Source organism: Hyla sarda, chromosome 3 (assembly GCF_029499605.1).
Source record: "Hyla sarda isolate aHylSar1 chromosome 3, aHylSar1.hap1, whole genome shotgun sequence".
NCBI lineage: Eukaryota > Metazoa > Chordata > Amphibia > Anura > Hylidae > Hyla > Hyla sarda.
Window position 1 is genome coordinate 18,534,763 of NC_079191.1, and position 288,358 is coordinate 18,823,120.

General features: G+C 45.4%; 1 protein-coding gene, 1 long non-coding RNA gene and 1 other non-coding gene across 8 annotated transcripts; 1 reads left to right on the forward strand and 2 right to left on the reverse strand.

Annotated features, from left to right (window-relative positions):
- Nucleotides 1-107,092: 107,092 nt before the first annotated feature.
- Nucleotides 107,093-219,276, reverse strand: RP1L1 (RP1 like 1). 6 transcript variants are annotated; one of them, XM_056563828.1, is made up of 6 exons: nucleotides 219,202-219,237; nucleotides 205,512-205,572; nucleotides 195,611-195,904; nucleotides 134,202-134,844; nucleotides 116,577-116,748; nucleotides 107,093-112,669 (listed from the first exon to the last, which is right to left on the reverse strand). In XM_056563828.1, exons 4-6 carry the CDS (start codon nucleotides 134,823-134,825, stop codon nucleotides 107,484-107,486), a joined length of 5,982 nt encoding a protein of 1,993 aa, XP_056419803.1. In that variant the 5' UTR covers nucleotides 134,826-134,844; nucleotides 195,611-195,904; nucleotides 205,512-205,572; nucleotides 219,202-219,237; the 3' UTR covers nucleotides 107,093-107,483. The 6 variants fall into 6 exon arrangements, with proteins under 6 accessions (XP_056419803.1, XP_056419804.1, XP_056419806.1 ...); XM_056563829.1 differs by lacking the exons at nucleotides 205,512-205,572; nucleotides 219,202-219,237 and adding an exon at nucleotides 199,896-199,912; XM_056563831.1 differs by lacking the exons at nucleotides 205,512-205,572; nucleotides 219,202-219,237 and adding an exon at nucleotides 199,654-199,900 and having other exon boundaries at nucleotides 195,611-195,855.
- On the forward strand, nucleotides 200,035-201,623 carry LOC130361172 (uncharacterized). The gene is made up of 3 exons (XR_008890894.1): nucleotides 200,035-200,144; nucleotides 200,449-200,729; nucleotides 201,158-201,623. It is a non-coding gene; the product is annotated as an uncharacterized LOC130361172 (long non-coding RNA).
- A 1,197-nt stretch (nucleotides 219,277-220,473) lies between the features above and the next one.
- Nucleotides 220,474-220,556, reverse strand: TRNAL-CAG (transfer RNA leucine (anticodon CAG)). Its single transcript has one exon. It is a non-coding gene; the product is annotated as a tRNA-Leu (tRNA).
- Between the last annotated feature and the right edge of the window lie 67,802 nt (nucleotides 220,557-288,358).

The window sequence follows — 288,358 nt, forward strand, 5'->3', positions numbered from 1 at the left end:
TATCTTGATTAGACGTATAGAGAAGGGGGGTGTTGGCCTCCCGGACTTTCGTCTTTACTACTTGGCCACGGTCTGCATCAGGATTGTTGATCTCTGTCAGCACTTCAGCTCCAAACAATGGGTTACCCTTGAGACACTTTTCTCCCCTCTTCACCCTGCCGCACTCCCTTGGCTCCCTCCTGACTTTCGCCCCTCGGGCGCGGATCTTCCTTTCCTCTCTAGAGTCCTGCTCCCTGTTTGGGATCTAGCACTGGGAAAGTGGCAGCTATCTAGCAGGCCTTGCCCCCTAATTCCCCTCTTCAGCAATCCCCAAATTGCAGACCCTCAAGGCATTCGGGCTCTTCTGGGACTCCCAGCGACCTCCTCCCCTCGCATATTTCATGCCATAGGCTTCATGCCATGTTCCCGACAGTGTCGGACTCCTGTTGGCATTGTAATTCTGCTGTGGGGGTCTTATCTCCACATTTGGTTGGACTGTCCCCGTCTTCAGCCGTTCTGGACATCTGTATTTGCCTTGTTTAACCAGGTCTGCTTCCCGCCCTCCTCTCGCTCTATTCCTCCTCCATTCCACGTGCTAAAGGGGGGTTTTTGCGACACTTTCTAAGTGCCGCTCGCACCGTTATTCCCCGACATTGGAGGTCCCCTACCCCCCCGTCAAAACTGGAGTTTGTGGAAACCTTGAATAAGTTCCGTAGAATGGAGGAGCTTATAGCTGGGACTCATTTCAGGAATCCCCTGCCTTTACGGCCTGGCTGGCACAGACTCCCTAGCCACCTGCCTGGATGAACCTTTCACCCTGTCCTCACTGGTTTCCCTTCCCCTCCTCATCCTCCCCCCCCCCCCTCTCCCTTTTCTCCTCCCCACCACTGTCGCGTCTTGTCTCCCTGCTCTTCTGTTTGTTTTCGGTTCGGTCCTGCTTAGGTTCTCTTTTGTCCCCTTTTTCTCTTCTTTCCTCTTTTCTTGTGTCCCTCTTTTCCATTCCGAATGGAAGCCCTACCTTCTTGAACTACAGTGGGCTGTGTATTATATCGAATGGATGACTCCCTGTTTTACTATGGTCATAGCCTTGTCTGAAGGACATGTTTTATGGTCTTCCTGACTACTGTTTTTGTGACTTGTTTTACGTTTGTTATGCTTTTTCCCTTCAGGGATTAGAAAAATTTAATAAATACAGATTTGCCATAAAAATGTGAGCAGTGAATCCCATGTGACCATGAGAGCCAATGACACCCCAAAAGTCCCCTCTGTATTGTGAGGTACAGGGGAGGAGTTAGTCAGTCTAGCACTGGACATTAGCCTGTCTGATCCCAGCAGGACTCCTGAGCAACAGCTAAGCTCAGGTGTGCTGAGTCGTGTGTCCTAAGCAGAGGCCTAATTCAGTTAAAGGGGTACTCCGCTGCTCAGCATAGCATAGCACAGCTGCTCAGCTGCTCATAGCCCCGCCCCCTCAATGAAAGTCATAGACTTGAATTGAGGGGGTGGGGTTTGATGTCATGAGGGGCCAGGGCTATGACATCACAAGCTCCCGATGCCGGCTTCAGCATTCGGAACAGTTTGTTCCAAACGCTGAGCAGCGGAGTACCCCTTTAACTACTGGTCATCCTACAAGTGTCACTCACCGGGAGGATTCATGCTCCTGCAGAATAGTCTACAGTACGTTGGAAGGACCCTAGCAACCAAAACCACAAATTCTACAATTCTGTCCGGTAAAAAGAACCACAAGTCTCAGAACGGCTACAAGGCTCACAAGGGATACTCTCCACTCTCACACTAAGGCAGCTGTTTGTGTTATACCAAGTTCACAAGCTCAGTAAAGGCAGTTAAAGGGGTACTCCCCTGGAAAACATTTTTTTTTTTTAATCAACTGATGCCAGTAAGTTATACAGATTTGTAAATAACATCTATTAAATTATGTATGCTCCACAGGAAGTTCTTTTCTTTTAGAATTTCCTTTCTGTCTGACCACAGTGCTCTCTGCTGACACCTCTGTCCATTTTAAAAACTGTCCGAAGTAGGAGAAAATCCCCATAGCAAACATATGCTGCTCTGGACAGTTCCAATAATGGACAGAGATGTCAGCAGAGAGCACTGTGCTCGTGATGTCAGCAGAGAGCTCTCTGTTCCAAAAAGAAAATAATTTGTACTATACTGTACCTTACTGTTTTGTTATTGTATAAATAGTTGTTTTCCTTGATGCAATACAAAGTTAGTTTCGAGATAGATAGGGAAGAGATGTTCCCAATGGAACCCCACATCTATACTCTGAATTCTCTGATGGGTGGAGTCACTGCCGCAGATATATACCCTAGCTCCCAGATAGCGGTGGCTCAGGATCGGCCTGCCGAGTGCAAAGAGGTAACAAGGGTCAGGAACCACAGGGATATAGGTGGACACCTCCAAAATCCTGTTGCATTTATCGTACAATGTTGTCCGAAAAAATCCCTCACCCTGAATTCCAAAGGAAGTAACACAAGGAATTTATAGAGGGACAAATTATATTTGGGATTATAAGTTTCTATATGTTTTATACATCAGAAAACTCTGAATTGGTTTTGCAGCTGCTGCTTGACATGTGCCGAGGAAAAGTTGACCAGTTGCCCATAGCAACCAATCAGATTGCTTGTTTCATTTTTCAGAGGCATATTTAAGAATTAAAGAAGCGATCTGATTGGTTGCTATGGGCAACTGGTCAACTTTTTCTCTGCTCAGGATTTGATAAATCTCCCCATTGAGTGTTGTCATTGACTAGTTTTCCGTTCCGTAAGGTATAAATAACCTTTTTTCCCCACTTTTGTGCATGAAAAAATTGTAATATTGGCGCAGGTGGAACTGCCCTTTAAGTGTTAAAAGGTTAATAAAAAGTCTTGAGGTCAGCAGTAACTTTCACATATAAATTCCCCTCTCAGTGCAGGACAATGGGTCATGTCCATATCGCCAGATACTGTACACAGTCATTGTATCTTTCTTTCATCATGGCTGTTTTGCTTCTGCTCCTTCCGGCTATAGTGAAGTCTGTATACAGGTGATGTATATATTGTTTCCACCATCATAATACTCTCATTCTCCGGGTCAGGGGGGAATTGTATGAAAAAGTAAACAATACTTCCTGTCTGAAGTAAGAACCAGCTGCGGGGAGCCCGGCGCGTTTCTTGCTGTCCCTTGCATCTATTGTGCTCCACGCGCTTTGTGATACTGGATGAGGGGTGAACGGTTCCGACATACAATGTACCAGCCTCACATAGGAAATTGTGGATATGGAGACAAAGTCATATTAGATGATTCATAAGTCATATCGGATGTGAGGCCAGATAGAAAAACAGTTCTATATCTACATAAGTAACCAGGGAATTCCACGTCCGAGGTCAATGGGCTCTCCCTCCTTGGTGGTTACCTTATTCGAAAACAGGGGACAATGCATGGAGCAATGGAAGAAGGTTCTCGTGGAGTCATGATTTACTTCATGATGACGACCTTGTGCGTGTGAAACCCCCCTGGTGAAGAGATGGCACCAGGGTTTACTATAGGAAGAAGACAAGATGGCGGGGGGCAGTGTGGTGGGCAATGTTGGAAACCTTGTGTCCTGGCATTAAGTGGATGTTACTGTAACACGTACCACCTACCTAACCATTGTACAGACCAATTCCTCCCATTCATGTCAGTAGGACCCCCTAATGGTAGTGGCCTCCTTCAGTAGGATAATGCCTCTGGCCGCACTGCAGGCATTGTTCAGGAATGAGGAACATGACAAAGAGATCCAAGTGGTGACAGATTTCCGGCCTCCAGATTCCAAAGATCACAATCCGATTGATCATCTGTGGGACACAGTTCACAACTTACAGGAATCAACTTTTCCCACCCATAGTGTCCCAAATGGTAATAATGCCGCCCTTAGTGCCCGGTACAGTATCAGTACTTCCCTTTTTGTGCCACACACAGTTTTAGTGCACTCTTTAGATCTCACACTGTAATAGGGCACCCATTTATTAATAGTGATCCTCTTTGTGCCCCCCACAGTATTTACGACCCCTTGTTAGGAGTCCTATCATGCCCCACACTGTAGAGTCCACCATGTGCCCACAAGCAGTTACTAGGTCTGTCTTTGTGTCCTCACACAGTAGTAAGACCCCCTTAATTCATCAACACACTATTTTGGCCCTCTTTGTGTGGGAGCATGAAAAGAGCTATGTCTCTTTTTATGCTCCCATACAGTAGTTAAAGGGGTACTCCGGCGCTAAGACATCTTATCCCCTATCCAAAGGAGCATTGTGACGTCCCGGCTCTGACCCTGTGTGACGTCACGCTCCGCCTCCTCAATGCAAGCCTATGGGAGGGGGCATGACAGCTGTCACGCCCCTACCATAGGCTTGCATTGAGGGGCGGAGCATGACATAACATGGGGCGGAGCCGTGATGTCACAATGCTCCGGCCACCTTGATCGCCAGTCATCAGACCCGGAGCGAACATGCTCCAGGGACTGATGGTACCCCGGGGACTGATGGTAACGGGGTGCTGTGTGCAAGATCACGAGAAATATGGAGCAAAAAACAAATCTTCCTGGTGCAATATTATGGGGATCAATCGACTATCTCAACCAACCACCAGAAGTGTACTAACCTTTCAGACTTGCGCAAGGAATAGGCGCAACTCTGTCACAACTCTGCCGGTATTATACATTGTCCCTTTGCAGGAGACAGGGGATCCAAGGACTGCAGTATGTACCAACCAGTAGCCAGTTGAGGTTCCTTGGACCCATTGGACTCGTGGGATCATTAGGCTGTTAAATTATTGTCATTATAAACAATCTGACAGGTCAAAATGTGTTGATCACAATGGGTCTAACACCTGAGACCTGCTGCGATCATGAGTTCTTAGCCAGGCATTGCCGTCCGCTTCCCTGGCTAATAACTCACAATTGCAGCGGGTCCCAATAGTAAGACTCGGTACGATCAACAACTTTTGACCTGTTTATAATGACAGTAACAGTATTCATTAAAACTGTTAGAACAAGGGATAAAACACACAACTCGTTTCAGTCCTTACCGAATGGCCCTTCCTCAGGCATGCCATGTCCCCATTTTGGTTCTTACCTTCCGTTTCTAGTTTTTTCTGTTTATGTATCTATCATGGGAACTACAACTATCTAAACAGATTTACCATTCCGGAGCCTGGGACATTTTGGTGAGAACCCCATTGGAGGTAGAACAGAATATTGAAGTGTCCCAGATACAGATACAGTGATCGCTTAACGTACAATGGACTCAACATGCAATAGTTTCAACATATAAGGGTCTTTTCTGTACAATTGTAACTTGAAACCAGACTCAACATACAATGTACAGACAGTCCAGATCTGTGAAACATGTCAATGGCCGGAAGAACCGACCAATCAGAATGGGCAATTTACTGGTAAAACACCTGTATTACTGAAGCGTATGCACTGACTGGCTGTCTGGTAGCGCCCCCTACAGTACAGGGAGGTATTAGATGTTCTGTACTCTTTACCTGTATTACTGAAGTGCATGCACTGACTGGTGTCTGGTAGCGCCCCCTACAGTACAGGGAGGTATTACATGTTCTGTACTCTTTACCTGTATTACTGAAGTGTATGCACTGACTGGTGTCTGGTAGCGCCCCCTACAGTACAGGGAGGTATTACATGTTCTGTACTCTTTACCTGTGCCAGGGTTAGCTGCTCCTTTGGACACCAGGTGAGGGCGGCTCCATATTACTTTTTGGGACACTTTGTACTGTACAGGACCCTGAAGAAGCTCCTGTCCTCTACATAGACAGTGATTACAGCTCCCAGCAGATCTTTATTACTTTTATATGTAAGGATTTGCTTTATCTATATTAGTTATCTATTCATATTTCTTTAATCCTCACTTTTTCCTATTTTTGGATGACATTTTGGAGGCTTCAGAACCAATTACAGGTTTCCACAGAGCTCTAGTCTTAACATACAATGGTCCCAACATACGGTACAATGGTCGTCCTGGAACCGATTAATATTGTAACTTGAGGGATCACTTTATAACAAATAAATATTTTAACAACTTGACTTTTTGTAAAAGATAATTTTAAGCAAATACATAACCTCATAAGTACGAGGAGAGTGACCTTAGCTGGAAGCAAGCCCGCGGTAAACCATTGTACGGTGATACTAGACTTTTACCTTCTGTTTCCTATGTAAGGAACTGGGGGGGGGGGGGGGGGGGAGGATGAATGAGCACATTCTCATAGACAAACACTGGCCGATGTGAAGTCTGCGCAGAAAGTGTCTGCCGTCCAGCCTGCCCTCTAAAAATAGACAGATCAGCTTTCCCCTTATCCCACCATGGCCCTCGGTCACAAAGAGAGACCCTGGCACTTCCTCAGGCTGCGATGTATCTTTTGTGCTCGCTCGCTTCCTCCCTGTGTGGGAACCGGCTCTGTCCGGCCAACATCTGTATGCCGACCGCCGTTTTCTCATATTTGTCAAAAGTGATGGAATTGTCATTATATTCCTTGTGGCCAAACAATAAACACCATGGGGGGGAGGGTTGGGGGTCAACTCGGTGCTCGGCTGGAACTCCCCGTGGACACGCGCTTGCCTGTCTTCCTCCATTCACATGGACCTGGTGGAGTTTATTCCACACGTGTGGCCGTGCGAGCATTGTTTTACCACGGTCCCTTGTTTTCTCTCACGCAGTGTAAGGTGTTTCGAGAAAAAGTTCTGATTCCGTAGGAAACCCTCCACTCTTATTGTCTCCCTCGGATAATGGCTGCCCCCAGGGGGTCTAGTCTTTATTTTTATAGGATGTTTATTCATTTTTTATTAACATTGCAGATGCCAAAGTTTTCTGTCTTGTAACCTTGGAGAGGCTTTACCTTTGTGAGAGACAGAAAAACAAAAAGACAAATCCAGAAAAATACATTTCAAATAAGTTATGAGATGATTTTCATTTTACTCAGTGAAATAAGTATGTGACCCCCCCTCCTATCAATCTGCAAGATTTCTGGCCCCCAGGTGTCTCTTATACAGGTAATGAGCTGAGATTAGGGGCACTCTCTTAAAGGGAACACTCCTAATCGCACCTGGTTACCTTTATAAAAGACACCTGTCCACAGAAGCAATCAATCAGATTACAAGCTCTTTACCATGGCCGAAACCAAGGAGCTGTCCAAGGATGTCAGGGACATTGATCAGTGTAATCTGCGCTTTGCTTCTCCAGCCTGCCAAATCTGCCTGGAGACCAGATCAACAAGTGGACTGTATGGAGGCAGGGGAGAGCCCTACAGCCATCATGTCAGCTGATCAGGACCCTGTGATCGTGCTGCGGGGTCCCGATCAACCCACTTAGCAATCTGGCAATACATTTTTTACATTTTAGATACCGCAATCAAGTTTGATCTCAGCATCTAAAGGGTTAATGCCGGGCATCAGTGATAACACCGATATCTGGCATTAGCTGGTACTTTCCAGGTATGAAGTATGCTCAGTTTGTAAAAGTTCTTAATAAATCCGGACCGTGACCAGGTCATACATGTATGGCCTTCGTAGTTAACTTGTTATAAAAACAGCACCACACCACAGTTTTAGCTCTCTATTCTGCCTTAAAGGTCCCTCTGTGACATCCACAATAGGGGTTGACTTCACAAGGCAACCCAATGGTGCACCTAGTCTGTCTGCCAAAAGTGAACAGTGAAATGGCGGCCGTCACGCCCCCTCCCATAGACATGAATGGAGGGGGCGTGGCGTGACCTCATGTCCCCAGTCCCGGAAACCCGGAGGTTTCCAAAACTGGAGATTCAGCACCCGCATAGAATGCGGGTGCTGCAAGGAGATCGCGGGGGGTCTCAGCAGCGGGCCCCCCGCGATCAGACATCTTATCCCCTATCCTTTGGATAGGGGATAAAATGTTTTTACCCGGAATTAGCATTTACAAATTTTTAGGTACCACACTGTATTTGACACAGAGAAAATGCAAGTTGGTGGAAGTTTGGGCATCAAATGCCAGATCAGACCCCTAATAAATTCAGGCCCCAGATCAGACCCTATAAATTTATTCCCACCCTAGATCAGATCCTCTAAGTGAATTAAAACCTCAAATCAGTTTCCTAAAATTAATCAGACACCAGATCAGACCCTTATAATTAAAATTACCCCAGACCAGTCCCTAAAGATGATTCAGACTCCAGAGCAGATCACTAAAATTAGGGCAGGCCCCAGACCAGACCCTAAAAATTTATTCATAACTCTAAAACTAATCATTCTCTAAGCCATTACCTAAAATGAATCAGACCAGAACTTATAATAAATCAGACCCCAGGCTAAACAAAAATATAAAATAAAAAAATATACCCACACTGCTCCTGGGTCACTGCACATGACTTCCTGAAACTGGTTATCATCTGTATCTTGTGTTATCATCTGTATCTTGTGTAACCAGTGTCATCTGTATCTTCCTGACACTGGTTATCATCTGTATCTGTTATCATCTGTATCTTGTGGATGCAACGCGTTTCGCTGCGCATGCGCAGCTTCATCAGGCAATGAAGCTGCGCATGCGCAGCGAAACGCGTTGCATCCAATAAACCTGCCTTGATTTTATGCCGATACTTCTCCTGGCTCCTTCGTCCAGCGCCGATATCTCCTACTCCTACGGTCTACCTGCCTATCTATCATTTCCAAGGAGGCTGCGGATGAGCACACATACATTTTCAGGCGCTTCCCATTGTTGTGTGTGTGCACACAACCAACTCTGGCAAGCGGCGTGGGATAGATCTTTTCCCCCTCCCTATGGGCCTGACCTGCTGATCCCGCACATGGAGCGCCTTCTGTTTTCCTTTTAGATTACTATACTACAGAGATTGTCTGGGCTGGCAGGTCCTGCAACTTACACAGACAAATGCACATTGCAGGACCTGCTGGCTCAGTGAACCACTGGCAGCTGTGGCGTCCTGTCTCGGCCAGTAACCGGCTGAGCAGGCGGGTCCTGCAACAAGTAGGAAGAAGAGAAAATATTGGGGGACTGGACAGACCCAAACGGGAGCTTGGGGAGGAGGGGTGGTCGCTTTTTTAGCAGAGTTTTTTTTTACCATTTTTTTTTATACCTGCACAGCACGTCAGGCACAGCTGGTTAATACTTATCAGGGTGCCTGCGCCTTTTCATAAAGGCCGGCTAATGTTTACAGAGCTAATGTGGAGACCACTTGTCAGTTAGCCTGGCTTGACGCATATCTGTACATAAACTCCAAATGTAGGAAACTAAGCCCACAAACACCATCCACTGGACTCAGCGGTAAAGAAAGCCATGTACCCCAGCGAACGTTTTATTATAAATGCGGCATGCGCTGTGTACTGCAACTTCACAAATATGTAGGCCTATTTGGGCTCTCATAAATAATCCAATCTTATCTTTACAATGATTTCAATTAGGGTAGAATTAGGCAGAAATCCCATACAAAATGTGTTAGAATAACAGTAAAGACACCTGGTATTGTAACGGTGCGCCCTATAAAGCTGTGCTGAAGATGAAAGTTGGACGAATAGCTGGGAATATGCTTTAAGGCAGGATTCTCATTACTCATATATGTTGCCCTTTTATGAGTCCATTAAAAATAGATGATAAATGTTGTATAACAATAGTGTACGTGTATGTAACCAGGTGCCTGTAGAGGAAGAGAGGTCTCAGATCCAAGACGACCTTCACCAGAGACTATAATAAAACATGGGACGTTAATACACTTGGTGACCCGTGTGATATAGGAAGCAATACAAGGACAGATAGGACATTGCTCAGTTATTGGAGCCCTGGCTCATGACTTGCATCTTCCTGTCTTTTAATTCATCATATCGAGACTTCTTGTTTAGCCTCTCGGCGAACTTCCTGATAAATGGCTTATAAATAGACACATGATTGATCAGGACTGCTGCACAGACCCAGCATTATTGATGTTGTGGGTAAAAAAAACAACACAAAGGGTCAAGTACACGCTAAAAGACTGTCAGAGGCCATAATAACCAAGGAGTCAACACTATCCGACCAACCCAGAGGAAATGTCTATTGAGCATTTACAAGTAAAGTAGCAGGTCAGACGTGACCTAAAAAATAATATCACAATGTGTCTTTCTTGGGGTTTGAGAGCTATGGTGTACCAGATAAGCCTAGTTTTCCCTTTTAAACTTTAGTAAAGAGAAATGGACATTCCCAATTTGGGTACAAAATCACAATGATAGTCTTGTCCAATACAGTGGAAGGAATGGGAAACACAGTCTGCAAGGAACTTGGGCCTACTACGCATGCATCCATGGACCTTCGTTCTAGTCACACCTGTCAACTTCACTTCTAGCACAACCCTCTTGTGATCTACAGGCACCACCAAGGGCTTTGTCCTTGATGTGGCTTCACACACTTCACATTAGCCTAGAATTCCTGGTCTATCTTAGACGCAATAGTATAATGTCTGTTTTCTGCTTTGGGTCCTGTTCAGACATTAGGTTTGTGTCTAAACAGTTTCTGTGTTAATTCTCCTTGGGATGGAAAGAGTTAACCTTCCTGACTTCAGCAATGGGAGTGGATATAAGCCCACTTCAGCTGATGCCATTGCTGGTGATTAGACCTGTATTCTGGCCATGTTGGTTTGATGTTCACTATGTCTGCCTGTGCACATAAACCATGGTTATCTGTCCTGTTTGATATATAGATTTTAGCCTGCTTTGTTTTAGTACATTTGTCGGGTTTTAGTATTTGTGTATGTTCGTTCTGCATTTGCTTTGTGTTGCATTAGTCTGTATTCACACTGTGCATTTTGTCAGTCCTGTTTCGACCTTGTTTAATCCTGGATCTCCTAGGATAGAATCCTGTTCTGAGCCTTGGACTAATCAGTCTATCTAGAAGTGAGAGAGTCTTGTGCCTGTTCCTGTGTTTGCTTGTATTTAGGATTTTTGTTTCCTCCTAGGCTAGTATCATGACAAATAGTTTATATCAATTTACATATTACAAAGTGAATAAACTGAAGAGAAATCTAAGTCAAATCAGTATTTGATGTGACCGCCCTTGGCCCTCAAAACATCATCAATTCTTTTAGATATACCTATACAAATTAAGAGATTTTGTAGGATTATAATCAGGTGTATAATTAACCAGTTAAACCCAAATGGGTGATAATAATCATTGATTTTATATATAGGTTGAAACGCGATCATTTACTGAAACAGAAACAGCTATTTAGGTGGCTTAAAATTGGGTAAGAAACAGCCAAACTCTGCTGCAAATGTGAGGATGTAGAAGGCAGTGTCATGTCATAGGTCATACATCATGGCAAGATTGAGCACAGAAAAAGGACACAAGGTAGTTATACTGCATCAGCAAGGTCTCTCCCAGGCAAGCAGTTCAAAGTACCCTGGAGTACTGATGGGCTCTTCTAATTCTTTTGAAGAAGCATAACATAAATAACAAAACTAGCAACACTGAGGACTATAAATGCAATAATCTGCCAAGGAAACTTGAGAAGTGCAGCTGCATTTCAGCTAATTTGGTCAGGATTAACGGTGTCAACGGTGTCCTCAATGTTGAGAAATACAGGTAGATGCTAATCCCGCATGAAATACCATCAGGGAGCCATCTGGCTCCAAATTTACTCTCAAGCAGGACAACCACCCCCAATATACAGCCAATGTCATTAAGAACTATCTTCAGCATAGAGAGCCTGGGAAGTGATTGTGTGGCCCCATAGAGCCCTGATCATCAAGTCAGTCTGGAATTACATGACGAGATCTGAGCAACATCCACAGACAATCTTGGCTTAGTTCTGCAATGTTTCTTGTAGTTGATGCAATCCAACGGGAGATGATGCGCCCCCTCTGGTATGCCAATGGGGCAAAACTTGAGACAGAGTCTAAGAGATTGTGGGGGGGAATCACCCTAAGCTTTCATAAGGGATTCCTGAAGGGAATCCCCATGTTGCTACTCCCAAAACAGGCTCTGTTAGATGGACTAAAGACATCAATGCATGGTACCCAAGAAGTGAAAAAACAGTCAGATAGATGGGGGTCAGAAAAGAGATATTGCACAATGGTAAACAGGCAAAAGGTCAGGGCAGGCTCCAGAACATAGCACAAAATTGGAAAACAAGCCAGGTCTATGCCAAATGTAATGGAAACAATTCACGCTTCTTCACAGTACTGGGACCAAATAAACCTTATTGCTCAGATACTGTGGAAGTGTACTGTCAGATACTGTCTAGCTGTTACAGACTTCAGAAGTGAAGTCTGTAACAGCTAGACATTTTTGAAGAACAGGTGCACTGGTAGACAGCATCAGAGGGCCCAGGAGAACTACAGCCAAGTGAACCTGGCAGACCGGAACAGGAAAACCGGAGGAACACCTGGAGTCTTATGGAGAGAGTGGCAGGGACAAGCGGACTGATGACCACAAGGTCAGTGGGTCCATTGGTTATATAGATTAAACTAATTTACCTACCCAATCTGAAGAACAGGTGCATTGGTGTGAGCAGGCGGCCTAGGAGAACTCCAGCCAAATAAAGGACCTCAGCCCAGAACAGGAGAGTAGGAGGGACACCTGAAAAACCAAAGTCTAATGGAGAGAGTCAAAGACCTCCAGAATTGGGTGGAAATCTTTGGGTGCTGAGAGACCACAAATGGCAAGTGAAGCTGATGAAGCTCTAAGGCGCAAAACGCGCTGCATGTTGGGAATAAATGTTTTGCAGGAGCTAGGATGAGTGGCCTGGTGCCACAAGGTGAGTCCTGACACCTGTTCTCTGCTGAAAATGTAATCCTACAAACTTTGGCACCATTGGTTGTATAGATGGAACTAACCTACCTACCAAATCTGAAGAACAGGTGAACAACTGGTAGCAAAGATTTGTTGAGGAAGAAAAAAAGGAAGATGGATGAGTCTACAGCCAAAGCAGAGTGTATTAGGAGCTAAGATACACACAAGATCGAAGGATTTTACTTCCATAGACTAAATTAAACCCCCATCTGTTGTCCACATGACTTGAAGATCTGGTTTAAGGTGCCGCACCAAGATGGACTAGGACAGATGGAGAGACAACGTTACCTCACTCACGAAGCCTGAACTTGGGACCTTGGCAGCCTCTGACTCGAGAAAGCATGAATGAATAGACGTATTATAGGAAGCACCTGCTGGACAAGGAAATCCAGGACAACGTTTATTATCCCCTTTCAGTGGTCTATTCAGGACTCCATTAGGGGTTTCCTCTTCCCTCTTCTGGTACTTCACACTCGCTAATAACAAAGGCGGTATTGTCCTCATAAATGATACGCCAAGAAATATTACTCAAAAGCATCAACCCCGAGGAACTCTCGCCAATCTTTCTAATCATATTTTTATGGAACAAAAATAATATAACCACGATACTAAGTGCAATATGATGCTTATCTAAGACCCTTTCATTCATGATATGAGCCCACCATTGTCTTGAGGAAACTCCAACATTAAAGTCCATTGAAGGAAATGACACTGTTGCAATTACAAATTAAGAATAATCCGGTTCCTGGGCCGATGGGAAAGTCTGGGCTCCATATTTTTATCTTCGCTCTCACGAACTACAGTACACCAGCAAAGTAAGACACATATGGCATTGTATCCCAGAAGATGACACTATACACAACTACAATGGGCATGACAAGTAACCATCATTTCTTTCTATAGTTCCTAAACAGAGTTTCCTACAGAACTGAGTTAGCTACATTCGTAAGTTAGGAAACCAGCCAGCAGAGGTATCAGCTTTTTTTGACCGAAACAGTAAATACACAGCCTACGAATCCATTCTCCACACCTGCTACATCATGCATGGACCATTTGGTTCTGAACTTATCTGTGAGCATGCCGAGGAGAGGTGCTGCTACAGTGTGCAACTTTGATTGTCTAGCTTCCTAGTGCTTTGGTCTTGCAATGTCTTGTCTCTGCTCATAACAAAGAAAAGTAGCGCTTACAGAATTCCGCACTCACGTAAGGAAGTGTCTCTCAGCTCCTCATCCGATCCTCCAGCGGACTGGAAGGTATGGATAGCGTGGGGCGCTCAGAGATGACTCATTGGATCCTCCAACGGACTGGAAGGTATGGGTAGTGTGCGGCGCTCAGAGGCGACTCATCGGATCCTCCAACGGACTGGAAGGTATGGATAGCGTGGGGCGCTCAGAGATGACTCATTGGATCCTCCAACAGACTGGAAGGTATGGGTAGTGTGCGGTGCTCAGAGGCGACTCATCGGATCCTCCAACGGACTGGAAGGTGTGGATAGCGTGGGGCGCTCAGAGGCGACTCATTGGATCCTCCAACGGACTGGAAGGTATGGGTAGTGTGCGGCGCTCAGAGGCGACTCATCGGATCCTCCAATGGACTGGAAGGTGTGAATAGCGTGGGGCGCTCAGAGGCGACTCATCGGATCCTCCAATGGACTGGAAGGTATGGGTAGCGTGGGACACTCAGAAGCCACCCGTACCTTCCAGTCCGTTGGAGGATTCGATGATGAGCCAAGAGACACTTCCTTAGCGGTGAAGGCAAAATTCTGTCAGTGCTACTTTTCTCACCTCACCCTCTCTCTGTCGGAGTTCCCCAAGGCTCTGTGCTGGGGCCCCTAATCTTCTCTATCTATACCCTCGTCCTGGGCCAGATTATAGAAGCCCATGGCTTCAAGTACCACCTATATGCTGATGATAATCTAATCTACCTCTCCGGGCCTGATGTCACTTCTCTACTAGTGACAGCCTGCTCTTTCTTCCTTTTTCTCATCCTGCTTTCTCAAACTTAACATGGAGAAAACAAAATCAATCATTCACAGATGACTTGCCGTCCCCTCATCTACTGTTTACTTCCTCTCACCTTCTAGATTGTAAGTCCTTGTGGGCAGGGCCCTCTCTCCCTCTATGTCAGTCGGCATGTTACTTCGCGTAATGCTCAATGGCCCCATGTTAGTCTTATGTACTGTTACCTTTATCATATGTAAATGCCCTGGAACCAAGGGGGCTATATAAATAATTATAATAATATTATGTCTCTTGAGAATGCAGACTGACTGTAGAAGGGCACAAGCTTTGGCATGTGTGATTTGGTGAGGCTCTAGCTTCAGTCTAATCTAATTGTAAACATATAGGACCCTCACACCACTTACTTTATATGGCCCAGCTGTGACGCATCATCCTAGGTGACTCTTTTGACTGGACCAGGACCAGGAGGAAAGCATTGTCCAGTCTTCTGTGTAATTAAATCCTTGAATTATGTTCCCTTCAAAACAGCACATTGTGAGTACATACCTTATAAGACACCAATGAGAACCAACCGGTGTGATGATGCCTCCTCAGGGAAGACACAAAAGGGACTAGGGCACCATATGTAGCAGCCAGACACATCCACACTAACCAGCCGAAAGACTGCATTAACAGACTGTGCCTCCACTTAGTTGTATTATTAATTTATTTAATAAAGACCCATTGCACCTCATCCTTACCTACCAGTGTAGTTTAGCCAAGCACTGCCCCACCAGGGTGTGCTCTGGGGAGCCATCAACCACCACCTGTGCGGCCCCATGCCACTGTGCCAGCACACAGAAGCATTGGAGCCCAATGAAAACTGGGACAAGGCTCCACCGCAGGGCCAAACTATTCTACAGGTCTCCTCTCCTCACTAAGTGTTGCGGCTGCTTACACTCCTCTATACCCAGGAACCGTACACTACACAACTATTTATAAATAAAAAAAATCATATATAGTCCTGCAAGGAACAATTCTCTGAGTGTCTTGTTCTCTACCATCTCCACCTGCTGATCAGTTTTGTGTAATGACCCAAACTGGCTATCCTCATGACCCAACCTGGCTATCCTCATGACCCAACCTGGCTATCCTCATGACCCAACCTAACTATCCTCATGACCCAACCTGGCTATCCTCATGACCCAACCTGGCTATCCTCATGACCCAACCTAACTATCCTCATGACCAAACCTGGCTATCCTCATGACCCAACCTGGCTATCCTCATGACCCAACCTAACTATCCTCAAGACCCAACCTGGCTATCCTCATGACCCAACCTGGCTATCCTCATGGCCCAGCCTGGCTATCCTCATGACCCAACCTGGCTATCCTCTGCTAAAACACTGAAGCAGAAACAAGAACTTTAAACTTGGTTTTCTTTTAACCCCACCTCTTTGCACTTCCACTCTTGCCCCCTTTGGAATATGAAAGATTGGACACTACCAAAATAAAGGGCCCCATGAACTTAAAGGGGTACTCCGCCCCTAGACATGGGATAGGGGATAACATGTCTGATCGTGGAGGGACCAGCAGCTGGGACCCCTTTGCGATCTCTGGGCCGGTGCTGTGGTGTTTATGAAAAAGGAAGTCTGGGGCTTCTGTGTTCATCATGTCACCCAACACCCTTTCCATTCATGCCTATGGGAGAGGACATGGCAGCTAGTACACAGCTATCATGCCCCAATCCATAGACATGAATAGAGTGGGCGTGGCGTGACATAGATAGCAAGCGGTCCCAGTGGCCAGACCCCCCCCCGCCCCAGATCAGACATGTTATTCCTTATCCTTTAGGGTTGAACACCCCTTTGAGTCAAATGTAGGCTGAACCTGTTGACTTCAGTGTTTTCACCCCCTGTGTTATGTGTATGGGGCCTCCCAACAGATGATGTCATGGAGAGAAGGGTTGGGCATATTGGATTTCAACTGCCTGATTATTTTGTTTCTCGAGAGGTAAGCGCCTATCCTTTTACCTCTCCTTTTTCCATTCCCAAGCCATGCTGAACGTTCATGTGTATGGAAGATAGAACTGTTGGCTGAAGGAACGTTGGGCCGATCGATATTGAAGTTGTATGGCTTCTCTAAACTGGTTCTCCCCTGGACAAGTCACATATGAAGCCCAGGCAAAGTTTGGTCCCCTCAGGATCGGGAACTATACTTCTTCTCCGAGGTGAAGGCTACAGGAGAACCCAAACACTTTTATATGCTTCAATGCACAGCCATGGACAAACACTTCTTCAACACAACCCCTCAGATGATGACGCCATGACCCCGATGAGAATTGAAAAAACTTATTGTGTCCCTCATATTACGGCTTGGCTTAGAGTTCGTAAGCTTCACTATCCACATGTCCTTTAGGGCTCCTACTCTTATTTATGAGCCTTGTACCCAAGATTCCGTTGCCCCATTCCAGGACACAGTTTGAGACCACTGCTTTAACCCCTTAAGGACTCAGGGGGTACCTGTACGCCCGTGGGAATTCCGGTCCCCGATGCTCGCGGGGCGGGGACCGGGATGCCTGCTGAAATCGTTCGAGGGCCCCCCCCCCTATTCGGCAATCGCAGCAGATCGAACTGTGGCGATTTCGGGTCATTCGGGTCATATGTGATCCGATGACCCGGAAAAGGAGGATGATCAGTGGTGTAGTATACACTACCAATCCTCCATACTCTCCTGGGAGGTGGCAGTGTCGACTCTCCCCCCCCTCCCCAGGACAGGTGTGATTGGGCGGTAGTAGTGACTGCACCAATCACAGTATATGAGGAGGGGGGAGGAGAGCAGGAGCTCGTTGCTCCGCTCTGCTCAGCACCATTTTGTGTCTGATGCTGAGCAGGGGTAGCCACGTGCTGCATTTTCCACCTCACAGTGAAAAAAGTGCCCCCTAGAGCTAAAGGACAGTTTAGATTAGGCAGGGACAGTACTTTAGGAGTTAAAAAAAATATTTTATTTTTATTTTTCAGCGTACTATCTGTAGGTGTCCGCGGGTCCGGAGCACCTTTAGTTGTGTGACCCAGGCCCTACAGGGTCACTGCGGTCTGCCCCCAGCCTCTAACGTATAAAAAAAAAGCGGGAGGCCACCGTTAGCCAATAGCCCACCCACCGCTGATCAGTCCCGTAGTACTGATTATCGTTTTTTTGTGGTGCAGGCGCTTTTTTAGGGTTATAGTGGCTTTTTTATTTTCTTTTTTGTGCCTATAGGCGGTCCGTGCCACCAGTAGCTGGCCTGTGCTGTGTGAACGGACCGTACCTGTGTGTGCGGCCTGCCCCATCGCTATCAGTGATTTATCACTGATCAGCGTTTTGTTTGTTTTTTGGGTTCAGGCAGGTGCCTTTTTGGGAGTTTTAGCATTTTTATTTTTATTTTTTTGTTTTTTTGTGTGGGGGTCTGTGTTAGTGCCAGCAGCCACTGTTCTGGGCTCAGTGGCCAGACCCCCCCCCCACTGACTTCTGCGCCCCCTGCCGCCACCAAGCGCTAATCAGTGCGCACACCACTGATAAAGTAAATGCTTTTTTTTTGGCGCAGGGCTTTTTGCGCTAGAAGTCTTTTTAATTTTTTTAAACTTTCTTTTCCTTTTTTTTTTTTAGTTTTTAGTTTAGTTTTTAGTTTAGTTTTTTTTAATATTTTTTTTCTTAGGGCAGGTTAGGTAGTAGGTTAGGGCAGGTTAGGGAGGGTTAGGCTAGGAATTATCGCACTACACCACACGCAGCACATACCAATAAAGTTTTCCCCCCCACACATACATACACTTCATCCCCCATTAGAGTAGGGAAATGGCCAGCAGGGCATTTTCAGCAGAGGAGGCATATGCCGTACTTGCCTCCGACACTGAAAGTGCCAGTGAGGACGAGGAAGACCCCACTTTCCTTATTTCTTCCTCATCCTCCTCATCATCTTATGAAGATGAACCACCAAGGCAGCAGAGTCGCCACCATGTGGGGCCGCAATCCTCCTCTGCTCCTGACCCTGTGCCCCATGCTAGTATGAGTCCCCCTGGCGCTCAGTCAAATCCCCCAGCCAAGTTTACTGGCTCTATGACTTCTGAGCCTTGTTGTGCGCCCGTCCAGCACGTTACCCCATATGTGGATGTATTTCCATAATCAGGAGAAAAAGTCCTCCAAAATTTGTAACCCAATTTCTCCCATTTCCCCTTGTGAAAATGTTAAAAATTGGGTAACCCCAGCATTTTAATGTAAAAAATTTTAATTTTTCAATTCACGGCCCACTGTTCAAAAAACCTGTGAGGTGTAAGTACTCACTGTACCCCTTGTTACCTTCCTTGAGGGGTGTAGTTTCAAAATTGTGGTCACTTGCCGTTTTGTTTTTTAAAGATTTTATGTCAGAACCTCAACCATTGCAGTGCAAAGCACCACTTTAGGCCCCAAATTTCATTGGTGCTGTCTCATTACTAAGCCCTGTTTTGCACCCACATAGTGCTTTAACGCCATATATGGGGTATTTCCTTATTCTGGAGAAATTGGGCTACAAATTTTGTGGAGTTTTTTTTCTCTTACTACTTGTGAAACTATTAACATTTTGGTTAATACCATCAATTCAGTGTTAAAAATCCAATTTTTTACTTTTTTGGCCCACTGTTCAAAAAACATGTGAAGAGTAAGTACTCACTATAACCCTTGTTGCGTTCCTTGAGAGGTTTCATTTCCAAAATGGTGTCACATGTGTGAGTTTTCTGCTGTTCTTGCACAATGGGGACTTTGTGAACGCACATGGCCCCCGACTTCAATTCCAACAAACTTTTCCCTCCGAAAGCCCAATTGTCACGATTCGGCTTACAGGTTGTGGATCCTCTGTGTCAGCGAGGGATTGGCGTGGACCGTGCTGGTGGACCGGTTCTAAGAGGCTACTGGTGTTCACCAGAGCCCGCCGCAAAGCGGGATGGTCTTGCTGCGGCAGTAGCAACCAGGTCGTATCCACTAGCAACGGCTCAACCTCGCTGACTGCTGAGAAGGCGTGGGACAGAAGGACTAGGCAGAGGCAAGGTCAGACGTAGCAGAAGGTCGGGGCAGGCGGCAAGGTTCGTAGTCAAGATGGATAGCAGGAGTTCAGGTAACACAGGCTTTGGACAACACTAAACGCTTTCACTGGCACAAGGCAACAAGATCCGGCCAGGGAGTGCAGGGGCAGTGAGCAGATATAGCCAGGAAGCAGGTGGAAGCCAATTAAGCTAATTGGGCCAGGCACCAATCATTGGTACACTGGCCCTTTAAGTCTCAGAGAGCTGGCGCGTGCGCGTCCTAGAGAGCGGAGCCGCGCGCGCCAGCACATGACAGCAGGGGACCGGGACGGGTAAGTGACTTGGGATGCGATTCGCGAGCGGGCGCGTCCCGCTGTGCGAATCGCATCCCCGACGGCCATATCAGTGCAGCGCTCCCGGTCAGCGGGACCGACCGGGGCGCTGCAGGGAGAGAGGCGCCGTGAGCGCTCCGGGGAGGAGCAGGGACCCGGAGCGCTCGGCGTAACAGTACCCCCCCCCCCCCCCTTAGGTCTCCCCCTTTTTTTGTCCGACAACTGCTTTACCTGGGACGAGGACACCGGGAAAGAATAGAGGGTTTCCTCAACGGCAGGCAGTACAGCAGGAGTGGGAATGGGGAGGGAGGGCAGAGGGTGAAGCTTGGCACGGGGCAGGGTGACACCAGGACGGGGGCCATGAGGAGGCACTGAGGCTTGCCTGACGGGACTGGGAGGGGGGGAGAGGCATTTCTTGTGGAAAGCAGAGTTCCAGTTCTTGATCTCCCCGGTGGTCCAGTCAAGGGTGGGAGAATGAAGCTTGGAGCCATGGCAGACCGAGGAGGACCTCAGAGGTGCAGTTGGGGAGGATGAAAAATTCAATCCTTTCGTGGTGGGGTCCAATGCACATTAAGAGGGGTTTTGTGCGGTAACGCACGGTGCAATCCAATCTAACTCCGTTGACCGCGGAAATGTAGAGCGGCTTGACGAGACGGGTCACCGGGATGCAGAACTTATTCACCAAAGACTCCAAAATGAAATTCCCAGAGGCACAAGAGTCCAAGCAGGCCACGGCTGAGAGGGAGGAGTTGGCTGAAGGAGAAATCCGCACGGGCACCGTGAGACGTGGAGAAGCAGACTTTGAACCAAGAGACGCCACACCCACGTGAGCTGGGTGCGTGCGTGCGTTTCCCAGACGTGGAGGACGAATAGGGCAATCCACCAAGAAATGCTCGGTACTGGCACAGTACAGACAAAGATTATCTTCCCTACAGCGATTCCTCTCTTCCTGGGTCAGGCGAGACCGATCCACTTGCATGGCCTCCTCGGCGGGAGGCCCAGGCGTAGATTGCAAAGGATGCTGTGGGAGAGGTGCCCAGAGATCTAAGTCTTTTTCCTGGCGGAGCTCCTGATGTCTCTCAGAAAAACGCATGTCAATGCGGGTGGCCAAATGGATAAGTTCTTGCAGGTTGGCAGGAATCTCTCGTGCGGGCAGCACATCCTTGATGCTACTGGATAGGCCTTTTTTAAAGGTCGCGCAGAGAGCCTCGTTATTCCATGATAATTCGGAAGCAAGAGTACGAAATTGGATGGCGTACTCGCCCACTGAAGAATTACCCTGGACCAGGTTCAGCAGGGCAGTCTCGGCAGAAGAAGCTCGGGCTGGTTCCTCGAAGACACTACGGACTTCAGCAAAGAAGGACTGGACTGTGGCTGTGGCAGGATCATTGCGGTCCCAGAGCGGTATGGCCCAAGACAAGGCCTTTCCTGAAAGAAGGCTCACTACGAACGCCACCTTAGACCGTTCTGTAGGAAACAAGTCCGACAACATCTCCATATGCAGGGAACATTGAGACAGAAATCCACGGCAGAGCCTAGAGTCCCCATCAAATTTGTCCGGCAGGGACAAGCGGAGGCTAGGAGCGGCCACTCGCTGCGGAGGAGGTGCAGGAGCTGGCGGAGGAGATGGTTGCTGCTGTAGCAGAGGCAGAAGTTGCTGTAACGTGGCGGTCAACTGCGACAGCTGCTGTCCTTGTTGGGCAATTTGCTGCGATTGCTGAGCGACCACCGTGGTAAGGTCAGCGAGACTTGGCAGCGGCACCTCAGCGGGATCCATGGCCGGATCTACTGTCACGATTCGGCTTACAGGTTGTGGATCCTCTGTGTCAGCGAGGGATTGGCGTGGACCGTGCTGGTGGACCGGTTCTAAGAGGCTACTGGTGTTCACCAGAGCCCGCCGCAAAGCGGGATGGTCTTGCTGCGGCAGTAGCAACCAGGTTGTATCCACTAGCAACGGCTCAACCTCGCTGACTGCTGAGAAGGCGTGGGACAGAAGGACTAGGCAGAGGCAAGGTCAGACGTAGCAGAAGGTCGGGGCAGGCGGCAAGGTTCGTAGTCAAGATGGATAGCAGGAGTTCAGGTAACACAGGCTTTGGACAACACTAAACGCTTTCACTGGCACAAGGCAACAAGATCCGGCCAGGGAGTGCAGGGGCAGTGAGCAGATATAGCCAGGGAGCAGGTGGAAGCCAATTAAGCTAATTGGGCCAGGCACCAATCATTGGTGCACTGGCCCTTTAAGTCTAAGAGAGCTGGCGCGTGCGCGTCCTAGAGAGCGGAGCCGCGCGCGCCAGCACATGACAGCAGGGGACCGGGACGGGTAAGTGACTTGGGATGCGATTCGCGAGCGGGCGCGTCCCGCTGTGCGAATCGCATCCCCGACGGCCATATCAGTGCAGCGCTCCCGGTCAGCGGGACCGACCGGGGCGCTGCAGGGAGAGAGACGCCGTGAGCGCTCCGGGGAGGAGCAGGGACCCGGAGCGCTCGGCGTAACACCAATGGCGCTCCTTCTATTCTGAGCATTGCAGAGCAGAGCACTTTACATCCACATATGGGGTATTTTCTTTCTCAGGTGAAATTGCACTACAAATTTTGGGGGCCTTTTCCCCTATTACCCCATGTGAAAATGAAACATTTGGGGGTAACACTATCAATATAGTGTGAAAAATCTAATTTGTCACTTTTATGGCCCACTGTTCAAAAAACCTGTGAGGCGTAAGTACTCACTGTAACCCTTGTTACGTTCCTTGAGGGGTGCTGTTACGCCGAGCGCTCCGGGTCCCCGCTCCTCCCCGGAGCGCTCGCAACATTCTCACTACGGCAGCGCCCCGGTCAGTTCCACTGACCGAGTGCGCTGCGATACCGCCTCCAGCCGGGATGCGATTCGCGATGCGGGTGGCGCCCGCTCGCGATGCGCACCCCGGCTCCCGTACCTGACTCGCTCTCCGTCGGTCCTGTCCCGGCGCGCGCGGCCCCGCTCCCTAGGGCGCGCGCGCGCCGGGTCTCTGCGATTTAAAGGGCCACTGCGCCACTGATTGGCGCAGTGGTTCTAATTAGTGTGTTCACCTGTGCACTCCCTATGTATACCTCACTTCCCCTGCACTCCCTCGCCGGATCTTGTTGCCATCGTGCCAGTGAAAGCGTTTCCCTGTGTGTTCCTAGCCTGTGTTCCAGACCTCCTGCCGTTGCCCCTGACTACGATCCTTGCTGCCTGCCCCGACCTTCTGCTACGTCCGACCTTGCTTTTGTCTACTCCCTTGTACCGCGCCTATCTTCAGCAGTCAGAGAGGTTGAGCCGTTGCTAGTGGATACGACCTGGTTACTACCGCCGCAGCAAGACCATCCCGCTTTGCGGCGGGCTCTGGTGAATACCAGTAGTAACTTAGAACCGGTCCATTAGCACGGTCCACGCCAATCCCTCTCTGGCACAGAGGATCCACCTCCTGCCAGCCGGCATCGTGACAGTAGATCCGGCCATGGATCCCGCTGAAGTTCCTCTGCCAGTTGTCGCCGACCTCACCACGGTGGTCGCCCAGCAGTCGCAACAGATAGCGCAACAAGGCCACCAGCTGTCTCAACTGACCGTGATGCTACAGCAGCTACTACCACAGCTTCAGCAATCATCTCCTCCGCCAGCTCCTGCACCTCCTCCGCAGCGAGTGGCCGCTTCCAGCCTACGACTATCCTTGCCGGATAAATTTGATGGGGACTCTAAGTTTTGCCGTGGCTTTCTTTCGCAATGTTCCCTGCACTTGGAGATGATGTCGGACCAGTTTCCTACTGAAAGGTCTAAGGTGGCTTTCGTAGTCAGCCTGCTCTCTGGGAAAGCTCTGTCATGGGCCACACCACTCTGGGACCGCAATGACCCCGTCACTGCCTCTGTACACTCCTTCTTCTCGGAAATTCGAAGTGTCTTTGAGGAACCTGCCCGAGCCTCTTCTGCTGAGACTGCCCTGCTGAACCTGGTCCAGGGTAATTCTTCTGTTGGCGAGTATGCCATCCAATTCCATACTCTTGCCTCCGAATTATCCTGGAATAACGAGGCCCTCTGTGCGACCTTTAAAAAAGGCCTATCCAGTAACATTAAAGATGTTCTGGCCGCACGAGAAATTCCTGCTAACCTGCATGATCTCATTCATCTAGCCACTCGCATTGACATGCGTTTTTCCGAAAGGCGTCAGGAGCTCCGCCAGGATATGGACTTTGTTCGCACTAGGCGTTTTTTCTCCCCGGCTCCTCTCCCCTCTGGTCCTCTGCAATCCGTTCCTGTGCCTCCCGCCGTGGAGGCTATGCAAGTTGACCGGTCTCGCTTGACACCTCAAGAGAGGACACGACACCGCATGGAGAATCTTTGCCTGTACTGTGCCGGTACCGAACACTTCCTGAAGGATTGTCCTATCCGTCCTCCCCGCCTGGAAAGACGTACGCAGACTCCGCACAAAGGTGAGACAGTCCTTGATGTCAACTCTGCTTCTCCACGTCTTACTGTGCCTGTGCGGATATCTGCCTCTACCTTCTCCTTCTCTACTATGGCCTTCTTGGATTCCGGATCTGCAGGAAATTTTATTTTGGCCTCTCTCACCAACAGGTTCAACATCCCGGTGACCAGTCTCGCCAGACCCCTCTACATCAATTGCGTTAACAATGAAAGATTGGACTGTACCATACGTTACCGCACGGAGCCCCTCCTAATGTGCATCGGACCTCATCATGAAAAAATTGAGTTTTTGGTCCTCCCCAATTGCACCTCCGAAATTCTCCTTGGACTACCGTGGCTTCAACGCCATTCCCCAACCCTTGATTGGTCCACAGGGGAGATCAAGAGCTGGGGTACCTCTTGTTTCAAAGACTGCCTTAAACCGGTTTCCAGTACTCCCTGCCGTGACCCTGTGGTTCCCCCTGTAACCGGTCTCCCTAAGGCCTATATGGACTATGCTGACGTATTTTGCAAAAAACAAGCTGAGACTTTACCTCCTCACAGGCCTTATGACTGTCCTATTGACCTCCTCCCGGGCACTACTCCACCCCGGGGCAGAATTTATCCTCTGTCCGCCCCAGAGACTCTTGCTATGTCTGAATACATCCAGGAAAATTTAAAAAAGGGGTTTATCCGCAAATCCTCCTCTCCTGCCGGAGCCGGATTTTTCTTTGTGTCCAAGAAAGATGGCTCCCTACGTCCTTGTATTGACTACCGCGGACTTAATAAAATCACGGTAAAGAACCGCTACCCCCTACCTCTTATCTCTGAACTCTTTGATCGCCTCCAAGGTGCCCACATCTTTACCAAACTGGACATAAGAGGTGCTTATAATCTCATCCGCATCAGGGAGGGGGACGAATGGAAAACTGCATTTAACACTAGAGATGGACACTTTGAGTATTTGGTCATGCCCTTTGGCCTGTGCAACGCCCCTGCCGTCTTCCAAGACTTTGTTAATGAAATTTTTCGTGATCTCTTATATTCCTGTGTTGTTGTGTATCTGGACGATATTCTGATTTTTTCTGCCAACTTAGAAGAACACCGCCAGCATGTCCGCATGGTTCTTCAGAGACTTCGAGACAATCAACTTTATGCCAAAATGGAGAAATGTCTGTTTGAATGCCAATCTCTTCCTTTCCTAGGATACTTGGTCTCTGGCCAGGGACTACAAATGGACCCAGATAAACTCTCTGCCGTCTTAGATTGGCCACGCCCCTCCGGACTCCGTGCTATCCAACGTTTTTTGGGGTTCGCCAACTATTACAGACAATTTATTCCCCATTTTTCCACCATTGTGGCTCCTATCGTGGCTTTAACCAAGAAAAATGCCAATCCTAAGTCCTGGTCTCCCCAAGCGGAAGAAGCATTTAAACGGCTCAAATCTGCCTTTTCTTCTGCTCCCGTCCTCTCCAGACCTGACCCATCTAAACCCTTCCTATTGGAGGTTGATGCCTCCTCAGTGGGAGCTGGAGCGGTCCTTCTACAAAAAAACTCTTCCGGGCATGCTGTTACTTGTGGTTTTTTTTCTAGGACCTTCTCTCCGGCGGAGAGGAACTACTCCATCGGGGATCGAGAGCTACTGGCCATTAAATTAGCACTTGAGGAATGGAGGCATCTGCTGGAGGGATCAAAATTTCCAGTTATCATTTACACCGATCACAAGAATCTCTCCTATCTCCAGTCTGCCCAACGGCTGAATCCTCGCCAGGCCAGGTGGTCTCTGTTCTTTGCCCGTTTTAATTTTGAAATTCACTTTCGCCCTGCCGACAAGAACATTAGGGCCGATGCTCTCTCTCGTTCCTCGGATGCCTCGGAAGTAGAGCTCTCTCCGCAACACATCATTCCTCCTGACTGCCTGATCTCCACTTCTCCAGCCTCCATCAGGCAAACTCCTCCAGGGAAGACCTTCGTTTCTCCACGCCAACGCCTCGGAATCCTCAAATGGGGTCACTCCTCCCACCTCGCAGGCCATGCGGGCATCAAAAAATCCTTGCAACTCATCTCTCGTTTCTATTGGTGGCCGACTCTGGAGACGGATGTTGTTGATTTTGTGCGGGCCTGTACTGTCTGTGCCCGGGATAAGACTCCTCGCCAGAAGCCTGCTGGTCTACTTCATCCTCTGCCTGTCCCCGAACAGCCTTGGTCTCTGATTGGTATGGACTTTATTACAGACTTACCCCCATCCCGTGGCAACACTGTTGTTTGGGTGGTCGTTGATCGATTTTCCAAGATGGCACATTTTATTCCTCTTCCTGGTCTTCCTTCAGCGCCTCAGTTGGCAAAACAATTTTTTGTACACATTTTTCGTCTTCACGGTTTGCCCACGCAGATCGTCTCGGATAGAGGCGTCCAATTCGTGTCAAAATTCTGGAGGGCTCTCTGTAAACAACTCAAGATTAAATTAAACTTCTCTTCTGCTTATCATCCTCAATCCAATGGGCAAGTAGAAAGAATTAACCAGGTCCTGGGTGACTATTTACGGCATTTTGTTTCCTCCCGCCAGGATGACTGGGCAGATCTACTACCATGGGCCGAATTTTCGTACAACTTCAGAGTCTCTGAATCTTCCTCCAAATCCCCATTTTTCGTGGTGTACGGCCGTCACCCTCTTCCCCCCCTCCCTACTCCCTTGCCCTCTGGTTTGCCCGCTGTGGATGAAATAACTCGTGATCTTTCCACCATATGGAAAGAGACCCAAAATTCTCTCTTACAGGCTTCATCTCGCATGAAGAAGTTTGCCGATAAGAAAAGAAGAGCTTCCCCCACTTTTTCTCCCGGAGACAAGGTATGGCTCTCCGCTAAATATGTCCGCTTCCGTGTCCCCAGCTACAAATTGGGACCACGCTATCTTGGCCCTTTCAAAATTCTGTGTCAAATTAATCCTGTCTCTTACAAACTTCTTCTTCCTCCTTCTCTTCGTATTCCTAATGCCTTTCATGTCCCTCTTCTTAAACCACTCATCATCAACCGTTTCTCTCCCAAACTTGTTTCTCCCACTCCTGTCTCCGGTTCTTCAGATATCTTTTCCGTTAAGGAGATACTGGCCTCCAAAAAGGTCAGAGGCAAAACTTTTTTTTTGGTTGACTGGGAGGGCTGTGGTCCTGAAGAGAGATCCTGGGAACCTGAGGACAATATCCTAGACAAAAGTCTGGTCCTCAGGTTCTCAGGCTCCAAGAAGAGGGGGAGACCCAAGGGGGGGGGGGTACTGTTACGCCGAGCGCTCCGGGTCCCCGCTCCTCCCCGGAGCGCTCGCAACATTCTCACTACGGCAGCGCCCCGGTCAGTTCCACTGACCGAGTGCGCTGCGATACCGCCTCCAGCCGGGATGCGATTCGCGATGCGGGTGGCGCCCGCTCGCGATGCGCACCCCGGCTCCCGTATCTGACTCGCTCTCCGTCGGTCCTGTCCCGGCGCGCGCGGCCCCGCTCCCTAGGGCGCGCGCGCGCCGGGTCTCTGCGATTTAAAGGGCCACTGCGCCACTGATTGGCGCAGTGGTTCTAATTAGTGTGTTCACCTGTGCACTCCCTATGTATACCTCACTTCCCCTGCACTCCCTCGCCGGATCTTGTTGCCATCGTGCCAGTGAAAGCGTTTCCTTGTGTGTTCCTAGCCTGTGTTCCAGACCTCCTGCCGTTGCCCCTGACTACGATCCTTGCTGCCTGCCCCGACCTTCTGCTACGTCCGACCTTGCTTTTGTCTACTCCCTTGTACCGTGCCTATCTTCAGCAGTCAGAGAGGTTGAGCCGTTGCTAGTGGATACGAGCTGGTTACTACCGCCGCAGCAAGACCATCCCGCTTTGCGGCGGGCTCTGGTGAATACCAGTAGTAACTTAGAACCGGTCCATTAGCACGGTCCACGCCAATCCCTCTCTGGCACAGAGGATCCACCTCCTGCCAGCCGGCATCGTGACAGGTGCAGTTTCCAAAATGGTGTCACATGTGGGGGGTTTCTGCTGTTCTGACACCATAAGAGGTTTGTTAATGCACATGGCCCCGACTTCAATTCCAGCTAAATTCTCTCTCTCAAAGTCCAAATGGCGCTCCTTCTTCTCTGAGACCTGTAGTGCGCCAGCAGAGCACTAACTATCCACATATGGGGCATTTTCTTAATCGGGAGAAATTGGGCTTCAAATTTTGGGGTTCATTTTCTCCTATTACATCATGTGAAAATGAAAAATTTGGGGTAACACTATCAATATAGAGCGAAAAATCTAATTTTTCACTTTTATGGCCCACTGTTCAAAAAACCTGTGGGGTGTTAACGCTCACTATACCCCTTGTTAAGTTCCTTGAGGGGTGTAGTTTCCCAAATAGTGTGCACCTGCCCTACATGTGGCTGTATCCCTTCGGTATATCTATCCTAAAAGATGGCAGACGCATATCTGTACGACATCCAGATGAGCTGGAGAAGATTTGGGACTTCCTGGGCATAGATCCTATCTCCATACCCCTCTTGGCTACTGGTGGATCTTTGCTACACTTTACCTCAGCTACCGAAGATGCCGAAGGGCCCCAGGGGCGACAAGTCGAAGTCGCCTAAAGCAAAGAAGCACGCAGCTAAGTCACTGAATTCTGCAGATGATGTCAGGTGATCCCTGGAAGTTGCCGCGCCCCGCTGTTGGCTTAAGTATACTTTCCTCTTACCTGGTTGTTTCTGTTTGGAAATGCTCCTCTGGCTATTTGTTGCCCCTCTCACGTTAGAGAAGGAATTTTCCTTGGCTCATTGACATGGTTGGTGGCTAAGAGACTGTGCTAACTATAGGTCGAGGCACACCGTGCTGTCCTTCTTCATTGCTCTCTACCTTCGGTTATGTGCAATGACTGGTTGCTGATTCCCACCATGTTGTCCCCCCCATTTCTAATCTGCCTGGAAAGGACCAGACCTGCTGCCTGAACCTGGTCTCTCCCCCCCCCCCCCCCCCGTCCCAAGCCCATTCCCAGATTGCCCCCCCTACATAACCCCCCCCCCCCCCCCCGCTCTCTGCCAGATTTCGCCCGTGACATCACTGTCCCCACCCCACCCCCCTCCTCCCCTCATCTCATAAACCCTCAAAACTTCCCAGGGACTTGCGCTACAGATTTGCGGCCCTGATTTGGGACTTATGGACAGGACCTGACACTGCACCGAGCACTAAATGGACTGTTTGAAGACCTCCTTGCGGTTATGGGTGTTATTTGCGCTGTGGTCATAATTTTGTTGTTATATAACATGCATTTTCCTGTTCACCCCCCCTCCTTTTCCCCCCTCATCCCCCCCCCACCCTCCTTCCTTAGGGGGGCTGTCGGTTCAGGATTACCTCCGTTTCCTCTATCTATCCACATCTCCTCTTTTTCCCCACTTCAGCGTTTTTCTCTACCTTTCTGCTCTCAGCCCCACTTTGGATCATACCATAATTCTCGACATGGCTGACGGGCCCAGTATCTATGGCTACTCTTATAATGTCTCTGCGCAGATAACGCTTGTTTGTTTTACTATGGCCCTGTTGCCCACACAATGTTATTACTTGGGTGCCGTTGACACCCGCTTCATGTTATTGTTCCTGTATTCTTAAAACGAAAATAAAGAATTGAAAAAAAAAAAAAAAAGGGTCTTGGTCCTTCCGGTGCTTGTCGGCTGCTGTGTGCTCCACAGGAGGTTCTTTTCTTTTTGCATTTCCGTTCGGTCTGGCCGCAGGTCTCTCTGCTGGCGCCTCTGTCCGTGTCGGGAACTGTCCAGAGCGGGAGTGGTTTGCTATGGGGATTTGCTCCTGCTCTGGATGTTTCTTGGTGCCGACGGAGGTGTTGGCGGGGAGCACTGTGTAAAAATAAAAAAATAAAAAATAAAAATTCCATTTTTACTTCCAACTTCAACGCAAAGTGGTCAAACACTTGTGAGGTGTTAAAGAGTACCTATCATGAACTCATCTGTCCCTGACTCTTCCTGACTCTAATCCTACCTTTTTTCTATCAAAAACCCATTTTCTTACCTTTATTACTGGGTTCTTGCTCGCTCACTTCCCTGCCATGTGTGAGAAGAGGAAGGGGGAGTGGCCTGGCAGGCATGACGTCAGCTGCTGGCAGATGTCCAGGGCATTCCGCTCAGATCTACCCGGGATGAGAGCGGCATCAGTCGCTGCGGCCACATTGCAAGCACGGGGGGTGGGGGATGAAGGGGTTTGGTACAGATGGCTTACAAACACTGGTGGCGGGAGTGAGGGTTCCAGAGCGCTACAGCCAGCTTTTAGAATCACTCGTGGTGATGGTGGTGTGGGGGGGGATGCAGGGCAGCGCTGCACCGACATTTGGCCATGTCAGGAGCACGCCCTACTGTGGTATGAACACAGCACTCGCTCCCGCCTGTCTGATTGACAGGAGGGGGGGAGCTGCGCTGAGCTCATACGTGTCCTGCCTGTAGTGTGATTTCAGACTCATGCCAGGTGAAAATGAGCTGAGTCCCTGAGGGGTTAAAGGAATCTTAGAGGGGAAATCCGGTGAAAAACTTTTTTTTTTTTTTTTTTTTTTATCAACTGGTGCCAGAAAGTTAAATAGATTTGTTAATGACTTTACTATATAAAAAATCGTAATCCTTCCAGTACTTATCAGCTGCTGTATTCTCCAGAGGAAGTTGTGTAGTTGTTTCTAGTCTGACCCCAGAGCTCTCGGCCCTGTCAGGAACTGTCCAGAGCAGGAGAGGTTTGCTATGGGGATTTGCTGGACCATTTTCGGAGAAATCTAATGTCTCCAGACACCTAACATACAATCAATACTGTCCTTTTGCTCTATTGGCAGCTTTGGTCACTGGATGTAGGTATACTGTAATCCTGTTTATGGTGTATGTGGTGAGGTACAGGGTAGCTGGGAGTTGTAGTACTTTTACACATGGCAGGCGTGGTATGGAGTACGGGTGTTCCCTTTCGACCAACCACAAACTTTTGTCAAGAAAGCTGTGACCATATGAAAAGTACAGGATTGAGACTTCGGGATGAGAGGAAGGCAACAGTATGTCAAGTGACTGTGTGATGTCATCATGTCTGTATAGAGGAACTGTGTGATGTCATCATGTCCATATGGAGGAACTGTGTGATGTCATCATGTCTGTATAGAGGAACTGTGTGATGTCATCATGTCTCTATAGAGGAACTGTGTGATGTCATCATGTCTATATGGAGGAACTGTGTGATGTCATCATGTCTCTATAGAGGAACTGTGTGATGTCATCATGTCCATATGGAGAACTGTGTGATGTCATCATGTCTCTATAGAGGAACTGTGTGATGTCATCATGTCTCTATAGAGGAACTGTGTGATGTCATCATGTCTCTATAGAGGAACTGTGTGATGTCATCATGTCCATATGAAAGAACTGTGTGGTGTCATCATGACTATATGGAGGAACTGTGTGATGTCATCATGTCCATATGGAGGAACTGTGTGATGTCATTATGTCCATATGGAGGAACTGTGTGATGTCATCATGTCCATATGGAGGAACTGTGTGATGTCATCATGTCCATATGGAGGAACTGTGTGATGTCATCATGTCCATATGGAGAAACTGCGTGATGTCATCATGTCCATATGGAGGAACTGTGTGATGTCATCATGTCTATATGGAGGAACTGTGTGATGTCATCATGTCCATATGGAGTAACTGTGTGATGTCATCATGTCCATATGGAGGAACTGTGTGATGTCATCATGTCCATATGGAGGAACTGTGTGATGTCATCATGTCCATATGGAGGAACTGTGTGATGTCCTCATGTCCATAAAGAGGAACTGTGTGATGTCATCATGTCCATATGGAGGAACTGTGTGATGTCATCATGTCCATATGGAGGAACTGTGTGATGTCATCATGTCCATATGGAGGAACTGTGTGATGTCATCATGTCCATATGGAGGGACTGTGTGATGTCATCATGTATATATGGAGAACTGTGTGATGTAATCATGTCCATATGGAGAACTGTGTGATGTCATCCTGTCTATATGGAGGAACTGTGTGATGTCATCATGTCCATATGGAGGAACTGTGTGATGTCATCATGTCCATATGGAGGAACTGTGTGATGTCATCATGTCCATATGGAGGAACTGTGTGATGTCATCATGTCCATATAGAGGAACTGTGTGATGTCATCATGTCAATATGGATTAACTGCATGATGTCATCGTGTCCTTATGGAGGAACTGTGTGATGTCATCATGTCAATATGGATTAACTGCATGATGTCATCGTGTCCTTATTGAGGGACTGTGTGATGTCATCATGTCTATATGGAGGAACTGTGTGATGTCATCATGTCCATATGGAGAGAACTGTGTGAAGTCATCATGTCCATATGGAGAAACTGTGTGATGTCATCATGTCTGTATAGAGGAACTGTGTGATGTCATCATGTCTATATGGAGGAACTGTGTGATGTCATCATGTCTATAAGGAGGAACTGTGTGATGTCATCATGTCTATATGGAGGAACTGTGTGATGTCATCATGTCTATATGGAGGAACTGTGTGAAGTCATCATGTCTATATGGAGGAACTGTGTGATGTAATCATGTCTATATGGAGGAACTGTGTGATGTTATCATGTCCATATGGAGAAACTGTGTGATGTCATCATGTCCATATAGAGGAACTGTGTGATGTCATCATGTCCATATGAAGGAACTGTGTGATCATGTCCACATGGAGGAACTGTGTGATGTCAGTATGTCTATATGGAGGAACTGTGTGATGTCATCATGTCCATATGGAGGAACTGTGTGATGTCATCCTGTCCATATGGAGGAACTGTGTGATGTCATCATGTCCATATGGAGGAACTGTGTGATCATGTCCATATGGAGGAACTGTGTGATGTCATCATGTCCATATGGAGGAACTGTGTGATCATGTCCATATGGAGGAACTGTGTGATGTCATCATGTTTATATGGAGGAACTGTGTGATGTCATCGTGTCCTTATTGAGGTACTGTGTGATGTCATCATGTCTATATGGAGGAACTGTGTGATGTCATCATGTCCATATGGAGAGAACTGTGTGATGTCATCATGTCCGTATGGAGAAACTGTGTGATGTCATCATGTCTGTATAGAGGAATTGTGTGATGTCATCATGTCTATATGGAGGAACTGTGTGATGTCATCATGTCTATATGGAGGAACTATGTTATGTCATCATGTCTATATGGAGGAACTGTGTGATGTCATCATGTCTATATGGAGGAACTGTGTGATGTCATCATGTCTATATGGAGGAACTGTGTGATGTCATCATGACTATATGGAGGAACTGTGTGATGTCATCATGTCCATATGGAGGAAATGTGTGATGTCATCATGTCCATATTGAGGAACTGTGTGATGTCATCATGTCCGTATGGAGGAACTGTGTGATTTCATCATGTCCATATGGAGGAACTGTGTGATGTCATCATGTCCATATGGAGGAACTGTGTGATGTCATCATGTCCATATCGAGGAACTGAGTGATGTCATCATGTCCGTATGGAGGAACTGTGTGCTGTCATCATGTCTATATGGAGGAACTGTGTGATGTCATCATGTCCATATGGAGGAACTGTGTGATGTCATCATGTCCATATGGAGGAACTGTGTGATGTCATCATGTCCATATGGAGGAATTGTGTGATGTCATCATGTCCATATGGAGGAACTGTGTGATGTCATCATGTCTATATGGAGGAACTGTGTGATGTCATCATGTCTATATGGAGGAACTGTGTGATGTCATCATGTCTATATGGAGGAACTGTGTCACGATTCGGCTGGCTGGAGGTGGATCCTCTGTGCCAGAGAGGGATTGGCGTGGACCGTGTCGGTGGACCGGTTCTAAGTTGCTACTGGTATTCACCAGAGCCCGCCGCAAAGCGGGATGGTCTTGCAGCGGCGGTAGCAACCAGGTCATATCCACCGGCAACGGCTCAACCTCTCTGACTGCTGAGATAAACGCGGTACAAGGGAGTAGACAAGAGCAAGGTCGGACGTAGCAGAAGGTCAGGGCAGGCAGCAAGGATCGTAGTCAGGGGCAACGGCAGGAGGTCTGGAACACAGGCTAGGAACACACAAGGAAACGCTTTCTCTGGCACAATGGCAACAAGATCCGGCAAGGGAGTGAAGGGGAAGTGAGGTATAAGTAGGGAAGTGCACAGGTGAAGGTACTGATTAAAACCTCATCAGTGGCGCACCAGCCCTTTAAATCGCAAAGAGTCGTCGCGCGCGCGCCCTAGGGAGCGGGGCCGTGCGCGCCGGGACAGCACAGATGGGGAACGGGTCTGGTAAGCGAGCGGACGCGTCCCGCATCGCGAATCGCATCCCGGCTGGGAACATTATCGCAGCGCACCCGGTCGGCAGGTCTGACCGGGGCGCTGCGAATAGGAGAATGCTGTGAGCGCTCCGGGGAGGATCGGGTACCCGGTGCGCTCGGCATAACAGTACCCCCCCCCCCCTTGGGTCTCCCCCTCTTTTTGGAAACTGAGAACTTGAGGATAAGGTTCTTGTCCAGGATGTTGTCCTCAGGTTCCCATGACCTCTCCTCTGGGTCGCAATTCTCCCAATCAACCAAGAAATTATTTTTTACCTCTGACCGTCTTGGATGCCAGAATTTCTTTCACCGAAAAGACGTCAGAGGACCTGGAAACTGGAGTGAGAGCAACAACCTTGGGAGAGAAGCGGTTAAGGATAAGTGGTTTAAGGAGAGAGACATGGAAAGCATTGGGAATACGGAGAGAAGGAGGAAGAAGGAGTTTGTAAGAGACAGGGTTGATTTGGCACTTGATTTTGAAAGGACCAAGATAACGTGGTCCCAGTTTATAACTGGGGACACGAAAGCAGACATACTTGGCGGAGAGCCATACTTTGTCTCCGGGAGAAAAAATGGGGGGAATTCTTCTTTTCCTATCAACATGTTTTTTCATCCGGGATGAGGCCTGTAAGAGAGAATTTTGAGTCTCTTTCCATATAGTGGAGAAGTCCCGAGTCACCTCATCAACAGCGGGCAAACCAGAAGGCATGGGAGTGGGAAGGGGGGGAAGAGGGTGACGGCCGTACACCACAAAAAATGGGGATTTAGCGGAAGACTCAGAGACATGGTAGAAGATCTGCCCAGTCATCCTGGCGGGAGGAAACAAAATGTCGCAAATAGTCACCCAGGACCTGATTAATTCTTTCCACTTGCCCATTGGATTGGGGATGATAAGAAGACGAGAAGTTTAATTAGATTTTGAGCTGTTTACAGAGGGCCCTCCAGAATTTTGACACAAATTGAACGCCTCTATCCAAGACGATATGCGTAGGAAGCCCGTGAAGGCGAAAAATGTGTATAAAAAATTGTTTTGCCAACTGAGGCGCAGAAGGAAGACCTGGAAGAGGGATAAAATGTGCCATCTTGGAGAATCGATCAACGACCACCCAAATAACTGTGTTGCCATGGGATAAAGGTAAGTCAGTAAGAAAGTCCATACCAATCTGAGACCATGGTTGTTCAGGAACAGGCAGAGGATGGAGGAGACCAGCAGACAAGAGGGGTCTTGTCCCGGGCACAGACTGTACAAGCCCGCACGAAATCAACAACATCAGCTTCCAGGGTAGGCCACCAATAAAATCGAGAGATGAGCTGGATGGATTTTTTGATGCCAACATGGCCTGCGAGGTGTGAGGAGTGTCCCCACTTGAGAATCCTGAGGCGCTGGCGAGGAGAGACAAAGGTCTTCCCTAGAGGAGTTTGTCTGATAGAGGTTGGAGAAGTGGAGATCAGACAGTCCGGAGGAATAATGTGTTGCGGGGAAGCTTCCACTTCAGAGGCATCCGATGAACGAGAGAGGGCATCGGCCCTAATGTTCTTGTCAGCAGGGCGAAAATGAATTTCAAAGTTAAAACGGGCAAAGAACAACGACCACCTAGCCTGGCGAGGGTTTAGCCATTGGGCAGACTGGAGATAAGAGAGATTCTTGTGATCAGTGTATATAGTAACTGGATATTTGGATCCCTCCAGCAGGTGCCTCCATTCCTCAAGCGACAATTTTATGGCCAGTAGTTCTCGATCACCAATGGAGTAGTTTTTCTCCGCCGGAGAGAAGGTCCTAGAAAAGAAACCACAAGTAACAGCATGTCCGGAAGAATTTTTTTGTAGGAGTACTGCTCCAGCTCCCACCGAGGAGGCGTCTACCTCCAGCGAGAAGGTCTTAGATGGATCAGGTCTGGAGAGTACGGGAGCAGAAGAAAAGGCAGTTTTGAGATGATTGAATGCATCTTTCGCTTGAGCAGACCAGGACTTGGGGTTGGCGTTTTTCTTGGTTAGGGCCACGATAGGGGCCACAATAGTGGGAAAAGTGCGGAATAAATTGTCTGTAATAATTGGCAAACCCCAAAAAACTTTGGATAGCACGGAGTCCGGAGGGGCGTGGCCATCCAATACGGCTGATAGTTTATCTGGGTCCATTTGGAGTCCCTGGCCAGAGACTAAGTATCCTAGGAAGGGAAGAGATTGACATTCAAAGAGACATTTTTCCATTTTGGCATATAATTGATTGTCCCGCAGTCTCTGAAGAACCATGCGGACATGCTGGCAGTGTTCTTCTAAATTAGCAGAAAAAATCAAAATATCGTCTAGGTAGATCACAACACAGGTATATAGAAGATCACGAAAAATTTCATTTACAAAGTCTTGGAAGACGGTAGGGGCGTTGCAAAGCCCAAAGGGCATAACCAGATATTCAAAGTGTCCATCTCTGGTGTTAAACGCGGTCTTCCACTTGTCCCCCTCCCTGATGCGGATGAGATTATATGCACCTCTTAAGTCCAGCTTGGTAAAGATGTGGGCGCCTCGTAGGCGATCAAAGAGTTCCGAGATAAGAGGTAGGGGATAGCGTTTTTTTACAGTGATTTTATTAAGTCCGCGGTAATCAATGCAAGGGCGTAAGGATCCGTCTTTTTTGGAAACAAAGAAAAATCCAGCTCCGGCAGGGGAGGAAGACATGCGGATAAACCCCTTTTTTAAATTCTCCTGGATGTACTCCGACATGGCTTGTGTTTCCGGAACAGACAGAGGATAGATTCTTCCCCGGGGTGGAGTAGTACCAGGGAGGAGGTCAATAGGACAGTCATAAGGCCTGTGAGGAGGCAAAGTCTCTGCTTGTTTTTTGCAAAAAACATCAGCATAATCCAGATAGGCCTTGGGGAGACCAGATATCGGAGGGGCCACAGGGTCTTGACTGACAGTACAGGGAGCAGGCTTAAGACAGTTCTTGTGGCAAGTAGTACCCCAGTTCTTGATCTCCCCGGTGGTCCAATCGAGGGTAGGGGAATGGCGTTGAAGCCACGGTAGTCCAAGAAGAATTTCCGAAGTGCAGTTAGAGAGGACCAGAAATTCAATCTTTTCGTGATGGGGTCCGATGCACATTAAGAGGGGTTCCGTGCGGTAACGCACAGTACAGTCCAATCTTTCATTATTAACAGAGGCGATGTAGAGGGGTCTGGCGAGACTGGTCACCGGGATGTTGAACCTGTTGATGAAAGAGGCCAAAATAAAATTTCCTGCAGATCCGGAATCCAAGAAGGCCACAGCTGAGAAGGAGAAGGTAGAAGAAGAAATCCGCACAGGCACAGTAAGACGTGGAGAAGCAGAGTTCACATCAAGAGCTGTCTCACCTTTGTGCGGAGTCAGAGTGCGTCTTTCCTGACGTGGAGGTCGGATAGGACAATCCTTCAAGAAATGTTCGGTACTGGCACAGTACAGGCAAAGGTTCTCCATGCGGCGTCGTGTCCTCTCTTGAGGTGTCAAGCGAGACCGGTCAACTTGCATAGCCTCCACGGCGGAAGGCACAGGAACAGATTGCAGTGGACCAGAGGAGAGAGGAGCCGGGGAGAGAAACCGCCTCGTGCGAACAAAGTCCATATCCTGGCGGAGCTCCTGACGCCTTTCGGAAAAACGCATGTCATGCGGGTGGCAAGATGAATAAGTTCATGCAGGTTAGCAGGGATTTCTCGTGCGGCCAGCACATCTTTAATGTTGCTGGATAGGCCTTTTTTAATGGTCGCGCAGAGGGCCTCTTTATTCCAGGACAATTCGGAGGCGAGAGTACGGAATTGGATGGCGTACTCGCCAACAGAAGAATTACCCTGGACCAGGTTCAGCAGGGCAGTCTCGGCAGAAGAGGCTCGGGCAGTTTCCTCGAAGACACTTCGAATCTCCGTGAAGAAAGAATGTACAGAGGCAGTGACAGGATCATTGCGGTCCCAGAGCGGCGTGGCCCATGACAGGGCTTTCCCAGACAGAAGGCTGACTACGAAAGCCACCTTTGACCTTTCAGTTGGAAACTGGTCCGACATCATCTCCAAATGCAGGGAACATTGTGAAAGAAAACCACGGCAAAATTTAGAGTCCCCATCAAATTTGTCCGGCAAAGATAAACGGAGGCTGGATGCGGCCACTCGCTGCGGAGGAGGTGCAGGAGCTGGCAGAGGAGATGATTGCTGAAGCTGTGGTAGTAGCTGCTGTAGCATCACGGTCAGTTGAGACAGCTGGTGGCCTTGTTGCTCTATCTGTTGCGACTGCTGGGCGACCACCGTGGTGAGGTCAGCGACAACTGGCAGCGGGACCTCAGCGGGATCCATGGCTGGATCTACTGTCACGATTCGGCTGGCTGGAGGTGGATCCTCTGTGCCAGAGAGGGATTGGCGTGGACCGTGTCGGTGGACCGGTTCTAAGTTGCTACTGGTATTCACCAGAGCCCGCCGCAAAGCGGGATGGTCTTGCAGCGGCGGTAGCAACCAGGTCGTATCCACCGGCAACGGCTCAACCTCTCTGACTGCTGAGATAAACGCGGTACAAGGGAGTAGACAAGAGCAAGGTCGGACGTAGCAGAAGGTCAGGGCAGGCAGCAAGGATCGTAGTCAGGGGCAACGGCAGGAGGTCTGGAACACAGGCTAGGAACACACAAGGAAACGCTTTCACTGGCACAATGGCAACAAGATCCGGCGAGGGAGTGCAGGGGAAGTGAGGTATAAGTAGGGAAGTGCACAGGTGATGGTACTGATTAAAACATCATGCGCCAATCAGTGGCGCACCGGCCCTTTAAATCGCAAAGACCCGGCGCGCGCGCGCGCCCTAGGGAGTGGGGCCGCGCGCCGGGACAGCACAGACGGGGAACGGGTCTGGTAAGCGAGTCGGGATGCGCATCGCGAGCGGGCGCGTCCCGCATCGCGAATCGCATCCCGGCTGGGGACATTATCGCAGCGCACCCGGTCGGCAGGTCTGACCAGGGCGCTGCGAATAGGAGAACGCTGTGAGCGCTCCGGGGAGGAGCGGGGACCCGGAGCGCTCCGCGTAACTGTGTGATGTCATCATGTCCATATGGAGGAACTGTGTGGTGTCATCATGTCCATATGGAGGAAATGTGTGACGTCATCATGTCTATATGGAGGAACTGTGTGATGTCATCATGTCCATATGGAGGAACTGTGTGATGTCATCATGTCCATATGGAGGAGCTGTGTGATGTCATCATGTCCATATGGAGGAACTGTGTGATGTCATCATGTCCATATGGAGGAACTGTGTGATGTCATCATGTCCATATGGAGGAACAGTGTGATGTCATCATGTCCATATGGAGGAACTGTGTGATGTCATCATGTCTATATGGAGGAACTGTGTGATGTCATCATGTCTATATGGAGAACTGTGTGATGTCATCATGTCAATATGGAGCGAAACCTCTGAGGAACGTCTTCAACACCTTGTAGAAAGTGTCGCCTAATGTCGCCTCTTATCAAATTAGAGGGGGGGGGGACCATAGACTGCCCCCTATGTACTAGAATGAATAGATGACAGAATGGACGCCAATAAGTATGAGATTTCTTTTAAAGTTTTATTTCTTCGCTTTTCTCTCTTTGCCTCTTTGACACATAATTACGGTATTATCGAGCGCTGACGGCCCCGGCTCTAATCCGTCACTGTCATTTGTCTCAGGTGATTTCCAGGATGAGACGTTTCCCCCGGATTTCATTGTTCGGCGGTAATAACCAAGGACAATCTACAGATTATACTTGTTTTTTTTTTGGCCCCCACCCTTCCTAAACCCTCTCGGGAAAAAAAAAGCGTAATTTATTTTCTGTTGTAATTATGATCAATTTAGGGTCTAATGTCGCCTCTTATCATATTGAGTCATTTTTTTTTTGTTTGGACATAAATGGCTGCTATTATATAGATGATGTTCTACATATAGATCGGCGCTACAGGATTAAGCTTTGCATTTGACTCAGGGGTGGGGGGGGGGGGGAGCCAAGCGCCGCCGCGGTTTAGAAATAATTTATTTTTCCGGTAGGTTGAGTGTTTTAATTTTATTTAGATGATTTAAGAGGGGTTGTACGGGGTGAGAAAAAAAAAACAAAAAAAACATGGCGGCCTACTTTCATTGCAGAGTGCCCCCATTCATTTCAGTGGAGCTGAGCTGCAATACCGGACACTACCACATGGACAGGTGTGGCGCTGTTTCTGTTCAAAATAACCCATTCGGCCTTGTATCTTCATAGTGCTGCTCCCAATAACAGTGTTTCCCAAACAGAGTGCCTCCAGCTGCTGCAAAACTACAACTCCCAGCATGCCCGGACAGCCGTTGGCTGTCCGGGCATGCTGGGAGTTGTAGTTTTGCAACAGCTGGAGGCACTCTGGTTGGAAAACACTGAGATATATTGATGATTTTAAGGAAATTAAATTGCAGGTCCCACACGATCTTCAGGCCCCTCTTAACACAATGGGGGGGGGGGGATGCAGGGCACATTTGGCGGTAAAGTTGCCGAGGAAGCCGTACCACGCTTAGTAAAGTTCCGTGCGCAATTTCCGTTTAGCAAAAAAAGGCTTGTGCATGTAACTTTGCTGAACGTAGTACGGTTGCCACAGCAACAACTTGTAGATAGTATAAAGGGGGGTAGAACGGTTGCCACGGCAACTGTACCGTCCGGCGTGGCTTGAGTTCCCCCATGCTGGGGCTGAAGATTGCGCTAATTTAAACTTGCAACACTGTGCAAAATGGGAGAGATTTATCAAAACCTGTGCAGAGGAAGAGAGGTGCAGTTGCCCATAGCAACCAATCAGATCGCTTCTTTCGTTTTTAACAAGGCCTCTGCAAAATGAAAGAAGCGATCTGATTGGTTGCTATGGGCAACTGCACTGCTTTTTCTCTACACAGGTTTTGATAAATCTCCCCCATTGTTTTGATCATCTCTAATCAGTCACGTAAATGACCAGAAGATGGCGCAGGTGCGTGATTTCGGAAAAGCAAAAAGGGGGGAGATTCATCAAAACCTGTGCAGGGGAACAATGGTGCAGTTGCCCATAGCAACCAATCAGATCGCTTCTTTTATTTTTCACAGGCCTCTTTAAAAATGAAAGAGGCGATCTGATTGGTTGCTATGGGCAACTGCACCACTCTTCCTCTGCACAGGTTTTGATAAATCTCCCCCAAGGAGTTTAGGACGTTTCCATGAACACCGATAGCGCAGTACGGCGCAAAACTGATAATCCGGGATCAATGGGGATCAGTGAGACGCCCCATCATCAGCCCTGGATTTATTAACTCCTTCACGACCTGCCGAATTTTGATTTCTGGCCTACGTTTTAGTTTAGTTTTTTTTCCTCCTCGCCTTCTAAGACCCAGAACTTTTTTATTTTCCCACTGAAAAAGTTGTGTTAGGGTGCGTTCACACGAGCGGATCCACAGCGCACTTTACCCTCCGGATCCGCCGCTGAAGGACCCTCTGTATTCTGCCTTCACATGTGCCTGCTCGGAGCGGCAATACGCCGGTACGTGGAGACACACTGAAATGATGTGCGAGTGGCCGCGCATGCGCAGTGTACTCGCACACATCGCGGCCGCTCCCCCTGCTCAATGAGCTAGGTCGAGAGCTGCCGCGATGTGCGAGTATACTGCGCATGCACGCGGCGACTCACACATCGCACTGTGTCTGCTCGTAGCGGTGTATTGCCGCTCCGAACATGCACATGTAAAGGCAGAATACAGAGGGTCGTGTGAACGTACCCATAGGCCTTATTTTTTGAGAGACAAGTTGTAATTTTCATTGGCACATTTAATTTTTATCATGTCATGTATTATGAAGCCAAAAATTTAAAATGTTGTGGGCAAATCATTTTTGGGGAGTTTACAATACAGTAAGGGCTGGGTTCACATCACGTTTTCTCCCATACGGGAGCGCATACGGCAGGGGGAGGTAATTCTATGCGCTCCCGTATGTAATTCATTTCAATGAGCCGGCCGGAGTGAAACGTTCGGTCCGGTCGGCTCATTTTTGCGCTGTATGCGCTTTTCCCCCGGACCTAAAACTGTGGTCTACCACGGTTTTAGGTCCGGTTGTAAAAGTGCATACGGCGCAAAAATGAGCAAACCGGACCGAACGTTTCACTCCGGCCGGCTCATTGAAATGAATTACATACGGGAGCGCATAGAAAGGCATACGGGAGCGCGAGGTTTTACCTCCCCCTGCCGTATGCGCTCCCGTATGGGGGAAAACGTCATGTAAACCCAGCCTAAAACTGACATGCTAAAATGTATTCTATGGGTCAATACCATTCCAAAGATACCAAACTTGGATATTTAATATTTTGTTTATAGGTAAAAAAAAAAAATACTAAACTTCAAAAAAAATACCCGTTCATTGTCATGTTCCGACCCCTTACATATTTTTTTATTTTTCCTCCAATGGAGCTGTGTTAGGGTTTATTTTTTGCACCATAAGCTGTAGTCATAGGTGTGCGCAGCCTATTGCATTAGGGTGTGCACCCTAAAGCACAAACTCACGCCGCGCGAGTGCGTGTATATATATACACACACACACACACATATATACACATAGTTAGTAAAGTTCCCCACATTAGGTGCGGTATAGTTCCCCCACATTAGGTGCAATATAGTTCCCCCACATTAGGTGCAATATAGTTCCCCCACATTAGGTGCAATATAGTTCCCGCACATTAGGTGTAGTATAAGTCCCCGCACATTAGGTTGGCAGTACAGGTTCCCCCACATTAGGTTGGCAGTACAGGTTCCCCCACATCAGGTTGGCAGTACAGTTCCCCCACATTAGGTTGGCAGTACAGTTCCCCCACATTAGGTGTAAAGTACAGTTCCCCCACATTAGGTTGGCAGTACAGTTCCCCCCATTTGGTGTGCAGTACAGTTCCCCCACATTAGGTTGACAGTATAGTTACCCCACATTAGGTTGGCAGTATAGTTCACCCACATTAGGTTGGCAGTTTAGTTCCCCCACATTAGGTACAGTATGGTTTACCCACATTAGGAGTAAAGTACAGTTCCCCCATATTAGGTGTGCAGTACCCCCCCCCCCCCCGATCTCCCTAACGGGGCGCCGCCATGAGCACTCATGGTGATGTAGCGTCGTGACGCCCCATCTCCTCCCCGTCCCCATACAATTCTATGGGGGATGCGGGGAGGCACGAACGCTGCCTCCCCGCCTCTCCCATAGAGATGTATGGAGGAGGCGTGTCGGCCGCGGCCCCGTACAGGAGATCACCGGGGGCCCCAGCGTTCGGACCCCCGCGATCAAACACTTATCCCCTATCTTGAGGATAGGGGATAAGTGTTTGTAACGCTGCAGATGTCCTTTAATAGTTGGAAGGATTACGCACGAGGTGATACCAAATATGTTAGGGTTTTTTTTTTACAGTGTATTATTTAAAAAATAGGAAAATGGGGAATTTAAATTTTTATTAGGTGGATTTTTATATTTTTACAACTGAGAATTTACAAACATTATTTCTAATGCTTATTGTAGCATTTTATACCCTTTTTGTGCTCTAAGGGGGAGATTTATCAAAACCTGTCCAGTGGAAAAGTTACCCAGTTGCCCATAGCAACCAATCAGATCGCTTCTTTCATTTTTAACAAGGCCTCTGCAAAATGAAAGCAGCGATCTGATTGGTTGCTATGGGCAACTGGGCAACTTTTCCTCTGGACAGATTTTGATAAATCTCCCCCTAAGAAACTTATTTGGTAGCTTATTACTGGTGTTTTAGAAATCAAGCCTTTAACCCCTTAACCGCTTAACACCTGGGGGGGGTTTCCGTTTTTGCACTTTCGTTTTTTCCTCTTTACCTTTAAAAAATCATAACTCTTTCAATTTTGCACCTAAAAATCCATATGATGGCTTATTTTTTGCGCCACCAATTCTACTTTGTAATGACATTCGTAATTTTACCCCAAAATCTACAGCAAAATGGAAAAAAAAATCATTGTTCGACAAAATTTAAGTAAAAACACAATTTTTTTTATTTTGGGGGCTTCCGTTTCTACGCAGTACATTTTTCTGTAAAAATGACACCTTATCATTATTCTGTAGGTCCATACGGTTACAATGATCCCCTACTTATATAGGTTTGATTTTGTCGTACTTCGGAAAAAAATCATAACTACATGCAGGAAAATGTATATGTTTAAAATCGTCATCTTCTGACCCCTATAACTTTTTAATTTTTCCGTGTACAGGGCGGTATGAGGGCTAATTTTTTACACCATGAGTCTTTTGCGGTACCATTTTTGTATTGATTGGACTTTTTATTAATTTTTTCATGATATAAAAAGTGACCAAACATACGCTAGTTTGGACTTTGGAATTTTTTTGCGCATACGCCATTGACCGTGTGGTTTAATTAATTATATATTTTTAATTTGGACATTTCCGCACGGAAAAGGGGGGTGATTCTTACTTTTATTAGGGAAGGGGTTAAATAATCTTTATTAACTTTTTTTTTGTCACTTTGGTTTTGCAACGTTATAGCTCCCATTTCGCTGCAGCCGTCCCGAACCGCCCACTGAGCTAACCGGCACTGATTAGCTTTCACTTTAGACGCGGCTATCAACTTTGATCGCCGCGTCTAAAGGGTTAATAACGCGCAGCACCACGTTCACTGCATTCGGACATTGCTAGGTGCCGGGCCCGACCCGATTGCCGTGGTCCCGCGTTATAGAAAGGGAGAGGGTCGTCAAGGGCTTAAAGGGGTACTCCGGTGAAATTTTATTTTATTTTTTTTAAATCAACTGGTGTCAGAAAGTTAAACAGATTTGTAAATGACTTCTATTTAAAAATCTTAACCCTTCCAGTACTTATCAGCTGCTGTATGCTCCACAGGAAGTTCTTTTCTTTTTAAATGTATTTTCTGTCTGACCATAATGCTCTCTGCTGACACCTCTGTCCATGTTAGGAACTGTCCAGAGCAGGAGTAAATCCCCTTAGTAAACCTCTCCTGCTCTTGACAGTTCCTGAGACAGACAGAGGTGTCAGCAGAGAGCACTGTAGTCAGACAGAAATTTTAATAGAAAAGAACTTCCTGTGGAGCCTACAGCAGCTGATAAGTACTGGAAGGATTAATATTTTTAAATAGAAGTAATTTACAAATCTGTTTAACAATTTGAAACCAGTTGATTTAAAAAAAAGATTTTTTGTGTAAGGAAATTTAAACGAAAATCACAATTTTGCAATTTTCGTTTAGTTTACACGCTGTGCACTTTACGCTGTTTTCTTTATTCTGTGGGTCAATACGATTAAAATGATTCCCATGGTTACATTCTACTGCTTTTAAAGGGCTACTTTTTTGCACCATGATCTGTAGTTTTTTTTTTGTCGTACCACTTTTGCATATATGTGGCTTTTGAAGTTTTTTTTTTGCAATGTGATGTGACCGAAAAGCCGAAATTTTGGACTTTATTGGCAAAGGGGCTTTTTCAAAATTTCCCCTCCCCCCCTTCTTTTTAACTTTGTTTTACATCAGATTGCATTGATCATTATTATCGGCGATCTTCTGCTCTGGTCTGCTGGAAGGCAGATCAGTGCAGAAGACCCCGGGAGACAGACGGAGGCAGATGATGGGACCTCCGTCCGCCATCTTGGCTGATCTGATCCCCGCTGCAGTAGTGGGCAATCAGATCAGCTATTTAAATTGCCGCACTTCCGCAGATGCCGTGATCTGTATTGATTACGGTATCTGAGGGGTTAATGGCGGACATAAGCGCGATCGCTGATGTCCTTCATTACCGGGGGGTCTTCGGCTGCTGATAGCCACCGGGACCCACCGTGCATGAAGCAAACGTAGCTCCTGCGCTTTTGTTATAGCCGCGCCCTAAATGTACAGCGCTGTGCGCAAAGTTACTCGCTGCAGCACCATACATTTCTGCCGCATGTCCTTAAGGGGTTAAGGTTCAAGTATTTTTATGCCCAAAAAGGGGCCTAAAATTTTACAAACAGACACAACTATCATTTGGCATTTAATTGATGGGAAAAAAAACACAAACTGCCCACATTGTACATAGCTCGTCCTGCTCTCAGCTGAGAAGTGATACAATTGTATCCAGTCTAGACAATGCTCTGTGAGCTAAACATCCTGGACCCCAGACTGATACATTGTACATAGCTCGTCCTGCTCTCAGCTGAGAAGTGATACAATTGTATCCAGTCTAGACAATGCTCTGTGAGCTAAACATCCTGGACCCCAGACTGATGCATTGTACATAGCTAGTCCTGCTCTCAGCTGAGAAGTGATACAATTGTATCCAGTCTAGACAATGCTCTGTGAGCTAAATATCCTGGACTCCAGACTGATACATTGTACATAGCTAGTCCTGCTCTCAGCTGAGAAGTGATACAATTGTATCCAGTCTAGACAATGCTCTGTGAGCTAAACACCCTGGACTCCAGACTGATACATTGTACATAGCTAGTCCTGCTCTCAGCTGAGAAGTGATACAATTGTATCCAGTCTAGACAATGCTCTGTGAGCTAAACATCCTGGACTCCTGACTGATACATTGTACATAGCTAGTCCTGCTCTCAGCTGAGAAGTGATACAATTGTATCCAGTCTAGACAATGCTCTGTGAGCTAAACATCCTGGATTCCAGACTGATACATTGTACATAACTAGTCCTGCTCTCAGCTGAGAAGTGATACAATTGTATCCAGTCTAGACAATGCTCTGTGAGCTAAACATCCTGGACTCCAGACTGATACATTGTACATAGCTAGTGCTGCCCTCAGCTGAGAAGTGATACAATTGTATCCAGTCTAGACAATGCTCTGTGAGCTAAACATCCTGGACTCCTGACTGATACATTGTATATAGCTCGTCCTGCTCTCAGCTGAGAAGTGATACAATTGTATCCAGCTTAGACAATGCTCTGTGAGCTAAACATCCTGGACTCCAGACTGATACATTGTACATAGCTAGTCCTGCTCTCAGCTGAGAAGTATATACAATTGTATCCAGTCTAGACAATGCTCTGTGAGCTAAACATCCTGGACTCCTGACTGATACATTGTACATAGCTAGTGCTGCCCTCAGCTGAGAAGTGATACAATTGTATCCAGTCTAGACAATGCTCTGTGAGCTAAACATCCTGGACTCCTGACTGATACATTGTACATAGCTAGTGCTGCCCTCAGCTGAGAAGTGATACAATTGTATCCAGTCTAGACAATGCTCTGTGAGCTAAACATGCTGGACCCCAGACTGATACATTGTACATAGCTAGTCCTGCTCTCAGCTGAGAAGTGATACAATTGTATCCAGTCCAGACAATGCTCTGTGAGCTACACATCCTGGACTCCAGACTGATACATTGTACATAGCTTGTCCTGCTCTCAGCTGAGAAGTGATACAATTGTATCCAGTCTAGACAATGCTCTGTGAGCTAAACATCCTGGACTCCTGACTGATACATTGTACATAGCTAGTCCTGCTCTCAGCTGAGAAGTGATACAATTGTATCCAGTCTAGACAATGCTCTGTGAGCTAAACATCCTGGATTCCAGACTGATACATTGTACATAACTAGTCCTGCTCTCAGCTGAGAAGTGATACAATTGTATCCAGTCTAGACAATGCTCTGTGAGCTAAACATCCTGGACTCCTGACTGATACATTGTACATAGCTAGTGCTGCCCTCAGCTGAGAAGTGATACAATTGTATCCAGTCTAGACAATGCTCTGTGAGCTAAACATCCTGGACTCCTGACTGATACATTGTACATAGCTAGTGCTGCCCTCAGCTGAGAAGTGATACAATTGTATCCAGTCTAGACAATGCTCTGTGAGCTAAACATGCTGGACCCCAGACTGATACATTGTACATAGCTCGTCCTGCTCTCAGCCGAGAAGTGATACAATTGTATCCAGTCTAGACAATGCTCTGTGAGCTAAACATCCTGGACTCCAGACTGATACATTGTACATAGCTAGTCCTGCCCTCAGCTGAGAAGTGATACAATTGTATCCAGTCTAGACAATGCTCTGTGAGCTAAACATCCTAGACTCCAGACTGATACATTGTACATAGCTAGCCCTGCTCTCAGCTGAGAAGTGATACAATTGTATCCAGTCTAGACAATGCTCTGTGAGCTAAACATCCTGGACTCCAGACTGATACATTGTACATAGCTAGTCCTGCTCTCAGCTGAGAAGATACAATTGTATGCAGCCTAGACAATGCTCTGTGAGCTAAACATCCTGGACTCCAGACTGATACATTGTACATAACTAGTCCTGCTCTCAGCTGAGAAGTGATACAATTGTATCCAGTCTAGACAATGCTCTGTGAGCTAAACATCCTGGACTCCAGACTTATACATTGTACATAGCTCGTCCTGCTCTCAGCTGAGAAGTGATACAATTGTATCCAGTCTAGACAATGCTCTGTGAGCTAAACATCCCAGACTACAGACTGATACATTGTACATAACTAGTCCTGCTCTCAGCTGAGAAGTGATACAATTGTATCCAGTCTAGACAATGCTCTGTGAGCTAAACATCCTGGACTCCAGACTGATACATTGTACATAACTAGTCCTGCTCTCAGCCGAGAAGTGATACACACAGTAAAGTTGAAATTAATCAGCAGTTTGTGTAAGGCTATGTTCACACGCATTTCCGAACGGAATCCGCAAAAACATTGAAAGGATAGGGGATAAGATGTCTGATCGCAGGGGTCCCACAAATGAGTGGATAGGGGATAAGATGTCTAGGGCCGGAGTACCCCTTTAAGGTAGTTTTCCCCTGTAGGTAGCTTTCTCCTGTATGTAGTTTGCCCCTGTAGGTAGCTTTCTCCTGTATGTAGTTTGCCCCTGTAGGTAGCTTTCTCCTGTATGTAGTTTGCCCCCCTGTAGGTAGCTTTCTCCTGTATGTAGTTTGCCCCCCTGTAGGTAGCTTTCTCCTGTATGTAGTTTGCCCCTGTAGGCAGCTTTCTCCTGTATGTAGTTTGCCCCTGTAGGTAGCTTTCTCCTGTATGTAGTTTGCCCCTGTAGGTAGCTTTCTCCTGTATGTAGTTTGGCCCCTGTAGGTAATTTTCTCCTGTATGTAGTTTGCCCCTGTAGGCAGCTTTCTCCTGTATGTAGTTTTCCCCCTTGTAGGTAATTTTCTCCTGTATGTAGTTTGCCCCCTGTAGGTAATTTTCTCCTGTATGTAGTTTGCCCCCTGTAGGTAATTTTCTCCTGTATGTAGTTTGCCCCTGTAGGCAGCTTTCTCCTGTATGTAGTTTGCCCCTGTAGGCAGCTTTCTCCTGTATGTAGTTTGCCCTCTTGTAGGTAATTTTCTCCTGTATGTAGTTTGCCCCCTGTAGGTAATTTTCTCCTGTATGTAGTTTTCCCCTGTAGGCAGCTTTCTCCTGTATGTAGTTTGCCCCCTTATAGGTAATTTTCTCCTGTATGTAGTTTGCCCCCTGTAGATAGGACCCTTCTGAAGGTACCGTGCCCCTTGTATGCAGGACCCCATTTGGGTGGGACTCCCCTGAAAGTAATTTGCCCCTGTATGCAGAACTCTATAGGTTGGACCCCCTTGAAGGTAGCTTGTCCCCTAAAATTAGGTAATTTCCCCCTGTGTGTAGTGGACCACCACTGAAGTTAGGCTACTCTGTAGGTAGGATCGCCCAGAAGATTTAAAAAAATAAATAAAAAAAGTCATACTCCCTCTCCTGGCTCCCCAGCAGTAACCACCATCTTCTCTTGTGACAGGCAGCATCTTCCTACAGCCACTAGAGGCCGGGATGCACACAATAACATCACTCACTCTGTGTGTTCCAGAGAAGAGATGCTGCAGGCAGCATGACTTAGAGGTATGGTACACAACAGGTGTCCTTGCGAGTCCTGTCATCATCTTCCCCATGTGAATTCTTTGGCACCACAGTTCGGAACCACAGGTCTATGGCCTTGCTGAGCCAGGCTGAATAATGTTGCGAACTGGGCATTTTGGTCTACAAAGTGACACCTTTTCTCAATGTACCAGAACTAAAGATGCGATTGTGGCTCTAGCTGCTATATAGACTGAGATAGTGTCTAGATAAGTGTTTGCCAACCAGGCTGCCACCAGCTGTTGCAAAACTACAACTCCCAGCATGCTCGGACAGCCAACGGCTGTCCGGGCATGCCGGGAGTTGTAGATTTGCTACAGCTAGAGTCACACTCTATAGGAAACTAGAGGCTCTATCTCAGACTATATAGCAGTTAGAGCCACGATCTCATATCTAGTTCTTATACAGTTACAAACAGTGAGATACAACTCCCAACATGTCCAGGCATGCCGGTGTGGTGTCCCAGCACCAATAGCTGTCCTGTGGCTTCGCACTGCCTCAGTCAGCATGGCAGCACAAGGTGTTGGGCCCACCAGAGACTCACTGTTATACTAATTGTGTTCGCCGTTAATTGCAAAGTAATATATTTTTCTGGTTATTTATATCATTATTTGCATATATGTTATTCCTGTGTAACTGTACCCTTAAGAGAGAGCAGTGAACTCCATGTGACCCTGCCGGCCAATGGGAACCCCTAAAGTTTCCCCTATGTAGTGTATTGGGGGAGGAGTTGCTCCAGAGTTCAGTAGAGTGTAAGCTGAGCCCCACCCCCGGCGGAGAAGGCTTCAATACCTTCTATCAGGATTCATCTACCCCTCTTACAAGTCAGTGTAAATCCTTCTGGTGAAAGCACCACAAGTCCCAGCAAATCGACAGGGCTCCCAAGGGGTTACGCTGCATCCTCTCACCGCCAACCAACTGTATGTGTAATACAAATACCATCTGCGCCAGATCAGTAAAGATAGTTATCGGTAACGTGACTCCGGTGTGTACATTTACTCCCCGTCTCTGGCCCAGGAGAAGCTGTCTCCAACCACAGACCGTGTATAGGATAACAGTGCCCTGGCGTCACAAAGTAATAAGGTATTTCTCCTAACAGCTCCATGGCTACCACACTGGGAGTTGTAGTTTTGAAGCAGCTGGAGGCTCCCTGGTTGGGAAACACTGCCTTTAAAGGGGTACCTCAAAGGATGGAGTATAAGCCCCCGGGATCTCTGGGCCGGCAACAGGACATTCTGAACACGGAAGCTTGGAGCTTCCGTGTTTGTGACGCCAGATCCCCTCCATTCATGTCTATGAGAGGGGGCTTGACAGCTGTGGTCGCCCGTCATCCAGCATGGGGCGGAGTTTGCTCTGTGCACAGAATAACTGGGGTGCCACACCAGAGATCGCGGGGGGTCCCAACAGTCGGTCCCCCGCGATCAGACATCTTATCCTCCATCCTTTGGATAGGGAATAAGATATTTAAAGGGGTACTACCGTGCTGACAACTTATCCCTTATCTAAAGGATAGGGGATAAGTTGCCTGATCACGCGGGGTCCCGCCGCTGGGGACCCCCGACATCTCGCACGCAGCACCCCGCTCTCATCAGGTCCCCGAGCGAACATCCGCTCTGGGTCTGATGACGGGGCCGGTGATCGTGACATCACAGCTCCGCCCCCTGTGATGTCATGCTCCGCCCCCTCAATGCAAGTCTATGCCATAGACTTACATTGAGGGGGCGGAGCGTGATGTCACATGGGGCGGAGCCATTACATCACGATACTCCGGCCCCGTAATCGGCAGTCATCAGACCTGGAGCGATGTTCTCTCCGGGGCCTGATGAGAGCGGGGTGCTGCGTGCGAGATGGCGGGGGTCCCCAGCGGTGGGACCCCGCGCAATTGGGCAACTTATCCTCTATCCTTTAGATAGGGGATAAGTTGTCAGCACGGTAGTACTCCTTTAAGGGCAGAGTACCCCTTTAAGGAAACATGTAAGCACATATGGGTGCAAAATCCTCAGTGGGTGCAACACCCTCCCTAAAATGACAGTATTCAGGGGCTACAAGCTGCTTTATTCCACAATGTTCCCTTTGCCAATGGTGACACCGGCTCCCATCTACCCCCAGGCTGCTTCTCTTTACCATTACCCGGTGTGCATATAAAATCAGGCAGAAGAATAGCGCTGCCCTTGTGACCCTCATTTATACAATAAAATAACATTCACAAAATGAACCAATCCATCATATTTCTGGCTCACGATCTTACAAATCCTGCGGACATCGTGTTTGTCTATAAACTAATAAAAAGACACAATGAGAATCTGTTCACCGCACTGCTGGCACATTGGAGTGAAGCGGCCCGCCTGTTCGCCGTAGGTCACCACTAGAGGGCGACAAACAGCCACCGAAATATCTCCCTGGGAAGAAGTGGAATGAGGTGCTGAGAAAAAGGAGAATGGTTATGGGGAGTCATAAAAGAGGCCAAAATCACTGTGGAGGTGGTAGGATTCAGAGCAAAATAGTGGTGTAAAGTATCTACAGTATTTTTCGCCGTATAAGACGCACTTTTTCTTCCCCAAAACTGGGGGGGGGGGGGGGGAAAGTTGGTGCGTCTTATACGGCGAATACACCCCTATCGGATGGGTTCCGGCAGCCATCAACGGCCGGGACCCGCGGGTAATGCAGGACATCACTGATCGCGGTGATGCCATGTATTAACCCTTCAGACGTGGCGATCAAAGGTGACCGCCGCGTCTGAAGCGAAAGTGACACTAACCCGGCTGCTCAGTCGGGCTGTTCGGGAGCGGCGCGGTGAAATTGCGGCGTCCCGAACAACTTACAGGACACCGGGAGGGATCTTACCTGCATCCTCGGTGTCTGCTCCGGGCCGGGATCCCCTACATGGCCGGCGTTCTCCTTCGTCGTCATCACGTCGTCGTGCACGCCGTCCCGTCATCCAATAGGAGCGGCGTGCGTAGCGATGTGATGACGGCGACCGACGGAGAGCGAGGATCCCGGGGAAGAAGACGTCCAGAGCGTCGGGGACACCACGGGGACGCGGAGACAGCGATGGAGCGACATCCAGGGCAGCGGTGACGGGTCTGGAGCGGCGGGGACAGGTGAGTATAACCTCCTATCCAGTGGTCTTCAACCTGCGGACCTCCAGATGTTGCTAAACTACAACTCCCAGCATGCCCGGACAGCCAACGGCTGTCCGGGCATGCTGGGAGTTGTAGTTTTGCAACATCTGGAGGTCCGCAGGTTGAAGATCACTGTTGGGTTCAGAATAGATTTTGCACCTTTAAAATTGGGTGCGTCTTACATGCCGGTGCGTCCTATAGGGCGAAAAATACGGTAACATGTCTAGCAGGTAGCAGCTCCCAATATATCATGCCATTGTGGCCCATGATAAAATGAGGGAACACTTGGGACGACAGCCATATCATAGGAAAAAGGGGGGAAAAAAACGACACGATTTTGGAGAAAATTGGACACATGAGTAGAAAACGTAGGATGGCGCATAGGAGACATCAAATCCCAAAACAGATCCCAAGGTTTTTTATACACCAGACCAGACCCCAAAAATCAGATGGCCTAATTAATTCAGATCCCAAGCCAGACTCCTAAATTTATACAGATCCACGACCAGACCCCTAAATTCATTCAGATTCCAGCCTAGATCCTTAAAGGGGTACTCAGGTGAAAACCTTTTTTTTTAAATCAACTGGCGCCAGAAAGTTAAACAGATTTGTAAATTACTTCTATAAAAAAAATCGTAACCCTTCCAGTACTTATCAGCTGCAGTATGCTCCATAGGAAGTTGTGTAGTTCTTTCCAGTCTGACCACAGTGCTCTCTGCTGCCACCTCTGTCTGTGTCAGGAACTGTCCAGAGCAGGAGCAAATCCCCACAGAAAACCTCTCCTGCTCTGGACAGTTCCTGACATGGACAGAGGTGTCAGCAGAGAGCACTGTGGTCAGACTGGAAAGAATTCAAGAAATAAATATAACTTCCTACTGGAACATACAGCAGCTGATACGTACTGGAAGGATTAAGATTTTTACATAGAAGTAATCTACAAATCTGTTTAACTTTCTGGCACCAGTTGATTTAAAAAAAAAAATGTTTTTCACCAGAGTACCCCTTTAAATTCATTCCGATTCAAGACTCGACCCCCTAAATTCATTCAGATCCCAGAAAAGACCCCTAAATTCATTTAGATTTTAGACCAGACCAAACAACTAATTTAAAGGGATACGCCGGTGAAAACCTTTTTTCTATTAAATCAACTGGTGGCACAAAGTTAAACATATTTGTAAATTACTTCTATTAAAAAAATCTTAATCCTTCCAGTACTTATTAGCTGCTGAATGCTACAGAGGAAATTCCTTTCTTTTTGGAACACTGATGACATCACGAGCACAGTGCTCTCTGCTGACATCTCTGTCCATTTTAGCAACTGTGCATAGCAGATATATACTAAGGGCAGCGTGGTGGCTCAGTGGTTAGCACTGCTGCCTTGCAGTGCTGGGGACCTGGGTTCAAATCCCACTAATGACAACAATAAATAACACTTTATTATTATTGTAATAACATCAGCAGAGAGAACTGTGCTCGTGATGTCATCAGAGAGCATTCCAAAAAGAAAAGAATTTCCTCTGTAGTATTCAGCAGCTAATAAGTACAGGAAGGATTAAGATTTTTTTAATAGAAGTCATTTACAAATATGTTTAACTTTCTGCCACCAGTTGATTTAAAATAAAAAAGGTTTTCACCGGAGTACCCCTTTAAATCCCAGACCAGACCCATAAATTAGACTCTAGATCAGACCCCTACATCAGAAACCAAACAAAAAGCCCAATATTAATTCACACTCCAGGCCAGGTCCCTAAATTAGTTAAAATCCCCAGGCCTCTAAATTAATGATATTTTAGACCAGATCCCTAAATTAATTCAGATCCCAGACCAGACCCTTAAATTACTTTTGATCCCAGAAAGGACCCCTTAAACAGATCCCAAATAAATCCAGATCCCAGACCAGACCCTAACATGAATCCAGATCCCAGACCAGACCCTAACATGAATCCAGACCCCAGGCAGCACTTCAAAATGAGACCCCAGACCAGACACCTTTATCAATTCAGACCACAGAGCAGACCCCTAGATTATTCAGCCACGAGACCCTAAAATCCGACCTCAATGTTGATGCAATACCAGGTCAAGAGTTCTCTTTAGGGTTTGTTCACACTTGAACCACAGTTCCCGTCTATATTTTCAACAGTCCTTGTTTACATACACGTATATCATTTAAAGTGACAGTACATTCATTTGTCATGTCAGGATTAGTTTACTCAGGTAACCTCTGTTAAGACAATAAAGAAAAACATTGAACAATTTGACCTCTTTCTATATAACAATGCGCGGCGGTGTTGACTTATAACGGCGTGTGCCTATAAAGCGGGAGACAATGAGGACCTGCAGTCAGGTCACAAGGTTCTGTTTGTCTTCTTCCTATTGTCTCCAGCTACTGTGTCCGGGCCGGATTATTGTTCTACCGCATATGACGACTAGAGGGAGATAAGACACCAGCAGAGACAACACAATATAATACTACAGCTCCTGTCATGTCCCGATAGCTCTGTAATCTGGGATTTAGGGAATATTGGGTGTTATAGTTTAGCAGAACACTATATTGGAGCACAGCTTTGTCTTCAATAATTGTGACCGCACATCAGTAATTCAGAAAGTCAGATCTATATTTTTATTTTATTCAGATTTTAATTTTAATTTAGGAATATGTAATGATCACAGAAAACAGAGAATAAAAAGCAGGAAAATAGGCTATTATTATAGTAGTTATATTCTTGTATATAGGAGGCAGTATTATAGTAGTTATATTCTTGTATATAGGAGCAGTATTATAGTAGTTATATTCTTGTATATAGGAGCAGTATTATAGTAGTTATATTCTTGTGTATAGGAGCAGTATTATAGTAGTTATATTCTTGTATATAGGAGCAGTATTATAGTAGTTATATTCTTGTATATAGAAGCAGTATTATAGTAGTTATATTCTTGTGTATAGGAGCAGTATTATAGTAGTTATATTCTTGTATATAGGAGCAGTATTATAGTAGTTATATTCTTATATATAGAAGGCAGTATTATAGTAGTTATATTCTTGTGTATAGGAGCAGTATTATAGTAGTTATATTCTTGTATATAGGAGCAGTATTATAGTAGTTATATTCCTGTATATTGGAGCAGTATTATAGTAGTTATATTCTTGTATATAGGAGCAGTATTATAGTAGTTATATTCTTGTATATAGGAGCAGTATTATAGTAGTTATATTCTTGTATATAGGAGCAGTATTATAGTAGTTATATTCTTGTATATAGGAGCAGTATTATAGTAGTTGTATTCTTGTATATAGGAACAGTATTATGCTAGTTGTATTCTTGTATATAGGAGCAGTATTATAGTAGTTATATTCTTGTATATAGGAGCAGTATTATAGTAGTTATATTCTTGTATATAGGAGCAGTATTATAGTAGTTACATTCTTGTATATAGGAGCAGTATTATAGTAGTTATATTCTTGTATATAGGAGCAGTATTATACTAGTTATATTCTTGTATATAGGAGCAGTATTATAGTAGTTATATTCTTGTATATAGGGGGCAGTATTATAGTAGTTATATTCTTGTATATAGGAGGCAGTATTATAGTAGTTATATTCTTGTATATAGGAGCAGTATTATAGTAGTTATATTCTTGTACATGTGGGTAGTATTATAGTAGTTATATTCTTGTATATAGGAGGAGTATTATAGTAGTTATATTCTTGTATTTGGAGCAGTATTATAGTAGTTATATTCTTGTATATAGGAGCAGTATTATAGTAGTTATATTCTTGTATATAGGAGCAATATTATAGTAGTTATATTCTTGTATATAGGAGCAGTATTAAAGTAGTTATAATCTTGTATATAGGAGGCAGTATTATAGTAGTTGTATTCTTGTATATAGGAGCAGTTTTATAGTAGTTATATTCTTGTATATAGGAGCAGTATTACAGTAGTTATATTCTTGTATATAGGAGCAGTATTATAGTAGTTATATTCTTGTATATAGGAGCAGTATTACAGTAGTTATATTCTTGTATATAGGAGCAGTATTATAGTAGTTATATTCTTGTATATAGGAGCAGTATTATAGTAGTTATATTCTTGTATATAGGAACAGTATTATAGTAGTTATATTCTTGTATATAGGAGCAGTATTATAGTAGTTATATTCTTGTATATAGGAGCAGTATTATAGTAGTTATATTCTTGTATATAGGAGCAGTATTATAGTAGTTGTATTCTTGTATATAGGAACAGTATTATACTAGTTGTATTCTTGTATATAGGAGCAGTATTATAGTAGTTATATTCTTGTATATAGGAGCAGTATTATAGTAGTTATATTCTTGTATATAGGAGCAGTATTATAGTAGTTATATTCTTGTATATAGGAGCAGTATTATAGTAGTTATATTCTTGTATATAGGAGCAGTATTATAGTAGTTATATTCTTGTATATAGGGGCAGTATTATAGTAGTTATATTCTTGTATATAGGAGACAGTATTATAGTAGTTGTATTCTTGTATATAGGAGCAGTTTTATAGTAGTTATATTCTTGTATATATGAGCAGTATTACAGTAGTTATATTCTTGTATATAGGAGCAGTATTATAGTAGTTATATTCTTGTACATAGGAGCAGTATTATAGTAGTTATATTCTTGTATATAGGGGCAGTATTATAGTAGTTATATTCTTGTACATAGGAGGCAATTTTTATTGTGAAAACAAACAAAATTACAAGTAACATAAATTCTTACAATGCAAAACAAAAATAACAAGCATTGTACACACAATGACTACTCAACTAGAGTATGTACAGAGTAATATTAAACTTAGAAAGTCCACAAAAAAAATTTATAAATCATCCGTGTTAAACCAAAGAGACATTCCTCCATAATTTCCCATTATTTTGGTTCCTCCGTATCTCTAATGACTTTACCCACTGGAGCTCAGACATTATCTGTCTTACTGCTGTGATGTGGTGGAATGGCTCGTTGTGTATGGACACTCTAGTTCTCATGTGCCAATGGTAATATTTAATGATTGTTATAATTATGTACATTGTCCCCCTGTCTACAGTCCTGTTACTGGATGGTACAGCATATATGATGTCAGGATACGTCAGGTTCTGCAGTAATGGGATGTTCAGCTTACTGGACACTTCTTCCCATATCCTACTCCCGCCCCTGCAGTCAGATATGAAATGCTCCATCGTCTCCTCCTGCTGACAACCCAGAGGACAGTTCCTATCAGAAACGCTTAGATACTTTAGATTACCCCTGACAAAGAGCCTCCCATGGAGCGACAGCCAAGCTATGTCAAAGAATTTTGCGGGGAGTCGTTTCCCATTGAGGAACTTTAGACTTTCCTGTAAAGTGCTGGTCACACAGTCCCTCAAGGCAAGTGGAGAACAAAAGAAAGCCCTACAAACCCTTACGTATAGATCCTTCCTTGGCTTACTCTCTATATAGGACTTCTCAATGCGCCATCTCTTCAGACATCTGAGCCCGTATTCCAGGTACGGGGGGAGGTAGTCACGCGTCCATCTCCCCCTCTTGAGACTGCCGCCTCGCACCCAAGACTCTGCAAAAGGCAATATCCAGTCCCTGATACTATTCGCCCACAGGGAGCTGTTGTTTGAGTCCAGGCAACCAAAATTAACTTTTAGAAACATGGAGTCAAAGAACACCCTTGGATTCAGCATATCCAACCCACCCTCTCTCCTCTGTAGGTAGGTGACCCCTCTTTTTATCAGGTTCAACCTGTTCCCCCAGAACATTTGGAAGAACAGGCTAAAGAGCCGAGCAGAGAAAGATTCTGGCAAAGGAAAAACAACAGAGACATACAAAAAGACGGGGACCAGGTAAGTCTTCAACATTTTAACCCTTTCTCTATAGGTCAGCCTCCAGTTCTTCCATCGCTGAACCTTTGCATTTCCGGCTTCCAACTTCTCTTCCCAATTTAGTTTGGCATTATCGTCCCTCCCGAATTTGACCCCTAGGATTTTAATATAGGAGGAGGCTCTCACAAATTGGGTCAGATCAAAATCTGGATCAGTATCTGATACCCAGAGAGCTTGACTCTTCTCAAGGTTGACCAGAGACCCTGAGGCCTCCGAGTAACTTTTGATGGCCGCAGACAACATCTCCACCTCACGAGGCTCAGATATCACTACAGTCACATCATCCGCGTAGGCAACAACACTCAGGGGTAGGCAGTGGGGGACCGGCGCCCCCTGAAAACCACACTCCTGCAGTGACCTCAGAAACGGGTCTAAGGCAAATACATACAGCAGCGGGCTCAGTGGGCAACCTTGTCTCACCCCCGCCTCAACCCTGAACATGTCACCCTGCCAACCATTGATCAGAGGAAAGCTCTCGGCCTCACAATACAAAGTCTTCAGCCAATCAATGAATTGTCCTGGAATACCGTACTTTGACAAAGTGGCCCATAGATACTCATGATCTACTCTGTCAAAGGCTTTAGCCTGGTCAAGACTGACAACATATCTCCCACACCTCAGGGCTTTACATCTCTCAAACATCTCCCTTATGGAGATCACTGCCCCAGAGATGTTCCGCCCTTTTACTGTGCCATACTGACAGCCTGCCAACAGTGCCGGGGACAGACAAACTAACCTAGAAAACAGGATTTTTGCCAGAATCTTCCTGTCGACATTCAAGAGGGCAATTGGCCTCCAGTTCTTGATGTCACTCGGCTCTTTACCTTTAGACAGCAGAATCAGCGAGGACACTCTCATGGATGGAGGCATCAGGTGACTTTCTAGACAATTTGTATAAACATCCACGAGGATTGGGGCCAAGAGGTCTCTGAATGTCTTATAGAATTCTGCTGTTATCCCATCTGGACCTGGTGCCTTCTTCAGATGTAACTTATCAATGGCCTCTTTGACCTCTGCCACCGTCAATTCTGCTGTCAAAGGAGAAAAGTCCAAATCATTAGTATCAGGGAGCGGAGTTGTCTCCAAGAATTGGGTCATCTTGTCTCTATCCAAAACCTTCCTCTGAAACAAGTCAGCATAGTACGATCTCACCACCCCCAGGATACCCTCCCGAGATTCCTGCAAAACACCCTGGGAGTCAGTGAGACCGGTGACAGATTTATTTGCCACCCGCTCCCGGCAATTCTCAAAGGGATCAGGAGACCCTAAGGACCCATAATCCCTTTCAAGAACCAGGGAGGTATACCTGCTGTACTGATACTGCCTTATCTCAGATTTCAGCCGGTCTATCCTTTGTTGGTCCCCACCCGCCGAAAATAGTGACTCCAATTCTTTCCGCAGCTTGAGATACTGGCCATACTTACTCTTCCCCTTTATAACTGACAGTCTCTTTAAGAGGGTTCTGATCTCATCCTTGACATCCTCCCACCAGGCGGCCATATCATCATAGAAGTCCACTCTCTCTAGCTGACTCTGTATAAGAGAGTGAACCTGTCTCTGCACAGAAGGATCCTCTAATAGACTGGAATTCAGTCTCCACAACCCTCTACCTGTCTCAGGACCCTGTGTGACACCCAGACAAAAATATAAGGCCAGATGGTCAGAATAAGGGACGATCTTCTCATCCTTCTCACCAATGGTCTCTGTGGGACTAACCAGAGCTAAATCTATACGACTACTTCTTCCACCACAGAAATAGGTAAATTTTGGTTTCCGACCACCCTGCACAAACACATCTGACAACCCGGCCTGTAGAATGATGTTGTTTAAGACCTTGGAGTCTCGTGTCAGAGGTCTATTAGAGGATCTGTCACTAGTTGTTCTGGAGGCATTAAAATCTCCGGCCAAGATGACAGGGACAGACGTGAAGAGATATGGCTTCACTTCATTATAAAGGTTAACCCTTTCAGTCACTGTCTGTGAACCATAGATATTAATGAGTCGGAGCCTTCTACCCCGAATAGTAACTTCTTGCATTAGGCACCTTCCCATCAATACCTCTGTCAGCCTATGTACAGTTACATCATTGGTGGTAAACAGGATAGAGACCCCGGCACTTGGTTCCACACCCAGTGACCAAAAGGATGGACCAGACCGCCATTCACGCTCTGCCTCACGTAACAGTCCTTGAGTATTTAAACGTGTCTCCTGTAAGAAGAAGATGTCAGCATCAATAGACTTTAGATGGTCATATACGACGTGTCTGGTCCTCCTCACTCTGACACTGTTCACATTACTGGAGAACACTTTAAGGGTAAAGTCGGCCATCATAACAAAGGAAAGAAGAAAGTGCAGAGATGTCACCCCCATCATCACTAGTGTTGCTCGCGAATATTCGCAATTCGAATATTATTCGCGAATATCGTATATTCGCGAATTTCGCGAATATAGCGCTATATATTCGTAATTACGAATATTCGTAGTTTTTTTTGTTTTTTTTTGTTTTTTTTTCTTCACAGTACACATCACAGTGTTCACCCCTCTCTGCCTCCAGCTTGTGTGGTGTAAAGAAGGCTGTAATACTACTGTGTGAGACTGGCGTGCGAACATTCGCATATGCGAAAATTAGCATATGCTAATTTTCGCATATGCGAATTTCCACATATGCTAATTTTCGCATGCGCGTATTTTCGCATACGCGAAAATAAAACGAGGATATAACGAATATGCGAATATTCGCGAATATATGACGAATATTCGTCCATATATTCGCGAATATTCGCGAATTCGAATATGGCCTATGCCGCTCAACACTAATCATCACAGATCTGAGTCCAAGCCCTCCTGCTGACCACCTGTTTCCATGTCCGATTCGGACAGACGTTTTGCTCGTGGGGGTCTCTTTTTTGTGGGGGGATCACCCTCTTGGTCTTCATTAAATTCATCTATCACTCTCTTTAGCTCCCTCTCCATCTCTTCCTCAACGTCTGACTCTGATAGGACACTGTACCTATTTGTGATGGTCATGACACCTGACCCGGGGTCTACTTTCTTTTTGGAAGGTTTTTGGACAGTGGTCCATCCCTCCTCAGGCTTACGGCTGGTTTTGTCTTTCTTCCGTCTCTTCTGCGGATTTATTGATGCTGGGGCAGAAGAAGACATGGCCACAACCTGCTCAGTATAAAAGAGCAAAAGGTGAGAGACTATCCGATGGCGCCTTCCTGAATAATTCGAAATTGCCGTGGGTTTAAACAAGGCAATTTTATTGGAAATAGTGCAACATAAAAGTTTCGAATCCGGACCGGATTCTTCGTGAGGCAGAATGATTCACAGAGAAAATGCGCCAAGATTTAAATGTCCAAGTCCCACAACTACCGCCGGGTCATAGGGCAAAAAAATGGGAGGAGAAACATTACCTCACATTACACAATCATCCAAACGTTAATAACAATAATAAGATAAAAAAAAAATAAAAAACAAAGACTGCGCAACAAAGACTTGTGCAACAAAAAACAATTAAAATGAACAAATTACGCTCCTATATCTTCACTCTGAAATCGCGGCACGTGCCGCGATTTCAGAGTGAAGATATAGGAGCGTAATTTGTTCATTTTAATTGTTTTTTGTTGCACAAGTCTTTGTTGCGCAGTCTTTGTTTTTTATCTTATTATTGTTATTAACGTTTGGATGATTGTGTAATGTGAGGTAATGTTTCTCCTCCCATTTTTTTGCCCTATGACCCGGCGGTAGTTGTGGGACTTGGACATTTAAATCTTGGCGCATTTTCTCTGTGAATCATTCTGCCTGACGAAGAATCCGGTCCGGATTCGAAACTTTTATGTTGCACTATTTCCAATAAAATTGCCTTGTTTAAACCCACGGCAATTTCGAATTATTCAGGAAGGCGCCATCGGATAGTCTCTCACCTTTTGCTCTTTTATACTTTCTATACCGGACTGAGAAGTTACGGGAATCGGATACCGAGGCTGCCACCTGTCACCGAGTCTATATGCCATCTCAGGTGTTGTACTCTCAGTACAACACCACACGGTAAGGTGCAATTTATCCATACACCTTTCTTGTTCATCCCGCAGTATTACACCAGGAGCGCACCTCTTTTCTTTTTATAATTGTTCTACAACCTGCTCAGTGACCTCCCTGTTCCCCTCAGTGGCTCCTGGCTGGGACTGGTCGGGCACTGTGTCACCAATATTGTCACCCATATTGTCACCGCTAGTGTCACCAATATTGTCACCCATATCGTCACCTCTAGTGTCACCCATGTTATGCTGAGGCTCAGGTTGTGTCACTGCTGACCCTGACACCAACGTCTCCTCCTCCAGGTCCTCTGCCCCCTCCAGCAGGTCCTCATCAGGGAAGTCCTTACAGATGTTATGCCAGGCGTCAGGACAGTCCCTGTGGGAGTGACCGGTCTTACCACAGAGGTTGCAGCGGATATTCTGGCAGGTGGCGCTGACATGGCCGATCTCCCCACATAAATTACACTTCACTAGGGTGCACACACTCGCGATATGACCGGTCTTCCCACACTTGAAGCATTTTCTGGGCTGACCTGCATAGAAGCAAACCCCTTTCTCCCGGCCAATGAAGAAAGAATTGGGCAGATGTTGGGTTATGTTGTTTATCTGCCGTAACTTCACCAGGACCTTCCACCCTCCCGTCCATATGCCGTCCTCATCCCTGGTCTTAGTCAGGTCTGACATTAGGTCACAGTGTCTCTTTAACCACACAACAATATCCTGGGGGGGACAGACTCGTTCCAGAATATAATGGTGACATTCGCTGTGTCTGGTCTGGAGATGGGGACAAAGCTGAACTTATTCCAGCCATCAGCATCTCTCACCCGGGTGACATGGGCCCAGAAGCGGTCCAGGTCAGACATGAGTTTGAAGCTGACGTCATAGCCCTGCCTGTCAGGAAGGTTTATCACTGCCAGGATGTTAGATGGCAGGAAGCCCATTTGGTGGCACAGAAGTTCACGGACCACAAACCTCCTGTCAGGCAGCTCCTCCTTGGCCCCTCTATGTCTGAACCTGACCACGTTCCTCCTCTTGAAAGCCTGACCTGTATAATTCACATTGGACATGAATGGTGACCCGCGGCTCCAGGCATTACCAGAGGAGGCGCCACTACTTCTACCCTCCTGCTGTACTTGGGGGCGCTGTGGTGGCTGCTGACCAGCTGTACTATGGGGGTCTGATACTTGTGTGACTAAAGGGGGGAAGTGTTGTGCATCAGACTGTACAGCCCCCTCCCCACCATCAACCTCTATACTCTGGGGGTCACAAGCCTCTGGAGGCTGAACTAATGGTGGACCTGACCCCAGAGATGACCCCAGATCCCACACAGACTGTGAAGCGCTCCCCTCTGCAGACACATTATCAGATAAATCACATACAGTCATATCAGTGCAGTCACTGGCAGAATGATCCTGCACTACAGAGCCCAGCAAGCCCTGCAGAGCCATGTCCTGTGAACTCTCTGCTGCACTGCTGCCTTCAGGTAAGAGTCCACAGTCCTGCTGCTCTCTACTGCCCCCAGGGGCTTGTGGCGACTGCACAACGGTTACAGAGTTACCTTCTGGTAGGAGTCCATAGTCCTGCTTCACCGTGCTGACTGCTGGGACTTGTGGTACCTCTGGAGGAGTCTCTGCAGGTCTCTGATGTTGCTGGACGCTTGCTTCTGCTTGTCTGTACAAATTTCCTTTCTCAAAAGGGAAGCTGGCTGGTCTGAGGAGTGGTCTTGCACAGGACTGCTGGATGTCCTCTTGTCTTGTACAGGACTGCTGGGTGTCCCCTGGTGAGGCTGTAGACTTGGGTGCAGCAGTAGATGTAGATGACTTTGTTGCTGGTCTTTCCTTATATCCCTCAAATCGCTGCTGGTTTCTGAAGGTCTCAGCGACTGGTCCCATCTGGTCCAATACGTCCTCCATGTCCTGCACAGTGTCAGCGAGCTGCACAGCGAGGGAGCTCAGCTTCTTGTCATGTACAGCATGGTTATTGGGGTTTGCTGCCTTTAGCTTGTATATACATTCTATCTGTTTCTGCAGCTGTAACTTAGTCTTTTTTAAAGTCTCAAGTCTCTTTACCAGAGCTGGGATCTGCTCGGCCAAACACAGTTCAGGCGCCCGCTGAGTATTGGGGGGCCGCGCTGGTGGGGTACTCACAGGACTCTGCTTCTGAGGTGGGATCTGTCTCGGTGTTGCTGTGGTCACTGCTGCAGGGTCACAATCTCCAGACTGGGGACTTGGCCCCTGGTTCTTCTCAGTGACCGCACTTGTGGCCCCCTGAAGCCTTCCTGCTGTACTCCCTCTTGTCCCCTCTGGCGTGCTTGTAACTTTTGCGCTGCTCCCGCTCCCGTATCGTGTGCGGTCAGAACGTATCAGGACAGGCTGCTGCAGATTCTCCTGCATTGTCTGCTTCTCCAGGGATGTTCTCCTCTGTCTGACTGCAGGAGGGGTGGATTGTACCTGCAGCCATTACCTTACTTGATGAAGTTTCTTTCCTCACTTCCACAGCTTTCTTCTCATCTGTGCTTCTTGCTGCACCAGAACTGACAACATTCTGAACATTTCTCACATCCAGAGAAACTTTAGGATTTTCATCCATGGATTGTGGTGTCTGGGGATTAATTCCCAGAATAGGCCGAGAAGCCTGGGCCTTGCTTGGGGAGCTTCCCCACCCAGGGTGGCCCCTCCCTGGGCTTTCTCCAGACATCAGGAGAGCTAAACAGACACAGTATTATAGTAGTTATATTCTTGTATATAGGAGGCAGTATTATAGTAGTTATATTCTTGTATATAGGAGCAGTATTATAGTAGTTATATAATTGTATATAGGAGAAGTATTATAGTAGTTATATTCTTGTATATACGGGCAGTATTATAGTAGTTATATTCTTGTATATAGGAGCAGTATTATAGTAGTTATATTCTTGTATATAGAGGCAGTATTATAGTAGTTATATTCTTGTATATAGGGGCAGTATTATAGTAGTTATATTCTTGTATATGGGAGGCAGTATTATAGTAGTTATATTCTTGTATATAGGAGCAGTATTATAGTAGTTATATTCTTGTATATAGGAGCAGTATTATAGTAGTTATATTCTTGTATATAGGAGCAGTATTATAGTAGTTATATTCTTGTATATAGGAGCAGTATTATAGTAGTTATAATCTTGTATATAGGAGGCAGTATTATAGTAGTTGTATTCTTGTATATAGGAGCAGTTTTATAGTAGTTATATTCTTGTATATATGAGCAGTATTACAGTAGTTATATTCTTGTATATAGGAGCAGTATTATAGTAGTTATATTCTTGTACATAGGAGCAGTATTATAGTAGTTATATTCTTGTATATAGGGGCAGTATTATAGTAGTTATATTCTTGTACATAGGAGGCAGTATTATAGTAGTTATATTCTTGTACATAGGAGCAGTATTATAGTAGTTATATTCTTGTATATAGGGGCAGTATTATAGTAGTTATATTCTTGTATATAGGAGCAGTATTATAGTAGTTATATTCTTGTATATAGAGGCAGTATTATAGTAGTTATATTCTTGTATATAGGGGCAGTATTATAGTAGTTATATTCTTGTATATGGGAGGCAGTATTATAGTAGTTATATTCTTGTATATAGAAGCAGTATTATAGTAGTTATATTCTTGTACATAGGAGGCAGTATTATAGTAGTTATATTCTTGTACATAGGAGCAGTATTATAGTAGTTATATTCTTGTATATAGGAGCAGTATTATAGTAGTTATATTCTTGTACATAGGAGGCAGTATTATAGTAGTTATATTCTTGTACATAGGAGCAGTATTATAGTAGTTATATTCTTGTATATAGGAGCAGTATTTTAGTAGTTATATTCTTGTACATAGGAGGCAGTATTATTGTAGTTTATTACTATAACACCACCAGATCCCCAAGCTGCCAGAACCCTAGCCCACTAGGTCATTCACATAACCAGATCACCATGCTGTAAGTTATCACCAAGCTCCTCTTACGCAAGGCTTCTTAAATTAAGTCATCCTAACCAGCTCCCCCATGCTGCCGGATGCCCACAACACCAGACATTTAAAGGGGTATTCCATATTAAAAAATATATATAAATATTCATATCAACTGGCTCCAGAAAGTTAAACAGATTTGTGAATTACTTCTATTAAAAAATCTTAATCTTTCCAGTACTTATCAGATGCTGAATTTGAGTTGTTCTTTTCTGTCTGACCACAGTGCTCTCTGCTGGCACCAATTGACTATATTTGGTGACTGTGCAGCAGGTAATATCCCCCGTGGTGTTGCCTCTGCTCCAGACTCTAGTGCAGGTTCATAAAGCTCACAGTAAACATGGTTGTGGTTTGGCAGACAGGGAAATTACTGGTCGGACTAATGCGCGCCTCCTTGTCTTCTAATCTGTTTTTTGTTCTTTTACAGCAAATCCCACGAAGCTTTAGCTGCGCTCACATGGCGTGTAATCCCTCTGTGTGATCCGCGGCTGCAGGTTTACCTTGTATTTGGGTTTGTATAAACGTCGTCCTCCTTCCAGCTTTTCATCTGACTTGTAAAATATTTATATTGATCTTTGGCTGCTTTTATGTTTGGATCTAAGGCAGGGGCCGGGGTACGAGCTGCCAGTTTCGGGAATTAACTGAGGATCTTCATGGAGTGGTCTACAGAAGGACCAAACTTAAATGTCATTTTCATAGGGGGGGGGGGGGGGGGGGCAAAATGAAGATTGGGCATCCTGTCCTGAAGCACAATATTATTACAGTGGTCCCACAAGTTACAATATTAATAGGTTCCAGGACGACCATTGTATGTTGGGACCATTGTATGTTGAGCCCATAACTCTATGGAAACCTGGTAATTGGTTCTGAAGCCCCCAAAATGTCATCCAAAAATAGGAAAAAGTGAGGATTAAAGAAAAATAAGTAGATAACTAATATAGATAAAGCAAATCCTTACATATAAAAGTAATAAAGATCTGCTGGGAGCTGTAATCACTGTCTGTCAGTGTTTCCCAACCAGAGCCTCCAGCTGTTGCAAAACTACAACTCCCAGCATTCCCGGACAGCCTTCGGCTGTCCGGGCATGCTGGGAGTTGTAGTTTTGCAACAGCTGGAGGCGCCCTGGTTGGGAAACACTGGTCTATGTAGAGGACAGGAGTTTCTTCAGGGTCCTGTACAGTACACGCAGTTTCCTAAAAAATTAAAATGGAGCCGCCCTTACTTGGTGTCCAAAGAAGCAGCTGACTGTGACATAGGTTAAGAATAGTACTGAACATGTAATACCTCCCTGTACTGTAGGGGGCGCTACCAGACACCAGTCAGTGCATACACTTCAGTAGTACAGGTAAAGAGTACAAAACATGTAATGCCTCCCTGTACTGTAGGGGGTGCTACCAGACACCAGTCAGTGCATACACTTCAGTAATACAGGTAAAGAGTACAGAACATGTAATACCTCCCTGTACTTTAGTGGGCGCTACCAGACACCAGTCAGTGCATACACTTCAGTAATACAGGTAAAGAGTACAGAACATGTAATACCTCCCTGTACTGTAGGGGGCACTACCAGACACCAGTCAGTGCATACACTTCAGTAATACAGGTAAAGAGTACAAAACATGTAATACCTCCCTGTACTGTAGGGGGTGCTACCAGACACCAGTCAGTGCATACACTTCAGTAATACAGCTAAAGAGTACAGAACATGTAATACCTCCCTGTACTTTAGTGGGCGCTACCAGACCCCAGTCAGTGCATGCACTTCAGTAATATAGGTAAAGAGTACAGAACATGTAATACCTCCCTGTACTGTAGGGGGGCGCTACCAGACATCAGTCAGTGCATACACTTCAGTAATACAGGTAAAGAGTACAGAACATGTAATACCACCCTGTACTGTAGGGGGCGCTACCAGTCAGGAATTCAGTGCATACACTTCAGTAATACAGGGGTTTTACCAGTGAATGCCCATTCTGATTGGTTGGTTCTTCCGGCCATTGACACGTTTCACAGATCTGGACTGTCTGTAGCATTGTATGTTGAGTCTGGTTTCAAGTTACAATGGTCTAGAAAAGACCATTATATGCTGAAACTATTGTTTGTTGAGGCCATTGTAAGTTGAGGGATCACTGTATTCCTCTGTAAATAAAATACATGCTTCCAAAGAAAGACATAATGTGACCTGCCTGGGCTCTAATGCAAACGAGGGGGCTCTACAGTAATACAGAACCAACCGGCATAAAGGATGCTTGCAAATGCCAAATGGAACCACTAGGTTAGAGGGTAATCTGGGGTCCATACGACAATTGCTGTACAGGGAAAGAGAGAGCTTGTGGTGGGTCATGGAGGCCCCAAGGGCACTCACCTCCTAGGCAAGGTCCCTGTCTGACCATAGTGACAATAGTTTGGCCTCTACCTGCAAGACATCTATGACTGGTGCAGGGAGGACAATGGACCGGCCCTAAGACATCTTATCCCCCATAGACATGAATGGAGGGGGCGTGGCGTGACATCACGTCCCTAGTCCCGGAGGTTTCCGAAACTGGATATTCAGCACCCGCATAGAATGTGGGTGCTGCAGGGAAATCACGGGGGTCTCAGCAGCGGGCCCCCCGCGATCAGACATCTTATCCCCTATCCTTTGGATAGGAGATAAAATGGTTTTGCCTGGAATACCCCTAATATATATAATACACTTTCACTACTATATACCATTAGGGAAGTAACCAGAGCTCAAGGCCTGCAGAAACACGTGGGAACGGAGTTCCTGCAATTTTTCCTTAGCAGGAACACCGTTCCCATTAGCAGGTGTCCTGCAGGACCAGCCCTTGTGTGGAAATCGTCTCACACTATTTTTCCCAAGACCTGACCCCTGGAATTAACTACAAACTTCTTCACTACTATAGACCATCCGAGATGTTACCATGAACCTTTTCTGTACCCTAGACCACTAGGGATGTGACCACAAACATCTTCCCTATCCCGGACCACTAGGAATGTTACCACAAACCTCTTCCCTATCCTAGACCACCAGGAATGTTACCACAAACCTCTTCCCTATCCTAGACCACCAGGAATGTTACCACAAACCTCTTCCCTATCCTAGACCACCAGGAATGTTACCACAAACCTCTTCCCTATCCTAGACCACCAGGAATGTTACCACAAACCTCTTCCCTATCCTAGACCACTAGGAATGTTACCACAAACCTCTTCCCTATCCTAGACCACCAGGAATGTTACCACAAACCTCTTCCCTATCCTAAACCACCAGGAATGTTACCACAAACCTCTTCGCTACCCTAGACCACCAGGAATGTTACCACAAACCTCTTCCCTATCCTAGACCACTAGGGATGTGACCACAAACATCTTCCCTATCCCGGACCACTAGGAATGTTACCACAAACCTCTTCCCTATCCTAAACCACCAGGAATGTTACCACAAACCTCTTCACTACCCTAGACCACCAGGAATGTTACCACAAACCTCTTCCCTATCCTAGACCACCAGGAATGTTACCACAAACCTCTTCCCTATCCTAGACCACTAGGAATGTTACCACAAACCTCTTCCCTATCCTAGACCACCAGGAATGTTACCACAAACCTCTTCCCTATCCTAGACCACTAGGGATGTGACCACAAACATCTTCCCTATCCCGGACCACTAGGAATGTTACCACAAACCTCTTCCCTATCCTAAACCACCAGGAATGTTACCACAAACCTCTTCACTACCCTAGACCACCAGGAATGTTACCACAAACCTCTTCCCTATCCTAGACCACTAGGAATGTTACCACAAACCTCTTCCCTATCCTAAACCACCAGGAATGTTACCACAAACTTCTTCACTACCCTAGACCACCAGGAATGTTACCACAAACCTCTTCCCTATCCTAGACCACCAGAGATGTTACCGCAATCTTCTTCACTACCCTAGACCACTAGGAATGTTACCACAAACCTCTTCCCTATCCTAGACCACCAGAGATGTTACCACAATCTTCTTCACTACCCTAGACCATCAGGGATATTACCATGAACATTTTCAGTAACATAAACCTCCAGGGAAGTTATAATGAACCGTTTCAGTACATAAGACCTCTAGGGATGTTGTAATGCCCCACAAGTGTAGGCAAAATGAGCAAACTAACACAAAAGATAGCATCAGGTGCAGATGTTGTGATACAGTCCAAGTTCATACACAGGAGAGACAGGTAAGGTTCCAGGGTTTACAGATGTTATCATGAATTCTATCATTATTGAAGACCATAAGGGAAGATACCAGGAATTTCTTCACTGCCATAGACCACCAGTGTTGTTACCATGAACCAATTTTAGTACCCTGTATCACCAGGGATGCTACCATGAACCTCTTTACTATGCTAGACCACAAAGGATGTTACCACAAACCTCTTAACTACCCTAGACCACCAGGGATGCTACCACAAACCTCTTCCCTACCCTAGACCACAAAGGATGTTACCACAAACCCTTTCAATAGCTGAAACCTCCAAGGATGTATTATGAGTACTTTTAGAAATTAGCGAATTTTTGAAATGTTCGCTTCAGCCGATTTGCCAAATTTCCCCCCAAAAATTGTTTAGGTCCAAACTTATTCGTGGCGAATTGCTATTAAAAAATGCTATTTCTGGGCTACAAAGAGCCTCAGTAGGGGAGTAGAACACTTTGCTTTGTCCTAACACGCATATGGAGTGTGCTGGGTTAGTGAAATAATACTGTTATTCAGTATGACATGCAGATTACAGGCATCACTTTTAAAATCACTGCCGCAGAGCATCTGGATGTTGCAGCAGGGAGACCATATGGCGTCAAAATTGAAGAGATTAAAGACATTTTTTTATGTAATTTAAATTTAATTTATTTTGAATTTATTAAAATTTTTTGAGTACCCATTCTGGTGAGCATCAAGCTGGCGGTCCGCCGCGAGACGAGCTACCACCTGTTCCAGCCCCTGCCTATCAGCGCCCCCTGCTCTCTGTCCCTCTCTCTCTGTAATAGAACGCTGATGTGAGTGGCTGCAAGATGGCTGCCGATTATATAGGGCTGTGACATCACTGGGGTGACTGGCTGCTGATAGGCTGCATACTGCATGTGATTCATGGTCATCCCGCCGACCCTTGTTCCCTCCTTCCCAGGATTCCTTGCCCCATGTACTCACATGTGGATCCACCATTTTAGATGCCCTGGAGCCTTGACCACACTAAATGGAGTTTAATGAAGCAATTCGCGCAATCGAATGGCGGCGATATTCGCATTAGTTGCAAATCAAATTATTCCTGAAATTTGTAACGAATTCGGATTCGTCAGATTCGATTCGCTCATCCCTAAACACTTTCCTTATCCCCACACCATTAGGGACGTTACCAGGGACTACCTTAGATTATTAGGGGTGTTACATTAAACCCTAATATTTCCCTATACCATCAGGGATGTTACCATGAACCTCTTCACTAGACTTAGACAAAATGTAATAAAATATCTTAACCTATATGGCACCATTAAAGAAGATGTCCACAGGATTGGGGTTAAAGGGGTACTCCGGCCCTAAGACATCTTATCCCCTATCCAAAGGATAGGGGATAAGATGTCTGATCGCGGGGGTCCCACCTGTAAGCACTGCAGTAAGCGCTGGAGGCTCTCAGCGTTATGCCTCCCGACCACGGGGACAGAGTATTGTGACATCACGACTCCGCCCCCGTGTGACATCATACCCCGCCCCCTCAATGCAAGTCTATGGGAGGGGGCGGCTGCACTCCCCCTCCCGTAGACTTGCATTGAGGGGGCGGAGCGTGACATCACATGCCCCCTCCCGTCACGCCCCCTCCCATAGACTTGCATTGAGGGGGCGGGGCATAACGTCACACAGGGGCAGAGTCGTGACGTCACAATACTCCGTCCCCGTGGTCGGGAGGTATAACACTGAGAGCCTCCAGCACTTCCTGCAGTGCTTACAGGTGGGTGCTGCATGCTAGATTGCAGGGGACCCCCACGATCAGACATCTTATCCCCTATCCTTTGGATAGGGGATAAGATGTCTTGGGGCCGGAGTACCCCTTTAAGTGTCTGATCTGTCCATATTATGGCAGAAAAACTCAAAACTCCCACAGATCTACTGAACTGAACCTAGATCCGAAATCTACGGTAATCTAAGTTTGGGTCTGTGTGCTAAAGCAGTAAGGCAGAGCTTAAAGGGTTGATATATTGCACCCATTTGAAATCCACTTAAATCTTTCCTCTCATTATACAAACCCTAATACATGTCGCAGGAACCTGTCAAAAGTTTAGATCAGTCAGGATCTCGGAGCTGGCGCCACCTCTGGTCACTAGACGTAGTGGGGTGAAGCATGCTGCAATAGAACGCCTGGTACTAAGTCCATCTGACTAGAGGTGACAGGCTCCATGGCACTTCACCCCACTATATCTATTGATCCGAGGGGGGGGTTATCCACCGAGACCGCGACAGATCAAAACTTTTGGCATGTCCTTTCAACATGTCCTAAAACTTGCCCAGGTTGCACCTTAAAGGGGTACTCCGGCACTAAGACATCTTATCCCCTATCCAAAGGATAGGGGATAAGATGCCTGATCGCGGGGGTCCCACCGCTGGGGACTCCCGTGATCTTCCATGCCGCACCCCGTTAGAATCAGTCCCCGGAGCGTGTTTGCTCCGTGTCTGATTACTGGCGATTATGGGGACGGAGCATAGTGATGTCATGTCTACGCCCCTTGTGATGTCACGCCCCGCCCCCTCAATGCCAGCCTATGGGAGGGGGCATGACAGCTGTCACGCCCCTCCAATAGACTCGCGGGGGCGGAGCCGTGACGTCACTATGCTTCATCCTCGTGGTCGAGATGGACACAGCCTGAGGACCTCCAGCGGTTCCGGAAGCTGCTAAAGGTGGGTGCTGCATGGTAGATCCTGGGGGTCCCCAGTGGTGGGACCCTGGCGATCTGACATCTTATCCCCTATCCTTTGGATAGGGGATAAGATGTCTAGGGGCAGAGTACCCCTTTAAATTTTAGTTTGTTCGGGGTCCCAGAAATCCTGTTGATGACCTCCACCAAGCTAGTGTTATCAGAATTCCTACAGGTCCCTCCCTTTGGGGTGTTTTATATTCGGTTTGTGTATTATAGATGCATGTAGTGTATAGATGTAGCAGTGTATACGGAGGTGCCTTCATATAACAACATGTTATAGGGGCAGTCAATTAGCCAGACCCAGAGTGGGTTGCATTATGCACAGTTTGCACATCTGTGTTGTCCGCTATATGGGATAATGGCAGCTTCCGGCGGTGATATATGGTGGCAGCGGTATTATTAATGACTTGTGCATTTTTACCTTTAAAATTTAGGGTTAGTTATTTATTATGTCACAGGACTCTATGCATGATGTATGAAGAGCATAATAATCTATGTGCACCGGTTTAGGGAATCTATAGTGCTTTGCATGCATCGGATACTTCGCTCTTCGATCTCACCGGTAGTACGTAGGGCCAAGTCATTTATCACAATTAATAAACCAGATAAACTTTGTATAAAGATGGAAAAAAAAAAGTTATAACTACATTTTGATTAGTACCAATCACCAATCACTAGAATGATAGAATGATGGTCCCATTTAAATGGAGCCAGGGTCAGACTTGCAAATTGCTCCTCCATTCAGCTCTATGGACCTAATGAAGCTGCTTCATTCAGTGTGTGTTATGGTGCCCCCTATCAGTGACTGTTATTAGAGGGATGTGCACTATGGGGGGAATTGTGCTAGTTATATATATATACACAGTCATGACCGTAAATGTTGGCACCCCTGACATTATTCTAGAAAATGAAGTATTTCTCACAGGAAAGGATTGCAGTAACACGTGTTTTGCTATACACATGTTTATTCCCTTTGTGTGTATTGGAACTAAACCAAAAAAAGGAGGGAAAAAAGCAAATTGGACATAATGTCACCAAACTCCAAAAATGGGCTGGACAAAATTATTGGCACCCTTAACTTAATATTTGGTTGCTCACCCTTTGGAAAAAATAACTGAAATCAGTGGCTTCCTATAACCATCAATAAGTTTCTTACACCTCTCAGCCGGAATGTTGGACCACTCTTCCTATAACCATCAATAAGCTTCTTACACCTCTCAGCTGGAATGTTGGACCACTCTTCCTTTACAAACTGCTCCAGGTCTCTTATTGGAAGGCGCCTTTTCCCAACAGTAATTATAAGATCTCTCCACAGGTGATCAATGGGATTTAGATCTGGACTCATTGCTGCCACTTCAGAACTCTCCAGCACTTTGTTGCCATCCATTTCTGGGGCTTTTTGACGTATGTTTGGGGTCATTGGAGGAGATTTATCAAAGCCTGTGCAGAGGAAAAGTTGCGGAGTTGCCCATAGCAACCAATCAGATCGCTTCTTTCATTTTGCAGAGGCCTTGTTAAAAATGAAAGCAGCGATCGAATTGGTTGCTATGGGCAACTCAGCAACTTTTCCTCTGGACAGATTGTGATAAATCTACCCCATTGTCCTTCTGGAAGACCCAAGATCTCGGACGCAAACCCAGCTTTCTGACACTGGGCTGTACAGTGCGATCCAAAATCCATTGGTAATCCTCAGATTTCATGATGTCTTGTACACAATCAAGGCCCCAGTGCCAGAGGCAGCAAAACAACCCAAAACATCATTGACCCTCCACCATATTTCTCTGTAGGTACTATGTTCTTTTCTTTGTGGGCCTCATTCCATTTTTGGTAAACAGTAGAATGATGTGCTTTAGTAAAAAGCTCTATCTTGGTCTCATCTGTCCACAAGACGTTTTCCCAGAAGGATTTTGGTTACTCAAGTTAATTTTGGTAAAATGTAGTCTTGCTTTCTTGTGTCTCTTTGTCAGCAGTGGCGTCCTCCTGGTTCTCCTCCATAGTGGGGTCCTCCTGGGTCTCCTCCATAGTGGGGTCCTCCTGGGTCTCCTCAATAGTGGGGTCCTCCTTGGTCTCCTCCATAGTGTTTCATTTCATTTAAATGTCGATGGATAGTTCGCACTGACACTGATGCTCCCTGAGCCTGCCGGACAGCTTGAATATCTTTGGAACTTGTTTGGGGCTGCTTATCCACCATCCGGACTATCCTGCGTTGACACCTTTCTTCAATGTTTCTCTTCCGTCCACGCCCAGGTAGATTAGCTACAGTGCCATGGGTTGCAAACTTCTTGATAATGTTGCGCACTGTGGACAAAGGCAAATCTAGATCCCTGGAGATGGACTTGTAACCTTGAGATTGTTGATATTTTCCCACAATTTTGGTTCTCAAGTCCTCAGACAGTTCTCTTCTCCTCTTTCTGTTGTCCATGCTTAGTGTGGCACACACAGACACACAATGCAAAGACTAAGTGAACTTCTCTCCTTTTTATCTGCTTTCAGGTGTGATTTTTATATTGCCCACACCTGTTACTTGCCCCAGGTGAGTTTAAAGGAGCATCACATGCTTGAAACAATCTTATTTTTACACAATTTCAAAAGGGTGCCAATCATTTTGTCCAGACCATTTTTGGAGTTTGGTGACATTATGTCCCATTTGCATTTTTTCCTCCTTTTTTGGTTTAGTTCCAATACACACAAATGGAATAAACATGTGTATAGCAAAACATGTGTTACTGCAATCCTTTTCTGTGAGAAATACCTAATTTTCTTGAAAAATTTCAGGGGTGCCAACATTTACGGCCATGACTGTATAAATACAGTGGTCGCTCAAGTTACAATATTAATCGGTTCCAGGACGACCATTGTATGTTGAGACCATAACTCTATGGAAATCTGGTAATTGGTTCTGAAGCCCCAAAATGTCATCCAGAAATAGGAAAAAGTGAGGATTAAAGAAAAATAAGTAGATAACTAATACAGATAAAGCAAGTTCTTACATATAAAAGTAATAAAGATCTGCTGGGAGCTGTAATCACTGTCAATGTAGAGGACAGGAGCTTCTTCAGGGTCCTGTACAGTACACAATGTCCTCAAAAAGTAACATGGAGCCGCCCTCACCTGGTGTCCAAAGGAGCAGCTAACCCTGGTACAGGTAAAGAGTACAGAACATGTAATACCTCCTTGTACTGTAGGGGGCGCTACCAGACACCAGTCAGTGCATACACTTCAGTAATACAGGTAAAGAGTACAGAACATGTAATACCTCCCTGTACTGTAGGGTGCGCTACCAGACACCAATCAGTGCATACACTTCAGTAATACAGGTAAAGAGTATACAGAACATGTAATACCTCCCTGTACTGTAGGGGGCGCTACCAGACACCAGTCAGTGCATGCACTTCAGTAATACAGCTAAAGAGTACAGAATATGTAATACCTCCCTGTACTGTAGGGGGCACTACCAGAAAGGAATTCTGTGCCTGCACTTCAGTAATACAGGGGTTTTACCAGTGAATGCCGATTCTGATTGGTCGGTTCTTCCAGTCATTGACACATTTCACAGATCTGGACTGTCTGTACATTGTATGGTGAGTGTATTTAGTGTATGGTGAGTGACCCGACCCATAGTGTGCCTCCAGCTGTTGACACCCACCCCCAGCCTGCCTCACCCTGCCCCCTGGTCGCGAGCGACTCGCAGGCCCCTGTGTGGCTGCTCGGAGCGACGGATTGCCGCTGCAAGCAGGACAGGGCGCGGGGCAAGGCGGGGCAACAGCTGGGGGGACACTATGGGTCGGGTCACCGGCGGATCCACAACCCTACCCTTAATGTTTGTTATTATTTAACCATTTACATTCTTTATTTTTCTGAGCATGCCCAGTAGCAATAAAGGATGTAAAAATAACAGAGGCTAATGGAGATGGTAAATAGACTTCAATGGTAAATTACCAATGTACGTTAGAATCTCCATTATTTCAGACAGAAAAAAAAATAATACATTCTCAGTTTTTTCCCCCAGTAAAATAACGTAAATTAAGCGGAACTGATGAAATGATAACTGAGATGAAAAATCGCCCGAAGAAATTAATGGGATCTGGTAAATACATTTTAATTTTCGTTTCTCAAATTCTTCAACTTATTAACTTATGAATGAATAAAATAATATTGAACCATAAAAATTTTGTTTTCCGAATTGGTGAAACAAAATTGACCAAATAATAAAAAAAAAAAAAAAAAAACGTAACAAAAGCAAAAAAATTAAAAAATAAAGTTATCAAAAAATATTTTGTCTATCACAATAATATTGTGTATTTTGCAGATCTTGTTACACTAGCCGAATATTTTACCTACAACGGTGATACATTTCAACACGCTACACTACCTTCTGTTTCTAATTTCTGTTTCTAATTTCTAACTTAATAATATTAAACCATAAAAATATTGTTTTCTGAATTATAAATAAATAAAATATTATTGACCCGTAAAAATATTGTTTTTCCAAATTATAAATGAATAAAATATTATTAACCATAAAAATATTGTTTTCTGAATTATAAAAAAATAAAATATTATTGAACCATAAAAATATTGTTTTCCGAATTATAAATGAATAAAATATTATTGACCCGTAAAAATATTGTTTTTCCAAATTATAAATGAATAAAATATTATTGAACCATAAAAATATTGTTTTTCCAAATTATAAATGAATAAAATATTATTGAACCATAAAAATATTGTTTTCTGAATTATAAATAAATAAAATATTATTGAACCATAAAAATATTGTTTTCCGAATTATAAATGAATAAAATATTATTGACCCGTAAAAATATTGTTTTTCCAAATTATAAATTAATAAAATATTATTGAACCATAAAAATATTGTTTTTCCAAATTATAAATGAATAAAATATTATTGAACCATAAAAATATTGTTTTCTGAATTATAAATGAATAAAATATTATTGAACCATAAAAATATTGTTTTCTGAATTATAAATAAATAAAATATTATTGACCCGTAAAAATATTGTTTTTCCAAATTATAAATGAATAAAATATTATTGAACCATAAAAATATTGTTTTCTGAATTATAAATAAATAAAATATTATTGAACCATAAAAATATTGTTTTCTGAATTATAAATAAATAAAATATTATTGAACCATAAAAATATTGTTTTCTGAATTATAAATAAATAAAATATTATTGACCCGTAAAAATATTGTTTTTCCAAATTATAAATGAATAAAATATTATTGAACCATAAAAATATTGTTTTTCCAAATTATAAATGAATAAAATATTATTGAACATAAAAATATTGTTTTCTGAATTATAAATGAATAAAATATTATTGAACCATAAAAATATTGTTTTCTGAATTATAAATAAATAAAATATTATTGACCCGTAAAAATATTGTTTTTCCAAATTATAAATGAATAAAATATTATTGAACCATAAAAATATTGTTTTCTGAATTATAAATAAATAAAATATTATTGAACCATAAAAATATTGTTTTCTGAATTATAAATAAATAAAATATTATTGACCCGTAAAAATATTGTTTTTCCAAATTATAAATGAATAAAATATTATTGAACCATAAAAATATTGTTTTTCGAATTGGTGAAACAAAATTGACCAAATAATAAAAAACAATAAAAAAAAGTTAACAAAAGCTAAAAAATAAAGTTATCAAAAAATGTTTTTGTCTATAATATTATAGAAAAAAATCTCGCCCTTACATGAGACATGGGACATTACTTTGTGTATTTGCTCCCCGTCTGGTCCCTCTTTGTCTTATTCGCACTATAATCACATTAGTGTCTTGTTTACATGACTATTGCGCTTTGTCGTTGGAGTCCTCGCAACGCAGCAAATGAACTTAAAGCGACAGGCAGCTCTATGGTTTTAAGGCCTAAATTATCCTCATTTAAGGAGTGGATTAATGGGCTGTGTCACTGGCATTACAGATGCTGCCATCCGCCCACGAACTGCCGGTGACATACATATGTGTCCTGCGCTCCCGCTGGGTGGAGCGTGGGCGGAAAAATCCATTAAGCCACCAGACCTTTGTTTAAAATCTACTAACAAACCAGCTGCACTTATGGCGCCTGTCACTTACGGATAGGAACTTAGCGCAGTTGTCAGGGAAAAATAATTGTAAGGTGACCACCAAGGCCCCCGACATTCTATCAGCGAGGGGGGGACGGTGTCAGGAGTCCGCAGAGACGCCCGCTTGATATACGCCTGCCTTCTAAATTTGATCAGGGTATTGCACTAGTTAGCAATTTTCCGCCACTTTCATAAATCTTGCAAGAATCCGCCAGGGCGCATGGGGATAAGTTCAAAAGGCGATGTGTTTGCTTTGGTATGGGTCAGTTGGGGGGGGGGGGGGGATTGACGTAGGGTTTGGAGGGGAGTGTGCGTGGGTTGTTCAACCTTTTCGATGAAACAATATTGCGTTCTGTTATCACAGGGTTTTTGTTTGTTATTTTCGAGGTGGTCACCGGTCATGGTTTATTTGGAATTACCTACCACAATGATTGTGATCGATGGGGGGAGGTATAGAACATGTTTATTTTTTGAGTTTCAAAGTAGGTGAATGGCGCCACATAGCAACATTTATGGGACCATTAGGTACATTGGGTACAAAGCCTGACGGTAACGGTGTATTATTTGGTACTACAGGTTGAATGTGGTACAACCTTCTAGAACAAAAGTTATCAGTTGCATAATGGGTACAGAACATGTAATACCTCCCTGTACTGTAGGGGGCGCTATCAGACACCAGTCAGTGCATACACTTCAGTAATACAGGGGTTTTACCAGTGAATGTCCATTCTGATTGGTTGGTTCTTCCGCCTATTGACATGTTTCGCAGATCTGGACTGTCTGTAGTATTGTATGTTGAGTCCGATTTCAACTTACAACGGTCCAGAAAAGACCATTGTATGTTGAAACTATTGTATGTTGAGGCCATTGTAAGTTGAGGGATCACTGTACTTAAAGGGGTACTCCGGTGCTTACACATCTTATCCCCTATCCAAAGGATAGGGGATAAGATGTCTGATCACGGGAGTCCTGCAGCTGGGGACGCCTGTGATCATGCACGCGGCACCCCGTTTGTAATCAGTCCCCGGAGCGTGTTCGCTCTGGGTCTGATTACGCTCGAACGCAGGGCCCACGGCATGTGTGACGTCACTCCTCCGCCCCCGTGTGAGGTCACGCCTCCGCCCCCGTGTGACGTCACGCTCCGCCCCTCAATGCAAGCCTACGGAAGGGGGCGTGACAGCTACGCACCTCTGTGGCTAAGACTCTTCGGCCCTAACCAAAAAGCAGCTGATACAACTTTCTTGACCCTCTAATGTCTCTTTCATAGGAGCTTGCTAACCATTGAAATCCACCATTGGTCAACCTCTTCAGCCTCACTTATGTCTTGTATTGCAGACCGACTCCAATCTACTAATGAGCACAGACAAATAAAGCCTTAGACGTACAAAGGGGTAATCCACACAATTCCCGATGGAGCCAAGAACACAGCCCGATTTCATCTCTTACAGCTCCTACGTGAACTGTTGTAATGCACTGGGCATCTTCCAGGCTCATGCTGTCCCAACAACTTCTTCAAACCAGCCAACCGGAGCCAGTACTGTCTATAGGCAAAATAGGCAGCCGCCTAGAGCATACTCTAGATGGGGGCACCACTCTGCCCACAGTAATAAAGTTAGCCACCATCTGAAGCACCTGCCCATCCAGAAAAACCCCACCACGCTGCCTCCCCCCCCCCCCCCCCCCAGAAGTAAGGGGATTACATGAGGAGGGGGTTTGTTACAGTGTGTCACCCCAGTAGTAAGGAGATTACATGAGGAGGAGGTTTGTTACAGTGTGTCACCCCAGTAGTAAGGGGATCACATGAGGAGGGGGTTTGTTACAGTGTGTCACCCCAGTAGCAAGGAGATTACATGGGAAGGGGGTTTGTTACAGTGTGTCACCCCAGTAGTAAGGAGATTACATGAGGAGGAGGTTTGTTATAGTGTGTCACCCCAGTAGTAAGGAGATTACTTGAGGAGGAGGTTTGTTACAGTGTGTCACCCCAGTAGTAAGGAGATTACTTAGGAGGGGGTTTGTTACAGTGTGTCACCCCAGTAGTAAAGAGATTACACGATTAGGGGGTTGTTACAATGTGTCACCCCAGTAGTAAGGAAATTACATGAGGAGGAGGTTTGTTACAGTGTGTCACCCCAGTAGTAAGGAGATTACATGAGGAGGAGGTTTGTTACAGTGTGCCACCCCAGTAGTAAGGAGGCTACATGAGGAGGAGGTTTGTTACAGTGTGTCACCCCAGTAGTAAGGGGATTACATGAGGAGGGGGCTTGTTACAGTGTGTCACCCCAGTAGTAAGGAGATAACATGAGGAGGGGGTTTGTTACAGTGTGTCACCCCAGTAGTAAGGAGATAACATGAGGAGGGGGTTTGTTACAGTGTGTCACCCCAGTAGTAAGGAGATAACATGAGGAGGGGGTTTGTTACAATGTGTCACCCCAGTAGTAAGGAGATTAGATGAGGAGGAGGTTTGTTACAGTGTGTCACCCCAGTAGTAAGGAGATAACATGAGGAGGGGGTTTGTAACAGTGTGTCACCCCAGTAGTAAGGAGATTACATGAGGAGGAGGTTTGTTACAGTGTGTCACCCCAGTAGTAAGGAGATAACATGAGGAGGGGGTTTGTTACAGTGTGTCACCCCAGTAGTAAGAGGATTACATGGGGAGGAGGTTTGTTACAGTGTGTCACCCCAGTAGTAAGAAGATTACATGGGAAGGGGGTTTGTTATAGTGTGTCACCCCAGTAGTAAGAAGATTACATGGGAAGGAGATTTTGTTACAGTGTGTCACCCCAGTAGTAAGGAGATTACATGAGGAGGAGGTTTGTTACAGTGTGTCACCCCTGTAGCAAGGAGATTACATGAGGAGGAGGTTTGTTACAGTGTGTCACCCCAGTAGTAAGAAGATAACATGAGCAGGGGGTTTGTTACAGTGTGTCACCCCAGTAGTAAGAGGATTACATGGGGAGGAGGTTTGTTACAGTGTGTCACCCCAGTAGTAAGAAGATTACATGGGAAGGGGGTTTGTTACAGTGTGTCACCCCAGTAGTAAGGAGATTACATGAGGAGGAGGTTTGTTACAGTATGTCCCCCCAGTAGTAAGGACATAACATGAGGAGGAGGTTTGTTACAGTGTGTCACCCCAGTAGTAAGGAGATTACATGAGGAGGAGGTTTATTACAGTATGTCACCCCAGTAGTAAGGACATAACATGAGGAGGGGGTTTGTTACAGTGTGTCACCCCAGTAGTAAGAGGATTACATGGGGAGGAGGTTTGTTACAGTGTGTCACCCCAGTAGTAAGGAGATAACATGAGGAGGGGGTTTGTTACAGTGTGTCACCCCAGTAGTAAGAAGATTACATGGGAAGGGGGTTTGTTACAGTGTGTCACCCCAGTAGTAAGGAGATTACATGAGGAGGAGGTTTGTTACAGTATGTCACCCCAGTAGTAAGGAGATTACATGAGGAGGAGGTTTGTTACAGTGTGTCACCCCAGTAGTAAGGAGACTACATGAGGAGGAGGTTTGTTACAGTGTGTCACCCCAGTAGTAAGGAGATTACATGAGGAGGAGGTTTGTTACAGTGTGTCACCCCAGTAGTAAGGAGATTACATGAGGAGGGGGGTTGTTACAGTGTGTCACCCCAGTAGTAAGAGGATTACATGGGGAGGAGGTTTGTTACAGTGTGTCACCCCAGTAGTAAGAAGATTACATGGGAAGGAGATTTTGTTACAGTGTGTCACCCCAGTAGTAAGGAGATTACATGAGGAGGAGGTTTGTTACAGTGTGTCACCCCAGTAGTAAGGAGATTACATGAGGAGGAGGTTTGTTACAGTGTGTCACCCCAGTAGTAAGAAGATAACATGAGGAGGGGGTTTGTTACAGTGTGTCACCCCAGTAGTAAGAGGATTACATGGGGAGGGGGTTTGTTACAGTGTGTCACCCCAGTAGTAAGGCGATTACATGAGGAGGAGGTTTGTTACAGTGTGTCACCCCAGTAGTAAGGAGACTACATGAGGAGGAGGTTTGTTACAGTGTGTCACCCCAGTAGTAAGGAGATTACATGAGGAGGAGGTTTGTTACAGTGTGTCACCCCAGTAGTAAGGAGATTACATGAGGAGGGGGGTTGTTACAGTGTGTCACCCCAGTATTAAGAGGATTACATGGGGAGGAGGTTTGTTACAGTGTGTCACCCCAGTAGTAAGAAGATTACATGGGAAGGGGGTTTGTTACAGTGTGTCACCCCAGTAGTAAGAAGATTACATGGGAAGGAGATTTTGTTACAGTGTGTCACCCCAGTAGTAAGGAGATTACATGAGGAGGAGGTTTGTTACAGTGTGTCACCCCAGTAGTAAGGAGATTACATGAGGAGGAGGTTTGTTACAGTGTGTCACCCCAGTAGTAAGAAGATAACATGAGGAGGGGGTTTGTTACAGTGTGTCACCCCAGTAGTAAGAGGATTACATGGGGAGGAGGTTTGTTACAGTGTGTCACCCCAGTAGTAAGAAGATTACATGGGAAGGGGGTTTGTTACAGTGTGTCACCCCAGTAGTAAGGAGATTACATTGTTACGCCTAGCGCTCCGGGTCCCCGCTCCTCCCCGGAGCGCTTACGGCGTCCCTCTCTCCGCAGCGCCCCGGTCGGTCCCGCTGACCGGGAGCGCTGCACTGTCATGGCCGTCGGGGATGCGATTCGCACAGCGGGACGCGCCCGCTCGCGAATCGCATCCCAGGTCACTTACCCGTCCCGGTCCCCTGCTGTCATGTGCTGGCGCGCGCGGCTCCGCTCTCTAGGGCGCGCGCGCGCCAGCTCCCTGAGACTTAAAGGGCCAGTGCACCAATGATTGGTGCCTGGCCCAATTAGCTTAATTGGCTTCCACCTGCTCCCAGACTATATCTGATCACTGCCCCTGCACTCCCCTGCCGGATCTTGTTGCCTTAGAGCCTAGTGAAAGCGTTACTGTGTTTGTCCATACTGTGTACTTGACCTCCTGCTATTGCCTTATTGACTACGATTCTTGCTGCCTGCCCCGACCTTCTGCTACGTCCGACCTTGCTTCTGTCTACTCCCTTGTACCGCGCCTATCTTCAGCAGTCAGAGAGGTTGAGCCGTTGCTAGTGGATACGACCTGGTCACTACCGCCGCAGCAAGATCATCCCGCTTTGCGGCGGGCTCTGGTGAACACCAGTAGTGACTTAGAACCGGTCCACTAGCACGGTCCACGCCAGTCCCTCTCTGGCACAGAGGATCCACCTCCTGCCAGCCGGCATCGTGACAGTAGATCCGGCCATGGATCCCGCTGAAGTTCCTCTGCCAGTTGTCGCCGACCTCACTACACTGGTCGCCCAGCAAGCCCGACAGATCGCCCAACAAGATCACCAGCTGTCGTACTTGACCACCATGACACAGCAACTCCAGTCGCAGCTACAGCAGCTTCAGTCACAGCTACAGCAATTTCAGTCTCAGCTACAGCAGCAACAACCATCTCCTCCGCCAGCTCCTGCACCTCTTCCGCAGCGGGTGGCCACTCCTAGCCTCCGCTTGTCCCTGCCGGACAAATTTGATGGGGACTCTAAGTTTTGCCGTGGCTTTCTTTCACAATGTTCCCTGCACTTGGAGATGATGTCGGACCAGTTTCCTACTGAAAGGTCTAAGGTGGCTTTCGTAGTCAGCCTTCTGTCTGGGAAAGCTCTGTCTTGGGCCACACCGCTCTGGGACCGCAATGACCCCGTCACTGCCTCTGTACACTCCTTCTTCTCGGAAATTCGAAGTGTCTTTGAGGAACCTGCCCGAGCCTCTTCTGCTGAGACTGCCCTGCTGAACCTGGTCCAGGGTAATTCTTCCGTTGGCGAGTACGCCATACAATTCCGTACTCTTGCTTCTGAACTATCCTGGAATAATGAGGCCCTCTGCGCGACCTTTAAAAAAGGCCTATCCAGCAACATTAAAGATGTTCTGGCCGCACGAGAAACTCCTGCTAACCTGCATGAACTCATTCATCTAGCCACTCGCATTGACATGCGTTTTTCTGAGAGGCATCAAGAGCTCCGCCAGGAAAAAGACTTAGATCTCTGGACACCTCTCCCACAGTCTCCATTGCAATCTACGCCTAGGCCTCCCGCCGAGGAGGCCATGCAAGTGGATCGGTCTCGCCTGACCCAGGAAGAGAGGAATCGCCGTAGGGAAGAGAATCTTTGTCTGTACTGTGCCAGTACCGAACATTTCTTGGTGGATTGCCCTATCCGTCCTCCACGTCTGGGAAACGCACGCTCGCACCCAGCTCTCGTGGGTGTGGCGTCTCTTGATGCTAAGTCGGCTTCTCCACGTCTCACGGTGCCCGTACGGATTTCTCCTTCAGCCAACTCTTCCCTCTCAGCCGTGGCCTGCTTGGACTCCGGTGCCTCTGGGAATTTTATTCTGGATTCCTTGGTGAATAAATTCCGCATCCCGGTGACCCGTCTCGTCAAGCCACTCTACATTTCCGCGGTCAACGGAGTCAGGTTGGATTGCACCGTGCGTTACCGCACGGAGCCCCTCCTAATGTGCATCGGACCTCATCACGAAAAAATTGAGTTTTTGGTCCTCTCCAATTGCACTTCCGAAATTCTCCTTGGACTACCCTGGCTTCAACACCATTCCCCAACCCTGGATTGGTCCACAGGGGAGATCAAGAGCTGGGGTACCTCTTGTTTCAAGGACTGCCTTAAACCGGTTCCCAGTACTCCCTGCCGTGACCCTGTGGTTCCCCCTGTAACCGGTCTCCCTAAGGTCTTTATGGACTCTGCCTGCCATAAGAAGTGCCTCTCCCCCCCTCCCAGTCCAGTCAGGCAAGCCTCAGTGCCTCCTCATGGCCCCCGTCCTGGTGTCACACTGCCCCGTGCCAGGCCTCGCCCTCTGCCCTCCCTCCCCATTCCCACTCCTGCTGTACTGCCTGCCGTTGAGGAAACCCTCCATTCTTTCCCGGTGTCCTCATCCCAGGGGAGGCAGTTACCGGACAAAGAGAAGGGGAGACCTAAGGGGGGGGGTACTGTTACGCCTAGCGCTCCGGGTCCCCGCTCCTCCCCGGAGCGCTTACGGCGTCCCTCTCTCCGCAGCGCCCCGGTCAGTCCCGCTGACCGGGAGCGCTGCACTGTCATGGCCGTCGGGGATGCGATTCGCACAGCGGGACGCGCCCGCTCGCGAATCGCATCCCAGGTCACTTACCCGTCCCGGTCCCCTGCTGTCATGTGCTGGCGCGCGCGGCTCCGCTCTCTAGGGCGCGCGCGCGCCAGCTCCCTGAGACTTAAAGGGCCAGTGCACCAATGATTGGTGCCTGGCCCAATTAGCTTAATTGGCTTCCACCTGCTCCCAGACTATATCTGATCACTGCCCCTGCACTCCCCTGCCGGATCTTGTTGCCTTAGAGCCTAGTGAAAGCGTTACTGTGTTTGTCCATACTGTGTACTTGACCTCCTGCTATTGCCTTATTGACTACGATTCTTGCTGCCTGCCCCGACCTTCTGCTACGTCCGACCTTGCTTCTGTCTACTCCCTTGTACCGCGCCTATCTTCAGCAGTCAGAGAGGTTGAGCCGTTGCTAGTGGATACGACCTGGTCACTACCGCCGCAGCAAGACCATCCCGCTTTGCTGCGGGCTCTGGTGAACACCAGTAGTGACTTAGAACCGGTCCACTAGCACGGTCCACGCCAATCCCTCTCTGGCACAGAGGATCCACCTCCTGCCAGCCGGCATCGTGACATACATGAGGAGGAGGTTTGTTACAGTATGTCACCCCAGTAGTAAGGACATAACATGAGGAGGAGGTTTGTTACAGTGTGTCACCCCAGTAGTAAGGAGGCTACATGAGGAGGAGGTTTGTTACAGTGTGTCACCCCAGTAGTAAGGAGATTACATGAGGAGGAGGTTTGTTACAGTGTGTCACACCAGTAGTAAGGAGATTACATGAGGAGGAGGTTTGTTACAGTGTGTCACCCCAGTAGTAAGGAGATTACATGAGGAGGAGGTTTATTACAGTGTGTCACCCCAGTAGTAAGGAGATTATATGAGGAGGAGGTTTGTTACAGTGTGTCACCCCAGTAGTAAGGATATAACATGAGGAGGGGGTTTGTTACAGTGTGTCACCCCAGTAGTAAGAGGATTACATGGGGAGGAGGTTTGTTACAGTGTGTCACCCCAGTAGTAAGAAGATTACATGAAGAGGAGGTTTGTTACAGTATGTCACCCCAGTAGTAAGGAGATTACATGAGGAGGAGGTTTGTTACAGTGTGTCACCCCAGTAGTAAGGAGACTACATGAGGAGGTTTGTTACAGTGTGTCACCCCAGTAGTAAGGAGATTACATGAGGAGGAGGTTTGTTACAGTGTGTCACCCCAGTAGTAAGGAGATTACATGAGGAGGGGGGTTGTTACAGTGTGTCACCCCAGTAGTAAGTTGGGACGTGTCAAAGGGCGGAGCCAATGGGTGAGGTCAAGGGGCGGCAAAATAAGCTTTCATCTAGGGTGGCAATAATCCTTGCACCAGGCCTGCAGCTAACATGGTGGAACCCGAGGACTGCCAAACACCAGGACCCTAGGGGGGGGGGTCCAAAGGTACTTCAATCACATTAGAAGATCCCATCATTACATTAGTATATATCTCTATTTTCTCCAATTATCTATATAATAGATTTTCTCATCTCTTTCTATTAATCTATGATTTGGCACTCTTACATTTTGGTGCATCATTTCCTGGTGATCTCATAACTTCCTGTTATGCAGCAAACACTCTGATATGTATTACAGCTGCCGCTCGCCTCACACTGTGTCACTGTTTTTAAGGGACTTGCGGAAATTCCATTTACATGACGCATAGAAAGATGCACATGAAATTCATACTTCCAGGTATCTATTGTCTCCGGGTGTTTTTATGAGATGATGGAGTTGGCGCGCATCCAGCTCGGCTCCAGATCCTTTCTCCGTTCGACACTTCCTATTTACCTTTGGGTTTTTTCCTTCCTCAGGGTTTCTCCAGAAAATATGAGGAACTGCCTTAAAGTGATTGTATCACCTAGATTTTTTTTTTTTTTTTACTGATCAGAGACAGAATCGGTTCCTGATTTAATTTTTTTTTCCAATTTTTTTGTTAATGATTATAGTGCCGCCATCTTGATTGATTGAGCTGTTTTAACAGATATGATTTACTGCAAGCGTCTTGGACATAGGCAACAATAGACAGTAGTTTTTTTTTCATTCTCATGAATGGGAAAGGCTTCTGGGCTTACTCTGTGACCTTTACATAGGTCATCCCACGGGGAAGGGGAAGGCTGAGCTGTGAGCTTCATCTATTGTCTTGTCTATACACTAGTGTCACCTTTCACTGTAATGCTATACTGATCACTTCCCAGCACACTCATCTGTATCATCACAGACAGAACTGGAAATGTCAGGTTAGTTTTAGGTCTAGTGGCCAAACTGAGAATTGTAATAAAATGACTTTAAACTATAGATAGTAAAATGAAAAATTAGAAAAAAACATCACCGAAAATTCTTAAAAAATACGTTTACCATTAAATATTGATGTAAAATAATAGGTCATATTAAAAGTGCCCCTGTATCATCTGAAGGCAATGTCAATGGTGTACCAAGTGATGAGACCCCCACAACAAACAGGCTGAGGTGATCCTCAGAGTACAATGCCTTATTGACTTTACTGGAGAGGGTCTTTTGGGAGTCTGCCACCCGTTTTTGAAAAAAATAAACCTCTGGTATTGCTGAACACGGACATTAGTGTGTAATGAAGCTAACTTAAAGGGGTATCCCGGGCATAGACATCTTATCCCCTATCCTTTGGATAGGAGATAAGATGTCTGATGGTGGAGGGGGGGGGGGGGGCGGGGGCGCTGGGACCCCCCGCGATCTTTGTGCAGCACCCGCTTTCTATGCCGGGCTGCTGCTCCAGTCTCGGAAACCTCTGTGTTTTGCCGAGACTGGAGACGTGACGTCATGCCACACCCCCTCCATACATGTTTATGGGAGGGGGCATGACAGCCGTCATGCCCCCTCCCATAAACATGAATGGAGGGGGCGTGGCCTGATGTCACGAGGGGGCGTGGCGTGATGTCACATCTCCGCCTCTGTGTTTCCCAGACTGGAGCAGCAGCCCGGCATAGAATGTGGGTGCTGCACAAAGATCGCGGGGGGGTCCCAGCGGCGGGCCCCCTGCGATCAGACATCTTATCTCCTATAAGGCCATAAGGTATATGACCAGAATAACCCTTTAAATGGGCACTATGATTTTGTTATTGCACTTGTGGTGGCCCAGTACGGTAGTTGTTACCCCGTACCCCTGTCAGGCAGCCTCCCTGCAGTGTCCCCTGGGCCCCCCCTGCATCTGTTCTACTGTAATTGTATATTATCCCCTATGTTATGTACATAAGAATGTTGTATCTTTAAGAAAGGTTAACATGTGATCACCAGTTGTCATGTGATTGTTACCCAGGAGGTATCAGTGACCAGGTGACTTAAGGGTGACCAATGGGACCCCACCAGAGTTTCCCCCATAAAAGCCCTGGGAGGAGTCTCTTCTCGCTCTTAGTTCCTGAGTCTTTGCTGAGGTGCAGTCGATCCTAAGAGTCTGGAGTCATAGGAGCCTCAAGTCAAGTCTGCAGCCACAAGATACAAGTCTACAAGTAACTACAGTCACAGCTTAGTCTGTCTCCAGTCAAGTCAAGTCAGTCACTGTCATCTATTGTCAAGTCATCGTGACCTGCACTAAATTGTCCAAAACCACTGCTAATCCCAGCAAGCCCTTAAGGTCTCTTGAGTCACTGGTCACCTCCATGGGCCTGGATACACTGTATAGACTGTACCATCTGTCACTCAGTAAAGCTACTGTTGTCTGTAACTTGGCATCGGAGTCATTATTGCCCCCGTGCCTAGCCCAGGATTAAGCGGTATACCTCCGGGTGGTATTGAGGATAAACCAAGCCCTGGCGTCATGAATACAAGGGGATAATGCCATCTGCCCCTAGGGTAATTCCATCTGTCCTGCATCACACCCCATACCACACACTCCTTATGGTAAATAAAAAATCTTTATTATGTACTTTGATTTAAAAAATGTTTATATGTTTTATTTGTGTTTAAAAAAAAAGCTGCCACTAGGTGTCTCCCTACTTGTCCAGATCACATTTTCACCCCATCTCTTGCACAGACTTTGGACTCCTCCTGGCCTGGCAGAAGTCCAAAATCAGGAAATGCAGTCTGGAGTGCTGAGGAGGGTGTGTGCAGCCTTAGCCAATCATAACTCATCTCACACTGAACTGATCTGGGCTGTGTGTAGCAGAGTGAGGGAGGAAGTTCTCCCCTGTATGGCTTCAGATGATGTCACGCCTGCTGGGGAACGCCCCCTTCCCAGTCTGTGAATCTGACGGAGACTGAGCAGAAAATACAGAGCGATATCAAGGTAGAAAACTAACAAATAATAAAAATAAAGGCAGGGGGTGATTTATCATGATAGGGGCAGTGACCTGGGGGAATTATAAAATTAAACGAGATCATGAGAGGTACTCCTTAAGTATTTTGATGTGATATGTCTTCTGGGAAAATGTTTTTTTAATTTAATGGGCAATATAGGTTTTTGGTGCGCTGGTGACATGACTGTGACTGAGAATTTACATGAACACTGAACAGCATTTTCATATGAGCAACATGAAAAAGATTATTTGTATTAATTTCACAGCTTATTCTGGAGTCTTTTTATTTTATTTAGGTGCATATTCTGTGCATATATTATCCATCACCCCACTTTGGGTACGGTTACATGGCCTCAGTTTTATAGGTATATTGATTCTATATCATATTATAGAAAACAGAAGACAAAAGAAAACAGGGGCGCTCTCTCGTATGCTGTCATTAGGTGGAAAAGGGGGACTCACCTAATGTTCTGTACTGACCTGCTGAGAGGATGCAACAGTGTAAGCCCAACACTGTTAGGAGGTGTGGGTGGGGATCAGTGGGTGCAGTGTGCAGCTCTATCTCCCCTATCCGTGTCCCTTAGGGTACGGAATAATGGAGGAAGAATAGGTCGATAAAGGTGGGGAATTTTGTAGAGCGCTCCTGCTGTCAAAGGACGGACTCAAAACGCCACGGTTGCACAGGACAATTTATTGAAATATTTTTGGACAACGCGTTTCGACACTCACATGCGCCTTCATCAGGTCCACAAGAGGATAAGATCACTGCGTCCTGAGGTGCCGGCTGTGCTTGAGTGGCTGTTCTGTTCCTGAGACCTTCCCATGTCAATTCAGACATGCGATTTTCTGCTATTCCGGGCTGATCCGGTCTCTGGTGACCCGATCACCCGGAAAATAGGGATGATCGGAGCTGTCAGTGACACTCTCGATCATCCTGAGGGATAGGAGCGAGGGGGGGGAGGAAGGGGCAGTAAGCAGTACTGCTGCCCTTCCTAGTGGGTGCCAAACTGCAACTCCCAGCATGCCCAGACAGCCAAAGGCTGTCTGGGCATGCTGGGAGTTGTAGTTTTGCAACATCTGGAGGGTCAAAGTTTGGAGACCACTGTTACAGTGGTGCCCAAATAGTAGCCCTCCAGATGTTGCCAAACTACAACTCTCAGCATGCCTAGACTGCCCAGGCATGCTGGGAGTTGTAGTTCTGTAACATCTGTCCCTTCAGATTTTGAAAATTGCTGCTCTATTTTGAAGCCCTCTAATTTTTTTAAAAAGCAAAAATATGTCCATTTTATGATGCCAACATAGAGTGGACATATTGTATTTGTGAATAAAAATAAAATTTATTTGGAATATCCATTTTCCTTACAAGCAGAGAGCTTCAAAGTTAGAGAAATGCTACATTTTTTTTAAATTTTCATGAAATTTGGGGATTTTTCACCAAAATAAGGATGCAAGTAACGACTAAAATTTACAACGAAAATAAAGTAGAATATGTCACGGAAAAACTATCTCAGAATCAGAATATTCGGTAAAAGCGTTTTAGAGGTATTAATGGGTAAAGCAAGGGTGGTCAGAATTGCGAAAAAGGGCTCAGTCCTTAAGGTGAAAAAGGGCTGCGTCCTTAAAGGGGTACTCCGCCCCTTGACATCTTATCCCCGATTCATAGGATAGGGGATAAGATGTCAGATCGCCGGGGTCCCGCTGCTGGGGACCCCGGGGATCGCTGCTGCAGCACTCCGCTATCATTACTGCACAGAGCGAGATCGCTCTGCACGTAATGATGGGCGATACAGGGGCCAGAGCAGCGTGACGTCATGGCCCCGCCCCTCATGACATCACGGCCCGTCCCCTTAATGCAAGTCTATGGCAGGGGGCGTGACGACCGCCACGCCCCCTTCCCATAGACTTGTATTAACGGGGGCGGACCGTGACGTCACGAGGGGCGGAGCCGTGACGTAACGATGCTCCGGCCCCTGTATTACCCGTCATTACGTGCAGAACGATCTCGCTCTGCGCAGTAATGATGGCGGGGTGCTGCAGCAGCGAGCCCCGGGGTCCCTGGCGATCTGACATCTTATCCCCTATCCTTTGGATAGGGGATAAGATGCCAGGGGCGGAGTACCCCTTTAAAGGGGTTAACATATGTAAGGGTTTTTTTACAAACATTTTTTTTATTTTTACTTGAGCATATTAGGAATATTGGCAGCTGCCATAAGTAATGGGGTAATGGGGTAAATAAAAAAATATGCCTAACCATTATAAATAAGAAGACGGCATGTGTCAGTCCTAACCTTACAGTAACATGGACTTCCTTGTCATCTATTATGTTGTCACCATAGCTTCATGTCAACAATGTATTATTGTCAACCGATTTGCCAAACCTGAGGCGTCCTCAGAGCCCGGTGACTCACAACAACAGGAAACCATCACAATATGTTATTAAGTGTTTTTTGGGGGGTGATCAAGGTCGTAGTTATAGGAAATACTTAACACTTCCAATTATGGTTATTGTTCTGTTCTCTTTCTTCTCTATTGTGGCTGTTTCTGAATTAGGGTCTTACGCTTTGGACATTTCCAGCCTGGAAATTGTATCTATAAGAAAAACTAAAATTGCAAATGGATACTAAAATTTACCAAAATTGAGCAGCAGTACAATGTACGGGCATGCTCATGTGTGCAGTGCTCCGCCTTAAAGGGGTACAAACTGTTTCGAACGCTGGAGCCGGCGGCGGGAGGTCGTGATGTCATAGCCCCGCCCCCTCATGATGTCACGCCCCGCCTGCGCGGGGCGTGACATCATGAGGGGGCGGGGCTATGACATCACGACTTCCCGCCGCTGGCTAGGCGTTCGGAACAGTTTTTTTTCCAAACGCTGAGCAGTGGAGTACCCCTCCTAAAAGGGCCAGAGCCCCTCCTAAAAATAGGCCATCAAGTTTTAAGTTCCATGGGTGATTTGTTATATAATTGCTATAATCTGCCTTATGGTTTCTTTTTTATTGTTGTTATATCGAATTTTACAACTTTCTCATTTAAGACTTAGTTCATGTTCTCAGGTCAGATGGTCACACTGCTAATAATCTGTAGGCAGGGACCGCACACCGGGGTTCTAAATGGGAACAGCCTAATAGTATCTATCACGTCTATTTATCCATCAATCTATCTCATATCTATCTTATGTGTGTTCATCTACATATCTATTTGTTTTTCTATCTATTTATCTATCTACAGATGCCTGAGAAAGATTGCAATTGGGCAACCGAAACATCGCAAGACACTGGGCCAATAAACCACATTGACTTTTTCACCGTCCATGGTGTGCTGCTGGAATTCTTTTGTTTATCTATCTATCTCATATCTATCTAGTTATCTCATATCTTTCTATCTCATATCTATCTATCTAATATGTATCTATCTATCTCATATCTATCCATCTATCTCATATCTATCTATCTCATATCTATCCATCTATCTCATATCTATCAATCTATCTATCTATCTATCTATCTCATATCTATCTATTTATCTATCTATCTATCTATCATATCTATCTATCTCATATCTCTATCTCATATCTATCTATTTATCTATCTATCTCATATCTCTCAATCTCATATGTATCTATCTCATATCTTTCTATCTCATATCTATCTATCTCATATCTATCTATCTCATATCTATCTATCTCATATCTATCTATCTATCTATCTATCTCATATGTATTTATTTATTTATCTATCTATCTATCTCATATTTATCTATCTATCTCATATCTATCTATATATTTCATATCTATCTATCTCATATCTATCTATCTCCTATCTATCTATCTATCTATCTATCTATCTATCTATCTATCTCATATCTATCTATCTCATATCTATCTATCTATCTCATACAGTATCTATCTATTTATCTATATTCCAAAAAGAACTGCAGCACTCCAACTTGGAGTGCTGCAGTTCTTTTTGGAATATACCTACGTGCATCCCGTGACCTGGGTTTGACTGATAGCACCCACCACTATTTGGTGTGCTGCACCATATTGGATTTCTATCTATCTATTTATCTATCTATCTCATATCTATCTCATATCTATCTATCTCATATCTATCTATCTATCTATCTCATACAGTATTTATTTATCTATGTATCTATCTATCTCATATCTATCTATCTCATATATATGTGGATTTGGGTAAGCTAGTAAAATAGCAAAAACTGGGAACACTGATATTTAATCTGTGTAAGGATCCGGACTGGTAGCAGGAATCGGTACTGGTAGTGGATCCTCTGTGTCAGTGAGGGATTGGCGTGGACCGTACCGGAGGATCAGTTCTAAGTAGTTACTGGTATTCACCAGAGCCCGCCGCAAAGCGGGATGGACTTGCTGCGGCGGTAACTACCAGGTCGTGTCCTCCGGTAGTGGCTCAACCTCACTGACTGCTGAGCCAGGCGAAGCACAGAAGGGACAGGCAGAGGCGTAGTCAGACGTAGCAAAAGGTCAGGGCAGGCAGCACAGATTCGGAGGTGGAAGTCATTAGCAACGGGTTCAGCAACAGGCAAGGAATACACAATAAACACTTTCTCTTGGGTACTGAGGCAACAAAGATCCGGCAAGGGCAGGAAGGGGCAGGGTACATTTATAGGAGCAGTAATATTGGATTGGGCCAGGCACCAATCAATGGTGCACTGGCCCTTTATATTTTACACAGCCGGCGTGCGCGCGCCCTATAGTGCAGGGACGCGCGCGTCAGGAACCACGTGACAGTGGAGCAGAGTAGAGAGCAGGAGCGGCTGCCGGTAAGTGAGGATGGGCCGCGGGCCGCGCGTGGGAACATCCCGCAGTGCGGACTGCGTCCCTGCCGGTAACAGAAACAGAGTGTCCCCGGTCAGTGAGTCTGACTGGGGCACTCTGCGGGAACAAACGCAGTTAGCGCTTCCGTCCAGGAGCAGAGGACGGAGCGCTCAGCGTTACAGTACCCCCCCCCCCTTTGGTCTCCCCTTCCTCTTGGTACCCAGAAACCTGAGGATGAGATTGCGATCCAAGATGTTCTCTTCTGGCTCCCATGATCTCTCCTCAGGACCGCAACCCTCCCAGTCAACCAGAAAAAATCTTCTCCCTCTGACCAACTTAGAGGCCAATATCTCCCGAACGGAGAAGACATCCGAGGTATCGGATACAGGTGTGGGAGGAAGATTCTTGGGGGAGAAGCGATTGAACACTGCTGGCTTGAGGAGGGAGACGTGAAAACCGTTTGGAATTCTAAGGGAGGAAGGGAGATGGAGCTGGTAGCACACTGGGTTGATCCTCTTCTTAACTCTGTAGGGTACCAAGTAGCGAGGACCTAGCTTATAACTAAGGACCCTGAAGCGGATGTACCTTGAAGAAAGCCAAACGCTGTCCCCGGGAAACAGGACAGGAGGGGACCGTCACTTCTTGTCCGCTTGGACCTTCATGCGGGAAGAGGCCTGTTGTAAGGAGAGACACATCTCGCGCCAGATGATAGCAAAGTCCCCGCACAAGATCATCCACAGCAGGTACACCGGAGGTGCAGGACAAAGGCAGAGGCGGCAGAGGATGACGGCCATAAACCACGAAGAAGGGAGACTTGTTGGAGGCAGAAGAGTCCTTGTGATTATAGGAGAATTCCGTTCACGGGAGGAGGTCGCCCAAAATCTGATTTACTCGCTCCACTTGGCCGTTGGTTTGAGGGTGGTAAGACGAGGAGAAATCCAATTTGACTTTGAGCTGTCCACAGAGGGCCCTCCAGAATTTGGACACAAATTGTACCCCTCTGTCGGGTAGCCCATGCAAACAGAACATGTGCCGTAGGAAATGCTTAGCCAACTGTGGCGCAGATGGTAAGGCTGGTAAAGGGAAAAAGTGCGCCATCTTACAAAAGCGGTCCACGACGACCCAAACTACCGTTTTGCCGTGAGATGGTGGCAGGTTCGTAACAAAGTCCATAGCGATATGGGACCATGGGGACTCCGGTACTAGAAGGGGCCGGAGAAAACCAGCGGGTCTCTGACGAGGGGTCTTGTCTCTAGCGCATACTGAACAGGCCTGCACAAATTCTGAGATGTCCTTTTCAAAGGATGGCCAACAGTATCTTCTGGAGATAAGTTGTACCGTTTTCCAAACTCCAGGATGTCCTGCGAGCAAAGAAGAATGCTCCCACTTAAGGACTTTCGGGCATAGACGGGGAGAAACATAGGTCTTCCCTGGAGGGAGATTACGCAGGTCTACAGGAGTCACGGTGACCAAACGTTCCGGCGGTACTATGTGCTGTGGCTTGACTTAATCTCCTGAGTGATCGGAAGAGCGGGAAAGAGCGTCGGCTCTGATGTTCTTACTCGCAGGACGAAAGTGGATCAGGAAATTAAATCTGGCAAAAAATAGAGACCAGCGAGCTTGGCGGGGGTTAAATCTCTGAGCAGACTGGAGGTAGGATAGGTTTTTATGGTCAGTAAAGATGTTCACGGGGTGTACTGATCCTTCAAGTAAGTGTCTCCACTCCTCCAGAGCCAACTTGATGGTGAGCAGTTCTCTATCTCCTATGGAATAATTTCTCTCTGCAGGAGAGAAAGTTTTAGAGAAAAATCCACAGGTTTTCTCCAAACCAGAGTCTTTTGCGTGAGTACGGCACCAGCACCCACGGAGGAGGCATCAACCTCCAGGTTTGAAGGATCAGGCCTGGACAGGACTGGAGCGGTGGCAAAGGCAGACTTGAGAGTGCAGAAGGCCTCCTCGGCCTGAGGAGGCCAAGACTTCGGATTTGACCCCTTCTTGGTCAAGGCCACGATGGGTGCCACAAGGGTAGAGTAATGCAGGATGAACTGTCTATAGTAATTAGCGAATCCGAGAAACCGCTGTATGGCTTTAAGGCCAGAGGGACGAGGCCAGCCCAGGACTGCAGAAAGCTTGGCAGGATCCATTTGTAGTCCCTTGGCGGAAATGACATAGCCCAGGAAGGGTAGACTGGTGCGGTCAAACAGGCACTTCTCGAATTTGGCATAGAGACGGTTCTCCGTAGACGGGAGAGTACAAGGCAGACATGTGCACGATGTTAGTCCAAATTTGAAGAGAAAATGAGGATATCATCCAGATAAACTACTACACAGGTATAGAGCAGGTCTCTGAAGATGTCGTTAACGAACTCCTGGAAGACAGCTGGAGCGTTACAGAGTTCGAAAGGCATGACTAAGTACTCAAAATGACCGTCTCGGGTATTAAAAGCCGTGTTCCACTCATCACCCTCTTGGATACGAATGAGGTTATAGGCCCCCCTGAGGTCCAACTTGGTGAAGTACTTGGCACCTTGTAGACGGTCAAAGAGTTCGGCAATCAGGGGAAGAGGGGAACGGTTCTTAATAGTAATGCTGTTGAAGTTCTCCTGGATATACTACGACATGGCTAGAGTCTCTGCAGGAGAGAGGATAGATTCTTCCTCTAGGTGGCGTGGTTCCAGGTTGCAAGTCAATGGGGCAGTCATATGGCCTATGTGGAGGCAACACCTCCGCTTGCTTCTTGCACAAAACGTCCGAAAAATCCACATATGGTTCAGGCAGATCGGGAGGAGGAAGAATGACAGGTGCAGACTTGGCTTGTACCGGCTTGAGGCATCTGCCAAGACAAGCCGGACCCCAGCTTCGGACCTCTCCAGAGGTCCAATCCAGGACGGGACAATGACGCTGGAGCCAGGGCAGACCCAAGAGGAGTTCAGAAGTGCAATGGGGTAACACAAAAAACTCCAAACGCTCGGAATGCAGGTCTCTGATGTCCATCTGGAGGGGTTCCGTACGGAACTGCACCATGCCGTGGAGTCTCTCTCCGTTGACTGTGGAGATGAAGATGGACTTCTGCAAGCGAACCACAGAGATGTTGAACTTGTTCACCAGCGAGGCGTCGATGAAGTCACCGGCAGAACCGGAATCCAGAAAGGCAGAGGCAACAAAGGAGGTATTGGCGGGTACTGAAATCCACACGGATACAGTAATGCGTGGAGAGGAGGTATTCACACCTAGCAACGCCTCTCCAATGTTGACTAGGTACGGGCGTTTCCCTGACGCGGTGGACGAAGAGAACAGTCCTTTAGAAAGTGCTCAGCACTAGCGCAGTACAAACAGAGGTTATTGTCTCTACGGCGGTTCCTTTCTTGAGTGGTCAGGCGAGACTGATCCACCTGCATGGCTTCCTCACCGGGAGGCCCAGAAGAGGGTTGCGGTGGATGCTGGAAGATAGGAGCCAGACGAGGAAAGCGTCTGGGACGAGCACTTCCCTTTTCCTGTAACAGTTCCTCTCGTCTCTCAGCAAAACGCAGGTCAATCCTGGTGGCCAAATGAATGAGGTCACTCAGGTTGGTGGGCACTTCTCGTGCAGCCAGGACATCCTTTATGGCGCTGGACAAGCCTTTCTTAAAAGTAGCACAGAGCGCCTCGTTATTCCAGGAGATGTCCGAAGCAAGGGTACGGAAACGAATAGCATAGTCTCCCACAGAAGGACTCCCCTGGGACAAGTTCAATAACGCAGTCTCTGCTGAGGAAACCCGAGCTGGCTCCTCAAAGACACTCCGGAATTCCTGGAAGAAACTCTGGATACTTGCAGTGGCTGGATCGTTGCGGTCCCAAAGTGGTGTAGCCCAGGCCAGGGCCTTCCCAGAAAGCAGGCTAACGACAAATGCCACCCTGGCTTGCTCCGAGGGGAACTGGTCAGTCAACATCTCAAGATGAAGAGAGCATTGGGACAGGAATCCGCGGCACAACTTGGGATCACGGTCATACTTGTCCGGCATGGACAAACAGACTCTAGAGGTGGCGGCGGCCACAGGCGGAGGTGGTGAAGCTGGTGCAGGCGGAGGTAGCGGCTGCTGCTGCGCTGGAAGAAGTTGCTGCAGCATGGCGGTCAACTGTGCCAGCTGTTGACCTTGCTGGGTGATCTGCTGCGACTGCTGGGCCACAACTGTAGAAAGGTCCGCAACACTAGGCAGGGGCACCTCAGCGGGATCCATGGCCGGATCTTACTGTAAGGATCCGGACTGGTAGGAGGAATCGGTACTGGTAGTGGATCCTCTGTGTCAGTGAGGGATTGGCGTGGACCGTACCGGAGGATCAGTTCTAAGTAGTTACTGGTATTCACCAGAGCCCGCCGCAAAGCGGGATGGACTTGCTGCGGCGGTAACTACCAGGTCGTGTCCTCCGGTAGCGGCTCAACCTCACTGACTGCTGAGCCAGGCGAAGCACAGAAGGAACAGGCAGAGGCGTAGTCAGACGTAGCAAAAGGTCAGGGCAGGCAGCACAGATTCTGAGGCGGAAGTCATTAGCAACGGGTTCAGCAACAGGCAAGGAATACACAATAAACACTTTCTCTTGGGTACTGAGGCAACAAAGATCCGGCACTGGCCCTTTAAATTTTACACAGCCGGCGTGCGCGCGCCCTATAGTGCAGGGACGCGCGTGTCAGGAATCACGTGACAGTGGAGCAGAGGAGAGAGCAGGAGCGGCTGCCGGTAAGTGAGGATGGGCCGCGGGCCGCGCGTGGGAACATCCCGCAGTGCGGACTGCGTCCCTGCCGGTAACAGAAACAGAGTGTCCCCGGTCAGTGAGTCTGAACGGGGCACTCTGTGGGGTAAAACGCAGTCAGCGCTCCGGTCCAGGAGCAGAGGACGGAGCGCTCAGCGTTACAATCTTGATATGTGCAAGATAATGCAAACCCTCGGGTGTCACGATTCGGCTTCCAGGTAGTGGATCCTCTGTGTCAGCGAGGGATTGGCGTGGACCGTGCTAGTGGACCGGTTCTAAGAGGCTACTGGTTTTCACCAGAGCCCGCCGCAAAGCGGGATGGTCTTGCTGCGGCAGTAGCAACCAGGTCGTATCCACTAGCAACGGCTCTACCTCGCTGACTGCTGAGAAGGCGTGGGACAGAAGGACTAGGCAGAGGCAAGGTCAGACGTAGCAGAAGGTCGGGGGCAGGCGGCAAGGTTCGTAGTCAGGATGGATAGCAGAAGTTCAGGTACACAGGCTTTGGACACACTAAACGCTTTCACTGGCACAAGGCAACAAGATCCGGCAAGGGAGTGCATGGGAGGAGGTCAGATATAGTCAGGGACCAGGTGGAAGCCAATTAAGCTAATTGGGCCAGGCACCAATCATTGGTGCACTGGCCCTTTAAGTCTCAGAGAGCTGGCGCGCGCGCGCCCTAGAGAGCGGAGCCGCGCGCGCCAGCACATGACAGCAGGGGACCGGGACGGGTAAGTGACCTGGGATGCGATTCGCGAGCGGGCGCGTCCCGCTGTGCGAACCGCATCCCCAACGGCCATGACAGTGCAGCGCTCCCGGTCAGCGGGACCGACCGGGGCGCTGCAGGGAGAAAGACGCCGTGAGCGCTCCGGGGAGGAGCGGGGACCCGGAGCGCTAGGCGTAACATCGGGCAGAATATAGAATATTTGATACAGTCCTGACATCAGTATCTGAGGAAAGGGATTCATTTCAGAACACTTCAAGGTAGTCAGACAATTTCAGAAAGCAAGAGGATATGCTAGCAGAATAGGGAGACATATTAGAAGTAGTGAGGGAAGTGGTAATGGGTGTATAGGAAGAGGAATTGGCAGTATAGAGGGAAGTGCTCATGGGTGTATAGGGAGAGGTATTAGCAGTAGAGAGGGAAGTGCTCATGGCTGTATAGGGAGAAGTATTAGCAGTAGAGAGGGAAGTGCTCATGGGTGTATAGGGAGAAATATTAGCAGTAGAGGGAAGTGTTCATGGGTGTATAGGAAGATGTATTAGTAGTAGAGAAAGAATTGCACATGGGTGTATAGGGAGTGGTATTAGCAGTAGAGAGGGAAGTGCTCATGGGTGTTTAGGAAGAGGTTTTAGCGGTATAGAGGGAAGTACTTATAGGTGTATAGGGAGAGGTATTAGCAGTATAGAGGGAAGTGCTCATGGATGTATAGGAAGAAGAATATGCAGTAGAGGGAAGTGTTCATGGATGTATAGGTAGAGGTATTAGCAGTAGAGGGAAGTGCTCAACTGTGTATAGGAAGAAGTGTAAGCAGTAGAGGGAAGTGCGCATGGGTGTATAGGGAGAGGTATTAGCAGTAGAGAGGGAAGTGCTCCTGGTTAAATAGGGAGAGGTATTAGCAGTACAGAAGAAAGTGCTCATGGGTGTATAGGGAGAGATATCAGTAAAGAGGGAAGTGCTCATGGGTGTATAGGGAGAGATATCAGTAGAGAGGGAAGTGCTCATGGATGTATAGGGAGAGGTATTAGCAGTAGAGAGGGATATGCTCATGGTGTACAGGATGAATTATTATCAGTAGAGGGAAGTACTCATGGGTGCATAGGGAGAGGTATTTGCAGAATAGAGTGAAGTACTCATGGGTGTATAGGGATGTTATTAACAGTAGAGAGTATTGTGCGCAGTACTGGAAACCGTATCTGAAGAAGGATATAGATACTTTGGAGAGAGTTCAGAGAAGGAATACTAAACTAGTACATGGAATGCAGGATAAAACTTACCAGGAAAGGTTAAAAGACCTTAACATGTATAGAAGAAAGAAGAGACAGAGGGGATATGATAGAGACTTTTATACATAAAGGGAATCAACACGGTAAAGAAGGAGTGGAGTATTAAAAGTGGAAAGACCACCAAAAGAGGACATAGTTTTATATAGAGGGGGAGAGGCTTCTGCAGTAATATCAGAAAGTATTACTTTACTGCTGGAGTTGTAGATGCATGGGATAGCCTTCCTGCAGAATTGGTAGCTGCAAATACAGTGAAGGAGTTTAAGCATGCATGAGATAAGCATAAGGCTATCCTTCATATAAGATAGAGATAGACATAAGGTTATCCTTCATATAAGATAGAGATAGACATAACTTTTTCCTTTTATATAAGATAGGGATAGGCATAAGACTTTCCTTCATATAAGATAGGGATAGGCATATGTGTATTCTTCATATAAGATAGGGAAGGGCATAAGGCTATCCTTCATATAAGATAGGGAAGGGCATAAGGCTATGCCTTATAAACCTATCTCATATATATCTATCTTATATATCTAACTCATATCTATCTATCTATCTATCTATCTATCTGTCTATCTATCTCATATATATCTAACTCAAATCTATCTATCTATCTATCTCATATATATCTATCTCATATCTATCTAATATCTGTGTCAATAATACAATTGTAAATAGTTTTAATGTTTTTTTTTATTATTTTCAGATAAAATCATAGCCAGTGTTGCTTTTTACATGTTATACAGCAAGTACTTGTCACATTTTGTGCGATATAGTAAACTGCTCCCAGTGACCCCACTGTAACTGTACATGAACTTTAACCCTCAGAGAGAAGAATGCATACATACGTCACACCCCCCTCCCATAGGCTTGCATTGAGGGGGTGGAGCCATGACGTCACAATACTCCGGCCCTGTGATCGTGATTCATCAGACCCGGAGCGATGTTCACTATGGAGGTTGATGATAGCGGGGTGCTGCATGAAAGATTGCAGGGGTCCCCAGGGGCGGGACATCTTATTCCCTATCCTTTGGATAGGGGATAAGTTGTTTTAGGGCCAGAGTACCCCTTTAAATAACACAAATGACGTCACAAATCTGCTTTCTCACTGCACATTTCTCCCCGTGATAACCATGAAACCAGCTTGTTGTAGCACCAGTGACTGTGGATCAATAAGTCCATTGTCCCATGTAAAGTCCATTTTTGATTTGATAAAATTTAGCTCAGGTCAGGGACAATATATGGTGCAAAAATAAGAAAAACAAGCAAGCTAACATAAAGCAAAGTTATTAGCAAAAACACAAATCAGTATAGCCGATAACCCTTATAAAATGAGTCTCATCCCACTTTTTCCATTTTATGTACATTCTAATAGTTATTTACATATTAAATACAATGTGCAAAAGTTTAATAAATGTAACGATAACTAAATTATTTATAGCACGGGTTCTCCTTCACAAACATAGATTAATAAATAAAAGAGAGCAGTAAGTAGGTAGATAGATAGATACCGTATATACTCAAGTATAAGCTGAGTTTTTCAGCACGATTTTTCGTGCTGAAAACGCCCCCTCGGCTTATACTCGAGTGAACAAAAACCGCTTCTGGCTTATCTGTGAGGGGATGGGCCAGGCGATCCATCTTCGGCCATCTATGCTGCAGGGACCATCCGGTGGGGAGGGTTAGTCATTCCGGGCTGTCCATCTTCCCCGGGAGGCCCTCTTCTCCGCTCCGGGCCGGCCCCGAACTAGTGAAACTGCATTGACGCCACCGCGCAGTGACGTTCATGCAAATGGACTTCATGGACGTCTGTTGCGCACGGACGTCCCTCCGCGTCGTTGTCAACGCAACGTCACTAGTCCGTGGCCAGCCTGGAGTGGAGAAGAGGGCCTCCCGGTGAAGATGGAGAGCCCAGAACGACTAACCCTCCCCACTGGACGGTCCATGCAGCATAGATGGCCGAAGATGGACGGCCCGGACCAGCTCACCCTTCCACAACTGGGGAGGTGAGTAGAAAACAAAAGGGGGGTCTGGATGATGACGAAGGGATTGACAGGCGGTGATGATGAAGGGGGGGGATGATGACAAGGGGGATGAGGACGAGGGTGATGATGATGATGACGAGGGTGATAATGACAGGGTGATGATGAGGGTGATAATGACGAGTCAATAACTTTTCCTAGGTTTTTGGGGTGAAATTAGGGGCCTCGGTTTATATTTGGAACGGCTAATACTCGAGTATATACGGTAGATAGATAAATAGATAGATAGATAGATGATAGATAACAGATATTCTACATATATCATTTGAGTGTCTTTTCCGATTAATTATTTTTCTTATCTCCTTACATTCTGTAAGGAGAAAAGAAGGTAAGGAGATAAGTTGTTAAAGGGGTACTACGGTGGAAAGTGTTGTTGTTTTTTTTTTTTTAAATCAACTGGTGCCAGAAAGTTAAAGGGGTATTCCAGGCAAAACTTTTATATATATATATATATATATATATATATATATATATATATATATATATATATATTTATATATCAACTGGCTTCGGAAAGTTAAACAGATTTGTAAATTACTTCTATAAAAAAAATCTTAATCCTTCCAATAGTTATTAGCTTCTGAAGTTTTCTGTCTAACTGCTCAATGATGATGTCACGTACCGGGAGCTGTGCATGATGGGAGAATATCCCCATAGGAACTGCACAGCTCCCGAGACGTGAGTCATCAGAGAGCAGTTAGACAGAAAACAACAACTCCACTTCAGAAGCTAATAACTATTGGAAGGATTAAGATTTTTTAATAGAAGTAATTTACAAATCTGTTTAACTTTCCGGAGCCAGTTGATCTATAAAAAAAAGTTTTGGCCTGGAATATCCCTTTAAACAGATTTGTAAATCACTTCTATTACAAAATTTTAATCCTTCCAGTACTTATTAGTGGTTGTATACTACAGAGGAAATTATTTTCTTTTTGGATTTCTTTTCTGTCACAACCACAGTGCTCTCTGCTGACACCCCTGTCCATTTTAGGAACTGTCCAGAGCAGCATAAGTTTGCTATAGGGATTTTCTCCTGCTCTGGACAGTTCCTGACATGGACAGAGGTGTCAGCAGAGAGCACTGTGGTCATGACAAAAAATAAATCTAAAAAGTAAAGAGTTTACTCTGGAGCATACAGCAGCTGATAAGTACTGGAAGAGTAAAGATTTTTTAATAGAAGTAATTTACAAATCTGTTTAACTTTCTGGCACCAGTTGATAAAAAAAAAAAAAGTTTTCCACCGGAGTACCCCTTTAACCAACACACCTCTTAACAGCTCAGGCTAAGGTGGATAAAATGCAGCTGTGAACAAGCTCGACTGTGGGCTGTAGATCAGTATTTAACATTTTATGCACATTACTATACATTTATGTGTATCGTAAACTATTTTTAGAGATGAATCCACAGTATGCTATGGTCTTGTCATAATGAAGCATATACATCCTAAAGAGTTTAAAATACTCGTATTGCACATCCTGGCATCCTTTCCTGGTTCCCCAAGATCAAAGGGTTCTCCACTTTGGAGACTCAGCTAACATATATCAGTAGTTTGAAGATTAAAAATTAGGGATAATCTACATAAAATCATAAAGACTCATTTAAGAAGATCATTTTGATCTTTAATGTTCTTTCTAGAAGTCCAAATCCTCTTGATCAATGATATCTTCATCTGTACCCTTTTTTGACTTATTGTCCCCTTCTTCAAAGCTTTCTATGTTGTTCGCATACACCTGGCCCTTAGTTTCATTTTTAGGTAGACCAACAGGACTATCTCGTGGAGAGTCACCATCTTCATCTTCAGAGGGGCTATCAGGATACATCTGTGACTTTTTGCTTCCCGAACTATTTGACTGTCCATTTGGTGATGTTTCGCCTACATTATTTTCTTTGCAGTCTGTTTCTGCATCTTCGGCAGAACCATTTTGTGTTATGAGAGAGCACTGACCCAGACAAGATTTGGGTAAATTTGAGCCATTGTTCTCAATAGTCTCAGTGCCTTCTTCTTGGACATCTTCTCCAGCACTCATGACATAGATAGTTGTTTCATTTTTGACGAGGTGGTCATCTTCAGAAAATTCATCTGTTGCAATAAGACCTTCATCTGTCTCATTTGTCTTTTCTTCATTTTCTTCAGTCTCGTTTACTTCCTCTTGATTACTTGTTGATTGGTCATCCAAAGGTTCACATTCATCGTTGTTCACTGTCTCTTCACATACTGATGTATTTCCATCAGGACATTCCATGCCCATCTCATTTTCAATAGTAGAGTTTGTCTCCAACACATCTGGATGAGAATTTTCCAGATCTTCCTCTAAATCATATGTGTTTTTAGTATCTTCCTCAGGCCCTATGCTTTGCAGGTTTTCAGTTTCTTTTTCCTGAAGTGTTGTATTAGACTGAAAATTACTTGAGTCACAGCATTCTCCTTCATCCATTGCTGACTTGACTTCTCGACTACTAATGTCACTGTCTTCACTGAGAATATCTGATTTCCCTTTTTCAATTTCTTCTTCAGCTTTAGATAGAACATCTACGTCATTGATGTCTTCTTCATTCTCAGCTGGACAGTCAGGTGAGAATGAAGGTGCTATGCTTTGTTCAGCTTCTTTGCTTTGTTCCTTTAGCAATGGAAGGAATGTACCATCACTTACATCATTTTTGGGGTCATCATTCTGCCTCTTCAGTTTTAATATCTGTTGAAGATCAAATGCTTTAATAAGTGGGGCATTTTCAGCAACTACTTGTGGTTTAGCTAATTTTAATGCCCTCTTCTGCTTTATACATTTCTCACATGGGCAAAAGTCATCATTGGGTTGTCCAATGCTGTCATCTCCAAATGAAGCACTGAACGTTAAGTCTTCTTCATCGGTTTCACATGAGAAGTCATTGGTACCAACGTCCCTGTTTCCCCCAGTTGCATACCGGTGGATAGAAACTCTGTGCAGTGTTTGTAACCGTCTTCTACGTTCCTCTGCTTGCAAAGAAGACTTGCGTCTGGAGCCTTGAGGTGGAGGTCTTGGTGTCCTAGTTCCTACCTGAGTTTTTATTCTTTTGAGTTCATTTGAAATGCTTCTCTGGATTCTTTGACTTACTTCATTTTTCAGTTCTGCAATCATATCATCAAGATTTTCATTGTCTTCTAAATTCCACCTGACTTTGAATTCATTCATGGCATCTACATAATGAGTCATGAATTCTTTCTCAATTTTTTTTAGCAATTTCAGAACCCAGACTGGATTAGCATCAAGTTCTTGTTTATTCCCGTTATTTCCATTCCCATTCGAATCAGATGTAGAAATGATGACTGTTGACTGGCAGTTGCTCGGAGAATTAATGTTGTTTGTCTCCGGTGAGTTGGACTCATTGGATTTTGGTTCTTCACTGTGGCTAAGGATATTGATGTTATCATTGTTGGATATCCTATGTTCTTCTACCGTTTCTAAGCACTCAACATCATTTACATTATTCACTGAATTATAATGTCCTTCTTCTTTGGTTTCTTCTTTTATTTCTTCTTCAAATGTATTGTCACTACTATCTAACTTCTTCTCGTTCATGTTTTCATCCATGATGCAAGATTTAACCTCATTTTTATTTTCCTGTCCATTCGCTACATTATGTTCTCCTGAAACTACTACTTCCTTAGCTACTGTAAATGGTTTTCCATCTTCTGGCTTTCCAGTTGCCACCATGTGGTCACCTCCACCAGTTATGCTTCCATCACCAGATCCTCCAAAACCGCTATTCAGGTCAACTCCTGAAGATGAAACGGGAGTTAATTCATCATCTCTAGAGTAGCGTTTTCCAGATTTAATATTTGTGATACTCTTGTTCGTTGGACTCTGTGTCCACAATGCCTGTAATATGTTTAATAACTTGTTGTACTTGGGTTTTTTTAAGTCATTTCCATTGTTTGTGATCTCTGTTTGACTTTCATCTAGCAGCTGTAGACTCGCTAGGCATGATATCAGGACTGTGGCAGAATTACTGAGCTTTCTTCCCATAGTCTGCGATACTTCTGGCAAACTGTTTGAACGATCAAATTTTGATTCTTGCAAGGGGGTTAGCAATGCCTTCATTATTTGCACAGACGTTTGTATATTGTTTGGAAGTGACTTTTTGTCACAAGAATACTCATTTTTAACATTATTTGCTGCTACCTTACTCAATAAAACAGATTCCTCAGAATATTTTTCATCAATAGTATTTGTATCGTGAATGTTATTAGTAGTATTACCACAATGCACATCTTGAGATATCTCTTCCATAGCCTCATTGCCATTGTGATCTGCTGCTGGTGGTTCCTTATGCAAATCTCCTTCCTCCTGTTTTTTACAGATGTCTGTATTCGCTTCTGTTCCTATCTCGGTCTGTGCCTTTTTCTGGCTTTCCTCCAGTTCATACTCAACAACCATTGTTTGGGAGGGAATCTTCCTTAGCCACTCATTTACTACTTCCTCTGGGGTCACATTTGGTAAAGCAGATGGAACAAGCTGACTGTTTGCATTGTTATCTCCATCTAAAGATTCTCCCTTATGTTTTCTCTTGGAAGAGCTAGAGCTATTTTTACGTTTTTTGGTACTCTGGATGTCCTCGGTACTATTATGATTTGTCATCTTCTTGCAGGTCTCTGTGCTGGCTTTACATGCTAGTATTTTTTTCGATGCTGGTGTTGAAGCTCTTGAGTTGCCTGTTTTTTCTCCATTCAGAGTTTTCATTTGGTCACTGGATGTACTAGTACTAGATAATTTAAACTGTGCTAACCTTAGTTGTTTATGAGTTGGTTTTCCTTCAGGAGGTGATGGGCTATGTATACAATTCATGTCAGGAGCTGCTGTTTGACAATTTGAGTCGGCAACCACCTTGTTGTCGTCTATTGTCTCTTCCTCTTGTGACATTTCTCTGGCTCCATCATGGTCAGACTTATCAGAGGAACTTTTAGCTATGCTCTTCTTTTCAGACATTGATGACACTCTAGAGCTAGCATTGAAAACTTGTTCATTTTCTTGACAGCTGATGCAATTGAATTTAGAACTAAGGGATTTACTTGATGCTCGCGAAATGGCTATACTAAGTTCACCATCTTCATTTCCAGTACATGCAATGTGATCGGATTTTTCTGTAGAGGTTAACGATTCATTGCAACTTTCCTGATGGTTTAGAGTTTGTTGTTCATCTTGTACACAGTTAGTTTGTACTAACTCAGTCACCGATGACATTGACTGACGTGACCGTGTGGATTGCAAGCTCTGGGCCTGATGTTCTGTAAAGGATTTTCTCTTAGATTGAGACAGGGTGGCTTTGCTTTCACTTACATTGTTCTCACAAGTATCCATACTTTCTTGTTTTATCATTACACTTTCACTATTTTGTTTTGTTAAGCCAGGAGATTTACATAAAGTACCATCTTCACTGTGTCCATTAATTTTCCCACTTTCTCTAGAGGAAGATCTGGATTTAGTTGAAGCTCTGGAAGACCCACGTGTGAAATGCTTATCACAATCAAGACTACATTTTATAGGATCAGTACATGATGCATTTTCAGTATTTTGATCATGCGTTTCATTATCATTCGAGTTATTTGTATCCTCTGCAGGTTCACTTCCACAAGGATCTTCTGAGTTCCCTGTTTCTGTTGACATGCCTTGCGTATTCTTCAGTGACTCCTTACAACTAGATTGGTGCATTTCTTCTTCTTCTACTTCATGATAGCTAATGTTTGATGAAAAGCTTTTTGTGTTGGTGCTATTTCTTTTCAGCATTCCACTCTGACTCTTTTTCGAATGTACTGATGACTGCGAAACAACACTTACTCTTTGGCTACAATTTTCACCATCAGAACAGGGAGTGGGCGAAGCTTCGGGACACTCATCAAAGCTACCTCCAAGACTTCGGTGACTATGCTGTTCAGACAGCTGAGACTGTTGTTTCTTCACAGAATTATGACTCTTTAAGCTTGAACATGACTTGTTTCGGCTCTTGCTTTTTTTGCTTTGTTCAGTATCTGAAATTGCATCTACATTTGAAACTACTGTTGACCGACCACTACGACTTTCTGACCGACTAACTGTTGAATATGTAACTATTGCATCTCCATTTTCTTTGGTTTCAGAATAGTGTGAAGACCTGTGCACAATATGCTCTGTGTACTCTTCAGAGGACACAGAATGTAGACTATCAATAGATGTCTTTTGATCACACATCACTCTGTGGTGTGAGGATGCACTTGAGGCAGACGACCGGGTTTGCCATGTAGCTCTTTTCGCATAGTCCTCTTGTTGGTTGACATGCATTGGATTTTTCCAGATATCATAGTCTTGACATTGCATTCCACAATGACTACAATACATGTCTTCTATGCCGGCTTCATTTAGCTTTGAGCTACACGAATCAGCATCACATGGGTAGAATGATTCATCTGTCTCTGTAAAGTTTTCAGTATTCATCTCTTCCATTTTATCATTTTCATCAAATAAACAAAGTTGTTCACACTTTGTACTGGACTTTTTTATCTGTGTGGACCATTGTAGGGTTTCTTCATTAAGCAGACGAAACCGAACCTTCATCTCTACTGAAAGGCTGCCATCTTTGTTTACATGAACCTTTTTTTCGATGTCATCATTGAGTAGGGAGTGTCCAGGGTCTTCTGATTTTCCATGAGGAGACATATTGGGATAAGAGCCAAAGCCACTGTTCACTGGTGACATACTTAAGCCATTTGGATATGATTTTTCAGAAGACAGAGAGGGCCTTGTCCTATTGCTTGATGCTGACCGAGGGTGGATCACACTCTTTTTGGCTTTTAGCCCAAAGCTTGCTGTATAAACAAACATAAACAGAAAATAATATATTAGTTACATATAAAACAACATTTCGTAGAATTTAAAGGGGTACTCCAGTGGAAAACATAAAGTAAAATTGATTTGTACAGACATGGACAGAAGTGTCAGCAGAGAGCACTGTGGTCAGAAAGAAAATAAATTCAAAAAGAGAAGAACTTCCCCTGGGGCATACGGTAGCTGATAAATACTGGAAGGATTAAAATTTGTAAATAGAAGTAATTTACAAATCTGTTCAACTTTTTGCCTGCCACCAGAGTACCCCTTTCAGATGTCTCAATATTATAGTTTATTGACATATTTGTTTACAAATTATTATTCTTTACCCAACAACCCAAAGAGTCTGTGTGCAGATTTATGGTAGCGTGGCCAGAAAGAAACCTCACCTTAGTAAAAGACATGTAGAAGCTGTTTGGATAGGGGATAAGATGTCTGATTGCGGGGGTCCCGCCGCTGGGGACCCCCCGCGATCTCGGCTGCGGCACCCCAGACATCCAGTGCACGCCCCCTCCCACAGACTCGCATTAAGGGGGCATGGCCGTGACATCACGAGCGGGGCGTGACCGTGACATCACGAGCCTCCGGTGCTGCACCTGGCACTGTAAACGAACATCGGTAGCAGGCGATCCTTTGGATAGGAGATAAGATGTCTAGGGGCTGAGTACCCCTTTAAGGACTCTAAGACTGTAAGAAACAAGATTCTCTGGTATGATGAAACCAAAACATTTTGATCTCAATTCTAAGCATCATGTTTGGAAGAAACCCATCACCAATACCATTACTACAGTAAATCATGGTGTGAGAAGAATCGTGTCTGGAGGGGACCAGGCACTGCCCATCACCTGCCCAATACCATCCTTACAGTAAAGCATTGTGGGGGCAGCATCATGTCTGGAGGAAAGATTTTAAGAGATTGAGAATCATCATGTCCTTCTTCTCCTAGTAGAATTCTCACGATAGTCTTCTTCTCTTTTTTGGCCATAATAACTTTGAAGTGCATTTATACAAGCTAACTCCTGCCCGGGATCAAACACTTTTTCAATGACTTTGGATTAGATGAAGATGCTCAAGAAATAGACAGTAAACTATGGTGTTCTTGTGTAAACCTTCCTGGAAGTAAATCCTGACTTGAGCTCACAGACTCAACATCTCAAGGTGCTACTTTTATTTTTGTTGCACAGGACATACTATCACATATGGCCAAAATGGAAGAGGAGGTCTAGAAAAGAAAATAGCTTTTTTGTTTTCTATGAAATATAAATGTATGTTTTATTTTGCTTTCTTTGACATTTTTCTGTGTATTTTATGAATCTTGATTCTGTAAATAATAAAGTCTGGTGATGTGCTAGCTAATAACAGGATTAGGACGCTCATGACATCAAAGATAAACTACCAGACTTGTAAAACCTTTAGTTTCACTATAAAACTTTAAATGCCTTCCTAATGGTTATGAAATGGAAAGGCGAAAACTTTATTGACTGTTATATAGAGAGACAGGATAGAGATCTGTATCAGGCGCAGGTGTCTCTAAGATTCATAAAACATAGATCTTGCATTGCAGCAACCACTTATCCAAACCTTAGACTAATGTGTTAGGATAGAAAGTGACTTTGTAGAAACTGGAAAGCACGGAGTAGTGAAGGTAAGTTTTTCCAGCTTGGATTTTATTAACAACAATGCTACGCGTTTCGCTGCGCATGCACAGCTCCATCAGGCATTAGATGCCTGATGGAGCAGGGCATGCGCAGCGAAACGCGTTGCATTGTTGTTCTTAAAATCTATTTTATTAGAGCCATAAAACAGCATTAATAAATTACCTGACCTAAAGTTATTTTAGGGTCTGTGCCTCAGCAGTATTATACACTGTTCAAAAAAATAAAGGGAACAATAAGATAACACATCCTAGATCTGAATGAATGAACTAATCGTCTGAAATACTTTTCGTCTTTACATAGTTGAATGTGCTGACAATAAAATCACACAAAAATTATCAATGGAAATCAAATTTATCAACCCCTGGAGGTCTGGATATGGAGTCACACTCAAAATCACAGTGGAAAACCACAGTACAGGCTGATCCAACTTTATGTAATGTCCTTAAAACAAGTCACAATGAGGCTCAGTAGTGTGTGTGACCTCCACGTGCCCATATGACCTCCCTACAACGCCTGGGCATGCTCCTGTGGTGTAGGATGGTCTACTAAGGGATGTCCTCCCAGACCTGGACTAAAGCATCCGCCAACTCCTGGACAGTCTGTGGTGCAACGTGGCATTGGTGGAAGGAGCGAGACATGATGTCCCAGATGTGCTCAATCGGATTCAGGTCTAGGGAACGGGCGGCCAGTCCATAGCATCAATGCCTTCCTCTTGGAGGAACTGCTGACACACTCCAGCCACATGAGGTCTAGCATTGTCTTGCATTAGGAGGAACCCAGGGCCAACCGCACCAGCATATGGTCTCACAAGGGGTCTGAGGATCTCATCTCTGTACCTAATGGCAGTCAGGCTACCTCTTGCAAGCACATGGAGGACTGTGCGGCCAACAAAGAAATGCCACCTCACACCATTACTGACCCACCGCCAAACCGGTCATGCTGGAGGATGTTGCCGGCAGCAGAACGTTCTCCAGGGCGTCTCCAGACTCTGTCATGGCTGTCACATGTGCTCAGTGTGAACCAGCTTTCATCTGGCAAGAGCACAGTGGGCCAGTGGGGAATTTGCCAATCTTGCTGTTCTCTGGCAAATGTCAAACGTCCTGCACGGTGTTGGGCTGTAAGCACATCCCCCACCTGTGGATGTCGGGCCCTCATACCACCCTCATGGAGTCTGTTTCTGACTGTTTGAGTGGACACATGCACATTTGTGGCCTGCTGGAGGTCATTTTGAAGGGCTCTGGCAGTGCTCCTCCTTGCACAAAGGTGGAGGTAGCGGTCCTGCTGCTTAGTTGTTGCCCTCCTACGGCCTCCTCCATGTCTTCTGATGTACTGGCCTGTCTCCTTGTAGTGCCTCCATGCTCTGGACACTACGCTGACAGACACAGAAAACCTTCTTGTCACAGCTCGCATCGATGTGCCATCCTGGATGAGCTGCACTACCTGAGCCACTTGTGTGGGTTGTAGTCTCCGTCTCATGCTACCACTAGGTTGAAAGCACCGCCTGCTTTCAAAAGTGACCAAAACATCAGCCAGGAAGCATAGGAACTGAGAAGTGGTCTGTGGTAACCACCTACAGAACCACTCCTTTATTGGGGGTGTCTTGCTAATTGCCTATAATTTCCACCTGTTGTCTGTTCCATGTGAAATTGATTGTCAATCAGTGTTCTTCCTGAGTGGACAGTGGGATTTCACACAAGTGTCAGTGACTTGGAGTTACATTGTGTTGTGTAAGTGTTCCCTTTATTTTTTGAGCAGTGTATTCCCCTGCAGATATGGCTGCCAGTCATATTGATTTGTATTACAATCTAAATCAGAGGATAAGCTAGATGCTCCCTACATCCTTTTTCTCACAAATGACCTACATTTTCCAGCACGTCTTCCTAAAGATCCAGTATAGGCTTAGCACGAGGGCAGAAAAGCTTTATTTAGTCACAAAAAGAGGGATGGAAGGATCTCCCACTGACATCCAAAGAGACCTAAGAGAGGTGAGCAGGGACACGATAACAGGAGACATAGATATATACGAGCCAATATGGCCATCAGACAGCTACTTCCTGTCCCTGAAACTGATGATAGGAGGTGTCTGGAGCACAATCACTGTATGTTAGGTAGCAGGAGCACAGTCAAGGATACTGGTGTTCAAGGTTAAGCTGCAATTACAATGTAAAAAATGTCAACCATCACATTATCTCAGACTACAAAGAACCACGATTACTATAAGGTCACTTACCATTTTTCTTATTGTCCATGACCTCCGCATTGTCACTTGGATGAGATCGGAGGCCCGGTAGCTTGTCAGGTATACTTTTACGCATATTTTCTGTTTGGATAGGCTTAAAGGGCTCTTTTCCTGCACAGATGAGGATGTTGGCGGACTGCAGAACCGCTTTTATATTTTCAATCTGTTGGGTAAAAAACATGGGTCATGTCAAGTGTCATGTGAATAACTCCGGTAAATCGACATGTATAGCCAGTGCATTGTTCTACAACTTATTATTTCTAAGGGTAAGTTCACACTGAGCAATTGGAGAGGAATTTACTCGAGTATTTCCGCTCACTTATTCCTCTCCAATTCTGTCAGCAGTGAAAAAACCCCATAGAGTTTAACTGTATTTTCGCTCCTCAGTTCACACTCCGACGTTGAATTCCGTTCCGCATGAAGAATGAACATGTTATTTCTTCATGCGGAATCCGCATCTTTGTCCCATAGAAATCAATGAAAGGGGAAAAAAAAGGGAAATTCTAATTGGTGGTTGTCCTCCAGCAAAAAAAATTAAACAGTTTCCTCCTATATTTCTGCGCGGAATTCCGCCTCAATTCCACCCAAATTCCGCACGAATTCCACGTGGTAAAAAAAATGGAAGTTCCGCAGCAGAATTTTTAAGCAAGAATTCCTCACCAATTCCTCAGTGTGAACATAGCGTAATACTCTTATTGTGTAATATGAGAAAATACAACGATGTGGCAAAACACCCAATGCATATTTTATTTTTTAACAAATAAGGATATAATCAGTGTTTTAGCTTCATTTAGTGTCAAACAAATAAAGTTTATTCAGATGCAAGCAAACATGCAAAAATAAATAATAATAAATGCATATTGCCAGGATGTAACCCAGAGCTAGATAATTCATTAAATGGGCACTTTGGTGGAAAACATTATTATTATTATTATAATTTTTTTTTTTTTAATCAACTGGTGGCAGAAAGTTAAACAGATTTTTAAATTACTTCTATTTAATAATCTTCATCCTTTCAGTACTTTTCAGCTGCTGTATGTGTGGTAGCCCAGTACAGGAGTTGCACCCCTGCAACCTTGCTGTCGAATTGTGACAACCATGTGTAAAATTAGATCCGAAGCTATGCTGAGAAACAAAGTGCTGGCTGTACCTGAAAGGGTTAAAGATGTGCCGAAGAAGCGGAAACCATGGTCAGCAGAAACCATGTTGCTGAATCGAATCCCCAAGTGGAACCTGAAAGTTTCCCCCTTGTTGCTGGGGGAGCGGAAGTCAGCGCTGCACCACTGACACACTTCCAGCCAGCGGCCATTTTCACAAAGTCCTGTATAAAAGGAACAGCGCTGCTGGACCTCTTCAGTTTGCCAGAAGTCGGTGAGGTGATACACATGGCGGAGCAAGCAAGCACGAGATCGGAGAGTCCCAAGATGGCGCCGGAGGCCCAGAAAGTCACCGCGCCCGCAGCGCACGTTTCAAGAGCTGGCGGATCATTTGCAGAGAATCTCCATCGGGGCCAAAGAGGTCAATCTCAAAGTCCTGCTGCCCGAGGACGATGGAGAGTGGCCAGCAACTCGGCGGGAGGAATGCCAGCATCTTCCAGAGGAGCGTCGCCGGTGAGGCTGTCCCCTCATCACCGGACCTAGGGATCCTGGGCAGAGATCCATACAGAGGAGTCGGAAGTGAGTACCCTGGCTGAGGCTGCTTTCTCTACCCCTCCATCTACCCCCAGTCCAGAATAAGCCCCCCCCCCCCAGGTCCAGAAGTCTGCAGCACGCCCCCAGTCACCACCGCTGCCCCGGTGGCTATTTGACGATGGGCCTAGTCTGATCCAATACATGAGAGAGCACCTTCTACCCCTGCCAGGGAAGCCCCATCCCACAGTTTCGACGGCCCAGTCCGAAAGAGCTAAGCGAGAAGCCCAAGTGGCTGAAATAGTGGAGGGGATGAGGGCACAAAGAAGGAAGGAGTATGGGCCAAAGATGCTACCGTATGAAGTACACCAAGCGCAACAGCAGGACACGAAAACCCTTGAGGCCCTGTATATTAGGATGTTAGACCACCCCCAAGAGGGAGAGCTACCCTTGGAAAGGCACAGAGTTACAATTGTAAAGTTTGACAAAGTACAGGGGTTTGGCACCCTCATGGACTGTCGTCATTGTGGAACCATCCTTCTGAATAGAGGTGCAGTTAAAAGGGACTATCTCCCAACCCATATGCATTCTCTAGAGAGTGGGGAGATTGTGGAATACACTCCAAATCAAAGTGTGAGAGGAGAGTGGGCGGCAGCGGTGACCCATCCGAAGAACCCCACACAGATTCGTTTTGCATATTTTCCATTGGATGACTGGGATGCGGATCCCTTCGGTTTACTGGCTCCTAAAACCAAAGAGCCTTGTCAAGAAGAAGAGGAGGTTTGGCCTAACTGCTGGACACCATGAGGTTTGGTCGGCCCAACAGGCACCAACATCTATTCCCCCAGTGGTGCAAGCTGCTGCTGTGCAAATGGTGGTTACCATTAGTCCCACCATCACTGCTATTTTTATAGGATAGGGATAGCTCACCCCTGAGGCTGTGATCACACATTGCATTTTTTTTCTGCATTTTTTCTGCTTTTACTATGATTGTCCCAACAATGTGGCAAAAAGGGTGATATTTTACAGGAATTGTACATATCAATGACATTTTTGGAAAATTACTGCAAAAACATTCAATTGTTGTAAAATGGTTGAAACTGTAGTAAGAATCAGTTGTTACTGTAGGTCAAATCACTAAAAAAAAAGAATTAAAACTACACGTTATGAGAACTGACCCGAAACCTCTTTAGAGTCTATTCCTGGGAATAAAGAATGGTATCTAAACATCCCCCAAGAGCAACTTCTCCCAACCATCTAGGAGCAATTAGGTGATGAACAAGGCTTTTTTCAGCATGGTGGCGATCATGACCCTAGGTAAAAGTGATAACTAAATGGATTGGTGATCAAAACATTGACATTTTTGGTCCATGGTTAGGAATCTTGAAGCGCTACTCCGGCCCTGAGACATCTTATCCCCTATCCAAAGGATAGAGGATAAGATGTCTCACCACAGGGGTCGCGCCGCTGGGGACCCCCGCAATCTTGTATTCGCCACCCTCCTGTTTGAGCAGCCGGGTGGCAACCACGGGGCCGGAGTGTCGTGACGTCACGACTCCACGCCCGTGTGACGTCGTCACCCCCCGCACCGCTATGCAAGTCTATGGGAGGGCACGGCGTGCAGCTCAAACAGGTGGGTGGCAAATACAAGATTGCGGGGGTCCCCAGCGGCGGGACCCCCACGGTGAGACATCTTATCCCCTATCCTTTGGATGGGGATAAGATGTCTCAGGGCCGGAGTACCCCTTTAACAGATCTTATTACCATAGAGAAACTGAGGTCAATCATAAAGAAACAGGGGGAGAAATAAAAACACTGAAATTGTTGTGGTGTCCGAGCACCAAAGGCTGTCCTGTGGGCTAAAGATTGCCCCGGGCATCCCTGCTGTCTATCTGTTGGGCCCACTGCTTCATTGTCTGACCAAGTCCTGCAGGAACGCATGGGAACTGAGTTCCTGCACTTTTTCCACACCGTTCCCAATAGCAGGAGTCCTGCAGGACCAGCCCTTATGTGGAATAGTTCCCATACTTTTTTCCCAGGACTTGACCCCTGGATATATAGTTAAATGTACGTCATGGTGACATGGTACTTAGCGCACCATGACGTACATTTAAGCACCGACATGATCGCGGTGCTCGCGTCATGCCCGGCAGGTCCCGGCTGATATCAACAGCCAGGGACCCGCCGGTAATGGCGGACATCCGCGATTGCGCGGATGTCCGCCATTAACCCCTCCGATGCCATGATCAATACAGATCACGGCATCTGCGGCATTGCGGTAGTTTGAATGGACGATTGGATTGTCCGCAGCGCTGCCGCGGGGATCCGATCAACCAGCATGGCGGCCGGAGGTCCCCTCACCTTGCACCGGCCGTCTCTCGGGGTCTTCTGCTCTGGTCTGAGATCGAGCAGACCAGAGCAGAAGATCACCGATAATACTGAGCAGTGCTGTGTCCTATCCATAGCACTGATCAGTATTAGCAATCAACTGATTGCAATGAATAGTCCCCTATGGGGACATAAAAAGTGTAAAAAAAAAAAAAGTAAAAAAATTTTAAATAAAAAAGTAAACAAATATGAAAAATCCCCTCCCCAATAAAAAGTTAAACGGTCCGTTTTTCCCCATTTTACCCCCCAAAAAGCGTAAAAAAAATAATTAATATGCATATTTGGTATCGCCACGTGCGTAAAAGTCTGAACTATTAATATATATTGTTAATTATCCCGTACGGTGAACGGCGTAAACGTAAAAAAATTTAAAAAAGGCCAAAATTGCTGCTTTTTTGTCACATTTTATTCAAAATTTTTTAATAAAAATGAATAAAAAGCAAAAACCTAAGCAACAGTGGTACTTATAAAAACTAAAGATCATGGCGCAAAAAAATTGCCCTCATATCGCCCCATATACGGAAAAATGAGAAAGTTATAGGTGGTCAAAATAGGGCAATTTCAAACATACTAATTTTGTTAAAATGGTTTGAGATTTTTTTTAAGCGGTACAATTATATAAAAGAATATAACATGGGTATCATTTTAATCGTATTGACCCACAGAATAAAGAAAACATGTAATTTTTACTGGAAAGTGTACAGCGTGAAAGCAAAACCTTCCAAAATTTGCTAAATTGCGGTTTTCTTTTCAATTTTCCCACATAAATAATATTTGTTTGGTTGCGCCATACATTTTATTGTAAAATAAGTGATGTCATTACAAAGTACAATTGGTGACGCAAAAAACAAGCCCTCATATGGGTCTGTGGATGGAAATATAAGAGAGTTAGGATTTTTAGAAGTCGAGGAGGAAAAAACGAAAATGCAAAAATAAAATTGGTCTGGTCCTTAAGGGGTTAATAGACTGTGGTAGTGTGACCAGGTGACCCTGATGACCCCATGGGAGACCCCTAAACCTAGCCCTTATGTAGTTTAGGGGGGAGAAGCTGGTCAGTTCAAGGCAGTCTAGTCTAGTCAGAGTTGCGGTAAGGAGTAGAGTGCAGGTATGGTGAGAAGTCTAGGCAGAAGAAATCTACAAAATTCCACAGCCACGCCAATCTCCGAAAAAAAAAAACTGGCACACAGGTGAATGTCAAAGCCTAGCTGTAAGAAAAGTTCTTGGGGAAAATTCAGCATGTGCTGCTAATAATCATAAAGCTGCATCCAACAGCAACTACAACTCTTAGCAAGGCGACAGGCTCCCCGGGTCCCACTCTGCCCATCCCTTGTCACAAAAGACTGAACTGTTTTAGATCTGCTACTCCCAGCAACAGCAAAGGTTATCCGTAACTTTACATCGGTATATTCATTACCCTGTGCCTGGCCCAGGAGAAGCTATCTCATCCTCAGACCTTGAAGGTTAACGGTGCCCTGGCCTCATGAACTACTCCTTACCCACCGCATTCCATCACCCCAATCATTACCCAGTAGTCGCCACTAGTAGTTGTCATGAACTCCAAGCAGTTATTAGGTATGTTTGGGTTGTCTTCAATCAGGATTTGGCCCAAAAGCTGATATCCAGCATGTCAGGGTGGATTGGAGAATCTTGAAAATGAAGAAGGATCAACACTGGAAATATTAAGCCTTTGCATGAACTTGATGTACTGGTCAATAAAAGTTGAAAAACTTCAGTAACCATAGAAACATCAAACCTAAAAACACTGAAGCAGCACACTTTGTGAAAACCAAAATTTTTGTTACTCTCTAAACTTTTGGCCACGACTTTACACTATATCAAGCATCCTGTAAACCTTTGGTAAAATGGGCAAATAGTGTATTGTATAGGGCAAAAGTTGCTCTGTGTAGGAGCAAAGCAACAAAGTGCAAAACTAAGTGAGAATTGTCAGACGCAGAATGAAAATAAATAATTCAGCTACTTTAATGTGTGACCAGGCCAAACCCCGATAGAGCAAAGCCTGCTTAACAGATAATGATGTCTAATCTGATAATGCAGTCGTTTTCCTTGTGCAGCGGGATGAATGGTCACGTGACTCCGTTACTTCTGGGGAATAGACCAATGCAACTATATGTACACCACAATAATCCATCAGTATCGATCATCTACAATGTAGTCAGGAAGTCTTCAGATCCTTTAACTTTTTTCACATTTTGTTATGTTGATACTTGTGCTGAAATTTTAAAAAAATCGAATTTTACCATCATTCTGCCCTCAATACCCCATAAGGACAAAGTGAATGTTAGTAATCTTTGATAATTTATTGAAAATGAAGATCTAAAATCTTGCAATCTTGCAGTGACATAATCAGATCCATAGTCAAACTTAGTTAAAGCCCCTTTGGCAATGATTCCAGCCTCCAGTCATTTTGGGGATGAGGCTACAAGGTTTACACACCTGGGTTTGGGGATTTTCCTCCATTCTTTTCAGTAGATCCTCTCAGCTCTGTCAGGTTGGATGGGACCATCGGTGGAAGACCTTTTCAGGTCTCCAGAGATGTTTCATTGGGTTTGGGCTCTGGCTTGGCCACTCAAGGAAATTAAGAGTTGTCCCTAAGCGGCTCCTGTGTTGTCCCTGCCGTGTGCTTAGGGGCAATGTCTTGTTGGAAGGTGAATCTTCACCCCAGTCTGAGGTCCAGAGCTCTGGATCAGGTTTTCATTAATAATATCTCTGTACTTTGAACCATTCAGCTTTCCTTCAACCCTGACCATTCTACCTGAGCCCACAGCATGATGCTTCCCCAACCATGCTTCCTTGTAAGGATGGTATTGGGTAGGTGATGAGCAGTGCCTGGTTTCCTCCAGACATGATGCTGCCCCCACTATGATCACTGTAGGGATGGTATTGGGCAGGTGATGGGCAGTGCCTGGTTTCCCCCAGATATGATACTGTCCCCACCATGATCACTGTAGGGATGGTATTGGGCAGGTGATGGACAGTGCCTGGTTTCCCCCAGACATGATGCTGCCCCCACTATACTTCACTGTAGTGATGGTATTGGGCAGGTAATGGCCAGTGTCTGGTTTCCTCCAGACATGATGCTGCCCCCACCATGATCACTGTAGGGATGGTATTGGGCAGGTGATGAGCAGTGCCTGGTTTCCTCCAGACATGATGCTGCCCCCACTATGATCACTGTAGGGATGGTATTGGGCAGGTGATGGGCAGTGCCTGGTTTCCTCCAGACATGATGCTGCCCCCACCATGATCACTGTAGGGATGGTATTGGGCAGGTGATGGGCAGTGCCTGGTTTCCCCCAGATATGATACTGCCCCCACTATACTTCACTGTAGTGATGGTATTGGGCAGGTAATGGCCAGTGTCTGGTTTCCTCCAGACATGATGCTGCCCCCACCATGATCACTGTAGGGATGGTATTGGGCAGGTGTTGGGCAGTGCCTGGTTTCCCCCAGACATGATACTGTCCCCACCATGATCACTGTAGGGATGGTATTGGGCAGGTGTTGGGCAGTGCCTGGTTTCCCCCAGACATGATACTGTCCCCACCATGATCACTGTAGGGATGGTATTGGGCAGGTGATGGGCAGTGACTGGTTTCCCCAGAGATGATGCTGCCCCCACCATGATCACTGTAGGGATGGTATTGGGCAGGTGATGGGCAGTAGATGGTTTCCTCCAGACATGATGCTGCCCCCACCATGATCACTGTAGTGATGGTATTGGGCAGGTGATGGGCAGTACCTGGTTTCCTCCAGACATGATGCTGCCCCCACCATGATCACTGTAGGGATGGTATTGGGCAGGTGATGGACAGTGCCTGGTTTCCCCCAGACATGATGCTGCCCCCACCATGATCACTGTAGGGATGATATTGGGCAGGTGATGGGCAGTGCCTGGTTTTCCCCAGACATGATGCTGCCCCCACCATGATCACTGTAGGGATGGTATTGGGCAGGTGATGGGCAGTGCCTGGTTTCCCCCAGATATGATGCTGCCCCCACTATACTTCACTGTAGTGATGGTATTGGGCAGGTAATGTGCAGTGTCTGGTTTTCTCCAGCCATGATGCTTAAAATTAAAGGGGTATTCTGCTGGGAATTATTATTGTTATTATTATTATTATTATATTTTTTTTTCAGATCAACTGGTGCCAGAAAGTTAAATAGATCTGTAAATTACTTCTATTAAAAAATCTTAATCCTTCCTGGACTTATCAGCTGCTGTATGCTCCACATGAAGTTGTGTAGTTATTTCTAGTCTGACCACAGTGCTCTCTGCTGACACCTGCTGTCCAGAGCAAGAGAGGTTTGCTATGGGGATTTGCGCGTACTCTGGACAGTTCCTGACATGGACAGAGGTGTCAGCAGAATGCACTGTGGTCAGACTGAAAAGAACAACCCAACTTCCCGTGTAGCATACAGCAGTTGATAAGTACTGGAAGGATTAAGATTTTTTAACAGAAGTAATTTACAAATCTATATATATAGAGACATTGGCGCTCCCTGGAAGTTATATGTCTATCCTGACGCCTGGTATATTGTGGGTCCCTGATACCCAGCAGAATGTGAATAAAAAGGAAATAAAATAAATACTGGAGCAGATAAAATACTCTTTTTATTAGTTTAAAAGGGTGGAAGAAAAGGTATAGTGCATATGCGGATATCGGCCAATAAAAATGTCTTGAGTTCTCCTGGCAATCTGTCCTAAAGAAACTGTAATGAAAAGCAGTGCACAATAATATAATGTAATGTGCTATTCAGTATTTTAAATGTCACTTTTCATCATATTTGTTCTCTTTCTATGTTTCCTTATGTATTTTCTGAGTTTATTTTTTTTGTAAATATTTATTACTTGTCCTTAAAACCAAATATTTTGAATTCCGTATTCAAACCATATGGTGCCCCTGTGTTTAATTCAAAGATCTATTTTGCTTCCATTCTTGACATCTGCGCGATGTAATTTCCTCCCCGCCAATGGGATGTAATTTGTTCCAGACCACACAAAATTGATCCTTTCATAGTTGAATTAGGCTTCTCCTTGTAGTGTATAGACAACGGGTGTCCCTCGAAACCTCTTTTTATATTGTACAGGTGTTCAGATATTCTTTGGGAGAGAGTGCGTCCTATGTACCATTTGTTACACAGACATTTGATGCCATAGATGACTCCCTTTGTTTTACAGTGGATATGGCTGCTTATCCTCCTAGTTACACCTCCATTTTCAAAAAAAAATATATATATATTATTTTCCATATTATTCCTGTAGCAGTTTTATGGGCCAATATCCGCATATGCACTTTACTGTTTCTTCCACCCTTTTAAAATAAAATAATAAAAAGAGTGAGCCCTATTTTATCTGCACCAGTATTTATTTTATTTCATTTACAAATCTGTTTAACTTTCTGGAACCAGTTGATTTGAAAAAAAAATTGTTGTTCACCAAAGTACCCCTTTAACCTCTTCCGACCTACGAGATACCGGTATGTCATGGGTCGGGTGAGGGGGAAAATGACGCGGGCCCACAGGTTGGATCTGCGTCATAATCGGCAGTAATGAAAGACATCAGAACTGGCTCCGATGTCCGTCACTGAAATGGTTAAATGTCGTAATCGATAGCGATCATGGCGTTTAAAAATGTAATGCCGGTAATCCCTGGGGTCTAGGGGAACCATTGGCAGCTCCGCAATGTAACCGCAGGCTGCAGATGGGTTGCTGGGAAAGAACAGGGACTTGCCTGTCCTTCCCGCTGCTCGATGGATCGTCAATTGCTTAAGGCTGCCTTTTGCTACCCTAAGCAATCGAGCTCCAAAAACATAGATCAATATGACAGGCCCCTAGGGAGGCCAAAAAAATGTGTAAAAAAATGTGTAAAAAAAAAAAAAAAAAGTTAAAAAAAGTTTTTAGAAATATTAAAAAATCCTCCCTCTAATACAAGTTCAAATCACCCCTTTTTCCCAATTGTTCAAATAAAACACTGTACAAAAAAAAATAATAAACATATCTGAAATCGGAAAATATCACAGAGCGTAATTGGGCGAACTAATAAATTATGATGTCCCTGATGCTGCACGGTAAAAGGCGTAAACACTAAAAAATTCAAAAAGCTAAAATTGCTAATTTTTGGTCACATCACGTCCCAAAATAAACGTAATAAAAAGTGATTAAAAAAAGTCATATATACGCAAAAGTAGTACATGGCACCAAAAATAAACCCTTATATTGCTTCATAGGTGGAAAATAAAAAAGTTATAGGGGTCAAAACATGCCAATAAACAAACTGTTTTTTCTTTGCTTTTTTATTTTTTTTTTACCTTAAAACTAAACAAAAATTACCCAACTTTGGTATTATTGATATCGTAATAATCCATTTAATAAAGATAGCATGCCCCACAAAATTGTGCAATTCCGTATTTTTTTCAATTTTGCCTTATATATTTTTTCTAGCTCCGTAATACATTATATGATAAAATAAAGTATGCCAATGAATAGTGCAACTTGTCACGCAAATAAGAAGCTTTAATACAACTTTGTCAGTGGTAAAATAAAAAAGTTATGTGAGGAGCCAAAAAAATATGTGAGCCAAAAAAAAAAAAATCGCTGGTTCATGAAGGGTTAAGGCCAAAAAATCTTGTTCCTCCCATTCTGAGCCTTTTAGATGCTCTTCTGTAATCTCCAGGCATCTTCCGTGTTTTATTACTGTGGAGGCTTCTTTCTTCCATAAAGCCCAGATTGTGGAGGCTGCAGTGATGGTTCTGGACCTTCTGGAAGGTTCTCCCATCTACACACAGATTCTTTGGAGCTCAGCCATTGGGTGACCATTGGGTTTTGGGCCCTCTCTTACCAAGGTCCTTCTCCCCTGATTACTTAGTTTGGTAGGGTGGCAGCTTTAGGAAGAGTTTTGGTTGTTCGTTCTTCTCCCATGTAAGAATTATGGAGGTCACTGTGTTCTTGGAAACTTTCAGAGCAGCAGAAATGTTTTTTCCCCTTGTCCAGATCTGGGCCTCCACACAATCCTGTCTATGTGTTCTACAGGCGGTTCTTTTCTCCTCATGGCTTGGTTTTTGCTCTGATATACATTGTCAGCCGTGAGACTTTATACAGACAGGGCTGTGTCTTTCCATATCAAAGTGGAGAAACAGATCAGGGAACGCAAAATTTTACTTTCTCTTTTTTTTTTTTTTTTTATAAATTAGCAATTCTAATATTCTGTTTTCACATTCTCATTAGGGTATATTAAAACAGAATGATGGGGAAAACTCTATTTCTTTCTTTATTTAAAGGAGTACTCTAGTGCAGAGTATTCCTGCTCCGTCCTGCCCGGGCTGCAAAATAAATGAAAATAAACTATCACTCACCTCCCTGGGTTCCCGCGGAGCATCACTACAGCTGATCGGTCCTCGGGTCCATCCTCTTGATACTTCCGGGTGTAACGAAGCGTTACATGGCGCTCAGCCTATCGCCGGCCGAGGCAGAACATCACGACGGCCGGCGATAGGCTGAGCGCCATGTGACGCTTCGTTACACCTGGAAGTATGAAGAGGATGGACCGGAGGACCGATCAGCTGTAGTGGCATTCCGTGGGAACCCAGGGAGGTGAGTGATGGTTTATTTTCATTTATTTTGCAGCCCGGGCAGGACGGAGCAGGAATACTCTGCACTAGAGTACTCCTTTAAGCCAAAGGCTGCAACATAACAAAAAAATATATAAAATACTAAAACTGGAATGGTCCAAACCGTGCCTAACCTGCTCCTTTTACAACTTGCTCCTTTAGGTTGGTACAACCAACTGCTCTATTCTTTCCAGAGGCAATACAAGTACACACTATGGCATACTTTTTTTTTCTTAGCGTAGTAGTTTATGGGTGACAGATGTGTAGTGGCATACAGTGGGGCAAAAAAGTATTTAGTCAGCCACCAATTGTGCAAGTTCTCCCACTTAAAAAGATGAGAGGCTGTAATTTCCATCATAGGTTATAACCTCAACTATGAGAGACAGAATGAGAAAAAAATCCATAAAATCACATTGTCTGATTTTGAAAGAATTTATTTTCAAATTAAGGTGGAAAATAAGTATTTGGTCACCTACAAACAAGCAAGATTTCTGGCTCTCACAGACCTGTAACTTCTTCAGCCCTATTACATCTTAAATGATGTCTAATCGCAGGGGTCCCACCGCTGGGGACCCCCGCAATCTGTCATTGCGCACCCACCTTTTTCAGCTCTCTGCAGCGCTGGAGACTCCGAGTGTGTAGCGTAATGACCACAGGGCCGGAGTATCGTGATGTCACAACTCCGCCCACGTGTGATGTCACGCCTCGCCCCGTTAATGCAATGGGAGGGGACGTGATGCTGTCGGTCCTCCACTCGTTACCTGCAATAGGCAAGCAGCTTGGTGTGAAGAAATCAACTGTGGGAGCAATTATTAGAAAATGGAAGAAATACAAGACCACTGATAATCTCCCTCAATCTGGGGCTCCACGCAAAATCTCCCCCCGTGGTGTCAAAATGATCACAAGAACGGTGAGCAAAAATCCCAGAACCACACGGGGGGACCTAGTGAATGACCTGCAGAGAGCTGGGACCAAATTAACAAAGGCTACCATCAGTAACACACTACGCCGCCAGGGACTCAAATCATGCAGTGCCAGATGTGTCCCCCTGCTTAAGCCAGTACATGTCCGGGACCTTCTGAAGTTTGCTAGAGAGCATTTGGATGATCCAGAAGAGTATTGGGAAAATGTCATATGGTCAGATGAAACCAAAGTAGAACTTTTTGGGAAAAACTCAACTCGTTGTGTTTGGGGGAGAAAGAATTCTGAGTTGCATCCAAAGAACACCATACCTACTGTGAAGCATGGGGGTGGAAACATCATGCTTTGGGGATGTTTTCCTGACAAGGGACCAGGACGATTGATCCATGTAAAGGAAAGAATGAATGGGGCCATGTATCATGAGATTTTGAGTGAAAACCTCCTTCCATCAGCAAGGGCATTGAAGATGCAACGTGGCTGGGTCTTTCAGCGTGACAATCATCCCAAACACATCGCCCAGGAAACAAACGTGTGGCTTCATAAGAAGCATTTCATGGTCCTGGAGTGGCCTAGCCAGTCTCCAGATCTCAACCCCATAGAAAACCTTTGTAGGGAGATGAAAGGCCGTGTTGCCCAGCGACAGCCCCAAAACATCACTGCTCTAGAGGAGATCTGCATGGAGGAATGGGCCAAAATACCAGCAACAGTGTGTGAAAACCTTGTGAAGACAGAAACGTTTGACCTCTGTCATTGACAACAAAGGGTAAATAACAAAGTATTGAGATGAACTTTTGTTATTGACCAAATACATATTTTCCACCATAATTAGCAAATAAATTATTTAAAAAATCAGACGTCATTTCATGTTTTTAGTTTTTTTATTTCTATTCAGAATACAAGAGCACTTGACTGAGCCAAGCATTGATGTGTGTATGGGGAGGATTCGGCAAAGAGCCATCTTTTGCGTATTGCTAGCCTGAGTGTATGACAGCAGAAATACTGACCAATGACAATAAGAAATTAATGAATGATCTTATGGAAAAGGCTATCATTGTTTAGATGATAGGACAGATGTCCCGTCACATGTGGAGGGTGAACTGCTTGAAAAAACACTTTTGCAATAACCCATCATGAAGCCTGTAAGGTCCCCCCTACTATGGAACCACAACTTAGCCGGGATTCACTATGTTTTCACAACTAGGCATCCATATTGACGGATGGTTCGACCATTCCTCCAGTCCTGATAAATGTTCAAAGAGTGTAAACATGAACAGATGTTATACAATTGATATTCTAAGCTGTATGCATTCCCTGTGATCAGGTAATATTTTGTATCTATACTAATCCCCAGTATAGAGACTGGCTGGCATGGTGTTCACCCTTTAAGCTATGGGGGCATCAATAAGCCACAGGCCATACATGAGTATTTATATAGGGTTAGGATAGTGGTCTGAACTTCTGAACCAGCTGAAGGAAAGCCTAGCTATGTCCGCTGTCTACCCTATCACATAGATTGTATGCAATGACTGATATGTAGGATCACTATCCATAATCCAGAGGGGTTCATAATAAAGTCAGGAATGCCCCATCTGCCCACTATATTAACATAAAACTAAACTGTAGTAATGCAAATGGCAAATAATAATATGTTTCCATGAGGATCAATCATGGGATTGATATAAGCTACATATAGCAGATCTCCTACACCAAGCATGTCAAACTCAAAGGCTAACAAGGGCCAAAAAAACAAGGTTTAAGTTTATGTGGGCCGCATAAAAAAAAAACAAAAAACATGCCCTCCCTGCACAACACCCCATTTCCCCTTTGCAAAACAACCCATGCCCCCCTGCACATCTCATGCCCCCTGCACAAGACCCCATTCCCCCCTGCACAACATCTCATGCCCCCCTGCACAAGACACCATGCCCCCCTGCATAACATCTCATGCCCCCCCTGCACGAGACCCCATGCCCCCCTGCACAAGACCACATGCCCCCCTGCACAACATCTCATGCCCCCCTGCACAAGACACCATGCCCCCCTGCATAACATCTCATGCCCCCCCTGCACGAGACCCCATGCCCCCCTGCACAAGACCACATGCCCCCTGCACAACATCTCATGCCCCCCTGCACAAGACACCATGCCCCTCTGCACAAGACCCCATGCCCCCCTGCACAACATTTCATGCCCCGCTGCACAAGACACCATGCCCCTCTGCACAAGACCCCATGCCCCCCTGCACAACATCTCATGCCCCCCTGCACAAGACACCATGCCCCTCTGCACAAGACCCCATGCCCCCCTGCACAACATCTCATGCCCCCCCTGCACGAGACCCCATGCCCCCTTTGCACAAGACCCCATGCCCACCCTACACAAGACCCCCATGCCCCCCTGCACAACGCCTCATGACCCCCTTCACAAGACCCCATGCCCCTTTTGTACAACACTCCATGCCCCCTTTGCACAAGACCCCATGCCCCCCTGCACAAAACCCTGCCCCCCATCACAAGACTGTGCAGTACAGTTCCCCCCACATTAGGTGCAGTATAGTTCCCCACATTAGGTGCAGTATAGTTCCCCCACATTATGTGCAGTATAGTTCCCTTCATTAGGTGAAGTATAGTTCCCCACATTAGGTGCAGTACAGTTCCCCCACATTAGGTGCAGTATAGTTCCCCCACATTAGGTGCAGTATAGTTCCCCCACATTAGGTGCAGTACAGTCCCCCCACATTAGGTGCCGTATGTTCCCCCACATTAGGTGCAGTATAGTTCCCCCACATCAGGTGCAGTATAGTTCCCCACATTAGGTGCAGTATAGTTCCCCCACATTAGGTGCAGTATAGTTCCCCCACATTAGGTGCAGTATAGTTTCCCCCACATTAGGTGCAGTATAGTTACCCATATTAGGTGCAGTATAGTTCCCCCACATTAGGTGCAGTACAGTTTCCCCACATTAGGTGCAGTATAGCTCCCCCACATTAGGTGCAGTAAAGTTCCCAACATTAGGTGCAGTATAGTTCCCTCACATTAGGTGCAGTAAAGTTCCCCACATTAGGTGCAGTATAGCTCCCAACATTAGGCGCAGTACAGTTCCCCCACATTAGGTTGGCAGCATAGTTCCCCCACATTAGGTGCAGTACAGTTCCCCTACATTAGGTTAGCAGTATAGTTCCCCCACATTAGGTGCAGTACAGTTCCCCCACATTAGGTTGGCAGTATAGTTCCCCACATTAGGGGCAGTACAGTTCCCCAACATTAGGTGCAGTATAGTTCCCCACATTAGGTGCAGTATAGTCCCCCACATTAGGTGCAGTACAGTTCCCCCACAATAGGTGCAGTAAAGTTCCCAACATTAGGTGCAGTATAGTTCCCCCACATTAGGTGCAATACAGTTCCCCCACATTAGGTTGGCAGTATAGTTCCCCACATTAGGGGCAGTACAGTTCCCCCACATTAGGTGCAGTATAGTTCCCCACATTAGGTGCAGTATAGTTCCCCACATTAGGTGCAGTATTGTTCCCCCACATTAGGTGCAGTATAGTTCCCCCACATTACGTGCAGTATAGTTCCCCCACATTACGTGCAGTATAGTTCTCCACATTAGGTGCAGTATAGTTCCCCCACATTAGGTGCAGTATAGTTCCCCCACATTACGTGCAGTATAGTTCCCCCACATTACGTGCAGTATAGTTCCCCACATTACGTGCAGTATAGTTCCCCACTTTAGGTGCAGTATAGTTCCCCCACATTAGGTGCAGTTTAGTTCCCCCACATTACGTGCAGTATAGTTCCCCCACATTACGTGTAGTATAGTTCTCCACATTACGTGCAGTATAGTTCTCCACATTAGGTGCAGTATAGTTCCCCACATTAGGTGCAGTATTGTTCCCCCACATTAGGTGCAGTATAGTTCCCCCACATTACGTGCAGTATAGTTCCCCACATTAGGTGCAGTATAGTTCCCCACATTAGGTGCAGTATTGTTCCCCCACATTAGGTGCAGTATAGTTCCCCCACATTACGTGCAGTATAGTTCCCCCACATTACGTGCAGTATAGTTCTCCACATTAGGTGCAGTATAGTTCCCCCACATTACGTGCAGTATAGTTCCCCCACATTACGTGTAGTATAGTTCTCCACATTACGTGCAGTATAGTTCTCCACATTAGGTGCAGTATAGTTCCCCACATTAGGTGCAGTACAGTTCCCCCACAGACATACAGCCTTCAGTCATATACAGTGTATGGCTGGAGGCTGTATGCCTGTTTACTGCTCACTTCAGTGTTCCGACCACCACTTCTCCGGTCCGGGGTCACAATCTACTGCTATGGCCTATGAACCATAGCAGTAGGTCCCGGGACCGAAGATGACGTTCTGGTGAGTGGTGATTTACCATACCCGCGCATCCTCCTCACTGCTCCGCTCTTTTCCTATGGGCACACGCACAGGATGTCAGTGATGTCCCTGTATGCGCTACCTCCCGGCGGCCCCTGCGTTTTTAAAGTTAACACAGGGCCATAGATAGGTAACCGGGGCATCCTTGTGTCCTGAAAAGATTTTTGGGGACACAGGTATGCCCCGAATGTGACTTGGGCCCCCTGCGGGCACGGGGCCCGGAGCAGTTGCTCCAGGAGCGCCAATGATGATCCGGCCCTGACCAGAGCAATGAATATCTTTGCCGGGCCGCATGGCCGCATGTTTGACACCCTTGTTCTACACAAAGGACTACAGAATCATTTTTTTTAGTCTTAGGCTACATTTACCTCTTAAAAAATGTGTTCAGCGTATATGTCTGCATGCTAGTATAGTGGCCGTCTGTGCTTTAAAGTCCCTTAAAAAAAATTTAAAAACAGTATATGCTGGGAAAATAACTAAAGATAGTCCCTAGTAGATTATCTTCAGTCCTTCCAACTTAATGGACCCGGCTGCTGGAATGGCAATGTATACCCCAAATGTAGGCTAATATTCAGAAGTGAACATAACCTCAGGACGAAACTTAGAGCTAAGAACTATTAGCATTTGTAAAGCCAATTGGCTACTTACTCTTCTTCCATCCACAGTATATAACCTTCGCACAGTATATTGCAAGAGATCTGAGGCATCTTCAAGAAAAGTCCTAAAGTTTCGAGCATTCCTCCGATTCAGAATGATAGAACGTCTTATTGTTGGATCCCCATTTTTCACTAGAACGATTTTCTTCCTTACTTTCGGGGCCTGTTGAAAATGAGCTGCAGAGTATTCCACCTCTGGATCCTCATGTTGTCCTTGCTTTCGGGCACTGACTGGACGACTGGGTCTTGGATTCCCCACTTTGCGTCCAGAAATGGGTTGTACATACTTTTTGTCCGAGCAGATATACCTTCCTCCATCTTGAAGTTGCTCCAGTCTGCTTATATTATGTGTACCCCGAGGAGTAGTAATCGTCCGAACCCCAAATGGCAATGGAACCCTGTTTGAAAGGTCGTCCATAAGGGCGCTAAAACTTTTGAAACTACGACGATTAATGGCCATCTTTACTCCACTGAACTGAGGATCTCCACTTTTAAAGAAGGTTATTTTCTTGGCTGGAGTCACTTCCGAGACTGCATGAGATCGAACCACTGGTGGGAAACGCCGATCTGGACTGGTTGGAGGGGCCGAGTAACCTTGTGCCACAGATGGATCCATTCTCGTTTACAATGTGGACCTGAAATTTAGAATAATTGCGATTACTATTTTATCAATTTGAAAAACAAAATCATCAGATAATAAAACAGATTTCCATGTGTCAGAAGGAAATGTAGAGATAAATTATTGAGATACTCCTCTCTCCAGCCTCTGGGAAGAATGATCATCACTCACATACATTTATACATTTCTCAAAAATATCCCAGAGATGGATTTATCATCACAAATATAAATCAAGAAGACCTCTCTGTTTTTTTTTTTTTGTCATGTAGGGGATTTTTTCAAAGAATAATTTGATTACCGTATTTTTCGTCATATAAGACGCTCCGGCATATAAGACGCACCTAATTTTATAGGATACAAATCTAGAAAGTAAAGATTCTGAACCAAATACAATGTAAAGTATAGGACAGTGATCTTCAACCTGCGGACCTTCAGATGTTGCAAAACTGCAACTCCCAGCATGCCCGGACAGCCGTTGGCTGTCCGGGCATGCTGGGAGTTGCAGTTTTGCAACATCTGGAGGTCCGCAGGTTGAAGACCACTGGTATAGGAGGTAATACTCACGTGTCTCCGCCGCTCCGGACCCGTCACCGCTGCCCTGGATGTCGCCCTCCATCGCTTTCTCCGCGTCCCCGGGGTGTCCCCGTCGCTCCGGAACGTCTCTGCTGCCCGGTATCCTCGCTCTCCATCGCCGCCATGACGTCGCTACGCATGCCGCTCCTATTGGATGACGGGACGGCGTGCGCGATGACGTAATGAAGGAGAGCGCCTGACATGCAGGGGATCCCGGCAAGGAGCAGACACTGAGGAGGCAGGTAAGGTCCCGGTGTCCTGTAAGGTGTTCGGGACGCCGCGCTTTCACCGCGGCGGTCCCGAACAGCGCGACTGAACAGCCGGGTTAGTGTTATTTTCACTTCAGACGCGGCGGTCAGCTTTGATCGCCGCGTCTGAAGGGCTAATACAGGGCATCACCGCGATCGGTGATGTCCTGTATTAGCCGCGGGTCCCGGCCGTTGATGGTGCATGCTACATAATAGCATGCAATGTCAGGCTGCTGCTTCCAAAGCCGGCAGGATATTGTCATGTATCAAAAGAGGCATGGACTCAAGGGACAGGGACATAATACTCCCCCTTTATAAAGCATTGGTACGGCCTCACCTGGAATATGCTGTTCAGTTTTGGTCGCCTGTACATAAAAGGGACACTGTGGAGTTGGAAAGGGTGCAGAGACGCGCGACTAAACTAATATGAGGCATGGAACATCTTAGCTATGAGGAGCGATTAAAGGAGTTACAATTGTTTAGTCTTGAGAAGAGACGTTTAAGGGGGGATATGATAAACGTATATAAGTATATAAATGGCCCATACAAAACATATGGAGAAAAACTGTTCCAGGTTAAACCCCCCCCCCCAAAAGGACGAGGGGGCACTCCCTCCGTCTGGAGAAGAAAAGGTTTAGTCTCAAGGGGCGACACACCTTCTTTACCATAAGAACTGTGAACTTATGGAACAGTCTACCTCAGGAACTGGTCACAGCAGGAACAATTAACAGCTTTAAAACAGGATTAGATACATTCCTGGAACAAAATAACATTAATGCTTATGAAGAAATATAAAATCCCATCCTTTCCCCAATATCGTGCCACACCCCTACCCCTTAATTCCCTGGTTGAACTTGATGGACATATGTCTTTATTCAACCGTACTAACTATGTTACTATGTTAAACGGCGAAAATTATGGAATTACTTTCTTTAAAATTCTTTTTTTTTTTTTTTACTTTGTTGTTTATTTAACCGTTATTAAATCCATTAGTTTAATCTAAGTAAAACCTTAATGTTCTAAAATTTCCTTCATTAGTAACACTTTTGCTTGCAAAATATAGAATATTTGGGAGTATATTGTACTAAGCAGTTCTGTTTGCAAAATTCTATCCTGTTTAAATCTGAATGTACCCTGTTACTAACTTTACGTCGATTTAAAAAAGTGTACTACCATGAAGATAGAGGAGCAAAAAATAAATAAATAGAAAGCTATGCTAAGGCTTGCAGGTATTGGCATCAGGTTAGGCAGAGCTTTGTACACGGAGACTAAATAGTGGTACATGGAGCCACAAGCGCTGCTGCCATATTGTTCACTATAGTATTGCTTCTATGGTAGAATAGCTAAATAATGTCAAACAGAAAAATGAAAATCGGAGGCAAACTAGGGTACAGCAGGGCCACATTAAAGGGGTATTCCCATCTCAAGATGGGGATAACAGGCTGATCGGTTGGAGTCCACCGATCTCGAGAATGAATTGAATTATGTGCCAGCTCTCCATTCATTGTCTTCATAGTTTAGTTCTTGAAAATGTTCGGTTCAAAACAGAGGAATGGAGCAACTTTGTTTCCGTTCTCATGGTCAGTGGGGGGTCCCAGCAGTGGGAATCCCACCAATCAGCTTGTTATTCCACAGTAGGCACAGTATTAGAAAGGGTTAGTAGTAGGATGAGGCTATTAAAGCACCAGGATGAGGGATTTGTGTTTAAAGGGAACCAATCATCAGATTTGACCCTATATAACGCTTGGCAAAGTGTTATATAGGGTAAAATCTTTATTTTCGCCATTCCCGGGGGACGCTCCTACCCCCAGGGATGGTGAAGATATGAAGTTATAAACTAGTCACCGCCACCGCCGTAAGTAGTCACCTGGGCGGGGAGCTCTTCTCATCTACTCCCGTTCTTCGGCCGGCAGCGACGCCCCCTCCGCTTGATTGATGGGCAGCGTCATAGCTCTGCTCCGTCTGTTCAGTGAGCGGAACAATGACGCGGCCCATCAATCAAGCGGAGGGGGCGTCGCTGCCGGCCGAAGAACGGGAGTAGATGAGAAGAGCTCCCCGCCCAGGTGACTACTTACGGCGGCGACGGTGACTAGTTTATAACTTCATATCTTCACCATCTCTGGGGGCAGGAGCGTCCCCCGGGGATGGTGAGGACAACAATTTTACCCTATATAACGCTTTGCCAAGCATTATATAGGGTAAAATCTGATGATTGGTTCCCTTTAAAGGGGTACTGCCGTGGAAAACTTTTTTTTTTTTTTTAAATCAACTGGTGCCAGAAAGTTAAACAGATTTGTAAATCACTTCTATTAAAAAATCTTATTTCTTCCAGTACTTTTTAGGGGCTGTATACTAAAGAGAAATCCAAAAAAAGAAATGCATTTCCTGTGATGTCCTGACCACAGTGCTCTCTGCTGATCTCTGCTGTCCATTTTAGGAACTGGAGAAAATCCCCATAGCAAACATATGCTTCTCTGGACAGTTCCTAAAATGGACAGCAGAGGTCAGCAGAGAGCACTGTGGTCAGGACATCACAGGAAATGCATTTCTTTTTTGGATTTCTCTTTAGTATACAGCCCCTAAAAAGTACTGGAAGGATTAAGATTTTTTTAATAGAAGTGATTTACAAATCTGTTTAACTTTCTGGCACCAGTTGATTTAAAAAAAAAAAAAGTTTTCCACAGTAGTACCCCTTTAAAACATGGGGAAAATGATGGAAAATTTGGGAAATTAAGATGTCTGTACCGCAAACTCTCAAGAGATAAGTCATGGCTGGCGGAAACATCATGGCAGCTGGGACAAAAAGAGTAAGGTAGGAGAATAGAATGTCTACAATTAGAGAAGACGTCCCCTGTGAGCCACTGGATGTGGTTGGCTAAATATATATTATCCTGCCTGTCATTTCAACTGAACTACGCTATATTCTCATGTATGTACTGTATTGTGGAATTTGATATGATGAATAATATCCATCCTAGACAGTGTCTTTGAAGATCCTAGCAGCTCCCCGATATCGTAAAAGGGTATTCTGTTGTCAGGTTAAAAAAAAACATGAAAATGCTGCAGAAGTATATGGCATTACCTGTCTGGCCCAATTCTGAAACCACCAACAATCTATTTGATTTTGGGGTCTTAATCCTGTACTTCCTGGTTCTACTTCCTAGTTAACTAGTTGCTCAGTATGACTATTCCCAGAATGCTAGTACAGTGGTCCCTCAACATACGATGGTAATCCGTTCCAAATGGACCATCGTTTGTTGAAACCATCGTATGTTGAGGGATCCGTGCAATGTAAAGTATAGGACAGTGGTCTACAACCTGCGGACCTCCAGATGTTGCAAAACTACAACACTCAGCATGCCCGGACAGCCAACGGCTGTCCGGGCATGCTGGGAGTTGTAGTTTTGCAACATCTGGAGGTCGGCAGGTTGAAGACCACTGGTATTGGAGGTTGTACTCACCTGTCCCCGCCGCTCCGGACCGTCACCGCTCGTCCCCGCTGCACTGGATGTCGCCTTCCATCGCTGTCGCCGCGTCCCCATGGTGTCCCCGACGCTCCGGCAAGGCCTCTGCTTCCCCGGCATCCTCGCTCTCCGTCGCCGCCATCACGTCATTAAACACGCCGCTCCTATTGGATGACGGGACGGCGTGCGCAGCGACGTGATGATGACGATGGAGAGCACCGATGATGCAGAGGATCCCGAAGAGGATGCTCAGGAGCCCCGAGGACAGGTAAGTGATCGTCAGCGGAGCACACGGGGCACCGTAAACGGCTATCCGGTGGCAGCTGAAGCAGTCTGCGCTGCCGGATAGCCGTTTATGCGATGGCCCCGAAATACAAAAGCATCGTATGTTGATGCTGCCTCTGAGAGACCATCGTATGTTGAAATTATCGTATGTCGGGGCCATCGTAGGTCAGAGGGTCACTGTATAATTAAATTTCAAGACTACAGCCCTTGACTGCCTCAAACTCCAGACGAAAACTTTTTCTGCTCCACCATGTGCGGTAATTTCGATGGTAGGCTTCCTGTTTGGAGCGGTAAGTCACAATCAGACCTATTACCCCTTTTTATGGGGTATATATTTTTGTGTTCTGCAGAGTCATATTATACTGATGTTATCATTCCTCTCCTATCCTTATAGGAGGCTTAAAGGAGTACTCCGGTGAAAACCTTTTTTCTTTTAAATCAACTGGTGGCAGAAAGTTAAACATATTTGTAAATTACTTCTTTTAAAAAAAATCTTAATCCTTCCAGTACTTATTAGCTGCTGAATACTACAGAGGAAATTCCTTTCTTTTTGGAACACTGATGACATCACGAACACAGTGCTCTCTACTGATATCTCTGTCCATTTTAGCAACCATGCATAGCAGCTGTATGCTAAGGGCAGCATGGTGGCTCAGTGGTTAGCACTGCTGCCTGCCTTGCAGTGCTGGGGACTTGGGTTCAAATCCCACTAAGGACAGCAATAAATAAAGTGTTATTTTTATTATAATAACGTCAGCAGAGAAAACTGTGCTCGTGATGTCATCAGAGAGAATTCCAAAAAGAAAAGAATTTCCTCTGTAGTATTCAGCAGCTAATAAGTACAGGAAGGATTAAGTTTTTTTAATAGAAGTAATTTACAAATATGTTTAACTTTCTGCCACCAGTTGATTTAAAAGAAAAAAAGGTTTTCACCGGAGTACCCCTTTAAAGAGGATTATCATGACTCGCTGTGGTATTAGTAGGCAGAGGAAGGTGACAGCCATACAGTAAACCTGTCCCTATAGTGGGTACACAGAATCAGATGTAACGGGATATAATCACCAGGATAAAGAACACAGGGCTTCGCGATTTACTGTGTAGATATTTTACAAATTGTGGATGTGCGGCTATGTTTCTGTTTCTCTATTTTTGTTCAACGCGTATATTTTACAGGTATATAGACTTGTACAATCTATGTAGAGAAGGACGGCACCAGGACGTGGCGCACCGTGCTCGTGGATCATATAAATCCAATGAAACAAGAAGAAATCCCGGCACCAGTGGCTTTGATGCAAATAGAAGGATTTATTTATAATACAGCAGTATTATACACGTTACAAGACGCGTTTCGGCTAATGCAGCCTTTTTCAATCGAGGCGTCTTGTAACGTGTATAATGCTGCTGTATTATAAATAAATCCTTTTACAGTGATCCCTCAACTTACAATGGCCTCAACATACAATAGTTTCAACATACATTGGTCTTTTCTGGACCATCGTAAGTTGAAACCAGACTCAACGTACAATGTACAGACAGTCGAGATCTGTGAAACGTGTCAATGGCTGGAAGAACCAACCAATCAGAATGGGCAATTTACTGGTAAAACCCCTGTATTACTGAAGTGTATGCACTGACTGGTGTCTGGTAGCGCCCCCTACAGTACAGGGAGGTATTACATGTTCTGTACTCTTTACCTGTATTACTGAAGTGCATGCACTGACTGGTGTCTGGTAGCGCCCCCTACAGTACAGGGAGGTACTACATGTTCTGTACTCTTTACCTGTACCAGGGTTAGCTGCTCCTTTGGACACCAGGTGAGGGCGACTCCATTACTTTTTTAGGACACTGTGTACTGTACAGGACCCTGAAGAAGCTCCTGTCCTCTACATAGACCAGTGTTTCCCAAGCAGGGTGGCCCCAGCTGATGCAAAACTACAACTCCCAGCATGCCCGGACAGCCAACGGCTGTCCGGGCATGCTGGGAGTGGTAGTTTTGCAACAGCTGGAGGCACCCTGGTTGGGAAACACTGACATAGACAGTGATTTACAGCTCCCAGCAGATCTTTATTACTTTAATATGTAATGATTTGCTTTATCTATATTAGTTATCTACTTATTTTTCTTTAATCCTCACTTTTTCCTATTTTTGGATGACATTTTGGGACTTCAGAACCAATTACCAGGTTTCCATAGAGTTATGGTCTCAACATACAATGGTTTCAACATACAATGGTCGTCCTGGAACCAATTAATATTGTAACTTGAGGGACCACTGTATTTGCATCAAAGCCACTGGTGCCGGGATTTCTTCTTGTTTCATTTCATAGAATTGTACACACCCTCAACCATTTCTATTTCATTGGCTCTAAAAGTGGTCCTAAAATGTTTTGGATAGAACATGGTAGTGGTAGTTAAAGGGGTACTCCGCCCCTAGACATATTATCCCCTATCCAAAGGATAGGGGATAAGATGTCTGATCGCAAGGGTCTCGCCGTTGGGGACCCCAGCGATCTCAGCTGCGGCACCCAAGACATCCGGTGCACGGAGCGAACTTCGCTCCATGCTAGATGACTGTTGATGTGGGGCGGAGGCTCATGACGTCACGGCCGTGCCTTGCTCATGACGTCACGACCACGCCCCCCCTCAATGCAAGTCTATGGGAGCGGGCGTGATGGCCGTCACGTCCCCTCCCATAGACTTACATTGAGGGGGCGTGGGTGTGACATCACGATCTGGCGCGGCTTTGACATCACGAGCCTCCGGCACTGCACCCGACACTCTATACGAACGCCAGGTTGTCTAGGGGATAGGTTGTCTGGTGGCGGAGTACCCCTTTAATAGAGGAAACATTTTTGTAAGTATGTATATTCATGTGCCGAGGCTAGGCAGTTTGAACAATGAGACTTATATATCATCTCATAGTGACAATGTGCAAACAAGAGAAACAATAAAAAAAAGAAAACAACGCCATACAAATACCTGAGGCTATACCTATCATGCCAGCTTCCATCAGTTAAAGCTTTATGCAACTTTTGTCTGCTTTTTGGGAAAGTTCATCAGCAGGAAAGTGGACAGTGCCCCCATTAGAGCCAGTATGCCACAATAACAGCCAAAGTGCCCCATCACAGTTACGGTGTCCCCATCACAGATGAAGATCCCCCAGTACAGCCAGTAGGCCACAGTAACAGCTACCCACCTCCCCCATCTTTTTTGACAGTTGCAATTTGGCTATAAAAACGAAAACTAAAAAATAACCATAACACACAAAAGTTGCAAGTAGATCGTAATCACACAATGCATTGGAATCCGTATTGGCCAAGTTGCATGTGAACTGCAACCAAAAATCCATCAAATTTGGATTTTGGACCACTATTGTCTTGCAGTCTGATTGCATTGAAACATGACCACATTGACAATCATTCGATAAGATATTACACTTCTCTAGAGGACAGAAAAATCAGCGGCACCAGCAACTTGTATCTAAATCCACTAATTATGGACCAAGGGCAGCTCTGGGAGTCTTAGTTGAAAACCCGCGGCGGTGCTAGGACAAAGAGTCGACTTCAGTAAACATAGTACAATCAAAGAGAAAACATAGCCTGCACTCACCGCTGTTACGCCGAGCGCTCCGGGTCCCTGCTCCTCCCCGGAGCGCTCGCGGCGTTTTCCTCTCTGCAGCGCCCCGGTCAGACCCGCTGACCGGGAGCGCTGCACTGACACTGCCGGCGGGGATGCGATTCGCATAGCGGGACGCGCCCGCTCGCGAATCGCATCCCAAGCTACTCACCTGTCCCGGTCCCCGGCTGTCATGTGCTGGCGCGCGCGGCTCCGCTCTCTAGGGCGCGCGCGCGCCAGCTCTCTAAGGTTTAAAGGACCAGTGCACCACTGATTGGTGCCTGGCCCAATCACTGTAATTAGCTTCCACCTGCTCCTTGCCCATATAACCTCACTTCCCCTTCCCAGCATTGCCGGATCTTGTTGCCCTTGTGCCTAGAGAAAGCGTTTCCTGTGATTGCCTTACCAGTGTTTCCAGACCTTCTGCTATCACCATTGACTACAAACCTTGCCGCCTGCCCTGACCTTCTGCTACGTCTGACCTTGCCTCTGTCTAGTCCTTCTGTCCCACGCCTTCTCAGCAGTCAGCGAGGTTGAGCCGTTGCCGGTGGATACGACCTGGTTGCTACCGCCGCAGCAAGACCATCCCGCTTTGCGGCGGGCTCTGGTGAATACCAGTAGCAACCTAGAACCGGTCCACCGGTACGGTCCACTCCAATCCCTCGCTGACACAGAGGATCCACATCCGGCGGTTTCGCGTTACAATCAACGCTTATTCCGGCCGGAAGAAGCGTTGATTGTAACACGAAACCGCCGGCTGTTGCCCATTTTCTGATCGGTGTCAGCAGCGGCTGCTACTCCCACGTCACCGAGGAGGTCCGGAATCCGAGGCCGTGATACCCGTACTGTGCGGTGAGTGCAGGCTATGTTTTCTCTTTGATTGTACTCAGATAAGATATTACAATGCAACATTGCCATCTGCATGTCTCCAGAGCAAAGTCCCCATGTAGCCATAGCATAATAATGACAATTAGTCATAAAACATGGTCCCAACAAAAGAGCAGTCAATTGTATAAAGGGTTATAAAACTCCTTCAAAATGGAAATCCAACATGGAATATGGCAGAATATGATGGTTGTTTACAGTCAGCTGTGGGTAAGATACAGAGCCCATGTAAAGACAATAAAAAGGAGGATATACAAGTTGAGCAAGGTGTATGTCAGAACATCTGGAGAGAAGACTCACAGTCTGGAAAATAGAAAATGTCCAACAAAAGAAATGGACAGAAACAGAAGTCAAAGTCTGTGGGAGAACTGTAAGAAATCATCAGAACAAAATGGTATTTACACATGGAAAAGCCAAACAAAATCAGCACTAGCACCTTAAACTAAGAAAACAAGGAGGATACGGGGGCTTAAAGGGGTACTCCAGTGGAAAAAAAAATCAACTGGTGCCAGAAAGTTAAACAGATTTAAAAATGTTAATCCTTCCAGTACTTACCAGCTGCTGTACGCTCCACAGGAAGTTCTTTTCCTTTTGAATTTCTTTTCAGTCTGACCACAGTGCTCTCTGCTGACACCTCTGTCCATGTCAGGAACTGTCCAGAGCAGGAGAAAATCCCCATAGCAAACCTCTCCTGCTCTGGACATTTCCGGACATGGACAGAGGTGTCAGCAGAGAGCACTGTGGTCAGACAGAAAAGAACTACACAACTTCCTGTGGAGCATACAGCAGCAGATAAGTACTGGAAGGGTTAAGATTAATAACTAGAAGTAATTAACAAATATGTTTAACTTTCTGGCACCAGGTAATTTTAAAGAAATTGTTTTCCACCTAAGCATCATGTCTGGGGGAAACCAGGCACTGCCCATCACCTGCCCAATACCATCCCTACAATGATCATGGTGGGGGCAGCATCATGTCTGGGGGAAACCAGGTACTGCCCATCACCTGCCCAATACCATCCCTACAGTGATCATGGTGGGGGCAGCATCATGTCTGGGGGAAACCAGGTACTGCCCATCATCTGCCCAATACCATCTCTACAGTGATCATGGTGGGGGCAGCATCATGTCTGGAGGAAACCAGGTACTGCCCATCACCTGCCCAATACCATCCCTACAATGATCATGGTGGGGGCAGCATCATGTCTGGAGGAAACCAGGTACTGCCCATCACCTGCCCAATACCATCCCTACAGTGATCATGGTGGGGGCAGCATCATGTCTGGGGGAAACCAGGTACTGCCCATCACCTGCCCAATACCATCCCTACAGTGATCATGGTGGGGGCAGCATCATATCTGGGGGAAACCAGGCACTGCCCATCATCTGCCCAATACCATCTCTACAGTGATCATGGTGGGGGCAGCATCATGTCTGGAGGAAACCAGGTACTGCCCATCACCTGCCCAATACCATCTCTACAGTGATCATGGTGGGGGCAGCATCATGTCTGGGGGAAACCAGGTACTGCCCATCACCTGCCCAATACCCTCCCTACAGTGATCATGGTGGGGGCAGCATCATGTCTGGAGGAAACCAGGCACTGCCCATCACCTGCCCAATACCATCCCTACAGTGATCATGGTGGGGGCAGCATCATGTCTGGAGGAGACCAGGCGCTGCCCATCACCTGCCCAATACCATCCCTACAGTGATCATGGTGGGGGCAGCATCATGTCTGGGGGAAACCAGGCGCTGCCCATCACCTGCCCAATACCATCCCTACAGTGATCATGGTGGAGGCAGCATCATGTCTGGAGGAAACCAGTCACTGCCCATCACCTGCCCAATACCATCCCTACAGTGATCATGGCGGGGGCAGCATCATGTCTGGGGGAAACCAGGCACTGCCCATCATCTGCCCAATACCATCTCTACAGTGATCATGGTGGGGGCAGCATCATGTCTGGAGGAAACCAGGTACTGCCCATCACCTGCCCAATACCATCTCTACAGTGATCATGGTGGGGGCAGCATCATGTCTGGGGGAAACCAGGTACTGCCCATCACCTGCCCAATACCCTCCCTACAGTGATCATGGTGGGGGCAGCATCATGTCTGGAGGAAACCAGGCACTGCCCATCACCTGCCCAATACCATCCCTACAGTGATCATGGTGGGGGCAGCATCATGTCTGGAGGAGACCAGGCGCTGCCCATCACCTGCCCAATACCATCCCTACAGTGATCATGGTGGGGGCAGCATCATGTCTGGGGGAAACCAGGCGCTGCCCATCACCTGCCCAATACCATCCCTACAGTGATCATGGTGGAGGCAGCATCATGTCTGGAGGAAACCAGTCACTGCCCATCACCTGCCCAATACCATCCCTACAGTGATCATGGCGGGGGCAGCATCATGTCTGGGGGAAACCAGGAACTGCCCATCATCTGCCCAATACCATCTCTACAGTGATCATGGTGGGGGCAGCATCATGTCTGGAGGAAACCAGGTACTGCCCATCACCTGCCCAATACCATCCCTACAATGATCATGGTGGGGGCAGCATCATGTCTGGAGGAAACCAGGTACTGCCCATCACCTGCCCAATACCATCCCTACAGTGATCATGGTGGGGGCAGCATCATATCTGGAGGAAACCCGGCACTGCCCATCACCTGCCCAATACCATCCCTACAATGATCATGGTGGGGGCAACATCATGTCTGGAGGAAACCAGACACTGCCCATCACCTGCCCAATACCATCTCTACAGTGATCATGGTGGGGGCAGCATCATGTCTGGGGGAAACCAGGTACTGCCCATCACCTGCCCAATACCCTCCCTACAGTGATCATGGTGGGGGCAGCATCATGTCTGGAGGAAACCAGGCACTGCCCATCACCTGCCCAATACCATCCCTACAGTGATCATGGTGGGGGCAGCATCATGTCTGGAGGAAACCAGGCACTGCCCATCACCTGCCCAATACCATCCCTACAGTGATCATGGTGGGGGCAGCATCATGTCTGGAGGAAACCAGGCACTGCCCATCACCTGCCCAATACCATCCCTACAGTGATCATGGTGGGGGCAGCATCATGTCTGGAGGAGACCAGGCTCTGCCCATCACCTGCCCAATACCATCCCTACAGTGATCATGGTGGGGGCAGCATCATGTCTGGGGGAAACCAGGCGCTGCCCATCACCTGCCCAATACCATCCCTACAGTGATCATGGTGGAGGCAGCATCATGTCTGGAGGAAACCAGTCACTGCCCATGACCTGCCCAATACCATCCCTACAGTGATCATGGTGGGGGCAGCATCATGTCTGGAGGAAACCAGGCACTGCCCATCACCTGCCCAATACCATCCCTACAGTGATCATGGTGGGGGCAGCATCATGTCTGGAGGAAACCAGGCACTGCCCATCACCTGCCCAATACCATCCCTACAGTGATCATGCTGGGGGCAGCATCATGTCTGGAGGAAACCAGGTACTGCCCATCACCTGCCCAATACCATCCCTACAGTGATCATGGTGGGGGCAGCATCATGTCTGGGGAAAACCAGGCACTGCCCATCACCTGCCCAATACCATCCCTACAGTGATCATGGTGGGGGCAGCATCATGTCTGGAGGAAACCAGGCACTGCCCATCACCTGCCCAATACCATCCCTACAGTGATTATGATGGGGGGCAGTATCATGTCTGGGGGAAACCAGGCACTGCCCATCACCTGCCCAATACCATCCCTACAGTGATTATGGTGGGGGCAGCATCATGTCTGGAGGAAACCAGGCACTACCCATCACCTGTCCAATACCATCCCTACAGTGATCATGGTGGGGGCAGCATCATGTCTGGAGGAAACCAGGCACTGCCCATCACCTGCCCAATACCATCCCTACAGTGATCATGGTGGGGGCAGCATCATGTCTGGAGGAAACCAGGCACTGCCCATCACCTGACCAATACCATCCCTACAGTGATCATGGTGGGGACAGTATCATGTCTGGGGGAAACCAGGCACTGCCCATCACCTGCCCAATACCATCCCTACAGTGATCATGGTGGGGGCAGCATCATGTCTGGAGGAAACCAGGCACTGCCCATCACCTGCCCAATACCATCCCTACAGTGATCATGGTGGGGGGCAGCATCATGTCTGGAGGAAACCAGGCACTGACCATCACCTGCCCAATACCCATCTTCTAGAATGCATAAAAAGTATGGGCAACACTAGCAATACTAAAAACATGCGTGTAGCACCATTGCAAATGCAATATAGTGATTAAAAAAGAGAAAACGACAGCAAGGCAAAATAATGAATGAATGCCCTTAAATGACAAGAGAAAGATAATTAGAAAAAAACAATATACTGGTAAAAGTGTATTTTACTCTTGTCATTTGAGATGATTCAGACTACTAAGGGAATTTTGCACATGGGCATTAGCATTTGATATTTATCCATAGTGATTTTCTTATCATTATATATATGTTACCTATTGCTATTTTCTGGATTAGGGGTCCCATTGTTGGGATTCTAATTTTCCAGAGGGCGCACTATTTTGCCTCCACTATGTTTCATATAAGTTTTAAGTGATTTTAAATATCTTTGTCTCTTGCACATCATTATCAATAACATTTATGTGTTTTTATAATGTTACATGGTGTGGGGCTGACAGTTTTTCTTGTTTTTTTGTACTCAATGACAACATAGCATCTTGATCCAATTAAAGATTTGTGGTGGAATTTAAAAAAAATGGTCTATGACAAGACTTCATCCTGCAAAGCTGATCTGTCTATCCACAGGAAAGGTTACAGATAGCTTATCTGTAGGGGTGGGACCACTGGGATCCCCATCGTTTATGAGAATGGAGGTCAGTTGTTGCCAGAGTGAATGGAGTCACAGTGCGCTAGCTTGGCTACCACTCCATTTACTCTCTATAGGACTACCGAACATAGATGAATACAGCGCTCAGCTTTGTTCATTAGCCAATTAGACAATAAAAAGGAGCGGTGGCAGAGCATGCGCACTGTTGCTCCTTTTACTCTGGGTATAATGGACATCCAGTCTCATGATCAGTGGAGGGCCCAGTGTTTGGGGACCAATCAATTAGCAACCTATCAACTATCCTATGGTTTTTAGATAACTTTAAATGTTGGGATAACCCTTTAAAGGGGTACTCCGGCACTTAGACATCTTATCCCCTATCCAAAGGATAGGGGATAAGATGCCTGATCACGGGGGTCCCGCCGCTGGGAACCCCCATGATCTTGCACGCCGCACCCCGTTAAAATCAGTCCCCGGAGCGTGTTCGTTCTGGGTCTGATTACTGTTGATCATGGGGTCGGAGCATTGTGACCCTCAATGCAAGCCTATACGAGGGGGCGTGACATTGGTGGGGGGCTTGCATTGAGGGGGGCGGAGCGTGACATCACACAGGTCGGAGCCTTGACGTCACAATGCTCCGGCACCGTGATCGACAGTAATCAGACCCAAAGCGAACATGCTCCGGAGACTGATTTTAACAGGGTGCAGCGTGCAAGATCACGGTGGTTCCCAGCGGCGGGACCCCCGTGATCAGGCATCTTATCCTTTGGATAGGGGATAAGATGTCTAAGTGCTGGAGTACCCCTTTAAATATAGCTTTGTGCCATGTCTGTGATTTGTGTATTTTACCATACCTATTTACAGCAACTAGGTTTGACAATTGGTGAAATATGAAGGCAACCTACAGGAGGTATTAAATAGGAAATCTATCTAGGAAATATAGGGACAAGACAAGTGACGCCTTTTTGGGGAGAAAATACATATTTTCATTTTATGGGTTGCGCTGTCTCTGAGAACACCTGGGGAAGTCAATCTTCTAGTATAACTATGCAGAGGGCGTCCAATTAATTCCCAAATTGGAATATTCTGTCATCTGTCGCATGTTTTCCTCAATGACGAAGGTCACTGTCTTGTAACATAAAACCTCTATATTCACCGCAGCTGACGTGTGATAAGGGGTTATTAGCGTGATGAGCAGAGTCACTTATTATGATGAATCTGTAACACCTTTAACCCTGGGGGTCTGTTCTACTCCTTCATCAGTTCAGGTTTTGGTTTTAGTGGAGGCAAACCTGTAATCTGTCAAGAGTCAATAGAGAACATTTCCAGCAAGGGGTGTACGAACACCAACGACTGAATATATCTAGATATATTACCGGATATTTTCTTTTCGACTTAAAAATACTAAAGAAACGTAAAATATACAATGTTAGGGGGAGAGAGAGGGAGAGAAAGAGAGATAGATAGATATGAACTTTCTGAACACTAGAACAGTATTAACCCCTTCCCGCTATAGGACGTATGCATACGTCCAATCATCCGACACGTTCGCGCAATTGGATGTATTCACACTTCATAGCGATCTCCGGCACTACCGCGGGCAGCGCAGAAGATCGGCGACGGGACCCGGCTATCAATCACAGCCGGAGTCCCGTCGCAGCTGCTGGAGCCGCGATCGCGACGGTCCCGGCAGCATTAACCCCATAGATGCCGTGATCAATCCTGATCACGGCATCTATGGTGTTGACAGGGGGAGCGCTCTCCCCCTGTTCTCCAACGGCGATACAATCGCGGGTCGCTGTTGGTTGCTATGGAAGCAGGAGGTCAGATCATGACCCCCTGTCTGCCTGCTACGGAAGCCTGTGAGATCCAGCCAGAGGCTGTAGTGTGTGCAGCTCATCGGGTCATACTGTGCTGCAGTACAAATGTATTCCTGTAAAAAGTGTCAAAAGTAAAATAAAAAGTTATTTAATAAAAGTATAAAGTGTAAAAAAAAAAAGATCATATGCATAATAGGTATTACCACGTCCGTAATGACGTGTAATATAAAACTATAATGGAAATGATCCCACACGGTGAACGCCGTAAAAAAACATTTAAAAAAAAGCGCAAAATCTGCCAATTTTGGTACAAATAGCGAAATAATCAAAAGGTAGCACGTAGCACGTAGCACAAAAATGATACCAATAAAAAGTACAGCTCATCATGCAAAAAATAAGCCCTTACTCAATGGCGTCGGACAAAAAATAAAAAAGTTGCGGCTGTTGGAAAATGAATGGCAGAAAAAGAATTTTGCTCAGAAAAGGAAAAAGAACATAGAAAGCTATATAAAATGGGTATCGCCATAATTGTGCCAACCCACAGAATAAATCTAACATCACTTTTACCACACAGTGTACACCATTAAAAAAAAAAAAATTTTAAACGCCAGAAATTTTCCAGTTTTTCACAATATTTTGAAGTTTTTCACAAAAAATGCTTCATGTGTCAACAAAAATGCACCAGTTATATAAAGTACAATATGTCATGAAAAAACTATCTCAGAATCGATCTGCTCAGAAAAAGCGTTCTGAAGTTATTGCCATTTAAAGAGATACATGTCAAATAAAAATAAAAAGAGCCTGGTCAAAGAGGTAAAAAATGGGCCAGTCCTTAAGGGGTTAAAGGGGTTCTCCACTGCCCCAGCTTTTTGGAACATTTAGTTCCAAAAGCTGGGTGCGGGCTGCGGGGTCGTGACATCAAGGCCACGCCCCCTTGTTACATCACCCGACGCCCCCTCAATGCAAGTCTATGGGAGGGGGCGTACGCCCCCTCCCATAGACTTGCATTGAGGGGGCGTTTCCGTGACATCACAACCCCGCAGCCAACTTTCGGAACAAAATGTTCAGAAATCTGGGGCAGTGGAGTACCTGAAGGCCACTGTTACCCAACACACAGGGACCCCATGACCAATATGCTAATCCTGAAAATCCCAGAGTAGGTGTCTATTTCACACCATCCCCAAATTATTTAGAAAACTATCAAACTAAGTGCAACTTACACTAATATTGCATGTAATAGAGAAAAAACTAGTCACCACCCAACTCTGGCCCTCTGTCCAATAGATCTCTCCCAAACATTACCCAGGCTAAACTCAGGCCTAAGACCTTACGTAACTAACTAGCTAGAATTCTATTGTCTTGGCCATAGTACTAGGCTTCCGCCAAGTTTGAGTCTAGAATTAGGCTCTTAAAGAGTAGCTATCATTAACTAAACTTTCCCTAATCCCCCTCCCCATCTGTCCCTGACACTAACTACCTCTATCCCTGTATTTATTTTTATGTAAAACCCCATTTAATTACCTTTCTAATGGCATCTGTTTGCGAGGGCAAGAAGTGGGCATGGCCCAGCAGGCACAACATCATCTGAAGCCTGGCCGGCCGGCTTCCGCCCTTCTTCCTGCACTGAGAAGAGATATATGCAAGGAGTGGGGATATTTAAATTACACGTGCCGCGCGCGCAAGAGCACCGGCAGAGAGCAAGCTAAGGACGTGCATTTCGGACCACGATGGACCACGCTGCCCGGCCAGCAGTGGTCCGAACGTGCCCGACGTGAGGGGGGAAATGATTCCTTGACCATGTAGGGTGACACCTAATGGCCAGGATTACAAATGTAAAATAAAGTGTGAAAAGGAGATTTTTTAACATTTACCGTAAAATCTTTTTCTCGAAGGATCCATTGGGGGACACAGACCGTGGGTGTATGCTGCTGTCTCTAGGAGGTATGACACTATGGTAACAAAGAAGTCGGCTCCTCCCAGCAGGATATACCCGCCTCCAGGCCCTGAGGTAATCAGTTTTACTACCAGAGCAATAGGAGAGGACCGACAGGTCAAGGAAAAAACACGAACTGTCCAAGAACCAGAAGAAAAGATATAACTGAACACACCCTCAGACAGAGAACCAAAGAGAAACCCAAAAGGGTGGGAGCTGTGTCCCCCAATGGATCCTTCGAGAAAGAGATTTTACGTTAAGTGTTAAAAAATCTCCTTTTCTCTATCGGCTCCATTGGGGGACACAGACTGTGGGACGTACCAAAGCCGTCCCTTGGGTGGGCAGATAATCAGTCAGGCAGACGGCTGTTCCACTGCCGCCTGTAGCAGTTTACGGCCCAGACTAGCATCAGCCGATGCGAAGGTATGAACCCGGTAGAACCTCGAGAAAGTGTGCAAAGACGACCAAATAGCCGCCTTGCAATCTGCGAGGCCGAGGCTTTGTTCTGGAGAGCCCAGGATGCCCCAACAGAAAAATGTAGAATGAGCCACAACCCTGAAGGGAGGAATCTTCCCCCTACAGCGATAGGCTTCCGAAATGGCAGACCGGATCCACCGAGAAGTAGTAGCCTTGGAAGCAGGTTGTCCCTTACGACAACCTTCCGTAAGGACAAAAAAGGAATCGCACTGACGAAACGAAGAAGAGATAGATAATACCTAACAGCCCAAACCACATCCAGTTTGTGGAGTAAATGCTCCCTAAAATGAGAAGGAGCGGGACAAAAGGACGGAAGAACAATGTCCTCATTGAGATGAAAGTCCGAAACAACCTTAGGCAAAAAGGAAGGATCTGACCGGAAGACAACCTTGTCCTGGTGAAGCACCAGAAACAGAGAACGGCAGGAGAGAGCTGCCAATTCAGACACTCTCCGAATAGAGGTGATAACAAAAAGAAAACACCACTTTCCAAGAAAGGAGGCGCAGGGATACCTCCCCAAGGGGTTCAAAAGGTTCACCTTGGAGTACCCCTAGAACCAGATTCAAGTCCCAAGGGGGAGAAGGTGACCAATAAGGAGGGGCAGCATGCGCCACTCCTTGAAGGAAGGTCCGGACATGAGAATTAGAAGCCAGAGGATGCTAAAAAGGATAGAAAGGGCCGAAACCTGACCCTTAAGGGAACTGAGAGACAACCCCAGTTCCAATCCTGACTGCAAGAAAGAGAGAAGACGGGAAACCGAAAAGGTAACAGGACACAAGACCTGAGCTTCACACCAACTAAAATAAGACTGCCAGGTACGGTGATAAATTTTTGCCGAGGAGGACTTATGAGCCCTGAGCATGGTGCAAATGACTTGGGAAGAGAAACCGCGGCTCTCAAAACCACGTTCTCGACCGCCACGCCATAAAAGCAGAGACGGTAATAGGGGTGGCACAGGAAACCTGAGATAGGAGGTCTGGACGATAGGGAAGGCGCAACGTTAAGTTGTTCAGGAGCCTGACCATGAGGACGTATCATGCCCGCCGGGCCCAGGCTGGCCCACTAGAATGGTGGAAACGTCCCACTGAGAGTTTCCTCAGGACCCCGAAAAGAGAAGAAAGGGAGGAAACAGATAAGGTAGGGCAAAGCCCAGCCACCGAATAGACAAGGTAGGGCAAGGCTCAACCAAGAGAGAGGAACGCTTCGGTTGTGGCGGGACAAGCTGAGGTCCCCGCCTGGAGCACCCCAGGGGTTGCAGATGACAGCAAAAACCCCTGGATGTAGGGACCAGTGGCCTTGGACGACTGAGGACCGGCAGAGAGGATCACATCCCAGGGACAGCCAGACTGAAGATAGCTGAGATGGTCGGAAACCTGAGTTCCGCCCAGGAGAGAAATTCCCAAGAAGCAAGCAAAGAAAGAATTGCCCTAGGCCCCAAAATTTTGAAGGGGAAAAGGCTTCTCGGGTGGTCCCTGAAAACAACTCTCCAGCCTGACAGACTGGCAGAGATGGACAGGAAGGAACACCCAAGGAAAAAATGGGGGGGGGGGGAAACGAAGCCACCATAGAAGGGACCGACAAGAGTGACGAGAGAGAACGATCCTGTGGCCGAGACACAATGGAGACCTGTCACACCGGAAGAAAATCACCAGTGGAAGAGGTCGGTAATGAAACTGGGCAAATGGCACGGCCTCCACGGCCGCCGCCAATCGACCCAGGACATCCATGCAAAAGCGAATGGAAACTGGAGCAGGGAGCCAAAGTCATCAGACTCTTGAAAAGAGTCGGCGGAGTCGAAAGTGGGCAGAGGCCGCATCGAACTGGAGCCCCAGGAGAGCGGTTGGGCTTGTCCCAAATGACTATCCAACCGAAGTGAGACAAGGTCTGGAGGTTGAGACTACGACTCTCCAGGATCTGGGTCCTGGCTGGAGCTCAGATCAGGAGGTAGTCCAAATAAGGAATCACAGAAACAACTGTTGTCCGTAAAAAGGCTATCACAGGCGCCAGGACTTTGGTAAAGGTCCGCGGAGAAGTGGCCAGACCGAAATGGATAGCCACAATAGAAAATGACCGTCCGGAACTGCAGAGCAGAGGTACCGCTGATGACCGGGAAACAATGAGAAGTGGAGGCAGGCATCCTTGATGTCCACCAAGGAACGAAAACTCCCCTTGAACCATGGACGCCAGCACCGAACGGAGAGACTCCATTCGGGATGGGAACGCAAGATGCTGGCTGAGATACTCGAGAACCAAGACTGGGCGAACAGAAACGCCTTTCTTGGAGACCACAGAGAGGTTGGAATAAACCTTGAAAACGTTCACCTGAAGCTGCATGTCCAGGCACCCCGGAGGGTAAGAGGTGACCAACCACCCAAGAGAGGTCGACGGGTGGGGGCAGAGGAAGGCCTACGGGTGCCTGATGGGGCCGCCAAACGGCTGGAATGGATAGCCGACCTCCGCGAGGAATGGGATTGGAAAGAGGAGCCCTCTTTCCATGAAGGCACCTGGCTGGTGTTACGCCGAGCGCTTCGGGTCCCTGCTCCTCCCCGGAGCGCTCACGGCGTCTCTCTCTCTGCAGCGCCCCGGTCAGACCCGCTGACTGGGAGCGCTGCACTGACATTGCCGGCGGGGATGCGATTCGCATAGCGGGACGCGCCCGCTCGCGAATCGCATCCCAAGTCACTTACCCGTCCCGGTACCCGGCTGTCATGTGCTGGCGCGCGCGGCTCCGCTCTCTAGGGCGCGCGCGCGCCAGCTCTCTGAGACTTAAAGGGCCAGTGCACCAATGATTGGTGCCTGGCCCAATTAGCCTAATTAGCTTCCACCTGCTCCCTGGCTATATTACCTTACTTCCCCTGCACTACCTTGCCGGATCTTGTTGCCTTGTGCCAGTGAAAGCGTTTCCTTGTGTGTTCCTAGCCTGTGTTCCAGACCTCCTGCCGTTGCCCCTGACTACGATCCTTGCTGCCTGCCCTGACCTTCTGCTACGTCCGACCTTGCTCTTGTCTACTCCCTTGTACCGCGCTTATCTCAGCAGTCAGAGAGGTTGAGCCGTTGCCGGTGGATACGACCTGGTTGCTACCGCCGCTGCAAGACCATCCCGCTTTGCGGCGGGCTCTGGTGAATACCAGTAGCAGCTTAGAACCGGTCCACCGACACGGTCCACGCCAATCCCTCTCTGGCACAGAGGATCCACCTCCAGCCAGCCGAATCGTGACAGCTGGATCCTTTGTTGGTACCCTTTGTTGGTACCAAAGGTCCGCAGAACCGGAAGGAAAGTGGTTCTGTGAGTCTTACCAGAGGTAATAAAGAACTCTTTTTCCGCCCGTTGCCTCACTTCCTGAAGGTGGCGTCCTCATTCCAGGCTTAAAGCCACATGAAGGGATGGTGGCTACCAGGTAGCTTGTGGTAAAGGTGGCTGCGCATGGAAGCAGAACACAGAAAAAATCTCCGGCTGCGGAGCATCGGAGAGCTAGATTAAATAAATCCTCCGGAGGGATCTTGAAGACTACCCTGGCGGAGTTGGAAGACCATACTAAAAGGGCCTTTGACACCCAGGCAGAAGCAAAAGCAGGAAGAACCTGATGCCTCAAGGGCAGAGATTGCCAAAATATCCACCTTCAAGTCCGCTGGATTCTTGAAAGCAGCCGCATCAGCCAACGGCTGTGTAGGCGCCTTAGAGAGGCGGGAGACCGGCAGATCCACAGTTGGTGAGGAGGTCCACCGAGCAATGAGGTCCTTGGCGAAGGAGTACCGCGCTTGAACCTTCTTCGTTTCCTGAAACTTCTTGTTAGGGTGACTTCAGACGGACACCCGCAGGGGGCGTAAAATTCAGTGTGAGAGCTGAAAGTCTTGAATGCCGGTCGGGCACGAAGAAAGGAGACTTCTGGAGCCACGTCCAAAGTTCCTGGGTCCTTTAGATGGAAGGTGTCTCTTATGGCCTCAACCACGGAGTACACCACATCAGGCACATCCGTGCGGTCCTCTGAGTCGGAGGCCGAATCAGAAATCTCGTCCACAAGTTCTCCAGGTGAATTGGAACGAGGTGAGGCAGCCCTGGAAGAGGTCGGACACGATGAAAGGAAACTTCTGGACCACGTCCGAAGTTCCTGGGTCCTTTAGCTGGAAGGTGTCTCTTATGGCCGCAACCAATGAGTACACCACATTAGGCACATCCATGCTGTCCTCTGAGTCGGAGGCCAAATCAGAAACTTCTTCCACAAGTTCTCCAGGTGAATGGGAACGGGTGAGGCGGCCCTGGAAGAGAGAGAGAGACGGACCTGGTACGCGGGTCTCGAGAGCCAGAGCGGGAGCATTCTCTAAAGGAGCGACGCTTGCTACAGGTCGGAGTAACGGGGCGATGCCTGCGAGGGGAGCGCCCGTGCCTGCCAGAAGACTCGGGGGATGAGTCAGATGACACACCCCTATGATGCTGCGAGAGCCCCATCCAAACTGCCACTGCTCCCCTCAGTAATAAAGGGCCCCATGTCCAGGCCAGCCCCATTAGACCCATGAGAAAGGTGGGCCAAAAACTGAGGGTCTCCAGATGTTGCAAATCTGCACCTAAGGAGAAAGGGAAATATACTCACCTCAGTCAGAAGAACTTACCTCATGAAGTCTTCCTATGAAGTCTTCAGCCAGCTTTTATCACTTGCATCATACCAGGCTACCATGTGCGAGCGAGGCGAGCAGGGAGATAGGGTGACCCGGACCCATGAGGTACAACCCCAGGCGCTGACCGTTGGCGAGAGGGGATGAACAGCGCATATACGCAATGTCTGTGCCCCCTTACTCGCAATGGGAAAACAGGGAACCGGAGTCCCTGAGCCCCCACCTGAAAACAAGAAAGAAAATGGAATAAAAAACACATTCCCTAACTAGGAAAATAAAAAAACATAAGACCTGGTCTGGAGAGAACTCCAGACCATGTCCACCTCCTGCAGACACTAAGCTTAAAACTGATTAGCTCAGGGCCTGGAGGCGGGTATATCCTGCTGGGAGGAGCCAACTTTTTTGTTGCCATAGTGTCACCTCCTAGAGACAGCAGCACACACCCACGGTCTGTGTCCCCCAATGGAGCCGGTAGAGAAAGAAAGATTTTTTTTATTTTTTTTTTATGACATATATTAGAAAGATTTTTATTTAGGAATAATCTATTGAATTAAAAAAAAATTATGTTTAACCCCTTAAGGACCAAGGACGTACCGGTACGTCCTTGGTCCTGCTCTTCTGATATAACGCGGGGTTACACAGTAACCCCGCGTCATATCATGGCGGGCCCGGCGTCATAGTGAAGCCGGGACCCGCCTCTAATAGCGTGCAGCGCCGATCGCGGCGCCGCGCGCTATTAACCCTTTAGCCGCGCGCTCAGAGCTGAGCCGCGCGGCTAAAAGTGAAAGTGAAAGTTCCCGACTAGCTCAGTCGAGCTGTTCGGGATAGCCGCGGCTAATCGCGGCATCCCGAACAGCTGACAGGACAGCGGGAGGGCCCCTTCCTGCCTCCTCGCTGTCCGATCGCCGAATGACTGCTCAGTGCCTGAGATCCAGGCATGAGCAGTCATGCGGCAGAATCGTTGATCACTGGTTTCTTATGAGAAACCAGTGATCAACATAGAAGATCAGTGTGTGCAGTGTTATAGGTCCCTATGGGATAACAATGATCAGTGTGTGCAGTGTTATAGGTCTCTATGGGATAACAATGATCAGTGTGTGCAGTGTTATTGGTCCCTATGGGACCTATAACACTGCAAAAAAAAGTGGAAAAAAAAGTGAATAAAGATCATTTAACTCCTCCCCTATTAAATGTTTGAATCACCCCCCTTTTCCAATTTAAAAAAAAACACAGTGTAAATAAAAATAAAAATAAACATATGTGGTATCACCGCGTGCGGAAATTTCCGAATTATAAAAATATATCATTAATTAAACCGCTCGGTCAATGGCGTGCGCGCAAAAAAATTCCAAAGTCCAAAATAGTGCATTTTTGGTCACTTTTTATATAATTTAAAAATGAATAAAAAGTAATCAATAAGTCCTATCAATGCAAAAATGGTACCATTAAAAACTTCAGATCACGGCGCAAAAAATGAGCCCTCATACCGCCCCATACACGGAAAAATAAAAAAGTTATAGGGGTCAGAAGATGACAATTTTAAACGTATTAATTTTCCTGCATGTAGTTATGATTTTTTTCAGAAGTCCGACAAAATCAAACCTAAATAAGTAGGGTATCATTTTAATCGTATGGACCTACAGAATACATATCAGGTGTCATTTTTACCGAAAAATTTACTACGTAGAAACGGAAGCCCCCAAAAGTTACAAAACAGCGTTTTTTTTTCAATTTTGTCGCACAATGATTTTTTTTCCCGCTTCACCATAGATTTTTGGGCAAAATGACTGACGTTATTACAAAGTAGAATTGGTGGCGCAAAAAATAAGCCATCATATGGATTTTTAGGTGTAAATTTGAAAGAGTTATGATTTTTTAAAGGCAAGGAGCAAAAAACGAAAATGCAAAAACGGAAAAACCTCCGGTCCTTAAGGGGTTAATGAGAGTACCCATTAAAGCCCAACACTTTTCTATCCCTAGCAGACATTTGCAGAACCTACTTCTCCCAAGGTTATTAAATGTTTAGCCCATATCACCTCAGTGGCAGCATGCATGAATCTATGTGAGCTGTTCACCTCCATGGTTAAGAAGACTATCCCAACCCCCTCCCCAGTGTATAGGTGAACTCACTGTCTGACACTCCACTGGCCTCATTACATAACCTTCATGGTACATCTCAAGTCAATGGGTACTTGCTGGACCTGAAAATGGGAAACAAGGAAGCATGGAAAGAGGTAAATAATGGAAAGGGGGAAGGAACTCAGGATGGAAAGAAAGAAGGGAAAGAAGAAAGAAAAAAAAAGAGGAAAAAAATTGTCATGTTTAAATTGTTCTGAGGGTTTTTTTCTGACCTTCCAGGATATTATATCTCCTTTTTGCTTTACATGTATGTAGTTAAAAGATGTGCTGGCATTCAGTAGAACATACAGAGCTCACACCGTTGAGACAATCATTATATCATTCCATAACACATCATAGGCCTAGATATATACCCTTCAAGGTATATCTTAAGACACTAGGCTCTTCCAGAACTTAATAAATAAGAATGAAAGAAATGAAGGAAGGCAGTAAATAAGGTAAGAAAGGTAAAGGAAGGCAAGAAAAGGTTAGAACAGAACATAAGAATGGAAGAAAAGGAAAGGACGAAACAAAGAAAGGGAAGAAGAGGAGAGGACAAAACAAAGGAAGGGAAGACAAGGAAACAAAAGAAAGGGAAGAAGAGGAGAGGACGAAACAAAGGAAGGGAAGACAAGGAAACCAAAGAAAGGGAAGAAAAGGAAAGGACAAAACAAAGGAGAGAAGAAAAGGAACGGATGAAATAAAGGAAGGGAAGAAAATGAAAGGATGAAACAAAGAAAGGGAAGAAGAGAAGAGGATGAAACAAAGGAAGGGAAGACAAGGAAACAAAAGAAAGGGAAGAAAAGGAAAGGATAAACAAAGGAAGAGAAGAAAAGGAAAGGAAGAAACGAAGGAAGAGAAGAAAAGAATAAACAAAGGAAGAGAAGAAAAGGAAAGGACGAAACGAATGAAGAAAAGGAAAGGAAAGGATAAACAAAGGAAGAGAAGAAAAGGAAAGGACGAAACGAAGGAAGAGAAGAAAAGTAAAGGACAAAAGGAAGAAAGGGAAGAAAATAAAAGGACAAAAGGAAGGAAGGGAAGAAAAGTGAAGGACAAAACAAAGGAAGAGAATAAAAGGAAAGGATGAAACAAAGGAAGGGAAGAAAAGGAAAGGAGGAAAAGAAGACAGAAGAAAAGAAAAGAAGGAATGGAAGGAAGGAAAGGAGGAAAGGAAGGAAGGGCGGAGGAAGAAAAAAGAACACAAGGAAGGAAGGGAAGAAAAGGAAAGGAGGAAACAAAGCAAGGGATAAAAAGGAAAGGAGGAAATGAAAGAAGGGAAGAGAAGCAAAAATTAAGGATGAGAAGGGGGGGAAAACATTGTCATTTTGAAACTGTCCATTAAATGTAGAATGCATCTGGCACTACTACCTCCTGTTGATAGGGGTACATACATGGCTCCACATTAGCTTAAATGGACGGCACAGTCACTATATGGCATGCCTATACTGGTGGTGCTCAGCATAAAACAGTTCCCAGCCAACCAATCTATTCTTCTCAAGGTAAAGACATGATGCGGCAACTCACCATTTGCTGCTTTCAGGCTTTTTATTTATTCATCAAATATGTGGGTAAAAACCTGTACTTAGAGGTAAGTATTCTGACCTTCTAGCATAGGAGATCTCCTCACTCCTTTACTTGCATAAAACAACTTAGCAGACATTAGCACATACAGAGCTCACACCATCGAAACAGTCATTATATCATCCTCTTGGTTCATAGGGTGTCTGGACAAGGTCTCGTTAATGAGATCACTGCGGCTATACGTTATTGGAGCAAGCGCTCTATAAAAAGAACATGAGCTGATCCTTTAGGTTATAACAAGGCATCATGGAAAAGCCATCGGGAGCACATGTATGTTTTCTTCTCTATCCGCTAATAGCGCTGCTTGAACCCTGAGCACAGAGGGGGGGGGGGATTCAATAAAGGGGTACTCCGGCGCTAAGACATCTTATCCCCTTTTAATAATGCTGTCAACAGTCAGTTTTGTAAGCCAATACAAGAAAAGGGAAAAGGCAACAAGAGGTGTGCCCCTAGTGAGGACCGTTTAAAACAATGGAATGAAGATGAAAAGAATGATGGGTCCATACCACTAGGTGCTGCGCTCAGAGCACAACACCTGCAGTAGCGTCTTGGGATAATGAAAAGACTGGACCGCTGCCACGAGGAGCTTCCCGGGGTGACGTCAGTTTCTCCGGTGGAAGTGCAATAGGAGAAGTATTCAAAAAGGTTGTCCCCCTCAATCAAGGCGCTGGTCCAAGGATGGGTGCAATTATTTTATATCATTACATAAAAGCAACGCGTTTCGACTCCGGACAGGAGTCTTCATCAGGCAGTTTTGTAAGCCAAGTCAAGGCTGGTGTAGATTTGCACCTAATTAAGCACAGTTGCGACCAAAGATGCCACAAACTGAAAAGTCGCATATGATAAATTCCTTACCACTGCAGGATATCACCTGAAATCATGACTTGGTATGTTCTTTTAGGAAAACCTTTCTAAAGCAAAAGTCAGAATGAAAAGCCTCAAAACAGCAACTGAGACAAACTGTGAGACAAATGTCACCACAAAACCAGGGTAAACCCAATGATAAATTCCCCCCAGAATCTTTTGGGGAAATTTATCAAAACCCGTCCAGAGGGAAAGTTGCAGAGTTGCCCATAACAACCAATCAGATCGCTACTTTCATTTTTTTTTTAACCCCTTAACGACGAAGGACATAAATGTATGTCCTAGTGAGGTGGTACTTAACGCACCAGGATGTATATTTACGTTCTATGCATAACCGCGAGCATTGGAGCGGTGCTCGCGTCATGCACAGCAGGTACCGGCTGCTAATAGCAGCCAGGGACCCGCCTGTAATGGCGGACATCCATGATCGCGCGGATGTCTGCCATTAACCCCTCAGATGCCGTGATCAATACAGATCACGGCATCTGCAGCATCGCGGTACTTTGAATGGATTATCGGATCGCCCGCAGCGCTGCCGTGGCAATCCAATCATCCAGCATGGCGGCCGGAGGTCCCCTCACCTTGTTCCGGCCGTCTCCCGGGGTCTTCTGCTCTGGTGTGAGATCGAGCAGACCAGAGCAGAAGATGACCAATAATACTGATCAGTGCTATGCCCTATACATAGCACTGAATAGTATTAGCAATCGAATGATTGCTATAAATAGTCCCCATGGGGACTATTAAAGTGTAAAAATAAAAGTAAAAAAATGTGAAAAGCCATATGGTCAATTAAGGCATTTAGCTATTATAGAAGGGGGTCTCCTACTCAGGACCTCCCATGAACTTCAGAGGTCTCTCAGCTTACAATGGCCTATGATTACAATACTTTCAACATATAATGGTCTTTTCTGGACCATTGTAACTTGAAACCAGAGCCAACATACAATGCTATGAAAAGTCCACATCTGCGAAACGTTTCAATGGCCGGATGAACCAACCAATCAGAATAGGCGTTTCATTGGTAAAACCCCTGTATTACTTAAAGGGGTACTCCGGTGGAAAACATTTTATTATTTTTTTTTAAATCAGCTGGTGCCTGAAAGTTAAACAAATTAATAAATAGATCACTAATACGGATAGTTAAAGATTAATAAGTAGATAATTAATACAGATAAAGCAAGCATATAAACATCTGCTGGGAGTTGTAATCACTGTCTATGTAGAGGACAGGAGCTTCTTCAGGGTCCTGTACAGAACACACAATGTCCTAAAAAAGTAACATGGAGCCGTCCTCACCTGGTGTCCAAAGGAGCAGCTAACCCTGGTACAGGTAAAGTGTACAGAACATGTAATACCTCCCTGTACTGTAGGGGGCGCTACCAGACACAAGACAGTGCATACACTTCCAGTCATGCCCCCTCTCATAGACTTGCATTGAGGGGGTGGAGCGTGATGTCACAAGAGGGCAGAGTCATGAACTCACGATACTCCTGCCCCGTAGTCGTGACCCTTCAGACATGGAGCGATCATCGCTCGGTGCCGCAAACACAGGTGGGGGCTGCCTGGGAGACAGCGGCGGGACCCCCATGATTAGACATCTTATCACCTATCCTTTGGATAAGGGATAAGATGACTAGGGGCAGAGTACCCCTTTAAAGGGGTTCTCTGGTGGAAAACAATTTCTTTTCAACTGGTTTCAGAACATTAAACAGATTTGTGAATTGCTTCTATTTAAACATTTTAATTCTTCCAGTACTTATCAGCTGCTGTATGCTCCAGAGGAAGTTGTGTAGTTCCAGAGCAAGTTGTGTAGTTCCATGTTGTGTAGTTCCAGAGCACTGTGGTCAGACAGAAAAGAACAACACAACTTCTTCTGTAGTATACAGAAGCTGTTAAATAGAAGCAATTTACAAATCTATTTAATGTTCTGGAACCAGTTGATTTGAAAAAAATAGTTTTCCACCGGATAACCCCTTTAAAGGGGTACTCCGGCCCTAAGACAATGCCACTAAGGCGATGCCACCCTAGCACTACACAGGCTACAGGACGCTATACTTTAATTGTTTTGTGGACCTGAGGAAGGCACTTGCTAGTGCCGAAACGCGTTGTCCTTTGACTTGAACTTCAACAAACTGTCCTGTTCTACCGTGGCGTCGTCCGGATTTCTTTCCTTAACAGCAGTAGCGCTCGTTCCAACCCCATTTTTGTGTTCACTTTTCTTCCTGCCTCTTTTACATATAAAAAGTTTCTGTAAATGACAGGTACCATTTAAGAACAGGATCCATTAAAGAACAGGATTCAGTTGTTTTTTTTGTCACCTAGAAGAGTAACAGAAGACAACAGGATAAGCATCCTGTGTATAAGGTGCCTTATTTTCTAACCTTGAAAGAAAAAGGACACATAAACAGGATGCAAAATCGTGCTGTAAAACCAGTCTTCCCAGCAAATGGTTTTCGATTAAGGGGTATGGCAGAAGAATTTAAAAACCAGCTGCTGCCGTATCCCCACCGGACCCACACCGCACCCCATTCATTTCAATGAGCCAAACTGAGTCAGATAGCACATTTTGGAACTGTATCAGTTTTTATTGCCTTACTGAAAACTATGGTCTGCTGTGGTTTCAGTCTGGCAATAAAAACTGATACGAATGGGGTACGGCGCGGGTATGGCAGGGATATGGCAGCAGCCATATGCCCAATTTGTGGTGTGAAAGCCCCCTTAGATACCTTAGACTTCTATGGGTTTCAAAATCTCAGTTCCTCTTTACCAGCTCGTCCACTTTGATTAGTAGTTTGTGGAGTTGAGTTCGAGAATGTTTTGCTGCTCCTAGAAATGCTCATGTACCCTTGAAAAACAGATAACACCCTTACCCTGTGCCCACAAATATTGCTATACAGTAAGTATAGTGCCATCCGTTCCCATATTCTAAAAGAAATGTGCAAAACAGAAACCATTTGGCTTCTATGTAAGTCGATTACTTAAAGTATAAAAATTGTCCCCCATACTGCCGGCAGTAAAAAAAAATAAAGATGTACATACCTTCCCCCGCTCCCCCGGGGCCTCCGGTAACCGTCTCCAGTCTCCGCCATGATCCTCTTCCTGTTTGCCAGTGGTCGAAGAGTCTTACTGCGTTCAGCCAATCACCGGCCACAGTGAAGTCCCGGCTCGGCCAGCGATAGGCTGAGCGGCAGTGGGATGTTTTCGGCCCCGGTAGCAGGTGCCGGTGTAGTGAAGAATTTTGTGTCCTGAAGCGTTCTCACACTGCCGCTCAGCCAATCGCCGACGGAGCCGGGACTTCACTGCGGCCGGTGATTGGCTGAGCGCAGTATGATTCATCCGACCACCGGCAACCAGGAAGAGGATCGCGGCGGAGACTGGAGCCGGTTACCGGAGGCCCCGAGGGTGCGGAGAAGGTATGTACATCTTTATTTTTTTTACTGCCGGCAGTATGGGGGACAATTTTTATACTCTGGAGTTCTCCTTTAATCCTAGAACAGTACTGCATTTCTGTATTTTAACCTACATTATTTGGTACGAAAGGAGAAGGGGGATAGACTTCTTTATTAGAAATTAAAGGGGTATTCCAGGCAAAACCTTTTTTATATATATATATATATATATATATATCAACTGGCCCCGGAAAGTTAAACATATTTGTAAATTACTTCTATTAAAAAATCTTAATCCTTCCAATAGTTATTAGCTTGTGAAGTTTTTTGTCTAACTGCTCAATGATGATGTCACGTCCCGGGAGCTGTGCATGATGGGAGAATATCCCCATAGGAGCTGGACAGCTCCCGAGACGTGAGTCATCAGAGAGCAGTTAGACAGAAAACAACAACTCAACTTCAGAAGCTAATAACTATTGGAAGGATTAAGATTTTTTAATAGAAGTAATTTACAAATCTGTTTAACTTTCCGGAGCCAGTTGATATATATATATATATATATATATATATATATATATATATATATATATAAAAGTTTTGGCCTGGAATACCCCTTTAAGAGAATCTGTGGTAACAGAATCAGTGACACGATTTTAGATTGTCTAGAGGCAGTGGGCAAACAACAGGGTCATTAAGTGGCCACATAAAACCATCAACTACATAACATAAATGTAGTGCATATGAAAAACGTTCGTACATTTCATACTCCATTACCATAAACATACTATACAAGGATAAATATACAGTCACCTATAGATCCATACATATTAACAGACAGACACACACACCTCATGAATTGCTGAGAGAAAAAGCAGTAAAAAACAAACAAAAATTTACGGTGCTTGTTGGTAAAATGCGCCATAAAAACACAGAAACCGAATTGGTTAGAGCAACACTTGTCAAAAGAGAATCATCACTGAGGACAAGTCAACTTTTGTAATAGGAAAAAGAGAATGTCCAGCGCTCGACTCGGGAACACTGTTTTATTTAGGGTCCACGGGAGAACATACAGGAACACGGAGATGTGTGACGCGTTTCGGCCTGTGTCACCAAGCCTTAGTCATACATGTATTCCCGTAAGAGATAAAATAGATTATTACTACAAATAAAACCAGGCAGGATTTTATAACCTAACGCTCTAGCACCGCTCGGTCTGAAGGACTGCGGGAATCTGCAGAATAAACACTATTATCATTTATTGGTAACTACAGTGTTTAGGATTTATAGTCACATTGGTTTAATAGATGGTTCTCGAATGTTTTTTGCATGTTTAGTTAGGTTGTGTATATTCATCTCTCTCTATCTATCTCATATCTATCTAAATAGAAAAGCGGAGCAGCACAACCAAACTGAGAAAGAAAGCAAATGGCGGGTGCCGGCTGATAGTTGTCCCAGGTCACGGGGCAATCCAGAATATCCACACCACAAAGAGGTTCTGCAGCACTCCAAAATAGGTGAAACTTAAGTGACGTTTATTGGCCTGACAGCCCAGTGATCCTGGCAAAGTATTTAAACAGTGATATACAATAATTAATAAATATATATATCACTTGTATAAGTACTTTGTCAGTATCACTGGATGTTAAGCTTGAAAAAGGCTGCAAGTGGGCAAGAGGGCAGCCGAAACGTCGCTATGCTGTCAGGCCAATAAACTTCACTTAAGTTTCACCTATTTTGGAGTGCTGCAGAACCTCTTTGTGGTATAGATATCTATCTATCTATCTCTATCTATCTATCTATGTATCTCATATCTGTATATCTCATATCTATCTATCTAATATCTATATATCTCTATCTCATATCTATCTCATATCTATCTATCTCATATCTATCTATCTATCTATCTATCTCATATCTATCTCATATCTATCTCATATCTATCTCATATCTATCTATCTATCTCATATCGATCTATCTCATATCTATCTATCTATCTATCTATCTCATATCTATCCATCTCATATCTATCTAGCTATCTATCTATCTCATATCTATCTATCTCATATCTATCTATCTATCTATGCAAAGAAGCAGCGGCACACCAATTTCCAAGTGAAAAGAATGGATGGCTTTTATTTCAACCAAACATCTATAGGAGCGACGTTTCGCCTGTCTCACACAGGCATTGTCAAGCGGCTTGACAATGCCTGTGTGAGACAGGCGAAACGTCGCTCCTATAGATGTTTGGTTGAAATAAAAGCCATCCATTCTTTTCACTTGGAAATTGGTGTGCCGCTGCTTCTTTGCATAACTACTTTGGACCTGGGACCGGGTTATCCAGCGTGCACCCCCCTCTTCTACGTGTGCTGCCAAAAATTTCTTCTCAATATCTATCTATCTATCTATCTCATATCTATCTATCTATCTTATATCTATCTATCTATCTATCTCTCATATCTATCTATCTCATATCTATCTAGAAAAGCAAGTGGAGCAGCACTCTCGAATAGGAATAGGTGCAGTGGGTGCAGGCTGTGGATGGGCCCTGGTCCTCGAGCCCCAATTAGATACAGCAACCAAGTAGACGCAGCAGCACTCCAGCGTAGTGAAAATAGTGACTTTTATTTATCACCAAGATGCAATAGCGACGTTTCAACCACCTCACGTGGCCGTCCTCAAGCAATCTATCCTCATATCTATCTATCCATCTCATATCTATCTATCTCATATCTATCTATCTCCTATCTATCTATCTCCTATCTATCTATGTCATATCTATCTATCTCATATCTATCTATCTATCTATCAACCTCATATCTATCCATCTCATATCTATCTATCTCATATCTATCTATCTATCAACCTCATATCTATCCATCTCATATCTATCTATCTCGTATCTATCTATCTCATATCTATCTATCTATCTCATATCTATCTATCTATCAACCTCATATCTATCCATCTCCTATCTATCTATCTCATATCTATCTATCTCATATCTATCTATCTCATATCTATCTATCTATCTATCTCATATCTATATATCTCATATCTATCTATCCATCTCATATCTATCTATCCATCTCATATCTATCTCATATCTATCTATCTATCTATCTATCTATCTATCTCTATCTATCTATCTCATATCTATCTCATATCTATCTATCCATCTCATATCTATATATCTCATATCTATCTATCTCATATCTATCTATCCATCTCATATCTATCTATCTCATATCTATCTATCTATCTCATATCTATCTATCTCATATCTATCTATCTCATATCTATCTATCCATCTCATATCTATCTATCTATCTCATATCTATCTATCTCATATCTATCTATCTATCTCATATCTATCTATCCATCTCATATCTATCTATCTCATATCTATCTATCTATCTCATATCTATCTATCTCATATCTATCTATCTCATATTTATCTATCTCATATCTATCTATCCATCTCATATCTATCTATCTATCTATCTCATATCTATCTATCTCATATCTATCTATCTATCTCATATCTATCTATCCATCTCATATCTATCTATCTCATATCTATCTATCTATCTCATATCTATCTATCTCATATCTATCTATCTCATATCTATCTATCTCATATCTATCTATCTCATACAACTTTAACAACTGTTCTAGACTGTCTGGTTTTCCTGAGCTCAAATTCACCACATTTTACTGGTTGTTTGGGGGGGGGATTAAATGGAGTGATGGTCGGGTTGGAAGGGTTTTTTGTTGCAGACTATGGCGCAAGCAACATGCGCAAATTTCAGCCGCAAAACCAGAGAATAAAATGTCAGGAAACCAATAGTAAATAACTCCATGTGTGCCGCTCCATTCCAGGTAACAGCACCAGTCACAAGGTCGAGTTCCCGTAAATACAGGCTAAAAGTCTTTATTGCATCAGTGCATACAAATGTGACGTTTCGGCTATTAAGCCTTTCTCAAGAATAGTAACACAGGCTCAGATAGTGCAACATTATTCGTTAGGCCAACCCTACAGATTCAATAGGCCCGGGTTGTGATCATGTGACATAAGAGCTGTCATATATAAAAATATACAAAATATGTCATAAATATAAAGTGCTAAGTCCAGACCAATTGGAGTGACAGACAAGAGGGGACTCCATGTCATCAGTACAAATATCCGATGTCTCGTAATTTACAGTAAACTCTGGGATCGCAATAGATCCACGCTCCGTCCTTCCGCTTGTCAACATTACACATGCGGCTGCGTAAGATCCCATTGCGGATTCTGACAGATCTATTGCAGGATCTAGCTGTCGTAATCTGTCAGCCGGATCTTCGCATCCATCCTGGAACAGATGCGAAGATCCGGCTGACACATTACGTCAGCTAGATCCTGCAATAGATCTGTCAGAATCCGCAACGGGATCCTAAAAAGAAGGATGACGGTCCGTTTCCTGTTGAGGACGGTCAGTAATTGACTGTGAACTTGATGTATTAACTTATGGAATCCCCTATGTGTAGTCTTCTCCAATTGGTCAGGATATGTGAATATCATGAAGAGTGCCTAAAAAATAAAAATAAATAAAAGAAAAAGTTAATACATCAAGTTCACAGTCAATTACTGACCGTCCTCAACATGAAACGGACCGTCATCCTTCTTTTTAGGATCCCGTTCCAGACCCTGACAGATCTATTGCGGGATCTAGCTGACGTAATGTGTCAGCCGGATCTTCGCATCTGTTCCAGGACGGCCGCGCTGACCACTGTGTATTAGCGCACGCGCAGGGGAATCCTCTATACACAGTTAGATGACGGGTTTTCCAGCCAGCTGCGATCACGTGTGTGATTGCTGCGCAGCCGCATGTGTAATGACAAGCGGAAGGACGGAGCGTGGATCTATTGCGATCCCAGAGTTTACTGTAAATTACGAGACATCGGATATTTGTACTGATGGCATGGAGTCCCCTCTTGTCTGTCACTCCAATTGGTCTGGACTTAGCACTTTATATTTATGACATATTTTGTATATTTTTATATATGACAGCTCTTATGTCACATGATCACAACCCGGGCCTATTGAATCTGTAGGGTTGGCCTAACGAATAATGTTGCACCTGTGTTTCCACCTATCACGTACATTTGCTATCTATTTAAAGGAGAACTCCGGAATATAAAAATTGTCCTCCATACTGCCGGCAGTAAAAAATATAAAGATGTACATACCTTCCCCCGCTCCCCCGGGGCCTCCGGTAACCCGCTCCGGTCTCCGCCGCGATCCTCTTCCTGGTTGCCGGTGGTCGGATGAATCATACTGCGCTCAGCCAATCACCAGCCGCAGCGAAGTCCGACTCGGCCGGCGATAGACTGAGCGGCAGTGTGAGAACGCTTCAGGACACAAAATTCTTCACTACACCGGCACCTGCTGCCGGGGCCGAAAACGTGACACTGCCGCTCAGCCTAGCGCCGGCAGAGCCGGGACTTCACTGCGGACGGTGATTGGCTGAGCGCAGTAAGACTCCCCGACCACCGGCAACCAGGAAGAGGATCGTGGCGGGGACCGGACCTGGTTACCGGAGGCCCCGGGGGAGCGGAGGAAGGTATGTACATCTTTATTTTTTTACTGCCAGCAGTATGGGGAACAATTTTTATATTCTCGAGTTCTCCTTTAAGATTGTTGTGTTTATGTATGTACTATGCTTGAGAAAGGCTTAATAGCTGAAACGTTGCATTTGTATGCGCTGATGCAATTAAAGGGGTATTCCAGGCAAAACCTTTTTTTATATATATCAACTGGCTCCGGAAAGTTAAACATATTTGTAAATTACTTCTATTAAAAAATCTTAATCCTTCCGATAGTTATTAGCTTCTGAAGTTTTCTGTCTAACTGCTCAATGACGATGTCACGTCCCGGGAGCTGTGCATGATGGGAGAATATCCCCATAGGAACTGCACAGCTCCCGGGACGTGAGTCATCAGAGAGCAGTTAGACAGAAAACAGCAACTCAACTTCAGAAGCTAATAACTATTGGAAGGATTAAGATTTTTTTAATAGAAGTAATTTACAAATCTGTTTAACTTTCCGGAGCCAGTTGATATATAAAAAAAAGTTTTTGCCTGGAATACCCCTTTAAGACTTTTAGCCTGCATTTAACTGGACCTTGTGACTGGTGCTGTTTCCTGGAATGGAGTTGCATTTGAATCCAGCATTGGTAAGTTGGTGGATACCGTGCACCGCACTAGAGGCCATCCTGTGCTGATTCCTCTATACTTAACTCTATATGTGTATATATGCATGTTCCAGCATCACTTTCAAATGGCTGTGGATATTTCAATGAAACTTGTCACGTATTACTTATATGTCAAAGAAAAGTATAGGATAATTAAATTAAGCCTAACCAACCCCCATTTGCAGGGGTCAGGGTTATTGTCTAAAGCCCCATGTAAGTCTATAGGACTTCGGGTACCTTAGGGTATGTTCACACTGCGAAATTCAGAGAGCGGAATTCCACGAGTGGACGTCCGCGCAGTGATCATTACCATCAGTGTGAACGGGTCAATGCGAGACCCGCTCACACTGCAGAATTTCAGCGGGGGACAATTCCGCCGCTGAAATTGTTCCACGCAAAGAAAGAACATGTTCATCCTTTGCGCGGAAGTCCGCGAGCACTGCATAGCCTTCAATGGTGACGACGCAATGCCTACCGCTGAAGTATTTTCGGCGGCGGTCACCAGACGGAATCTTTGCTCGCTGAATTCAGCAAGCGGAGATTGCGCAGTGTGAACACACCCTTACTCCACAAGCTCCACTCCGCATCTCTTGGTTAGAGTGTCATTCCAGCTTACAAGTTACACCCTTCCCACAAGCCATGACCCGTCCCTCCTTTTTTTGTTTTTGCTTAAAGGGGTACTCCGGTGGAAAACAAGTGAAAAACTATATTTTTTTTTTCAAATCAACTGGTGCCAGAAAGTTATACAGATTTGTAAATTACTTCTATCTATGGATTTTGTAACGGCCGTATGGGATTTTGTAACGGACCTTTAACGGACGATTTTATGGGTTTTCGTAACGGAACATTATAACGGGTCTTTAAAACAGATGAATTTATAGTGTGAAAGGGGCCTTACACATATATGACAGGTCCTTCAACCACAATAGAGCACAGGTGCTTGACTGCTCTAGGTAGCACATCTCTAGATATCGCACTTATGCTTATGTGGTGTTTCTAATATGTCCTATGTGTTAATGTTTTTAAGGGGGGATAATTCTGTGGTCAGATATTCAGTTCTCTTTAATTTCTTTAATAAAATTCGTTTTTCAATAGTATTTGTGATTATGCATTTATTTCATGACAAGTTTTTGTAGGTTATTTTATATTCATTATTTGCCATATAATTTTGGCTAATATATAGGAGTATTTCGTTCTACTTATACTGTATAGGTTTACTTCAACCACAATCCTACCATCACAGCGCAGAGCCACCTAAGTCCACAAGCTCCGCATCTCCAGAAAAATGAGGGCGGGATGTGAGGACAGGATACAAGGTCGGGATATGAGGACAGAATATGAGGACAGGATACGAGGTCGGGATATGAGGACAGAATATGAGGACAGGATACAAGGTCGGGATATGTGGACGGGATATGAGACCGGGATATCAGGACAGGATATGAGGACAGAATATGAGGACGGGATATGTGGACAGGATATGAGGACAGAATATGAGGGCAGGATACAAGGTCGGGATATGAGGACAGGATATGAGGACAGGATATGAGAATGGGATATGAGGCCGGGATATGTGGACGGGATATCAGGAAAGGACATGAGGTCGGAATATCAGGACAGGATATGAGAATGGGAGATGAGGTTGGGATATGAAGACAAGAGCATCATTGTTGCTTATCCTCTCCCACAAGGTTTAGGTAGAAAGACCAGACAACACCGGGTACTCTGCTATATGAGATACAAGTCAGAAATGACATAAGAGGAATGTAGGAATGCTTTACAATAAAGAAGTGTTAATTGTCTATTTTTATCAATTAACAAAATGCAAATACGTTTAAATCAAATCCATATTTAGTGTCAGGGCCGGGTTTAGGCTTAGCGTGGCCCTAGGCAAAATCAAAAGTGGTAATAGTGCACTAACCAGATTTGCTAATTTTTGGTCACTTCAAATACCATAAAAAATAAAAGGCAATTGAAAAGTCCCATTAAAACAAAAATGGTACCAATAAAAACTACAAATCACAGCCCAAAAAATGACCCTCATACATCCCCATATACAGAAAAATAAAAGAGTTATAGGGATCAGAATAGTACAATTTTATATTTATATTTTTGTTTACATTAGGTTGGCAGTATAGTTCCCCCACATTAGGTTGGCAGTATAGTTCCCCCACATTAGGTGCAGTATAGTTCCCCCACATTAGGTTGGCAGTACAGTTCCCCCCACATTAGGTGCAGTACAGTTCCCCCCACATTAGGTGCAGTACAGTTCCCCCCACATTAGGTGCAGTACAGTTCCCCCCACATTAGGTGCAGTACAGTTCCCCCCACATTAGGTGCAGTACAGTTCCCCCCACATTAGGTGTGCAGTATAATTCCCCCCACATTAGGTGTGCAGTACAGATCCCCCACATTAGGTGCAGTACAGTTCCCCCCACATTAGGTGCAGTACAGTGCCCCCCACATTAGATGCAGTACAGTTCCCCCCACATTAGGTGTGCAGTACAGTTCCCCCCACATTAGGTGCAGTACAGTTCCCCCCACATTAGGTGCAGTACAGTTCCACCCACATTAGGTGCAGTACAGTTCCCCCCACATTAGGTGCAGTACAGTTCCCCCACATTAGGTGCAGTACAGTTCCCCCCACATTAGATGCAGTACAGTTCCCCCATATTATGTGCAGTACAGTTCCCCCCACATTAGGTGCAGTATAGTTCCCCCACATTAGGTGCAGTACAGTTTCCCCCACATTAGGTGCAGTACAGTTCCCCCACATTAGGTGCAGTACAGTTGCCCCACATTAGGTGCAGTATAGTTCCTCACATTAGGTGCAGTATAGTTCCCCCACATTAGGTGCAGTATAGCTCCCTACATTAGGTGCAGTACAGTTGCCCCACATTAGGTGCAGTACAGTTGCCCCACATTAGGTGCAGTATTGTTCCCCCACATTAGGTGCAGTATAGTTCCTCACATTAGGTGCAGTATAGTTCGCCCACATTATGTGCAGTATAGTTCCCTCACATTAGGTGCAGTATAGTTCCCCTTATTAGGTGCAGTATAGTTCTCCCACATTAGGTGCAGTATAGCTCCCCACATTAGGTGCAGTATAGATCCCCCACATTAGGTGCAGTATAGTTCCCCACATTAGGTGCAGTATAGTTCCCCCACATTAGGTGCAGTATAGTTCCCCACATTAGGTGCAGTATAGATCCCCCACATTAGGTGCAGTATAGTTCCCCACATTAGGTGCAGTATAGTTCCCTCACATTAGGTGCAGTATAGTTCCCCTTATTAGGTGCAGTATAGTTCTCCCACATTAGGTGCAGTATAGCTCCCCACATTAGGTGCAGTATAGATCCCCCACATTAGGTGCAGTATAGTTCCCCACATTAGGTGCAGTATAGTTCCCCCACATTAGGTGCAGTATAGTTCCCCACATTAGGTGCAGTATAGATCCCCCACATTAGGTGCAGTATAGTTCCCCACATTAGGTGCAGTATAGTTCCCTCACATTAGGTGCAGTATAGTTACCCACATTAGGTGCAGTTTAGTTACCCACTGTTACGCCTAGCGCTCCGGGTCCCCGCTCCTCCCCGGAGCGCTCACGACGTCTCTCTCCCCGCAGCGCCCCGGTCGGTCCCGCTGACCGGGAGCGCTGCACTGTCATGGCCGTCGGGGATGCGATTCGCACAGCGGGACGCGCCCGCTCGCGAATCGCATCCCAGGTCACTTACCCGTCCCGGTCCCCTGCTGTCATGTGCTGGCGCGCGCGGCTCCGCTCTCTAGGGCGCGCGCGCGCCAGCTCTCTGAGACTTAAAGGGCCAGTGCACCAATGATTGGTGCCTGGCCCAATTAGCTTAATTGGCTCCCACCTGCTCCCAGACTATATCAGATCACTGCCCCTGCACTCCCCTGCCGGATCTTGTTGCCTTGTGCCAGTGAAAGCGTTTAGTGTGTCCAAAGCCTGTGTTACCTGAACTTCTGCTATCCATCTTGACTACGAACCTTGCCGCCTGCCCCCGACCTTCTGCTACGTCTGACCTTGCCTCTGCCTAGTCCTTCTGTCCCACGCCTTCTCAGCAGTCAGCGAGGTTGAGCCGTTGCTAGTGGATACGACCTGGTTGCTACTGCCGCAGCAAGACCATCCCGCTTTGCGGCGGGCTCTGGTGAAAACCAGTAGCCTCTTAGAACCGGTCCACTAGCACGGTCCACGCCAATCCCTCGCTGACACAGCAGATCCACAACCCGTAAGCCGAATCGTGACAGTAGATCCGGCCATGGATCCCGCTGAGGTGCCGCTGCCAAGTCTCGCTGACCTTCCCACGGTGGTCGCTCAGCAATCGCAGCAGATTGCCCAACAAGGACAGCAGCTGTCGCAGTTGACCGCCATGTTACAGCAACTTCTGCCTCTGCTACAGCAGCAACCATCTCCTCCGCCAGCTCCTGCACCTCCTCCGCAGCGAGTGGCCGCTCCTAGCCTCCGCTTGTCCCTGCCGGACAAATTTGATGGGGACTCTAAACTCTGCCGTGGATTTTTGTCTCAGTGTTCCTTGCATATGGAGATGTTGTCGGACTTGTTTCCTACAGAACGGTCTAAGGTGGCGTTCGTAGTAAGCCTTCTTTCAGGAAAGGCCTTGTCTTGGGCCACACCGCTCTGGGACCGCAATGATCCTGCCACAGCCACAGTCCAGGCCTTCTTCGCTGAAGTCCGGAGTGTCTTCGAGGAGCCAGCCCGAGCTTCTTCTGCCGAGACTGCCCTGTTGAACCTGGTCCAGGGTAATTCTTCAGTGGGCGAGTACGCCATCCAATTTCGTACTCTTGCTTCCGAGTTATCATGGAATAACGAGGCTCTCTGCGCGACCTTTAAAAAAGGCCTATCCAGTCGCATCAAGGATGTGCTGGCCGCACGAGAGATTCCTGCCAACCTGCAAGAACTCATCCATTTGGCTACCCGCATTGACATGCGTTTTTCTGAGCGACACCAAGAGCTCCGCCAGGAAAAAGACTTAGATCTCTGGGCACCTCTCCCACAGCATCCTTTGCAGTCTACGCCTGGGCCTCCCGCCGAGGAGGCCATGCAAGTGGATCGGTCTCGCCTGACCCAGGAAGAGAGGAATCGCCGTAGGGAAGAAAATCTCTGTCTGTACTGTGCCAGTACCGAGCATTTCTTGGTGGATTGCCCTATTCGTCCTCCACGTCTGGGAAACGCACGCACGCACCCAGCTCACGTGGGTGTGGCGTCTCTTGCTTCTAAGTCTGCTTCTCCACGTCTCACGGTGCCCGTGCGGATTTCTCCTTCAGCCAACTCCTCCCTCTCAGCCGTGGCCTGCTTGGACTCTGGTGCCTCTGGGAATTTTATTTTGGAGTCGTTTGTGAATAAATTCCGCATCCCGGTGACCCGTCTCGTCAAGCCGCTCTACATTTCCGCGGTCAACGGAGTCAGATTGGATTGCACCGTGCGTTACCGCACAGAACCCCTCCTGATGTCTATTGGACCCCACCACGAAAGGATTGAGTTATTCGTCCTTCCCAACTGTACCTCTGAGGTCCTCCTCGGTCTGCCATGGCTCCGGCTTCATTCTCCCACCCTTGATTGGACCACCGGGGAGATCAAGAACTGGGACTCTGCCTGCCATAGGAAGTGCCTCTCCCCCCCTCCCAGTCCCGTCAGGCAAGCCTCAGTGCCTCCTCATGGCCCCCGTCCTGGCGTCACACTGCCCCGTGCCAGGCTTCGCCCTCTGCCCTCCCTCCCCATTCCCACTCCTGCTGTGCTGCCTGCCGTTGAGGAAACCCTCCATTCTTTCCCGGTGCCCTCATCCCAGGGGAGGCAGTTACCGGACAAAGAAAAGGGGAGACCTAAGGGGGGGGGTACTGTTACGCCTAGCGCTCCGGGTCCCCGCTCCTCCCCGGAGCGCTCACGGCGTCTCTCTCCCCGCAGCGCCCCGGTCGGTCCCGCTGACCGGGAGCGCTGCACTGTCATGGCCGTCGGGGATGCGATTCGCACAGCGGGACGCGCCCGCTTGCGAATCGCATCCCAGGTCACTTACCCGTCCCGGTCCCCTGCTGTCATGTGCTGGCGCGCGCGGCTCCGCTCTCTAGGGCGCGCGCGCGCCAGCTCTCTGAGACTTAAAGGGCCAGTGCACCAATGATTGGTGCCTGGCCCAATTAGCTTAATTGGCTCCCACCTGCTCCCAGACTATATCAGATCACTGCCCCTGCACTCCCCTGCCGGATCTTGTTGCCTTGTGCCAGTGAAAGCGTTTAGTGTGTCCAAAGCCTGTGTTACCTGAACTTCTGCTATCCATCTTGACTACGAACCTTGCCGCCTGCCCCCGACCTTCTGCTACGTCTGACCTTGCCTCTGCCTAGTCCTTCTGTCCCACGCCTTCTCAGCAGTCAGCGAGGTTGAGCCGTTGCTAGTGGATACGACCTGGTTGCTACTGCCGCAGCAAGACCATCCCGCTTTGCGGCGGGCTCTGGTGAAAACCAGTAGCCTCTTAGAACCGGTCCACTAGCACGGTCCACGCCAATCCCTCGCTGACACAGCGGATCCACAACCCGTAAGCCGAATCGTGACACCCACATTAGGTGCAGTATAGTTACCCCACATTAGGTGCAGTATAGCTCCCCACATTAGGTTCAGTACAGTTCCCCCACATTAGGTGAGGTATAGTTCCCCATATTAGATGCAGTATAGCTCCCCAGATTAGGTGCAGTATAGTTCCTCCACATTAGGTGCAATATAGCTCCCCACATTAGGTGCAGTACAGTTCCCCCACATTAGGTGCAGTATAGCTCCCCACATTAGGTGCAGTATAGCTACCTACATTAGGTACAGCATAGTTCCCCCACATTAGGTGCAGTACAGTTCCCCCATATTAGGTGCAGTATAGTTCCCCCACATTAGGTGCAGTATAGTTCCCCACATTAGGTTCAGTATAGCTCCCCCACATTAGGTGCAGCATAGTTCCCCCACATTAGGTGCGGTATAGTTCCCCACATTAGGTGCAGTATAGTTCCCCCACATTAGGTGCAGTATAGTTCCCCACATTAGGTGCAGTACAGTTCCCCCACATTAGGTGCAGTATAGTTCCCCCACATTAGGTGCAGTATAGTTCCCCCACATTAGGTGCAGTATAGTTCCCCACATTAGGTGCAGTATAGTTCCCCCACATTAGGTGCAGTATAGTTCCCCACATTAGGTGCAGTACAGTTCCCCCACATTAGGTGCAGTATAGTTCCCCCCACATTAGGTGTGCAGTATAGTTCCCCCACATTAGCTGCAGTATAGTCCCCCATATTAGGTGCAGTATAGCTCCCCCACATTAGGTGCAGTATACTTTCCCCACATTAGGTGCAGTACAGTTCCCCCACAGACATACAGCCTTCAGCCATAAACAGTGTATGGCTGGATGCTGTATATCTGTGTACTGCCCCACTTCAGTGTTCCGACCACCGGTCCTCCGGTCCGGAATCACGATCTACTGCTATGGCCTATAGACCATAGCAGTAGGTCCCTGGACCGGTGGTCGGAGCACCGAAGAGGACGTGCTGCCAGCTGGTGACTTACCATTCAGGCCGGCGCGCGTCCTCCTCACAGCTCCGCTCCTCCGTTGCTATGGGCGCACGCACGGGACGTCAGTGACGTCCCTGCGTGCGCTAACTCCCGGCGGCCCCTGCGATTTTAAAGTTAACGCCGGGGCCACCGCAGAAACGTAACAGGGACATCCTTGTGCCCCGAAAAGATTTTTCGGGACACAGGGATGTCCAGAATGTGATGGGGGCCCCCTGTGGGCTGGTCAGTGGCGACCGCGGATCCCCCCAGGGCTTGATTAGGCCTATGCTGAGCAGCTGGCAGGGGGCCCCCTGGGGGATGGGGGCCCTAGGCAATTGCCTGGCTTGCCTCGCCCTAACACCAGCCCTGTTTAGTGTGATCCTCCTTTGCCCTCTAAACAGCATCATTTTTCTAGGTTTTTCTTCAGGGATTTTGTAGGATTATAGAGGGAGATTTTTTAATATGTATCTTTTTTTTAATATGTAGCTTTTTTTTTTTTTTTTGCTGTGTTTTTGGCTTACTTGCGCCAAACTTATTAAACGGCGCACAGTCTTTGATAAATTTTTCACAAATGAAAAATCACCTCAGAACTTGCTGTAGGATGTCATTTTTCTTAGGCAAGGCAGAGGCGGCATGAATTTGCGTTTTCTTTTACGTTTGCACATTATTTTTGAGCCTTTTTAAAAAGACGCAGTTAATAAATCTCGTCCATTGCATAGTCAAGAATGTAGCACTGCATTTCACAGTCACTTTTGGCAAAGTTGTCTATTCTGAAATTGCACAATATTTGGCTTTAACCGAACGCAGTTTGATCTAGTAATGACCATACCCTGTATGGGGCATGACTAGCAGAGGCTGTGTGGTTAGGGACTGATGTCTGCTTACAGCTGGGTAGAAGATACAGGAATGTTAGGGACTGCATACACAGGCATATAGAAGTGGGGGTGTCATGAGGGAGTTGCAGAATAGGGAAATGTTGCAAAACTACAACTCCCAGCATGCCCGGACAGCCAACGGCTGTCGGGGCATGCTGAGAGTTGTAGTTTTGCAACATCTGGAGGTCCGCAGGTTGAAGACCACTATTAAGTTCAATCTTTATTTTTTTAGATTTTGCACCTATAAATTGGGTGCGTCTTATACGCCGGTGAGTCCTATAGGGCAAAAAATACGGTAGCTCACGCCATTCGCCATTCTTCATACGCTATTTAACGTATGAGAGCTATCCTGCTATAGCACTAAGAATAATAGGGGGATTCACAGTTTTTCAGATTTATCCAGAATACCCTTTAAAGGGATATTCCAGGAATTTTTTTTTTTATATATATATATATCAACTGGCTCCAGAAGTTTAAACAGATTTGTAAATTTCTTCTATTAAAAAATCTTAATCCTTTCAATAATTATCAGCTGCTGAAGTTGAGTTGTTGTTTTCTGTCTGGCAACAGTGCTCTCTGCTGACATCTCTGCTTGTCTCGGGAACTGCACAGAGCACAAGAGGTTTGCTATGGGGATTTGCTTCTAAACTGGGCAGTTCCCGAGACACGTGTCATTAGAGAGCACTTAGACAGAAAAGAACAACTCAAATTCAGAAGCTCATAAGTACTGAAAGGAATAAGATTTTTTAATAGAAGTAATTTACAAATCTGTTTAACTTTCTGGAGCCAGTTGATATATAAAAAAAAGTTTTTTTCCTGGATAACCCCTTTAAAGGACAACTGCAGCGCAATATACACTTATCCCCTATCTACAAGATAGGGGATAAGTGTTTGATCGCGGGGGGTCCGACCGCTGGGACCCCCCTCGATCTCCCTAACGGGGCGCCGCCATTAGCGCTCATGATGACGTAGCGTCGACCTAGAGGTCGACGGTGATGCCTCGTCTCCTCCCCGTCCCCATACAGTTCTATGGGGGAGACGGGGAGGCACGAACGCTGGAGAATGTATGGAGGAGGCGTGCCGGCTGCAACGTCATGCTGCGGCTGGCACGCCCCCTGCACGGGACATCCGCGGCCCCGTACAGGAGATCACAGGGGGATAGGGGATAAGTGTTGATCACGCTGCAGATGTCCTTTAAGCTTGATAATTTTGTAAACTTTTATTAAGACTCACGGACGCCTCAGAACATGTAACTTTAACCATGATAACATTTTTCTGATGGTCGGGAGGTGGGTGGGTAGTATGTTGGTGGATTGTTTTCCACAGGAAGAAGAGGTGGTTTTTGTCTTGAATGACATCAAGTCTCAGCGCCACTCAGGATCTGTCCCCATCTGAACCTCAGATTGTGTTTATAGCTTGGCAGGCTGCGAGGATGTTGTATGAATTTGATATCGCTTTATAATTTCCCATACATGGAGTGTGGCTAATACTGCCTTTGCCAGGAAAGAATCTTAGTGTTTTACCCGCTGTGGAATAAATTAGGAAATTTGTACAGTCGGAGGTGGACAATGTGACGCAGTAGACTAGCACACCTCTCCGACTTCAAGGTATGGTTCCCTGCTGGGGAAGCTGCTTCCAATGCTAATCCTTTTTTTCCAGAAGACATCAGTGTTAATCAGGTCATCTGCTCCGGTGGATTAAGGTCACATCATTAGCCCTGAAGCTGAGGTTTTTATAACATTTATACAACTGTTATGTCATGCAACACAGCCTGCATCGTGGTCATTGAAAGAGCCATTTCCAACAACCATGATGCAAGTCGCAACTTTTTGTGAACCCCTATTGCTTCGGCTTTAAATACAACAAATGACTCATATAAAGTTTCCTGCATTCCTCTGTAAAGCTAAAGAATAAATAACCCAATATCAATGACAACCAAAGTGACCTCATTAAAATCAAAGTTCCCCAAATAACAATGTAACCCAAAGAAGGATAGCATTGGTTTTTCCATTAGGGCACAATGCACCAGCAACATAGAGCCACAGTATAAGAAAAAGAGAGAACGGAGCACTGACCAAGATGTCTACATAAAATGCCGGTAGGTCTTCATGCATCAAATGCCTTTATTTCATGAACGGGTACATCTTGAGGGGAGCGGACTCATGCAGCAGGAGATACATCGGGCCTGGACGAGTCTGCTCCCCCCGCAAGATGTACCCGTTCATGAAATAAAGGCATTTGATGCATGAAGACCTACCGGTAAGTGCTCCGTTCTTTCTTTTTCTATGCGTGGTCTATTTGTGGAATCGCTCACTATGAACCTGTGTCTATAATCAGGACTGTGATCTGTGAGTGACGAGTAGCTGCATAATTACTAACAGCGTTTGCCACGAGTGGTTAAGCAATGCTGAAATCAAGTTACTTTCCTTGGCTTTACAAGGGGGTATTCCTATCTTGTTGTTATCCCCTTCCCAAAGGATAAGAGATAATAAGCTGACCTGTGGGGGTTCAAACACTCGTATCCCCACCGATACTGATAACAGGGACAAAATTGTCCCCAGAATGAATGGGGTGCACTGGTAGCATTCCATTTATTCTATATAGGCCCACCGAATATTGGTGAGTTCAGCACTCAACAATGTTCAGCAGCGGCATAAAGAATGAATGGAGCACTGGCAGTCACCCTCACTAATCAGCTTGTTATCCCTATCTTAGGGGATAACATTTAGAGATATGATTACCATTTTAACTGGGGCTGTAAACCTCACCTCCACCTCCCACAAGGTTGGGTTTCGACTCAAAGTCTGCCCTACAGTACCAGTATAGGTCTATAAGAGTCAAGTAGTCCCTGCCCATAGCCTGTCTTACCATTCATGTGGTTGCACCAGTCACCCTGCATAAGAACTGCCCTACACCCTAGCGGGTGCTTATGGGCACTGAATCCCAATCATTAATGGAAATCCAACTACCCTCGTCTGCAACAGGCACCACAGATATAGACGTAACCCTACGTACAGCACAGCCCCCTCCCACGCTACAGAATGGCTAGTTCAAGTCCAAACTCATTTTTGAAAGGGTGTGTCATCTTTTTAAAAGGTTGCTCTTGAAATAGCAGTATCATTTCAACACAGGATGCATATTGTTGTGCAGGACACAGTGCAACACTGGAATTCTTAAATGATACACAAGAGGAGGAATAACTCATTTGACTTGTCTTACTTGCCTAACTTAAAGGGTAGCTCCCACCAAGTACTATATAATCTAATATGTCCCTACCTAGTAGTAATCTAGCCCTAACCCCCTACCTGGCTTCAAAAAATGTTTTAACCGCTTTAATAGAGCAGATTTAGTGCTTCTAAATCTGCTCTATAAAGCAGGGCAGGAGGCAGCGCTTCCCAGCAGGCGTGACGTCACTGATGCCTTGCTGGGCGCTTGCTTCCGCCCTCACATCGTCTATGCATGAGTGTTTTATTTATCTAATAGGGTGCCTCCAGCTGTTTCCCAACTACAACTCCCAGCGTGCCATGATTGCTATTAGCTGTCAGGCCATGCCGAGAATTGTAGTTGTGAAACAGCTGGAGGCACCCTATTGTCTAATGTCATAGTGTCACAAGAATGCCTCCCAAGAGCGCTACCATCACCGCTAGTGGGGTTCCTGTGCCCATTAGCGGTGTCAAATGTGCCCCCCGCAAGCGATCGCTACCATCACCACTAGCGGGGTCCCTGTGCCCCCTAGCGGTGTCACAAGAATGCCGAGCGCGGCTCTGTTCCCCGTCCCTGTCAGCTGTCAGGGTACGGGAACAGATTTAAAAGCCTCGCGCGCAGCTAACGTAGTACTGCGCATGCGCAGTACTACGCAAATAGCGTAGGGCTGACGCCAGGCTCCTAGCGCTGCCTACATTAGCCCTACGCTATTTGCGTAGCACTGCGCCTGCGCAGTACTACGTTAGCCGCGCGCGGCATTCATGTGACACCGCTAGTGGGCACAGGGACCCCGCTAGCAGGGACAGGGTAAAGGGGGTGGGCGGGGCCGTGCGAGAGGCCAGTGGAGCTATCAGCACGCTCGCTCTCGCCTGTTTGATTGACAGGCGGGAGCGAGCACCGCAGTGCCTGAATTTCGACTCATTTCAGTAGAAATTCAGTAGTGACGTCACTGCCGAATGCGTTCAGCCACTAGGAGGGCGACCCCTAGTGGCCGAATTTAAAAGTGATTTTAAACTTGTTTAAAATCACTTTTTTTTATTAAAGTATATTAGAGATATGTTGTAGTACTTAAGTACTGCAACATATCAATTTTTGTACTTCATGACCGTGCCCATTTAAAGAAATAAGCCCTTCGATGGACCTCTGGACAACCAGTCTCTTTCTGGACACTCAAGCTCTGGGCTGGAACACTCACAGCCTCTGTTACGCCGAGCGCTCCGGGTTCCCGCTCCTCCCCGGAGCGCTCGCTACACTCTCGCTCCCGCAGCGCCCCGGTCAGATCCACTGACCGGGTGCGCTGCGATATCGCCTCCAGCCGGGATGCGATTCACGATGCGGGTGGCGCCCGCTCGCGATGCGCACCCCGGCTCCCGTACCTGACTCGCTCTCCGTCGGTCCTGTCCCGGCGCGCGCGGCCCCGCTCCCTAGGGCGCGCGCGCGCCGGGTCTCTGCGATTTAAAGGGCCACTGCGTCGCTGATTGGCGCAGTGGTTCTAATCAGTGTGTTCACCTGTGCACTCCCTATGTATACCTCACTTCCCCTGCACTCCCTCGCCGGATCTTGTTGCCATTGTGCCAGTGAAAGCGTTCCCTTGTTTGTTCCTAGCCTGTGTTCCAGACCTCCTGCCGTTGCCCCTGACTACGATCCTTGCTGCCTGCCCCGACCTTCTGCTACGTCCGACCTTGCTTCTGTCTACTCCCTTGTACCGCGCCTATCTTCAGCAGTCAGAGAGGTTGAGCCGTTGCTAGTGGATACGACCTGGTCACTACCGCCGCAGCAAGACCATCCCGCTTTGCGGCGGGCTCTGGTGAACACCAGTAGTGACTTAGAACCGGTCCACTAGCACGGTCCACGCCAATCCCTCTCTGGCACAGAGGATCCACCTCCTGCCAGCCGGCATCGTGACAGTAGATCCGGCCATGGATCCCGCTGAAGTTCCTCTGCCAGTTGTCGCCGACCTCACCACGGTGGTCGCCCAGCAGTCACAACAGATAGCGCAACAAGGCCACCAGCTGTCTCAACTGACCGTGATGCTACAGCAGCTACTACCACAGCTTCAGCAATCATCTCCTCTGCCAGCTCCTGCACCTCCTCCGCAGCGAGTGGCCGCCTCAGGCCTACGACTATCCTTGCCGGATAAATTTGATGGGGACTCTAAGTTTTGCCGTGGCTTCCTTTCACAATGTTCCCTGCACTTGGAGATGATGTCGGACCAGTTTCCTACTGAAAGGTCTAAGGTGGCTTTCGTAGTCAGCCTTCTGTCTGGAAAAGCTCTGTCATGGGCCACACCGCTCTGGGACCGCAATGACCCCGTCACTGCCTCTGTACACTCCTTCTTCTCGGAAATTCGAAGTGTCTTTGAGGAACCTGCCCGAGCCTCTTCTGCTGAGACTGCCTTAAACCGGTTACCAGTACTCCTTGCCGTGACCCTGTGGTTCCCCCTGTAACCGGTCTCCCTAAGGCCTATATGGACTTTGCGGATGTTTTTTGCAAAAAACAAGCTGAGACTCTACCTCCTCACAGGCCTTATGACTGTCCTATTGACCTCCTCCCGGGCACTACTCCACCCCGGGGCAGAATTTATCCTCTCTCTGCCCCAGAGACTCTTGCTATGTCTGAGTACATCCAGGAAAATTTAAAAAAGGGCTTTATCCGCAAATCCTCCTCTCCTGCCGGAGCCGGATTTTTCTTTGTGTCCAAAAAAGATGGCTCCCTACGTCCTTGCATTGACTACCGCGGTCTTAATAAAATCACGGTAAAGAACCGCTACCCTCTACCTCTCATCTCTGAACTCTTTGATCGCCTCCAAGGTGCCCACATCTTTACCAAACTGGACTTAAGAGGTGCTTATAATCTCATCCGCATCAGAGAGGGGGATGAATGGAAAACGGCATTTAACACTAGAGATGGACACTTTGAGTATCTGGTCATGCCCTTTGGCCTGTGCAACGCCCCTGCCGTCTTCCAAGACTTTGTTAATGAAATTTTTCGTGATCTCTTATATTCCTGTGTTGTTGTGTATCTGGACGATATCCTGATTTTTTCTGCCAACCTAGAAGAACACCGCCAGCATGTCCGCTTGGTTCTTCAGAGACTTCGTGACAATCAACTTTATGCCAAAATGGAGAAATGTCTGTTTGAAAGTCAATCTCTTCCTTTCCTAGGATACTTGGTCTCTGGCCAGGGACTACAAATGGATCCAGACAAACTCTCTGCCGTCTTAGATTGGCCACACCCCTCCGGACTCCGTGCTATCCAACGTTTTTTGGGGTTCGCCAATTATTACAGACAATTTATTCCACATTTTTCCACCATTGTGGCTCCTATCGTGGCTTTAACCAAAAAGAATGCCAATCCTAAGTCATGGCCTCCTCAAGCGGAAGACGCCTTTAAACAGCTCAAGTCTGCCTTTTCTTCAGCTCCTGTGCTCTCCAGACCTGACCCATCTAAACCCTTCCTATTGGAGGTTGATGCCTCCTCAGTAGGAGCTGGAGCTGTCCTTCTACAAAAAAATTCTTCCGGGCATGCTGTTACTTGTGGTTTTTTTTCTAAGACCTTCTCTCCGGCGGAGAGGAACTACTCCATCGGGGATCGAGAGCTACTAGCCATTAAATTAGCACTTGAGGAATGGAGGCATCTGCTGGAGGGATCAAGATTTCCAGTTATTATTTACACCGATCACAAGAACCTCTCCTATCTCCAGTCTGCCCAACGGCTGAATCCTCGCCAGGCCAGGTGGTCTCTGTTCTTTGCCCGATTTAATTTTGAAATTCACTTTCGGCCTGCCGATAAGAACATTAGGGCCGATGCTCTCTCTCGTTCCTCGGATGCCTCGGAAGTAGAGCTCTCTCCGCAACACATCATTCCTCCTGACTGCCTGATCTCCACTTCTCCAGCCTCCATCAGGCAAACTCCTCCAGGGAAGACCTTCGTCTCCCCACGCCAACGCCTCGGAATCCTCAAATGGGGTCACTCCTCCCATCTCGCAGGTCATGCGGGCATCAAGAAATCCGTGCAACTCATCTCTCGTTTCTATTGGTGGCCGACTCTGGAGACGGATGTTGTGGATTTTGTGCGAGCCTGCACTGTCTGTGCCCGGGATAAGACTCCTCGCCAGAATCCCGCTGGTCTTCTTCATCCTCTGCCTGTTCCCGAACAGCCTTGGTCTCTGATTGGTATGGACTTTATTACAGACTTACCCTCATCCCGTGGCAACACTGTTGTTTGGGTGGTCGTTGATCGATTCTCCAAGATGGCACATTTCATCCCTCTTCCTGGTCTTCCTTCAGCGCCTCAGTTGGCTAAACAATTTTTTGTACACATTTTTCGTCTTCACGGGTTGCCCACGCAGATCGTCTCGGATAGAGGCGTCCAATTCGTGTCTAAATTCTGGAGGGCTCTCTGTAAACAACTCAAGATTAAATTAAACTTTTCTTCTGCTTATCATCCTCAATCCAATGGGCAAGTAGAAAGAATTAACCAGGTCCTGGGTGATTATTTACGGCATTTTGTTTCCTCCCGCCAGGATGACTGGGCAGATCTTCTACCATGGGCCGAATTCTCGTATAACTTCAGAGTTTCTGAATCTTCTTCCAAATCCCCATTTTTCGTGGTGTACGGCCGTCACCCTCTTCCCCCCCTCCCTACTCCCTTGCCCTCTGGTGTACCCGCTGTGGATGAAATATCTCGTGATCTTTCCACCATATGGAAAGAGACCCAAAATTCTCTCTTACAGGCTTCATCACGCATGAAGAAGTTTGCTGATAAGAAAAGAAGAGCTCCCCCCATTTTTTCTCCCGGAGACAAGGTATGGCTCTCCGCTAAATATGTCCGCTTCCGTGTTCCCAGCTACAAATTGGGACCACGCTATCTTGGTCCTTTCAAAATTTTGTGCCAGATTAATCCTGTCTCTTATAAACTTCTTCTCCCTCCTTCTCTTCGTATTCCTAATGCCTTTCACGTTTCTCTTCTTAAACCACTCATCATCAACCGTTTCTCTCCTAAACTTATCTCTCCCACTCCTGTCTCCGGTTCTTCAGACATCTTTCCTGTAAAGGAGATACTGGCCTCCAAAAAGGTCAGAGGTAAAACCTTCTTTTTGGTTGACTGGGAGGGCTGTGGTCCTGAAGAGAGATCCTGGGAACCTGAGGACAATATCCTAGATAAAAATCTGGTCCTCAGGTTCTCAGGCTCCAAGAAGAGGGGGAGACCCAAGGGGGGGGGTACTGTTACGCCGAGCGCTCCGGGTTCCCGCTCCTCCCCGGAGCGCTCGCTACACTCTCGCTCCCGCAGCGCCCCGGTCAGATCCACTGACCGGGTGCGCTGCGATACCGCCTCCAGCCGGGATGCGATTCGCGATGCGGGTGGCGCCCGCTCGCGATGCGCACCCCGGCTCCCGTACCTGACTCGCTCTCCGTCGGTCCTGTCCCGGCGCGCGCGGCCCCGCTCCCTAGGGCGCGCGCACGCCGGGTCTCTGCGATTTAAAGGGCCACTGCGCCGCTGATTGGCGCAGTGGTTCTAATCAGTGTGTTCACCTGTGCACTCCCTATGTATACCTCACTTCCCCTGCACTCCCTCGCCGGATCTTGTTGCCATTGTGCCAGTGAAAGCGTTCCCTTGTTTGTTCCTAGCCTGTGTTCCAGACCTCCTGCCGTTGCCCCTGACTACGATCCTTGCTGCCTGCCCCGACCTTCTGCTACGTCCGACCTTGCTTCTGTCTACTCCCTTGTACCGCGCCTATCTTCAGCAGTCAGAGAGGTTGAGCTGTTGCTAGTGGATACGACCTGGTCACTACCGCCGCAGCAAGACCATCCCGCTTTGCGGCGGGCTCTGGTGAACACCAGTAGTGACTTAGAACTGGTCCACTAGCACGGTCCACGCCAATCCCTCTCTGGCACAGAGGATCCACCTCCTGCCAGCCGGCATCGTGACAGCCTCTAAGGGTCTGCTCGCTGAACCACAATGTGTCTGGTGACAGGTACACACAGGCCTGCTGCCCAACACTCACTCCAAGACCCTTCAGGATGTATGTGTGGTTACTCCCACACTGCTATGTCTTTGGTCCTTCAATAATAAAGTTTCTCATAAGACAGTTGTTCGGACCTGGAGGCCCTTTACGTGGCAGATCCATCTGAGGCTAACAAGTTTGTTTGGCTCTCTGAGGGCCGAGAGTGTATGTTACATCTTCATGAAAAAGCGAATAGGAAATGATTCTTCACTAAGCTATTTTACTTTGAATATGGGAATCAGTCTAGCAAGTTACTAGCCCATATTGTGCGACAGAATTCTTCTGCCTTGCCGATTATTGAGCTGAGAGCCTCAGAAGGTTCCTTGCTTCTAGGTAATGAGGAAATGGCTCTCCGTTTCTCTTCTTTTTACACTAACCTTTACTCTTCCCAGGTACAATATGATGCAGCCCAACTGGGCTCCTACCTGGATGCCATTACTTTCCCCACTCTTTCAGTGGAGGACAGTGAATTTCTGGATGCCCCCCTTACATTGTTGGAGGTACAGGAGGCTATCGCTGATATGACTAAGGGTAAATCTCCGGGCCCTGATGGCCTTCCGTGCGAGATTTATCTGCAGTACTCAGACGTGCTCCTCCCTACTCTCCTGACTATATACCAGACTGCGTTCGTAGAGGGTGTGCTCCCGGAGTTACTCTACGATGCAACCATTGTTGAACCTTGGATCCCGCTAAGGCATTTGATTCTGTAGAATGGGGCTACCTAGGTTCTCACTAGATTTGGATTTGGTCCTAATTTTTGGAAATGGGTCTCCATCCTCTATAGGCATCCCAGGGTTGTTGTGAATTTGTATTTGTTCTCTTCCGTTTGGTCGTGGGATGCAGCAGGGGTGCCCCTTGTCTCCGCTTCTGTTCGCGGTGGCAGTGGAGCCCCTTGCTCTGCGCATACGACAGGACCCTGACTACCTTGGCATGTCTGTAGGAGGTCGGGAGGAGCGTATTGGGCTATATGCTGATGACATGGTTCTATTTCTCTCTAATCCTACTCATATGCTACCCTATGTAATTAGTTTAATTGACAGATTTGGCTACTTCTCCGGTTTATTCATTAACTGGACCAAGTCGGCTATCATGCGGCTTTTGGATCATACCTGGCCTTCTGTTATGTGTGGACCTTCGGTGGTGACAGAGTTCAAGTATCTCGGAATATACATAAATAGGAACTCATTGTTGGATTTAAATTCAAATTATGTTAAAAATAAGTTCAAGATCTGGGAGATGTTACCACTTATGGTCTCTGGCCATATTAACCTTATTAAGCTTATTATTTTACCCAAATGTCCATATGCACTAGAACATGCATCCTTTCCAGTCCCCAAATCCTATTTTGATGCACTACACTCTCTTTTCTCCCCCTTTATCTGGGGTCCTAATAGGCCTAAAATTCTCCTAACCACTCTGCAGCACCCAAAGTTAGAGGCAGGTATGTCTTTACCAGACTTTTCTTGTATTATTTGGCGAGCCAGCTCCACTATATCCGCCCCTAGGTACTAGATGAACAGATGCCAGATGCTAAACAGTCTCTGTCCAGATTTGTCCCTAATTTATCGCCTCGGTTCATTCTAGAGAGTCCCACTATGGGAGGCCAAACATTCTTACCTCTTCATAGTTACACTGATATACCCTAGGATACTCCATTGTGGCATAATCCGAATTTCACGCACATTGATGGCACTCTTGACCCGATATTTTGGCAAAATGCTGGGGTGCATACTTTGGAACACTTGTATGCTGATAATGTGCTGAGCTTGTTTGAACAACTGCAGTCTACATACGACATCCGTAGACATTGTTTTTTTAAGTACCTACAATTGCACCATGCCCTTAACGTCCAGTTCCCTGTGGGTGGACTGCCTATCTCTGCATTCCCGTTGATTGGGATATTGAAATCTCAGGGGCCTAGAGGGTCTTGTGTCTATTTTTTATACTCATCTTATCCATGCCAAGAACTCACGTACACCGTTGCCTACCGTACAGTAATGTCAGTCGTATATTCCTACTCTTACTGATGATTGGGAGGAGATTCTCTCTTCTCATATGCTGGTATCTCCGGCTGCCAACAACAAGCTTATTCAATTGAATAGTATTCATTAGTTATGTCACTCCCATTAGACTGTACAGACTTCTGGCACCTCCTTTGGGCGGCCTTTTGGACTGAGGTCCTTCGACTTTTTACTGCCCTTGTACAACCCCCTCCTCCACTTGACCCTCTGGTCTGTATTTTTGGTGTTTTGAATGATGAAGTGTGGACTCACCACACTCGCACCTTTTTATGGGAAACCCTGTTCTTGGCTAGGAAGGCTGTAGCTCTCAAATGGATGGACCCGAGACCCCCTATTGTGTCTCAATGGCGGGCACTAGTAAATGCGGTGATCCCCTTTTCTCACCTAGTGTATAAGAATAGAAAATGCCCAGCTAAATTTCTTTCGGTGTGGGGTGCATGGTGCTCTTCTCCCTTGACCCAATGTTCCTACTCCATGACTGCGCATAGTAACCCTTAAGATAACAAATACGGGGGGGTTTTCCTCCTTATTCTTTTACTTTATTTATGGTATCTATTTTTGTGTCAGTGCCTGTCCATCAAAATGTGGTCTTTTCCTTTTTTTATCTGACCTCATATTCAAATTGGTGCAGAGAGCCATTGGAGACTTCACTGATGTATGGTGTAGGTGGCTAATTGCTGGCTGAAACTTGAATTTCTTCACATGTTCCTCTGTTATTGTTTTGCTAGTTTATTTTGTCTCTGTAGTCCGGTTTCCTTGAAATTGTTAACCTGCTTATACAAGATTACTCATGTGTGTAGGTGTAGAACTGCACCTCTTACGATGTATGTGTATTTATATTCTGTCTATGGCTACAAGGCCGATGGTTGTAACCTTTTCAATAAAACAAATTTTAAAAAAAGTTTCTCATAAGACATTTCCTATGCAACAACCATGTTGCAATCACATCTGAAAGATTGAGGTGACATCAGAGTCATCCCTCTATAAGCTGGCCATTTGGAGACCATTTATGGTATGGTGGTGATGTTTTCTACAGTGTACTGCCATTCCTTAAAAATTTATGTTGAACATCGGTGAACCATTTGGTACACAGTTTGAAGACCACTGATAGGAACATGTACGTAGAGGGCTGTCTGTATAATAACACTCTCAGAGTAGAACTTGGAAGTTTCCCATGGTGACAAACCAGGATCAAACACTAACGTGAATATAATTACAGCCCATTCTCCTAATCTTGGTTGGAAAGTGAATGCTTACTGTGGTCAAAACATCAATTGTCTCAAGCTTCTTCTTCATTATGGCTGCCATACTGGATGTCGCCCAGCAGTATTATAGGGGAGTTGCTTAAAGGAGTACTGCAGTGTAGGACAACTTATCCCTTTTCCAAAGAATAGGGTATAAGTGTGTGATCACAGGGGGTCCAACTGCTGGGTCCCCCCATGATCTCCTGCCTGGTGATCAGGCTCTCCTCATGAACGGAGCTGTGTTGATCACAGCATGGAGCGGTGGCCGATACGCCCCTCAATGCATCTCTATGGGAGAGCCGGGGATACAGCACTCAGGTATTTCTGGCTCTCCCATTTAGATACATGAAGGGGGATTGTTGACCGAAGCTTCATGCAGGGGTTGACAGTCTCCTTGTAAGGAGGAAGTTGTCCTACACTGCAGTACCCCTTTAAGGGCCTATGCACACTAAGGATTTTCTACTCTGAATTCATTCTGAGCGGAATCCGCCTGCAGCAGATTCTCATTGATCTCGATAGAATTCCGCTGCTCAGCGCACACTACGGAAGGTAGAGGAACTTCCAACATGGATCCAAATTCTACCGAAGGAATTAACATGTAAATTTTTGGGGGCAGAATCCACTCGGAAAAGCCTATTAGTCAATGGGCCTTTCCTTTCAGATGTTTATTTCCATGGTAAAACTCTGGGTGGGGAAATTAGCAAGCAAGGAAATTCCAAATGTTAGTGAGGACACTAAAGATTGTTAGATCTAGAAATGACACACCTATTTATTTCTATTTTGCATTTATTCCTATTTTTATAAATATATATATATATATATATATATATATATATATATAATAATTTTTACCATGAAGCATAATCAGCCGTATGTTTTTGAATTGTTAGCACTTGCTGCAGTCGGTAAATGTAGTCGCTGACAATATCCTCATGTCTAAGGCTTGGGAACATAATAAATAACTATTTGGGCTTTATAGCAAAACTTGAAGTTCCATATCAGCTGAAATGCCTGCTAATGCTTTTGGTATTGAGTCACATGCATATGCAATGGTGTTTCCTAACCAAGGCACCTCCAACTGTCATATGGACATAAAAGGATTTGGAGAGTTTGTACCTTTTAATATTTTTTTGCATCAGGTTACTAGAGCAGCAAAAATCTTCATGTACTGAGCTCCCCCTAGTGGTGGCTAGCCAGAGTCTTATAATTAACTTTATGAAGGGAGCACTTTTAGTGAAAACAAGAGTACAACCTCTATAAAATGTATGCTGCAAAATGACGGTGGACATTACATTTAATAAAATGCTAGTAAACTTGTTGGTGCATTCTCAGACCCCATTGGTGCTATGGGGCCTTATAATACCTGCTGGAACTATTGACAGGGAAAGCGGTAGAGGGCTGGCTATTTGTAGTGTTACATGGTGCCCATTCCAATGAGTGGCTATGTAAAACGTGGTCATACTGAGTCCTCCAGTGGGGGGTTATACACTCCATAGGTGGTATTGACCATTAAACCATTAATATGTATAGCCATAAGGAAAAAACTGAAAGGGGACAGTACTAAAACCTTCAAACCTTCAAAGGCTTTTTTGCTGCTGCCCAATGGAGATGAGACCAAGCCAACAAGCAAGAATGAAATGGTTGGATCAGCTCACCGGTTAGACGTCCCATCCACAGCGCGGCAGGTGTATGGCAGCACCAAAATCCAGAGATAAGGCGAGATTGCCAGTGTTGAAATGTTCAAAGTCCCATTTATTGGAATAAAATCAGCAACACAGGTGAGTGAACAAGATAATGACGTGTTTCAGGCATTTGACACCTTTAGTCATATGACTAAGGGTGCCACACGCCTGAAACACTTCATTATCTATAACCTACAAAAAATTTTGCCCAATGGGGGAGATTTATCAATACCTGTGCAAAGGAAAAGCTGGCCAGTTACCCATAGCAGCCAATCAGATCACTTCTTATTTAAAAAAGCCTTTTTAAAAATTAAAGAAGCAATCTGATTGGTTGCAACTGGTCAACTTTTCCACTGCACTGGTTTTGATAAATCTTCGGCAGTCCGGGCATGCTGGGTGTTGTAGTTTTGCACCAGCTGGAGGCACCCTGGTTGGGAAACACTGACATAAACTAAATTTAAAAAAAACGCGACAGGACAGGAAGTGACACGTTTCAGATGAGGTACACCTATAATTGTCCGACTAAGGGTGTTCTTCAACCGAAACGCGTCACTTCCAGTCTTGCCCAAATGTAATATTGTTTAATAGTATTATTTAACATTTATTATTTAATATAATTATTTAAGAACTATCCCTAATATAAAACAAGAAGGGAAAAGATCAAAAGCAACATAAATATATAACTTCGTTTCGGTTTTCTTTTGTTTGTTTTTGTTGTTTTACTTTGACACTTTTATTTATTTGCAACAAAAAAAAACTAAAATAATAAAAAAAATGAATGCATAAAAATGAAACAAAAAATAGTAAGACATAAAAAACATACATATAAGGGCAGACAAATGTCTTAGTATTTTTCTGCTCTCTAGATGCTAACTAGCATGAAACCTAAGGGGTAAACTAAACACACGGAAGATTTCTTGCGTGTGTTTAGTTTACCCCTTAGGTTTCATGCTAGTTAGCATCTAGAGAGCAGAAAAATACTAAGACATTTGTCTGCCCTTATATGTATGTTTCTGCAATAATTCTCCTGTGTGAACATAGACTTATGGATCTTATGTCAGTGTTTCTCAACCAGCCTTCGGCTGTCCAGGCATGCTGGGAGTTGTAGTTTTGTGACAGCTCGAGGCATGCTGGTTGAGAAATACTGTCTTATGTAAGCACCACATGTTATTTATGTCATAGGTTTTATTTATCTGGATGACCCTTTATGTCACAGCACAAAATGTTATATATATCCCTGATTTAAAAAAAATGATACCTGGTTTATAGCCGCATTGGTAACCTAGTTCCCCATTGCTCAGAGATACACTTCATAGTCGTTCATCTCCAAACATGCAATCCTTGGCCCATTCTTAAGGGAGACAAATAAGGTTGATCCTCAGGATCCAAATCAGAACCATTCAGCGAGCCATTGTTAGGATCCAGTAACGCTCCCCGGTTCTGTCACTTGACATCTTTGCTGATCCATACGAAAAAAGGAATCTGATTCTTTCTGAGTGGTCACTTTGAAATGGATTATGATGAATGCAAAGAGGATTACATGGAGAGCCATCTGTAGGACAGATAATTAACTAATAGGGTTAGTGAGACCATTTCCTCCCTGTTCTCTGAGATTGACTGCCACTGACTTACATGGCTATCTCCTGTTTTCGTCTGAACGTGTCGAGGTCTACTATTACCCTGTGATAACTTGAAAATGCCTTAAAAGATTTGTTTCAAATGTAACATAATAACATATAAGGGGGATACACAACCCTATTAAATCTGGCTGGAATCGGTCAAGCAGAAGGAGATCATTTCATATGTTTATGTACTAATGAGTTGGATCAGTCCATAAATGTAGGTAGTGACTGTGCATTGGTTTGGTCCACAGTTAGCTAAGTATCCTTTCACACTATATGTTGCTCCATTTTAAAGACCCGTTACAATGTCCCGTTAAGAAAACCCTTAAAAACGTCCATTACAAAAATCCCATTCAAGTCTATGTGATTTTTTGATTATCCGTTATCACCCGTTATGAAAAACATTCGTTATTCATAAAGGGCTATAACGGGTGATAACGGATAATCAAGAAATCTTATAGACTTGAATTGGATTTTGTAATGGCCGTTTAACTTCTGTTTTTAAGGGTTTTCTTAACAGGACATTGAAACAGGTCTTTAACCCCTTAAGGACCAAGCCCATTTTCACCTTAAGGACCAGGCCAATTTTATTTTAGCGTTTTCGTTTTTTCCTCCTTGCCTTCTAAAATCCATAACTCCTTTATATTTCCATCTACAGATTCATATAAGGGCTTGTTTTTTGCGTGACCAATTGTACTCTGTAATGAAACCTCTCATTTTACCATAAAATATACGGCGAACCCAAAAAAAAAATTTTAGGGAGGAGATTTAAATGAAAACCACAATTTTGTGCATTTTGGATGGTTTTGTTTTCACACTATACACTTTACGGTAAAAATTATATGTGTTCTTTATTCTGTGGGTCAATACGATTAAAATGATACCCATGGCTAGATACTTTCATATTTTTGTACTGCTAAAAAAAAATCTAAAACTTTTTGTACAAAATCAGTCATCTAAAATCGCCCTATTTTGACCACCTATAACTTTTTCATTTTTCCGTATATAGGGAGGTATGAGGGCTCATTTTTTGCGCCGTCATCTGTACTTTTTATCAATACCACATTTGCATATATAAAACTTTTAGATAATTTTTTATTATTTTTTTTTAATAAAATGTGACAAAAAAAGCAGCATTTTTTTTACTTTTTAAATTTTTTACGTTAAATTTAAAATTATATTTTGATAGTTCGGACATTTACGCATGCGGAAATACCAAATATGTTTATAATATGTTTATAAAAACAAAAATTACGCTTTTTGGGGGTAAAATGGGAAAAACTGACAATTTTCAGTTTTATTGGGGGAGCGGATTTTTCACTTTTTTTTTTACTTTTTATTTTTACATTATTCAACTTTTTTTAAACACTTTTTATGTCCCCATAAGCGACTATCTGTAGCAATCCTTTGATTGCTAATACTGTTCAGTGCTATATATAGGACATAGCACTGATCAGCATTATCAGCCATCTTCTGCTCTGGTATGCTCGATCTCAGACCAGAGCAGAAGACCCCAGGAGACGGCCTGAGCCAGGTGAGGGGACCTCCGGCCGCCATGCTGGATGATCGGATCGCCGCGGCAGCAATGTAAGGCGATCCGATCATCCATTCAAAGTACCGCACTGCCGCAGATGCAGTGGTCTGTATTGATCACGGCATCTGAGGGGTTAATGGCGGACATCTGCGCGATCGCGGATGTCGGCCATTACGGGCGGGTCCCCGGCTGCTACTAGCAGCCAGAACCTGCCATGTATGACACGAGCACCGTTCCGATGCTCGTGGTCATACACAGGACGTAAATATACGTCCTGGTGCGGGAAGTCCTGCCAAACCAGGACGTACATTTACGTCCATGGTCGTTAAGGGGTTAAAACAGACCAATATATAGTGTGAAAGGAGCCTTAGACAGTTAATTGGATCAGTCCAATATTGTAGGTAGTGACTGTTAGGTTATGTTCACATGTCGGAATGTCCGCGCCGAGAATCTCCATGCGGACATTCCGCAAACTGCAAGCGTCGGCATTAACACGGCTCTAACACGGCTCTAGGACCACATAGACGGCTATGCATTCCGTGCAGAATCCGCAGAAAGAATGAGCGTGTTCATTTACTGCATTTTTTTTGCATTTATTGTGTGGGATCAGGAGTGTGATCATTTAATTGTTTGGACAAATATGTTTATTCTTTTTTTTTTTTGGCGGGGGAATGAGAAAAGGTAATGATTTCAATTTTTATTGGGGAAGAGATTATATTTATTTTTTTAAATGTCATACTTTTTAAGAGAGAGGGTGACAGGAAGTGCAGCAAGAAGGAGTGTGACAGGAGGTGCAGCCAAAAGGTGCGTGACAGGAGGTGCAGCAGAAAGGAGCGTGACAGGAGGTGCAGCAGAAAGGAGCGTGACAGGAGGTGCAGCAGAAAGGTGCGTGACAGGAGGTGCAGCAGAAAGGTGTGTGACAGGAGGTGCAGCAGAAAGGAGCGTGACAGGAGGTGCAGCAGAAAGGAGCGTGACAGGAGGTGCAGCAGAAAGGTGCGTGACAGGAGGTGCAGCAGAAAGGTGCGTGACAGGAGGTGCAGCAGAAAGGAGCGTGACAGGAGGTGCAGCAGAAAGGTGCGTGACAGGAGGTGCAGCAGAAAGGAGCGTGACAGGAGGTGCAGCAGAAAGGAGCGTGACAGGAGGTGCAGCAGAAAGGTGCGTGACAGGAGGTGCAGCAGGAGGGAGGCTGACAGCAGTGACAGGAGGTACAGCAGGAGAGAGGGTGACAGCAGTGACAGGAGGTACAGCAGGAAATAGGGTAACAGCAGTGACAAGAGGTGTAGCAGGAGGGACATTTACAGCAGGAAGGTGCATGGCAGGAGGTGCAGCAATAGGGAGGGTGACAGGAGGTGCAACAGTAGGGAGGGTGACAGGAGTTGCAGCAGGAGGAAGAGCGACAAGAGTTTCAGCAAGAAGGATAGTGACAGGAGTGCAGCAGGAGGAAGGGTGACAGGAGGTGCAGTAGGAGGAAGGGTGACAGGAGTGCAGTAGGAGGGAGGGTGACAGGAGTGCAGTAGGAGGGAGGGTGACAGGAGTGCAGCAGGAGGAAGGGTGACAGGAGGTGCAGTAGGAGGAAGGGTGACAGGAGGTGCAGTAGGAGGAAGGGTGACAGGAGTGCAGTAGGAGGGAGGGTGACAGGAGTGCAGTAGGAGGGAGGGTGACAGGAGTGCAGTAGGAGGGAGGGTGACAGGAGTGCAGTAGAAGGGAGGGGGACAGGAGGTGCAGTAGGAGGAAGGGTGACAGGAGTGCAGTAGGAGGGAGGGTGACAGGAGGTGCAGTAGGAGGAAGGATGACAGGAGTGGAGTAGGAGGGAGGGTGACAGGAGTGCAGTAGGAGGGAGGGTGACAGGAGTGCAGTAGGAGGGAGGGTGACAGGAGGTGCAGTAGGAGGAAAGGTGACAGGAGGTGCAGCAAGGGGCCTGGGGCTGGCTGGATGTGCCACCTGGGCAAGAGCAGGGCCTGGGTGTACACTCGTCCTCCCCACTCCTACATATGCCAGCGCCCCAGCAGTGGTGCAGGGCTCTCTCCTTAAGGCTGTCTCCTAAGGCTCTCTCCTTAAGGCTCTCTCCTGACTGTCTCCCTCGCTCCTGATGACAGCTTCTCCTGCACGTTGGGAGGGACAATAGTGACTGAGGCTAGGACATACCCTCAGCCTTAGATTACAAGGGGATACATCAGCCACTTGGTGTATCCAAGTGCTATATTGTTCTCAATGAAGGTGTCTGGCAGCAGCTTTTTTCCGCTCTCCACACTGAGAAAATGTGTCCATTTGAGCATGCATTACTATGCAGAAGAAGCAGAGGACACGTGCATGGATGCGCTGGGTCCACCAGAACAGCTTATTGCTGGCTATAATGTCTGACTATGTAGGGGGAGATTTATCAAAACCTGTGCAGAGGAAACGCTGTCCAGTTGCCCATAGCAACCAATCAGATCACTGCTTTCATTTTTCACAGGCCTTCATGAAAATGAAAGAAGCGATCTGATTGGTTGCTATGGGCAACTGGGCAAGTTTTCCTCTGTACAGGTTTTGATAAATCTCCCCCATAGTCTATACTGACAGGGGGGTTCATATCGAGAGACAACCCTTGTAAGATAAATGCAACTATGGAAGCGAATAGAATTTCCGAGACTCCGGTCAGAAGAATTTTTCGGATTTTCCCCAAGATTTACACACTAAGGGGGAGATTTATCAAAACCGGTGCAGAGGAAGAGTGGTGCAGTTGCCCATAGCAACCAATCAGATTGCTTCTTTCATTTTCCACAGGCCTCTAAAGAGGCCTGTGGAAAATGAAAGAAGCAATCTGATTGGTTGCTATGGGCAACTGGGCAACTTTTGATAAATCTCCCCCTAAGTGTGTCACTGACTTTCTCCTAATGTATGTTCTACGCGTCTGTGAGAGATAACAAGGATAAAGTGCTGTCACTTCTCTCCTTTCAGGCGAAGCATGTGATTGTGCGTAATCCCATAAATATGTTTTCTCCAACCATTGTGCCCCTGTATGGAGCTGAATGACTGATATTTAAGTGATCGACTTGTGACAGCTTGTAGTGCTGACTCAGCAGAGAGGATTTTGTCAGACGAAGCTGAGGCATCGCACTAGCTGCAGACGAAGAAGACACCACAATGGGCTCAGAGGACCATCAAAGAGACAAAAACAACATATGCCTTTACTTCTGAAGGTTTTTTTTTTTTTTTTGATGCATCCCCTACAGGAAAAAGTAGGGGGACATGACATGCCATGATTATTTATGAAGATGTATACTTGGCCACCACTAGGGGCAGTTTAGGTGCCTAAAGGAGTGCTTTCCAAAAAGTATGTCTCCTACTGTTGCAAAACTATAACTATAACAGCCGAAGGCTGTCCGGGCATGCTAGGAGTTTTAGTTTTGCAACAGCCGGAGACACACAGTTTTGAAAAAAAAAACTGGCCTACAGCATACTGTGTAATTATTGGTATTATTATTGAATTCACAGTATGCAATAGGTTCTTGAGCTCCCCCTATTGGTATCTGCAAGTGGCCAGAATTATATCACTTTAAAGTGTACCTGTCGTCAACATAAACTTTTTATATAATGTAAATAATACCATTTTACATATATATATATATATATATATATAATTTTTTTTTTTTTGTCAAATATGCAGCACTATCCAGAAAAAATGAAGATGCAGTGGGTGCCAGCATCCAAGGTTCCTCCTAAGTCTATTCAACCAAGAGACGCAGCACTCCAAGAATCAGCAAAGGTGTATTTATTCCATCATATCCAGTCAACAAGCAACGTTTCTTCTCTCTATGGAGCCATTTTCAAGCTTATTCGACGCCGCGCCGTTTAGGAGGCGGCGTCTCGGACTGACAAAGGGGGGTTAAATAAAGTTATAAGAAAATTGAATGAGGAGCTGGAGAAATAGGGTTGGAACTTATAAGTGTAGGAGTACAGGAATAGGCTAGGTTAACAGGAAGGGGAGGAGTAGTAATAGGGGATAAAATGTGTTGCCGGGGCTTCCGGCTTCCTCTTTGTGGAGTCCCCGGCAAGTGTGAAGATTCCCGCCCACCCACCCCTTTTTACGTTATGTTTTGGTTTTATATAAAAAAAATTAAAAAATATCTATATATTTGTAACAGTTGATGTTAAAAAAAAATAAAAAATTTATGATAATTTGTGTCGGTGTTTTATTCCTTGGCTATAGGTGTGTCCCGTGGGACTTTTAGGGCTATTCGACTGAATAGTGCCTGTTGGGTCTTTGTGACCTTGGGATCTGGTGATATGGAGCGGGTTGTGGTTTTGGTTCCCCGTTTTAATGTTGTTCTCTTTTAGGCTAAGTCACAGCGTGGCGGAGGAGAAATTTGGAGGAGATTTTCCTGGAGAGTAGAGTGTGATGCCCGTCAAAGAGGGCGGCCGGCTGACTGCTTACCTCTGAGAGTGTTCAATCAGAAGTTTGGATATAAATGGTTTATTTTAATGGTTATTAAATAAACGCTGTGGCCGACCTCCAGTTGTCCAGCAAAAGCTAGAAGTGGTCAGAGTTTTCATTATATCCAGCGAACAGTTAGAAACATAAATAAACTGAAGGTTACCTATTGTCAGTCTTATGAAGATGTATACTTGGCCACCACTAGGGGCAGTTTAGGTACCTAAAGGAGTTTTTTTCCAAACTGTGTTTCTCCTGCTGTTGCAAAACTAAAACTCCAAGCATGCCTGGACAGCCTTCGGCTGTCCGGGCATGCTAGGAGTTTTAGTTTTGCAACAGCCGGAGACACACAGTTTGGAAAAAACTGGCCTACAGCATACCGTGTTATTATTGGTATAATTATTGAATTGACAGTATGCAATAGGTTCTTGAGTTCCCCCTATTGGTATCTGCAAGTGGCCAGAATTGTATCATTTTAAAGTGTACCTGTCGACAACAAAAACTTTTTATATAATGTAAAGAATACCATTATATATATATATATATATATATATATATATATATATATATATATTGTTACGCCGAGCGCTCCGGGTCCCCGCTCCTCCCCGGAGCGCTCGCAACATCCTCGCTACGGCAGCGCCCCGGTCAGATCCACTGACCGGGTGCGCTGCGATACCGCCTCCAGCCGGGATGTGATTCGCGATGCGGGTGGCGCCCGCTCGCGATGCGCATCCCGGCTTCCGTACCTGACTCGCTCTCCCTCGGTCCTGTCCCGGCGCGCGCGGCCCCGCTCCCTAGGGCGCGCGCGCGCCGGGTCTCTGTGATTTAAAGGGCCACTGCGCCACTGATTGGCGCAGTGGTTCCAATTAGTGTCTTCACCTGTGCACTCCCTATGTATACCTCACTTCCCCTGCACTCCCTCGCCGGATCTTGTTGCCCTTGTGCCTAGTGAAAGCGTTCCCTTGTGTGTTCCTAGCCTGTGTTCCAGACCTCCTGCCGTTGCCCCTGACTACGATCCTTGCTGCCTGCCCCGACCTTCTGCTACGTCCGACCTTGCTTTTGTCTACTCCCTTGTACCGCGCCTATCTTCAGCAGTCAGAGAGGTTGAGCCGTTGCTAGTGGATACGACCTGGTTACTACCGCCGCTGCAAGACCATCCCGCTTTGCGGCGGGCTCTGGTGAACACCAGTAGTAACTTAGAACCGGTCCACTAGCACGGTCCACGCCAATCCCTCTCTGGCACAGAGGATCCACCTCCTGCCAGCCGGCATCGTGACATATATATATGACGGGATGTATTGTTTATATGTGGCACTTATGTTTTTAGACGATGTAACATGATGATAGGCACTAAATTATTACATGCATTATGGATTGAATATCTGTATAATTTGTATATGGAGACACTAATGTATACAGTTGTCTGTATTTTGATGTAATCTTATTTAATTGATGTTAATGAACCTGTGATGTCACTATGGACCACCATATATAAGGAAGAGATGTAACACTGATGTATTGTTTGAGAAAGGCCTAATGGTGAGGCTGAAACGTCGCATTTACTTGATGGGTGAATAAAGCCACCAATTTTCTTGTACTTTGGAGTGCCGCTTCCTTCTTTGGACTATGTCGATGGAGGGTTTTGGAGTTTGAACCCGTTGAAGCTGAGCACCCACCCAGGACTTAAAGTCCTCTTTACAGGGCCAGCTCTCTCCCCCCTTTTTTGTGTGTGTATATATATATATATATATATATATATATATGTGTAAAAAAGCCAAATGTGCAGCACTATCCAGAAAAAATGAAAGTGCAGTGGGTGCCAGCGTCCAAAAGAAAAGATCAAGGTTCCTCCCAAGTCTATCCAACCAAGAGACGCAGCACTCCAAGAATCAGCAAAGGTGTATTTATTCCATCATATCCAGTCAACAAGCAACGTTTCTTCTCTCTATGGAGCCATTTTCAAACGTTATGAAGATGTATACTTGGCCACCCCTAGGGGCAGTTTAGGTACCTAAAGGAGTTTTTTTCCAAACTGTGTTTCTCCTGCTGTTGCAAAACTTTAACTCCAAGCTAGGAGTTTAAGTTTTGCAACAGCCAGAGACACACAGTTTGGAAAAAACTGGCCTACAGCATACTGTGTTATTATTGGTATTATTATTGAATTCACAGTATGCAATAGGTTCTTGAGCTCCCCCTATTGGTATCTGCAAGTGGCCAGAATACCTACCCTGTCCTACCCTCACTTCCTGTTTTTGGACTCCTCATAGAGACACACAGACAATAGCTGCAGGGACAGCATTTTTTCACCCAAAAATATACACATTTTTTTTACCAATGTATATTACAAATATACATATAATGGTATTATCTACATTTTATAAAACATTTTTGTTGACAACAGGTACACTTTAAATGTCATTGAAAAAAAATTGATATGTTGTAGAGACATATCAAAAGTTTCGATCACGAACTGGGAGAAGTGCATGTTTAGCGCGTCCTCTACTGGCTCTGTGTCACGTGACTTGGACATCTAAAAGGAAAAATTGAAAAAAGAGGTGCGCTCCTAATGAAATACTGTGATAACTGGAATGATGTGTGCCAAGTAATGCACCTTACCATAGGGTGTTGTACTCAGAGTACAACACCTTAGTAGACATGTAGACTCACTTGGAGGTGTCTCCAGAGGGGTAGCAGCCTTGGTGTCCTTGACCGTGACCTCCAGGTCCGGTATGATAAGTAGGAATAAAGTAGAAAATTTAGGACTTCTCAGATGGCGCCTTCCCAGATCGAAAAATCTGCCACAGTAGGTTAAAATCGCAATCTTTTATTAGTAATTCAGGTGCAACTTAAAAGTTTCGAACCCTGACCAGGTTCTTCATCAGGCAATGTGTGACGAAGAACCCGGTCCGGGATCAAAACTTTTAAGTTGCACCTGAATTACCAATAAAAGATTGCCATTTAAACCTATTGTGACAGATTTTTCTACCTGGGAAGGCGCCATCTGAGAAGTCCTAAATTTTCTACTTTATTCCTACGTGACTTGGAGAGGCTTACAATGCAAGTCTATGTGGCCAGGACTACAGAGCTAGGAGAGAACCGTGCAGCCTGTTCATTCTCGTCATCATTTCTCAGACCCCAACCAATAAAAATTTCAGCATGTCAAAAAAAAAACATTCTAATTGACTCGTATGTTCTAACCATATGACATGAATTGCAAAACTAGAAATCTGCAACATATTTACTACACCCACCCCTGTACAAAGCATTTGTAGTAAATCCAAGTGTTCAAGCAGTCATGGTGATACCCCCTGCATCCATACTTACCCCTGGATTTACACAGTATATTCTATCTGGACTCCCCAATGAATATTTACAAATAGAAACTCCAGTTTATTTTAACATAATAACTAAGTGTCGCTAGTTGGTCACAGGACAGCAGAACTGGTCATCCTTCCCGGAGCCTAACATATAACCACAGGATGTACAGAAGGGACCGATGTAATGACAAGCTGACAGTCACGAGAAAAGAACATACAAAGCATTTATTAAAGATGTCAGGTAAAAACTAACAAGAAGAGAAACTCACCAATAGACGACAAGAATTGGATGATGATGGAATGGATGATGGCACAAACGAATGATGATGGCTGTCACGAAAGATGCAGAATATGACTAATTGTCCCTGCAAATATTGCTATGTTAAGCCTGGTTTACAAGCTTTTCCTAGCAGAACAAGTGGGCATTAAGACCTAAAGACAAACACAAGACTGCAGAAAACGAAATCACGGGAAATTAAAAGGGGTTTTTCGACAATTCGCAAAAATGTATATCCTGTTGGAGTAAAAAAAACAAACTATTCTTCCCTATTCCTTGACTACGGGAGCTTCTTTTCGGCTCCGTTCGGTACCCCGGTTTTATCTCTTCTTCCTGTATCCAAGAAGAGAAAGAACAGGCTGCCCACTCTGTGTCTATGAGGCCATAAATTGTAAGCCTGTCCAGATCACATGACACAGAGCCAGTATCAGCGGCCGTTGTTTCTGTGATGCTTTGTCTGTGGAGTGGCCCGGAGCCAGGGGCTTGGTCGGGCAGTAGTGGGGCTGCCTGGCCACTGGGTCACTCCCCCCTTTGGGCATGGGGTCTCTGAGGCAGTGGTCGCTGCCGGGGGCTACGCTAGTGTCAGGTTAGGGACCCACTCTAAGGAGGTGGCCTTGACGTGACGGGTGGGCTTGTACTTTTTGATCAAAATGTATAATAACAACCTGTTAGTTTTTTAAATTATGCTGAGAAGCAAATAGATCAAATTACAAATGGTGGATGTGCGGCTGTGTTTCTCTCTTTGTGTTGCACATTTGTAGTCTCTCCCTTCTTCCACAGCCAGCACTCCACTCCACCTATTTGGCCCAGGCGTTTTTAATTAGCAGGGTTTCCTCCAACCATTCTCCCAACCCTCTGGCAGTGAGCACATGGTAGGTCATACTGGTGTGGTTCTCTGTGGCGGCCATTGTTTCTGTGATGCTTAGTCTGTGGGGGGGAGTGGCCCGGAGCCAGGGGCTTGGTCGGGCAGTAGTGGGGCTGCCTGGCCACTGGGTCACTCCCCCCTTTGGGCATGGGGTCTCGGAGGCATTGGTCGCCGCCGGGGGCTACGCCAGTGTCAGGTTAGGAACACACTCTAACGAGGTGGCCTTGACGTGGCGAGTGGGCTTGTACTTTTTGATCAAAATGTATACTAACAACCTGTTAGTTTTTGAAATTATGCTGAGAAGCAAGTAGATCAAATTACAAATGGTGGATGTGCGGCTGTGTTTCTCTTTTTGTGTTGCCACAGAGAATGCACTAAGCATGCACTTCTGCCGCCTCATGATCGGTTAGAGTCTGAACACACAGATGCTGCTCCAATCACTCGTCTAAGAAGCAGAAAAAAGAGAGAATATCAGGGGACCGGATGGAGCCGAAAAGGAGCTGCAAAGCACCAGTGCTAGGTACTATAGTTATGTTTTTTCCAGCCCCAGCAAGATATGAATTTTTGGTAAACGCTTTGCACCAAGTTCGAAATACAGTTACAAGGACTTCACAGGGAAGAACTATGAGCCAACTAGATCAGATGTGGAAGAGTTACATAGCAGCTACCCCTAAAAAAACGAATAGACTAGAAAAAAAATATATTAGGATGATCTTTGCTAGCCATAACACTAAAAGAGCATCCGTTGGGCCAATGGCAGCACAAGTTTTCTGGTATATTGTGCAGCTGTTCAAAGAAGAAGATGTCCGGTGCTGGGAAGTGCAGTTTAAAACTTGCTTTATTTTCCTTGGCAAGGAGTCACAATACAGATGGGAACGTCTGACGCGTTTTGCAACGGCAGGGGGTGACTGGTGGGACAGTCCGGAAGAATCAAAGAGGCCTTCTGCCCCATCCCCTTCACGCTCCTATCCCCCGGGGTGAGTCCTGTGCCTTTTCCCATGAAAACCTGTTGCTGGTCAGGTAAAAGGATAAGAGGGATGTCTCTAAAATTCTCTTTCATAAAGCCAAGTTTTGCTCCTTCTCTTCTGAGCATTGTAGTGCGCCAGCAGAGCACTTAACGTCCACATATGGGGTATTTCCATACTCAGAAGAAATGGGGTTTAACCTCTTAAGGACTTAGGGCGTACCTGTACTCCCTAAGCCCGATCTCGGTGTGAAAAACGGGGTCGTGCCGTGACCCCGCATCAAACCGGGTCGGTCCCGGCTGCTAACGCGCTGTTAACCCTTCAGACACGGCAATCAAAGTCGACCGCCGCGTCTGAAAACGAAAGTAAATGGTTCCCGGCAGCTCAGTCGGGCTGATAGGGACATCGCAATAAAATTGCGATGTTCCGATCAGCTGGGACGCAGGCGGAGGTCTCCTTATTTCTCTCCGCGGCATCCGATCGTCGATTGATTGCTCCAAGCCTGAGCTACAGGCTTGAGCAATCGAGCCCCTATCTGACTGATCTGTGCAAAGCTATGGCTTTGCAGGGATCAGCATAGGAGATCAGTGTGTTAACAAAGGTCATTTAACCCCTTCCCTATTAAAAGTTTTAATCACCCCCCTTTTCCCATAAAAAAAACTGTGTAAATAAAAATAAACATATGTGGTATCACCACTTGCGAAAATGTCTGAACTATAAAAATATATCATTAATTAAATTGCATGGCCAATGGCGTACGCGCAAAAAAATTCCAAAGTCCAAAATAGTGTATTTTTGGTCACTTTTTATATAATGAAAAAATGAATAAAAAGCGATCAAAAAGTCCGATCAATACAAAAATGGTACCGATAAAAAAATGAGCCCTCATACCGGCCCGTACACGGAAAAATAAAAAAGTTATAGGGGTTAGAAGATGAGAATTTTGAACATATAAATTTTACTGCATGTAGTTATGATTTTTTTCCGACGTACGACAATATCCAACCTATATACCGTATTTATCGGGGTATACCACGCACCGGCCTATAACACGCACCCTCATTTTACCAAGGATATTTGGGTGAAAAAAGTTTTTTACCCAAATATCCATGGTAAAATGAGGGTGCGTGTGTGCGCGTGTATACCCCGATATACCCCCAGGAAAGGCAGGGGGGGAGAGGCCGTCGCTGACCGCTTCTCTCCCCCTGCCTTTCCTGGGGTCTAGAGCCGTTGCTATGTGCTGCGCGGCGCATGACGTCAGTGAGCCGCGCCGTGCATAGCAACGACGCAGGGGACGCACGCCGGAGGCCTGCAGCAGCGCGGACCCGACCCAGGTAATTATGCCACCGGGGATGGGGGAGGCAACGGGGCAGCGGCACCGGCAATGGGTGCCGCTGCCCCTTCTCTCCCCCTGGCTGTCGGCGCCGCTTCTCTCCCCCTGGCTATCGGCGCCGGCAGTGGGGCGCCGGCACCGATAGTCAGGGGGACAGATCGGGCAGCGGCGCCGATAGCCAGGGGGAGAGAAGCAGGCAGCGACGGCCTCTCTCCCCTGCCTTTCCTGGGGGTGTATCGGCGTATAACACGCACATAGACTTTAGGCTAAACATTTTTGCCTAAAAAGTGCGTGTTATACGCCGATAAATACGGTAAGTAGGGTATCATGCACTGTGTAGAAACGGAAGCCCCCAAAAGTTACAAAATGAAAATTTTTCTTCAATTTTGTCGCACAATGATTTTTTTTTCTGTTTCGCCGTGTATTTTGGGTGAAATGACTAATGTCACTGCAAAGTAGAATTGGTGGCGCAAAAAGTAAGCCATCATATGGAATTTTAGGTGCAAAATTGAAAGCGTGATGGCAGCTTTCTATGATTTTTAGAAGGTGATGAGGAAAAAATGAAAATGCAAAAACGGAAAAACGCCGAGTCCTTAAGGGGTTAACATTTTGGGGGGCACTTTCTTCTTATACCCCTTGTGAAAAAGGGGTAACACCATCATTTTAGTGTTAAAAATCTAATTTTCCATTTTAAACTCCAACTTTAATTGTCAAACACCTGTGAGGTGTTAAAGGGGTACTCCGGTGCTTACACATCTTATCACGCTCCGCCCCTCAATGCAAGCCTATGGGAGGGGGCGTGATAGCTATCACGCCCCCTCCCATAGGCTTGCATTGAGGGGCGGAGCGTGTCGTCACACGGGGGCAGAGGCGTGACGTTACACGCCGCCGACCCTGCGGTCGACCATAATCAGACCCGGAGCGAACACGCTCCGGGGACTGATTACAAACGGGGTGCCGCGTGCATGCTCCCGGGGGTCCCCAGCTGCGGGACCCCCGCGATCAGGAATCTTATCCCCTATCCTTTTGGATAGGGGATAAGATGTGTAAGCACCGGAGAATCCCTTTAAGGCTCACTATACCCCTTGTTATGTTCCTTGAGAGGTGTAGTTTCCCAAATAGTGTGCCATGATTTTTTTTTTTTTGCTGTTCTGGCACCATGGGGGCTAAATGGAACATGGCCCCCAAAAACCATGACAGCAAAATTCGCTCTCCAAAGTTGCTCTTTCCCTCTTGAGCCATGTTGTGCGCCCGCAGAGCACTTTATGTCAACATATGAGGTATTTCCATACTCAAGAGAAATTGGGCTACAAATTTTGGGGGGCTTTTTCTCCTTATACCACTTTAAAAAATTAAAAAAACTAAGCTACGAGAACATGCGAGTGTAAAAATTGCAGATTTGTATTTTTCTGCTCCACTTTGCTGCTATTCTTGTGAAACTAAAGGCTAAAAAACTTTCTGAATGTCATTTTGAATACTTTAAGGGGTGCAGTTTCTAGAATGGTTCATTTATGGGGTATTCCTCACAGAAAGGCCCCTCAAATCCACTTCAAACTTCACTGGTCCCTGAAAAATTGTAATTTTAAAATTTTCGTGAAAAATTTGGGGATTTTTCACCAAGAAAGGATCCAAGTAACAACGGAAATTTACCACTATGTCAAAGTAGAATATGTCACGGAAAAACAGTCTCGGAATCAGAATGAAAAGTAAAAGCATCCCAGAGTTATTAATGCTAAAAGTGACAGCGGTAAGATGTGCAAAAAAAGCTGAGTCCTTAACCCCTTAAGGACGCAGCACTTTTTCACCTTAAGGACTGAGCCCTTTTTCGCAATTCTGACCACCGTCGCTTTACACATTAATAATTCTAAAACGCTTTTACCAAATATTCTGATTCTGAGATTGTTTTTTCGTGACATATTCTACTTTATTTTGGTGGTAAATTTTCGGCGTTACTTGCATTCTTATTTGGTGAAAAATCCCAAAATTTCATGAAAATTTCGAAAATTTTGCATTTTTCTAACTTTGAAGCTCTCTGCTTGTAAGGAAAATGGATATTCCAAATAAATGTTATATTAAATTTAAATTACATTTTTATTCACAAATACAATATGTCCACTTCATGTTGGCATCATAAAATGGACATATTTTTACTTTTTGAAAAAATTAGAGGGCTTCAAAGTAGAGCAGCAATTTTCAAAAATTTCAAGAAAATAGCAAAATCTGAAGGGACGGATGTTACAGAACTACAACTCCCAGCATGCCTGGGCAGTCTAGGCATGCTGAGAGTTGTAGTTTCGCAACATCTGGAGGGCTACCGTTTGGGCACCACTGTAACAGTGGTCTCCAAATTGTGACCCTCCAGATGTTGCAAAACTACAACTCCCAGCATGCCCAGACAGCCTTTGCTGTCTGGGCATGCTGGGAGTTGCAGTTTGGCACCCACTAGGAAGGGCAGCAGTGAATATTGCTTACTGCCCCCATCCTTCCCCCCCCCCCCCCCACCGTAGTTTCCCTACCTGCACCTGTCTCCAGCGACGATCTGCGGTCCCCACGCCATCTTCTTCTCATGTATCGGCCTCCATCTTCTCCCCCCGTTCTGCTCGACATCCAGGGGTGGGCAGAACGGGGGGTTGCCATGGCAACCCACTGTCCTGAGCTGCCATTGGTCAGAATCAGTTCTGACCAATGGCAGGGGATAGGAGGAGATTGCAGCACTGCGACCGCGCTCCTAGCCCTCAGGATGATCGGGGCTGTCACTGAGAGCTCCGATCATCCCTATTTTCTGGGTGATCAGGTCACCAGAGATCCGATCAGCCTGGAATAGCAGAAAATCGCATGTCTGCGATCGCCGTCAGGACCCCCCTCGACGATGTGCCGGGATGCCTGCTGAATGATTTCAGCAGGCATCCCGGTCCGGTCCCCAACCGGCTAGCGGCGGGGACCGGAATTCAAACGGGTGTATGCATACACCCCATGTCCTTAAGGACTCGGGATGCAGGGCTTATGCATACGCCCAGCGTCCTGAAGAGGTTAAAGGGGTACTCTGCTGCTCAGCGTTTGGAACAAACTGTTCCGAACACTGGAGCCGGCGCTGGGAGCTCGTGACGTCATAGCCCTGCCCCCTCATGATGTCACGGCCCGCCCCCTCAATGCAAGTCTATGGGAAGGGACTTGACGGATGAGTCCTTAAAGGGGTACTCCACTGGAAAACATTGTTCTTTTTAAGTCAGCTGGAAGTTGACTCTTATGCTATTGTATGCTGAGTTGCAGTAAGGTCAAGTCCTAGGTGTATGTCCGGAATCATAAAGAGTGCTAAAGTCTACCACGCAGCCACGGCTCCTAAAGTCCAGTACCCCAAAGGTGAAGTCAAAGCCTGGTAAGCTACAGAAGGGGTGAAGTCAGTCATAGTCTGCCATAGTCAAGTCAGTCCAAGTCAATCTGTCTTCAGTTAGCGTGGCTCTGCAGCAAATTGTCCCAGCCCAGCAAGCCCTGAGGTCTCTGAAGTCACTGGTCACCTCCTTGGGCCCAGCCAAGCTGTATAGACTGTTACACCTGTCTGACTCAGTAAAGCTGCCGTTGTTCCGTAACATGGCGTCAGAGTCATTATTTTCTCCCGTGCCTAGCCCAGGATCCAGCGGTATACCTTTGGGTGGTGTAGAGGTAAAACCACGACCTGGCATCACGAACACAAGGGGTTAATGACATCTGCGCCTAGGGTAATTTCATCTGCCCTCATCACATCCTCACCACATATATATATATATATATATATATATATATTATTATTATTATTTTTTTTTTTATGTATAGACATGTATGTAACAATGTAAGATATTTATCTGCTGAAGACTTATTCATAGTCTTTGTTTTAATATTTTCCTTGATTTGGATCTTCATTTCCTTACTAAGGAAGTTCCAGGTTTATATGTTTTAGCGGTGATACAATGAGGAGCATTTAACAAAACTAGCTGCAAGACAAAACAATAAAACATCAACATGCAAGCTCCCAACCACATAGCGACACTCAGGTCCAGGTCAAGACAAGGAGGATGGAATGATTTCATTGGTAACACAGGACGCTGTTTTGTCCCGGCAGTGCAGGTTACAGCTATTGTTGGGGGTTCCCATTATCCACAGAATAGGTGATAAATGTTAAAGTGCTGAAGATGGAAAACAAAATGGAAAAAAAACTATACTTACCTAGCACCGGTCACCTACAACTCCTGTTTGGCTCTGTCCAGTCACGCGATTTTCCTGCTTCTGAGACAATTAATTAGAGCAGGACCTGTTGGCTCAGCCAATCACTGGCCGGGACGGGACACAGCTGTGGCCAGTAATTGGCTGGGCCGGCAGGTGCTGCTCTGAGACCTCATCTCGGAAGCAGGAAGAAGACAGAAAATTGGGGGATTGGATGGAGCAGAACAGTAGCTGTGGGGGGACTAGTGGAGGGCTAGGTAAGTAAAGTTTTTTTTCAATTTTTCCTCAACCCAGGAGGATATGAATTTATTCATAAGCCCAGATAACCCCTGGGGTCTGACTGCTAGATGTGACTGCATACTTGGCCATCACTCCATAAACTCTTACCTACAGGCTGCATGAAAAGAAGATATTTATACTGCACAGACAAAAATGGGGAGATTTATCAAAACTGCATAGGTCTATTTAAAAATAGATGAAGTAATCTGATTGGTTGCCATGGGCAACTGCACCACTCTTCCTCTGCACAGTTTTTGATGAATCTCCCCAAAAATGTTTGACAGCCGACTGCTTACAAACTGCTTCATGTTTCTATTTTCAGAAAAAACTCTATTGTGAGTTAATAAAGAAAGGCAGGGGTTCTCTATTCAGGATCTTCGTCCCTTGTCCAGAGTGGAGACCAGTTATAAAGGGTGTATTTCTCTTTCTGGGCAACCTATCCTGCCCTGTCTTAGGCTGCATTCACACCATGTTTTTTACATACGGGTGCCGGATCCGGCGGGGGGAGGAGAAAACCGGGCACTCCCGTACCCCAGGCGGATCAGCCCGTGACTCCATTTACTTTAATGAGCCGACCGGAGTCAAACTGTGACTCCGGTCGGCTCAGTTTTGACCCGTATCCGGTTTTGGACCGGACCTAAAACCGTAGTATACTATGGTTTTAGGTCCGGTCCAAAACCGGATACGGGTCAAAACTGAGCCGGCCAGAGTCACCTTTTGACTCCGGTCGGCTCATTAAAGTAAATGGAGTCACGGGCTGATCCGGCTGGGGTACGGGAGCGCCCGGTTTGCTCCTTCCCCCCGCCAGATCCGCCACCCATATGTAAAAAACGTGGTGTGAATGCAGCCTTAGGCTGGGTTCCCATTACGTTTTCCCCCATATGGAAGCGCATACGGCAGGGGAGAGCTAAAAACTTGCGCTCCCGTATGCTTCTCTATGCGCTCCCGTATACCTTTCTATGCGCTCCCGTATACCTTTCTATGCGCTCCCGTATGTCATTAATTTCAATGAGCCGACTGCAGTGAAACTTTCGGTCCGGTCGGCTCATTTTTGCCCCATATGCGCTTTTTCCCCGCACCTAAAACTGTGGTTGACCACAGTTTTAGGTCCAGTTGTAAAAGCGCATATGGGGCAAAAATGAGCCGACCGGACCGAATGTTTCACTGAAGTCTGCAGGGAAACTTTAAACTTGCTTGCAGGTTACTCCACAGATTATACCTGATCGTTGAAAGCCCTAACAAAACACTTTAGAAAGTGAGTTTTTAAGTAATTTTTTTTGCTTACGTGTAACATATTTATCATACTATCGCAGGGGGGTTGATAAATTTGGCGCACAATAGCAAAAAAAATATATCACTTCAGAACACCTTTTTGTTGCTTTCCCCCTTTTCTCTGTGACTTTTCTGCACAAAAAGTTGCAGTTGTGACTTTTTGTGTGATATTTTAAAAGTGCTCTCCAAAGGCAGTTTTGTAAGCCAGGTCTGGGCTGGCGTAAATTTGCGGTGTCCTGGAGTGGCCTGCGACTTTTCGTGCAACTTTCGCACTTGATTCATTTGTTGCCACTGCAGAGTGAAATCTGAAATTGACTTTTGTAAGTTTATTTGTAGCTTTTTGCTTGCAGCCAAAAGTCGCAAAAAAAAGTGCTTAGGCGCACGTGTGACATTTCATGCGCCAAATATAAGTAAGAAAAAAACTCTAAAGACAATGATAAATATGGATCACCTTATAGGGATCACCTTATTGTGAAGGGGCCTTCTAGCATGTACACTTGTTCAAAGAACAAAAAAGTGTACATACCATTTTTTTTCGCTCCATAAGACGCACTTTTTCTCCCCCCAAAAGTGGGAAGGAAATGTCTGTGCGTCTTATGGAGCGAATGTGTGTGCCGATACCCGGCATTTGCATGGTATTGGGGACTCGTTTAATGTCCCCGATACCAAGGCCGATACCTGCTGCAGTGCGGCCGTCAAATGCCCCGCTCCGCTGCCCCGTTCTGCTGTCTGCATTCCCATTCTGCCGTCCGCATCCCCGTTCTGCCATCCGCATCATGGCGTCCTAAGGAGGAACATGAGACACACACGTCACTCCACCTCCTCCCCTGCACCCAGCGTAACGCTACGGAGGAAGGAGGACTGATGTGTATGTCACATGCTCCTCCATAGGACGCTATGATGCGGACGGAAGAACGGGGATGCAGATGGCAGAACGGGGCAGCGGAGTGGCAACCGCAGGTGAGCAACTACCGTGGGGGCACTGTCTACAAGTGGGGGCACTGTCTACAAGTGGGGGCATTGTCTACAAGGGGGGGGGCTGCTGTTTACAAGGAGGCACTGTCTACAAGCGGGCACTGTCTACAAGGGGGGGCCTACTGTTTACAAGGGGCACTGTCTATAAGTGGGGGACTGCTGTTTACAAGGGGGCACTGTCTACAAGGGGGGCCTTCTGTTTACAAGGGGGCACTGTCTATAAGGGGGGGCCTGCTGTTTACAGGGGGGCAAAGTCTATAAGGGGGGCGGCTGCTGTTTACAAGGGGGCACTGTCTACAAGGGGGGCACTGTCTATAAGGGGGGCGGCTGCTGTTTACAAGGGGGCACTGTCTACAAGGGGGGGCGGCTGCTGTTTACAAGGGGGCACTGTCTACATGGGGGGCACTGTCTATAAGGGGGGCGGCTGCTGTTTACAAGGGGGCACTGTCTACAAGGGGGGCACTGTCTATAAGGGGGGGCCTGCTGTTTACAAGGGGGCATTGTCTACAAGGGGGGCACTGTCTATAAGGTGGGGCCTGCTGTTTACAAGGGGGCACTGTCTACAAGGGGGGCACTGTGTATAAGGGGGGCGGCTGCTGTTTACAAGGGGGCACTGTCTACAAGGGGGGGCGGCTGCTGTTTACAAGGGGGCACTGTCTACATGGGGGGCACTGTCTATAAGGGGGGCGGCTGCTGTTTACAAGGGGGCACTGTCTACAAGGGGGGCACTGTCTATAAGGGGGGGCCTGCTGTTTACAAGGGGGCATTGTCTACAAGGGGGGCACTGTCTATAAGGTGGGGCCTGCTGTTTACAAGGGGGCACTGTCTACAAGGGGGGAACTGTCTATAAGGGGGGGCCTGCTGTTTACAAGGGGGCACTGTCTACAAGGGGGCACTGTCTACAGGGGGGGCCTGCTGTTTTTTTTCTTGTTCTCCTCCTCTAAAAACCTAGGTGCGTCTTATGGTCAGGTGGTCAGGTGCGTCTTATGGTGCCCCCTCCCATAGACATGAATGGAGGGGGCGTGGCGTGACGTCACGTCCCCAGTCCCCAAAACCCGGAGGTTTCTGAAACTGGAGATTAAGCACCCGCATAGAATACGGGTGCTGCAGGGAGATCAGACATCTTAAATGTTTTTTCCCAGAATACCCATTTAAAGGAGTTTTCCAAAGAATAAAATGTATCACCTAGTCACAGAATAGGCAATAGCTAGGTGATTGCATGGTCTCCCCATCAATCATGAGAACAGAGGTACATTGTACCCCGAGTGAATGTGCATGCTCAACTATATGGGATCTTCGAACACTGCAGAGCACTGACTATGTTTGTAAGTCCCATAAACAGTGAAAGGATTGTGCAGAGCATGTATGCTACCGTTCCATTCATTTGGTGGACAAATTACCTCCAATCTGGTAATTGGTGGGCTCCCAGTGGTTGGATCCTCCACCAATCAGTATTCCTTATCCTATAACCCCTTTGAAGGGGTACACCGGTGGAAAACAATTTTTTTCATATCAACTGGTGCCAGAAAGTTAAACAGTTAAATTATTTCTATTTAAAAATCTTAATCCTTCCAGTACTTATCAGCTGCTGTATGCTCCACAGTAAGTTGAGTAGTTCTTTTCAGTCTGACCACAGTGCTCTCTGCTGACACCTATGTCTGTATCAGGAACTGTCCAGAGCAGGAGAGGTTTGCTATAAGATTCGCTTGTACTCTGGACAGTTCCTGACATGGACAGAGGTGTCAGCAGAGAGCACTGTGGTCAGACTGAAAAGAACTCCAGAAAGAAATACAATTTACTGTGGAGCATACAGCAGCTGATAAGTACTGGAAGGATTAAGATTTTTTTTTAAATAGAAGTAATTTACAAATCTGTATAACTTTCTGGCACCAGTTGATTTGAAAAAAAAAATTTCCACGGAGAACCCCTTTAAAACAGCAGATAAAGCGGTTCTTTGTGAACTGTTTTAACAATTCACCCTAGTGGTCAGAAGGAGGTCATACATTATTCTCAAACCACTGTACCTCACTGCATATTTTCTTGCACAGCAGAGAATGGAAATGGACCCCCCCCCCCCTTTCTCGGAAGGGAGGCCCACAAGACCAGTACCCCAATGTAATGTACGGCAATGTATTTCAGAGCGGAATCCGCAGAAAGAATAGACATGACTATTTATTCTGTAGACGCCATAATTGTGATTTGCGCGGTGTGCACAGTGCAGCAGAATTCCACTGAAATGGGACTCTGCTGCAGCGGAATGTCCATGCTGATTTTTTGGGCGGAATTCTGTGTGGACATTCTGCCGTGTGAACATGACCTAATAAAGAAAAGAAAAAAAACAATGTGTATGCAGACAGCAGAGATCATGAGAATTATTGATAAATTAAGCACAAAGCACATGAGAAAGTTGCAAAAAGCTGATATAAAATATATATATATATATATATATATATATATATATATATATAAATATATATATATATATATATATATAAAACACTGACAGACCGGCTCTAGCCATCCTGTGGGTTTGCAGTTTTATAGTGCATTTGCTTCATATGAATGAAAAAGTCTGATGATGTCAATCAGGAATCCGTAAATGCCAGGTCGGCAGCGTTCTTGGCGGACTGAAATGATGCTGTCTTGTCTTGGAAAGCTATGTCTATAAATACATATCCACCAGTATACAGCATCCACCCAGAATATAAGCAGCTTACTCTAAACCCAGCGGCACTCTGTACTGGGCTGAAGGCCTGAGGACACACACCTCATCCACAGCATATTGTGGGTGGAATACAACATATTTCTCATGGGTGTTTCATGACATTTTATAATGTACAGAGTCACATGTCATAACTTAGACAACAACTTAATTCTGCCTCTCTTAAAGGGGTACTCCGCTGCTCAGCGTTTGGAAGAAACTGTTCCAAACGCTAGAGCCGGCGCCGTGAGCTCTTGACTTTACAGCCCTGCCCCCTCATGACATCACGCCCCCCCCCCCCCAAGCAAGTCTATGGGAGGGGACGTGACGGCAGTACCCCTTTAAAGGCAATGTATCAGATTTGAATGATTACAGACAGATATTAAAATATGTTCTTTTTTCTAATCCATTAACAATACATATTGTAATTATATGTATATAAATATATATATATATATATATATATATATATATATATATATTTGCACATTATTAAAGGGCAAGTCATCTTGCCTCATGCCTGATCTTTTTTTAACAGCATTAAGAGATATGCTTTACAGCAAGCCTCATGGACATAGGCAACAATAGACAGGAGCTGTCCCATTGAAACAAATGGAAAACATTACTGAGCATACTCTGTGACCTTTACAAAAAGTCATTTCACAAGGAGAGGGAGGCTGAGCTGTAAGCTTTATCTAGTGCAGTGGTCTCCAAGCAGTGTAACTACAACTACCAGCATGCTCAGATAGACTTTGGCTGGGACTTGTAGTTTTGGAACAGCTGGAGGCACACTGCTTGGGAAACACTGACCTATTGTCTTCTCAATCTACTGGTGTCACCTTCTGCTGTAAAGCTGTACTGATCGCTTTCCAGCAGTCTTCTCCTTCATCATCCCGTACAGGAAGTCTAAGCTCAATATTTAGCCTAGTGGCCAGAATAGAAACTGCAATATTTCAGGATTATTTTAAAATAAAGTCAAATGGAAAATTGGAAACAACTATTCAAATTCAAATAAAATATATGTTTAAAGGGGTACTGCGGGCAACTAAACAAATCACTTATGCAAACTTGGCGAATGACAGGATTTTTTGTTACATGTTCTGGATCTGTTCCACCGCTCACGTAATTGCCAACTTGCCAGTATATCTATTGAAAGATATCCAACTGCTGGAACCTCCTGCGAACACAAGAATGAAGAGGGACACAGTATTAATTCTTTTTTTTTAAATAATTTTTTAATTTTTTTTAAAATTTTACAAATAAACAGTTATATATATATATATATATATATATATATATATATATATATATATATAAAAAATTGCTGTATCCCACTGAGTAGTTCATATTGCATCACAGCTAAGGTCAGTGAATGGGGTTGTAGTGCAACCTACAAGTGTCCATGACCGAGACCCATCAGTCACATGAAATCCATCTACGTGACCCCCTTTCGCTGATCTTAGAGACTATGCAGCCCATTTCGTGGCAGAAAGTGCATTAAGCCCGAGCATTCAAGGGGTATTGCCCAATAGTATATATAGACGAAAGCCGGTCCCAAAGCTAATGTAAAAAAAACAGGCAATAATACACTGTGTGAACACACCCTTAGGCTAGGTTCAGACTACGGAATTTCCGCTTGCTAAAATGTACTGTATAGTGAATGGGTTTCCGTTCACAAATTCACACTTCGGAATTGAATAAACCGTTTGGGTTTTTTTTAAGGCCATTTTTTTCTTTCTTTTTTTTTTATTTTTTTATTTTTTTTCCAAATACAAAAACCTTATCAAGACCTTTGCAGAGGAAAAGTTGACCAGTTGCCCATAACAACCAATCAGATCGTTTATTTTTTATTTTATTATTATTTTTTTTTTTTTTCATTTAAAAAAAGGCTTTTTGGAAAAATTTACGAAGCGATCTGATTGGTTGCTATGAGCAACTGGTCAATTTTTCCTCTACACAGATTTTGATAACTACTATAATTCAGTGGTCTCCAAACCATGGACCTCAAGCTGTTGGCTGTCCGGGCATGCTGGGAGTTGTAGTTTTGCAACAGGTGGAGGGCCACGGTTTGCAGATCACTACGATAGTGTAGACCGGTGTTTCCCAACCAGGGTGTCTCCTGCTGTTGCAAAAACTACAATTCCCAGCATGCCCGGACAGCCAAAGGCTGTCCGGGCATGCTGGGAGTTGCAGTTTTGCAACAGCTGGAGGCACCCTGGGTAGGAAACACTGGTGTAGACAATAAGGGTACGTTCACGCTGCGGAATCTCCACTCACAAAATAAAAATTTTTACCTCTATGCATGCTATTTTTTATTTTATACATAATAGAACAACAATAGATAAAAAAAAAAATTAAAATAAATCTTGTCAGAAGTGGGATTCGAACCCACGCCTCCAGAGGAGACTGCGACCTGAACGCAGCGCCTTAGACCGCTCGGCCATCCTGACTACTGGCAGAAATCTTTCAGGGTTGAATAGGAGGCTTGTGATCCGCAGTCACATGCTTTTTAAATAATTCTATATACAAGTAAATGTATACGGATGTGACCCGGACAACCAGTGATATTGCTCTGTACATACACGCAGCGTGGGGCTTCTATAGAAGAACATCAGATGGCCGTCCCGCTGGCGCCTCTGCAAGCAGAGATGAGCGTAACAGCGTTGATCATGTGACACAGTAGAACGTCGGCCGTGTTCTGTTGCTAGGTAACGCTGATAACGCTTCTCTCTGCAGGAAGAAGGAACGGCAGCACGTGTTATCCAGTGTGCGGCTAGTGTACTGGAGTAGATCACTGAGGACTGTCACTAGTAACAGTACCAGCAGTACACTACATTACTGGGTAAAAGTACCCCCAGTACAAGTGCCATTACTACTTCTAGTAATAGTACTGTATCAGAATGACTAGCCCCATAACTGTGCCAAAGCTAGAGTACTACCCAGATGCAGAGCACCCCAAAGCTAGAGAGTACTCCCAAAGCCAATGAGTACTACTAAAGATAAAGAGTACCCCCGAAGCTAAAGAGTACTACCCAGAGCCGGAGTACCCCCAAAGCTAGAGTACTCCCAAAGCCAAAGAGTACTACTAAAGATAAAGAGTACCCCCGAAGCTAAAGGGTACTACCCAGAGCCAGAGTACTACCCAGAGTCGGAGTACCCCCAAAGCTAGAATACTCCCAAAGCCAAAGAGTACTACTAAAGATAAAGAGTACCCTCAAAGCTAAAGAGTACTCCCAAAGCAAATGAGTACTACTAAAGATAAAGAGTACCCCCGAAGCTAGAGAGTACTCCCAAAGCCAATGAGTACTACTAAAGATAAAGAGTACCCCCAAAGCTAAAGAGTACTCCCAAAGCAAATGAGTACTACTAAAGATAAAGAGTACCCCCGAAGCTAGAGAGTACTCCCAAAGCCAATGAGTACTACTAAAGATAAAGAGTACCCCCGAAGCTAAAGAGTACTACCCAGAGCCGGAGTACCCCCAAAGCTAGAGTACTCCCAAAGCCAAAGAGTACTACTAAAGATAAAGAGTACCCCCAAAGCTAAAGAGTACTCCCAAAGCCAATGAGTACTACTAAAGATAAAGAGTACCCCCGAAGCTAAAGAGTACTACCCAGAGCCAGAGTACTACTCAGAGTCGGAGTACCCCCAAAGCTAGAGTACTCCCAAAGCCAAAGAGTACTACTAAAGATAAAGAGTATCCCCGAAGCTAGAGAGTACTCCCAAAGCCAATGAGTACTACTAAAGATAAAGAGTACCCCCGAAGCTAAAGAGTACTCCCAAAGCCAATGTATACTACTAAAGATAAAGAGTACCCCCGAAGCTAAAGAGTACTACCCAGAGCCAGAGTACTACTCAGAGTCGGAGTACCCCCAAAGCTAGAGTACTCCCAAAGCCAAAGAGTACTACTAAAGATAAAGAGTACCCCCGAAGCTAGAGAGTACTCCCAAAGCCAATGAGTACTACTAAAGATAAAGAGTACCCCTGAAGCTAAAGAGTACTCCCAAAGCCAATGTATACTACTAAAGATAAAGAGTACCCCCGAAGCTAGAGAGTACTCCCAAAGCCAATGAGTACTACTAAAGATAAAGAGTACCCCCGAAGCTAAAGAGTACTACCCAGAGCCAGAGTACTACCCAGAACCGGAGTACCCCGAAAGCTAGAGTACTCCCAAAGCCAAAGAGTATTACTAAAGATAAAGAGTACCCCCGAAGCTAAAGAGTACTACCCAGAGCCAGAGTACCCCCAAAGCTAAAGAGTACTCCCAAAGCCAAAGAGTACTACTAAAGATAAAGAGTACCCCCGAAGCTAAAGAGTACTACCCAGAGTACCCCTAAAGCTAAAGAGTACTCCCAAAGCCAAAGAGTACTCCCAAAGCTAAAGTGTACTACCCAGAGGCAAAGAGTACTATCAAAGCTAAAGAGTACCCCAAAGCTAAAGAGTACCAACAAATACAAAAATTACCCCAAAGCCAAAGAGTACCCCAAAGCCAAAAAGCAACCCTATACACAGTGACAGATAAAGAGTTTAGCACAAAACAAAATGCTTCTATTAACAGTGCCAGTCTGGGACTGCTCCGCATCCAGTGCCCCCATCCCACGCAATCAGTGCCAGTCAGAGTGCCCCCATAAAGTGTCTGCCTCGGTCCAGCCAATTAACACTGAAAACAAGAGAGGGCACCTATGAACAATACCATCCAGATAGTGCCCCAATAATAGCGCCAGCCAAAGAACACTTCTGTAAACGATGTAATGCTCTGTAACCAAAACAGAGGCCCACTAAGGCTACGGACAAACACTTTTGTTTGGCTTTTATTTTCTTCAATTGTGCATATTAGTATAGAGGTCTTTTATTTGGCATTTATCCCCTGCTTTTTTTTTCCATTACAAGACATTTTGCCATATGACTAAAGGATTTCTATTGAAGAATTAGGGGGGAAGGGGTGCAAGAAAAAACGCCAATATGCCACCCTGCACGACTCATGGCGTACCGGTACGTCATGGGTCCTGTAGGGGTTAATAGCACTTTAAATTTTCCACCTACAGAGCCATATGAGGGCTTGTTTTTTGCGTCACTAATTGTACTTTGTAATGACATCACTCATTTTACCATTTTGCTAATTGTGAGGGGCTTTTTTTTTTTTTTTTTGCACAGTACATTTTCTGGTAAAAATGACACATTGGCCCATATTTATCAGTCAGCCTGAAACCCTAATTGTCTGTTTTTTCCCATAGCAACCAATCACAGCTCAACTTTCACTTTACTAGAGCTCGTTAATACATGAAAGTTGAGCTGTGATTGGTTTCTGCCCCCATGTCCCAAAGTGTCCAAAGAATATGTAACCTAGAGGGGGGTTCCCCAATGTATAGCTACGGATGCCACAAATAGGGGGTGTTGCTACGATCTATAAGAAAAAAAAATATTGAGAACAACGTAGATAAACATCAATTTCTAAAACATGACAAGCATATGTACTCCCCAAACCGTATAGTGTGCCTGGATATCATCTTATCATGAAACATACCTATAGATACCTCAGAGCTTCACCTGAATGCAATAAATTACAAACTGCAATGCATATCAGAGCGGATTTCGCCGAAAGACTGATCATGTTTTTTCTTTCGGCAGAGTCTAGGGTACCAAATTTTCGTAGCGGATAGTCCGTAGTGTGAATGGTGTAGCAGAATCCCATTGAGAACAATGGAAGGCGACTGCATCGGATTTTCCAAGCTGAATTCCACAGCAAAATTATGCTCTAAATATCCATAGAGTGAATGTGCCCTTTAACCTCTTGGGAACAAAGGGCATACCTGTACACCCTTGTCCCTCTCCCTTCTATAATGCAAGCTCAGGAGCTGAGCGTGATTCATAGCGGGGTGGTCCCGGTCTGCCGCCGCTTCCCGTGCCTAATGCCAGACATCACAAATGTGGTGATGCCCGGGATTAACCCCTTGGACGCCGCAAACAAAGTTGATTGCTGAATCTAAAATGCTAAAAAAAGGCTACCCGGCAGCTCAGCGGAGCTGATCGGGACCACCGCGGTAAAACCACAGTGTCCCAATCAGCTGAGAGGATGGCGGGAGGGCCCTTACCTGCCTCCTCACCGTCCATCGATGCTCCAGTCAGCAATGGCAGGCTATAAGATAGTGTAAAAAAAAAAGTTCCCTAATAAAAGTTTGAATCACCCCCTTTTCCTATAAAAAAATATATATAATTTGAACATAAATAAACATATATGTGGTATCGCCGCGTTCGTAAATATCTGAACTATAAAAACGTATATGTAAAAAAAATACCAAAGTCCAGAATTGCGTATTTTTGGTCACTTTGTATATCCTAAAAAAATGTTTAAAAAATCCCATTAAAACAAAAATGGTACCGATAAAAACTAGAGATCACAGCGCATAAAATGATCCCTCACACATCCCTGTATGCGGAAAAATTAAGTTATAGAGGTCAGAAGAGGACATTTTTAAACATGCTAATTTTCGTACAAAAGGTTATAATAAAAAAAGTAAACCCTATATAAATTGGGTATCATTTTAAATGTATATATCTATAGAATAAACATAAGGTGTCATTTACACCGAAAAGTGCACTGCGTAGAATCGGAAGCTCACAAAATTAACAAAATGGCAGATTTTTTTTTCAATTCTGCCCCACAAATAATATTTTTTTTCTTTCGCCATAGATTTTGTGGTGTAATGACTGATGTCATTACAAAGTACAATTGGTAGCGCAAGAAACGAGCCTTCATATGGGCTTGTATGTGGATAATTTAAAGCGTTATGATTTTTAGAAGGGGAGGAGGAAAAAACGAAAGTGCAAAAATGAAAAATGGCCCGGTCCTCAAGGGGTTAAGAGCCAAGTAATCCCTCCACTCCATGACCACATTCACTGCTGTTTTTACATAAATTTGCGACTTGTTATGGCTATTAAAGGGCGTCCAGTTCGATGTCCAGTTGTTGTTTTTTTTTTTTTTTTTTTATTGTGCAGAACGAACCCTGAACGGGTCATAGCACAAGGGACACTGCCGGGTACCAATGGATCCCAGTGACTTTTAATGGGGTCTGTCGAGTTTTAGCAGAGAAAAAAATTATGCCTTCTGTGATTTAGATGAACAAAAGTCTCATCTATCCCAAAATGGTTCAATAAAAACTACAAATCATGGATCATGTAAAGAATTAGCCTTCACACCCCCCAGTAGACAGAAAAAATAATTCTAGAGATCAAAATAGCGCCATTTTACACATATTTATTCAATTATGTGCCCATATTGGCCTTTTTAATCCTCGCCTTCTAAGAGCCATAACTTTTTTTTTTGTGGAACAAGTTGTACTTTGTAATGACACCTTTCATTTTACCATAAAATGTACGACGAAACAAAAAAAAATATTATTTATGATGGAAAATTTAAAAAAATCTGCAATTTTGCACGTTTTGTGGGGTTTGACATGTTATTGTTATTTGACATGTTATCTATTCTGTCAGTCAATGTGAGAAAAATGATACCCATGTTTACATGTTTTACTATTATTTTACAAATAAAAATAAAAAACTCATATTACAATTTATATATAAAGAGAAGTCCTGACTCACTGACACATCTGTTACGCCGAGCGCTCCGGGTCCCCGCTCCTCCCCGGAGCGCTCGCAACATCCTCGCTACTGCAGCGCCCCGGTCAGATCTACTGACCGGGTGCGCTGCGATACCGCCCCCAGCCGGGATGCGATTCGCGATGCGGGTGGCGCCCGCTCGCGATGCGCACCCCGGCTCCCGTACCTGACTCGCTCTCCGTCGGTCCTGTCCCGGCGCGCGCGGCCCCGCTCCCTAGGGCGTGCGCGCGCCGGGTCTCTGCGATTTAAAGGGCCACTGCACCACTGATTGGCGCAGTTGGTCTAATTAGTGTGTTCACCTGTGCACTCCCTATGTATACCTCACTTCCCCTGCACTCCCTCGCCGGATCTTGTTGCCATTGTGCCAGTGAAAGCGTTTCCTTGTATGTTCCTAGCCTGTGTTCCAGACCTCCTGCCGTTGCCCCTGACTACGATCCTTGCTGCCTGCCCCGACCTTCTGCTACGTCCGACCTTGCTCTTGTCTACTCCCTTGTACCGCGCCTATCTTCAGCAGTCAGAGAGGTTGAGCCGTTGCTAGTGGATACGACCTGGTTACTACCGCCGCTGCAAGACCATCCCGCTTTGCGCCGGGCTCTGGTGAATACCAGTAGTAACTTAGAACCGGTCCACTAGCACGGTCCACGCCAATCCCTCTCTGGCACAGAGGATCCACCTCCTGCCAGCCGAATCGTGACAGTAGATCCGGCCATGGATCCCGCTGAAGTTCCACTGCCAGTTGTCGCCGACCTCACCACGGTGGTCGCCCAGCAGTCGCAACAGATAGCGCAACAAGGCCACCAGCTGTCTCAACTGACCGTGATGCTACAGCAGCTTCTACCACAGCTTCAGCAATCATCTCCTCCGCCAGCTCCTGCACCTCCTCCGCAGCGAGTGGCCGCTTCCGGCCTACGACTATCCTTGCCGGATAAATTTGATGGGGACTCTAAGTTTTGCCGTGGCTTTCTTTCGCAATGTTCCCTGCACTTGGAGATGATGTCGGACCAGTTTCCTACTGAAAGGTCTAAGGTGGCTTTCGTAGTCAGCCTTCTGTCTGGGAAAGCTCTGTCATGGGCCACACCGCTCTGGGACCGCAATGACCCCGTCACTGCCTCTGTACACTCCTTCTTCTCGGAAATTCGAAGTGTCTTTGAGGAACCTGCCCGAGCCTCTTCTGCTGAGACTGCCCTGCTGAACCTGGTCCAGGGTAATTCTTCCGTTGGCGAGTACGCCATCCAATTCCGTACTCTTGCTTCCGAATTATCCTGGAATAATGAGGCCCTCTGCGCGACCTTTAAAAAAGGCCTATCCAGCAACATTAAAGATGTTCTGGCAGCACGAGAAATTCCTGCTAACCTGCATGAACTCATTCATCTAGCCACTCGCATTGACATGCGTTTTTCCGAAAGGCGTCAGGAGCTCCGCCAGGATATGGACTTTGTTCGCACGAGGCGTTTTTTCTCCCCGGCTCCTCTCTCCTCTGGTCCTCTGCAATCCGTTCCTGTGCCTCCCGCCGTGGAGGCTATGCAAGTTGACCGGTCTCGCTTGACACCTCAAGAGAGGACACGACGCCGCATGGAGAATCTTTGCCTGTACTGTGCCGGTACCGAACACTTCCTGAAGGATTGTCCTATCCGTCCTCCCTGCCTGGAAAGACGTACGCTGACTCCGCACAAAGGTGAGACAGTTCTTGATGTCAACTCTGCTTCTCCACGCCTTACTGTGCCTGTGCGGATATCTGCCTCTACCTTCTCCTTCTCTACTATGGCCTTCTTGGATTCCGGATCTGCAGGAAATTTTATTTTGGCCTCTCTCATCAACAGGTTCAACATCCCGGTGACCAGTCTCGCCAGACCCCTCTACATCAATTGTGTTAACAATGAAAGATTGGACTGTACCGTGCGTTACCGCACGGAGCCCCTCCTAATGTGCATCGGACCTCATCACGAAAAAATTGAGTTTTTGGTCCTCTCCAATTGCACTTCCGAAATTCTCCTTGGACTACCGTGGCTTCAACGCCATTCCCCAACCCTTGATTGGTCCACAGGAGAGATCAAGAGCTGGGGTACTTCTTGTTTCAAGGACTGTCTTAAACCGGTTCCCAGTACTCCCTGCCGTGACCCTGTGGGTCCCCCTGTAACCGGTCTCCCTAAGGCTTATATGGACTATGCTGACGTATTTTGCAAAAAACAAGCTGAGACTTTACCTCCTCACAGGCCTTATGACTGTCCTATTGACCTCCTCCCGGGCACTACTTCACCCCGGGGCAGAATTTATCCTCTGTCCGCCCCAGAGACTCTTGCTATGTCTGAATACATCCAGGAAAATTTAAAAAAGGGGTTTATCCGCAAATCCTCCTCTCCTGCCGGAGCTGGATTTTTCTTTGTGTCCAAAAAAGATGGCTCCCTACGTCCTTGCATTGACTACCGCGGACTTAATAAAATCACGGTAAAGAACCGCTACCCCCTACCTCTTATCTCAGAACTCTTTGATCGTCTTCAAGGTGCCCACATCTTTACCAAACTGGACTTAAGAGGTGCTTATAATCTCATCCGCATCAGGGAGGGGGACGAATGGAAAACTGCATTTAACACCAGAGATGGACACTTTGAGTATCTAGTCATGCCCTTTGGCCTGTGCAATGCCCCTGCCGTCTTCCAAGACTTTGTTAATGAAATTTTTCGTGATCTCTTATATTCCTGTGTTGTTGTGTATCTGGACGATATTCTGATTTTTTCTGCCAACTTAGAAGAACATTGCCAGCATGTCCGCATGGTTCTTCAGAGACTTCGAGACAATCAACTTTATGCCAAAATGGAGAAATGTCTGTTTGAATGTCAATCTCTTCCTTTCCTAGGATACTTGGTCTCTGGCCAGGGACTACAAATGGACCCAGATAAACTCTCTGCCGTCTTAGATTGGCCACGCCCCTCCGGACTCCGTGCTATCCAACGTTTTTTGGGGATCGCCAATTATTACAGACAATTTATTCCACATTTTTCCACTATTGTGGCTCCTATCGTGGCTTTAACCAAGAAGAATGCCAATCCTAAGTCCTGGTCTCCCCAAGCGGAAGACGCATTTAAACGGCTCAAGTCTGCCTTTTCTTCTGCTCCCGTGCTCTCCAGACCTGACCCATCTAAACCCTTCCTATTGGAGGTTGATGCCTCCTCAGTGGGAGCTGGAGCGGTCCTTCTACAAAAAAATTCTTCCGGGCATGCTGTTACTTGTGGGTTTTTTTCTAGGACCTTCTCTCCGGCGGAGAGGAACTACTCCATCGGGGATCGAGAACTACTGGCCATTAAATTGGCACTTGAGGAATGGAGGCATCTGCTGGAGGGATCAAAATTTCCAGTTATCATTTACACCGATCACAAGAATCTCTCCTATCTTTAGTCTGCCCAACGGCTGAATCCTCGCCAGGCCAGGTGGTCGTTGTTCTTTGCCCGTTTTAACTTTGAAATTCATTTTCGCCCTGCCGACAAGAACATTAGGGCCGATGCTCTCTCTCGTTCCTCGGATGCCTCGGAAGTAGAGGTCTCTCCGCAACACATCATTCCTCCTGACTGTCTGATCTCCACTTCTCCAGTCTCCATCAGGCAAACTCCTCCAGGGAAGACCTTTGTTTCTCCACGCCAACGTCTCGGGATTCTCAAATGGGGTCACTCCTCCCACCTCGCAGGCCATGCGGGCATCAAAAAGTCCTTGCAACTCATCTCTCGTTTCTATTGGTGGCCGACTCTGGAGACGGATGTTGTTGATTTTGTGCGGGCCTGTACTGTCTGTGCCCGGGATAAGACTCCTCGCCAGAAGCCTGCTGGTCTCCTTCATCCTCTGCCTGTCCCCGAACAGCCTTGGTCTCTGATTGGTATGGACTTTATTACAGACTTACCCCCATCCCGTGGCAACACTGTTGTTTGGGTGGTCGTTGATCGATTTTCCAAGATGGCACATTTTATTCCTCTTCCTGGTCTTCCTTCAGCGCCTCAGTTGGCAAAACAATTTTTTGTACACATTTTTCGTCTTCACGGTTTGCCCACGCAGATCGTCTCGGATAGAGGCGTCCAATTCGTGTCAAAATTCTGGAGGGCTCTCTGTAAACAACTCAAGATTATATTAAACTTCTCTTCTGCTTATCATCCTCAATCCAATGGGCAAGTAGAAAGAATTAACCAGGTCCTGGGTGACTATTTACGGCATTTTGTTTCCTCCCGCCAGGATGACTGGGCAGATCTTCTACCATGGGCCGAATTCTCGTACAACTTCAGAGTCTCTGAATCTTCTGCTAAATCCCCATTTTTCGTGGTGTACGGCCGTCACCCTCTTCCCCCCCTCACTACTCCCTGGCCCTCTGGTTTGCCCGCTGTGGATGAAGTGACTCGTGATCTTTCCACCATATGGAAAGAGACCCAAAATTCTCTTTTACAGGCTTCATCTCGCATGAAAAAGTTTGCCGATAAGAAAAGAAGAGCTTCCCCCATTTTTGCTCCCAGAGACAAGGTATGGCTCTCCGCTAAATATGTCCGCTTCCATGTCCCCAGTTACAAACTGGGACCACGCTATCTGGGTCCTTTCAAAATCTTGTGCCAAATTAATCCTGTCTCTTACAAACTTCTTCTTCCTCCTTCTCTTCGTATTCCCAATGCCTTTCATGTCTCTCTCCTTAAACCACTCATCATCAACCGTTTCTCTCCCAAACTTGTTTCTCCCACTCCTGTTTCCGGTTCTTCTGACATCTTCTCCGTGAAGGAGATACTGGCCTCCAAGACGGTCAGAGGGAAAAAAAAATTTTGGGTTGATTGGGAGGGCTGTGGTCCTGAAGAGAGATCCTGGGAACCTGAGGACAACATCCTAGACAAAAGTCTGGTCCTCAGGTTCTCAGGCTCCAAGAAGAGGGGGAGACCCAAGGGGGGGGGTACTGTTACGCCGAGCGCTCCGGGTCCCCGCTCCTCCCCGGAGCGCTCGCAACATCCTCGCTACTGCAGCGCCCCGGTCAGATCTACTGACCGGGTGCGCTGCGATACCGCCCCCAGCCGGGATGCGATTCGCGATGCGGGTGGCGCCCGCTCGCGATGCGCACCCCGGCTCCCGTACCTGACTCGCTCTCCGTCGGTCCTGTCCCGGCGCGCGCGGCCCCGCTCCCTAGGGCGCGCGCGCGCGCCGGGTCTCTGCGATTTAAAGGGCCACTGCGCCACTGATTGGCGCAGTTGGTCTAATTAGTGTGTTCACCTGTGCACTCCCTATGTATACCTCACTTCCCCTGCACTCCCTCGCCGTATCTTGTTGCCATTGTGCCAGTGAAAGCGTTTCCTTGTATGTTCCTAGCCTGTGTTCCAGACCTCCTGCCGTTGCCCCTGACTACGATCCTTGCTGCCTGCCCCGACCTTCTGCTACGTCCGACCTTGCTCTTGTCTACTCCCTTGTACCGCGCCTATCTTCAGCAGTCAGAGAGGTTGAGCCGTTGCTAGTGGATACGACCTGGTTACTACCGCCGCTGCAAGACCATCCCGCTTTGCGGCGGGCTCTGGTGAATACCAGTAGTAACTTAGAACCGGTCCACTAGCACGGTCCACGCCAATCCCTCTCTGGCACAGAGGATCCACCTCCTGCCAGCCGAATCGTGACAACATCAATGCCCAGCCTAAACCCTTGGACCTAGAAAGCTGAATTTTTTCACAGGTGTTGTTTTAAGTCGTAGACGAGGAATAAGAAAGGATTTTTCGAAATTCAACCCTTAAGGGGGTGAAAAAGGGGTTGAAAGTTTGTATGGAAGTCCGTCATTTTTGAAGCTAGAAGCATGAAATTAGAGATAAAGAAACACGTGTTTTACGATTGTGCCAGGGGTGGTCTGATGAGTCTCTTAACTCCCCCTAAGAGTTATGGGTTAATGGCGGGCATCAGTGTGATCGCTGATGTCTGCCATTACCAGCAAGGCCCTGAATGCTGATAGCTGCCAGGACCAGTGGTTTATGAGCTGCACTCGCTTAACAGTCTGGACGGGACTCAGGACTCACATGTACGTCTGGTGCACCAAGTACCAGGTAGCCAGGGTAGACAGGCACATCCTGTGTCCTCTAGGGGTTAACCTGTTAAAGACGCAGGGCATATAGGTACGCCCTTGCGTCCTGGTCCTTAAGGACGTAGGGATGTACGCCCTGGTCCCGCTACTGGGTTTTAAAGCGTACTCACGTGCTGAGCATGCTTTAAACTCAGTGGGTCCTGACTGCTATCAGCAGCCAGGACGTAGTGTTAATGCTAGGCATCACCGATCGGGCGGATGCCCGGCATTAACCGTTTAGACGCCGCGATCAACTTTGATCGCAGTGTCTAAAATGAAAGTGAAAGCATCCTAGCAGCGCAGCAGAGCATATCAGGAACATTGAGATGAGCTGAGAGGACGGCGGGAGGGCCTTTACCTGCCTTCTTGCCGTCCGATCGGTCCGCCGCTGCTCCCAGCCAGCCATGCAGGCTGGAGCAGCAGAACACCGATAACACTAATCAATGATTTGCTATGGCATAGCATTGATCAATGTATGCAATCAAAAGATCGAATGGTATAGCCCCCTTAAAAGTAAACAGTGTAAAAAAAAATTTAAGTGGTACTCCGGTGGAAAACTTTTTTTTTTTATAAATAAACTGGTGCAAGAAAGTTAAACAGACTTGTAAATTACTTCTATTAAAAAAAAAAAATCCTTCCAGTAATTATTAGCTGCTGAATACTACAGAGGAAATTCTTTTCTTTTTAAAACACAGAGCTCTCTGTTTAATCACGAGCACAGTGCTCTCTGCTGACATCTCTGTCCATTTTAAGAACTGTCCAGAGTAGGAGAAAATCCCCATAGCAAACATATTCTGCTCTGGACAGTTCCTAAAATGGACAGAGATGTCATCAGAGAGCACTGTGGTCATGATGTCAGCAGAGAGCTCTGTGTTCCAAAAAGAAAAGAATTTCCTCTGTATTCAGTAGCTAATAAGTACTGGAAGGATTAAGATTTTTTTATAGTAGTAATTTACAAATCTGTTCAACTTTCTGGGACCAGTTGATTTAAAGAAAAAAAGTTTTCCACCGGAGTACCCCTTTAACCTCTTAAGGACGCAGGGCGTATGGATACGCCCTGCATTCCGAGTCCTTAAGGACACAGGGCGAATCCATACGCCCGTGGGAATTCCGGTCCCCACCGCTAGCCGGTTGGGGAACGGAGCCGGATGCCTGCTGAAATCGTTCTGCAGGCATCCCGGCATATCGCCCAGGGGGGTCATTATGCCCCCCCATGTCGGCGATGGCCGCAGATCGCTGGACAATTCAGTCCAGAGATCTGCGGCGATTCCAGGTCAATCGGGTCTCCAGTGACCCGGAATTACTGGCTGATCGGGGCCGTCTCTGACGGCCCCGAACAGCCAGAGCCTGCAGGGGTGAGGTGGCACTGGTGCCACCTCACGATCGCCCTGATTCGTCGGCCGGTTTACCGGCCGACCAATCATGGCGCCTGCTGCGGGTGTCACTCGGGTGCGGGAAGAAGACCCCGGGTGCTGGGGACCCCGATCCCCGGCGTCCCTGTTGGGATCGGGGCCCCAGGAGCGACGGCCGCGGCGAGGGACTGTCCTGCGATGGAGCAGCAGCAGGAGGTGAGTGACAGCCTCCTGCTGTTGCTTAGCAACAGCTCCCAGCATGCAAAAAGGGCATGCTGGGAGCTGTAGTTATGCAACAGCAGGAGGCAGACCACCACAACTCCCAGCATTCCCTTATGGGCATGCTGGGACTTATGGTTTTGCAACAGCTGGAGGCACATTTTTTCTATGGAAAAGTGTACCTTCAGCTGTTGTATAACTACAACTCCCAGCTTGCACAAACAGCTAAAGTGCATGCTGGGAGTTGTAGTGGTGCATCTGCTGGTTGCATAACTACAACTCCCAGCATGCCCATTGGCTGTCGGTGACTGCTGAGAGTTGTAGTTTTGCAACAGCTGAAGGCACACTGGTTGTGAAACTCAGTTTTTTTTACCTAACTCAGTGTTTCACGACCGGTGTGCCTCCAGCTGTTGCAAACTACAACTCCCAGCAGTCACCTTACACCATGCACCGTACATGCTGGGAGTTGTAGTTTCGTAACAGCTGGAGGCACACTGGTTTTGAAACACTGAGTAAGGTCACAAACTCAGTGATACATAACCAGTGTGCCTACAGCTGTTGCAAAACTAAAACTCTCAGCATGTACAGTCTGTCAGCGCATGCTGGGAGTTGTAGTTTTGCAGCAGCTGGATGTCCCCCCCCCCCCCCCCCCCCCCCCCCCAAGTGAATGTACAGGGTACACTCACATGGGTGGAGGTTTACAGTAAGTATCGGGCTGCAAGTTTTAGCTGCGGCAAATTTTCTGCAACAGCTCAAACTGCCAGCGAGAAACTACTGTGGACCCCCGCCCGTGTGACTGTACCCTAAAAACACTACACTACACTAACACAAAATAAAATAAAAAGTAAAAAACACTACATATACACATACCCCTATACAACCCCCCTCCCCAATAAAAATGAAAAACGTCTGGTACGCCACGGTTTCCAAAACGGAGCCTCCAGCTGTTGCAAAACAACTACTCCCAGTAGATAGCCACTGACTATCCAGGCATGCTGGGAGTTTTACAACAGCTGGAGGCACCCTGTTTGGGAATCACTGGCGTAGAATTCCCCTATGTCCACCCCTATGCAATCCCTAATTTAGGCCTCAATGCGCATGGCGCTCTCACTTTGGAGCCCTGTCGTATTTCAAGGCAACAGTTTAGGGTCACATATGGGTTATCGCCGTACTCGGGAGAAATTGTGTTACAAATTTTGGGGGGTATTTTCTGCTTTTACCCTTTTTAAAAATGTAAATTTTTTGGGAAAAGAAGCATTTTAGGTAAAAAAAAATTTTTTTTTTTTACATATGCAAAAGTCGTGAAACGCCTGTAGGGTATTTAGGTTCACTTAACCCCTTGTTACGTTCCCCGAGGGGTCTAGTTTCCAAAATGGTATGCCATGTGTTTTTTTTTTTTTTGCTGTTCTGGCACCATAGGGGCTTCCTAAATGCGGCATGCCCCCAGAGCAAAATTTGCTTTCAAAAAGCCAAATGTGACTCCTTCTCTTCTGAGACCTGTAGTGCGCCAGCAGAGCACTTTTCACCCCCATATGGGGTGTTTTCTGAATCGGGAGAAATTGGGCTTCAAATTTTGGGGGGTATTTTGTGCTATTACCCTTTTTAAAAATGTAAAACTTTGGGAAACCAAGCATTTTAGGTAAAAAAATAAAAATGTATTTACATATGCAAAAGTCGTGAATCACCTGTGGGGTATTAAGGTTTACTTTACCCCTTGTTATGTTCCCCGAGGGGTCTAGTTTCCAAAATGGTATGCCATGTGGGGTTTTTTTGCTGTTCTGGCACCATAGGGGCTTCCTAAAGGTGACATGCCCCCCAAAAACCATTTGTCACTCCTTCCCTTCTGAGCCCTCTACTGCGCCCGCCGAACACTTTACATAGACATATGAGGTATGTGCTTACTCGAGAGAAATTGGGTTTCAAATACAAGTTAAAAAAATTTCCTTTTCACCCCTTGCAAAAATTCAAAAATTGGGTCTACAAGAACATGCGAGTGTAAAAAATGAAGATTGTGAATTTTCTCCTTCACTTTGCTGCTATTCCTGTGAAACACCTAAAGGGTTAAAACGCTTACTGAATGTCATTTTGAATACTTTGGGGGTGTAGTTTTTATAATGGGATAATTTATGGGGTATTCCTAATATGAAGACCCTTCAAATCCACTTCAAACCTGAACTGGTCCCTGAAAAAATGCGAGTTTCCAAATTTTGTGAAAAATTGGAAAATTGCTGCTGAACTTTGAAGCCCTCTGGTGTCTTCCAAAAGTAAAAACTCGTCAATTTTATGGTGCAAACATAAAGTGGACATATTGTATATGTGAATAAAAAAAATTATTTTGAATATCCATTTTCCTTACAAGCAGAAAGCTTCAAAGTTAGAAAAATGCAAAATTTTCAAATTTTTCATCAAATTTTGGGATTTTTCACCAAGAAAGGATGCAAGTTACCACAAAATTTTACCACTAAGTTAAAGTAGAATATGTCACGAAAAAAACTATCTCAGAATCAGAATGATAACTAAAAGCATTCCAGAGTTATTAATGTTTAAAGTGACAGTGGTCAGATTTGCAAAAAATGGCCGAGTCCTTAAGGTGAAAAAGGGCTCAGTCCTTAAGGGGTTAACCCCTTAATGACCCAGCCAATTTTCACTGTAGGACCCGGCCATTTTTTGCAAATCTGACCACTGTCACTTTAAACATTAATAACTCTGATGCTTTTACTTATCATTCTGATTCTGATATTGTTTTTTCGTGACATATTCTACTTTATTTTAATGGTAAAAATTTTGTCAATACTTGCATCGTTTCTTGGTGAAAAATTCCAAAATTTCATGAAAAAATAGAAAATTTTGCATTCTTTGGAACAGTGGGCTGTGCAAATGAAAAATTACATTTTTCATTTTCACGGACCACTGTTCCAAAAATCTGTCAGACACCTGTGGGGCGTAAATGCTCACTGTACCCCTTATTACATTACATGAGGGGTGTAGTTTCCAAAATGGGGTCACATGTGGGGGGGGTCCATTGTTCTGGCTCTATGGGGGCTTTGTAAACACACGTGGCCTTCAATTCCGGACAAATTTTCTCTTCAAAATCCCAATGGTGCTCCTTCACTTCTGAGCATTGTAGTGCGCCAGCAGAGCACTTTACATCCACATATGGGGTATGTTCTTACTCAGAAGAAATAGGGTTACAAATTTTGGGGGGCTTTTTTTCCTATTTTTCCTTGTGAAAATGAAAAATTTTGGGTAACACCAGCATTTTAGTGAAAAATTTATTTTTTTTCATTTTTCCATCCAACTTTGAAGAATTTTCATTAAACACCTGTGGGGTGTTAAGGCTCACTATACCCCTTGTTACGTTCCGTGAGGGGTGTAGTTTCCAAAATGGGGTCACATGTGGGTATTTCTTTTTTTGCGTTTATGGCAGAACCGCTGTAAAATCAGCCACCCCTGTGAAAATCACCAATTTTTTTACACTAACAAGCTGGTGTAGCCCCCAACTTTTCCTTTTCATAAGGGGTAAAAGGAGAAAAAGCCCCCCAAAATTTGTAGTGCAATTTCTCCCGAGTATGGAAATACCCCATATGTGGCCCTAAACTGCCATGCGCATTTGATTACTAAATTAGGGATTGCATAGGGGTGATTCTACGCCAGTGATTCCCAATCAGGGTGCCTCCAGCTGTTGCTAAATTCCCAACATGCCTGTACAGTCAGTGGCTTTCCGGAAATGCTGGGAGTTGTTGTTTTGCAACAGCTGGAGGCTCCATTTTGGAAACACTGCCATACAATACGTTTTTTATTTTTATTGGGAGGGACAGTGTAAGGGGGTGTATATGTTGTGTTTTACTCTTTATTATGTGTTAGTGTAGTGTTTTTAGGGTATATTCGCACTGGCGTGTTACGGTGAGTTTCCTGCTAGGAGTTTGAGCTGTGGCGAAAAATTTGCCGCAGACCAAACTTGAAGCAGGAAACTTACTGTAAACCTGCCTGTGTGAATATACCATGTACGTTCCCATGGGGGGCAAACCTCCAGCTGTTTCAAAACTTCAACTCCCAGCATGTACTGACAGTCCGTGCATGCTGGGAGTTGTACTTTTGCAACAGCTGGAGGCAGACTGGTTGGAAAACCTTCAGTTAGGTTCTGTTACCTAACTCAGTATTTTCCAACTAGTGTGCATCCAGCTGTTGCAAAACTACAACTCCCAGCATGATCGTCGAAGGGCATGCTGGGAGATTCAGTTATGCAATAGCTGGAGGTACACAACTACAACTCCCAGCATGCTGAGACAGCTGTTTGGGCATGCTGGGATTTGTGGTTTTGCAACATCTGGAGGGCCACAGTGATCTCCAAACTGTGGTCCTCCAGCTGTTGCAAAACTACAAATCCCAGCATGCCCAGACAGCAAATAGCTGTCTGGGCATGCTGGGAGTTGTAGTTTTGCAACATCTGGAGGGCTACAGTTAGAGACCACTGTATAATGGTCTCAAACTGTACCCTCCAGATGTTGCCAAGCAACTCACCGGCTTCCGTACTATCCAGCCACACGACATCGCCGCCCGCCAATCTCCGTCGCCCGCAGCCTCCGACGCCCGCCCGGATGGGTAAGTGATCTTTGGCGCCGATCCCCGTCGTTTCCCCATCCTGCCCCACCTATTGTGAGTGGGCAGGACGGGGAAAATGAAAGTTAACCCCCCGCCCCCGATCTGCTATTGGTGGTCGCGTCTAGACCACCAATAGCAGGGATAGGAGGGGTGGCACCCCTGCCACCTCAATCCTATCCCTTCAGGGGGATCATGGGTGTCTTAGACAACTGCGATCCCCCTTATATTCCGAGTGGAAATGTAGAGAGAAAAGAAGACCGCGAATGGCGCCTCGTGTATTACCCTTAGGATAGATATAAAATAGTGTAGCACCTTATAGGTGGCCGCTCACCTTAGAGTGGAGGATAAATTGCATATCACCTCTGATAGAGGAATAAAGGTGGAGCAGGCTGCTCAGCCGGAGGGTCCTCAGGAATCAGGAGATCCTGTCCTGTAGTAGCATGCGAAGAAAATAGGAAAAAAGGGACCAGCGGATTCCAGGCGCTGCTTGCTCAAACACCATAGGCAGAGGTTAATAGTAAAAGATCTTAGCAGGGATCATATTTATTATTAAAATAATAAAATAACAGATGACGCGTTTCGAGGGTAACCCCCTCTTCATCAGATCAGCACGATGCTGATCTGATGAAGAGGGGGTTACCCTCAAAACGTGTCATCTGTTATTTTATTATTTTAATAATAAATATGATCCCTGCAAGGATCTTTTACTATTAACCTCTGCCTATGGTGTTTGAGCAAGCAGCACCTGGAATCCGCTGGTCCCCTTTCTCCTATTTTCTTCGCACCCTTATATTCCGGGTCACCATAGACCCGGAATGACCCGGAATCGCGCAAATCGCAAGTGTGAATTCACTTGAGATTTTCTGCAATCGCCGACATGGGGGTGGGGGTCTGATGACCCTCCTGGGCGTTTGCACGGGATGCCTGCTGAATGATTTCAGCAGGCATCCCGGTCCGATCCCCGCCCGGCGCGCGGCGGGGGCCGGAATTCTCCATGACGTATGCGTACGTCATGGGTCCTTAAGTACCAGGGTGTCATGACATACGCGTACGTCAAGGGTCCTTAAGGGGTTAACAAATAAGCCCTTCCCCTAATAAAAGTTTGAACCCCCCAAAGTTCACCCCCCATTTTCCAAATAAAATAATGTGATAAAAAATAAAAATGTGGTACCGCCATGTGTGTAAATGTCCAAACTATTAAAGGGAAACTGTCATATGTTTTGTCCCGCACTATCCACTACTGGTACCTGTGGATAGGGCGGGAGAGGATGAACATTTTGAGTCCTACCTTCCCCGGATCCGCTGCGCCGTTCGCCCGTTATAGCTGGTTTTCGGTGTTTTCAAATTAGCTGCTAACTGGCACGGGCGGGGTTACTGCCTTCAACTGGCACTGTGACGTAACCATACGTATTCATACGTTTTCTTACACTCTCTGTCTCATCTCGGCCGAGTCCTGGACGATACTGCGCATGCGCGGGATTCCCTACTATACCCGGAAGCTGTCTTCAGCGTTGCCCATATATTGCTTTTTGCGCTCTATACAGGAGATGCAGTACATAACATAATCTGTTTCACACGATATTTATGATTTAATAGGAAATGCAGAACCATTAGTATCTGAAATCAGTTGGCTGGACTTAATCATATAGCGGCACAGAGAACAGCGAGCTCTGCTGCATGGTACACTTCCCTCATATTTTTGCCAGCCTTTATACTGCTCATGTATAAGTATATCTCTACTGAAAAAACTGGGAGAAATTCTTTTGGCTACACAACGCCAGCCCAATCTTAATATTTCACATAACTGGGGACCTTGTTTAAGAATGTGTAGATTGTCATGTACAATTCTTTGAATTTGTTCAAACTGGTTGGAGAACACTGTGGGGAAAACTACAGGATTTTTCACTGCAACTGTATTTCCCTGGCTTACTATATTAGCTGATTGTCTGGTTTTACCCCCAGATACAGATATTCAGATCTGGCAATCCCTTTGGCTCTGGAGATAGTTCTATGGTGATAGGCATGTTCAGGCATCTTTCTCTAATGACCGCACATTCTTGGTCAAAAAAGACATGAGTCAAACAGACACGACGTGCCCGGATAAATTCCCCAACAGGGAGATTTTTTGATGGTGTGAGGTTCTTGACTTCTACCAGCATGTAGCAAATAATTGCCAGAGATAGGTTTTCTGTATAATTTAGTTTCCAATTTCATATTGTCCCTATCTACCAAAAAAATGAATATCCCCAAAAAAAACAGGCTCAAGGTAAAGCGTAAATTATCTTTATTGTGATTTAGATATTTAGATATTGTTCAATATGAACATGTTGTTGAGTCATGACCTATTGTTCTATGGACCCCCGCCACACCACAAGTATGTCATCAATATAGCGACCATACCAGGTGATGTGGCCGAGGAAGGGATTATCCAGGGTGTGGATGGATCTTTCCTCCCACCAAGTCATGTATAGGTTTGCCAATAAGGGTGAAAATTTGGGGTGGATGGGGGAGGAGCAAAGCTACAGGGGTCAGAAAATGGCAATTCAAATTTTTTTTTTAAAGTTCAGATTTTTTTTTTTAAATTAGTAAAACATAACGGAAACTATACAAAGGTGATTTTGCTCTAATCAGGCCAGCCTAAAGTATCAAAATAACATGTTAGCTCAACCACAAGGTAAATGGCGTAGAAAAGAAAACTACCAAATTTGATAAATTATCTTTTACTATTTCAATTTCACTTCACCAATATTTTTTTTTCATTTCGGAGCATATGTTATGGAAAAATGTTAAGGAATCATTATCTCCTTAACGACGAAGGACGTATATTTACGTCCTGTGCCGGCTCCCGTGATATGCCGCGAGGTCACGCGGTGACCACGCGTCATATTGGGTCGGTCCCGGCGGCCATCAACGGCCGGGACCCGCGGCTAATACAGGACATGACCGATCGCGGTGATGCCCTGTATTTACCCTTCAGACGCGGCGATCAAAGCTGAGCGCCGCGTCTGAAGCGAAAGTCAAACTATCCCGGCTTCTCAGTCGGCCTGTCCGGGACCGCCGTGGTGAAATTGCGGCGTCCCGAACCGCTAACAGGACACCGGGAGGGACCCTACCTGCCTCCTCGGTGTCCGATCGGCGAATGACTGCTCCGTGCCTGAGATCCAGAAAGGAGCAGTCAAGCGCCGATAACACTGATCACAGGCGTGTTAATGCACGCCAGTGATCAGCATAGGAGATCAGTGTGTGCAGTGTTATAGGTCCCTATGGGAGAGATCAGTGTGTGCAGTGTTATAGCCCCCTATGGGATAATAATGATCAGTGTCCCTATGGGACCTATAACACTGCAAAAAAAGAAGTAACAAAAAGTGGTAATAAAGATCATTTAACCCCTTCCTTAATAAAAGTTTGAATCACCCCCCTTTTCCCATAAAAAAAAATAAAACTGTGCAAATAAAAATAAACATTTGTGGTATCGCCGCGTGCGTAAATGTCCAAACTATAAAAATATATCGTTAATTGAACCACACGGTCAATGGCGTACAAGTAAAAAAATTCAAAAGTCCAAAAAAGCGCATTTTTGGTCACTTTTTATACCATTAAAAAATGAATAAAAAGTGATCAAAAAGTCTGATCAAAACAAAAATGGTACCAAAAAAAAGATCACGGCGCAAAAAATTAGCCCTCATACCGCCCTGTACGTGGAAAAATAAAAAAGTTATAGGGTTCAGAAGAGGACATTTTGAAACGTATAAATTTTCCTGCATGTAGTTATGATTTTTTCCAGAAGTACGACTAAATCAAATCTATATAAGTAGGGTACCATTTAAACCGTATGGACCTACAGAATAATAAGGTCTCATTTTTACCGAAATATGCACTGCGTAGAAACAGAAGACCCCAAAAGTTACAAAATGGCGTTTTTTCTTCGATTTTGTCGCACAATGATTTTTTTTTTCCGTTTCGCCATGGATTTTTGTGTAAAATGACTAATGTCACTGCAAAGTAGAATTGGTAATGCAAAAAATAAGCCATAATATGGATTTTTTGGTGGAAAATTGGAAGGGTTATGATTTTTTAAAGGTAAGGAGGAAAAAACGAAAATGCAAAAACTGAAAAACCCTGCGTCCTTAAGGGGTTATAGTAGGTAGTTATGGCTATTATAGGGTGAGAAGGAAAAAAACGAGAGTGTAAAAGCGAAAATTGGTCCGGACAAGTGGATCGTCATGAGGGACGAGTAGATTTTGCTCCGTTTTAGCCCCGTGGACAAGTAGTGTTTTATTAAATTTCCACACCCCTGTATATATTTATATGATGTCCTACTGTCTCCTCTTTACCTCATGTTATGTTCTATAGATCCCTCACACCCGCTGGCACTATTCTGCCATCTCTCTTACCACACGCTACCTAATGACGTCACCTCTGATATAATACACTGTATACCTCCCCTTGTGTATATGTCATACATATATATGACGTCATACTGTCTCCTCTTTACCTCATGTTAGGTTCTATTGCTCTCTCACACCTGCTGTCACTATTCTGCCATCTTTTACCACACGCTACCTAATGACATCACCTCTGACATAATACACTGTATACCTCCCCTTGTATATGTCATACATATATATTTATATGACGTCATACTGTCTCCTCTTTACCTCATGTTATGTTCTATTGCTCTCTCACACCTGCTGTCACTATTCTGCCATCTCTCCTACCACACGCTACCTAATGACGTCACCTCTGATATAATACACTGTATACCTCCCCTTGTGTATCTCATACATATATATTTATATGACGTCATACTGCCTCCTCTTTACCTCATGTTAGGTTCTATTGCTCTTTCACACCTGCTGTCACTATTCTGCCATCTTTTACCACACGCTACCTAATGACGTCACCTCTGACATAATACACTGTATACCTCCCCTTGTGTATGTCATACATATATATTTATATGACGTCATACTGTCTCCTCTTTACCTCATGTTAGGTTCTATTACTCTCTCACACCTGCTGTCACTATTCTGCCATCTTTTACCACACGCTACCTAATGACGTCACCTCTGATATAATACACTGTATACCTCCCCTTGTGTATATGTCATACATATATATTTATATGACGTCATACTGTCTCCTCTTTACCTCATGTTATGTTCTATTGCTCTCTCACATCTGCTGTCACTATTCTGCCATCTTTTACCACACGCTACCTAATGACGTCACCTCTGACATAATACACTGTATACCTCCCCTTGTGTGTCATACATATATATGACGTCATACTGCCTCCTCTTTACCTCATGTTATGTTCTATTACTCTCTCACACCTGCTGTCACTATTCTGCCATCTTTTACCACACGCTACCTAATGACGTCACCTCTGATATAATACACTGTATACCTCCCCTTGTGTATCTCATACATATATATGACGTCATACTGTCTCCTCTTTACCTCATGTTATGTTCTATTACTCTCTCACACCTGCTGTCACTATTCTGCCATCTTTTACCACACGCTACCTAATGACGTCACCTCTGATATAATACACTGTATACCTCCCCTTGTGTATATGTCATACATATATATTTATATGACGTCATACTGCCTCCTCTTTACCTCATGTTATGTTCTATTGCTCTCTCACACCTGCTGTCACTATTCTGCCATCTCTTTTACCACACGCTACCTAATGACGTCACTTCTCACATAACACTCTGTATACCTCCCCCTGTGTATTATGTACACTGTCCTCACTATATCACCCCCACATCCCTTTATGTCACACACAGGCCGCCATTCCCCTGTCCTCTCCAGGAGTGCTGTCTCTATCGCCTCAGGCGGCCGTCTCCATGACAACACCGCCCGGCACTGGCCGCCACACAGCACAGCGGCGCTGACACTGGAAGCTTTGGCGCGCACGGCCAGAGAGGGGGAGGAGTTACCTTTCCCGCCTCTTTGCCATAATTCCGCCCCCCGCCCGGGAATATACGCGCTGCATATAGCGCCATCACTATAGTGAGAGGATTGTGGCGCCATTACAGCTTGTTGTGACTGAGCTCTTTACCGCATATTCTTATAACAAGTGTGTATGAATGGTTACACCTGTCTGTGTGTCCAAAGATGGCCGTGTCTTCCCAGGCTAGGGTTCGCATAATCATCCCTATATGTACAGGGATAGGCTTTTGTTACTTGCTAATACTATGTTGTACTGACAGTGAGCCCATTCACACTATGTATTTTCTGAGCGGAATTCTGCTGCGGAAAATACGGTGCAGCAGGCTACCATTGTTCTCAATCGGAAGGTGCTGCACTATTCATATGGATGAATTTCCTTTGCGGATGTTTCATTGTGGAAATTTTCGACCCCAGACTGGTGCTTTTTGCGAACTTATACGTATAATTTTTTGTGGCTGACAAGTGCCGTCTGCTGCCGTCCGGCAAAATTAACACATTCTGAAATTGGACCGAACATGGCTACTTGTCTACATTCGGACCAATAAAAAAAAAAATGGGCCTGCTGGTGAGCTGTGTTCCCATGACATTTACGCCCAAAGTGGATTTCAGCAGCCTGTCAAAAAATGTTACCACAGCGGACTCCCGAGGGGCCCATAGACCTAGAGACGTCAAAAGTTGTAACCCCTTAAGGACCAGGGGTTTTTCTGTTTTTGCTCATTTTTTCCTCCTTACCTTTAAAAAATCATAACACTTTAAATTTTGCACCTAAAAATCCATACGATGGTTTATTTTTTGCGCCACCAATTCTACTTTGTAATGACATCAGTCATTTTACCCAAAAATCTACGGCGAAACGGAAATAAAAATCATTGTGAGACAAAATTGGGAAAAAACGCCATTTTGTAACTTTTGGGGGCTTCTGCTTCTACGCCGTACATTTTTCGGTAAAAACGACACGTTATCATTATTCTGTAGGTCCATACGGTTAAAATGATCCCCTACTTATATAGGTTTGATTTTGTCGGACTTCTGAAAAAAATTATAACTACATGCAGGAAAATTTATACGTTTAAAATTGTCATCTTCTGACCCCTATAACTTTTTTATTTTTCCGCATATGGGGCAGTCTGAGGGCTCATTTTTTGCGCCGTGATCTGAAGTTTTGAAGTACTATTTTTGTATTGATCAAACTTGCTGATCGCTTTTTATTCATTTTTTCATGATATAAAAAGTGACCAAAAATACACTATTTTGGACTTTGGAATTTTTTTGCACGTACGCCATTGGCTGTGCAGTTTAATTAATTATATATTTTTATAATTCGGACATTTCCGCACACGGTGATACACAGTTTTTTTTTTTTTTTTAATCGGAAAAGGGGGGTGATTCAAATTTTTATTAGGGGAGGGGTTAAATGATCTTTATAAACTTTATTTTTTTCACTTTTTTTTTGCAATGTTATAGCTCCCATAGGGACCTATAACACTGCACACACTGATCTTTTACATTGATCACTGGTTTCTCATAGGAAACCATTGATCAATGATTCTGCCGCTTGACTGCTCATGCCTGGATCTCAGGCACTGAGCAATCATTTGGCGATCGGACAATAGGAGGCAAGGTAGGAGACCCTCCTCGTGTCCCAGAGCTGTTCGGGATGCCGCGATTTTGCCGCGGACATCCCGAACAGCCCTCTGAGCTAGCCGGCAGTGATTTACTTTCACTTTAGACACAGCGTTCAACTTTGAACGCCGCGTCTAAAGGGTTAATAGCGCGAGACACCGCGATCATTGCCGCGCGCTATTAGCTACGGGTCCCAGGCGTTGTGGCCCCACGTTATTGAAAGGGAAAGGACTCAGGACATACCGGTACGTCCTTGGTCCTTAAGAGGTTAAGGACTCAGCATTTTTCAGTTTTTGCATTTTCATTTTTTTCTCATCACCTTCTAAAAATCATAGCGCTTATTTTTGGCGCCACCTATTTTACTTTGCAGTGACATGTCATTTTACCCAAAAATGCCCGGAAAAAAAATTAATTGTGCGACAAAATTGAAGATTTTTTTTTACATTTTGTAACTTTTTGGGGGCTTCTGTTTCTACGCAGTGCATTATTCGGTAAAAATGACACCTTATCTTTATTCTGTAGGTCCATACGGTTAAAATGATACCCTACTTATATAGGTTTGATTTTGTCGCACTTCTGAAAAAAATCAACTACATGCAGGAAAATTTATATGTTTAAAATTGTCATCTTCTGACCTCTATAACTTTTTTATTTTTCCACGTACGGGCCGATTTTTTCCCCTCTGTTCTGAAGTTTCTATTGGACTTTTTGATCGCTTTTTATTCATTTTTTTTATGATATAAAAAGTGACCAAAAATACGCTATTTTGGACTTTGGAATTTTTTTGCGGGTACACCTTTGACCCTGCGGTTTAATTAACAATATATTTTTATAGTTTGGACATTTACGCACGCGGCGATACCACATATATTTATTTTTATTTAAACAGTTTTATTTATTTTTTTTATGGGAAAAGGGGGTTATTCAAACTTTTATTAGGGAAGGGGTTAAATGATCTTTATTAACTTTTTTTTGCACTTTTTTTTGCACTGTTATAGCTCCCATAGGGGGCTATAACACTGCACACACTGATCTTTTACCTTGATCCCTGCAAAGCCATAGCCTTGCATGGATCAGCGTAATAGGGGGTTGATTGCTCAAGCCCGTAGCTCAGGCTTGGAGCAATCAAACGCCGATCGGACGCGACGGAGCAAGGTAAGGGGAACCCGCTCGCATTCTAGCTGATCGGGACATCGCGATTTTATTGCGATAGTCCCGATTAGCCCGACTGAGCTGCCGGGAAGCTTTTACTTTCATTTTCGACGCGGCGATCAACTTAGATCGCCGCGTCTGAACGGTTAATAGCATGCGGCACAACGATCTGTGCTGCGCGCTGTTAGCCCAGGGACCGACCCGGTGTGATGCTGGGTCACGGCGTGACCCCTGTTTTAAACACCGAGTGCAGGGCGTACCGGTACGCCCTGCGTCCTTAAGAGGTTAAAAGTTTGAGGTCTAGGCTAGGAGTTCAGACCCCCATCGATCATTAAAATGGGCTGGGAGAGAAGCGCTGCTGACAGACACAATCCCATAGGCTTTTTTTAGTGCTCTTCTCTTGGCTCGTTATAGTGAGCAGTCGGGGTCTAAACACTCGACAACATGTCAAAAGTTTTTTTAAGTGACTACCCAAAATGACACTCATGGCGCTCATGTAGTGTTTACTGCCTATCAAGCGTAAACACCAATTCCCCTCAGGGCTTTCGCCCCTCCAGGACTATTTCTGTTTACTAGGGATCCAAATCAATCCTTTCTTACATATCTTTAAAATTCAAAAAGGGAAATAGTCCCGGAGGGGCGAAAGTCCTGAGTGGAATTGGTGTTCATGATTAGTATCCCTGGGATATTTGTTGGTAAGAGAGACTGTCTATGAAGCGAGCACAGGATCTGCGCTCGCTTCATAGAACATGAGTGACAGCTTTTATCAGCTGATTATTACAGGCAATGGCGTGTATCGGCAATCACTGATGTCTGTCAATGTCAATGCTGATTATGGCATCTAAAGTAGGAAGAATAAAGTGCTAGGGGATTTGGGCTGCTGATCAGAGGGTCAATCGTGAGGGTCCGATGAGCTAATCACCTCCGTGGGGGTCTCCTACTCACCTCCATGTTGCCCACACTGTCCCACACCATGTCCCACACTGATACAGCCTGCCAAAGGCAGTATCAGTAGAGTGCCTATTTTACTGTACAATGCTATGCAATAGTATAGCACTGAACAGTGCATGCAATCCAATTATTGCATATAACAGCTTTTTAAGTTCCATATAAATTGGGACTTAAAAAGTTAAAGATAATAATAAAAAAAATGTTTTCGTAAGTATATAAAAGCCCCATTCCCTAATAAAACTGTAAAGAGCCCCCCTTTTCCCATTTTACAAATAAAAAATACATATTTGGTATCACAGTGTGCGGAGTTGTTCACCGAATGGTAAACGTAAGAAAATACCAAAAGCCAGAATTGCAGATTTTTTTGTGGGGCGTCATATATCTATAATTATAATATTATAATTTGAATAAAAAGCAATCAAAACGTCCAATCAAAACAAAAAATGGTACTGATAAAAATTACAGATCACGGTTCAAAAACGGACTCAGCCCTGTATACTGGAAAATAAAGTTATATGGTGCATAATAGGTAGGATTTTTTTTATTTATTTGACTTTTTTAACCCCTAGAGATTAGTTTGTTTCTTTGAATTGACTTCTCTGCAGAGAAATGTAAGGATCTCACGGCTGGCCAGGGAATGAAGTGCAATGCTGCTCGCTTTCCTGACTAATAACTCACAATCGCAACGGGTCTTAGCAGTGAGACCCCCTTTGATCAACAACTTTTTGCATGTCTTATCGACATGTCAAAAGTTGTTTTTTAATGACAGTAATTCTTTAACATATACTGTACGTCTGGAAAATAGGTTGAACTTAGTCACTAATTGACATCCATAAAAGGCCAATGGTCTATGATTAGGGTCAATGGCACCCGAAACACGTCAGTTCCATGTCTGTCCATGCTCTGTGGATTTTGTTTTAAACTGAAGCAATAAAGTTTTATGGAAATGTATCCCGCTGGAACCTTCCTTGTATCCTTTATGTATCTATTGAAGACCCGACTCCAGGTCATCTGTGCAGGGTAAAGTTTGTTTATGAGGTGAGAACTGTTTTGAATGTTTGTACATTTTGTCTGTTTTTATTTTGAAGTTGACTGCATTGGTCTGTTAAAGGGGTACTCCGGTGAAAACCTTTTTTCTTTTAAATCAACTGGTGGCAGAAAGGTAAACATATTTGTAAATTACTTCTATTAAAAAATATTAATCCTTCCAGTACTTATTAGCTGCTGAATGCTGCGGAGGAAATTCCTTTCTTTTTGGAACACTGATGACATCACGAGCACAGTGCTCTCTGCTGACATCTCTGTCCATTTTAGCAACCGTGCATAGCAGATGTATGATAAGGGCAGCATGGTGGTTTAGTGGTTAGCACTGCTGCCTTGCAGTGCTGGGGACTTGGGTTCAAATCCCACTAAGGACAACAATAAATAAAGCGTTATTATTATAATAACGTCAGAAGAGAGAACTGTGCTCGTGATGTCATCAGAGAGCATTGCAAAAAGAAAAGAATTTCCTCTGTAGTATTCAGCAGCTAATAAGTACAGGAAGGATTAAGATTTTTTAATAGAAGTAATTTACAAATATGTTTACATTTCTGCCACCAGTTGATTTAAAAGAAATAAGGTTTTCACCGGAGTACCCCTTTAAAGTCTATTAGCCCATCTGTAACCCTACAGTTAAAGTGTTACTGTCAGTTCAGAAAACTTTTGATATGTCATAGATTGCCAGAATCGCAATAGGGCTTCCAAGGAGGTACATGAGGCCTCTCCTATACTGTATTTCCATATACGTCAATACACAAATGCCATGTGGCTTTGTACTTAAAAGCCACACAAGCTCCTTACACAGGGCTGAATCCTAAGGCCACTAAAGTACATTCACATGCTGAATAAGTAGAAGTGAATGAGACACAAGCTAATTTATATGCAGATTTTATTGTGGGGCTTTTATATTCCGATGACTTCTTTCATTTTCAGAGGCCTTTAAAAAAGTGAAAGAAGCGATCTGATTGGTAGCTATGGGCAACTCAGCAACTTTTCCTCTGGACAGATTTTGATAAATCTCCCCCATAATGAAGAAAAGTATTCAAGAGAAAGATATGTATATGACGTAAGCATAAACCCTTATTATATAGCAATGACACACCCTCTGTAGTGTGAACATACATCTAATGCATAAACCAAGAGTTATTACCTGTAATTTGTTCTCTGGCTACCTAAATAGAATGTTGCCACATTGCTTCAGGGCAGGGCAGGCAATGTTTTCAATGTAATCATTAATATAACATACATATAAAGTACTAACTGTGACAAAACTTGTTCTATTAGTATAATTTAAATGGGCAAAGTTAATTCGACATCACCTGTCAATATTTTTGTTTTAATTTCTGATAATAATTCAAGTACTTTAGGTTTTGTTTAATTTTCGGCTTTCAATCCTCCATTTATCGAATTATACACTTAATAATATGAATCCGCTGTTGCCTGCGAGCGGCTGAGTCATGCTAATCGCAGAACTCCCTCAAATTATGGCCGTGTCATGGCTCATTGCTAAATTGGCTCCTTTTGGCTTGGTGTAGGTTTCTTTTTTGGCATCGCCGCTTGTGAATTCAACAGGGATAATAGAGGAACATCCAAATCATAACATACTGTAAGCCAAGTGACTGGAGTGTGCACAGCATTTCAGAGGATAATTCCTCTAATATTCTTGCTCTGTTAGGACACTGCAGTGTATACCTGTTCTCAGACCGACACTTCAGTCTAGGTCACTTTTCATGACAAATGAATGGCTGAATATTATGGCTACAGATGAGCGAATCTACAGTAAGATTTGATGAACTCAACTCTATGAATTGTCTGTCAATGTACGTCCGTAAATATACGTCCTGGCGTGGCGGTATTTCATGCACCAGGACGTACATTTACGTCCTGTACATGACCGCAAGCATCGCAGCGATGCTCGGGTCATACTGGTAATGGCCAACATCCGCGATCGCGCAGATGTCCGCCATTAATCCCTCAGGCGGGGATCAGATCAGCTAACATGGCGGACAGAGGTCCCCTCACCTGCCTCCCCCCACCTTCCCGGCGTCTTCTGCTCTGATCTGCCTTTCAGCAGACCAAACCAGAAGATCACAGTTAATACTGATCAATGCTATGCCCTATGCATAGCACTGAACAGTATTAGCAATCAAGTGATTGCTATAATTAGTCTCCTATGGGGACATAAAAAGTGTAAAAAAAAAGAAGTAAAAAATTTTTGAAAAATCCCCTCCCCAATAAAAACATAAAATTGTCCCTTTTTCCCATTTTACCCCCAAAAAGTGTAAAAAAATATATATAAAATTAATAAACATATTTGGTATCGCCGCCTGCATAAATGTCTGAACTATTAAAATATAGTGTTAATGATCCCGTACGGTGAACGGCGTGAACGTAAATAAAATAAAAAGCCCAAAATTGCAGTCATTTTGCAATGTATCACAATGCAGATCCAGGGTTGCTACGGGTGATTCCCATAGAACAAATAGCGGAGGGTCTACGGAGATTTTCCACCCTGTGTAGGAGAGAACGTTTTTATATTTTTAAACTTAACACACTGGTCCCGAATGGTTTTAATGAATGTATAGAGCGAGTATAGGAATATATGTATTTAATATTTTTTTTTAGTTTATTAAATGTCTTAACCAATGGATAATTGTTTCCGGGTGAATATGGGATCATGGAGCTTGTTAGGAATAGATATCCCTGAGGAAGGGGAATTTTCTCCCCGCAACGCGTCGGATTGTATTGGACTTTTATTAACTTTTAATAGGATAAATTGTTCTTCTGTATGAAGCATTGTGAATCGCAGTGATTTTGAAAACTTCGGGTAGATCCGGAAAAAAGGAGAAAGAGTGAATAGCAGTGTGCAAGGTACCTGGTTGGTGTGGTAAAAGAAAAAACGATCACAGGCTGGCCGGATCGAGGGGGGTTTAACCCCTTAAGGACTCAGGGTTTTTCCGTTTTTGCACTTTCGTTTTTTCCTCCTTACCTTTTAAAAATCATAACCCTTTCAATTTTCCACCTAAAAATACATATTATGGCTTATTTTTTGCGTCACCAATTCTACTTTGCAGTGACATTAGTCATTTTACCCAAAAATGCACGGCGAAACGGAAAAAAAATCATTGTGCGACAAAATCGAAGAAAAAACGCCATTTTGTAAATTTTTGGGGGCTTCCGTTTCTACGCAGTGCATACTTCGGTAAAAATAACACCTTATCTTTATTCTGTAGGTCCATACGATTACAATGATACCCTACTTATATAGGTTGGATTTTGTCGCACTTCTGGAAAAAATCATAACTACATGCAGAAAAATTTATATGTTTAAAAATGTCATCTTCTGACCCCTATAACTTTTCTATTTTTCCACGTACAGGGCGGTATGAGGACTCATTTTTTGCGCCGTGATCTGAAGTTTTTATCGGTATGATTTTTGTTTTGATCGGACTTTTTTATCACTTTTTATTCATTTTTTAATGGTATAAAAAGTGACCAAAATACGCTTTTTTGGACTTTGGAATTTTTTTGCGTGTACGCCATTGACCGTGCGGTTTACTTAATGATATATTTTTATAGTTCGGACATTTACGCACGCGGCGATACCACATATGTTTATTTTATTTTTACACTGTTTTATTTTTTTTATGGGAAAAGGGGGGTGATTCAAACTTTTATTAGGGAAGGGGTTAAATGATCCTTATTACCATCCTTATTATTTTTTTTTACTTTTTTTTTGCAGTGTTATAGGTCCCATAGGGACCAATAACACTGTACACACTGATCTCTTATACTGATCATTATTATCCCATAGGGGACTATAATACTGCACACACTGATCTCTCATCCTGATCACAGGCGTGTATTAACACGCCTGTGATCAGTGTTATCGGCGCTTGACTGCTCCTGCCTGGATCTCAGGCACGGAGCAGTCATTCGCCGATCGGACACCGAGGAGGCAGGTAGGGGCCCTCCCGGTGTCCTGTCAGCTGTTCGGGACGCCGCGATTTCACCGCGGCGGTCCCGAACAGCCCGACTGAGCAGCCGGGTCACTTTCACTTTCGGCGATGTGTGGTATTAGCCGCTGGTCCCGGCCGTTGATGAGCGCCGGGACCAACGCAATATGATGCGGGATCGCGGCGCGATCCCGCTTCATATCGCGGGAGCCGGCGCAGGACGTAAATATACGTCCTGCGTCGTTAAGGGGTTAAGGACGGTGAAACCCCTCTCGTTGAAGTAAGTAGGATTGCTCTATTGGTATATGAATTGGCTGTTTATGAATATCAATCCTGTCCGCTCTCCGATTTTATTTTTTTCATTTTTCATTACACTATTCGGAGTGATGAGTCACTTGCCGAGGAGGATTGACGCGGAGAAAAGACCGATATAAGAGATCACTATTTTCATCTACGGTCTTATAAAGTGTGTGAGTGGTTTGAATAAGCCACTCACCAAGTGTCAGTGTGAATTTCCTTTTTTCAAAAGTGTCTTGCTATCCGAAGAATTTCTACACCGCTCCCAAAATAGTTTTTTTCTTACGTACTTTCTATATTACTGTATCTGGGTCAAATGACCACCAGTCTGACATAAAATAACTGTGTTTAACCCCTTAACGACGCAGGGCGTAAATGTACGTCCTGGTGATGTGGCACTTAACGCACCAGGACGTACATTTACGTCCTGAGCATAACCGCGGGCATCGGAACGATGCCGGCATCATGCGCGGCAGGTCCCGGCTGTGGATCGCAGCCAGGGACCCGCCGGTAATGGCGGACACCCACGATCCCGCGGATGTCCGCCATTAACCCCTCAAATGCCGTGATCAATACAGATCACGGCATCTGCAGCATCGCGGTCACTTAACAGGATGATCGGATCGCCCACAGCGCTGCCGCGGCGATCCGATCATCCTGCACGGCAGACGGAGGTCCCCTCACCTGGCTCCGCTGCCTTCCCGCAGACCAGAGCAGAAGATCACCTATAACCCTGATCAGTGCTATGTCCTATACATAGCCCTGAACAGGATTAGCAATCGAGTGATTCCTATAAATAGTCCCCTATGGGGACTATAAGAGTGTAAAAATAAAAGTTAAAAAATTTTGTAAAAGAATGTGAAAAACCCCCTCCCCCAATAAAAACGTAAATTGTCCCGTTTTCCCTATTTTACCCCCAAAAAATGTAGAAAAATTATTTTATATACATATTTGGTATCGCCGCATGCGTAAATATCCGAACTATTAAAATAAAATGTAAATGATCCCGTACGGTGAACGGCGTGAACGTAAAAAAAAAAGTCCAAAATAGCTGCTTTTTATAACATTTTATTCCAAAAAATTTTTATAAAAAATGTAATAAAAGTTTTATATAAGCAAATATGGTATCAATAAAAAGTACAGATCACAGCGCAAAAAATGAGCCCTCATACCGCCGCTTATACGGAAAAATGAAAAAGTTATAGGTCTTCAAAATAGGGGGATTTTAAACGTACTAATTTGGTTAAAAAGTTTGCGATTTTTTTTAAGCGCAACAGTAATAGAAAAGTTATAATCATGGGTATCATTTTAATCGTATTGACCCAGAGAATAAAGAACACATGTCAGTTTTACCATAAATTGTACAACGTGAAAACAAAACCTTCCAAAATTTGCTAAATTGCGGTTTTCTTTTTAATTTCCCCACACAAATAGTATTTTTTTGGTTGCGCCATACATTTTATGGTAAAGTGAATTATGGCATTACAACGGACAACTGGTCGCGCAAAAAACAAGCCCTCATACTAGTCTGTGGATGAAAATATAAAAGAGTTATGATTTTTTGAAGGGGAGGAGGAAAAAACGAAAACGTAAAAATAAAATTGTCTTAGTCCTTAAGGTCCAAATGGGCTGAGTCCTTAAGGGGTTAATATGTAAAAAGAAGTGGTAAGTCATAGGTCAGCTGACTTCCTGTGAACTACAGGATGACATCATTACCTATCCGATCCTATCGCCACCCAGCTCTATCTGTATACTGCTGCTGCTATCTCTGGGATCAAAATATAAAGTAGTTGTTCACCTCCCCTTCCAGCTCTGTCTGTATACTGCTGCAGCTGTCTCTATGGAATAAGGATATATATTAGTTATATACTTCCTCTCCAGCTCAATCTGTATACTGCTGCTATCTGTATGGGTACTGGATATATATAGTAGTTATACACTTCCCCCCCCCCCAGCTCTATCTGTATACTGCTTCTGCTATCTCTATTGGATCAGGATATACAGTAATTATACAGCTATCTTGAAGCTGTTCTCACACATTGCTTTTCTTGGTGATTTTATATATATTTTTTTTCATTTTTTTTTTTTTGCCATGATTTTTCCAAAATCGCATACATGTCATTTTTTAGCAATTTTTGAAAATCACAGCAAAAACAGCCAAAATTCTGTAAAAATTCCGTAGAATTCAATGTTCAAACAAAACCTAAAGACATCAGATCTTTATAAAACACCTCAATTGTGATGGATTTAGAGATGGAATTGCATACCAGTATGGAGCCAAACCCATGCCTGCCACCTCTAAAACAGGTAAGCACAATGCATACACAAGAACCTCTACGTTATTCTCTAATAATAGCCCATGCTGCTCTGTGTAAGCAAAATAAAATAAAAAAATCTTGTAAAAGTCGTATTATATGAGTGCTTTTGAATAATTTGTCTGACACTAAAAAAAACGTCATTCAAATGATGAGCATTTTGTTTGTTAATGGTCAGTGGTCTAAACAGGGACGCTCCTCTGTGCGCATTTTTTTTTAAATAAATAAATATATATAAATATATATATTATTTATTATATATATAAATAAATATATATATATATATATTTTTTTTTTTTTTAAATAAATAAATATATATATATAAATATATATATATTATTTATTATATATATATATATATATATATATATATATTTTTTTTTTATAATTTTTTTTTAAATAAATAAATATATATATATAACGGTAGATCTGTAATATAACAGAAGCTCTCAGCCGGGCAACCAATCCCTATTCTCGGATAACGTTTTGATTACTTCATATGCTAAAAGTCATACATTTATTTTGCAGGATTGAACTTGTTTTTAATGTTTCACTTTTATATGTAGACATTGTCAAAAGTGATAATGATTTGCCTGAGGAGGTCTATCGATAGACATAGTATTAAGAGTAATCATACTATGCGCTCACGCCATCATTTCTTTAGGATGGAAGCCTTCCCCTCATTAAGAAATAGAGTGATGTAGTAAAGAAAATATATGGCTTATGATATGTGTCTGAAGACATAAATCACATCTACTTGTCTCGGTTTCTGCCTGTGACTAATTCACATATCATGTGTTAAATGTTTCAAAATTATTTTATTTTCAACACTACTGTATCCAAACTAGTTGTGTAAAATATTTTAATGACATAATAGCGGTTATGTAGGGTCTAGTGTCGCTATTTTGTTAAAGTTTATCATTTAGAGTGAATATATATATATATATATATATATATATATTAGTAAAATTCTTTTTACTCTGGACTACTGTTCCCTCTAAACTTCACAGCAGGGTAGGTTAAAGGGTTACTCCGCTGCTCAGCGTTTGGATCAAACTGTTCCGAATGCTGGAGCCGGCCCCGGGAGCTCGTGACGTCATAACGCCGCCCCCCTTATGATGGCACGCCCCGCCCCCTCAATGCAAGTCTATGGGAGGGGGCGTGGCAGCCGCCACGCCCCCTCCCATAGACTTGCATTGAGGGGGCTGGGTGTGATGTCATGAGGAGGCAGGGCTATGATGTCACGAGCTCCTGGCGCCAGCTCCAGTTTTCGGAACAGTAATTTCCAAACGCTGAGCAGCGGAGTAACCCTTTAAGCATGTTTAGCTATATAGATACAGCTACAAAGTCCTCTCCATCTCCTTCCTGCACTGGTATGTATCATCAGTGCATGCAGGACCGGTTTTAGACTAAGTGTGGCCTTAGATTTTCCTGGTTTCCTCTGTTTTGGGATACAGAATACACAGCACTAGGTTCCTAAACACGCACCATGTGAATACAGCCGGAGATCCCAATGAGGGGGTAAGCATCTAAGGCCGTAACACAAACGTATCATGGTCCAAATCTAAGATGTATTGTAAATATTTTCTGTGTTTTCACATTTTCTGAAAGAATGTTCACACGTTTGTAACTAGCAGTAGGTTTCCACTGCGAGTTACGCTTCCAATGCACTTGTTTGGGCACATGGACTGTCCATAATGATGGCAGGTTTGCAAACCCGTTAAATTGAACAGTAGCGTAACCCGCACAGGTTTTTCTGCAGTGGGAAACCGGCTGCTAGTTACGAGCATGTGAATGTACCCTGAAGGAGAACTTCAGTAAAAAAAAAATGTATCCCCTATGTCCGGGCTGCCAGAATAAAGATAATAAACTTTAAAGGGGTACTCCGGTGAAAACCTTTTTTCTTTTAAATCAACTGGTGGCAGAAAGTTAAACATATTTGTAAATTACTTCTATTAAAAAATCTTAATCCTTCCAGTACTTATTAGCTGCTGAATGCTACAGAGGAAATTCCTTTCTTTTTGGAACACTGATGACATCACGAGCACAGTGCTCTCTGCTGACATCTCTGTCCATTTTAGCAACAGATGTATGCTAAGGGCAGCATGGTGGCTCTGTGGTTAGCACTGCTGCCTTGCAGTGCTGGGGACTTGGGTTCAAATCCCACTAAGGACAACAATAAATAAAGCGTTATTATTATTATTATAACGTCAGCAGAGAGAACTGTGCTTGTGATGTCATCAGAGAGCATTCCAAAAAGAAAAGAATTTCCTCTGTAGTATTCAGCAGCTAATAACTACAGGAAGGATTAAGATTTTTAATAGAAGTAATTTACAGATATGTTTAACTTTCTGCCACCAGTTGATTTAAAAGAAAAAAGGTTTTCACCGGAGTACCCCTTTAACTGACCTGTCCTCCGGTCCTGGTCTTCTTCTGGCTTTTGGTGCCTGATTAAAATAATATATAATGTTTATGATCCTGTACAGTGAACGGTGTATACGTAAAGAAACAAGAAACCTCAAATTGTTGCTTTTTGGTCACATCATTTATTTCAGTAAATAAAATAAAAAGTGATTCAGAAGTCACGCAAAATACGCAAAAGTGAAACCAATAAAAACTACAGATAACAGAGGCCAGAATAGGGCAATTTGACATACTGATTTTGTTACATACTGATATGTATGTTTTTTATTTTTTTTTTAAACCAGTACAATAATTTTAAAGCATGTAACCATTGGTATCTTTTAATCATATTGACCTACAGAATAAAGAAAATATGGACTTTTTAATGTAAAGTGTACTGCTTAAAAATGATACCCCCCAAAAGCTGCAAAATTGTGGTATTCTTTTTAATTTCCCCACAAAATAATAATTTGTTGGGTTCGCTGTACATTTTATGGTAAAATTAGTGATGTCATTACAAAGTACAATTGGTCACACAAAAAAACAAGCCCTCATATGGGTCTGTGGATGGAAATATAAGAGTTATGACTCTCAGAAGACGAGGAGGAAAAAACAAAAATGCAAAAATAAAACCCGGCTGTGTCCCGAGGGGTTAAAATACTAAATCACACCCCACTAGCCATTTCTAAGGTGTAACTAACTATACACTACTCCCCCCCCCCCCCCCCCCATCCTTTCCTCTTATCTTCGACTCTCTTATGTTTGTTAAACCCATAAACAGCATACACAGACTTACTATGCATCTTCCAAGACCTGGGATGAGTCCTATTGGCTTAGAGTCCTGATGACGTCACCAAAGGTCCGAGAAGATCCAAATTAAGTGTGTGTGCTGTCTATGGGCTCTGTGCAGCCCAGACAGCTTTCGGGCTATATTCTCACTACTGTATTCAGGGCCGGACTGGGTAATAACTGCAAACCAGCCCTACAGCCACTGGCATTGGGGCACAGACGTATTCCTCTTTTTTTTGGGTGGATAAATATATATATATATATATATAGCAACAGAAGAATACAGCAGCACACTGCCAGCACAAGGATATAGGTGAAACATGAACATGCAGATAAAACATGGAGAGCTATACAGCTATGGTGTAATAGATGCAAAATGTGAAACTATGAAATAGTGAGGCACTTAGCTTGCAGATTTGTCTCCGCCGGCGGTCAAATAGCTTGGACCGTCCCACCGCGATAAGGTGGCCTTATTGGGACGGACCCTACACTGTGAATATGCCTCTGTGTGAACTGTTCAGTAAGCATGGCAGGATCTGGAACATCCAAGACACCTTATATACACACCTGATAGAGGTGGGTGGGGTGTAAGGCCAACATGGAGGTATATATATATATATATATATATATATATATATACACACACATACACACTGTCTAAATCCTGTATACTGAGACTAATATTATCTCCACTAATACTAGTATACTTAGCAAGAGGATTGCAGCCAGGGACCGGAGCGGAATATGGGAGGCACCGCGGGAGCACTGGGGGTATGTAAAGGTTTATTTTTTTTTATATATGACGTAGAATGGGCATGCTTCTAGAAAAACTAAATCCTCCATCTGGATAATACCTTTAAAGCTCAATTGTCATGATCTCTGGGTGCTATAACCTACAAACAGCCTTTGTACTGTGTGCAGATGGTGTATAGCACCCGGAGTTCATGGTGTCCCAGCGCATGCTCCCCTCAGCTCATCTAACGTGCGCGCTGCCGCATGTTATCCAGGCAAGCGCTCGCTCCCCCCAGCAAGCGCTCGCTCCTGCCGCCGTCTGCCTCCTCAGTGCGCCTGCACAAGCAGGACAGTCCCAGTACTAGAGGGTGAGGGGAAGCGCGCTCTCTGCCTCTAGCACTGCATAGGCGCACTGAGGAGGCAGACGGTGGTGGGAGCGAGCGCTTGCTGGGGGGAGCGAGCGCTTGCCTGGATAACACGCGGCGGCTTGCACGTTAGATGAGCTGAGGGGCGCATGCGCTGGGACCTGTGTGTCAATCACACAGCGGTCCCAGTGTTAACACAGGGGGTGGGTGTGGCAGCGGTGGGGCATAGCGTGCCTTGTGCCATGCCTATACAACTGTGTGTGGCTGTAATCAAAAGCATTTTCTGAGGTGATGAATGCCTGCAAAAATAAGGTAAAAACTGTGCTGTACACACCATCTGCACACAGTACAAAGGCTGTGTGTAGGTTATAGCACCCAGAGTTCATGACAGTTGCGCTTTAAGCCCCGCTGTGCTCCATTTACATATATAACACCACCATGACCACCAAGACTATATAACACCACCATGCCATGGGTAAATAACGCCACCTTTCAGTAATTCAGGTAAAAACAACTATAGGAATACCAATATTGGCACCATACTGAGATTTGATACACATACCATATATCAATATCAGACAGCACATGTTGGCCTGTAGAGTCACCACAATCAGTGCTGGATAAATTAATATATTTCTAATCAGACAAATTCAGAGGCAGAATAATCTTCTCTGTTAGGGTCTATTAACATGTACAGTATCCTGTGCATATTTGCTGCACAGGATTTTGAAAATGCAGATTTGAATCTGTGTTCAATTAGTTTACATTGAAATCTGCAGCATAAAATCTGCAGCTTCAAATTCTGTCAATTAACCCCTTAAGGACGCAGGGTTTTTCGGTTTTTGCATTTTCATTTTTTCCTCATCACCTTCTAAAAATCATAACGCTTTCAATTTTGCACATAAAATTCCATATTATGGCTTATTTTTTGCGCCACCAATTCTACTTTGCAGTGACATTAGTGATTTTACCAAATAATCCACAGCGAAACGGAAAAGCAATTCATTGTGCGACAAAATTGAAGAAAAAATTTAATTTAGTAATTTTTGGGGGCTTCTGTTTATATGCAGAAAAATGACACCTTATCTTTATTCTGTAGGTCCATACGATTAAAATGATCCCCTACTTATATAGGTTTGATTTTGTCGTACTTCTGGATAAAATCATAACTACATGCAGGAAAATGTATACGTTAAAAATTCTCATATTCTGACCCCTATAACTTTTTTATTTTTCCGCGTACGGGCCGGTATGGGGCTAATTTTTTGCGTCATAATCTGAAGTTCTTATCGGTACCATTTTTGTATTGATCAGAATTTTTGATCGCTTTTTATAAATTTTTTCATGATATAAAAAGTGACCAAAAATACGCTATTTTGGACTTTGGCATTTTTTTGTGTGTACGACATTGACCGTGTGGTTTAATTAACAATATGTTTTTATTATTCGGATATTTCCGCACGTGGCGATACCACATATGTTTATTTTTATTTACACAGTTGTTGTTTTTTATGGGAAAAGGGGTATGATTCAAACTTTTATTAAGGAAGGGGTTAAATGACCTTTATTATTATAATTTTTTTCACTTTTTTTTTTGCAATGTTATAGCTCCCATAGGGGGCTATAGCACTGCACACACTGATCTTTTACACTGATCCCAGCATAGCCATAGCTTTGCATGGATCAGTGTTATAGGCGGTCAATTGCTCAAGCCTGTATCTCAGGCTTGGAGCAATCAATCGCCGATCGGACGTGATGGAGCAAGGTAAGGGGACGTCCGCTCGCGTCCTAGCCGATTTTACCGCGATGGTCCCGATCAGCCCGACTGAGCTGCCGGGAAGCTTTCACTTTCTAAAGGGTTAATAGCGTGCAGCAAGCTATTAGCCCAGGGTCCCGGCTATCATTAGCCGCCGGGACCTACTCGGTATGAAGGTGTGACCCCGTTTTTTATACCGGGCGTAGGGCATACAGGTACGCCCTACGTCCTTAAGAGGTTAAAAATGCGCAGGATACTGTTAGTGTTAATACTCCCTCAGGAGTTATTTTCTTTTCCCATCATTTCACTCCACCCCAAACCGCCATGATGACTACAAAACCTCTTAGTTTGCAAAAAGAAAACTAAATAATACATTTCCACAATGCAATACAACCAGGGAACCTGTTTACCAGAGAGCACCCATAAAAGTCAGCCAGCTGGCACTAACTTGGTAGTGCACTTAATTCTCACAGAAGCCAAGTGGGTAATGCTGAGTCTTTTAATCCCACAGAAGTTAAAGCGCAGCAGAGCCACAAGTTAAAGAAATAGTCCGGTACGGGCTACTCTTATTCTATCCTGCCCAGGCTGCAAAAAAAGTGAAAATAAACTTTCACTTACCTTCCTACATTCCCCAGGAGCTCCGCTACAGCTGATCGGTCGGCCGGGCTATCTTCTTCCTACTTCTCTTAGCCCGGAACGTCACACGACGCTTCGGCCTATCACCGGCCGCAGCGATGTCCCGCTTCGGCTGGTGATAGGCTGAAGCACCATGTGACGTCCAGGGCTAAGGGAAGTAGGAAGAAGACAGCCCGGCCGACCAATCAGCTGTTGCGGAATAGTCCATACCGGACTATTCCTTTAATTTTGCAATTCAGTGTTAAAATGTATCTTTAATTGTATCCTTTAATTTTGCAATTCAGTGTTAAAATGTCTTTTTCATATATGACTATGACGCAGCACTGTGCATGATACTCATTTGTCTAAATATGTTTTATTTTAAAGAGGTACTCTGGCCCTAAGACATTTTATCCCCTATCCAAAGGCCTAAACCAGCTTGTGGCCGTAGAGCATAGGGATGTAAGTGCGGTCATGGGTCCCATAGCTGCTGTCAGTCAGGGTAGTAATTGACCCTGCCAGTGCCTGAAAAATAAGAAATCCGGCCCTGACTGTACTTTGCCGTGATTTGCGCAAAATCTTGGTAAAAATGTGGAGATTTTACCGCGATTGTTTGCAAATTGTGGCAAAATACAGTATTGTGAGTATTGATGTAAATATGTTCAGGGGACCCTTTTTTGGATGGGGGCCATTGGCAACTGCCCAGGTTGCCCCACCCTAATGCCGGCACTGAGTGCATGAGGATTGCTGTCATAACCAGGACAACACTGGAATGTAACCACTGGACCAGATAAACAGCATCAGGCCTTTCTCTGTCCTCCACCAGGGATCTTACAATTGTTTGACTGATTCTTACATTAACGGCCGTCACGCCCCCTCCCATAGACTTGCATTAAGGGGGAGGGGCTTTATGTCACACGGGGGCAGAGTCATGACATCACGATACTCCGCCCCGTGGTCATCACACTACACACTCAGAGCCTCCAGCGCTGCAGAGAGCTCGCAAAGGTGGCTGAGCAATGACAGATTGCGGGGGGCCCCAGCGATCAGACATCTTATCCCCTATCCTTTGGATAGGGGATAAGATGTATTAGGGCCTGAGTACCCCTTTAACTCATAAATGGCATTGTCTCTCAGGGCTCTTTTGATCACCGAAAACAATCTCCGACACCTGTGATAATTAGATTGCCAGGTGAGCTCAATTTAAGGAAAAACTACTAAAGGTGGATGTTCCACATTATTAAGCAGACACCATTTTCAAGCAATATGAGGAAGTAAAAGGATCTCTCCGCTGCCGAAAAGAGTGAAATAGTTCAATGCCTTGGACGAGGTATGAAAACATTAGATATTTCACAAAAACTTAAGCGTGATCATCACACTATTAAGAGATTTGTGGCTGATTCAGAGCACAGACCGGTTCGTGCAGATAAAGGCACATTGAGGAAGATTTCTGCCAGATCCATACATCGGATTAAGAGAGCAGCTGCTAAAATACCATTACATAGCAGCAAACAGATATTTGAAGCTGCTGGTGCCTCTGGAGTCCCACGGATAACAAGGTGTAGAGTCCTCTAGAGTCTTGCATGATCATATAGCAAGACGGAAAGAAGTCGCATTCACCCGGACTGTAGTTTCAATGCAGAGAGGTCTATTCATGAAGAAAAGCTGTAAAAGTGTAAAGGATTACAGATCCATAGCGGGGAGTGAGTGCCGGCACTGCTCTCAGACGCGGGGCACTCCACTGAAGGCCTTCAGTGGTGTGCCCCGCGTCTGAGAGCTGTGTCGGCTCTCACTCCCCGCTATGGATCTGTAATCCTTTACACTTTTACAGCTTTTCTGCAAGAATAAACCTCTCTGCATTGAAACTACAGTCCAGGTGAGTGCGACTTCTTTCTGTCTTGCTATATCATCATATTTATGATGTATGAATGTTCGCACCCAAAAGACTTAGTTTAGCTGCCACCTGCACCTATGAGCCGTCTTGAGCTGTTCTACGGGACTATCTATAGTAGTTAGAGCGGTGCCTTGTATATCTATACTACAAGTGTCCTCTAGAGTCTTGCAATTGTGCATAAACCTTCTATTCGGCCACACTAACCAATGCTCACAAGCAGAAATGGCTACAATGGGCAGAAAAATACATGAAGACTAATTTTCAAACAGTCCTGTTCACTGATGAGTGCTGTGCAACACTGGATGGTCCAGATGGATGGAGTAGTGGATGGTTGGTAGATGGCCATCCTGTTCCAACAAGGCTGCGACATCAGCAAGGCGGTGGTGGAGTCATGTTTTGGACCGGAATCATGAGAAGAGAGCTGGTCCCACTTTAGGGTCCCCAAAGGTGTAAAGATGATCTCTCCAAAGTATGTGGAGTTTCTGACTGACCACTTTCTTCCCTGGTACAGAAGGAAGAACTATGCTTTCCGTAATAAAATCATCTTCATGCATGAAAATGCATCATCTCATGCTGCAAAGAATACCTCTGCATCAATGGCTGCTATGGGGTAAAAGGAGTGAAAGTCATGGTGTGGCCTCCATCCTCCCCTGACCTCAATCCTATTGAGAACCTTTGGAGCATTCTCAAGCAAAAGATCTATGAGGGTGGGAGGCAGTTTCCATTCAAACAGCAGCTCTGGGAGGCTATTCTGACATCTTGCAAACAAATTCAAGCAAAAACTGTCCAAAAACTAAATGCAATGGATACAAGACTTGTGAAGCTGCTATCAAATAAGGGGTCCTATGTTAAAATGTAACATGACCTGTTAAAATGTTTAAAAAGTTAAAATGTTGTTAAAAGTTTGATTAAAATAGCTTTTGATTTCAGCAAATATGCTGCAAAGACAACAAATGACAATTTCCAGTTCTTTACAACCTATAAAGTGTTTTGAAACTTACTGTGGGTAATAATTTGGAACAACGCATTGTAAGTTTATTATGTTTAAAAAAATCCTGTTATCATAAGAAGGTTTCTTCAATAAAATTAGAATTGTACTCTTAATAGTTGATAACATAAGAATTATGCTGACTGTTATTTACATCAATTATTTAGGTAAATGAAAAAATATCATTTGCCTAATGATTTGGAACAAGGTGTTGATCGCGGGGTGTCCAAGCCCTCCATAAAGCTCTATGGGAGAGCCAAAGATTGCCAAACGGCTCTCCCATAGAGCTTAATGGAGCGGGCATGGCGGCTTCCGTTTAGTCTGGGGGTCGTGACACGCTATTGTGCTGGAGAATCGGGGTTCCAAACAGGAGATGGCGGGGGGGGGGCAGCGATCTAACACATATCCCCTATGCTTCGGATAGCGAATACGTTTTTCTTCATGATATTTATCCTTTAAAATATAAAAAATAAGAAAGGGTAAAAGCATGGTAGAAACAGCAACGCGACATGCATATGACGTCATGGGCATTATCCCCGGAAATGTGTCAATGTTGGCCATTCCTTCTGCTAACTTAAAGGGGTTCTCCGGTGCTTACACATCTTTTCCCCTATCCAAAGGATAGGGGATAAGATGCCTGATCGCGGGAGTCCGGCCGCTGGGGACCCCCGGGATCATGCACGTGGCACCCCGTTTGTAATCAGTCCCCGGAGCGCGCCCCCCGTTTGTAATCAGTCCCCTGAGCATGTTCCGCCGGCCCGGTGGTCGCCTGTAATCAGTCCCGGAGCGAACACGCTCCGGGGACTGATTACAAACGGGGTGCCGCGTGCATGATCCCGGGGGTCCCCAGCGGCGGGACACCCGCGATCAGGCATCTTATCCCCTATCCTTTGAATAGGGGAAAAGATGTGTAAGCACTGGAGAACCCCTTTAATGATATAAAAGGTGTATGGTGGTCAGTTGTATTGTGCCATGACTAAGAACTGGACCAGTTTGAAAAGCATCGGCGTTTCTACCTAGCTTTTACCCTTTTTTTTTTTTTTGTATTAACCCCTTAATGACAATGGACATAAATGTACGTCATGGTGCGTTGGTACATGACGTACATTTACGTTCCGAAATGTCATGCACGGCAGGTCCCAGGTGCCATCAGCAGCCAGGGACCCGCCGTTAATGGCGGACATCTGCGAGTGTGCGGATGTCCACCATTAACCCCTCAGATGCCGGGGATCCGATCATCCAGCATGGCAGCCGGAGGTCCTCTCACCTGCCTCCGGCTGTCTCCAGGGGTCTTTTGCTCTGGTCTGAGATCGAGCAGATCAGAACAGAAGATAGCCGATAATACTGATCAGTGCTATGACCTATGCATAGCACTGAACAGTATTAGCAATCAAATGATTGCTATAAATAGTCCCCTATGGGGACTATTAAAGTGAAAAAAAAAAGTTAAAAAATATTTTAAAGTTAAAAAATTTAAAAATTCCCTCCCCCAATATAAATGTAAATCATCCGTTTTCCTCATTTTAACCCACCCCCCACACCAAAAAACGTAAAAACAAAACAAAAAAAATATTTGGTATACCCGCGTGTGTAAAAGTCTGAACTATCAAAATATATTGTTAATTATCCTGTACGGTGAACAGCGTAAACGTAAAAAAAAGTCCCAAATTGCTGCTTTTTTGTCACAATTTATTCCCCCAAAAAATTATAAAAAAATAATAAAAAGTAAAATATAAGCAAAAGTGGTACCAATAAAAACTACATATCATGGCGCAAAAAATTAGCCCTCAAACCGCCCCGTATACGGAAAAATTAGAAAGCTATAGGTGGTAAAAATAGGGCAATTTCAAACATACTAATTTTGTTAAAATAGTTTGAGATTTTTTTAAAGCAGTACAATTATATAAAAGCATATAACTTGGGTATCATTTTAATCGTATTGACCCACAGAATAAAGAAAACAGGTCATCTTTACCGTAAAGTGTACCGCGTAAAAACAAAACCTTCCAAAATTTGCTAAATTGCAGTTTTCTTTTCAATTAGCCCACATAAATAATGTTTTTTGTTGCGCCGTACATTTTATTGGTAAAATAAGTGATGTCATTACAAAGTAAAATTGGTGATGCAAAAAGCAAGCCCTCATATGGGTCTGTGGATGGAAATATAAAAGAGTTAAGATTTTTAGAAGGCGAGGAGGAAAAAACGAAGATGCAACAATAAAATTGGCCTGGTCCTTAAGGGGTTAATCATGTTGTAGTATATTTTTTTTTCTTTTTGGGGAGCTGGTTTTTTTTGCAAGAATATATCTTTTTGCACTTTTTGAAATCAGTTCATGCTAAGTATGCGGCTTGGATTATCTTTCGTGCTCCTGGATTTCCATAGATGTCTCTGATTTCAACATTATGACTGTATGGCGGTGAGCTGGTATTTCTCTTTTTGTACATATTGATCTGAACCACCAAATGAAGCTATAAAATTATCTGTACTCTGTAGGTCCTTATACCCCGGGCAACCACAAAATTGTTATAAAATTGTTACATATAACATATACTCCACGTGTTGGACGGACTGATGTTATAAACGCCTTTGCCGTTCTAGATGCTCCTCTTCATGCTGTTCGCGTCGCTGAATCCTCCGAAGAAGGACATCAAACCTGAAATTTAGATGTGCAGGAAACTTTGTAAAATTCAGAAAAAGAAGGTCTGGCAACAGGGGAAAAAAAGAATACAGCAGCAGCAACTCTCCTCCGCAAATGATGTGTCCAGACTGAATTCCTCTGTTTCTTGATCCCTTTTATATCCTTTCCCTGGTCTTAGAAAAGGAGGAGGAGTTAAATCTGTAAAGAAGGGGTTAACAGAAAAGAAGAAAAAAATCTGATGCTAACAAGTTAAAAACGGGTGCAAACGGATATAAGACTTTTCAACCGTTAGAAAAGACTTGCTAATATACCCGTTTGCACCCGTTTGAAATCCGTCTGCACCCGTTTGTAACCCTTTTTTTTAATGTTCCGTTATTTTACTTAAACGGCTGAATATCGGGACGGGAACCAACGGCTGTGTGAAAGTAGCCTTAAAGCTCCCATACAAGTGTCAGTCGGACCTCCTAATGATAACAGTATATAAAAAACTTACAATGCTCTGTTCCAAATTATTACCCACAGTAAGTTTCAAAACACTTTATAGGTTTTAAAGAACTGGAAATTGTAATGTGTTGTGTTTGCAGCTATTTCAATCAAACTTTTAACAACATTTTAACTTTTTAATTCCTTGGGGACGGAGGGCGTACCTATACGCCCTCAGCCCACTCCCTTTCTATGACGCGGGGCCACGCCATGGCCCGCATCATAGTGGGTCGGGTCCGGCCTCTAACAATGGCCTCAGATCACGGTGCAAAAAATGAGCCCTCACACCACCCCATACGCAGAAAAATAAAAAAGTTATAGGGGTCAGAAGATGACAATGTTAAACATATAAATTTTCCTGCATGTAGTTATGATTTTTTCCAGAAGTACGACAAAATCAAACCTATATAAGTAGGGGATCATTTTAATCATATGGACGTACAGAATAAAGATAAGGTGTCATTTTTACCGAAAAATGTACTGCGTAGAAACGGAAGCCCCCAAAAGTTAAACATTTTTATTTTTTCTTCAATTGTGTCGCACAATAATTTTTTTTCCCGTTTCGCCGTAGTTTTTTTAGGGGTAAAATGACTGATATCATTGCAAAGTAGAATTGGTGGTGCAAAAAATAAGCCATCATATGGATTTTTAGCTGCAAAATTGAAAGGGTTATGATTTTTAAAAGGTAAGGAGGAAAAAACGAAAGTGTAAAGACTGGAAAACCCTCCGTCCCCAAGGGGTTAAACATTTTAACAGCTTCACAAGTCTTGCATCCATTGAACGAGTTTTTGGACAGTTTCTGCTTGAATTTGTTTGCAAGATGTCAGAATAGCCTCCCAGAGCTGCTGTTTGAATGGAAACTGCCTCCCACCCTCATAGATCTTTTGCTTGAGGATGCTCCAAAGGTTCTCAATAGGATTGAGGTCAGGGGAGGATGGAGGCCACACCATGACTTTCTCTCCTTTTACCCCATAGCAGCCATTGATGCAAAGGTATTCTTTGCAGCATGAGATGATGCATTGTCATGCATGAAGATGATTTTATTACGGAAAGCCTAGTTCTTCCTTCTGTACCAGGGAAGAAAGTGGTCAGTCAGAAACTCCACATACTTTGCAGAGGTCATCTTTACACCTTCGGGGACCCTAAAGGGGCCGACCAGCTCTCTTTCCATGATTCCGGCCCAAAACATGACTCCACTGTCGCCTTGCTGACATCGCAGCCTTGTTGGAACAGGGTGGCCGTCCACCAACCATCCACTACTCCATCCATCTGGACCATCAAGTGTTGCACAGCACTCATCAGTGAACAGGACTGTTTGAAAATTAGTCTTCATGTATATTTCTGCCCAATGCAGCCGTTTCTGCTTGTGAGCATTGGTTAGTGGTGGCCGAATAGAAGGTTTATGCACAGTTACAAGACTCTAGAGGACTCTACACCTTGATGTTTGTGGGACTCCAGAGGCACCAGCAGCTTCAAATATCTGTTTGCTGCTATGTAAAGGTATTTTAGCAGCTGCTCTCTTGATCCGATGCATGGCTCTGGCAGAAATCTTCCTCAATTTGCCTTTATCTGCACAAACCTGTCTGTGCTCTGTATCAGCCACAAATCTCTGATCACGCTTAAGTTTTTGTGAAATATCTAATGTTTTCATACCTCATCCAAGGCATTGAACTATTTCACTCTTTTCGGCAGCAGAGAGATCCTTTTTCTTCCCCATATTGCTTGAAAATGGTGTCTGCTTAATAATGTGGAACACCCACCTTTAGTAGTTTTTATTTAAATTGGGCTCACCTGGCAATCTAATTATCACAGGTGTCCGAGATTGTTTTCAGTGATCAAAAGAGCCCTGAGAGACAATGCCATTTATGAGTTAAACTGAAAAACAAAATATTTTATCTTTGAGACAAAATATTTGCATAATAATTTTCAACAGGGTGTATGTTCTTGGGGACATAATCCACCACCAAATCAGCCTTTGCTTGAAGGAGTAGAAGTTGCAAAACCAACACCCGCTACTTTCTGTTAGGACTGTCTTATGGTATAGGAGAGTGTTTTCCAACCTTTTTCGGGTTGGGGCACCGCTACCGAGGTTGACGAGCAAAAAAAAAAAAGGGAAAAGACGCACTGCACAATATCTATTTATCAGTGGGTATGTAGTTTAAAGTGCAGGACAAGGCGGACATGGATGACAGGGGGGGGGGGGTTGGACAGGGTTGAGAAGGGGTAACAGAGGGGTGGAAAGTGTACAGTACCTTAAGCAAGCCGGCCCTGCGCAGCTTGCAGGTCCATGGCAGGCACGGGAGTCTGGCGCAGATGAAGCTCGTTCTGCCCCAGGGCACCATTTTTGGCTCACTGCGCCCCAAGGTAGAAGGGGGAGGGGGATGCTGTGTGCGCAGTGCACACGCAGGCTTCCCTTCCCCCCTGCGCCGCCAGTCATAAGCGCGCAGGCCGGGGTGGGATATTTAAAGATAAATAAATAAATCACAGCAAAATCCAGTTGCACCACGGACAGTGGCAAACAGCACACAAGTGTACCGCGGTTGGGAATCACTGGTATAGGAAGTACAGTGAAGTAACACTGGATTACGGTGTGACCCACAAAGGCCACAATAATTTACCTTTCAGAGGAAGCAAAGATATGAATTTTATTAAAACTATGTTACTTGCTACATTGCTCATCCAATCTTGAACTATCACCATTTTCTTATTAATGTTTTATTTAATAGTGAAGCCCCATTATCTTGTTGGTTGCTATGCGAGTTGAGGCATATAGTTGTCTTTCAACATGTTCAAAAAGTTTCCATAACCTTCCTCAAATTTAATTTCTCCTGTCATACCAAGGCTGTTAAAATCCATCATTCATAAAATGTGAGTCAACTCATATTATAGGCAGGGGTTTAACCTATTTCTCCTGACTTATTCTGTGCAGCGCAAGTTTTTGTTTTGTTTTGTTCTTTTTAATCCATTGCCATTATTAACCCCTTCCACTGACAGCAATTTCTGGCATGTTTGTAACGCCTCGCCTTCTTAGAGCCATCATTTTCTTATTTTATCACCTACAGGGCTTGCTTTTTTTTACAGGAACATTGATACCTTTTATACTTTTTACTTTTAAAGACACGATTGATTTTACCATAAAATGTACTGAGAAAAAAAATGTTGTCTTTGTTGGGCAATTCAGTGTAATTACAGCTATACCTAATTTGTGTAATTTTTGCAATGTTTTATTTTACTACTATTAAAATAAAAATTCTATGATTTGCCATATTCTGACTTCTCTATTTTTTTTTTTCATCTAGATAGATGTGTTATTTGTTATATTGTTCCTATTTTGGGGTAGATCTGACTTTTTGATTATTTGGTATTCCATTTTTTTCTGTGATGTGATATGAAATTTTTTTTTCATTTTTTGGTTTAGTTTTTTGGGAATTTTTTATTCTGTAGTAAAAAAAACTTTTTTTTCCCTTAAATAGTTTCTTAGTTTCATGAGCATTAGATTGCCTACACTCATCAATGCAATGTTAATGCCCTTCATGTGCAATGTTAATGCCCTTCATGTAAATCGGTGCCCTGCTACATGGCAGGCACAGAGGCCTTTCTTATACATGTTTACCCATCAGCACCCTATAATATAGATCAGAGAATTTTATGAACAAAGATGGACCTGTGTCCATGATGTAGGAGACGCTCGATCATCTCAAGTTCTGGAAAGTTGAAATGGCAAGCGTGGAACAGAAAGGCAAAGAGAGAGATTTATATAAACCTGTGTAGAGAAGGAGTGGTGCAGTTGCCCATAGCATCCAATCAGATTTCTTATTTTTCAAACAGGCCTCTGAAAAATGAAAGGAGCAATCTGATTGGTGTCTATGGTATGCTATCTACACAGGTTTTGATAAATCTCCTCCCAAAGTTGCTACAGGGCATAGAATATCTCAACCATGACCCAAAAGACCCATTGCAGTTAGTGTCTGTAGTTTGTATTGACAAACAGTGCTAGCAGAAATGGATCCAGATTCAAAACATGTATAGTCCTGGACCAAAATCCAAATTCTATATTTGAATGATTAAAAATCCATATCAGTAGAACATGTATGTTCATATAAAGATGTTGCATTCAGTAAAGTGAAGAAACGATCCTGTTACGGCGCTCACCCGTGTAGCAGAATGGATGTCACAAGCCGATGGTAGGTAAAGGCATACTTTATTTACAACGTAAAACGGGACTACGCGTTGCGAAGGGAAACGCTCCCCTCTTCCTCATGTCCAATCCTTAAAGGACTAGTAGGCCGGGCTGCAATTTATAGACGGGAATAACCCGCGAAAATCGGCAGTTTGTATCATTTAAACATAATCATTAAAAAAACTTATATACACAATACAAGTGAAGAAATACAAATCATAAAGGCGTAGCATACATAAAATATGTACATAAATAAAGAATAATCAAGCAGTAAAAGCTAATAATACAGTAAACCTGAGTACTTAGAATCGGGCAGGGGTAGTAGATACCTGCAAGCATCAGCAATCTCAGTATTAAAACAACAAAAACAAATGAACAGCCACAAAGCTAAGCAGCTACATGTCGGGCAGTGAACACCATACAAAGTCCGACAGGTCAGGGTCCTCAGAAGTTTAGGGTAGCAGGGTTTTCACCGTATAACTTCAGTAGCTTCATTTAGAACCATAGGATGGAGGGTTTGCAAGGTGTAAATCCAAAACATCTCTTTTTTATTTAATACAGCAGATCTATTATCAGTGATCACCGGAATTTGTTCGATTGGTATAATGGTAATCGGATTCGTGGCATCCTTATGATGGATGCTAATATGCCGAGACAGACTGTGTAGAAGAAAACCTTTTTTAATGTTGGTCCTATGCTGATTGAGGCGTAGGTGCAAAGGTTGTGTCGTCCGACCAACATACTGTTTATTGCATACACAAGTAATCAAATAGATGACATGTGAAGATTGACAGTCCATGTGGGATTTGAGATGGAAAGTGGCCCCCGTTGTTGTGCTGGTAATGGCTGACTGTTTGTGACAGATGGTGGTACAGCACAGACATCTAGGATGACCACATTTGAAGGCACCATTCTTCTGAGGGATAATATTCAGGGTGCCCCTCTTCTGCTGTTCTGTGTTGGCCAACGGCTTCTTCTTCTTCTTCCCAGGACTGGGGGCAATAAGATTACGCAGGGTGGGTGCCCTGCGATATGTAAAGCCCGGTTTTTCAGGAAGTAATCCAACTAAATGAGGGTCTGACCTCAGAACATTCCAATGTTTTGTTATGATTTGTTGTACCAGTCTGTGTCCTCCGGAATAAGTGGTGATAAAATTTAGGGTCAGACCCTCATTTAGTTGGATTACTTCCTGAAAAACCGGGCTTTACATATCGCAGGGCACCCACCCTGCGTAATCTTATTGCCCCCAGTCGTGGGAAGAAGAAGAAGAAGCCGTTGGCCAACACAGAACAGCAGAAGAGGGGCACCCTGAATATTATCCCTCAGAAGAATGGTGCCATCTGTCACAAACAGTCAGCCATTACCAGCACAACAACGGGGGCCACTTTCCATCTCAAATCCCACATGGACTGTCAATCTTCACATGTCATCTATTTGATTACTTGTGTATGCAATAAACAGTATGTTGGTCGGACGACACAACCTTTGCACCTACGCCTCAATCAGCATAGGACCAACATTAAAAAAGGTTTTCTTCTACACAGTCTGTCTCGGCATATTAGCATCCATCATAAGGATGCCACGAATCCGATTACCATTATACCAATCGAACAAATTCCGGTGATCACTGATAATAGATCTGCTGTATTAAATAAAAAAGAGATGTTTTGGATTTACACCTTGCAAACTCTCCATCCTATGGGTCTAAATGAAGCTACTAAAGTTATACGGTGAAAACCCTGCTACCCTAAACTTCTGAGGACCCTGACCTGTCGGACTTTGTATGGTGTTCACTGCCCGACATGTAGCTGCTTAGCTTTGTGGCTGTTCATTTGTTTTTGTTGTTTTAATACTGAGATTGCTGATGCTTGCAGGTATCTACTACCCCTGCCCGATTCTAAGTACTCAGGTTTACTGTATTATTAGCTTTTACTGCTTGATTATTCTTTATTTATGTACATATTTTATGTATGCTACGCCTTTATGATTTGTATTTCTTCACTTGTATTGTGTATATAAGTTTTTTTAATGATTATGTTTAAATGATACAAACTGCCGATTTTCGCGGGTTTTTCCCGTCTATAAATTGCAGCCCGGCCTACTAGTCCTTTAAGGATTGGACCTGAGGAAGAGGGGAGCGTGTCCCTTCACAATGCGTAGTCCCGTTTTACGTTGTAAATAAAGTATTCCTTTACCTACCATCGGCTTGTAACATCCATTCTGCTACACGGCTGAGCGCCGTAACAGGATCGTTTCTTCACTTTACTGAATGCTTCACGTAGACCGTCCTGTCAGACGGGAGGATCCAGGCAGCACACCGTGACCATTGACCCACACCAGTTGGGCTCCTGAAGCGGCTATAGATGTTATGCTGTTACGCCGAGCGCTCCGGGTCCCCGTTCCTCCCCGGAGCGCTCGCCTCATCCTCGTTGCTGCAGCGCCCCGGTCAGATCCACTGACCGGGTGCGCTGCGGTACCGCCTCCAGCCGGGATGCGATTCGCGATGCGGGTGGCGCCCGCTCGCGATGCGCACCCCGGTCCCCGTACCTGACTCGCTCTCCGTCGGTCCTGTCCCGGCGCGCGCGGCCCCGCTCCCTAGGGCGCGCGCGCGCCGGGTCTCTGCAATTTAAAGGGCCAGTGCACCAATGTTGGTGCCTGGCCCAATCTTCCCAATCACCAATTAGTGTGATCACCTGTGTACTTCCCTATATTACCTCACTTCCCCTGCACTCCCTTGCCGGATCTTGTTGCCTTAGTGCCTAGTGAAAGCGTTCCCTTGTCTGTTCCTAGCCCGTGTTCCTGACCTCCTGCCGTTGCCCCTGACTACGATCCTTGCTGCCTGCCTCGACCTTCTGCTACGTCCGACCTTGCTTCTGCCTACTCCCTTGTACCTCGCCTATCTTCAGTATCTTCAGCAGTCAGAGAGGTGAGCCGTTGCTAGTGGATACGACCTGGTCACTACCGCCGCAGCAAGACCATCCCGCTTTGCGGCGGGCTCTGGTGAAAACCTGTAGTGGCTTAGAACCGGTCCACTAGCGCGGTCCTCGCCAATCCCTCTCTGGCACAGAGGATCCACCTCCTGCCAGCCGGCATCGTGACAGTAGATCCGGCCATGGATTCCGCTGAAGTTCCTCTGCCAGTTGTCGCCGACCTCACCACGGTGATTGCCCAGCAAGCCCAACAGATTGCCCAGCAAGCCCAACGGATTGCCCAACGAGATCAACAGCTGGCATACTTGACCTCCGAGGCACTGCGTATTCAGTCACAGATACAGCAGCTGCAGCCGCAGATACAGCAACAGCTACAGCTGCAACTACCATCTCCTCCGCCGGCTCCTGCAACTCCCCCGCAGCAACCGGTCCTTCCTAACCCCTGCTTGTCCCTGCCGGACAAATTTGGCGTAAAGATCGCCCAACGAGATCAACAGCTGGCATACTTGATCTCCGAGACACAGCGTCTTCAGTCACAGTTACAGCAGCTGCTGCCGCAGATACAGCAACTTCAGTCACAGCAGCTGCTGCCGCAGATACAGCAACTTCAGTCACAGCTACAGCTGCAACAACCATCTCCTCCGCCGGCTCCTGCAACTCCTCCGCAGCAACCGGCCGTTCTTAACCCCTGCTTGTCCCTGCCGGACAAGTTTGATGGGGACCGCAATGATTCTGCCACAGCCACAGTCCAGTCCTTCTTCGCTGAGGTCCGTGGTGTCTTCGAGGAGCCTGCCCGAGCTTCTTCTGCCAAGACTGCCCTGCTGAACCTGGCCCAGGGTGTTTCTTCCGTTGGCGAGTACGCCATTCAGTTCCGTGCTCTTGCTTCCGAGTTGTCCTGGAATAGTGAGATTCTCTGCGCGACCTTTAAAAAAGGCCTATCCAGCAACATTAAAGATGTTCTGGCCGCACGAGAGACTCCTGCTAACCTGCATGAACTCATTCATCTTGCCACTCGCATTGACATGCGTTCTTCCGGAGGGCGTCTGGAGCTCCGCCTGGATATGGACTTTGTTCGCACGAGGCGTTTTTTCTCCCCGGCTCCTCTCTCCTCTGGTCCCCTGCAATCCGTTCCTGTGCTTCCCGCCGCGGAGGCTATGCAAGTTGACCGGTCTCGCTTGACACCTCAAGAGAGGACACGACGCCGCATGGAGAATCTTTGCCTGTACTATGCCGGTACCGAACACTTCCTGAAGGATTGTCCTATCCGTCCTCCCCGCCTGGAAAGACGTACGCTGACTCCGCACAAAGGTGACACAGTTCTTGATCTCAACTCTGCTTCTCCACGCCTTACTGTGCCTGTGCGGATATCTGCCTCTACCTTCTCCTTCTCTACTATGGTCTCCTTGGATTCCGGATCTGCAGGAAAAAATTTTTTGGCCTCTCTTATCAACAGGTTCTACGTCCCTGTGACCAGTCTCGCCAGACCCCTCTACATCTATTGTATTAACAATGAAAGATTGGACTGTCTCATGCGTTTCCGCACAGAACCCCTCCTAATGTGCATCGGACCTCATCACGGAAAAATTGACTTTTTTTTCCTCAGGTTCTTTGGCCCCAAGAAGAGGGGGAGACCCAAGGGGGGGGGTACTGTTACGCCGAGCGCTCCGGGTCCCCGTTCCTCCCCGGAGCGCTCGCCTCATCCTCGTTGCTGCAGCGCCCCGGTCAGATCCACTGACCGGGTGCGCTGCGGTACCGCCTCCAGCCGGGATGCGATTCGCGATGCGGGTGGCGCCCGCTCGCGATGCGCACCCCGGTCCCCGTACCTGACTCGCTCTCCGTCGGTCCTGTCCCGGCGCGCGCGGCCCCGCTCCCTAGGGCGCGCGCGCGCCGGGTCTCTGCAATTTAAAGGGCCAGTGCACCAATGTTGGTGCCTGGCCCAATCTTCCCAATCACCAATTAGTGTGATCACCTGTGTACTTCCCTATATTACCTCACTTCCCCTGCACTCCCTTGCCGGATCTTGTTGCCTTAGTGCCTAGTGAAAGCGTTCCCTTGTCTGTTCCTAGCCCGTGTTCCTGACCTCCTGCCGTTGCCCCTGACTACGATCCTTGCTGCCTGCCTCGACCTTCTGCTACGTCCGACCTTGCTTCTGCCTACTCCCTTGTACCTCGCCTATCTTCAGTATCTTCAGCAGTCAGAGAGGTGAGCCGTTGCTAGTGGATACGACCTGGTCACTACCGCCGCAGCAAGACCATCCCGCTTTGCGGCGGGCTCTGGTGAAAACCTGTAGTGGCTTAGAACCGGTCCACTAGCGCGGTCCTCGCCAATCCCTCTCTGGCACAGAGGATCCACCTCCTGCCAGCCGGCATCGTGACATATGCTCTCAGCATAACATCACCAGATGAGCACATTCTTTTCTGTGAGCATCTTACCCCCCTGTTGTTTGGGAGTAATGGCACAGAGAAGGGCGCATTGTCCCTCTTTTGTTTTTCATATTTCACTGCATATAATGATGTTGGGATTTATCTCTTGCTCCTGGACTATACCTGTCCTGGACATAGAATCCAGTGATGTGCTGTGTCAATTCTATTTTACTGTACTTCATAGCAAAAGGTGAAGTGCTATTGAATTAAGAAAAATAAAAATATCAATGTGTATGTTGGCAAGTGACCCAAATAAAGTTGCTATCTTACTACATTCAGGCCATTAAAGGGAATAGATCCGCTACTGCGCACCTTGGTATATGTTGGAATCTTTGATGGGATCCCAACGTATACCTAGGACATACAGCAATGACTCTAGTGACTAGTGAACCTAGTCTTGCTTAGCCCCTTTTTCTGGGTTTGATCAGTGAGTGACCTTTATTTCGTCTTGCCTTGAAGCATCTAGATTGTCACAGTCCTGGTTAACTAAGTAGCTGATCCTGCCTGGACCTTGCCGTATGCTGTGTATACTGTGCGCCTCAGTATTCATAAATAGTAAGTAGAATGGAAATACTGGAAGATTTACTTGGTCCTAAACTTACAGCCAATATTTATTGCTTACTTGCAATGAAAGGAAATTACGAAATTCCTTTTAGTTATGATACTCTAGTTCAGCATTTCTTAATAATCATATAGTAATTATATGTAACAATTAGTTTACATACATATAATTTATTTTGGTGTGAATTTATTTTCATAGTAATTGGATGATTGACTTTCATTACTAAGGAAATATTGACTCAGCCACTCAGTAATGCACCTCTACAAGTAAAAAATGATGGGAACGAATGGTAAAATCCGAAGAGCTGAAAGCGTTACACCAGTCACGTTCCGGCAGCAGGATATCTCTGAACCTTCGTAGTCCGAGACTTGCCTGGGACTTCCACCAAATCCGGATCCGGATCGCTACAGTCTCAGGCTATGAAGCTTCTGCAAAAATGTAAACAGACATTCTGCCGCTGGAGCATGACTGGAGCTATGCTTGTAAAAAATAATGGCTCAATCACATGCTACTGAACATAGATCTTTAACCCCTTAAGAACCAAGCCTATTTTGGTCTTAAAGGGGTACTCCGCCCCTAGACATCTTTTCCCCTATCCAAAAGATAAGATGTCTGATCGCCGTCACGCCCCCTCCAATAGACATGAAGGGAGGGGGCATGTCATGAGGGGGCATGGTGTGATGCCATGGTCCCAAATTTAGCGTTCAGAACAAAAATTTCAGAATGGTGGGGTGGTATGCAGGAGATCACGGGAATTCCAATTGGCGGGACCCCCACAATCAGACATCTTATCCCCTATAGTTTGGATAGGGGATAATATGTCTAGGGGGGCCGAATTCCCCCTTTAAGGACGAGGCCAATTTTCATTTATGCACATTCGTTTTTTTCTCCACCCCTTCTAAAAACCGTAACACTTTTAATTTTGCACCTTCAAACCCATATAAGGGCTTGCTTTTTACATCACCAATTGTAATGACATCACATTTTATAACACAATCTGCTGCAAATTCCCCCCCCCCCAAATTTGCCATTTTGCTAATTTGGGGGTTTCTGTTTCTACGCAGGGTACTTTTCGGTAAAAATGACACCTTATCTTTATTCTGTAGGTCCATACAGTTACAAGGACACCCAATTCATATAGGTTTTGTTTTATTTTACTACTTTAAAAATTTAGACTACATGCAGTAAAATTAGCATGCAGAAAATTATCATCTTCTGACCCCTATAACTTTTTTTTCCCCGCATACAGTGATGTATGAGGGATAATTTTTAGTGCAGTGGTCAGTAGTTTTCTCGGTAGCATTTTTGTTTTGATGGGACTTTTTGATCGCTTTTTATAATTTTTCAATGGTATATGGTATATCTTGCGATTGCATACACTGTTCAATACTAAGCTTTGGCTTAACATTGATCAGTGTAATTGGTGCTCTGCTGCTCTAGCCTGCCATGGCTGGCTGCAGCATCAGAGGACCAATCGGATGGCGAGGAGGCACTATTTTGCTTTGGCAACTTTGATTGCAGCGTCCAAAGGGTTAATGCCGGGCACTTGCCTAATCGTCAATCTCTGGCATTAACCGTGGGTCCCGAGTATGAAGCGCCCTCAGCTCGTCAGCACACATTAAACTGCGGGAGTGGGACAAGGGCGTACAGGTACGCCATTGGTCCTTACGTACCAGGATACAAAGGCTCACCTGTATGTCCTTCGTCCATAAGAGATTAGGGGCCTATTCACACGTACAGCTTCTTTCTCTTCTGCTGAGGTCCAGTGCAGTCGCCTAGTGTGTGTGTCCAGAGTGTTGGAGACCCCAAAGTCCAGTCCTTCAGCCGCCATCAAGTCAACTAAGATAACGTCAAAGCTTTATGAGTCAAGTCAAGTCCGTCCCTGTCATCTGTCAAGTCAGTGTGGTCAGCATTCAATTGTCCAGTCCTACTACAAGTCCCAGCAAGCCCTTAAGGTCTCTGTGTCACCTCCTTGGGCCCTGGCTGAACTGTATAGACTTTACCATCTGTCTACCCTCAGTAAAACTACCATTGTCCGTAACTTGGCGTCAGAGTCTTTATTTCCCCGTGCCTAGCCCAGGATCCAGCGGTATACCTTGGGAGGTTATAGGCTGAACCATGCCCTGGCATCACGAATATAAGGGGTTTATGCCATCTGTTCCTAGGGTAACAACATCTGCCCGGCACCACACACCCCGCTACCACAGGCATATATGCCCCTATTGATGCACCCCGTTATTTTAAGTACTTTTCGTTGTCAGTCGTCCAGAGTGTTTTCCCATTTAATACATAATCCCAGCCTGGATTTTTCCTCCCCATGTGCATTACCTTACATTTATCAGTGTTGAACCTCATCTGCCACTTCTCAGCCCAAACCTCTTATTATTATAAAAAGGAAATTCATAATTTCTTTCCATTACAAAGAAACAATAATTACTATCTGTAAGTAAGGTCCAAGCAAATCTTGCAGTAGAATAATGCAAGTTCCATTGCATGTGATATTCTGATAGGTCTTAATGGGGTATTCCGGGCAAAACATTTTTTATATAAGATGTCTGATCGCGGGGGGCCCGCTGCTGAGACCCCCCGCAATCTCCCTGCAGCACCCGCATTCTATGCGGGTGCTGAATCCCCAGTTTCGGAAACCTCCGGGTTTCCAGGACTGGGGACGTGATGTCACGCCACCCCCCCCCCCTCCATTCATGTCTATGGGAGGGGGCGTGACGGTCGTCACGCCCCCTCCCATAGACATGAATGGAGGGGTAGTGGCGTCACGTTCCCAGTCCCAAAAACCCGGAGGTTTCTAAGACTGGAGATTCAGCACCCGCATAGAATGTGGGTGCTGCAGGGAGATTGCAGGAGGTCTCAGCATCGGGCCCCCGTGATCAGACATCTTATGATCAGATAAAATGTTTTTGCCCGGAATACCCCTTTAATATATTAGTAAAGGAAATCACATTATCGAGTCAGTCATCTCCCATCAACACAGATCTCTAGAGTCAGTGGGCTCCCTAGAGAGCTCAAGCCCTTTAGGTTCTATTTAGAGGCTTATGTTAGCAAATGAGACAGAGGACTTGCAAAACTGCAGTTGATCGGAATAAACCTTTGCTTACAATGTTGTGTCAAATTTCATGAGCGGTGCCAAAGGGGTTTTAAGCTCTGTAATAAGGTTGTAGGGATTAGCGAGAGAAATCTAAGAGCGATAATAGGTCATAAGCCAGCAATTATCTGTTCTATTTCACCCTGCTGGTAGCTTCAGCCCTTTCCATCTATATGAATCACCGCCATGTCATTTTAATTATTTATTATTAAAACTCAAGTTGTATACAGTCATTCAGACTTTTGTATTCTGTTTCCATCATTTGACGACATGCAAAAGCGTGAGACCTCCGTAATTCTCCAGAACACGGTTGCCCTCAATAAAATAGGTGGTCACATATGCAGACACCCCATATGGGATGAAGAAAAACGTATATAGAACAAGGTATCCATATATCCATATAGGGTTGGACTCCCATCAATCTGACTGTTATATGACAAATGCAATGTGTAATATAAACTATTTGTGGGAAGAAAATATTTAAAGGTAAAAATTATTAGATATAAAAAAATAATAATAATATGAAAATATTATATATATATATATATATATATATATATATATATATATGGGTATTATTTATGGTCATATATTATTTATATATTATTATAAAATAACATGAAAATATAGCTCTTCAACAAGAATTTAGGAAGAGGTTTCAGAGAACAAGATATACTACTATATGGCAGTGTGTCCTGATACCCTTAACCCCTTAAGGACGCAGGACGTAAATGTACGTCCTGGTGCGGTGGTACTTAACGCACCAGGACGTACATTTACGCCCTGTGCATAACCGCGGGCATCGGAGCGATGCCCGTGTGATGCGCTGCTGATCGCAGCCAGGGACCCGCCGGCAATGGCCGCCATTAACCCCTCAGGTGCCGGGATCAATACAGATCCCGGCATCTGCGGCAGTGCGCGATTTCAATGAATGATCGGATCGCCCGCAGCGCTGCTACGGGGATCCGATCATTCAGAACGCCGCACGGAGGTCCCCTCTCCTGCCTCTGTCCGGCTCCCGGCGTCTCCTGCTCTGGTCTGAGATCGAGCAGACCAGAGCAGAAGATGACCGATAACACTGATCTGTTCTATGTCCTATACATAGAACAGATCAGTATTAGCAATCATGGTATTGCTATGAATAGTCCCCTATGGGGACTATTCAAGTGTAAAAAAAAATGTAAAAGTAAAAAAGAAGTGAACAACCCCCTCCCCCAATAAAAAAGTAAAACGTCCGTTTTTTCCTATTTTACCCCCAAAAAGCGTAAAAAATAAATTTAATAGACATATTTGGTATTGCCGCGTGCGTAAATGTCCGAACTATTAAAATAAAATGTTAATGATCCCGTACGGTGAACGGCGTGAACATAAAAAAAAAAAAAGTCCAAAATTGCTACTTTTTTAATACATTTTATAAAAAAAAATATAAAAAATGTATTAAAAGTGTTTTATACGCAAATGTGGTATCAAAAAAAAGTACAGATCATGGCGCAAAAAATGAGCCCTCATACCGCCGCTTATACGGAAAAATAAAAAAGTTAGAGGTCATCAAAATAAAGGGATTATAAACGTACTAATTTGGTTAAAAAGTTTGTGATTTTTTTTAAGCACAACAATAATATAAAAGTATATAATAATGGGTATCATTTTAATCGTATTGACCCTCAGAATAAAGAACACACGTCATTTTTACCGTAAATTGTACGGCGTGAAAACGAAACCTTCCAAAATTAGCAAAATTGCGTTTTTCTTTTTAATTTCCCCACAAAAATAGTGTTTTTTGGTTGCGCCATACATTTTATGATATAATGAGTTATGTCATTACAAAGGACAACTGGTCGCGCAAAAAACAAGCCCTTTTTAGAAGGCGAGGAGGAAAAAATGAAAACGTAAAAATGTTATTGTCCTTAAGGCCAAAATAGGCTGAGTCCTTAAGGGGTTATGAAGCACTCCAGGATATTTATATATTTTTTGCTTATATAGTGCATATTATTAGAAAATATGCCTTGTGCTCACCTGTTTTAGCTGACGTGGCAGCCAAGAATTTTCAGCCATTTTTATTCTATTTTATCATTAAAGTAATTTCCTATTGCTGCCTACATTTCCCATGAATCCTCTTGCTTTGCATAGAGAGGGGGTGGAATCTCATCACTGCCCCTGGCATCTAATTAGGCTGCTGGTGCTAGAGGTCACCCAGGTGATCTGATTCAAAGCATAAGTGGGTTGGGGTCAGTTTACATTATGTGCAGTTTTAATGCATTTTCTTATCTAAAAGTGTGTTTTTTAGATAAATATTGCCAGGAGAAATCCCAATTGGAGTGTTATATGAAGAGTTGAAGTTTTTAGGCTTTGTTGACTTTTTTAACCATGATTTGCACAATTGTGGTAAAATGGCACAATTTTTGCTTCAAAATTGTGGCATAGAACACAGGTGTAAGGTAAGTCATCCAATAGTTGGCATAGACAGTTAGACAAGTCTAGAGATGCACCAATAATACAACATAAACCACTTTGATAAATTTGAAGCTGCCTGGTCTATGTTTATATATTACAGAGAATCAATAAGGCTGGGTTCACATATAACAGGCATCCGGCGCAGTTTCCCACTGGCGTGCACCAGAGGGAAACTGATGCTAGAACTGACCCCATTCATTTGAATGGCACAGTTCACAATCATCCAGCGTCTCAATTTTGAAGCCAGATGGTTGCACAAGGGCACCAGACAGGGGAACACAGCCAGATGCCATACAACTGAGGATAACTTGTCTTCAGTTGTGGCATCAGTTGTTTCTAGATTTAGGCTGAGTTCACCTATGCTGGATGCCGGACATATGTGAACCCAGCCTTACTCTGCCTTAATGTGTGTAAAAAAAATTCACTTAAACCATCAATTTTCTACGAATTTGCATTTACTCTACGGGCTATATACAGTGGGGCAAAAAAGTATTTAGTCAGCCACCAGTTGTGCAAGTTCTCCCACTTAAAAAGATGAGAGAGGCCTGTAATTTTTATCACACCTCAACAATGAGAGACATAATGAGAAAAAAAAATTATTAGCAAATTATGGTGGAAAATAAGTATTTGGTCACCTACAAACAAGCAAGATTTCTGTCTCTCACAGACCTGTAACTTCTTCTTTAAGAGTCTCCTCTGTCCTCCACTCCTTACCTGTATTAATAGCATCTGTTTGAACTTGTTATTAGTATAAAAGACACCTGTCCACAACCTCAAACAGTCACATTGCAAACTCCACTATGGCCAAGACCAAAGAGCTGTCGAAGGACACCAGAAACAAAATTGTGGACCTTCACCAGGCTGGGAAGACTAAATCCGCAATAGGCAAGCAGCTTGGTGTGAAGAAATCAAATGTGGGAGCAATTATTAGAAATTGGAAGTCATACAAAGACCACTGATAATCTCCCTCAATCTGGGGCTCCACGCAAGATCTCACCCCATGGTGTCAAAATGATCACAAGAACGGTGAGTAAAAATCCCAGAACCATACAAGGGGACATAGTGGATGACCTGCAGAGAGTTGGGCACTAAAGTAACAAAGGCTACCATCAGTAACACACCACACTGCCAGGGACTCAAATCATGTAGTGCCAGACGTGTCCCCATGCTTAAGCCAGTACATTTCTGGGCCCGTCTGAAGTTTGCTAGAGAGCATTTGGATGATCCAGAAGAGGATTGGGAGAATGTCATATGGTCAGATGAAACCAAAGTAAAACGTTTTGGTAAAAAACCCAACTCGTCGTGTTTGGAGGAGAAAGAATGCTGAGTTGCATCCAAAGAACATCATACCTACTGTGAAGCATGGGGTAGGAAACATCATGCTTTGGCTGTTTTTCTGTTAAGGGACCAGGACGACTGATCCGTGTAAAGGAAAGAATGAATGGGGCCATGTATTGTGAGATTTTAAGTCAAAATCTACTTCCATCAGCAAGGGCATTGAAGATGAAATGTGGCTGAGTCTTTCAGCATGACAATGATCCCAAACACACTGCCCAGGCAACGAAGGAGTGGCTTCGTAAAAAGATGCATTTCAAGGTCCTGGAGTGTCCTAGCCAGTCTCAAGATCTCAACCCCATAGAAAACCTTTGGAGGGAGTTGAAAGTCAGTGTTGCCCAGCGACAGCCCCAAAACATCACTGCTCTAGAGGAGATCTGCATGGAGGAATGGGCCAAAATACCAGCAACAATATGTGAAAACCTTGTGAAGACTTACAGAAAACGTTTGACCTCTGTCATTGCCAACAAAGGGATATAACATAGTATTGAGATGAACTTTTGTTATTGACCAAATACTTATTTTCCTCCATAATTTGCAAATAAATTCTTTAAAAATCAGACAATGTGATTTTATGGATTTTTTTCCTCATTCTGTCTCTCATAGTTGAGGTTATAACCTATGATGACAATTACAGCCTCTCATCTTTATAAGTGGGAGAACTTGCACAATTGGTGGCTGACTAAATACTTTTTTTGCCCCACTGTATGGTAGGTGGACCATTATCATCTATATGGATTCCTAGGAAACTGAGCAAACAATCTGCTGTCATGATGCTGCTGCGCTTGGGAACTAAAAAGGCACAATAGTTGATCCATCGTAACATCTATGTAATATGTTAGATACACTTTAGGGGATAGGTAACCTGCACTTAGCTCAGGGGAGTGTTGAGACACGTTCATTAATGCATTTAATGTTTTGATGTCATACACTGTATTTTCAGACACTAAATGAATATTTACCTTAGAGCGCCACTGACTTTCTACTGAACGATCACACTCCTCCACTGCTGCAGGCATCATATAAATTGATGAAGCACAAACCCTAATCACAAAGCCTGTAAGGACAGGTCCATTGGCTCACAGTATTTTTTATTTTTTCCAAGCCACAGTGTCACACCGTGAGTAAGAAACCTACCATTGTATGTTAAAGGGTATATTCACCTTTGAGCATATATAGATATATTGAACTAGAATGTATTAAACATGAGTCACTTTTGAAAGAGACTCTATATATATATATATATATATATATATTTTTTTTACAGATCCTTAGTTACAGCCTATATGATACTTCAGAGCTGAATTCATAATTCTGCTGGTTGTTATGGAAAATGCAAAAGAAAATAGCTTGTTAAGATTCGGCAGGCTGGATGTGGATCCTCTGTGTCAGCGAGGGATTGGCGTGGACCGTACCGGTGGACCGGTTCTAGGTTGCTACTGGTATTCACCAGAGCCCGCCGCAAAGCGGGATGGTCTTGCTGCGGCGGTAGCAACCAGGTCGTATCCACCGGCAACGGCTCAACCTCGCTGACTGCTGAGAAAGCGTGGGACAGAAGGACAAGGCAGAGGCAAGGTCAGACATAGCAGAAGGTCGGGGCAGGCGGCAAGGTTCGTAGTCAATGGAGATAGCAAGAGGTCTGGAAACACTGGTATGGCAAACACAGTAAACGCTTTCTCAAGGCACAATGGCAACAAGATCCGGCAAGGAAGGAAAGGGGAAGTGAGGTTATATGGACAGGTGCACAGGTGGAAGATAATCAGACTGATTGGGCCAGGCACCAATCATTCGTGCACTGGCCCTTTAAATCTTAGAGAGCTGGCGCGCGCACGCCCTAAGGAGCTGAGCCGCGCGCGCCAGGATGTGACAGCCGGGGGCCGGGACAGGTGAGTGACTTGGGATGCGATTCGCAAGGGGGCGCGTCCCGCTATGCGAATCGCATCCCCGCCGGCAGTGTCAGTGCAGCGCTCCCGGTCAGCGGGTCTGACCGGGGCGCTGCAGAGAGAGGAACGCCGCGAGCACTCCGGGGAAGAGCAGGGACCCGGAGCGCTCGGCGTAACATAGCTTGTTTTTGGATACACTACTAACAGCAGAACGGGGCTTTTATAATGTAGGGACATTAGGTTTTTATTACATTTTATGACATTAGATTTTAATACACTCTTTATCAATAACCAGATCAGGCTTGTACAGTTATGGCCAAAAGTTTTGAGACTAACGCAAATTTTGGTTTTCATTCATGGTATCGTCACCTTTTCTTCTCCGGACAATCATTCTTCCAGATGTACCACCTAACGCTAAGGAGGCTTCATCTGAAAAAATTACTTTACCTCAGTCTTCCTCAGTCCAGGGACTTTACTGTGGTAAAGTAATTGTTTTCGATGAATCCCTTCACACTGTTTGGGACATCTGGAAGAATAATTGTCCGGGGAAGAAAAGGTGATGCTACCATGAGTCCTGCATCATGCCACCAGTAAAGCCTCCTGAGACCATTCACCTGAGGTGGCCTTTCATCATAGGCAAAAAAAATTAACCCACATACAGCCTGTTCTATAAAAAAATAGAAAGTTAGAGTGGTCAGAAAATAACCCCCCCCCCCCCCCCCAACAAAAAAAAAAGAAAAAATTGCTATATTTTTCTTCCTCCTGCAAATAATTTTTTTTAAAGTTTTCGATCATATGTTATTGAAAGATGAATACATTCAAAGTACAATCAGTCACGTAAAAAAAAAAACCCCTCATGTGGCTGTGTAGATGAAAAAATAAGAGTTATGGCTGTTAAAAGTCAATCTGTTTGGATACTTGAATTGTTTATTCCTATATATTGTGGAGCATTGATCAGAGGAAATCCATTGTGGCCAAATCTTGTTAAACTGTATCGGTACCTACTGTATAGCTGAGAGTTTCTCATTTAGTAAAGTGTTATTGACCCTTGTGAGAGTCTCTGATATGTGATGAGTAAGGCTGGGTTCACACTACGATTTGAACTACGGTTCCCGTATACGGCTGGGAGGAGGAGGGTGCGGGGCTTAATCGCGGCGCCCGCACTCAGCCGTATTCAGGAACCGTAGTTAATGTATGTCTATGAGCCGACCGGAGTGAACCGCAACCTCCGGTCGGCTGCTTTTTCGGCCGTATGCGGTTTCCCGACCGGAGGCTGCGGTTCACTCCGGTCGTCTCATAGACATACATTAACTACGGTTACCGAGTACGGCTGAGTGCGGGCGCCGCGATTAAGCCCCGCCAACTCCTCCTCCCAGCCGTATACGGGAACCGTAGTTCAAATTGTAGTGTGAACCCAGCCTAAGGCTGGGTTCACATATATCAGTCGTCCGGCACAGTTTCCCTACGGCATGCACCGGGGGGAAACTGATGCTAGAACTGATCCCATTCATTTGAATGGGACAGTTAACAATCATCCAGCGTCTCAATTTTGACGCCGGATGGTTGGACATGCCGGA

Bases quoted from the DNA above. Each gene is read 5' to 3' on its own strand.
- RP1L1 (XM_056563832.1), bottom strand. From the start codon at position 134,825: ATGGATCCATCTGTGGCACAAGGTTACTCGGCCCCTCCAACCAGTCCA. The intron at 116,749-134,201 runs GTAAGTAGCCAA...TTTACCCAACAG, and splicing joins ATACTGTGGATGGAAGAAGA to ATTGAAAATATAAAAGCGGT. The intron at 112,670-116,576 runs GTAAGTGACCTT...TTGTTTATACAG, and splicing joins CATGGACAATAAGAAAAATG to CAAGCTTTGGGCTAAAAGCC.